The sequence below is a fragment of the Equus caballus genome, chromosome 21, assembly GCF_041296265.1.
Source record: "Equus caballus isolate H_3958 breed thoroughbred chromosome 21, TB-T2T, whole genome shotgun sequence".
NCBI classification, from domain to species: domain Eukaryota; kingdom Metazoa; phylum Chordata; class Mammalia; order Perissodactyla; family Equidae; genus Equus; species Equus caballus.
The window spans coordinates 12556444-12844801 of NC_091704.1; the positions used below are offsets into that span (position 1 = coordinate 12556444).

The 288358-nt window shown below is 42.8% G+C and overlaps 2 protein-coding genes, 1 long non-coding RNA gene and 1 pseudogene across 3 annotated transcripts; 3 read left to right on the top strand and 1 right to left on the bottom strand.

The window, feature by feature from the left end:
* The first annotated feature begins 58322 nt into the window (after positions 1 to 58322).
* LOC138919890 (zinc finger protein 892-like) lies at positions 58323 to 69771 on the top strand. The gene is given in 5 exon segments (XM_070246492.1): positions 58323 to 58627; positions 59164 to 59252; positions 60121 to 60187; positions 61062 to 61188; positions 67998 to 69771. Coding segments are annotated over 2 exon segments (1329 nt in total). The 5' UTR covers positions 58323 to 58627; positions 59164 to 59252; positions 60121 to 60187; positions 61062 to 61088; the 3' UTR covers positions 69227 to 69771.
* A 30742-nt stretch (positions 69772 to 100513) lies between these two features.
* Positions 100514 to 107686, top strand: LOC138919747 (uncharacterized). The gene is made up of 3 exons (XR_011430254.1): positions 100514 to 101239; positions 101358 to 101510; positions 106939 to 107686. It is a non-coding gene; the product is annotated as an uncharacterized lncRNA (long non-coding RNA).
* An 18387-nt stretch (positions 107687 to 126073) lies between these two features.
* Positions 126074 to 211176, bottom strand: LOC138919745 (regulator of DNA class I crossover intermediates 1-like; annotated as a pseudogene).
* Positions 211177 to 211207: 31 nt separating this feature from the next.
* Positions 211208 to 235862, top strand: LOC138919744 (ATP-binding cassette sub-family D member 2-like). Its single transcript, XM_070246017.1, has 9 exons — positions 211208 to 211359; positions 213787 to 213890; positions 215881 to 217236; positions 218780 to 218960; positions 227419 to 227540; positions 230898 to 231066; positions 231804 to 231898; positions 232736 to 232771; positions 235731 to 235862. Exons 3-8 carry the CDS (start codon positions 216208 to 216210, stop codon positions 232736 to 232738), a joined length of 1599 nt encoding a protein of 532 aa, XP_070102118.1. The 5' UTR covers positions 211208 to 211359; positions 213787 to 213890; positions 215881 to 216207; the 3' UTR covers positions 232739 to 232771; positions 235731 to 235862.
* The last annotated feature ends 52496 nt before the right edge of the window (positions 235863 to 288358 follow it).

A 288358-nucleotide genomic window follows, 5' to 3' on the forward strand; every position in this document is an offset into this window, starting at 1 on the left:
TGTCTGAACTATTTTACAGCTAATCTACTTTTTTTAACCAAGCAGCTGTGCCAAAAGAATGTTACCAAGCAATACTAAACAAACCAATATCAACCATACATATTAAATAAGCCTAACCCTACTAGGCTACGGAAAAGGCTTTTATTTCCCTGGGATAATTTGGACAGCATTAGATTCTTTCACCAAGAGCAGCCAAGTCGAGGGAGATTATTTCTAAGTCCACAGTGCTGCAGATGCGGTCAGTAGCAACCGCAAGCTGGAAAGGAAACAAAGTTGGGTGTAATCCATTCCAGTTCACACGTTTCACCAGGGACAGCCTCCAAGCCTTGAATACTTATGTACGCATTTATCCATTTCTTTAACCAACCACTACTAACGCCTACCAAAGGCCAGACACTGCTCGAAGTACTTTACGGACGTGAAATATCCTCTAACCTTTACGCTCGCCTACGGAGTGTGTATGATAATCATCCCCGTTCTACAGATCAGGAAACTGACACGCAGAATGGTACAGTAACTTGCCCAAGTTCACACAGCCCGTAGGCGGCAGAGCCAGGACCCATTTGACAGAGTCTGGCCCCAGAGTCCACGTGCTGAATCACCACGCTTAGTCTCCAAAAACCTGTAGAAAGCGCCAGGCTTAATCGAAAAGTTTTGTTTTCCCCACCCCAGCCTACAGTCCCTACGCGGCCCCAGTCTCCAGGGCATTCTTTCAGCTCCTCTGACAGGCCATGCTCCTCCCTTGCCCTGTCCCAACACTCTCCCGCACAAGTCCTCCTTTTCTTTTAGGCATCCGCTCTCGGCTTCCACATCACTGCCTAAGTCACAAAGTCTAACAGTAAATGCTGCATTTCTCAGCACTCAACACAAAATTGCTTTTACGTACCTCCTAGGTAATTAGTTGCTGCCTGTCTGTCCTTTCCAACTAGGCTGTGAGGTCCAGTACGTCAAACAGCCTGTCAGTCTTGCTCACCAAGTGTCCAGACCACTGGACACGCACCGACCAGAGGAAAGGAAGGACTGGTCCCCAAGTCAACTCTCCAGACTTTCTGTGGAAGGAGGGAACGAACGGAGCACCCTCGAGCCTCACGCTTTCTTTGCCAGACTTTCAAGTGTGGGACACACACCTGTGCTCACAATGCTCCCCGGACAGACCCCACTGCACCCCTATCAGGTAGACCTCTGCACAGGCAAGGCCTTTGGAAAGCACCGGCTCTGCACACAAATATTATGTGGCCCTCGACAGGCCACTTCCCCTGAACCGGCCTGAGCTTCAGGGCCACAAGAGGCTTCGTGAAGACCCCAACGGAACGTAGCCTCGAAAAGAGGGAGACCTGCACTCCTCAGAACGCATGGAGACCAGTGTCGTTACCGACGTCGCGTCTGTCCTTCCAAGAAGCCAAGACCACGGGTGCCGCTTCAGCGCCCGACTCCCGGGCACCGCATCCCCAGGCTGGCCCCTGGGCAGGTGCCCGGCACACACCGCCCGTTCCACGAACGCGTGAAGGGCACGAAGAGACCCCCTCGCTCCCCGCGCCGCACAGCTGTCCCGCCACCTGACGGGCACCTCTCGGCGCACAAGCCTATTCCTCAGGGACACGCTCGCCTCCCACCAGCCCCCAGGCCCACGCCCCCAGGTACCTCTCCCAGACGGAATCCTCTTCGCAGGCGCCCTGGTCGTCCGTGTCCGGCGAGCAGGAAGAGCGGGAGCTGAAGGACGGCCTCCTCAGGCTAGCGGCCGGCCGTGGCTGTGGAAGGCCCGGGCTGCTGTGCCCAGCGGGGACACGGAGCGGCGTCCACGGACGCCGGGGCAACGGACGAGCCCGGCCCGGGAGAGAGCAGCAGAGCGCGGCCGGACTCCGCCGGGCTCGGCTCTGGGCAGGCAGGCGCGGCTGGCCGACGCCTCCCCGGACGGCGGCCCAGCAGCCGCGCGCTCCCCGCGCGCGCCGCCGCCCCCACGCTCCCCGGCCGCTGCCCCGCCCCCCCTCCGGCGGTGGACTGCGGACAGCCACAGGGACACCCTCCTGGGAGAACTCCTGGGGCCCCGCCCACACGCTGCTTCGGCCCTCCGCGGAGCGGCCAGGTGCGCTGACAGGGACGCAGGGGCCCCGCTACGCTCGCTCTCGGGGAACTGCAGCCTCCTCGGGTTTGACTTGAATGTCACACCCGAAACCATGCAACGCCCACAAGAAAGCATAGGCAGTATGCTCTTTGACATCAGTCTTGGCAGCCTAGTTTCAAGTACCACGTCTGACTGGGCAATGCAAACAAAACACAAAAGGAACAAATGGGACTACGTCAAAGTAAAAGAAATCTTCTGCACGGCAAAGGAAACCCTCCACAAAACCAAAACACAACCTAACAGCTGGCAGAAGAGACTTGCAAACCATATATCGGATAAGGGGTTTCTAGCCCAAATACAGAAAGAACTCACACAGCTCAACAACAACAAAAATCAACAACCCAATTAAAAAGACGGGCAAAAGATCTGAGCAGTGATCTCTCCAAAGAAGACATGCGGATGGCCAACAGGCAAATGGAAAGGTGCTCAACATCATTAGCCATCAGAGAAAGGCAGATCAAAACTACAAGGAGAGGTCACCTTCCTCTGCTCAGAACGGCTCTAATTAACGACACAAGAGACAAGTGTGGGAGAGGATGGGGAGAGACGGCAACTCTCCTACACTGCTGCTGGGAGTGCAGACTGGTGCAGCCACTATGGAAAGCAGTATGGAGCATCCTCGGAAAAACTAAGAATCCGTCTACCATATATATGATCCAGCTAGCCCACGGCTGGGTATTTATCCAAAGCACTCGAAAACACCAATGCAGAAAGACACCTGCACCCCTAGGTTCACTGCAGCATTATTCACAACAGCCAGAACTTGGAAGCAACCTAGGTGCCCACCAAGGGAAGAATGGAGAAAGAAGACGTGGTATGTATACACAATGGAATGCTACTCAGCCCTAAGAAATGGTGAGCTCCGGCCATTTGTGACAACGTGGATGGACCTGGAGGGTATTATGTGAAGTGAAATAAACCAGAGGGAGAAAGTCAAACACCACACGGTGTTTGTGATCTCACTCATAAGTAGAAGATAAAAACAATGACAAACGCACACAGAGCCACGGAGACCGGATTGGTGGTCACCAGAGGGGGAGGGGGGAGGGGAGAGAGCCAAAGGGGTGATGAGGCTCACATGTGAGGTGACGGACTATCATTAGTTTTCGGGTGGTGAACACGATGTAATCCACACAGAATTCGAAATACATTACAACGTACCTCTGAAAGCTACATAATGTTAGAATCCGCTGTTACTGCAATAAAATAAAATAAAATAAAATAAAATAGAGAAGTGTTGGAGCCTCAAGAGGCTAACAGGCTTTTGAAAAGTTATTCTAGGGATTTGTATGGCTTAGCTCAGGGCGGCACACACCAGCCTGAGACACAGCTGTGACATAGCCCCTAACTTCAACTAAACTCTATTCCGCCTGGAGGGAAATCAAAACTACTGTAATCATAATTGATTGAAGGCTTCACTTTGTGCCAGATCCTGTGCCGACTGCTTTGCACCAACTGTCTCATTTAATCCTCACATCCAAAAGGCAGGTTACCGTTATTCTCCCCATTTTCAAGGTGAGGAGGCGGAAGCAGAAAGATGGCCATCTGCCTGGAATTCACACAAGGCTTCTCTAGGTAATGACATGACTTTTGGACAAGATTTAAAGGTTTAACACATTCCAGTGAAGACGCAGATCCCAGTATCACAGAACGTGAAAAACACTGAGTCCTGCCAAATGTATTAAAACACTAACTATGGATCCTCACAATCTCTTGGCCTGTTTTTTCAGAGGAGGGAAAACCCAGGGTGAAAACCCGTTGAGGAGATGTCTGCAGATGAGGACTAGGTCTGGTCTTTAAAGCCGGGAACTATCCCAGTAGATTCTGAGTCAGTGGGTCCAGAGTAGGCGTCGAGCGTCTCCGTTCTTTGAAAAAGCCCCACAGGCTACACTTCCGTGCCCTTGGAGTTGGGAAGTACAGTCAGGCCCTACATCGGGACGTTTCAGTCAACAACGGGGGTCCCATAAGATTAGTCCCATAGAGCCTAGGTGTGTAGGAGGCTCTGCCGTGTAGGTTTATGAACTCCGTGGTGCTTGCACGATCACGCGATTGCCTGACCGTGACGCACTCCTCACAGCTTAGCCCCACTGTTAAGCAAAGCATGACTGCACTGCCTTAGATTCTCCACGGTTCCAGACCCTGCGCTGTTTAGATGACTGCACACGCAGAGGGCACCGTGTCTGAGGCAGAGAGCGGCTGGAATCACAACAGCTCTCGACGGAGAGTCAAGGAAAGGCGTGCTCTGCTTACACGACTCTCTACTTTTCTCTGTGTCTGAACTATTTTACAGCTAATCTACTTTTTTTAACCAAGCAGCTGTGCCAAAAGAATGTTACCAAGCAATACTAAACAAACCAATATCAACCATACATATTAAATAAGCCTAACCCTACTAGGCTACGGAAAAGGCTTTTATTTCCCTGGGATAATTTGGACAGCATTAGATTCTTTTACCAAGAGCAGCCAAGTCGAGGGAGATTATTTCTAAGTCCACAGTGCTGCAGATGCGGTCAGTAGCAACCGCAAGCTGGAAAGGAAACAAAGTTGGGTGTAATCCATTCCAGTTCACACGTTTCACCAGGGACAGCCTCCAAGCCTTGAATACTTATGTACGCATTTATCCATTTCTTTAACCAACCACTACTAACGCCTACCAAAGGCCAGACACTGCTCGAAGTACTTTACGGACGTGAAATATCCTCTAACCTTTACGCTCGCCTACGGAGTGTGTATGATAATCATCCCCGTTCTACAGATCAGGAAACTGACACGCAGAATGGTACAGTAACTTGCCCAAGTTCACACAGCCCGTAGGCGGCAGAGCCAGGACCCATTTGACAGAGTCTGGCCCCAGAGTCCACGTGCTGAATCACCACGCTTAGTCTCCAAAAACCTGTAGAAAGCGCCAGGCTTAATCGAAAAGTTTTGTTTTCCCCACCCCAGCCTACAGTGCCTACGCGGCCCCAGTCTCCAGGGCATTCTTTCAGCTCCTCTGACAGGCCATGCTCCTCCCTTGCCCTGTCCCAACACTCTCCCGCACAAGTCCTCCTTTTCTTTTAGGCATCCGCTCTCGGCTTCCACATCACTGCCTAAGTCACAAGGTCTAACAGTAAATGCTGCATTTCTCAGCACTCAACACAAAATTGCTTTTACGTACCTCCTAGGTAATTAGTTGCTGCCTGTCTGTCCTTTCCAACTAGGCTGTGAGGTCCCGTACGTCAAACAGCCTGTCAGTCTTGCTCACCAAGTGTCCAGACCACTGGACACGCACCAACCAGAGGAAAGGAAGGACTGGTCCCCAAGTCAACTCTCCAGACTTTCTGTGGAAGGAGGGAACGAACGGAGCACCCTCGAGCCTCACGCTTTCTTTGCCAGACTTTCAAGTGTGGGACACATACCTGTGCTCACAATGCTCCCCGGACAGACCCCACTGCACCCCTATCAGGTAGACCTCTGCACAGGCAAGGCCTTTGGAAAGCACCGGCTCTGCACACAAATATTATGTGGCCCTCGACAGGCCACTTCCCCTGAACCGGCCTGAGCTTCAGGGCCACAAGAGGCTTCGTGAAGACCCCAACGGAACGTAGCCTCGAAAAGAGGGAGACCTGCACTCCTCAGAACGCATGGAGACCAGTGTCGTTACCGACGTCGCGTCTGTCCTTCCAAGAAGCCAAGACCACGGGTGCCGCTTCAGCGCCCGACTCCCGGGCACCGCATCCCCAGGCTGGCCCCTGGGCAGGTGCCCGGCACACACCGCCCGTTCCACGAACGCGTGAAGGGCACGAAGAGACCCCCTCGCTCCCCGCGCCGCACAGCTGTCCCGCCACCTGACGGGCACCTCTCGGCGCACAAGCCTATTCCTCAGGGACACGCTCGCCTCCCACCAGCCCCCAGGCCCACGCCCCCAGGTACCTCTCCCAGACGGAATCCTCTTCGCAGGCGCCCTGGTCGTCCGTGTCCGGCGAGCAGGAAGAGCGGGAGCTGAAGGACGGCCTCCTCAGGCTAGCGGCCGGCCGTGGCTGTGGAAGGCCCGGGCTGCTGTGCCCAGCGGGGACACGGAGCGGCGTCCACGGACGCCGGGGCAACGGACGAGCCCGGCCCGGGAGAGAGCAGCAGAGCGCGGCCGGACTCCGCCGGGCTCGGCTCTGGGCAGGCAGGCGCGGCTGGCCGACGCCTCCCCGGACGGCGGCCCAGCAGCCGCGCGCTCCCCGCGCGCGCCGCCGCCCCCACGCTCCCCGGCCGCTGCCCCGCCCCCCCTCCGGCGGTGGACTGCGGACAGCCACAGGGACACCCTCCTGGGAGAACTCCTGGGGCCCCGCCCACACGCTGCTTCGGCCCTCCGCGGAGCGGCCAGGTGCGCTGACAGGGACGCAGGGGCCCCGCTACGCTCGCTCTCGGGGAACTGCAGCCTCCTCGGGTTTGACTTGAATGTCACACCCGAAACCATGCAACGCCCACAAGAAAGCATAGGCAGTATGCTCTTTGACATCAGTCTTGGCAGCCTAGTTTCAAGTACCACGTCTGACTGGGCAATGCAAACAAAACACAAAAGGAACAAATGGGACTACGTCAAAGTAAAAGAAATCTTCTGCACGGCAAAGGAAACCCTCCACAAAACCAAAACACAACCTAACAGCTGGCAGAAGAGACTTGCAAACCATATATCGGATAAGGGGTTTCTAGCCCAAATACAGAAAGAACTCACACAGCTCAACAACAACAAAAATCAACAACCCAATTAAAAAGACGGGCAAAAGATCTGAGCAGTGATCTCTCCAAAGAAGACATGCGGATGGCCAACAGGCAAATGGAAAGGTGCTCAACATCATTAGCCATCAGAGAAAGGCAGATCAAAACTACAAGGAGAGGTCACCTTCCTCTGCTCAGAACGGCTCTAATTAACGACACAAGAGACAAGTGTGGGAGAGGATGGGGAGAGACGGCAACTCTCCTACACTGCTGCTGGGAGTGCAGACTGGTGCAGCCACTATGGAAAGCAGTATGGAGCATCCTCGGAAAAACTAAGAATCCGTCTACCATATATATGATCCAGCTAGCCCACGGCTGGGTATTTATCCAAAGCACTCGAAAACACCAATGCAGAAAGACACCTGCACCCCTAGGTTCACTGCAGCATTATTCACAACAGCCAGAACTTGGAAGCAACCTAGGTGCCCACCAAGGGAAGAATGGAGAAAGAAGACGTGGTATGTATACACAATGGAATGCTACTCAGCCCTAAGAAATGGTGAGCTCCGGCCATTTGTGACAACGTGGATGGACCTGGAGGGTATTATGTGAAGTGAAATAAACCAGAGGGAGAAAGTCAAACACCACACGGTGTTTGTGATCTCACTCATAAGTAGAAGATAAAAACAATGACAAACGCACACAGAGCCACGGAGACCGGATTGGTGGTCACCAGAGGGGGAGGGGGGAGGGGAGAGAGCCAAAGGGGTGATGAGGCTCACATGTGAGGTGACGGACTATCATTAGTTTTCGGGTGGTGAACACGATGTAATCCACACAGAATTCGAAATACATTACAACGTACCTCTGAAAGCTACATAATGTTAGAATCCGCTGTTACTGCAATAAAATAAAATAAAATAAAATAAAATAGAGAAGTGTTGGAGCCTCAAGAGGCTAACAGGCTTTTGAAAAGTTATTCTAGGGATTTGTATGGCTTAGCTCAGGGCGGCACACACCAGCCTGAGACACAGCTGTGACATAGCCCCTAACTTCAACTAAACTCTATTCCGCCTGGAGGGAAATCAAAACTACTGTAATCATAATTGATTGAAGGCTTCACTTTGTGCCAGATCCTGTGCCGACTGCTTTGCACCAACTGTCTCATTTAATCCTCACATCCAAAAGGCAGGTTACCGTTATTCTCCCCATTTTCAAGGTGAGGAGGCGGAAGCAGAAAGATGGCCATCTGCCTGGAATTCACACAAGGCTTCTCTAGGTAATGACATGACTTTTGGACAAGATTTAAAGGTTTAACACATTCCAGTGAAGACGCAGATCCCAGTATCACAGAACGTGAAAAACACTGAGTCCTGCCACATGTATTAAAACACTAACTATGGATCCTCACAATCTCTTGGCCTGTTTTTTCAGAGGAGGGAAAACCCAGGGTGAAAACCCGTTGAGGAGATGTCTGCAGATGAGGACTAGGTCTGGTCTTTAAAGCCGGGAACTATCCCAGTAGATTCTGAGTCAGTGGGTCCAGAGTAGGCGTCGAGCGTCTCCGTTCTTTGAAAAAGCCCCACAGGCTACACTTCCGTGCCCTTGGAGTTGGGAAGTACAGTCAGGCCCTACATCGGGACGTTTCAGTCAACAACGGGGGTCCCATAAGATTAGTCCCATAGAGCCTAGGTGTGTAGGAGGCTCTGCCGTGTAGGTTTATGAACTCCGTGGTGCTTGCACGATCACGCGATTGCCTGACCGTGACGCACTCCTCACAGCTTAGCCCCACTGTTAAGCAAAGCATGACTGCACTGCCTTAGATTCTCCACGGTTCCAGACCCTGCGCTGTTTAGATGACTGCACACGCAGAGGGCACCGTGTCTGAGGCAGAGAGCGGCTGGAATCACAACAGCTCTCGACGGAGAGTCAAGGAAAGGCGTGCTCTGCTTACACGACTCTCTACTTTTCTCTGTGTCTGAACTATTTTACAGCTAATCTACTTTTTTTAACCAAGCAGCTGTGCCAAAAGAATGTTACCAAGCAATACTAAACAAACCAATATCAACCATACATATTAAATAAGCCTAACCCTACTAGGCTACGGAAAAGGCTTTTATTTCCCTGGGATAATTTGGACAGCATTAGATTCTTTCACCAAGAGCAGCCAAGTCGAGGGAGATTATTTCTAAGTCCACAGTGCTGCAGATGCGGTCAGTAGCAACCGCAAGCTGGAAAGGAAACAAAGTTGGGTGTAATCCATTCCAGTTCACACGTTTCACCAGGGACAGCCTCCAAGCCTTGAATACTTATGTACGCATTTATCCATTTCTTTAACCAACCACTACTAACGCCTACCAAAGGCCAGACACTGCTCGAAGTACTTTACGGACGTGAAATATCCTCTAACCTTTACGCTCGCCTACGGAGTGTGTATGATAATCATCCCCGTTCTACAGATCAGGAAACTGACACGCAGAATGGTACAGTAACTTGCCCAAGTTCACACAGCCCGTAGGCGGCAGAGCCAGGACCCATTTGACAGAGTCTGGCCCCAGAGTCCACGTGCTGAATCACCACGCTTAGTCTCCAAAAACCTGTAGAAAGCGCCAGGCTTAATCGAAAAGTTTTGTTTTCCCCACCCCAGCCTACAGTGCCTACGCGGCCCCAGTCTCCAGGGCATTCTTTCAGCTCCTCTGACAGGCCATGCTCCTCCCTTGCCCTGTCCCAACACTCTCCCGCACAAGTCCTCCTTTTCTTTTAGGCATCCGCTCTCGGCTTCCACATCACTGCCTAAGTCACAAGGTCTAACAGTAAATGCTGCATTTCTCAGCACTCAACACAAAATTGCTTTTACGTACCTCCTAGGTAATTAGTTGCTGCCTGTCTGTCCTTTCCAACTAGGCTGTGAGGTCCCGTACGTCAAACAGCCTGTCAGTCTTGCTCACCAAGTGTCCAGACCACTGGACACGCACCGACCAGAGGAAAGGAAGGACTGGTCCCCAAGTCAACTCTCCAGACTTTCTGTGGAAGGAGGGAACGAACGGAGCACCCTCGAGCCTCACGCTTTCTTTGCCAGACTTTCAAGTGTGGGACACATACCTGTGCTCACAATGCTCCCCGGACAGACCCCACTGCACCCCTATCAGGTAGACCTCTGCACAGGCAAGGCCTTTGGAAAGCACCGGCTCTGCACACAAATATTATGTGGCCCTCGACAGGCCACTTCCCCTGAACCGGCCTGAGCTTCAGGGCCACAAGAGGCTTCGTGCAGACCCCAACGGAACGTAGCCTCGAAAAGAGGGAGACCTGCACTCCTCAGAACGCATGGAGACCAGTGAGGTTACCGACGTCGCGTCTGTCCTTCCAAGAAGCCAAGACCACGGGTGCCGCTTCAGCGCCCGACTCCCGGGCACCGCATCCCCAGGCTGGCCCCTGGGCAGGTGCCCGGCACACACCGCCCGTTCCACGAACGCGTGAAGGGCACGAAGAGACCCCCTCGCTCCCCGCGCCGCACAGCTGTCCCGCCGCCTGACGGGCACCTCTCGGCGCACAAGCCTATTCCTCAGGGACACGCTCGCCTCCCACCAGCCCCCAGGCCCACGCCCCCAGGTACCTCTCCCAGACGGAATCCTCTTCGCAGGCGCCCTGGTCGTCCGTGTCCGGCGAGCAGGAAGAGCGGGAGCTGAAGGACGGCCTCCTCAGGCTAGCGGCCGGCCGTGGCTGTGGAAGGCCCGGGCTGCTGTGCCCAGCGGGGACACGGAGCGGCGTCCACGGACGCCGGGGCAACGGACGAGCCCGGCCCGGGAGAGAGCAGCAGAGCGCGGCCGGACTCCGCCGGGCTCGGCTCTGGGCAGGCAGGCGCGGCTGGCCGACGCCTCCCCGGACGGCGGCCCAGCAGCCGCGCGCTCCCCGCGCGCGCCGCCGCCCCCACGCTCCCCGGCCGCTGCCCCGCCCCCGCTCCGGCGGTGGACTGCGGACAGCCACAGGGACACCCTCCTGGGAGAACTCCTGGGGCCCCGCCCACACGCTGCTTAGGCCCTCCGCGGAGCGGCCAGGTGCGCTGACAGGGAAGCAGGGGCCCCGCTACGCTCGCTCTCGGGGGAACTGCAGCCTCCTGGGGTTTGACTTGAATGTCACACCCGAAACCATGCAACGCCCACAAGAAAGCATAGGCAGTATGCTCTTTGACATCAGTCTTGGCAGCCTAGTTTCAAGTACCACGTCTGACTGGGCAATGCAAACAAAACACAAAAGGAACAAATGGGACTACGTCAAAGTAAAAGAAATCTTCTGCACGGCAAAGGAAACCCTCCACAAAACCAAAACACAACCTAACAGCTGGCAGAAGAGACTTGCAAACCATATATCGGATAAGGGGTTTCTAGCCCAAATACAGAAAGAACTCACACAGCTCAACAACAACAAAAATCAACAACCCAATTAAAAAGACGGGCAAAAGATCTGAGCAGTGATCTCTCCAAAGAAGACATGCGGATGGCCAACAGGCAAATGGAAAGGTGCTCAACATCATTAGCCATCAGAGAAAGGCAGATCAAAACTACAAGGAGAGGTCACCTTCCTCTGCTCAGAACGGCTCTAATTAACGACACAAGAGACAAGTGTGGGAGAGGATGGGGAGAGACGGCAACTCTCCTACACTGCTGCTGGGAGTGCAGACTGGTGCAGCCACTATGGAAAGCAGTATGGAGCATCCTCGGAAAAACTAAGAATCCGTCTACCATATATATGATCCAGCTAGCCCACGGCTGGGTATTTATCCAAAGCACTCGAAAACACCAATGCAGAAAGACACCTGCACCCCTAGGTTCACTGCAGCATTATTCACAACAGCCAGAACTTGGAAGCAACCTAGGTGCCCACCAAGGGAAGAATGGAGAAAGAAGACGTGGTATGTATACACAATGGAATGCTACTCAGCCCTAAGAAATGGTGAGCTCCGGCCATTTGTGACAACGTGGATGGACCTGGAGGGTATTATGTGAAGTGAAATAAACCAGAGGGAGAAAGTCAAACACCACACGGTGTTTGTGATCTCACTCATAAGTAGAAGATAAAAACAATGACAAACGCACACAGAGCCACGGAGACCGGATTGGTGGTCACCAGAGGGGGAGGGGGGAGGGGAGAGAGCCAAAGGGGTGATGAGGCTCACATGTGAGGTGACGGACTATCATTAGTTTTCGGGTGGTGAACACGATGTAATCCACACAGAATTCGAAATACATTACAACGTACCTCTGAAAGCTACATAATGTTAGAATCCGCTGTTACTGCAATAAAATAAAATAAAATAAAATAAAATAGAGAAGTGTTGGAGCCTCAAGAGGCTAACAGGCTTTTGAAAAGTTATTCTAGGGATTTGTATGGCTTAGCTCAGGGCGGCACACACCAGCCTGAGACACAGCTGTGACATAGCCCCTAACTTCAACTAAACTCTATTCCGCCTGGAGGGAAATCAAAACTACTGTAATCATAATTGATTGAAGGCTTCACTTTGTGCCAGATCCTGTGCCGACTGCTTTGCACCAACTGTCTCATTTAATCCTCACATCCAAAAGGCAGGTTACCGTTATTCTCCCCATTTTCAAGGTGAGGAGGCGGAAGCAGAAAGATGGCCATCTGCCTGGAATTCACACAAGGCTTCTCTAGGTAATGACATGACTTTTGGACAAGATTTAAAGGTTTAACACATTCCAGTGAAGACGCAGATCCCAGTATCACAGAACGTGAAAAACACCGAGTCCTGCCACATGTATTAAAACACTAACTATGGATCCTCACAATCTCTTGGCCTGTTTTTTCAGAGGAGGGAAAACCCAGGGTGAAAACCCGTTGAGGAGATGTCTGCAGATGAGGACTAGGTCTGGTCTTTAAAGCCGGGAACTATCCCAGTAGATTCTGAGTCAGTGGGTCCAGAGTAGGCGTCGAGCGTCTCCGTTCTTTGAAAAAGCCCCACAGGCTACACTTCCGTGCCCTTGGAGTTGGGAAGTACAGTCAGGCCCTACATCGGGACGTTTCAGTCAACAACGGGGGTCCCATAAGATTAGTCCCATAGAGCCTAGGTGTGTAGGAGGCTCTGCCGTGTAGGTTTAGGAACTCCGTGGTGCTTGCACGATCACGCGATTGCCTGACCGTGACGCACTCCTCACAGCTTAGCCCCACTGTTAAGCAAAGCATGACTGCACTGCCTTAGATTCTCCACGGTTCCAGACCCTGCGCTGTTTAGATGACTGCACACGCAGAGGGCACCGTGTCTGAGGCAGAGAGCGGCTGGAATCACAACAGCTCTCGACGGAGAGTCAAGGAAAGGCGTGCTCTGCTTACACGACTCTCTACTTTTCTCTGTGTCTGAACTATTTTACAGCTAATCTACTTTTTTTAACCAAGCAGCTGTGCCAAAAGAATGTTACCAAGCAATACTAAACAAACCAATATCAACCATACATATTAAATAAGCCTAACCCTACTAGGCTACGGAAAAGGCTTTTATTTCCCTGGGATAATTTGGACAGCATTAGATTCTTTCACCAAGAGCAGCCAAGTCGAGGGAGATTATTTCTAAGTCCACAGTGCTGCAGATGCGGTCAGTAGCAACCGCAAGCTGGAAAGGAAACAAAGTTGGGTGTAATCCATTCCAGTTCACACGTTTCACCAGGGACAGCCTCCAAGCCTTGAATACTTATGTACGCATTTATCCATTTCTTTAACCAACCACTACTAACGCCTACCAAAGGCCAGACACTGCTCGAAGTACTTTACGGACGTGAAATATCCTCTAACCTTTACGCTCGCCTACGGAGTGTGTATGATAATCATCCCCGTTCTACAGATCAGGAAACTGACACGCAGAATGGTACAGTAACTTGCCCAAGTTCACACAGCCCGTAGGCGGCAGAGCCAGGACCCATTTGACAGAGTCTGGCCCCAGAGTCCACGTGCTGAATCACCACGCTTAGTCTCCAAAAACCTGTAGAAAGCGCCAGGCTTAATCGAAAAGTTTTGTTTTCCCCACCCCAGCCTACAGTGCCTACGCGGCCCCAGTCTCCAGGGCATTCTTTCAGCTCCTCTGACAGGCCATGCTCCTCCCTTGCCCTGTCCCAACGCTCTCCCGCACAAGTCCTCCTTTTCTTTTAGGCATCCGCTCTCGGCTTCCACATCACTGCCTAAGTCACAAGGTCTAACAGTAAATGCTGCATTTCTCAGCACTCAACACAAAATTGCTTTTACGTACCTCCTAGGTAATTAGTTGCTGCCTGTCTGTCCTTTCCAACTAGGCTGTGAGGTCCCGTACGTCAAACAGCCTGTCAGTCTTGCTCACCAAGTGTCCAGACCACTGGACACGCACCGACCAGAGGAAAGGAAGGACTGGTCCCCAAGTCAACTCTCCAGACTTTCTGTGGAAGGAGGGAACGAACGGAGCACCCTCGAGCCTCACGCTTTCTTTGCCAGACTTTCAAGTGTGGGACACATACCTGTGCTCACAATGCTCCCCGGACAGACCCCACTGCACCCCTATCAGGTAGACCTCTGCACAGGCAAGGCCTTTGGAAAGCACCGGCTCTGCACACAAATATTATGTGGCCCTCGACAGGCCACTTCCCCTGAACCGGCCTGAGCTTCAGGGCCACAAGAGGCTTCGTGCAGACCCCAACGGAACGTAGCCTCGAAAAGAGGGAGACCTGCACTCCTCAGAACGCATGGAGACCAGTGTCGTTACCGACGTCGCGTCTGTCCTTCCAAGAAGCCAAGACCACGGGTGCCGCTTCAGCGCCCGACTCCCGGGCACCGCATCCCCAGGCTGGCCCCTGGGCAGGTGCCCGGCACACACCGCCCGTTCCACGAACGCGTGAAGGGCACGAAGAGACCCCCTCGCTCCCCGCGCCGCACAGCTGTCCCGCCACCTGACGGGCACCTCTCGGCGCACAAGCCTATTCCTCAGGGACACGCTCGCCTCCCACCAGCCCCCAGGCCCACGCCCCCAGGTACCTCTCCCAGACGGAATCCTCTTCGCAGGCGCCCTGGTCGTCCGTGTCCGGCGAGCAGGAAGAGCGGGAGCTGAAGGACGGCCTCCTCAGGCTAGCGGCCGGCCGTGGCTGTGGAAGGCCCGGGCTGCTGTGCCCAGCGGGGACACGGAGCGGCGTCCACGGACGCCGGGGCAACGGACGAGCCCGGCCCGGGAGAGAGCAGCAGAGCGCGGCCGGACTCCGCCGGGCTCGGCTCTGGGCAGGCAGGCGCGGCTGGCCGACGCCTCCCCGGACGGCGGCCCAGCAGCCGCGCGCTCCCCGCGCGCGCCGCCGCCCCCACGCTCCCCGGCCGCTGCCCCGCCCCCCCTCCGGCGGTGGACTGCGGACAGCCACAGGGACACCCTCCTGGGAGAACTCCTGGGGCCCCGCCCACACGCTGCTTCGGCCCTCCGCGGAGCGGCCAGGTGCGCTGACAGGGACGCAGGGGCCCCGCTACGCTCGCTCTCGGGGGAACTGCAGCCTCCTGGGGTTTGACTTGAATGTCACACCCGAAACCATGCAACGCCCACAAGAAAGCATAGGCAGTATGCTCTTTGACATCAGTCTTAGCAGCCTAGTTTCAAGTACCACGTCTGACTGGGCAATGCAAACAAAACACAAAAGGAACAAATGGGGACTACGTCAAAGTAAAAGAAATCTTCTGCACGGCAAAGGAAACCCTCCACAAAACCAAAACACAACCTAACAGCTGGCAGAAGAGACTTGCAAACCATGTATCGGATAAGGGGTTTCTAGCCCAAATACAGAAAGAACTCACACAGCTCAACAACAACAAAAATCAACAACCCAATTAAAAAGACGGGCAAAAGATCTGAGCAGTGATCTCTCCAAAGAAGACATGCGGATGGCCAACAGGCAAATGGAAAGGTGCTCAACATCATTAGCCATCAGAGAAAGGCAGATCAAAACTACAAGGAGAGGTCACCTTCCTCTGCTCAGAACGGCTCTAATTAACGACACAAGAGACAAGTGTGGGAGAGGATGGGGAGAGACGGCAACTCTCCTACACTGCTGCTGGGAGTGCAGACTGGTGCAGCCACTATGGAAAGCAGTATGGAGCATCCTCGGAAAAACTAAGAATCCGTCTACCATATATATGATCCAGCTAGCCCACGGCTGGGTATTTATCCAAAGCACTCGAAAACACCAATGCAGAAAGACACCTGCACCCCTAGGTTCACTGCAGCATTATTCACAACAGCCAGAACTTGGAAGCAACCTAGGTGCCCACCAAGGGAAGAATGGAGAAAGAAGACGTGGTATGTATACACAATGGAATGCTACTCAGCCCTAAGAAATGGTGAGCTCCGGCCATTTGTGACAACGTGGATGGACCTGGAGGGTATTATGTGAAGTGAAATAAACCAGAGGGAGAAAGTCAAACACCACACGGTGTTTGTGATCTCACTCATAAGTAGAAGATAAAAACAATGACAAACGCACACAGAGCCACGGAGACCGGATTGGTGGTCACCAGAGGGGGAGGGGGGAGGGGAGAGAGCCAAAGGGGTGATGAGGCTCACATGTGAGGTGACGGACTATCATTAGTTTTCGGGTGGTGAACACGATGTAATCCACACAGAATTCGAAATACATTACAACGTACCTCTGAAAGCTACATAATGTTAGAATCCGCTGTTACTGCAATAAAATAAAATAAAATAAAATAAAATAGAGAAGTGTTGGAGCCTCAAGAGGCTAACAGGCTTTTGAAAAGTTATTCTAGGGATTTGTATGGCTTAGCTCAGGGCGGCACACACCAGCCTGAGACACAGCTGTGACATAGCCCCTAACTTCAACTAAACTCTATTCCGCCTGGAGGGAAATCAAAACTACTGTAATCATAATTGATTGAAGGCTTCACTTTGTGCCAGATCCTGTGCCGACTGCTTTGCACCAACTGTCTCATTTAATCCTCACATCCAAAAGGCAGGTTACCGTTATTCTCCCCATTTTCAAGGTGAGGAGGCGGAAGCAGAAAGATGGCCATCTGCCTGGAATTCACACAAGGCTTCTCTAGGTAATGACATGACTTTTGGACAAGATTTAAAGGTTTAACACATTCCAGTGAAGACGCAGATCCCAGTATCACAGAACGTGAAAAACACCGAGTCCTGCCACATGTATTAAAACACTAACTATGGATCCTCACAATCTCTTGGCCTGTTTTTTCAGAGGAGGGAAAACCCAGGGTGAAAACCCGTTGAGGAGATGTCTGCAGATGAGGACTAGGTCTGGTCTTTAAAGCCGGGAACTATCCCAGTAGATTCTGAGTCAGTGGGTCCAGAGTAGGCGTCGAGCGTCTCCGTTCTTTGAAAAAGCCCCACAGGCTACACTTCCGTGCCCTTGGAGTTGGGAAGTACAGTCAGGCCCTACATCGGGACGTTTCAGTCAACAACGGGGGTCCCATAAGATTAGTCCCATAGAGCCTAGGTGTGTAGGAGGCTCTGCCGTGTAGGTTTATGAACTCCGTGGTGCTTGCACGATCACGCGATTGCCTGACCGTGACGCACTCCTCACAGCTTAGCCCCACTGTTAAGCAAAGCATGACTGCACTGCCTTAGATTCTCCACGGTTCCAGACCCTGCGCTGTTTAGATGACTGCACACGCAGAGGGCACCGTGTCTGAGGCAGAGAGCGGCTGGAATCACAACAGCTCTCGACGGAGAGTCAAGGAAAGGCGTGCTCTGCTTACACGACTCTCTACTTTTCTCTGTGTCTGAACTATTTTACAGCTAATCTACTTTTTTTAACCAAGCAGCTGTGCCAAAAGAATGTTACCAAGCAATACTAAACAAACCAATATCAACCATACATATTAAATAAGCCTAACCCTACTAGGCTACGGAAAAGGCTTTTATTTCCCTGGGATAATTTGGACAGCATTAGATTCTTTCACCAAGAGCAGCCAAGTCGAGGGAGATTATTTCTAAGTCCACAGTGCTGCAGATGCGGTCAGTAGCAACCGCAAGCTGGAAAGGAAACAAAGTTGGGTGTAATCCATTCCAGTTCACACGTTTCACCAGGGACAGCCTCCAAGCCTTGAATACTTATGTACGCATTTATCCATTTCTTTAACCAACCACTACTAACGCCTACCAAAGGCCAGACACTGCTCGAAGTACTTTACGGACGTGAAATATCCTCTAACCTTTACGCTCGCCTACGGAGTGTGTATGATAATCATCCCCGTTCTACAGATCAGGAAACTGACACGCAGAATGGTACAGTAACTTGCCCAAGTTCACACAGCCCGTAGGCGGCAGAGCCAGGACCCATTTGACAGAGTCTGGCCCCAGAGTCCACGTGCTGAATCACCACGCTTAGTCTCCAAAAACCTGTAGAAAGCGCCAGGCTTAATCGAAAAGTTTTGTTTTCCCCACCCCAGCCTACAGTGCCTACGCGGCCCCAGTCTCCAGGGCATTCTTTCAGCTCCTCTGACAGGCCATGCTCCTCCCTTGCCCTGTCCCAACACTCTCCCGCACAAGTCCTCCTTTTCTTTTAGGCATCCGCTCTCGGCTTCCACATCACTGCCTAAGTCACAAGGTCTAACAGTAAATGCTGCATTTCTCAGCACTCAACACAAAATTGCTTTTACGTACCTCCTAGGTAATTAGTTGCTGCCTGTCTGTCCTTTCCAACTAGGCTGTGAGGTCCCGTACGTCAAACAGCCTGTCAGTCTTGCTCACCAAGTGTCCAGACCACTGGACACGCACCGACCAGAGGAAAGGAAGGACTGGTCCCCAAGTCAACTCTCCAGACTTTCTGTGGAAGGAGGGAACGAACGGAGCACCCTCGAGCCTCACGCTTTCTTTGCCAGACTTTCAAGTGTGGGACACATACCTGTGCTCACAATGCTCCCCGGACAGACCCCACTGCACCCCTATCAGGTAGACCTCTGCACAGGCAAGGCCTTTGGAAAGCACCGGCTCTGCACACAAATATTATGTGGCCCTCGACAGGCCACTTCCCCTGAACCGGCCTGAGCTTCAGGGCCACAAGAGGCTTCGTGCAGACCCCAACGGAACGTAGCCTCGAAAAGAGGGAGACCTGCACTCCTCAGAACGCATGGAGACCAGTGAGGTTACCGACGTCGCGTCTGTCCTTCCAAGAAGCCAAGACCACGGGTGCCGCTTCAGCGCCCGACTCCCGGGCACCGCATCCCCAGGCTGGCCCCTGGGCAGGTGCCCGGCACACACCGCCCGTTCCACGAACGCGTGAAGGGCACGAAGAGACCCCCTCGCTCCCCGCGCCGCACAGCTGTCCCGCCGCCTGACGGGCACCTCTCGGCGCACAAGCCTATTCCTCAGGGACACGCTCGCCTCCCACCAGCCCCCAGGCCCACGCCCCCAGGTACCTCTCCCAGACGGAATCCTCTTCGCAGGCGCCCTGGTCGTCCGTGTCCGGCGAGCAGGAAGAGCGGGAGCTGAAGGACGGCCTCCTCAGGCTAGCGGCCGGCCGTGGCTGTGGAAGGCCCGGGCTGCTGTGCCCAGCGGGGACACGGAGCGGCGTCCACGGACGCCGGGGCAACGGACGAGCCCGGCCCGGGAGAGAGCAGCAGAGCGCGGCCGGACTCCGCCGGGCTCGGCTCTGGGCAGGCAGGCGCGGCTGGCCGACGCCTCCCCGGACGGCGGCCCAGCAGCCGCGCGCTCCCCGCGCGCGCCGCCGCCCCCACGCTCCCCGGCCGCTGCCCCGCCCCCCCTCCGGCGGTGGACTGCGGACAGCCACAGGGACACCCTCCTGGGAGAACTCCTGGGGCCCCGCCCACACGCTGCTTCGGCCCTCCGCGGAGCGGCCAGGTGCGCTGACAGGGACGCAGGGGCCCCGCTACGCTCGCTCTCGGGGGAACTGCAGCCTCCTGGGGTTTGACTTGAATGTCACACCCGAAACCATGCAACGCCCACAAGAAAGCATAGGCAGTATGCTCTTTGACATCAGTCTTAGCAGCCTAGTTTCAAGTACCACGTCTGACTGGGCAATGCAAACAAAACACAAAAGGAACAAATGGGACTACGTCAAAGTAAAAGAAATCTTCTGCACGGCAAAGGAAACCCTCCACAAAACCAAAACACAACCTAACAGCTGGCAGAAGAGACTTGCAAACCATATATCGGATAAGGGGTTTCTAGCCCAAATACAGAAAGAACTCACACAGCTCAACAACAACAAAAATCAACAACCCAATTAAAAAGACGGGCAAAAGATCTGAGCAGTGATCTCTCCAAAGAAGACATGCGGATGGCCAACAGGCAAATGGAAAGGTGCTCAACATCATTAGCCATCAGAGAAAGGCAGATCAAAACTACAAGGAGAGGTCACCTTCCTCTGCTCAGAACGGCTCTAATTAACGACACAAGAGACAAGTGTGGGAGAGGATGGGGAGAGACGGCAACTCTCCTACACTGCTGCTGGGAGTGCAGACTGGTGCAGCCACTATGGAAAGCAGTATGGAGCATCCTCGGAAAAACTAAGAATCCGTCTACCATATATATGATCCAGCTAGCCCACGGCTGGGTATTTATCCAAAGCACTCGAAAACACCAATGCAGAAAGACACCTGCACCCCTAGGTTCACTGCAGCATTATTCACAACAGCCAGAACTTGGAAGCAACCTAGGTGCCCACCAAGGGAAGAATGGAGAAAGAAGACGTGGTATGTATACACAATGGAATGCTACTCAGCCCTAAGAAATGGTGAGCTCCGGCCATTTGTGACAACGTGGATGGACCTGGAGGGTATTATGTGAAGTGAAATAAACCAGAGGGAGAAAGTCAAACACCACACGGTGTTTGTGATCTCACTCATAAGTAGAAGATAAAAACAATGACAAACGCACACAGAGCCACGGAGACCGGATTGGTGGTCACCAGAGGGGGAGGGGGGAGGGGAGAGAGCCAAAGGGGTGATGAGGCTCACATGTGAGGTGACGGACTATCATTAGTTTTCGGGTGGTGAACACGATGTAATCCACACAGAATTCGAAATACATTACAACGTACCTCTGAAAGCTACATAATGTTAGAATCCGCTGTTACTGCAATAAAATAAAATAAAATAAAATAAAATAGAGAAGTGTTGGAGCCTCAAGAGGCTAACAGGCTTTTGAAAAGTTATTCTAGGGATTTGTATGGCTTAGCTCAGGGCGGCACACACCAGCCTGAGACACAGCTGTGACATAGCCCCTAACTTCAACTAAACTCTATTCCGCCTGGAGGGAAATCAAAACTACTGTAATCATAATTGATTGAAGGCTTCACTTTGTGCCAGATCCTGTGCCGACTGCTTTGCACCAACTGTCTCATTTAATCCTCACATCCAAAAGGCAGGTTACCGTTATTCTCCCCATTTTCAAGGTGAGGAGGCGGAAGCAGAAAGATGGCCATCTGCCTGGAATTCACACAAGGCTTCTCTAGGTAATGACATGACTTTTGGACAAGATTTAAAGGTTTAACACATTCCAGTGAAGACGCAGATCCCAGTATCACAGAACGTGAAAAACACCGAGTCCTGCCACATGTATTAAAACACTAACTATGGATCCTCACAATCTCTTGGCCTGTTTTTTCAGAGGAGGGAAAACCCAGGGTGAAAACCCGTTGAGGAGATGTCTGCAGATGAGGACTAGGTCTGGTCTTTAAAGCCGGGAACTATCCCAGTAGATTCTGAGTCAGTGGGTCCAGAGTAGGCGTCGAGCGTCTCCGTTCTTTGAAAAAGCCCCACAGGCTACACTTCCGTGCCCTTGGAGTTGGGAAGTACAGTCAGGCCCTACATCGGGACGTTTCAGTCAACAACGGGGGTCCCATAAGATTAGTCCCATAGAGCCTAGGTGTGTAGGAGGCTCTGCCGTGTAGGTTTATGAACTCCGTGGTGCTTGCACGATCACGCGATTGCCTGACCGTGACGCACTCCTCACAGCTTAGCCCCACTGTTAAGCAAAGCATGACTGCACTGCCTTAGATTCTCCACGGTTCCAGACCCTGCGCTGTTTAGATGACTGCACACGCAGAGGGCACCGTGTCTGAGGCAGAGAGCGGCTGGAATCACAACAGCTCTCGACGGAGAGTCAAGGAAAGGCGTGCTCTGCTTACACGACTCTCTACTTTTCTCTGTGTCTGAACTATTTTACAGCTAATCTACTTTTTTTAACCAAGCAGCTGTGCCAAAAGAATGTTACCAAGCAATACTAAACAAACCAATATCAACCATACATATTAAATAAGCCTAACCCTACTAGGCTACGGAAAAGGCTTTTATTTCCCTGGGATAATTTGGACAGCATTAGATTCTTTCACCAAGAGCAGCCAAGTCGAGGGAGATTATTTCTAAGTCCACAGTGCTGCAGATGCGGTCAGTAGCAACCGCAAGCTGGAAAGGAAACAAAGTTGGGTGTAATCCATTCCAGTTCACACGTTTCACCAGGGACAGCCTCCAAGCCTTGAATACTTATGTACGCATTTATCCATTTCTTTAACCAACCACTACTAACGCCTACCAAAGGCCAGACACTGCTCGAAGTACTTTACGGACGTGAAATATCCTCTAACCTTTACGCTCGCCTACGGAGTGTGTATGATAATCATCCCCGTTCTACAGATCAGGAAACTGACACGCAGAATGGTACAGTAACTTGCCCAAGTTCACACAGCCCGTAGGCGGCAGAGCCAGGACCCATTTGACAGAGTCTGGCCCCAGAGTCCACGTGCTGAATCACCACGCTTAGTCTCCAAAAACCTGTAGAAAGCGCCAGGCTTAATCGAAAAGTTTTGTTTTCCCCACCCCAGCCTACAGTGCCTACGCGGCCCCAGTCTCCAGGGCATTCTTTCAGCTCCTCTGACAGGCCATGCTCCTCCCTTGCCCTGTCCCAACACTCTCCCGCACAAGTCCTCCTTTTCTTTTAGGCATCCGCTCTCGGCTTCCACATCACTGCCTAAGTCACAAGGTCTAACAGTAAATGCTGCATTTCTCAGCACTCAACACAAAATTGCTTTTACGTACCTCCTAGGTAATTAGTTGCTGCCTGTCTGTCCTTTCCAACTAGGCTGTGAGGTCCCGTACGTCAAACAGCCTGTCAGTCTTGCTCACCAAGTGTCCAGACCACTGGACACGCACCGACCAGAGGAAAGGAAGGACTGGTCCCCAAGTCAACTCTCCAGACTTTCTGTGGAAGGAGGGAACGAACGGAGCACCCTCGAGCCTCACGCTTTCTTTGCCAGACTTTCAAGTGTGGGACACATACCTGTGCTCACAATGCTCCCCGGACAGACCCCACTGCACCCCTATCAGGTAGACCTCTGCACAGGCAAGGCCTTTGGAAAGCACCGGCTCTGCACACAAATATTATGTGGCCCTCGACAGGCCACTTCCCCTGAACCGGCCTGAGCTTCAGGGCCACAAGAGGCTTCGTGCAGACCCCAACGGAACGTAGCCTCGAAAAGAGGGAGACCTGCACTCCTCAGAACGCATGGAGACCAGTGAGGTTACCGACGTCGCGTCTGTCCTTCCAAGAAGCCAAGACCACGGGTGCCGCTTCAGCGCCCGACTCCCGGGCACCGCATCCCCAGGCTGGCCCCTGGGCAGGTGCCCGGCACACACCGCCCGTTCCACGAACGCGTGAAGGGCACGAAGAGACCCCCTCGCTCCCCGCGCCGCACAGCTGTCCCGCCGCCTGACGGGCACCTCTCGGCGCACAAGCCTATTCCTCAGGGACACGCTCGCCTCCCACCAGCCCCCAGGCCCACGCCCCCAGGTACCTCTCCCAGACGGAATCCTCTTCGCAGGCGCCCTGGTCGTCCGTGTCCGGCGAGCAGGAAGAGCGGGAGCTGAAGGACGGCCTCCTCAGGCTAGCGGCCGGCCGTGGCTGTGGAAGGCCCGGGCTGCTGTGCCCAGCGGGGACACGGAGCGGCGTCCACGGACGCCGGGGCAACGGACGAGCCCGGCCCGGGAGAGAGCAGCAGAGCGCGGCCGGACTCCGCCGGGCTCGGCTCTGGGCAGGCAGGCGCGGCTGGCCGACGCCTCCCCGGACGGCGGCCCAGCAGCCGCGCGCTCCCCGCGCGCGCCGCCGCCCCCACGCTCCCCGGCCGCTGCCCCGCCCCCCCTCCGGCGGTGGACTGCGGACAGCCACAGGGACACCCTCCTGGGAGAACTCCTGGGGCCCCGCCCACACGCTGCTTCGGCCCTCCGCGGAGCGGCCAGGTGCGCTGACAGGGACGCAGGGGCCCCGCTACGCTCGCTCTCGGGGGAACTGCAGCCTCCTGGGGTTTGACTTGAATGTCACACCCGAAACCATGCAACGCCCACAAGAAAGCATAGGCAGTATGCTCTTTGACATCAGTCTTAGCAGCCTAGTTTCAAGTACCACGTCTGACTGGGCAATGCAAACAAAACACAAAAGGAACAAATGGGACTACGTCAAAGTAAAAGAAATCTTCTGCACGGCAAAGGAAACCCTCCACAAAACCAAAACACAACCTAACAGCTGGCAGAAGAGACTTGCAAACCATATATCGGATAAGGGGTTTCTAGCCCAAATACAGAAAGAACTCACACAGCTCAACAACAACAAAAATCAACAACCCAATTAAAAAGACGGGCAAAAGATCTGAGCAGTGATCTCTCCAAAGAAGACATGCGGATGGCCAACAGGCAAATGGAAAGGTGCTCAACATCATTAGCCATCAGAGAAAGGCAGATCAAAACTACAAGGAGAGGTCACCTTCCTCTGCTCAGAACGGCTCTAATTAACGACACAAGAGACAAGTGTGGGAGAGGATGGGGAGAGACGGCAACTCTCCTACACTGCTGCTGGGAGTGCAGACTGGTGCAGCCACTATGGAAAGCAGTATGGAGCATCCTCGGAAAAACTAAGAATCCGTCTACCATATATATGATCCAGCTAGCCCACGGCTGGGTATTTATCCAAAGCACTCGAAAACACCAATGCAGAAAGACACCTGCACCCCTAGGTTCACTGCAGCATTATTCACAACAGCCAGAACTTGGAAGCAACCTAGGTGCCCACCAAGGGAAGAATGGAGAAAGAAGACGTGGTATGTATACACAATGGAATGCTACTCAGCCCTAAGAAATGGTGAGCTCCGGCCATTTGTGACAACGTGGATGGACCTGGAGGGTATTATGTGAAGTGAAATAAACCAGAGGGAGAAAGTCAAACACCACACGGTGTTTGTGATCTCACTCATAAGTAGAAGATAAAAACAATGACAAACGCACACAGAGCCACGGAGACCGGATTGGTGGTCACCAGAGGGGGAGGGGGGAGGGGAGAGAGCCAAAGGGGTGATGAGGCTCACATGTGAGGTGACGGACTATCATTAGTTTTCGGGTGGTGAACACGATGTAATCCACACAGAATTCGAAATACATTACAACGTACCTCTGAAAGCTACATAATGTTAGAATCCGCTGTTACTGCAATAAAATAAAATAAAATAAAATAAAATAGAGAAGTGTTGGAGCCTCAAGAGGCTAACAGGCTTTTGAAAAGTTATTCTAGGGATTTGTATGGCTTAGCTCAGGGCGGCACACACCAGCCTGAGACACAGCTGTGACATAGCCCCTAACTTCAACTAAACTCTATTCCGCCTGGAGGGAAATCAAAACTACTGTAATCATAATTGATTGAAGGCTTCACTTTGTGCCAGATCCTGTGCCGACTGCTTTGCACCAACTGTCTCATTTAATCCTCACATCCAAAAGGCAGGTTACCGTTATTCTCCCCATTTTCAAGGTGAGGAGGCGGAAGCAGAAAGATGGCCATCTGCCTGGAATTCACACAAGGCTTCTCTAGGTAATGACATGACTTTTGGACAAGATTTAAAGGTTTAACACATTCCAGTGAAGACGCAGATCCCAGTATCACAGAACGTGAAAAACACCGAGTCCTGCCACATGTATTAAAACACTAACTATGGATCCTCACAATCTCTTGGCCTGTTTTTTCAGAGGAGGGAAAACCCAGGGTGAAAACCCGTTGAGGAGATGTCTGCAGATGAGGACTAGGTCTGGTCTTTAAAGCCGGGAACTATCCCAGTAGATTCTGAGTCAGTGGGTCCAGAGTAGGCGTCGAGCGTCTCCGTTCTTTGAAAAAGCCCCACAGGCTACACTTCCGTGCCCTTGGAGTTGGGAAGTACAGTCAGGCCCTACATCGGGACGTTTCAGTCAACAACGGGGGTCCCATAAGATTAGTCCCATAGAGCCTAGGTGTGTAGGAGGCTCTGCCGTGTAGGTTTATGAACTCCGTGGTGCTTGCACGATCACGCGATTGCCTGACCGTGACGCACTCCTCACAGCTTAGCCCCACTGTTAAGCAAAGCATGACTGCACTGCCTTAGATTCTCCACGGTTCCAGACCCTGCGCTGTTTAGATGACTGCACACGCAGAGGGCACCGTGTCTGAGGCAGAGAGCGGCTGGAATCACAACAGCTCTCGACGGAGAGTCAAGGAAAGGCGTGCTCTGCTTACACGACTCTCTACTTTTCTCTGTGTCTGAACTATTTTACAGCTAATCTACTTTTTTTAACCAAGCAGCTGTGCCAAAAGAATGTTACCAAGCAATACTAAACAAACCAATATCAACCATACATATTAAATAAGCCTAACCCTACTAGGCTACGGAAAAGGCTTTTATTTCCCTGGGATAATTTGGACAGCATTAGATTCTTTCACCAAGAGCAGCCAAGTCGAGGGAGATTATTTCTAAGTCCACAGTGCTGCAGATGCGGTCAGTAGCAACCGCAAGCTGGAAAGGAAACAAAGTTGGGTGTAATCCATTCCAGTTCACACGTTTCACCAGGGACAGCCTCCAAGCCTTGAATACTTATGTACGCATTTATCCATTTCTTTAACCAACCACTACTAACGCCTACCAAAGGCCAGACACTGCTCGAAGTACTTTACGGACGTGAAATATCCTCTAACCTTTACGCTCGCCTACGGAGTGTGTATGATAATCATCCCCGTTCTACAGATCAGGAAACTGACACGCAGAATGGTACAGTAACTTGCCCAAGTTCACACAGCCCGTAGGCGGCAGAGCCAGGACCCATTTGACAGAGTCTGGCCCCAGAGTCCACGTGCTGAATCACCACGCTTAGTCTCCAAAAACCTGTAGAAAGCGCCAGGCTTAATCGAAAAGTTTTGTTTTCCCCACCCCAGCCTACAGTGCCTACGCGGCCCCAGTCTCCAGGGCATTCTTTCAGCTCCTCTGACAGGCCATGCTCCTCCCTTGCCCTGTCCCAACGCTCTCCCGCACAAGTCCTCCTTTTCTTTTAGGCATCCGCTCTCGGCTTCCACATCACTGCCTAAGTCACAAGGTCTAACAGTAAATGCTGCATTTCTCAGCACTCAACACAAAATTGCTTTTACGTACCTCCTAGGTAATTAGTTGCTGCCTGTCTGTCCTTTCCAACTAGGCTGTGAGGTCCCGTACGTCAAACAGCCTGTCAGTCTTGCTCACCAAGTGTCCAGACCACTGGACACGCACCGACCAGAGGAAAGGAAGGACTGGTCCCCAAGTCAACTCTCCAGACTTTCTGTGGAAGGAGGGAACGAACGGAGCACCCTCGAGCCTCACGCTTTCTTTGCCAGACTTTCAAGTGTGGGACACATACCTGTGCTCACAATGCTCCCCGGACAGACCCCACTGCACCCCTATCAGGTAGACCTCTGCACAGGCAAGGCCTTTGGAAAGCACCGGCTCTGCACACAAATATTATGTGGCCCTCGACAGGCCACTTCCCCTGAACCGGCCTGAGCTTCAGGGCCACAAGAGGCTTCGTGCAGACCCCAACGGAACGTAGCCTCGAAAAGAGGGAGACCTGCACTCCTCAGAACGCATGGAGACCAGTGAGGTTACCGACGTCGCGTCTGTCCTTCCAAGAAGCCAAGACCACGGGTGCCGCTTCAGCGCCCGACTCCCGGGCACCGCATCCCCAGGCTGGCCCCTGGGCAGGTGCCCGGCACACACCGCCCGTTCCACGAACGCGTGAAGGGCACGAAGAGACCCCCTCGCTCCCCGCGCCGCACAGCTGTCCCGCCGCCTGACGGGCACCTCTCGGCGCACAAGCCTATTCCTCAGGGACACGCTCGCCTCCCACCAGCCCCCAGGCCCACGCCCCCAGGTACCTCTCCCAGACGGAATCCTCTTCGCAGGCGCCCTGGTCGTCCGTGTCCGGCGAGCAGGAAGAGCGGGAGCTGAAGGACGGCCTCCTCAGGCTAGCGGCCGGCCGTGGCTGTGGAAGGCCCGGGCTGCTGTGCCCAGCGGGGACACGGAGCGGCGTCCACGGACGCCGGGGCAACGGACGAGCCCGGCCCGGGAGAGAGCAGCAGAGCGCGGCCGGACTCCGCCGGGCTCGGCTCTGGGCAGGCAGGCGCGGCTGGCCGACGCCTCCCCGGACGGCGGCCCAGCAGCCGCGCGCTCCCCGCGCGCGCCGCCGCCCCCACGCTCCCCGGCCGCTGCCCCGCCCCCCCTCCGGCGGTGGACTGCGGACAGCCACAGGGACACCCTCCTGGGAGAACTCCTGGGGCCCCGCCCACACGCTGCTTCGGCCCTCCGCGGAGCGGCCAGGTGCGCTGACAGGGACGCAGGGGCCCCGCTACGCTCGCTCTCGGGGGAACTGCAGCCTCCTGGGGTTTGACTTGAATGTCACACCCGAAACCATGCAACGCCCACAAGAAAGCATAGGCAGTATGCTCTTTGACATCAGTCTTAGCAGCCTAGTTTCAAGTACCACGTCTGACTGGGCAATGCAAACAAAACACAAAAGGAACAAATGGGACTACGTCAAAGTAAAAGAAATCTTCTGCACGGCAAAGGAAACCCTCCACAAAACCAAAACACAACCTAACAGCTGGCAGAAGAGACTTGCAAACCATATATCGGATAAGGGGTTTCTAGCCCAAATACAGAAAGAACTCACACAGCTCAACAACAACAAAAATCAACAACCCAATTAAAAAGACGGGCAAAAGATCTGAGCAGTGATCTCTCCAAAGAAGACATGCGGATGGCCAACAGGCAAATGGAAAGGTGCTCAACATCATTAGCCATCAGAGAAAGGCAGATCAAAACTACAAGGAGAGGTCACCTTCCTCTGCTCAGAACGGCTCTAATTAACGACACAAGAGACAAGTGTGGGAGAGGATGGGGAGAGACGGCAACTCTCCTACACTGCTGCTGGGAGTGCAGACTGGTGCAGCCACTATGGAAAGCAGTATGGAGCATCCTCGGAAAAACTAAGAATCCGTCTACCATATATATGATCCAGCTAGCCCACGGCTGGGTATTTATCCAAAGCACTCGAAAACACCAATGCAGAAAGACACCTGCACCCCTAGGTTCACTGCAGCATTATTCACAACAGCCAGAACTTGGAAGCAACCTAGGTGCCCACCAAGGGAAGAATGGAGAAAGAAGACGTGGTATGTATACACAATGGAATGCTACTCAGCCCTAAGAAATGGTGAGCTCCGGCCATTTGTGACAACGTGGATGGACCTGGAGGGTATTATGTGAAGTGAAATAAACCAGAGGGAGAAAGTCAAACACCACACGGTGTTTGTGATCTCACTCATAAGTAGAAGATAAAAACAATGACAAACGCACACAGAGCCACGGAGACCGGATTGGTGGTCACCAGAGGGGGAGGGGGGAGGGGAGAGAGCCAAAGGGGTGATGAGGCTCACATGTGAGGTGACGGACTATCATTAGTTTTCGGGTGGTGAACACGATGTAATCCACACAGAATTCGAAATACATTACAACGTACCTCTGAAAGCTACATAATGTTAGAATCCGCTGTTACTGCAATAAAATAAAATAAAATAAAATAAAATAGAGAAGTGTTGGAGCCTCAAGAGGCTAACAGGCTTTTGAAAAGTTATTCTAGGGATTTGTATGGCTTAGCTCAGGGCGGCACACACCAGCCTGAGACACAGCTGTGACATAGCCCCTAACTTCAACTAAACTCTATTCCGCCTGGAGGGAAATCAAAACTACTGTAATCATAATTGATTGAAGGCTTCACTTTGTGCCAGATCCTGTGCCGACTGCTTTGCACCAACTGTCTCATTTAATCCTCACATCCAAAAGGCAGGTTACCGTTATTCTCCCCATTTTCAAGGTGAGGAGGCGGAAGCAGAAAGATGGCCATCTGCCTGGAATTCACACAAGGCTTCTCTAGGTAATGACATGACTTTTGGACAAGATTTAAAGGTTTAACACATTCCAGTGAAGACGCAGATCCCAGTATCACAGAACGTGAAAAACACCGAGTCCTGCCACATGTATTAAAACACTAACTATGGATCCTCACAATCTCTTGGCCTGTTTTTTCAGAGGAGGGAAAACCCAGGGTGAAAACCCGTTGAGGAGATGTCTGCAGATGAGGACTAGGTCTGGTCTTTAAAGCCGGGAACTATCCCAGTAGATTCTGAGTCAGTGGGTCCAGAGTAGGCGTCGAGCGTCTCCGTTCTTTGAAAAAGCCCCACAGGCTACACTTCCGTGCCCTTGGAGTTGGGAAGTACAGTCAGGCCCTACATCGGGACGTTTCAGTCAACAACGGGGGTCCCATAAGATTAGTCCCATAGAGCCTAGGTGTGTAGGAGGCTCTGCCGTGTAGGTTTATGAACTCCGTGGTGCTTGCACGATCACGCGATTGCCTGACCGTGACGCACTCCTCACAGCTTAGCCCCACTGTTAAGCAAAGCATGACTGCACTGCCTTAGATTCTCCACGGTTCCAGACCCTGCGCTGTTTAGATGACTGCACACGCAGAGGGCACCGTGTCTGAGGCAGAGAGCGGCTGGAATCACAACAGCTCTCGACGGAGAGTCAAGGAAAGGCGTGCTCTGCTTACACGACTCTCTACTTTTCTCTGTGTCTGAACTATTTTACAGCTAATCTACTTTTTTTAACCAAGCAGCTGTGCCAAAAGAATGTTACCAAGCAATACTAAACAAACCAATATCAACCATACATATTAAATAAGCCTAACCCTACTAGGCTACGGAAAAGGCTTTTATTTCCCTGGGATAATTTGGACAGCATTAGATTCTTTCACCAAGAGCAGCCAAGTCGAGGGAGATTATTTCTAAGTCCACAGTGCTGCAGATGCGGTCAGTAGCAACCGCAAGCTGGAAAGGAAACAAAGTTGGGTGTAATCCATTCCAGTTCACACGTTTCACCAGGGACAGCCTCCAAGCCTTGAATACTTATGTACGCATTTATCCATTTCTTTAACCAACCACTACTAACGCCTACCAAAGGCCAGACACTGCTCGAAGTACTTTACGGACGTGAAATATCCTCTAACCTTTACGCTCGCCTACGGAGTGTGTATGATAATCATCCCCGTTCTACAGATCAGGAAACTGACACGCAGAATGGTACAGTAACTTGCCCAAGTTCACACAGCCCGTAGGCGGCAGAGCCAGGACCCATTTGACAGAGTCTGGCCCCAGAGTCCACGTGCTGAATCACCACGCTTAGTCTCCAAAAACCTGTAGAAAGCGCCAGGCTTAATCGAAAAGTTTTGTTTTCCCCACCCCAGCCTACAGTGCCTACGCGGCCCCAGTCTCCAGGGCATTCTTTCAGCTCCTCTGACAGGCCATGCTCCTCCCTTGCCCTGTCCCAACGCTCTCCCGCACAAGTCCTCCTTTTCTTTTAGGCATCCGCTCTCGGCTTCCACATCACTGCCTAAGTCACAAGGTCTAACAGTAAATGCTGCATTTCTCAGCACTCAACACAAAATTGCTTTTACGTACCTCCTAGGTAATTAGTTGCTGCCTGTCTGTCCTTTCCAACTAGGCTGTGAGGTCCCGTACGTCAAACAGCCTGTCAGTCTTGCTCACCAAGTGTCCAGACCACTGGACACGCACCGACCAGAGGAAAGGAAGGACTGGTCCCCAAGTCAACTCTCCAGACTTTCTGTGGAAGGAGGGAACGAACGGAGCACCCTCGAGCCTCACGCTTTCTTTGCCAGACTTTCAAGTGTGGGACACATACCTGTGCTCACAATGCTCCCCGGACAGACCCCACTGCACCCCTATCAGGTAGACCTCTGCACAGGCAAGGCCTTTGGAAAGCACCGGCTCTGCACACAAATATTATGTGGCCCTCGACAGGCCACTTCCCCTGAACCGGCCTGAGCTTCAGGGCCACAAGAGGCTTCGTGCAGACCCCAACGGAACGTAGCCTCGAAAAGAGGGAGACCTGCACTCCTCAGAACGCATGGAGACCAGTGTCGTTACCGACGTCGCGTCTGTCCTTCCAAGAAGCCAAGACCACGGGTGCCGCTTCAGCGCCCGACTCCCGGGCACCGCATCCCCAGGCTGGCCCCTGGGCAGGTGCCCGGCACACACCGCCCGTTCCACGAACGCGTGAAGGGCACGAAGAGACCCCCTCGCTCCCCGCGCCGCACAGCTGTCCCGCCGCCTGACGGGCACCTCTCGGCGCACAAGCCTATTCCTCAGGGACACGCTCGCCTCCCACCAGCCCCCAGGCCCACGCCCCCAGGTACCTCTCCCAGACGGAATCCTCTTCGCAGGCGCCCTGGTCGTCCGTGTCCGGCGAGCAGGAAGAGCGGGAGCTGAAGGACGGCCTCCTCAGGCTAGCGGCCGGCCGTGGCTGTGGAAGGCCCGGGCTGCTGTGCCCAGCGGGGACACGGAGCGGCGTCCACGGACGCCGGGGCAACGGACGAGCCCGGCCCGGGAGAGAGCAGCAGAGCGCGGCCGGACTCCGCCGGGCTCGGCTCTGGGCAGGCAGGCGCGGCTGGCCGACGCCTCCCCGGACGGCGGCCCAGCAGCCGCGCGCTCCCCGCGCGCGCCGCCGCCCCCACGCTCCCCGGCCGCTGCCCCGCCCCCGCTCCGGCGGTGGACTGCGGACAGCCACAGGGACACCCTCCTGGGAGAACTCCTGGGGCCCCGCCCACACGCTGCTTCGGCCCTCCGCGGAGCGGCCAGGTGCGCTGACAGGGACGCAGGGGCCCCGCTACGCTCGCTCTCGGGGGAACTGCAGCCTCCTGGGGTTTGACTTGAATGTCACACCCGAAACCATGCAACGCCCACAAGAAAGCATAGGCAGTATGCTCTTTGACATCAGTCTTGGCAGCCTAGTTTCAAGTACCACGTCTGACTGGGCAATGCAAACAAAACACAAAAGGAACAAATGGGACTACGTCAAAGTAAAAGAAATCTTCTGCACGGCAAAGGAAACCCTCCACAAAACCAAAACACAACCTAACAGCTGGCAGAAGAGACTTGCAAACCATATATCGGATAAGGGGTTTCTAGCCCAAATACAGAAAGAACTCACACAGCTCAACAACAACAAAAATCAACAACCCAATTAAAAAGACGGGCAAAAGATCTGAGCAGTGATCTCTCCAAAGAAGACATGCGGATGGCCAACAGGCAAATGGAAAGGTGCTCAACATCATTAGCCATCAGAGAAAGGCAGATCAAAACTACAAGGAGAGGTCACCTTCCTCTGCTCAGAACGGCTCTAATTAACGACACAAGAGACAAGTGTGGGAGAGGATGGGGAGAGACGGCAACTCTCCTACACTGCTGCTGGGAGTGCAGACTGGTGCAGCCACTATGGAAAGCAGTATGGAGCATCCTCGGAAAAACTAAGAATCCGTCTACCATATATATGATCCAGCTAGCCCACGGCTGGGTATTTATCCAAAGCACTCGAAAACACCAATGCAGAAAGACACCTGCACCCCTAGGTTCACTGCAGCATTATTCACAACAGCCAGAACTTGGAAGCAACCTAGGTGCCCACCAAGGGAAGAATGGAGAAAGAAGACGTGGTATGTATACACAATGGAATGCTACTCAGCCCTAAGAAATGGTGAGCTCCGGCCATTTGTGACAACGTGGATGGACCTGGAGGGTATTATGTGAAGTGAAATAAACCAGAGGGAGAAAGTCAAACACCACACGGTGTTTGTGATCTCACTCATAAGTAGAAGATAAAAACAATGACAAACGCACACAGAGCCACGGAGACCGGATTGGTGGTCACCAGAGGGGGAGGGGGGAGGGGAGAGAGCCAAAGGGGTGATGAGGCTCACATGTGAGGTGACGGACTATCATTAGTTTTCGGGTGGTGAACACGATGTAATCCACACAGAATTCGAAATACATTACAACGTACCTCTGAAAGCTACATAATGTTAGAATCCGCTGTTACTGCAATAAAATAAAATAAAATAAAATAAAATAGAGAAGTGTTGGAGCCTCAAGAGGCTAACAGGCTTTTGAAAAGTTATTCTAGGGATTTGTATGGCTTAGCTCAGGGCGGCACACACCAGCCTGAGACACAGCTGTGACATAGCCCCTAACTTCAACTAAACTCTATTCCGCCTGGAGGGAAATCAAAACTACTGTAATCATAATTGATTGAAGGCTTCACTTTGTGCCAGATCCTGTGCCGACTGCTTTGCACCAACTGTCTCATTTAATCCTCACATCCAAAAGGCAGGTTACCGTTATTCTCCCCATTTTCAAGGTGAGGAGGCGGAAGCAGAAAGATGGCCATCTGCCTGGAATTCACACAAGGCTTCTCTAGGTAATGACATGACTTTTGGACAAGATTTAAAGGTTTAACACATTCCAGTGAAGACGCAGATCCCAGTATCACAGAACGTGAAAAACACCGAGTCCTGCCACATGTATTAAAACACTAACTATGGATCCTCACAATCTCTTGGCCTGTTTTTTCAGAGGAGGGAAAACCCAGGGTGAAAACCCGTTGAGGAGATGTCTGCAGATGAGGACTAGGTCTGGTCTTTAAAGCCGGGAACTATCCCAGTAGATTCTGAGTCAGTGGGTCCAGAGTAGGCGTCGAGCGTCTCCGTTCTTTGAAAAAGCCCCACAGGCTACACTTCCGTGCCCTTGGAGTTGGGAAGTACAGTCAGGCCCTACATCGGGACGTTTCAGTCAACAACGGGGGTCCCATAAGATTAGTCCCATAGAGCCTAGGTGTGTAGGAGGCTCTGCCGTGTAGGTTTATGAACTCCGTGGTGCTTGCACGATCACGCGATTGCCTGACCGTGACGCACTCCTCACAGCTTAGCCCCACTGTTAAGCAAAGCATGACTGCACTGCCTTAGATTCTCCACGGTTCCAGACCCTGCGCTGTTTAGATGACTGCACACGCAGAGGGCACCGTGTCTGAGGCAGAGAGCGGCTGGAATCACAACAGCTCTCGACGGAGAGTCAAGGAAAGGCGTGCTCTGCTTACACGACTCTCTACTTTTCTCTGTGTCTGAACTATTTTACAGCTAATCTACTTTTTTTAACCAAGCAGCTGTGCCAAAAGAATGTTACCAAGCAATACTAAACAAACCAATATCAACCATACATATTAAATAAGCCTAACCCTACTAGGCTACGGAAAAGGCTTTTATTTCCCTGGGATAATTTGGACAGCATTAGATTCTTTCACCAAGAGCAGCCAAGTCGAGGGAGATTATTTCTAAGTCCACAGTGCTGCAGATGCGGTCAGTAGCAACCGCAAGCTGGAAAGGAAACAAAGTTGGGTGTAATCCATTCCAGTTCACACGTTTCACCAGGGACAGCCTCCAAGCCTTGAATACTTATGTACGCATTTATCCATTTCTTTAACCAACCACTACTAACGCCTACCAAAGGCCAGACACTGCTCGAAGTACTTTACGGACGTGAAATATCCTCTAACCTTTACGCTCGCCTACGGAGTGTGTATGATAATCATCCCCGTTCTACAGATCAGGAAACTGACACGCAGAATGGTACAGTAACTTGCCCAAGTTCACACAGCCCGTAGGCGGCAGAGCCAGGACCCATTTGACAGAGTCTGGCCCCAGAGTCCACGTGCTGAATCACCACGCTTAGTCTCCAAAAACCTGTAGAAAGCGCCAGGCTTAATCGAAAAGTTTTGTTTTCCCCACCCCAGCCTACAGTGCCTACGCGGCCCCAGTCTCCAGGGCATTCTTTCAGCTCCTCTGACAGGCCATGCTCCTCCCTTGCCCTGTCCCAACACTCTCCCGCACAAGTCCTCCTTTTCTTTTAGGCATCCGCTCTCGGCTTCCACATCACTGCCTAAGTCACAAGGTCTAACAGTAAATGCTGCATTTCTCAGCACTCAACACAAAATTGCTTTTACGTACCTCCTAGGTAATTAGTTGCTGCCTGTCTGTCCTTTCCAACTAGGCTGTGAGGTCCCGTACGTCAAACAGCCTGTCAGTCTTGCTCACCAAGTGTCCAGACCACTGGACACGCACCGACCAGAGGAAAGGAAGGACTGGTCCCCAAGTCAACTCTCCAGACTTTCTGTGGAAGGAGGGAACGAACGGAGCACCCTCGAGCCTCACGCTTTCTTTGCCAGACTTTCAAGTGTGGGACACATACCTGTGCTCACAATGCTCCCCGGACAGACCCCACTGCACCCCTATCAGGTAGACCTCTGCACAGGCAAGGCCTTTGGAAAGCACCGGCTCTGCACACAAATATTATGTGGCCCTCGACAGGCCACTTCCCCTGAACCGGCCTGAGCTTCAGGGCCACAAGAGGCTTCGTGCAGACCCCAACGGAACGTAGCCTCGAAAAGAGGGAGACCTGCACTCCTCAGAACGCATGGAGACCAGTGTCGTTACCGACGTCGCGTCTGTCCTTCCAAGAAGCCAAGACCACGGGTGCCGCTTCAGCGCCCGACTCCCGGGCACCGCATCCCCAGGCTGGCCCCTGGGCAGGTGCCCGGCACACACCGCCCGTTCCACGAACGCGTGAAGGGCACGAAGAGACCCCCTCGCTCCCCGCGCCGCACAGCTGTCCCGCCGCCTGACGGGCACCTCTCGGCGCACAAGCCTATTCCTCAGGGACACGCTCGCCTCCCACCAGCCCCCAGGCCCACGCCCCCAGGTACCTCTCCCAGACGGAATCCTCTTCGCAGGCGCCCTGGTCGTCCGTGTCCGGCGAGCAGGAAGAGCGGGAGCTGAAGGACGGCCTCCTCAGGCTAGCGGCCGGCCGTGGCTGTGGAAGGCCCGGGCTGCTGTGCCCAGCGGGGACACGGAGCGGCGTCCACGGACGCCGGGGCAACGGACGAGCCCGGCCCGGGAGAGAGCAGCAGAGCGCGGCCGGACTCCGCCGGGCTCGGCTCTGGGCAGGCAGGCGCGGCTGGCCGACGCCTCCCCGGACGGCGGCCCAGCAGCCGCGCGCTCCCCGCGCGCGCCGCCGCCCCCACGCTCCCCGGCCGCTGCCCCGCCCCCCCTCCGGCGGTGGACTGCGGACAGCCACAGGGACACCCTCCTGGGAGAACTCCTGGGGCCCCGCCCACACGCTGCTTAGGCCCTCCGCGGAGCGGCCAGGTGCGCTGACAGGGACGCAGGGGCCCCGCTACGCTCGCTCTCGGGGGAACTGCAGCCTCCTGGGGTTTGACTTGAATGTCACACCCGAAACCATGCAACGCCCACAAGAAAGCATAGGCAGTATGCTCTTTGACATCAGTCTTGGCAGCCTAGTTTCAAGTACCACGTCTGACTGGGCAATGCAAACAAAACACAAAAGGAACAAATGGGACTACGTCAAAGTAAAAGAAATCTTCTGCACGGCAAAGGAAACCCTCCACAAAACCAAAACACAACCTAACAGCTGGCAGAAGAGACTTGCAAACCATATATCGGATAAGGGGTTTCTAGCCCAAATACAGAAAGAACTCACACAGCTCAACAACAACAAAAATCAACAACCCAATTAAAAAGACGGGCAAAAGATCTGAGCAGTGATCTCTCCAAAGAAGACATGCGGATGGCCAACAGGCAAATGGAAAGGTGCTCAACATCATTAGCCATCAGAGAAAGGCAGATCAAAACTACAAGGAGAGGTCACCTTCCTCTGCTCAGAACGGCTCTAATTAACGACACAAGAGACAAGTGTGGGAGAGGATGGGGAGAGACGGCAACTCTCCTACACTGCTGCTGGGAGTGCAGACTGGTGCAGCCACTATGGAAAGCAGTATGGAGCATCCTCGGAAAAACTAAGAATCCGTCTACCATATATATGATCCAGCTAGCCCACGGCTGGGTATTTATCCAAAGCACTCGAAAACACCAATGCAGAAAGACACCTGCACCCCTAGGTTCACTGCAGCATTATTCACAACAGCCAGAACTTGGAAGCAACCTAGGTGCCCACCAAGGGAAGAATGGAGAAGGAAGACGTGGTATGTATACACAATGGAATGCTACTCAGCCCTAAGAAATGGTGAGCTCCGGCCATTTGTGACAACGTGGATGGACCTGGAGGGTATTATGTGAAGTGAAATAAACCAGAGGGAGAAAGTCAAACACCACACGGTGTTTGTGATCTCACTCATAAGTAGAAGATAAAAACAATGACAAACGCACACAGAGCCACGGAGACCGGATTGGTGGTCACCAGAGGGGGAGGGGGGAGGGGAGAGAGCCAAAGGGGTGATGAGGCTCACATGTGAGGTGACGGACTATCATTAGTTTTCGGGTGGTGAACACGATGTAATCCACACAGAATTCGAAATACATTACAACGTACCTCTGAAAGCTACATAATGTTAGAATCCGCTGTTACTGCAATAAAATAAAATAAAATAAAATAAAATAGAGAAGTGTTGGAGCCTCAAGAGGCTAACAGGCTTTTGAAAAGTTATTCTAGGGATTTGTATGGCTTAGCTCAGGGCGGCACACACCAGCCTGAGACACAGCTGTGACATAGCCCCTAACTTCAACTAAACTCTATTCCGCCTGGAGGGAAATCAAAACTACTGTAATCATAATTGATTGAAGGCTTCACTTTGTGCCAGATCCTGTGCCGACTGCTTTGCACCAACTGTCTCATTTAATCCTCACATCCAAAAGGCAGGTTACCGTTATTCTCCCCATTTTCAAGGTGAGGAGGCGGAAGCAGAAAGATGGCCATCTGCCTGGAATTCACACAAGGCTTCTCTAGGTAATGACATGACTTTTGGACAAGATTTAAAGGTTTAACACATTCCAGTGAAGACGCAGATCCCAGTATCACAGAACGTGAAAAACACCGAGTCCTGCCACATGTATTAAAACACTAACTATGGATCCTCACAATCTCTTGGCCTGTTTTTTCAGAGGAGGGAAAACCCAGGGTGAAAACCCGTTGAGGAGATGTCTGCAGATGAGGACTAGGTCTGGTCTTTAAAGCCGGGAACTATCCCAGTAGATTCTGAGTCAGTGGGTCCAGAGTAGGCGTCGAGCGTCTCCGTTCTTTGAAAAAGCCCCACAGGCTACACTTCCGTGCCCTTGGAGTTGGGAAGTACAGTCAGGCCCTACATCGGGACGTTTCAGTCAACAACGGGGGTCCCATAAGATTAGTCCCATAGAGCCTAGGTGTGTAGGAGGCTCTGCCGTGTAGGTTTATGAACTCCGTGGTGCTTGCACGATCACGCGATTGCCTGACCGTGACGCACTCCTCACAGCTTAGCCCCACTGTTAAGCAAAGCATGACTGCACTGCCTTAGATTCTCCACGGTTCCAGACCCTGCGCTGTTTAGATGACTGCACACGCAGAGGGCACCGTGTCTGAGGCAGAGAGCGGCTGGAATCACAACAGCTCTCGACGGAGAGTCAAGGAAAGGCGTGCTCTGCTTACACGACTCTCTACTTTTCTCTGTGTCTGAACTATTTTACAGCTAATCTACTTTTTTTAACCAAGCAGCTGTGCCAAAAGAATGTTACCAAGCAATACTAAACAAACCAATATCAACCATACATATTAAATAAGCCTAACCCTACTAGGCTACGGAAAAGGCTTTTATTTCCCTGGGATAATTTGGACAGCATTAGATTCTTTCACCAAGAGCAGCCAAGTCGAGGGAGATTATTTCTAAGTCCACAGTGCTGCAGATGCGGTCAGTAGCAACCGCAAGCTGGAAAGGAAACAAAGTTGGGTGTAATCCATTCCAGTTCACACGTTTCACCAGGGACAGCCTCCAAGCCTTGAATACTTATGTACGCATTTATCCATTTCTTTAACCAACCACTACTAACGCCTACCAAAGGCCAGACACTGCTCGAAGTACTTTACGGACGTGAAATATCCTCTAACCTTTACGCTCGCCTACGGAGTGTGTATGATAATCATCCCCGTTCTACAGATCAGGAAACTGACACGCAGAATGGTACAGTAACTTGCCCAAGTTCACACAGCCCGTAGGCGGCAGAGCCAGGACCCATTTGACAGAGTCTGGCCCCAGAGTCCACGTGCTGAATCACCACGCTTAGTCTCCAAAAACCTGTAGAAAGCGCCAGGCTTAATCGAAAAGTTTTGTTTTCCCCACCCCAGCCTACAGTGCCTACGCGGCCCCAGTCTCCAGGGCATTCTTTCAGCTCCTCTGACAGGCCATGCTCCTCCCTTGCCCTGTCCCAACACTCTCCCGCACAAGTCCTCCTTTTCTTTTAGGCATCCGCTCTCGGCTTCCACATCACTGCCTAAGTCACAAGGTCTAACAGTAAATGCTGCATTTCTCAGCACTCAACACAAAATTGCTTTTACGTACCTCCTAGGTAATTAGTTGCTGCCTGTCTGTCCTTTCCAACTAGGCTGTGAGGTCCCGTACGTCAAACAGCCTGTCAGTCTTGCTCACCAAGTGTCCAGACCACTGGACACGCACCGACCAGAGGAAAGGAAGGACTGGTCCCCAAGTCAACTCTCCAGACTTTCTGTGGAAGGAGGGAACGAACGGAGCACCCTCGAGCCTCACGCTTTCTTTGCCAGACTTTCAAGTGTGGGACACATACCTGTGCTCACAATGCTCCCCGGACAGACCCCACTGCACCCCTATCAGGTAGACCTCTGCACAGGCAAGGCCTTTGGAAAGCACCGGCTCTGCACACAAATATTATGTGGCCCTCGACAGGCCACTTCCCCTGAACCGGCCTGAGCTTCAGGGCCACAAGAGGCTTCGTGCAGACCCCAACGGAACGTAGCCTCGAAAAGAGGGAGACCTGCACTCCTCAGAACGCATGGAGACCAGTGTCGTTACCGACGTCGCGTCTGTCCTTCCAAGAAGCCAAGACCACGGGTGCCGCTTCAGCGCCCGACTCCCGGGCACCGCATCCCCAGGCTGGCCCCTGGGCAGGTGCCCGGCACACACCGCCCGTTCCACGAACGCGTGAAGGGCACGAAGAGACCCCCTCGCTCCCCGCGCCGCACAGCTGTCCCGCCGCCTGACGGGCACCTCTCGGCGCACAAGCCTATTCCTCAGGGACACGCTCGCCTCCCACCAGCCCCCAGGCCCACGCCCCCAGGTACCTCTCCCAGACGGAATCCTCTTCGCAGGCGCCCTGGTCGTCCGTGTCCGGCGAGCAGGAAGAGCGGGAGCTGAAGGACGGCCTCCTCAGGCTAGCGGCCGGCCGTGGCTGTGGAAGGCCCGGGCTGCTGTGCCCAGCGGGGACACGGAGCGGCGTCCACGGACGCCGGGGCAACGGACGAGCCCGGCCCGGGAGAGAGCAGCAGAGCGCGGCCGGACTCCGCCGGGCTCGGCTCTGGGCAGGCAGGCGCGGCTGGCCGACGCCTCCCCGGACGGCGGCCCAGCAGCCGCGCGCTCCCCGCGCGCGCCGCCGCCCCCACGCTCCCCGGCCGCTGCCCCGCCCCCCCTCCGGCGGTGGACTGCGGACAGCCACAGGGACACCCTCCTGGGAGAACTCCTGGGGCCCCGCCCACACGCTGCTTCGGCCCTCCGCGGAGCGGCCAGGTGCGCTGACAGGGACGCAGGGGCCCCGCTACGCTCCCTCTCGGGGGAACCGCAGCCTCCTGGGGTTTGACTTGAATGTCACACCCGAAACCATGCAACGCCCACAAGAAAGCATAGGCAGTATGCTCTTTGACATCAGTCTTGGCAGCCTAGTTTCAAGTACCACGTCTGACTGGGCAATGCAAACAAAACACAAAAGGAACAAATGGGACTACGTCAAAGTAAAAGAAATCTTCTGCACGGCAAAGGAAACCCTCCACAAAACCAAAACACAACCTAACAGCTGGCAGAAGAGACTTGCAAACCATATATCGGATAAGGGGTTTCTAGCCCAAATACAGAAAGAACTCACACAGCTCAACAACAACAAAAATCAACAACCCAATTAAAAAGACGGGCAAAAGATCTGAGCAGTGATCTCTCCAAAGAAGACATGCGGATGGCCAACAGGCAAATGGAAAGGTGCTCAACATCATTAGCCATCAGAGAAAGGCAGATCAAAACTACAAGGAGAGGTCACCTTCCTCTGCTCAGAACGGCTCTAATTAACGACACAAGAGACAAGTGTGGGAGAGGATGGGGAGAGACGGCAACTCTCCTACACTGCTGCTGGGAGTGCAGACTGGTGCAGCCACTATGGAAAGCAGTATGGAGCATCCTCGGAAAAACTAAGAATCCGTCTACCATATATATGATCCAGCTAGCCCACGGCTGGGTATTTATCCAAAGCACTCGAAAACACCAATGCAGAAAGACACCTGCACCCCTAGGTTCACTGCAGCATTATTCACAACAGCCAGAACTTGGAAGCAACCTAGGTGCCCACCAAGGGAAGAATGGAGAAGGAAGACGTGGTATGTATACACAATCTACTCAGCCCTAAGAAATGATGAGATCCGGCCATTTGTGACAACGTGGATGGACCTGGAGGGTATTATGTGAAGTGAAATAAACCAGAGGGAGAAAGTCAAACACCGTGTGATCTCACTCATAAGTAGAAGTGAAAAACAATGACAACCACACACAGAACATCGGAGATTGGATTGGTGGTTACCAGAGGGGAAGGGGGCAGGGGAGAGAGCAAAAGGGGCGATGAGGCTCACATGTGAGGTGACGGACTATAATTAGTTTTCTGGTAGTCAGAAGGTTGCAAGTTCAAATCACGTCGGGGTCAAGGTTGTGACTTCTCTTTGGCAACCGATGTAAATTTTGTCTGGCACCTCCCAACGTCGGACTGTCTCATACCTTTTCTTTACTCCCAAGGGAGTTCTTGTGAACAACTCTGCGATGGACAGGCACCTAAGCTCGACGGTAAGGATGACCTAGAAGGGAAGAAAAACCCAGAAGATCTGAAATTTAGATTGTTATGTTCATTTCCTTATCTTGGCTGTGCTTCAGATATGACATGGAAACAGGGCATGAGGAGACTTTGTTAATGAATTTACCCTGGTGTGAAAGTGGTTTTATTGGGTCCCCAAATGGATATGGCATGGTGTCCCTGAGTGGATATTTGTGTCACCTTGATGAAGAAGTTAGTTTCCCAATTCTCTTCTCCTCCTCCCACCCCTCACACACACACAAAAACACACACACACATTTTTCACACTTTGAGCTTCCTTTGTCAAAAGCCCCTGAACACTGTGGTTAAAGGGAAAATACCGTGAAGCTGATGAACAATTTATGTTGAGGGTGCGGTCCTTGAACTCTCTGAGAGTGGAAAATTATCCTGACGTTTACCTCCTTTTTACTTAGGATTCATCTAATTGCGTCTCTCCAATAGGACTATGAAACAATCAAGTTCCAGATACAAACCAGTTGTCGTAACCTGAGAACGAGGAAAAACCCAAGTTTGCAGAAATGGAGATCTTTGTGGCTTTGTCAGGATTAAGCTTTCACTGCGTCAGCCTCACTCCCCATTCAGTTTAAAACCTGTCCTTTGCTGAGCTTAAAGAAATAATATAAAGGCTCTTCTAGGTACGGTTTTTAAAAGGCACAATTGATGAAATCTTCAAATCGACAGCATAGCACTTGCTTTGAGGTCCAAGTGATTTGAACACCCAACCTTCGGGTCCAAAGTCAGATGTGCTAACACTGTGCCAGGAAGTCACAGACACCAACCCTTTTCATATATTTAACGTATGCTAATTTCTCAGTTGCCAAGTTCGGTGTTTACTATCTATGTGTCCGGACAGTTTGGGATTCCTTCTAGGCTCCTTGTCCTTTCATCAGGAGGATGTACAAAAGCAAGATGAAAAGGTGGGAAAAGTAGAGAAAAACTTAGAGCAGACTTGTGGATGGGGGCTCAGGGAATACTTGCCTTTAGCAACCGCAAACAACAAGCTCTTCCTGGGGCTTTTGAGGCTCTGGCTACGCTCTGAGCTGGTCCCGCCCTTTTTCCAGGACTTCTGGTTCCAGCTGCCATTGAGGTTTACTCAGAAGGAATGTGAGGTGGGATGGGGAGAGTTCCCTTTGGCAAGGGAGCATCCTAAGGACCAGCAGGCGCCTGGGGGAATTTCTACCCATGGGGGAAATGGGAGAGGAGCCAATGGAAGCAAACGCTTGGAGTCGTTTGTCTTCCCGGGAGCGGGTGTTTGGGAGCAGCCTGGGTTCTTAGCTGGAGCCCTGTCCTATTTGGGGGACACAAAGTGGCCTGGGGACCCAACCTGTCCACTCCCTCCCTTCCTACCTTCACGTTCCTGAGAATGGCCTGCAGGACTGACTCCCCATGTCATCTGCCCAGGGACGGTCATGCTTGACCCTCCCTCCCTCCCTCCCATCCCTATGTTCAGATGCCTGGAATTTAGCTGGAGCTCTGAGCGTCCCAGGTCTTCTGTAAAGAGAAACGTGGGCGCTGCTGTGGGAATGGGCTCTCTGTGTGGTGGCTTCGCTTCTGAAGGTTTTCTTCTCTTTAGAGTGACCCTAAGAGCAGTTTTCCTAATTTGATTCCCAAACATTTCCATAATCCTAATAAGTCTCACATACACACACACAGACACACACACACACACACCATGTTCTAGGATGTCCAAGCACCGTTTTAGTTGCTGGCAACAGGTCAGAGAACAAACGAGACCCAGCTTTCAGGGAGGCATCAGTCTCAGAATGTACCTGAAGATATTTGACACCTGACAGGCACAACACATAGGGAAGCCTGAGGAGACGATGATGTCTGGATAGGGCTTCTCTTCCTTCTAGCCCTTCATACAAGAGTGTACTAGAGTCGCACCTATGAAGATGACTTTGGTTTTTCTCTATTTTATTTTATTTTATTTTAGCGTGTGTGTGAGTGAGGAAGATTGGCCCTGAGCTAAGATCTGTTGCCAATCTTCCTCTTTTTTTTTTCTCCCCAAAGCCCCAGTACATAGTTGTATATCCTACTTGTAAGTTAGTCCAGTTTTTCTACGTAGGATGCTGCCACAGCATGGCTTGACAGGTGGTGGGCAGGTCCACGCCCAGGATCCGAACAGGTGAAGCCCAGGCCACCGAAGCAGAGTGCTCGAACTTAACCACTATGTCACTGGCCGGCCCCTCTCTCTATTTTAAAAAGAGGATGATTGCTACTTTCTTTTCCTCTTAAAGAGTAAAATATGATTTTTTTAAATACAGGAAATTTGGAGGAGAAAAGTTAAAATTACCCATAATCAAACATCTCAGAGAAATCAAGGCTGTTGTGGTGATGTGCAGCTTCCCTCGTATTTTTCTATATCTGTATATCCTGAAACATTGCTTTCTTATAAAAAATTTTGTTGTACAACAATTTCCCCAGTAGTACTATACTGACAGGTATTACCTATACATTTAATGCGTATTTTCAAAACAGCTTTATGAAAGGAAGGAGGGACGGAGGCAAGGAGGGAGGAAAGAAACTCAAGAGAGAAAGAAAAAGGTTGCCAACTGGCTACCCCAGTGGAGAGCCCAGTACACTTCCCATCGCAAAATCCTGTACAGCCAGATAGCCAGGAACCGCAACCAGTGTTGCCTTCCCAGGGTTCTTGGCTTACATTGAATATGGTCCATTCATTCCACATTTCTGGGTGCGGGACATTGAATTGGTTTCTTTTCCAGAAAATCTGAAAGATTCCTCATTTTAGTCATTTGGGTATTAGATCATTTGAAAAATGGAAATTTCCAAAACAATTAAGTTACACAACTTTTTTTTTTTACCCCCAAGAAAAGAGATTTCTGGTGTGAAGCATGTAGAAGCTTCTCTCATTAAAACCCCTGGAAAGAGGCGGCTGGGCCTTATCGGGGAGTCCATAAGCTGTGCTGGTTGTGGCTCCTCCCCCTAGTGAAATCCAGTTCTTCTTCCTCTTCTGCTTCGAGCCAAAAGCCCTGCACACTGTAGGGACTGAGAAGATATTGAAGCTACTTAGAGAGGAAGGAAAGCAACTCAACTCTAGCCAAGAAGAATGTGAAATGCCCATGGTTGCAAGGGCTTCTAGGAGTGACCAACTGATTTCCTGGGCCCTTGGTTACCCACTAGCCTCGGAATCGTCAGGCTGAGAGCAGGTTCCAAGGTGTCCTTTAAGCTCTGCTAGTTTCAGCTCTGCACAGGTGGAGCGTCTGCAGCATTTTCTCCAACCCAGTGGGGCACAATTTGGGACACACTGCTGCTTCCTACATCAGGGCCATGGGCCACCTGACCCTCAGTTCTTGCCTCTGCAGAACCGAGATGCAGAAATCTTTGGTTTCTGGGACTGAGACACGGGTCCTTGATCCTCTTTAGCTACGTAAGGGGCTCCTGGATCCTCTGGAACTGTCCAGCAACTCACAGACAAGAAATGAAACTAGGGGTGGGATTCAGGGTTCTGGCCCAGAGTCTCCTGTTCTTCCAGTTGAGATGGGACTGAGTGAGGATGCCAACCCACTAGGATGAGCCTTGGGAGCAAAATTTAAGGGTGTGTCTAAAACCTCAGTAATCAACATCAATAATATTTTAGTTGTGATGAAATACACGCAACATAAAATTTTCCACTGGGACCATTTTCAAGTGTACGGTTCAGTGGCATTAAGTACATTCATACTGTCATGCAACCACCACTACCATCCATCCACACAACTCTTTGCATTTTGCAAAACTGAAACGAACTCTCCATTCCCCTCGGCCCTAGCCCCTGGCAACCACGCTTCTACTTTCTGTCTCTGTTTGGCTGCTCTAGGTGCTACTTTAGATACATGCTCACAAAAGTCCTGAGAAGGCCCTAGAATTTCATCTTTGGCTGATCTCCAGGCTCAGTGCAAGTGAAGCAAAGTGAAGGAAGTGGAGGCAGAATTGTAAATGAACGGAGTATTCAATGAAGACCCAGGCATAGAGCTAACCTGCAAAGAATGAGAGTTTCTCTCTCTCTCTTTTTGCCTCCTGACGTTCAAGAAATCTCTATCAAAACACTAGCTGAATGCAAGCTAAAGGAACAGAGACTTCAGAGACTACCCAGGACAAAGAATACAGACTTTACAAAAATAGTTTAGAAAAGACACTAAACAATCATCTGCAGCCTACAGCAAGCAACAGAAAAACCCTGAACGGGGGATGAATCAGATTTTCAGGGTTACCACATTCTACTATTAAAAAAATTCATTTTCAGCAAAATGTTGTGAAGCATGCAAAGAAATAAGAAAGATGATCCATTCATATAAATCAACAGAAATTCTTGATGAGCCTGAGTGTAGAAGCTTTATTTTACTCTATAATTATAGGGATATACTGGAGCCAGAATTTCTAACTTTTTAATTTTTAAAATTGTAATTCAGGGGCTGGCCTGGTGGCTTAGCGATTAAGTTCACATTGCTTTGCTTCAGCGGCCTGGGGTTTGCTGGTTCGGATCCCAGGCGCAGACATTGGCATCGCCCATCAGGTCATACTGTGGCAATGTCCCATATACAAAATAGAGGAAGATTGGCACAGATGTTAGCTCAGGAACACTCTTCCTCAAGCAAAAAAAGGAAGATTGGCAACAGATGTTAGCTCTGGGCCAATCTTCCTCATCATAAGAATAAATAAATAAAATAAAGCTGCAATTCAAGCCTAGAGAAAAATTGTAATAGTAAATGAATTCCCATATTCTCCCCATCTAGACTTACTAGTTTTTAACATTTTGTTGTATTTGCTTTGTAGGTATATAAATTCATACACATATACACACATATACATATATTTATATGCAAACATATATACATATTATTTGTATTATTGTCATTGTTGTGAATCATTTGAGAGTAAGTTGCAGACCTCATGACACTTAAGCCCTAGACGTTTTAGCATGTATCATGATAAATTTTAGCATGTATTATGCTAAAGAACAGAGGCATTCTCTTATATAATCACAGCACAATGATCAAATCTTGGAAATGTAACATTAATACAACAACAATATCTAATATATACAACATACTTAGATTTTAAAAATTGGCCGAATAATGTCTTATACAGATTTTTTCCCTAATTCAGCATCCAATCCAGGATTATGCATTGCATTTAGTTTTCATGTCTCTTTAGTTTCCTTTAACCTGGTATATTTTCAGCCTGCCATTGTTTTTTACTACATTGATGTTTTTGAAGAATACAGGCTCACCGTTTTTCAGAATGATCCTCAATTGGGGTTTATCTGATTGTTTCTTCACGATGAGATTTAGGTTATACAGGATTTTTTTTGCTAGCGAAAATGCACAGGATAATGTATCCTTCTCAGGAGGAAATTCTAAAGCAGTGGCTGACATTCCCCAATATGCTGAAAAAGACGTTAAGGGGTTTGTACACCCGGAGGAAAAAAGGGAAGCACTTACTCCCTCAAGATAGTAACAACTACTAATAGCCAATATTTATTAAGTTCTTCTTCTCTCATTTAGTCTTCACAATAACCCATGAGGTAGGTACAATTATTATGCCTATTTTGCACATAACAAAACTGTAACTCAGGTTAAATCACTCTTTCAATGGCACATGCCAGTGGGCTTTGGAATTGGGATTTGAATCCTGGAATCTGGCTTAGCAACAAAGCACTTAACCATTCTCTCTGAAAGATTACTAGCACTTCGCTAAGAAGGCAGAAGAGGTGTGGTAAATAATGTCACAGAAATCATTGCTTTGGTTGGGACCCAGCTGGAGGAAAGAAACAATCAACTGGAAGAAAGTTTGAACACACTAAACAAAAAGAGTGAATGGGGGAACTGCTGACAAAAATCACCTCACCGAGGAGAAGCAGCACAGGCTCAAACTCAGCCTTCAGAGCACAGTATATGTCCTTCACTCAGCGAAGCTGATGCATGGGTTTGGAGCCTCAACAAAATTAGAGGTTGACAGGCAGGGGAGAAAGAATCCTTCACCTACAACTACTCAAGGCCATGCATCATTCCCAACCTGCTCGGGAAGCTAAAAGACTCTACAGTGAATGCAAACAAATACCATGACCTCCACTCACTTTAAGAGAAGAATTCCCTCACTATATAAATAGTGCTCAGATAAACAAGATGAGTCAAAGGGAACGCACCAAAGCAAGCATTTTATATAAAGAGTGGACCCTGAAAGATCTGTTTATCTTCAAAGATGATTAAATTGAGTTCTATTTATGGTTGACCAGAGGTTTGGACCAACCCTCCCATGGAGTACAAGCTAAATAAAACAAAACAGATGGTTGAAGCCATCAGAGAGCTACCCAGGCAATGAAAATTTGCAGAGACAAGATCTAGAGGAGCCAAAGGAGGTTGAGCTCAACATTTGGGGCCACATTTCTCTTTAAGAGGATTGCTAATTACAAAACCTAAAGTGGTAGCTAAGAGGCTGAGACACTGAAAAGAGCTTTCAGCAACTTCTCAGGGCTGGAGGGACAAAAATCAGAGTCCAGGGCTCACCGTGGAGGATGAGACCTGGTGAACAGTGCAGGCTTTTCACTCGGACCACTGAGGGGCTGGAGCGTAAACAGGGTGAACGAGACATAGACCAGACCTCTCCAGGACGGAAGTCCAGCTCGAACCTTGATTGTCTATTTCTCATTACGTCATTTTTACCATTTCATTTTTAACTTCTAATTTATTGATTATCACTGAATTTGGTGTTGTCAGTGATATTTTAATTTTTCCACATATTTCATGATTTCTCATATATACTTTCACTTACTATTTGCTTTTTAAAAGTTTCCAAAATTTATCTAATTTATTTTGAATATTTTTATTTGCTCTTAAGTTTACTTTTGAATTGATTATATTTGCATTGTTTTCTTTCGCCTAGATTCTTTAACATTTTTGTTTTGTTTTCCTGAAATCTGAAATATTCAAACAGTTTATCTTTTCACTTTCTTTTCTAATAATGAAAATATTTAAATGATATTATTCTTCCCCTGAATATTTGTTTGGCTTTCTTTCATGAGTCTCGACATGGTAGACTCGTATTTTAAAATGATTCAATAGAAATATAATAAGATTTTATTCATTTTTATGAGCAAAATGACCAAAAATAAGTATGAATCTAGAATATGTGAACACTAAAATTTATTTTAAAAACATAAGTGATGCTACACCTTAAATATTAACAGTCAAGTTTACCTTGAAAACTTATTTTAAAATTATAATTTACTTGGCCTGATAAAAATGCAAATAAATGGAAAGAAGGAAAATTTATAGGTCAATTTTGTGATTATAAGACAATAAAATTTATAATTAATACTGAGTCAACTTATATACACAAAAAATAAAACCTCAAATACTGAGAAATTTAAAATTAACTTTTTAATAGTAATTGAGAAAATGTGAATAAAAAAGACTCAGGAGTCTGTTTTGTCGTGAAAGAAAGACTCATAGCAGCAATAGTGTAGCAGAACAAACTGTTCCCTAATAAAGGATATGTGGAAAAGTTAAGGATAATGATGATAAATGTAAATAAAAGACGTGATTTATTGAGTGACTCTCAGAGGTCAGGATACTTTTTTATTTATTAACTAAAACATATATACAAACACTCCCCTCTGGATATAAATGCACTTTTTAACGTATGCAGTTACTCATTCTGGAGTTTGAAACAAGTTGAACAGTGGAATTTGTTAGGAAAGAAGAATTTCTGTGCCGGATGTGAAGACGCTCCCATTGATCAGCTCACCTGCCCTTTCCGACTTTGGACCTTCCATCTTTGAGTTTGTGCTTCCTTGCTTTGGTTTAATAGATGCAAAACATTCAGGGAGAGGAAATAAAAGAGCACAGGGTCACTTTTCCATTTGGAGAGAAGCTGATGCAGAGAATCAGATAGGGCAGAACTGCTAATGATTTTTACAGAACCTCTTTGTGGAGATGAGGGGGAGGTTATCATTGAAGTGTCCTCTGCCCCTTACATCCTTACATAATGTGTATCCTCCTGGATGAGCTCCTTGGAGAATAGGGGAACACATCTGAAGGCATCGCTTTTACATTGATGGATCCTCTGCAGCTCATAGTGTAACCAAACTCACTGGGTTCGCCTCTTGGCGAGTGTGGAGCTAAAAACACTACCAAGGATGAAGTGGGTGGAGAAAAAGGTTTATTGCTTGCTCAAGCAATGGAGAACACTGGGGGTAGCTCCCCAAACAGTGTCTCTCCGAGCTTAGTGCTGGTGGAGACTTTGTACATCAGAGTGCACAGGATATGTTACAACTGTGTAACAACTGGGCTCAATCAGGGCACAGGTACAGATCATTACATAATGAGTTCAAGGCACCATTTACATAACAAAGTCAGGGTACCATGACATAGCAAGTTCAATGGAACATGCCATTACATACTGAATTCAAGGAACATGTCATTACATAATGGGTCCATGGTAACTTTTGGTCACTTAGAGCTGGAGTAATTTGTAGGAGTCTTGCAGCAATTGTGTAAGTTTCATTGTAGGATGGCAATGTCTGCAAAAAGGGGGACATCAACCTCTGAAAAACTGCTCATTTATTTTTCTCCTTGTCTGGAAAACATTTGACAGACCATGTTAATTACGGATCAAATTCTCAGTAACCCTTTCCTTGCCTGGTTTCTGGTCACAATAGGAGGCATAGAAAGGTCTTGGGAGTCCAGACAGTGGGACTGAATTGGAAATGGTTTGGGGCTAGAAGTCATAGGGCCCATCTGTTCCTGAAACATTAAAAGATCCAATTCACCTGGTCTTCCCCTAAGATACCTACTTTATGCTTTCTGATTATCTATATAAATAGCTTTGAAAATAGTCCTGCTTACTTGCTGGTTCCTCTGGAAATCTTAAAGGAGCTCTATACCTGGAGCAATCTGAGCTCAGGAGAGTTCCCACTCGCACTCCTGTAATTTCATCAGGTTCCCTGGCTTAGGACTTCAGGATCCCTTAAGACCCCTCACTGGGTTAATTGGAACGAATTCTGGACATTTCAAGGATTGAGGCAAACAAACTCCTTCCCAGAGCAGCATGGTGTTTGCCCTATGAATGAAACTCCTGGGGAAAGAGAGAAAAACGTAGTCCCATAACCCTAGCTGGAGAGGAAAATGAGAGAATCACTAAGATGCTCCAGAACATTCTTTCCTGTGCTCTAGGCTCTTGTTGCCTCTAAGTCTGTTTTTCAGGTACTTACCTTATTTATTCTGTATGCATAGTATGGTCTTAGTTTAGTCAGCTTGGATCTGAAGGTTCAAAATTATTTCCTTACCTTGGGCAGCAAAGTGGAATCATGGCCCTTAAAAAGTGGACCTGAGTCCCTGGACACTGTCCTTCATCAGCTCTGAGATCCAGGCTCCAACACAGAAAAGCACAGAACTACAGAACAAGAAGAGGTATTAGAGAGGATTTATTTTAGAATTTTTCATTTTACATTTCCCCAAATAAGTATAAACAACATGAAGCATTCTGTAGATTCTAAGGCACTGTGGAGTGACAAGATGCACCATTGTTTTCTGTGTTACCAATAAAGAAAAAACACTGCCAACTGAATTATGACGTAATACTTTCTTGTTTTGACCTTTTATTTCACATTATTAATAGATCCCTTTTAGACTTATTTAGACCTACTTTTAATCATACATTTTAAAACGAGATATGACTCTCGTACTCATGTAAAAAGGAAAATAAAATGGTTAAGGCATTGCTAAACTTTTCGTGTTCAGAATCCTATTCTTTTTGTGGTGAGGAAGATTGACCCTGAGCTAATATCTGTGCCAATCTTCTTCCATTTTGTGTATGGGATGCTGCCACAGCATGGCTTGATGAGTGGTGTGTAGGTCTATGCCCAGGATCTGAACCTGTGAACCCTGGGCAGCTGAAGAAGAGTGTGTGAACTTAACCACCAGGCCAGCCCCCAGAATCCTATTATTCTGAATCATTTTTCCATTCAGTATTGTCTGTGCCTATGTTTTTCCACCCAGTATTGTTTTCCTTGCCACCAAGAGTATTAGTACCACAGCAATTCTTAAGTATGCTCCACTATTGTGGCTGAGATTGTTACTGAGCAAGAGCTTGTTGCCTGATATGCATAGAAGCCAATACAAGGGCACTGGCTTTTGAGAGAAGAAAGAGCTTTATTGCAACGTCAACCAGCAAGGAGATAGGAGGCAAGGCTCAAATCTGTCTCCCTGAGCTGAAGCTGGGACAGACTTTTAAGGAGTTGGGAGTAGGAGTAATTATGCATAACACTAGCTTGTTGGAATCTGATTGGAGGGTGGGAGTGTAACACTCTTATAAGTCCAGTGTGCTACAAATCAAGGGACCCTTTGCTTCTTATTAGGTTCCCCTCACCACTTTCTTCTCACACTGAGTTCCATAGTCAGGGAACTTGTGGTTCCCTGTGGCTTGAGGTCATCTGAGGGCAAGGTTTCCATCTTCTGAGCACATTCCAGCTGCATGTTTTGCAGTTCTTGGTCATTGCCCCTGCAAGATGACCTTGACATGTCGTTATTGATACAATAGGGCCAGTACAAATTGGTTTACGATGGTTCCAGGATTTTCTTCCAAGCTGTTGAAACCTATCCTATGTGCCTGTGTATTGGCACGAGCATGACTACTCACCACTAGCACCTGTTCAACAGCAATTATAAGGTACTTCTGGATTTCAGATACGAAAATATAAAAATATTGCACCTATTAAAATCAGTGAAAACAGAAGGATTCACAGTATAGTCTTCTTTTCACGATAATACAATCACTTCTGAATCATTTCTGAGTAGCTGGTAAATTGTGTGTTCCTTGCCTGTGGTGTTTAGATTCAAGCTGAGAAGTGCCATAATCATAGTCTCTTGACTAGCTTTGTGAGTCTTGTATGGACAGTAGTAGTATTGTGGGTATCTGCACAGCACACAACAGAAACATGTCTTGTTAATTTAATCATACTTGTTAGAATTTTGCACTTCAGCTGGTATTTATATTTTACATTTTTAACTTTAACTTATAGGACCTAAAGTTGGCTGCTGTGTTTTTGTTGGGGAAGATGTTGATACTGTTGTTGGGAAAAATGAATTATTTAAAACAAAACAAAATAAAATAAACATACATGCATTTGAAAAGTATTACCCTCTTTGGTGGCCCAGGGTTCGCCAGTTTGGGTCCTGGGTGCTGACATGGCACTGCTTGGCAAGCCATGCTGTGGTGGGTGTACCACATATAAAGTAGAGGAAGATGGGCACGGATGTTAACTCAGGGCCAGTCTTCCTCAGCAAAAAAGAGGAGGATTAGTGGCAGATGTTAGCTTGGGGCTAATCTTCCTCAAAAATAAATAAATAAATAAAATTAAATTTAAAAAAAGAAAAAGAAAAATATTACCCTATAAGTGCTCCGAAAGCATCTTGATGCTGACTCCATCAGGATGGGCTAAGTTATGCTATAGAATTGAACAACCTGAAAAATCTCAGAGATAACAACCAAGGTGTCTTTCTCACTCATTCTACATATCCATATCTTCACTCCAGAATACAGGCTGATGGAATAGTCTTATATGAGATATTCTAAATCTCACGGCAGAGGGAAAGGAAATGGTAGATGAGAAGCTGACTCTTAAACAGGACAAAAATGCACATCTTTCTCAAAGAGGAGATTATTGCAAGTCACAGGTCCAAGCCTGAGTTCTACTGGGCAGGCAAGTATGATCCTCCTGCAAGTAGGGGCAGCAACGATTTTGAACAATAATGTAACTACCATGGGTGCATAGTTAACATACACCTATGGAGGGACAACCTTGAAGTAATCTGTGCTTCCTTCCATACTATGCCTTCAGAATTGAGTACAGGGAAGTTGTATTAGTCAGGATTCTCCAGAGAAATAGAACCAATAGGATATTCATAGATAGATAAAAACAGATTTACTATGAGGGATTGGCTCATGCAATTGTGGAGCTGAGAAGTCCCATGACCTGCCACCTCCAAGCTGGAGGCCGAGGGAAGCCAGTGGCATAGTTCTAGTCCAAGCCTGAAGGCATGAGAACAAGGGGAGTCAATGGTGTGAGTCCTGGTCCAAGTCAGACACCCCGAGATAAGAGTGCCAATGTCCGTGGGCAGAAGACAGATGTCTTAGCTCAAGCAGAAAGAGTAAATATACCCTTCCTCCACCCTTTTAGTCTATTCAGGCCCTCAATGGATTGGATGATGCCCACCAGCATTGGCGAGGGCAATCTTTACCACTCTACCGATTCAAATGCTAATGTCTTCCAGAAACACTGTCACGGACACACCCAGAAATGTTTTACCAACTATCTGGACATCCCTTAGCCCAGTCAAGTAAACATAAAATTAACCTTCACAGAAGTTGGATATATTCCCATCTGAAAATCTCTCATTTTTCTGTGAAATAGATGGTGGTGAATTCATTGACTAAGAAAGAGGGGTTTGGTGATGAGGTAGAGAGCTGAGGAGAGCAGTATGTGGAAAGGCTCTGGAATCAGAAAAAAGGACAACCACAGAGAAAATGAGATAACCGTGGACAAATAAAGGACTGCTAAATGATGCTAGGACCTAGCTGACGTTGAGAATAGTAAGTGTGGAATGGCAGCTTCCCGACACTCAACTTTGTCGGGCTCTTTGCTTAGCACTTAGCACAGTGCTGCACAAAACATGCATGGTCTTTGATCTCATGGAACTTACAGTCAAGTGGGGAAGATGTCCATTAAATAGCAGCACAAATTAATGTATAGTTACAAATTGTGGCAAGTCTATGTGATGCCAGCCCTGATATCAGTTCCCCTACATTAAACCCAGCATGCATGGGGTTAAAACCAAATCACTCTTTCCCTGCTTACTCCCTGGCTCCCAGAATTCCCTATCCTCTGTGAAGACAAACAGCCAAGGTCGCCCACCTGGGTTCCTTATCATCTCCTCCTTCTTCCTGCAAGCAGCATCCCAAGGTGGAACACAGGCAGGTGGGAAAGCTCCGACCAGCCAGGCCAGTGACTCCGCCCACTCTCTACAAACAGCCACATTCCTCACAAAACTTTAAAACCCCTCACCTCCCCTCTTTTGGGGAGGAGAGAGGAAACGAGACAAATATGAGGGCTCACTCTTGTCTCCTGGCTGATGTCATCTGAAATAAAAACCCTCTCCTTGCCATAAGCCTGGAGTTCCAGTTTGTATTTGGCCCCTCTTGTGTGGCAGGTAAAGAACCTACGTTTGTAGGTGCTAACATACAGAAATAAAAGGGTTCTGTGAGAGAATTAATTTGAATTAAGGGGAAGGAGGTCAGGGAAGGCTTCACTGAAGAAGAGACATTTGAATTGAAATCTGAAGGATGACTAGAGGGAGATGTTCTAAACAGAGGGAATGTGTAGATTAAGGGACAGCAAAGAATTTGGGATGTGGGAGATACTAAAAAACCCACGTGGCCCGAGGACAGAGAACAACAGGAAGATAGCAGCAGGTAATTCAGGACTGGCAGAGCCAGATTTCAGGGTTTTATAAACTGTGTTAAGGGGTTTACGCCTTACTCCAGGGCAGAGGGCAGCCACTGAAGGGTTCTGAGAAGAGTGACATAAACAGATGAATCTTTAAATGTCCATCTGGCTGCCTTGAACAGCAAGGCTCGAGGAAAGGCAAGATTAGATGTCGAGACACGATTCAGGCGACTATGGTAATTTGGACTAGAATGGCACTTGTGATACAATTGGTCTTTCCCCGATTTCCATGAAGAACTGGAGCTACAGCCCAGAGTCTCTGACACTGAGTAAAAAAGCCTCTTTTGGCTTGGTTTATGTTTGGCTCAGGGCGAGGGGCCCTTCCTGGACCTAAACTCCAGGTCCGCACAATTCTCCACTTCAGAGCCAACCTCCCTACTTCTTTTTCACATCTTACTCTTCCTCGTGAACTCAATCATGTTTCTTCTTCTACGTCTCTTCAATCAGCCCTGCCCGTGCTCTTTATTTATCAGCCAGAATGCTTTCAACAAAATCAGCAGTAGCAACTCAGTTTACAGATTTGGGGCTTTATTCTAAGAAAGAATGAGAGATACCAGGGAAAAGACTTTGTGTATCAGGTCCTCATTCCCCCACCCCCAAATAATCATCAGACACTAAAATCATTTGGAGCTTTTGGAGCCCTATCAATCAGGTGGGGAATTATCTCCATTTTAAGGCTGACAGGAGAGACCCGCCGTTCTGCCCCCGAGGACAGGCACCGAGTCCCCGAGCCCTCTGGGAACTGCAGTCCTTCGAGCGGGACCCCCGACCGGGGGCGGTCGCCTCCATGTGCGCAGATGTGACTCCAGACGGAGCCTGAGCCTTTTGTCTCCCCGCGACTTCGTGGGTCCGCGAGGCGGCTCTGTCCCTCCCGCCCGTCCCAGAGCGCAGCCCGGCGGGATCCAGCCCTGTGGCCGGAGCCAGGTCCGCAGCGCGTCGCGGGTAAGAGAAAGCGGGCCTGAGCGCGGGTCTCCGCGACCCGCCCGTCCCTGCACGGGTCTAACGCCTCCCGCCGCAGCCCGGGCCGGGCCCTCAGCTTCCGGCCTCGGCGGAGGACGGGCTGGGCCCTGCCTGAGCCCTGGCCCCACCCCCGGGCTCTGCGCGCGCTACCCCGGCGGGGTCTCCAGCCAGCTTTGAGGCTTTCTGAGCGGACGGCGTCCCGGAAGCGGGGTTGCCGCTAAGCCCTCTGGGAATTGGAGTCCGGCAGCGTGAAGGGGGCGTGGCGCAGCGGGGGATTCTGGGAGTGGGAGTCCGGGGGCTGAGGGCTTACGGTCCCACGTGCAGAGAGCTTGGGCCCCTCCCCCTGGTTTTGGCCGTGCGTCTTGTCACTCCACCGAGAGCGTTAAGGTGTTGAACTTTTGGGGTAGAAAGGAAAAAACGGAGTCCGTGTCTTACTCATTCCCCTTCTGTGCTTTGCCCTAACAGAGTTTTTAGCCTGCCTGTGCTTGGGGGCCAGTTCAAGGGGTTCGACTTCGAACGTGCAAGGGAATCCTGGCCTGTATGTTCTCAGTCTTAAAGAGCGAGTGAGGAATCGGCTGTCTGAGAGCCCCGTCTATCAACTGCCTTGTGTTTATGAACAGCAGGGATGAACCAAGTGAGGGACCCCCGCTTCTAGTTACTGCCACCATGATCACAGGCCGCCTATGGCCGCTTGTGGGTAGGGTGTTTCTCATGGGAGTTTCTGCACTGTCTGGAACCGGGTGTGTGCCTGAGGCTCATACTTCACTGCCCTGATTCTTTCCTCCTTTTGCCCTGGTGTGGCATGTAGTGACTGATCTTGGTGATCCAGAGGATGGTCTTCCAGCTGTGAAGATTAATTTAGCCTAAGTAATAAAGATTCCAAGTAAATTAGGATTACTTCTGAGGCCCTAGCACTTAAATGCATAGGAATAAGCCTCCTAGGAATAGAGAGAGAGGATGATGCCTCAAGGAGCAGGAATCAGTTCCAGAGGAGGGGAAGCCTAACCTCAAAATCTCCTCCCAGAGCTTCAGAGTAGAGTTGAATGATTTACACGAAGAAGCAGATTATGTATTGCTGAAAAGTCCGTGTTTCTCTCATTTGAAACAGTGAATAAGGAGGGAGTCATAGCAATAACAGGACAAAGAAGAGAAGCTGATCATGGATTATCTGACCATTGAAGTTGAGGAAGAAGGTAGGAATTACAGAAATACGCATGGAGTTGAAAGTGGAGGAAATACCCTTGATGGGAATGAACAGGGAACAGACACATGTCAGGAGAAAGCCCTGAAGTAGAGAAGTTCTCACTTCAAAACTTCAAAAGTTCAAAACTACCGTGTTTGAAAATCACTAAGTGGTCTCCTTGTGGCACATTCTCCGGCCCCATCTTCCTCTTTCAGCACTTCTGTGCTCATCCACATTCCCTCTGAAGCTGTGGAAGGGAGAATGTTCCATAGTGCTTGCTTTTGTGATAAAGGGCAGGTCACACTCTTCCACCCCCATTGGAGTGTTCCAAAAGGTTGATGTATTTGTGGCTCTGTGGGTTTAACTTTTTGGTGAAAGCACTTTCACTTAATTGTCTTACCCTAGCTTCATCTGAACTTTTTGAGTTAAGTAGAGTAGGCCTTATATATATAATTCAGCTGGCTTGCGATAACTTTCGTCCTAGTGAATTTGGGAGTGAGAAGATAGAGTTTACCTCCTTCATGGCTTTTTTCCTGCTCCTTCCAGCCATGACTCCTGCTGATGCTTCTCTGCCCCAAAAGCAGAGCACAGAAGAAATGGAATCTACTGTTGAGCTCCTTCCTGTGGAGTTCCAGGCGAGTTTGGGTTTAATTTCCCTCCTCTGAAATCTTAGCTTGTTGTTCAAAGTGTGTCCTCATTTCTTTCTTCATCTTGCTTCTGAGGTCCATGGAAATCCCCTCTAGAGAACTGAGCCCAAGTAATTTTTCCTTGAAGACTTGAAGCTCTGGGAACAGCTCAGGCCAGAGCTTTAAATTTGGGAATAATCTGTGTGGATGGTATTTTAAACCATGAAACTGTGATCAGTAAGGGAATAAGTGTAGCTAGAAAAGAGATGAGATCTTATTACTGAGTCCTATAGCTCTCCAACACTTAGAGTTCAGGGAGATGAAGAGAAACCAGCAAAGGAGACTGAGATGAGGTGGCCAGTGAGGTAGGAGGAAGCCAAAAGTGTGGCATCCTGGTAACTGATTGAAGAAAGTGTTTCAAGGAGAGGGGAGTGATCGCCTGGGTTAAATGTTCCTGCTAAGTCAAGTAAGATGGGGCCTGAGAATTGGCCATTGGATTTTAAAATAGGAAGATCATTGGTGACCACCAAGGGCCATTCCATGGATTGGTAGGAGTGAAGCCTTGTTGGAATGGGTTCAGAAAAAAGTAAGAGGAGAGAAATTGGAGCCAGGGACTACAGATAACTATTTTGGAGAGTTTTATTCTCCGGGAAAGGAGAGAAGTAGGGTGATAGCTGGAAGGAGTAGTAAGACCAAAGAGGTTTTTTTTTCCCCTAAAGACAGGAGAAATAAGAGATTGTTCATAGGTGTGTAAGATGGATGGAGACAAGAAGATGTCTAAGGACTGAACTCTGGAGAACTCCAGCGTTTAGAGCCACTTTTCAAACATTGCTTTATTTTAAATTAATCCTGTGATTATTTATAACCTGTTTCACAGATGAAGAAACTGAGGCTACAGTAACATGCTCAGAATCATAAATGGTTGAGCCCTGATCAGAACCCAGGTATGTCTGATGCTAAATCCTATGCCTCTAATGACTCTATTCTTTTACAGACATCCTTTCCCACAAAGTATTCTCCAATTAATTACGGTCAACAAAGGACACTCATGTGACTGTCAATATAACATGAAGTATGAATCTTATCTTAGAACATTTGATCCATTTCAATGTAAAATCAGTAAATTCACTCATTCAGAACAACTTTAATTGCTAAAGGATAACTAAAAAAATGTAAAAGTCATGGCCCTAAGTACAGAGAAAGAAGGCGCCTCTATTAGAAGAGCATGAGAACAGCGTGAGTGTCTACATACATTCAGGATATCAAGCTGAATTTCTGTAAAATCTTGGACTAGCCCAGGAATCAGTATAAATTACTTATCTGAGCCTTATCCCATCTACAATATAATCAATAATTAAAGTTTGGTTATCATTCAGTGGTTATATTACATTTATTTAACGAAATATGTAAGAGGCAGAAGAATATAGTTATATAATATGAAAGAATATATATATATATATGTATCTGTTCTATATAATATAGAAGAATATAGTTAAAAGTATAGCTTTCGAGTGAGACTGCCTGGGTCCAAATCTCAGATCTGATCCTTACGGCTGTAAATAATGTTAATAATAGTACTTACCTCATATAGTTATTATTACAAGAGATAGTTCATTCAAAGGACTTAGCACATAGAAAATAAATTATAAATGTTAGCTATTATTATTATTTTCCCTAACACAGATTAATACTTGGAAATTTTAGAATATTCCATTAAAATGGTTAAAATAAAGATTTAACCTTCAGATTAAAAGACACTTCCTCTTCTAGATTGTTCTCTTCCCTCAAGGATTACGAAGAATGTGCTTGTACTTCCAGGAACTGGTGACAGTGAAGGATGAGGAAATGGATTTTGCCCATGTGGAGGTGGACCAGCTGAATTCTGCCCAGAGGAACATGGGCCTGGATCTGAAGGTGGAGAATTGTGGAAGCCTGGTATTTTGGGGTAAGGAAGTCATTTTGTAATGCAGAGTGCTTACTGAGACGTCAGCTTCCTTAACAACTAATGGCATCTAAAATGCCATAGTTTTGCTTAGGATCTGGAGAGCCCCTGATAACTTGGAGCTCAGAATTGGGCTTCTTTTCTCTTTTGGCAAGCAAAAGTTCACCATATGTGGAACTGAAAAAGGACAGCTTCGTTATATTGCTTTTAAGACTTAGAAGCTACAGTAATTCAAACAGTGTGGTATGGGTGAAAAGATAGCTGTAAACCAATGGAACAGATCAGATAGTCCAGAAGTAGACCCACACTTATATGGTCAATTAATTTCTGACAAAGGTGCAAAAGCAATTCAGTGTTAAAAAGAGAACCTTTTCAACTAATGGTGCTGGAACAGGTGGACACCTGTATTAAAAAAAAAAAAGAATCTCAATCTATACCTCCCACCATATATAGTAAGTAACTCAAAGTGGGTCACAGACCTAAGTATAAAATCTAAAACTATACAACTTCTAGAAGATAACATTACGGACAGTCTTTGTAACCTTTTGTAAGGCAAAATTTTATTATATATGACACCAAAAGCTCGATCCAGTAAAGCCATCTGGATCTCAAGTTTGCTTTCTTGGAAGGTTTTTAACCTTGAATCTAAGTCCTTTGCTAGATACAGGACTGTTCAGATTATCTATTTCTTTTTGAGTGAGCTCTGGGAATGGTTTCTCATCTTTCATTCCTGATATTGGTAATTTGTATCTTCTCTCTTTTTTTTCCTTTGTTGGTCTTCCTAGAAGTTTAACAATATTATTGATCTTTTCAGAGAACCAGCTTTTGGTTTCATCGATTTTCTCTATTGTCTGTTTTCAATTTTATTCATTGCTACTCTTATCTATTATTTTCTCCCCTTTGCTAATTTTGTTTAATTTGCTCTCTTTTATTAGTTTTTTAAGGTGGAAGCTTGAGCATTATATAAGATCTTAATATAATGTAATACAGTCACACGCTGTGTAATGACGTTTTGGTCAATGACAGACCACAAACATGATGGTGGTCCCATAAGATTAGTACCATATAACCTGGGTGTGTAGTAGTCTATACCATCTAGGTTTGTGTAAGTATACTCTGTGATGTTTGAACAATGACGAGATTGCCTAACGATGCATTTCTCAGAATGATCCATAATTAAGTGACACATGACTGTCTAATGTAGTATGTTTCTTATTCTATCTTGATCATTAATATAAGATCTTCATATAACATCTTTATTCTCTTCTAATAGGAACATTTAATGCTATAAATTTCCTTCTAACTGCTTTAGCTATGTTCCACAATGTTTTTTTTTTTATTTTTTAATTTTTTTGTGAGGAAGATTGGCCCTGAGCTAGCGTCTGTTGCCAATCTTCCTCTTTTGCTGAGGAAGACTGGCTCTGAGCTAACATATGTGCCCATCTTCCTCTATTTTGTATGTGGGATGCTGTCACAGCGTGGCTTGATAAGTGGTGCCTTGGTCCACACCTGGGATTTGAACCTGTAAACCCTGGGCCACTAAAGTGGAGCTCACGAACTTAGCCACCACACCACCAGGCTGGCCCCATGTTCCACAATTTTGATTTGTGGTATTTTCATTTCCATTCAGTTCAAAATAATTTCTGTTTTCACTTGTGATTTCCTCTTTGACCCATGGGTTATTTACAAGTCTCCAAATTTTAGGTGATTTTCAATAAATTTCTAGTTTTGATTTTATAGTTTGATTCTGCTGTGGTCAGAGATACTTTGTATGATTTCAGTTCTTAAAAGTTTTTGAAGTTTGTTGTATTATCTATAATCTAATCTTGATAATTGTTCCACATGCACTTGAAAATCAATGTCAATTATTGTCAGGTTGATTGACAGTGTTGTTCAGGTCTTCTCTGTCCTTACTGATTTCCCATCGGCTTCTATTGATTACTGACAGAGGAGTGTTGAATTCTCCAATTATAATTGTGGATTTGTCTATTTCTCCTTTTAGTTCTGTTAGTTTTTGCTTAATGTGTACCAAAACACTTTTGTTAGGTGCATGCACATTAAGAATTGTTATGTCTTCTTGGTGAATTGACCTCTTTTTCATATAATGTCCTTCTGTAACCTTGGTAATATTCCTTGTTTGGAAGTTAATTTTGTCTGATATTAATATAGTCACTCTAGCCTCCTTCTCATTCGTGTTTGCATAGTATATTTTCCCATTCTTTTTGCTTAACTTAAGTGAGTTTCTCGTGGACAGCATGGAATTGGGTCTGGTGGTTAAATCCATTCTGACAATCTGTGATTTTCAGTTGGTGTGTTTAGACCATTTACATTTAAAGTAATTATTGGTATGGTTGGATTTAAGTCTTTCATACACGTAATTGTTTTCTTTTTTCTTTTTTTTTTTTTTAAGATTGGCACCTGGGCTAACAACTGTTGCCAATCTTCTGCTTTTTTTTTCCCTGCTTTATCTTCCCAAACCCCCCTGGTACATAGTTGTATATCTTGGTTGCAGGTCCTTCTAGTTGTGAGATGTGGGACGCCGCCTCAACGTGGCCTGACGAGCGGTGCCATGTCCGCGCCCAGGATCCAAACCTTGGGCTGCCGCAGCGGAGTGCGCAAACTTAACCACTCGGCCACGGAGCCAGCCCTGTAGTTGTTTTCTATTTGTTCTTTTTAGTGTTCATTTTTTTCTTTTTCTGCCTGTTTTTTTGATTATTTCTTATTATTGCGTTTTATCTGCACTATTAGCTTATCATTAAAACTTTTTTATTTTATTGATGTCATAATAGTTTATAACATTGTGAGATTTCAGTGGTACGTTACTATTTGTCAGTCACCATATATATGTGCCCCTTCACCCCTTATGCCCACCCCCTTCCCCTCTGGTAACCACTAATCTGTTCTCTTTATCCACGTGATCAAACCTTATTTTTAAAGATTTTCTTTAAGGGTCGTCCTAGAGTTCCCAATATGCTTCTTTCATTAATCATAGTATCCCTTTACAGAATGTTATAACACTTCATATATAGTATAGGAACCTTACTTCTATAAGCTGCTAGTTCTTCCGTCCCATCTTTTGTATGATTGTTGTCATGCATTTTGCCTTTATATATGCTATAAATCTGCAATATATGCTACTAATTTTGATTAACACAGTCAATTATCTCTTGGAGCATTTTAAAATAAGAAAAAATGAATTTTATATTCCATTTCTAGCACTCTTCATTTTTTTTATATAGAGCAGGCGTGGGCAAACTTTCTTTATAAAGGACCAGATAGTGAATATTTTCTGTTTTGTGGGCCATACACTCTCTGTTGCAACTGCTTAACTCTGCCATTGTGGCATGGAGGCAGCCGTAAACAGTAGTAAACAAATGGAGTGGGCAGATTTGGCCTGTGGGCCGTAATTTGCTGAACCCTGATGTAGATCTCAGTTTCTCACTAGTATCAGGTACTTCTGCCTGAAGAACTTTCTTTAACATTTCTTATAGTTCAGGTCTACTGGTATTGAATTCTCTCAGCTTTTATTTGTCTGAAAAAGTCTGTATTTCATTTTTGAAAGATGTTTTCACTGAATGTGGAATATGGTGACAGTTTTTTTTTCTTTCAGCACCTTAAATGTGTCACTTTATTGTCTTCACGTTTATAATAGTTTGTGACCAAAAGTTTCTGTAATTTTTATCTTTGTTTTCTGTATGTAATGTGTCTTTTTTCTATGGCTGCCTTTAAGATTTTCCCTTTATCTTTGTTTTTTAATAGTTTGAATATGATTTATCTAGGGATGTGTGTGTCTGTGTATTTCATCCTACTTGGGGTTATCTCAGTTTCCTTGGGTCTTTAGTTTAATGTCTTTCATTAGTTTTGGAAAATTATCAGCTATTAACTCATCAAATATTGTCTCTGTCCATTCTCTTTGTCTTTTCTCCTTCCGGGATTCCAATTACATGTATGTTCAAGCATTTTAAATTGTCCCACAGCTCTTAGATGCTCTCTTCTGGCTTGTTGGTTTATTTTTCACTGTTTTTTCCTCATTGTGTTTTAGTTTGGGTAATTTCTGTTGACTTATTTGTGAGTTTACTCATTCTTTTCTTAGCTATGTTGACTCTCCTGATGCACCCACTGAAGACACTCTTCTTCTCTCTGATCATATTTTCTCATTTCTAGCATTTCCATTTGACTTCTTCTTATAGTTTCCAACTATCTGCTGAAATTCCCCAACTGTTAATGCACACTGTCCACCATTTCCACTGGAGCCTTTTACATATTACTCATAGTTATTTTCAATTCCCTTATAGTTCTAATTTCTGGGTAATCATTGAATCTGGTTCTGTTACTCTATGGTTTTATACAATCGAATTTGGATGGGGCTGGGAAGGGGCGCATGGAGAGAGGATGCAAGCAGACCCATTGTGAGGCTGCTGCATTAGTTTAGATGAGAGATGATGGTGGCTGAACCAGGGTGGTAATAGTGGGGAGGGAAAGTACAGAATGGATTTGAGAGAGATTTGGGAGGTATAATCCATAGATCTTGGTTTATTTGCTGTGATTGGTAAAGTAGAATTCAATGTGATTCTCAAGTTTCTGACTTTCGGCTGGAAAACGTGTTTAGGCTTTTGTGAGGATTAGATATGTACATGTATTTAACCTTTCAAAATAGTAGCTTACACATAATAAACACTATATAAGTGTTTGTCTAATATTATAGTTCACAGCATAGATTAAATTTTATGTACAATGATATTCTCAACTTCTGAAAATCATGACAACATTAAAAATATGTTTTACTCGGGGCTGGCCCCGTGGCCGAGTGGTTAAGTTCGCGTGCTCTGCTGCAGGCAGCCCAGTGTTTCGTCAGTTCGAATCCTGGGCATGGACATGGCACTGCTCATCAAACCACGTGCTGAGGCGGCATCCCACATGCCACAACTAGGACCCACAACTAAGAATATACAACTATGTACCGGGGGGGCTTTGGGGAGAAAAAGGAAAAAAATAAAATCTTTAAAAAATATATGTTTTACTCAAACATGGGTTATGTTTCTATAATGGGATGAAAGGATCTTAAGAAGGGTTTATCATCATCCAACGTTGCCTCACTGCTTGTATTATTTGTGTTCAACTCAGTTCATACAATATAGATTTAACATGTGCTTGCTCTTCACCAGCGCTATGATGGGCCCTGAGAAATATCAGTGAACAAAAGAGGTGTGATTCCTACCCTCAGAAAACTTACCTTTTGATGGTAGAGTTTATATTATATTAATGTCTTTTTATTAACATGAATGATAATGGCGATATTTTCTTAGGTGGCAAAACCTGGGGAATGTACAGCTTGAGGAAGAAGATGAGTTAGGTATGGATATAATGAATTCGAGATTTCCAAGTGAATACGTGAAGTAGATAGTTGAATATATGGATCTGGGGGAGAGAGAACTAAGCTGGAGATATTGATTTAAGGTCATTGATATATAGAAAGCAGTTGTAACTAGTAGACAAATAAGTCCTGGAGATCTAATGCACAGTGTAGTGAATATAGACGAGAATAGTCTATCATAATCATCAAACTTGCTAAGAGACTGGGTCTTAGTTATTGCATCATAAAAAAGTGATAATTATGTGACATGATAGAGGTGCCAACTATTGCTACAATGGCAATCATATTATAATATATAAATGTATCAAATCAACGTGTTGCAGACCCTAAATTTACACAGTGTCATATGTCAAATATGTTTCAATAAAAAAGGCACTTAAGGCCATGGACTGGATGTCTTTCAAGGAGATAGTGTGGGTAGGGTAGAGTGGGGGCAAAAGAGAGGAGCCTAAGACTGAACACTGAGAACCATCAACATTTAAGAAGAAGAAACAGAATAAGTTCCAAAGAGATAGAGATCAGAAGAAAAACATGGAGAGCTTAGAATCGCAGAGTTGAGGGGGAGAATATATGTCAAATATATCTGAATAAAGTTGGGGAACAAAAGGGAGAATGTTGTTAGGAGGAAGGCATGGTCGAGACTGTCAAGTGCTGTTGAGAGGCCAAGCTAAGCAAGAAATGAAAAAGATCTGCTGGATTTAGGTGACATACAAATGGCTAGTGATGTCACTGAGAGCAGTTTCAGTCAAGTGGTGGGGAGAGAAGCCAGGCTGCAGTGGCTTCAGGAGCAAGTAGGTGATGAGCAGATATACAAAACCTGTTTGAGAAATTTTGCTGTAACAAAAAAGGAAGGAAGAAAGGAAGGAGAGAGAAGGAAGGCAAGGAGAGAGGGAGGAAGGAAAGAAGGAAGAAAGGTGGCCGTGGTTAGTGGATACACAAAATCATATGTAAAGCATATGCTAAACATATTTTAAAAATCTGTGCCTTTAAAAAAGGGTTAAGGGTAATGATTTAAAAAGTCAAAACTGGTTGTCTCCAGCTGGTATTATTATAAGGGATTTTTTTCTAATACTTTTTCAAAACTGCCCAATCTCAACCTATGTTTTCATCTTTCCCCTCCTTCCTCATTTTATGTTAACATTTATTCTCCTCCCTTCTGGTTATCCTCGTCCCTGGTTAGTCTGTTCAGTTTTCCATTCTCTTAGGTAGAGCATCTTCATTGTCTGACCTTTTGCTGTGCCTTATCTTAGTGATTCTCCCATCTCTGTTATTCCCTGAGACTTATTCATCTGCCATTGCCACAAGGCTCTTTCTGAAACGTTGAAATAAGCATTTTTAATAGACATCACTTTTATTTTCTGTATTCTCTTGCCACCTCAGCAGTTTTCCTTCTCTCAGCACAGAGAGCACAAACATTTGTCCTTTTTATTTATTTCAGATTCTGAATCTATACCTGAAACTAAAGTGTCCCTTTCAAAGCAGGAAGTTTATGAAGTATCATCTGAAAGGCAGCTGGTAATAGAAAGACTTAAAAAGGATGATTCCTGGGATCCCAGATTGATAGAAGCCTGGGAATGTGAAGGCATATTGGAAAGGCAGAAAAGAAATCAGGAGAAAGATTTAAGGCAAGTCATAATTAAACACAAGAAAACCCCTATGGAAGGTTGTAGTGATATGGGGGAAAAGTCAAGCCCAATTAAACATCAGAAGGTTTACTCGGTAAAAAAGCCTTGAAAGTGCAATGAGTGTGGGAAGTCCTTCGGTTACTACTCAGCCTTTATCCTACATCAGAGAATTCATACTGGAGAGAAGCCCTATGTATGTAATGAATGTGGGAAGGCCTTCAGTCGGAGCTTATCACTTATTCAGCATCAGAGAATTCACACTGGAGAGAAACCTTATGGGTATAACAAATGTGGGAAAGCTTTCAGTCATCGCTCAGCCCTTATTCAGCATCATATTATTCATACTGGAGAAAAACCCTATGAATGCAATGAATGTGGGAAGGCCTTCAACCAAAGCACTTACCTTATTCAACACCACAGAATACACACTGGAGAGAAACCCTATAAATGCAAAGAATGTGGGAAAGCTTTCAATGACACCTCATCCCTTCTTAAACATCAAAGGGTTCATACTGGAGAGAAACCCTATGGATGTAAAGAGTGTGGGAGAGCCTTTAGTGACAGGTCAGGGCTTGCTCAACATCACAGAACTCATACAGGGGAAAAGCCATATGGATGTAGTGAATGTGGGAAAGCCTTCAGTTACTGTTCAGCCCTTATTCAACATCAAGGCACCCATACTGGGGAGAAACCTTACAAATGTAACGAATGTGGGAAAGCCTTCAGTGACCGCTCAGCTCTTGTAAGACATCAGAGAATTCATACTGGAGAGACACCTTACAAATGTAAAGAATGTGAGAAGGCCTTCAGTCAGAGCTCATACCTTACAAAGCATCTGAGAACTCATACTGGAGAGAAACCGTATAAATGCAATGATTGTGACAAAGCCTTCAGCCAGAGTTCATCTCTTATTCAACATCAGAAAACTCATACAGGAGGAAAACCCTACAAATGTAAGAAAATTGAGAAAACCTTCAGTGTGCATTCAGCCTTTCATCAACATAAAGAAATTCATGATGAACTGAATGCAGTAGATTCATGAAATAATTATGTATTTTCTCCTGATTGGATAGACCTGTTCTAACTATGACAGGGTATATTGCAAAAATTTGTGATGCTGTGTCACACAGAAAATAGCCCTCTTTCTTGAAATGCTATTAGGTATGGAAGAGGACGAGAGGTACATGTGGGTGTCTCGGTTACGAAACCAGAATACCTGAAGCAGTGGAGAAGAGAATTTCCAGGGAAGCACAGAAGGAGAAAGTCTAGTCAGAGAACAGAGTAAAGAGCTAGGCATCTGTATCAGTAGAAAACCAATCAGGGGAGCAGACTGAATGTTGCTTGAGGCTGGTGACTCTCTAGATAGTAGTTTCAACCTGAAACCAAAGTGGGGGAGGATCAGGACCCCAAAGAGGAAAATTACCAGGAAGTTTCACTAGGGAATTAAAAAGAGAAAAAAGTCTGAGCCCAGAAGAGCCTCCTTTCTCTGTCCCTGCCCTCCAATTGTTCACTCACACATTTGCAAACATTTAAACCGGTGGTTATTGACCCTGGATGCACATTGAAATCATCTGAGAAGCTTTAAAAAAATACCTGGGTCCCAGCCCCAGCGATTCTGATTCAATTGGATTGGGGTGTAGCCTGGGCATCAGGAATTTTTAGAACTTCTCAGGTAATTCCAACATGCAGCCCAGATTAAGAACCATTGATTCAGATTCTGCACAAGGATCAACTCAATACGATAAGAGGATTACAGGCAACCAAAAGGATAAGAGTTCCTTGTGTCCTTGCTGCTGCTTTTCCTTTCTCTTGCTAATTGTATAACATCATCTTTTTGACCTGATTTTGGATCCCTTTCCTTGGGCCTTTTTTGTTTTCTCTGACTTTGTGTGAACCAACCTGCCTGACACTAACTTCTGCTTTGACCGTGAATCTTGCTAAATGTGCTCCTTGAAGCCTGGTTATTGCTTTCTCAACCATTTCTACCTACTAGAGTCATAAATTGTGCCTGCTACCCAAGGCTCAGTCATAGCAAAAATTAACTGTAAGAAACAAGCTTAGAGGAGGGCCTGAAGATCGGAAATCAGGATTGAAGACAGAGTGATGGGAAGGGACTTTCGAAGAGTTAAAATTTTGACTCCAACTGGATAGTATGTATCTTAGAATTTCCAGAAATTATAGTAAAATTTAGTTGTGTGCATGAATTAATACTCAACTTTAAGGGGTATAGGTGGGAGGGAGGGTAAATCGAGAATGTTCCTATATCTAACATGAAGCCCAGTAATAACTCTAAGGAGATTATTACAGATCATGTCATCTCTATAGAACATCCATTAAAAGATACAGCAAGTAGAGGAATTTACATATTAAAAAAATCTTTAACCCAAAAGAAGTCAGAAAAGGAGGAAGAGAGAAACAAGCAGCTGAGACAAATAGCAGAGAGCAAAATGGTAGACCTAAATTTAACCCTGTCAGTAATTACATTAAATGAAAAAGAAACACCCCAGATAAAATTCAAAGATTGTCAGACTGAATAAAGAAGCTTAACTCAACTGTATCTGAAAGAGGCACACTTTAAATACAGAAGGGCTTACAGGTTGAAAGTTCAAAAGATGAACATGGATGTTGGCTGTGGGTTTGTAATAAATGGCCGTTATCATGTTGAGATGCTTTCCTTCTGTACCCGTTTTGTTGAGAGTTTTTATCATAAAGGTATGTTGGATCTTGTCAAATGCTTTCTCCGTGTCTATCGGGATGATCATGTGATTTTTATTCTTCATTTTCTTTTTTTTCCTAAAGCTTGGCACCTGAGCTAACAACTGTTGCCAATCTTCTTTTTCTTTCCTCCTTTTTTTCTCCCCAAATCCCCCCAGCACATAGTTGTGTATTTTGGTTGTGGGTCCTCCTAGTTGTGGCATGTGGGATGCCACCTCAACATGGCCTGATGAGCAGTGCCATGTCTGCGCCCAGGATTCGAACTGGCGAAACCCTGGGCCACTGAAGTGGAGTGCGTGAACTTGACCACTTGTGTTCCCGAGACCAGCTAGGCAGCCAGCTGAAGGGGTGGATGGAATTAATAGACAGAACACAGTCTATCTAATAGACACAACACACTCTACATTTTTTAACAGGACAGGGGACCAACCATCAGTCTCTAGGACAGAGGTGACATCCCTCTGATCGCCACGTATTTATTTGCAGGCCAAGAAGTACAAGCATAGCAGGAACTCTTGCCAGCAGGGATATGCAAGTCAAAGCTCAGCAGTTCTAATCTCCCCCCCTTCAATGTACCCCGGCGTTACGCAAGGCCATTCTCTGAGGGAGTATCCTGGGAACAAACAATCTGGCAAGTGATGCAGATGGTGTTCCATTCCTGCAAGGGCCCAGCGTCCTTAAGCCCCTTGCCTTCATGTTTGTTAAGATACTACCTTCTGGCCTTTGATTCCAAAGCACAAACAATCTAACACAGTAATTTATGAGAATCAGCAGATTGCATATTTCTCAGTCACACATTTTGTAATTTGTTCTTGCTAAGCTTAAAGCCTTGCAATAATGTAGCTGTGCTCTCCTGCAATGTATGTTCAGTGTTGATTTGGGCTTTGCTCCTTCAGTTCTTCTTCACCATTATAATTTCCCTCTTCTCTCTTTGTGTCTAGCCTTACAGACTTCCATGATTTTTAGCTCAGTGATAGATTTTTTTTTTTAAAGATTTTATTTTTATTTTTTCTCCTCAAAGCCCCCCACTACACAGCTGTATATTCTTCGTTGTGGGTCCTTGTAGCTGTGGCATGTGGGACGCTGCCTCAGCGTGGTTTGATGAGCAGTGCCACGTCCGCGCCCAGGATTCGAACCGACGAAACGCTGGGCCGCCTGCAGCAGAGCGCGCGAACCCAACCACTCGGCCACGGGGCCAGCCCCCTCAGTAATAGATTTTTAAAATATTTTATCTACTATTTTATGTGCTTGAGACTGAAAGGGGAATTGTGTTTGTTATCTGCCATCTCACCTGGAAGGCCAAGTCTCACTTTTATATCTCCACTCTAAGAATACACAGTAAATAAGACACATCATTGCCCTCCAGATTAAGTAAGAACATTTCCTGAATGATTGTGGCCTTTCTGTAGTCCCACTTTCTTCTCCAGTCTCATCTGTGTCTGCCATCCCTGCTTGCACATTATGCACCAGCATTTATGATCAGTCAGTTCCTCAAGCATCACCCCCTCTCTTGATTGGGGGCCTTTGCATATACAGCAGCTTCTGCCTGGAACATTCTTGTGACCTCCCTTCATCTGGTTTACTCCTCTTCATCCTTCCAGTATTAATTCAAGTTATCCCTGACTTACCTCTAATATGTTCTTCCAACCACCTTTAGTTCTCCTGACATCATCACATTTTCTTATCATTTCTGGTTCAATGTCTTTCCCATGATATGATAAGCAGGTACTTTACTATAATTACTTGTTGAGCATCATTCCAATGATATTATTAGTTCTGTAAGGGCAAAGAAATAGTCTCTCTTGTTTACTGCTTTATTTTCATTGCATGCCATGTATTATATATTTAATAAATCATGGTGAAATGATAGAGTGGATGAACCATGCCTAACTTGACAGCTACTCAGAATGGTATATTTGCTTTGGAATTAGAATCAACATGAAAAGAACCTTGGATTTGGACCAAGGAGTAGTCCTTAATTTGCCACTAACTCGCTCCATGATTGGGGGCAAGTCTCTTAAATTAGGAAGGCATGGTATCCTATTTTGGATGGTGAAAATTATGAGTTAGATAATTAAATGTCTTCTAAATCTCCAGTGCTCGGTGTTCTCTGTGTCTGGAGTCACTAGGATCCCATAACTTGCCCACTTGGTCCCCACAGAGCAAAATTCGTTCCCTTTCAAAGAGGGAAAGGATAGATTATTGTTTTAAACACAACTTCTCTACTATTCCACCCCAGTTCTTAGCCCTCTAGATGATATTCTGTGAGACATCAACGAATTCAGTGAGTTACTGAAGAGTTCCTGGGAGCCTCCATGGGCCTCCATCTGTTACTATAATCCTGATGTTGCTGCGAGACATTTCTCACTTTATTTCCAAGCAGTTTCATCCAGCTGCTCCTCATGGTCTAAAACCAAGGGGGAGTAATTACAGAAGCCTGAAATTACCAGAATTAGCTGAATTGATTCCAATTAGCACATTAGCAGCTCTGAAGCAAAACCTTTGTCCCCATGGCCTTGAGGTCAAGACCAATTGCAGTGGGGTCTGAGTCCTTTCCTAGGCCCAGAAAGGCTCTTGAGAAGTGAGTCCTTCTGAGGTTCCTTGAGGAGTTGCATCGGAGTTGGGAGGGAATGTTTGGGGAATGGGGGAAGCATTTCTAAGTCCACTTACGTGGACTCACTTATATGAACTCACTTATATGGACTCATTTAATGAGTGAGGATAAATGATACCCTGGAGAGAAAGCCAAGAGCAAAACAAATTTCATGTTACTGAGTCTCAGGGCTCTAAACACTGCAGTCTTGAGTTGTTTTCAAACGGGTCTCATTTCCTTTCCCAAGACCCATCGAGATTTCTTTTAAGTCTGAGGAACCAGAAAGTGTGAAATTTTGATTTCTCTTCTCAGACAAATACTATTTGATCCCGAAAGATCCTGAGAGAGATCAATAGGATAGGAGGGTCCTGAATATGTAGATTAATGGTCAGCAGGTGCCCAACAGCCTCCTACAGGGTCATTACCACAGGCTCCGTCAGAGGCACCACTGACTCTTCTTTCTTGATCCTCTGCACCTCTCACCCCTCAATGTGAAGGTGACCTGCATCCCAGAATGTTTCCCTGCTCTCTGCTTGCCTTATTCCTGAGTGCCCTGCCCATCACCAACACCACAGAGTTAGAGAATCCAAACAAAAAGATGGGAACCCCAAGTTTGGAGCAACCAGGGGATGTGATCATTGGAGGCATCTTTCCGATTTACATGACAGAGCCTTCATCGCCATTGAATTTCACCTCTGGACCCATTAAAGTGAGTAACTTAGTTGGTTCTGACCACTGGTCTAGCACTTGGACAGAGAAGGTGAGGTGCATTTTCTAACGATATCCTCAAATATCCTGGCGCATAGGGGGCGCTCAGTAACTTGTAACTACTTTTATTTTAGATACTATCAATGTTAACAACATCTTGGCCTGTCTTTGAGTGAAGGCCAGCTTGTTCTGCTCTATTGTGTTCAATGTCACTCTTTTTTTAAAATGTCGTTAAAATGCTGTCCAGTATATTCTTGATTATGTTTTTAACAAAACTTTTATATGCGTGATTTTCTATATAGGTGGATTTTTAGCAATGATTTTTATTGAGTTTTCTTCAAAAATTACAACAGAAATACATGTTTACCACAACCTGTGAAACAATATAGAAATATATATTAAAAAGCCGTAGTGTTTAGCTCCTACTTTCCATTTCCTCACTCACATCCTTGAGAGCACAGTATATATCATTCTATACATTTCTTCAATTATCTTCTATTCAAATATGTATAAATGAATAGGTTTTTAAAAAATTCGCTTTACTGTTTATTGTCTATAAAAAGTGAAATTGTGCTATATGAATTACAATGTAACTTGCTTTTCACTTTTTTTTTTTAAAGATTGGCACCTGGGCTAACAACTGTTGCCAATCTTCCTTTTTTTTTTCCTGCTTTATCTCCCCAAAGCCCCCCTGTACACAGTTGTATATCTTAGTTGCAGGTCCTTCTAGTTGTGGGATGTGGGACGCCGCCTCAACGTGGCCTGACGAGCGGTGCCATGTCCACGCCCAGGATCCGAACCCCGGGCCGCAGCAGTGGAGCATGCGAACTTAACCACTCGGCCACGGAGCCGGCCCCGCTTTTCTCTTTTAACATTAGCTTTTCATTTTACAGAAAAGATTTGGAAAGTGGGATTGATCGGCCAATATGAACATGTATTTTTTCAACATGAATTTTTTGTATTAATAAAAATTGCAGATTACTTTCCACAAATCTACAAAGTAATGGTTCTCCGTGTAGTGTATGAGACAGTCAGTGACCATCAGTCCATGCATGCCCACAAATGCTGCTCTCAAATAATTTCCTCAGCTGGCCTCTGGACTGCAACAGATGGTTGCAGGTCAAACTCTATTCTAGTGGTTCTTGAATTTTGCTGTGTATATAAAAATCAACTGAAATGCTTGTTAAAATTTTAGATCCCTTAGTCTCACCCCTGGAGGCTTTCTCTCGGTAGATAAGAAGAAGAATACAGGAAATAGCCCTTTTATACTGCATGTGCCACTTGAGGTGGTTGTTTCAAGAGCCATGCTTTGAGGAACACTCTTCAACCCATGGCACCATGAGTTCAGAATTTTTGGTGGTCTGGTTCAGTTCAAAGGTGATTTAATGTAAGATTTGGTGGATACAGAACCTTCATGTTTCCGTCCTCTCATTCCAAGCTTGCATATCCCACACGATATACAAAACAATAATAAAAAGCCTAGTTTTCTAAGGATGTGTGTTTTGTTAGCTCTCAGCACGGGAACCATTCTCAAGTTGTTCACTTTCCAAGAATTACTTGTTGAGAATGGAAGACTAACTCCAACTAAAATTACCAGGGAAATTCCCAAAAGGAGAGTGTGTGATATAGGAGTTTATCTGAGTTGCCGAATAGAAGAAGCTGATTAAAAGGTTCCTAGAGGGGCCGGCTCCGTGGCCGAGTGGTTAAGTTCGGATGCTCTGCCGCGGTGGCCCAGGGTTCGGATCCTGGGTGCGGACATGGCATCGCTCGTCAGGCCACGTTGAGGCGGCATCCCACGTCCCACAACTAGAAGGACCTGCAACTAAGATGTACAGCTATGTACAGGGGGATTTTGGGGAGATAAAAGCAGGAAAAAACAAAAAGATTGGCAACAGTTGTTAGCCCAGGTGCCAATCTTTAAATAAATAAATAAAAAGTTCCTAGAAAAATGTATAAAAGTTCTGACTGTGGCATCCAATAAAATGCTCAGTTGTCACCAATCTATATTTTTCGTATGTTTTCACAGATATGATCTTGTATCTCATTCATAAGTATGTAATGCCTAGAATGTGGCTCCTGAAAGGAAACCCTCTAAAGCAAGTGGGTGCCTATAATAGAAATCACTGAATGAAATTGAGGGTTTTTCCAAGAATGCAGGAATTGATGTAATACAATTATTATTACTATTTTATTATTTTATTTATTACAAAGCTTATGTGGCATTACATATATTAACTCATTTAATCCTCATAACTCTATGATCATTATCTTCGTTTTACATGGGACAAACGAATGCAAAAATAAATGGAATAATTTACCAAAAGTCAAAATAAATAAAATAGTTTACCAAAAATCACATAGCTAGTAAGTGATAGAGCTAGGATTAAAACCCAGGCGGTCTTTGTGGTTTATAGTCGAAACCACTTATCATAAACTGCTTCTGAAATAGGTAGACAATAGATAATTGGGATTTGACTAGATGAAGAATAACAAATGAGGGTTGTCAGCCAAGTTAAATCGTATTTTATTATAGGAGAATTCTGAGGAAAGGCTTCCGTCACTACAACTGGAAAGGAGCAAGGAGTTACCTAGTCCAGCAGGGCAGAAGATGAGAGTGTTGGCAGGGAGTCTGCTCTACAGAGAAACAGAATTTCAGAATGAGGAAGAAAGGGGCCGTGATTTGGATTCTTAGTGAACAGCTTTGGACATTACTAAGCTGTTCCACCCCACCCACTCCCTATGTCCACATGCTACCCAGACTCCCAACCGTCATGAACAGAGAAATACTAACATCCTAGAGGGAGGTAGACCCACATTAGAAAGGTGATCAGAGAAAAGAGGGAACCAGTGATGTTGATATTGGAGGATACCAGGGGAGAAAGAAGAATCAGAGAAATATTTACCATTCTTCCCCTTGCCTCCAATGAGACCTCTCTTTAAGCCCCCGACAAATCATAGTGTCTCTTTTCACGCATAATGTCTGTAACACAGAATTTTTGAGATGCAAAGATCCAAGGAGATTATCAAGTCAAAGCATTTTAAAAGTTGTAGAAGGAACTAGAATAGATCTGGGAAAAACATCCCTTCATGCTACTAAGTCAGATTCCCTTTCTATATCTCCCATAGCATGCTCTGATCTATCCCTTTTCAAATATCGCTGTGTTTATTGTGTTGGATGTGGTTTTTCTCTAAATACTCCCATTTCAGTGTTATATTATGATCTTTATCTCCTTTTATACTATATTTATTGATTTTAAGAGCCTTACTTTTTCAAATTTTAACACAGCTGAAAATAAGACGTATCTTAGAATCAAAACATTTTATAATTATAATTGGCAGTGCTTTTTCCTTCCTATTGGTACATAAAATAATGTTGCATCTTACAATCAATGGCATCATAGATTCAAAATATTTGGGAGTTATGCCTTGTCTTCTGGAGTTTCCTGAATTGTAACTCCTTTAAGGAGTTTCCTCCCTGAGGATAGTTTAGGTTTTGTTGCAACTATTTTAGTTACTTATGTTTCCCTTCCCTTTCTCAAACACATCTAAAAATGTCCACCTTCATAGACTCATTCTTTGGATCCTGCACTGTTTTAATGTCTTATATATCTAATATATCATAACAATGTAAACAGTAAGAAGAAAATAATATCATCTAATTTGGAATCTTCTGGTTCTGAGTAGAATAGTGCTTTTGAGATGATCGATGTTACCTCGAAAGCTACATGAAATGCAAAAAAGTCTCTCTTAAATGTATGCAAGAGGTGCTGAAGCAATGAGGACTAAAGGGACTAAGATTCAAGGAAAGAGAGAACTGCGGAGAAGTGAGCTGAAAATCTGCTCTACTTTTCTCTGGGGTCAGTTGCTGACTCTAGGCATGGGCAAGAGGCAAAATCCAGGCTTTGACTAGTCGGAGGGATACTTCTGGGGAGCATAAAAGCTAGCAGGGCTTTAGGAAGTCTAATAGAAATGGAGTGACAGAGGAGGAGACATTTTAGGAGCCTCAAAGAGAAGACCCGTTCTCCTCTTAAGACAAGTCTGTGACTTCTGCCTGCTGCCCTCTCTCCTGTGTTCATTCTCTCTCCATCTCTCTCTCTCTGTGTCTCTCTGCATCTCTCTGGGCCTCTGTCTCTCTCTGTGGGGCTGTGTCATTTTCTGTCTCTCTTAGTCTCTCCCAGTCTCTGTTTCTCTGTCTCTTTCTCCCTCCATTTCCATCTCTTCTTCTTTGTCTCTCTGTCTCTCCTCTCTGGCTTTATGTCTGTGTCTCTCTCAGTCTTTCTCTCTGTCTCTCTGATCCGTTGTTCAGGAGAAGCAAGACGAGATATTAGGAGCTGTGCTTGGTGGCCTGCGTGCAAAGAGCTAGTAGAGGGTCCCGGCTCCCAGACAGAAAAGACTCCCAAATCCATCCAAATGGCGTCCTGCCAATAGTCGGGCAGTGGTGTCCGAGACAGCCCTCGCCCCTCTAGCCTCCGTTGAGCCTGCAGCCTTGGCCTCCCGGGAGACCTGGAGGTAGAGGTTCCTAGCTGAGCTGAGCCTGGATCCTGGGAGAGAAACCTGTTTGTTCTTCTGAGTACTAAGTTAGGGTCGTGCTCACACCCAGCATAGACAGCTGGGAGCTCCTTCCAGGCCTGAGTCTGGCCCTGCCCTCCTCTCCTCCAGCCTCCTCTCCTCCCCAGCTCTCTCCAGCCACTCTAGCTCCTTTCTCACCTCCTCTCGGCCAGATTCCCTTGTTCCTCCGAGTGTCTGGCCCTTGGAGCTTCCCTTGGCACACTGCTCCCAGATGTGTGCAGGGCTGGCTCCTCTTGTCCTTCTGCTCATGGCACAAATGTCCACTCAGAGGCCTTTAGACCCACCTCAGGTGCCGGAGTCCAGCTCCAGCTGAGTCCAGGTTCCTGAGGGAGGAACCACGTCGGGAAAGGGAGGGGAAGGGAATGAGACTGCACACCAAGTTGGTGAAAGCACGTCTGAAGTCTTTATTGTCAAGCGTGCGTTTATGTACATTTTAAGGATTACATAAGCGTCTGGGGTACATCTATTTTCTGCCCTGAAATAGCTGGTTTTTTCCCCATGATATCATTTTACTTCCTTAATCTATTTGAGTCACGAGCAATTTCTAAAGGTTACTTCCCTTATTCAGTTTTGGTAAAGAGTTGTTCTCATTTTCTGGGTAAGTGCAGTTAATATTTATAGATCTCTACAGTATTCTTTGCAGGGGGCGAGACTCAGGTTATGCTGGACAGAGCAAGCCTTGGGGCAAAGTTGAGCCAAGGTACGTCTAGAACAGGCACATACAGGTCCCCACATCCTCTTCTATAACTCCCACACTGAGACATCTGACCTTTTCATCCTCTTTTTTTGGCAGTGTCCCGGGGATATTGAAGGAGTGTTAGTCAGAAGAGGGTCTTTCTTGTCTATTACAGTGAGATTCACCTTTCCTGGCAGATTCCCCTGGGTAAGCACAAGCGTCATGAAGAGAGCCAATACAGCAACTAGTAACATCAGATTGAGCAAGGAGGACCCTTGGCCGTTCCTGCCGGGGTTGCTTTGCAAACTCCCATGGTTCATGTGACCCGACACTGTCACTGGGCTACAGCAGTTGCAGGACTGCGTCTGGCACTCAGGGCTGCAGGCCCTCCCTCCAGCACCCTGCTTCATTGCCCTCTAGCACCTGCGTGTCTTTTCCACATGGATTTGCTTTCCTCACTTGGTCCCTTCCCCTCACAGTCGGTGAGCTCCTGGAGGCCACGGGCCGCGTGAGGGCTTTCAGAACCGCCCCCAGGCTCACAGCGCGCCTTCACAGAGTGAGTGCAGGGCCCACAGCAGCTGAAAGAAGGGGATGATCTCAGAGGGCCTTCCACCTCTGAGCAGCTCCCATCGTGGCCATGGATGCCAATCACGAAAGGTACCTGTTGCTTTGGCTGGGGGAACGCCCAGAATGACCGCTGAGTGTGCCTTCCCTCTTCCAGTTACTCCTCTGAGCACGAGTGGCCACCAAACCCCTGGTGGTCAGGCCCAGCATTGCAGCAACAAGCAGGACAGTGGGAGAGAAAAGACACACCTTTGTTCGGGGCCTGGAGGCAGCGGTTCCACCAGGGCCCAGGGCGCAAAGGAGAAGGCCGTGCAGGCTCCGGGGGTGATGTGAGGGACCTGCGAAGCCTCTCTTGCTCCCTCTCTCCCTGCACTGGCCGTGGCATGTGCACTTTCCCCACGAGGCCTCCTCACCGCAGCCAGGGCACTGACTCTACTCCACGTCCAAATGAGGACCCCGAGGCTCCAACAAGGATGGCCTCGGTCCTGCTCTCCAGAGGAGGGGTCCTGTGCTCTGCCACGTTCTGCAGTAGCCAGGTGCCCAGCCCACCTACAGCTCAGGCTGCCCTCTGCCCAGAAAGGCCTCGAGGGACTAGAAGGCCCTGTCCAAGGCCTCGGAGAACAGTGGGTCATGGATGGACAACCGAGATCTATAGACTCTTCTACAAGCTTGTGGGGTCCTTGGAGTCACTCCTCTAGGCTCCTCAATTGACGGAGAAGTAACCTCAGGCCTTCTATCCACTAGCCCCTTCCACACTGGGGGCGGGGACAGGGGGGGTGTCACATCCTCCATCCAGGTGCCCAGAGTGGTGGACACAGGACCCCAGACCTTGTCAGGCATCTCTCCTCCTCATGCTGCAGACCTGGGCATGTTCCTAGGGGACTGGAAACCCCTGGGCCGAGGCAGAGCCACCTCCAACCTCTTTCTTCTTTGCGGCTGTCACCTCCTCAGTGTGCACTCCCCTCCTGACCCCCACCCTGGGCAGGCAGAGTGTGTTTGAGTGTGAGAGTGAGTGTGCGCCCATGTGCGGATGCCCAAAGGAAAGGGCCCCCAATGGGAGGGCGTGGACAGAGGTCCCCCAGGATCTTAGGGGTTCTCCTTCCCAAGGCCAATCTCCTGGGACGCTAGAGCTGGCCCAGGGGCCTGGAAGCCCCGCTCCTCCTCTGGACTCTGCCCACCTCGCGGGCCCAGGGCCAGTCCCTGTTTCCCCTGGCCTCAGCTTCCCAACTGTCCCGTGAGGGTTGTGCAGGAACGGCATCAGCCCTGCTCAGCACGAACACAGCCCTGGGCTCCTGCCCCCTGGGGTGTGACGGGGCCGCCCTCAGGGGCTCCCTGGCCTCTCTCCCTCGGGGCAGCCGGGCCTCCTGTACACGTCCAGGCATACAGAGCAGCCCTGCCGGCAGCATACGTGGGTGTCCCCGCCCCCAGCACGCATGTGGGCCACAAGAGGCTCCTCACACGGCGGCTTTCGATAAGTGCTTCTGAAAATATGGAAGCAGACTAGGATGGCCACCTATTGCATGACACCGCTTATCACATACATCCAGAAAAGATTGACCACAACCTGCCAGAACACACATTATGGGTTGTCAGGCAGTGAGGGAGGAACGGGGGATGAGCGCTTTGGGAACAGGCTTCCCTTGTGGTGAAGGGAATGTTCAGCAAGTGGACAGTGGTGATGGAGGCCGAGCATTGGGAGTGTACTTAACGCTCAGGAATTGTACAATTGAAAAGGAGAAAATGCAGAGTTCTTAAAATATAAATAAATTTGTTCTACAATTTACATAAACACCAAAAAAAGACAAGAAAACGAGAAACATAAACGGCTACACAGACATACAGGTTAAGGAGCGAGAGGAAGGGAGGTTGTGGTGAGGGAGAAGGTGGAAGGGATGGGTCAGGAGCTGGGGATGACGGGGGTTGGAGAGGGAGCTCTCCCGGGGACAATGCTGGGGCCTGAGCAGGCTCCAGGGCTCCAGGAGGATCTGGAGCAGGGGATGGCTCTCCCTGCTCCCTGGCGACAGCTTCAGCCTGCCCCAGGGCACTGGCAGGAGCCAGAGCAGGGGATGGCTCTCCCTGCTCAGCTGGTTCCATGAGAGCCGGCTGCATGGCTCCTGCCGGAGCCTGAGGAGGGGCTGGCTCTCCCTGCTCCCGTCCTGGGGCGCCGCTTCTCTCCTGCCCTTGTGCAGGAGCTGCTGGATGTGATTGTGCTCCCCGCACACTGGCTGGGTCCTGTGCTGGCTCTGATCCTTGTCCAACAGTCCCTGAGGACGCCAGCCTTTTCCCCACACCTGCCGCTACGCTGTTCCTGCCCAGCTTCTCCTCCCTCGGGGAGCTGGACTCCGTGTCCTGAGTGGACCTCTGCAAAGACAGTGACCAACAGTCAGCCCAGAAGCATCAGAGCCCTGCTCAGCTGCCCCTGCTCTTTCTTCTGCCCTCTGCGCCTAATGCTCCCAGATCAGGCACCACCCTGTGTCTGCGCAGAATTCTCCCCGGGATGAAACAGATAGACCTCAGGGGCTCGGGAGAAACCTCGGGCAGACGGTGCTGCCTGGCACTCCACGTCCCACCCGATCAGCCATGAGCTGGGGTGGGAATGGGACCCGCCCACCAGGCTTCTAACCCCTCATCAGCCTGCTCCTCCTCGCGGTGGTCCACTCACACAAACCACCCTTCCATATACACACACACACACACACACCCAGGGAGGGAACGTAGGGCTGTCCAAGTGGGACCACAGTGGTGGCCTGGCCTGGATTGGCCCACCCTGTCCGTCCCCGTGTTACCTTTGTGTCCCTCCGTTTAAATGTCCTGAGATGTCTCGAGCGGGACGGGAGCCCGTATCTGCATCCTGGGTGCTCCTTGCGGGCTCTGCTGAGGCTGCGGCCCCGGCACATGGGAAGACAACAGGAAATCATGGTGCTCCTTCTAGACAACTGCTAGATGACTGAGCTGTTGGGGGCTGTCTCAAGGAGCTGGGAACTTAATGCTCAGGAATTGTACAATTTAAAAGGAGAAAACACAGATTTCTTAAAATATAAATCCATAAATCTATTTCAAGGTGACACAAACACCACAACAAGACAAGAAAACGAAAATTATAAATGGCTACACAGATATACAGGTTAAGGTGGGAGACGAAGGGAGGTTGTGGTGAGGAAGAAGGTGGAAGGGATGGGTCAGGAGCTGGGGATGACGGGGGTTGGAGAGTGAGCTCTCCCGAGGACGGGGCTGGGGCCTGAGCAGGCTCCAGGATTCCAGGAGGATGTGGAGCAGGGGATGGCTGTCCATGGTCTCCAGCTGTGGCTTCAGCTGGCTCGCCAGCCCCAGCAGGAGGCAGATCAGTAGATGGCTCTTTCTGGACCGTGGCTGGGGCTTCAGCAGTCTCCCAGCCACAGGGAGAATCTGGAGCAGGGGATGGCTCTCCCTCTTCCCTGGCTGCGACTTCAGCTTGCTCCTGGGCCCTGGCAGGAGCTGGAGCAGGGCATGGCTCTCCCTGTTCCATGGCTGAGTCTTCAGCCAGGCCAGAGTCCCAGCAGGAGCAGGAGCAGGGGATGGCTCTCCCAGCTCCTGGGCCCTGTCTTCAGCTGGCTCCACAGCCCTAGCAGGAGCTGAAAAGTCAAAGCCCGTGTCTTTCCAGTGCTGGCAGTCCCCAACTCCCTCCCCCAAGCTCTGCTCACAAAGCCAACCTGTGGCTGTGACAGCAGTGCCCGGCTGCCCCCTTCCCTGGGTTACAATGGGCACAGATATATTGGGGGGTTTCCTGCCAACCTCTGCCCAGTGTCCACTCACAGAGTGGCATCAAAACTTCCTCAGTCCAAGGACTGGCGTGCTCTGCTCTCATCTGCGAGCTCCCCAAGGTCCCCTCTCTTAGCTGGGGCTGGGAAGGACCCTACATGTCCCCACATCCAGACCCAGTGGCTCAGAAAGGTGGCCCAAGATGGCCATGGGGTCCTAAAGGTCAGCCTGGGAGATGCTGCCAGGAGGGTCCTGTGGTAGGTGGGCAAGTTTCTCTTGGTGCCATCAGCTTGGGGTGGGGGCCACGACTTTCCTGGCTCTCCAGAGCCTTCTCTGCTGACCTCCATGGCTTCCTCTGTCACCTCACAGGGGATGAGACCCCCCAGACACCACACTGGTCACCGAGGCCATGCTGCCCGGTGGGGAGGCCACAGTTGGCATCTCTGAGTTCCCCGGCTCCCTCTCTTCCACCAGAGGCCTGTGGCCTGAAGAGGGTGGGAGGGGAGCCTGCTGGTGCTTGGGGGGCTCTGGAACCCCTGAATCTTGAGAGTTGAGGTGTGCACACCTCTCCAGCTTGGATGAGTGCCTGGGCGGAGGGCAGTGGCATGGGCAGCACCTCTTGGGGGACTTGGGAGACCCCCGTGGAGGATGGAGATGCAGAGCCAGTACCGCCCAACTCTCTGTGGGTGAGGACTGGGGCTGAGGGAGAAGGAGGTTTGTAGTGAACCAGGGGAGCCCATGCTGAGGGTGGAGCCAGAGCAGACATTTCTAATTGGAGTGAGGGAAGCGGTGCCCAGGGCTCCCCCTGTCCCTGCCTCTCCCCTCCTTGGCTTTCACCACTCTGGACTGTACAGGGATGGGGTGGGCGAGGGGCGAGGGGTGGGGGTAGTGTAGACGGTTTGAGCTTTTCTCACCAGGGAGAGGCACAGAGGCAAAGACACAAGCTCAGAGCCAAGGTGGCGGCTCCCGGCGCCCACTCACCCCGCCTCCCAGCAGCCTGGCCCAGGAACCCTGTTTCCCTCCCTGTGCCGCCTGCCTCCCCACCCTGAGCCCAGAGACCCTCAGCCCCCATGGGGCATCTTCCTCAGGCCTCCCTGAGCCACGGCTGCCCTCAGGGTCTGCCTTTGCCTGCAGCCTGAAGGAAACGTGGTAATGGGCTCTTGGGCCTGAACATGGGATCAAGGGTCACCCAAGATGGCAGCGCCCAACATGGGATTTCTCTGACGTTTTCTTCATGTCACACAAGGGACCTGAGCTCCACGTGGGCAGGAAACATATTGGGTTTTGATCCCTGGTGAAGTTACAGTGCTGGGCACACAAGCAGGGAATAGAGGCCACTGGCTGAGTGATTAAAAGAATGAATTCCTACCTGAACGAATGAACGGATGAGGAACAAGTGAAAGCCTGAATGAATGAATGACTGGATGAATGAGTGAGTGAGTGAGGCCATGAGGGAATGAGTGGATGAATAAGCCAGTGAACGGAAACACAGACGCCGCGATGCAAATGGGAGGAGGCTCTATTTCTTGTCCTGGGGCCTCTGCCCTTCTCAAGGGCCCAGCCAGTCCCTGCCGCTCCTGGCCTCCGTTTCCCCACTGTCCCCTGAGGGGCGGGTGGTGGGGCTGCAGCAGCACAGCTTGGCGCGGCCATGGCCGGGCTCTCCCCGCGGGCTATGGCGGGGATGCGCTCGGAGCCGCACGGCCTCCCTCCAGCGGCAGACATGGGCGGACCCCAAGGTCGGCAGGGCTCGCTTCCTGGCCCTGTGCACACGGCCAGAGAAAGCGCGTGCCCGTGACCGCCCGCTGCGCGCATGTGCACCGCCAATGGCGCCCAAGGGCTGCTCCCAAGGGTCTTGTCCCGCCTTCTGCTCCATGGCCAGGTTGGGTGGGGTGTGCGGAGAGGTCCTGGGTCCCAGGGGCCAGGCTGTGGGCGCGGCGAGGGGAGCAGAGAGAGGTGGCCCGCTCCCCCAGAAGCCTCGGCCCCGCGTCCCAGGCCAGCCGGCGCCCAGAGGCCGGCAGAAGAGGCTCCGGGGCTGGAGAGAAGGCCTCTGAGCCCGGAGACCCGCCTGTGGTTCGCCCTGTGGGCCGGACGCAGGGGACAGGGGCCCTTTGCTCCGTGTCCCGGTCCTTTATCACCGAGGGCTGTTCGTCGGCATCTGCAGGGACAGCAGGAGACCTCCGTCACCTCGATGAAGGACACGGCCCTGGCCTGGTGAGCCCACAGGTGAGACAGCTGCTGCCCGCCACCAAAGGCGGCACCATGCTGCCACCCCTGTGTCCGGCCCTGTCTGGACCCCTGAGGGAGGGACAGGGACCTGGTGGCAGGAGCACACCTGTCGCGAATGTGGATGCTACCTGGCCGAGGAGACCAATGTGTCTCTGCTCATTTGTGATGAGTTGATGCGTTTACTGTGGGGGACTATAGGGACGAAGGGGTCAGGACTCAAGTCGTTTGGTTCAAATGTCCGTGGGGATAAACTGAAAATGGCAACTCGCCCTAGAGTTTTCTCCTGTCCAGTAGACTGTTTCCTTTCTGCGTTGGGGAAAGAACAAAAATGATGGTATATTTTACCCTTTGCAAAAATAAAGCACCAACCTTTGTTTCTTTAAAATGATGTAAAAAGTTACTGGTATCCTTCAAGTTTTGTTTGGGGGTCACTTGATGGTAAACAGGCAGCTTTCTTCGAAAATGTCTTGTTCTAATGATCAGGCCACTCCTGGCACAGGGAGCAGAGATTTTCATGTCTCGCCAGGTTGAAAGGCCCTGGGCTAGCTGTCAGAGACACTACCAGCGTGTCCTTGGAGCCTCCCTGTGTCTCAGTTTCCTCATCTGTAACATCGGGCTTGGCCGGAGGGCCTAAGTGGTTTCCAGAAGTTCCTGCAGCTCTGACAGCTGATGCCTTAAGGTACCAAATGTTCCTGAAGACATGAAACAGGAGACAAAAATAGTTTTTTCCCCTTGAGGGTCTAAACTGGTAAACAGACAGACGAGAGAGGCCGAGCTCTCAGATGAGTGGTTCCAGTGAAACTCGCTCACAGCCTGTGTGTCATGGAAAGTTCCCATTTCCATGCTCACTGCACAGGTCCTGCTCCTTCTGTCTCACCAGAGTTCATCGATGCCCTTGGGCACTTTCATTCATCTTTCAGCAGGATCTGTGTTCACCCTCGTGGGTCCCTGACTATCACACCAATGAGTCAATAATGTTCACTTGTTCCAAGTCCTGTTGTTTAAAATCCCATCTCCAGCTCTGTTCTGGGCAAGTTTCTAAGGAAACCTCCGTGTCTTGGAGTGATTGAATTAGAGAGAATGTTACAGCATATGCACTCTCGTTTTCTCCCTTTCGGTGTGTTTCCCACATGGAATAGCTGCTTTGAAAATCAAAAGATAAAATTTCCACTCTGTCCTCTGCCAGCTACCCTCTTGCCTAGAGAGACACCATAAGCTGCACCTGCTTCCCCTTGGGAAGATCGAGGCATAAATTCAAGGCAAAATTTCTTTAGTGTGAAGGCTAGGGTTAGGGCTGCTCCCGCCCATGCTGCTGGCTGGAGCAAGTCTGCACCCCATTCCTGACACCAGCATCCCCCATCCTTTCCTTCTGAGGATGTCTTTGCCCATTTCCCTGGGGGTGGGCTTTGTGGGGCTGTGACCCACATCCTTTGGATTGGTTGGGACTCAGCTGTAGCCAGTGCCTCGTGCTACTTATCGTGGGACAAAGACACATCACAAAGTTAAAAGAAAATTGCTCTTCTTTTTCTTTTTTGAAACAGCTTTGTTGACATATAACTGCCATGCCGTGTAATCCACCCATTTTCAGTGTACGATTCAGTGGTTTGTGGGATATTCACAGAGCTGTGCAACCATCCCCACAATAGTAGAACATGTTCATCCCCTCGAAATGAGACCCTGTACCCATGAGCAGTCACTCTCCATTCTCCCATCCCCATGGCCCTAGGCAACCCCTCAACTACTCTTGTCTCTCTCTGTCTATTTTGGACATTTCATATACACGGAATAATACAATACAGGTCCTTTGATGGCTCCTTTAATGTAGGATGTTTCAAAGTTCATCCGCATTTATAACACATGTCAGTAATTGATTCTCTTTTATGCCAAATAATATTCTGTTGTCTGGATATACCATGTTTTGTTTATCCACTAACCAGTGGAGGGGTATTTGGGTTGTTTCCAACTTTTGGCTCTTGTGAATCCTAACGCTATGAACATTCGTGTTCAAACTTTTCATGTTTCCATTTCTCTTGGGTACATACCTGGGAGTGGAATTGTGGCGTCGTATGGAAACTGCGTCTAGATTTTGAAGAGCTGCCGGGCTGTTTTCCAAAGGGCTGCACCATGTTTTATTTCAAGCCAGCAACGTATGAGGATTCGAATTTCTGCCCATCCTTGTCGACACTTCTTACTATCTACCTTTTAAATTACCACCGTCCTAGTGGATGGGCAGTGATATCTTGATTGTGGCTTTGATTTGCTTTTCCCTTCTGAATAAGGATCTTGAGCATTTTGCCTGTGCTTTTCGGCCTCTTGTGTATCTTCTTTGGAGAAATGTCTGTTTAGCTCCTTTACCCATTTTTAAGTTGAGTTATTAGTTTCTTTATTATTATTTATTTATTTATTTTTAATTCTTTATGTTTTTATTTATATTTATTGAGTTAATGATAGGTTACAATCTTGTGAAATTTCAGTTGTACATTATTGTTTATCATTCGTGTTGTAGGTGCACCACTTCACCCTTTGTGCCCACCCCCCACCCCACCTTTCCCCTGGTAGCCACTAATCTGTTCTCTTTGTCCATCTTTTTAAATTCCTCATATGAGTGGAGTCATACAGAGATTATCCTCCTCTAACTGGCTTATTTCATTTAACATAATTCCCTCAAGGTCCATCCATGTTATTGCAAATGGAATGATTTTGTTCTGCTTTGCAGCTGAGTAGTATTCCATTGTATATATATATACCACATCTTCTTTATCCAATCATCTGTTGATGGGCACTTAGGTTGCTTCCGTGTCTTGGCTATTGTAAATAATGCTGCAATGAACATTGGGGTGCATAGGACTTTGGAATTTCTGACTTCAAGCTCTTTGGATAGATACCCAGTAGTGGGATGGCTGGATCGTATGGTAGTTCTATTTTTAATTTTTTGAGGAATCTCCATACTGTTTTCCATAGTGGCTGCACCAGTTTGCATTCCCACCAGCAGTGGATGAGGGTTCCTTTTTCTCCACAACCTCTCCAACATTTGTTACTATTAGATTTAGATATTTTTGTCATTCTAATGGGTGTAAGGTGATATCTTAGTGTAGTTTTGATTTGTAATTCCCTGATGATCAGCGATGATGAACCTCTTTTCATGTGCCTGTTGGCCATCCATATATCTTCTTTGGAGAAATGTCTGTTCATGTCTCCAGCCCATTTTTGGATCGGGTTGTTTGATTTTTTGTTGTTGAGTTGTGAGTGTTCTTTATATTATGGCTAGTAAGCCTTTGTCGGATATATGACTTGCAAAAACTTTTTCCCAGTTGGTTGGTTGTTTTTCTGATTCAATCCTGTTTTCATTTGCCTTGAAGAAGCTCTTTAGTCTGATGAAGTCCCACTTCTTTATTTTTTCTGTTGTTTCCCTTCTCTGAGAAGACATGGTGTCCGAAAAGATCCTTTTACTACTGATGTCAAAGAGTGTACTGCCTACGTTTTCTTCTAGAAGCCTTATGGTTTCAGGTCTCACCTTTAGGTCTTTGATCCATTTTGAGTTTATTTTGGTGAATGGTGAAAAAGAATGGTCAATTTTCATTCTTTTACATATGGCTTTCCAGTTTTCCCAGCGCCATTTATTGAAAAGACGTTCTTTTCTCCATTGTATGCTCTCAGCTCCTTTGTCAAAGATAAGCTGTCCATAGATGTGTGGTTTTATTTCTGGGCATTCAATTCTGTTCCATTGATCTGTGCACCTGTTTTTGTACCAGTACCATGCTGTTTTGATTACTGTAGCTTTGTAGTATGTTTTGAAGTCAGGGATTGTGATGCCTCCTGTTTTGTTCTTTTTTCTCAGGATTGCTTTAGCAATTCAGGGTCTTTTCTTGCCCCATATAAATTTTAGGATTCTTTGTTCTAATTCTGTAAAGAATGTCCTTGGGATTCTGATTGGGATAGCGTTGAATCTGTAGATTGCTTTAGATAGAACGGACATTTTAACCATGTTTATTCTTCCAATCCATGTACATGGAATGTAGTTCCATCTCCTTACGTCATCATTCAATTCTCTCAGAAAGGCCTTGTAATTTTCATTATATAGGTCCTTCACTTCTTTAGTTAAATTTACCCCGAGGTATTTTATTCTTGTTCTTGCAATTGTGAATGGTGATGTGTTCTTGAGTTCTTTTTCTGTTAGTTTGTTATTAGAATATAGAAATGCTACTGATTTATGCAAATTGATTTTACACCCTGCAACTTTGCTGTAGTTGTTGATTACTTCTAAGAGTTTTCCAATGGATTCTTTGGGGTTTTCTATATATAAGATCATGTCGTCTGCAAACAGCTAGAGTTTCACTTCTTCCCTGCCTATTTGGATTCCTTTTATTCCTTTTGCTTGCCTGATTGCTCTGGCCAGGACCTCCAGTACTATGTTAAATAAGAGTGGTGACTGAGGGTATCCTTCTCTCGTTCCTGTTTTTGGGGGGATGGCGTTCAGTTTTTGCTCATTGAGTATGATGTTGGCTGTGGGTTTGTCATATATGGCCTTTATTATGTTGAGGTAGTTCCCTTCTATGCCCAGTTTGTTCAGAGTTTTTATCATAAATGGCTGTTGGATCTTGTCAAATGCTTTCTCTGCATCTATTGAGATGATCATGTGGTTTTTATTCCTCAGTTTGTTGATGTGGCATATCACGTTGATTGATTTGCGGATGTTGAACCATCCCTGTGTCCCTGGTATGAATCCCACCTGGTCATGATGTATGATCCTTTTGATGAATTGTTGAATTCTGGTTGCCAAAATTTTGTTTAGAATTTTTGCATCTATGTTCATCAGTGATGTTGGCCTGTAGTTCTCTTTTGTCGTGCTGTCCTTGTCAGGCTTTGGTATCAGCGTGATTTTGGCCTCATAGAATGTGTTAGGAAGTGTTCCATCCTCCCTAATTTTTTGGAATAGCTTGAAAAGGATAGGTATTAAATCTTCTCTGAACGTTTGGTAGAATTCCCCAAGAAAGCCATCTGGTCCTGGGGTTTTATTCTTTGGGATATTTTTCATTGCTGTTTCAATCTCTTTCCTTGTGATTGGTCTGTCCAAATTATCTGCTTCTTCTTGAGTGAGCTTTGGGAGATTGCAGGAGTCCAAGAATTTATCCATTTCCTCTAGGTTATCCATTCTGTTAGCATAGAGTTTTTCGTAGTATTCTCTTATAATCCATTGTATTTCTGCAGAGTCTGTTGTTATTTCTCCTCTTTCATTTCTGATTTTGTTTATTTGAGCTTTCTCTCTTTTTTTCTTTGTAAGTCTGGCTAGGGGTTTGTCAATTTTATTTATCTTCTCAAAGAACCAGCTCTTTGTTTCATTGATCCTTTCTACTGCCTTTTTCGTTTCACTAGTATTTATTTCTGCTCTGATTTTTATTATTTCTCTCCTTCTGTTGACTTTGGGCTTTATTTGTTCTTCTTTCTCTAGTTCAGTTAGGTGTAGTTTAAGATGGCTTATTTGGGATTCTTCTTGTTTGTTAAGATGTGCCTGTATTGTGATGAATGTTCCTCTTAATACAGCTTTTGCTGTATCCCATATGAGCTGATAGGGCATGTTATCATTTTCATTTCTTTCCAGGTATTTTTTGATTTCTTCTTTAATTTCTTCAATGATCCATTGCTTGTTCAGTAGTGTATTGTTTAGTCTCCACATCTTTGTGCCTTTCACAACTTTTTTCTTGTAATTAATTTGTAGCCTTATAGCATTATGATCGGAGAACATGCTTATTATTTCAATTTTTTTAAATTTGTAGAGGCTTGCCTTGTTTCCCAACATATGGTCTATCCTTGAGAATGTTCCATGTGCACTTGAGAAGAATGTGTATTCTGCTGTTTTAGGCTGAAGTGATCTATATCTGTCTACTAAGTCCCATTGTTTTAGTTTTTCGTTTAGCTCCACTATTTCTTTACTGATTTTCTGTCTGGATTATCTGTCCATTGATGTGAGTGGGGTGTTGAGGTCCCCTACCATTATTGTATTGTTTTTAACATCTTCCTTTAGGTCTGTTAATAGTTGCTTTATGAACCTTGGTGCTCCTATGTTGGGTGCATAGATATTTATAAGTGTTATTTCTCCTTGATGAAGTGTCCTTTTGATCATTATATATTGTCCCACTTTGTCTCTCTTTACCTGTCTTATTTTGAAACCTGCTTTGTCTGATATAATAATTGCAACACCTGCTTTTTTTTTTTTGCTTGCTATTAGCTTGAAGTATTATCCTCCACCCCTTGACTCTGAGCCTGTGTTTGTCCTTGGGGCTGAGGTGTGTTTCCTGGAGGCAACAAATTGTTGGATCTTTTTCTTTAATCCATTCTGCCATTCTGTGTCTTTTTATTGGAGAGTTCAATCCGTTTACATTGAGAGTGATTATTGATGCATGTGGACTTAAAGCTGTCAATCTGTTGCTCATTATCTGGCTTTCCTGCTTTTCTCTTCCTGTGTGCTTTATCCTACCCATTTGATACGGCAATTTCTTACGCTGGGTTTCATAGATTTTTCCTGATTTATGATTTGTGTCTCTGTTCTGTTTTTTAGTTTAGTGTCTACCCTGAAGTTTGTATTTAGAATCTCGTGTATAATATAGTCTATTCTCTGGTGGTCTCTTAGTTACTTGGCCTAGACTGATTTAGTCCCTTTGCTCTTCCCCTCCTAAATTATTATCTTCGTTTCTTATTCCAACTCGTGTTATGAGTTTGTAGTTAGAGTGATAAGATCCTCTTTGCTTTGGTAGTTTCCTTACCTTTATCCTAATGCTATAGTTGAATATTTGCTATCCTATTCTCGTTCTATTTATCTGTCTCGCTACTCTGTGGTTTGTGACCCCTTTCTCCATTTTTTCTTTTTTCAAGTATGAGAGCCTTCTTGAGGATTTCTTGTAGTGGAGGACTTTTGATTACAAATTCCCTTAACTTTTGTTTGTCTGGAAAAGATTTAATTTCCTCCTCATATCTGAGGAATATTCTTGCTGGATAGAGTATTCTTGGCTGAAGATTTTTATCTTTTAAAGTTTTGAATATGTCACTCCATTCTCTCCTAGACTGTAAGGTTTCTGTAGAGAAACCCACTGAAAGTCTGATAGGAGTTCCTTTGTAGGTTATTTTCTTCTGTCTTGCTGCCCTGAGTATTCTTTCTTTGTCTTTCATTTTTGCCAATAAGGAAACATTGGCCTTAAGTGACACATTAGACCAGATGGACTTAGTAGATATATACAGAACATTCCATCCAAGAACTGCAGAATACACATTCTTTTTTTTGGTGAGGAAGAGTGGCTCTGAGCTAACATCTGTTGCCAATCTTCCTCTTCTTTTTTTTCTCCCCAAAGTCCCAGTACGTAGTTGTATATCCTAGTTGTAAGTCCTTCTAGTGCTTCTATGTGGGATACCGCCACAGCATGACTTGATGGGCAGTGTGTAGGTCTGCACTGAGCATCTGAACTGGCAAACCCCGGCCCACTGAAGCAGAGCACATGAACTTAACCACTATGCCACTGGGCCAGCCTCCAGAATACACATTCTTTTCAGATGCACATGGGACATTCTCCAGAGTAGATCACATCTTAGGCCACAAAACAAGTCTCAAAAAATTTAAGAAGATTCAAATAATACCAAACAACTTTTCTGACCATAATGGTATGAAACTAGAAAACAACTACAAGAAGAAAACTGGAAAAGCCAGAGATATGTGGAGATTAAACACAATGTTAATGAACAACTATTAATCAATGAAGAAATTAAAGGAGAAATCAAAAAATACCTGGAGACAAATGAAAATGAAAATATGACATACCAAAATTTATGGGATATGGTAAAAGCAGTACTAAGAAGGAAGTTTACAGCAATACAGGCCTACCTCAAAAAACAAGATTTTTCTCAAACAATCTATCAGTGCGCTTCAAGGAACTAGAAAAAGGAGAACAAATGAAGCCCAAAATCAGCAGGAGGAAGGAAATAATAAAAATTAAAGCAGAAATAAATACAATAGAGACTAAAAAAATAGTGGAAAAAATCAATTAAACTAAGAGCTGGTTCTCTGAAAAGATAAACAAAATTGACAAACCTTTAGCTAGACTCACCAAGAAAAAAAGAGAGAAGGCTCAAATAAATAAAATCAGAAATGAAAGAGGACAGATTACAATGGACACCACAGAAATACAAAGGACTATAAGAGAATACTAAGAAAAGCTATACACCAACAAATTGGATAATCTAGAAGAAATAGATAAATTCCTAGAATCATACAGCCTTCCAAAACTGAATCAAGAAGAAATAGATAATCTGAATAGACCAATCACTAGTAAGGAGATCCAAACAGTAATGAAAAATCGCCTAAAAAACAAAAGCCCAGGACCAGATGGCTTCCCCAGTGAATTCTACCAAACATTCAAAGAAGACTCAATACCTATCCTTCTCAAACTCATCCAGAAAATTGAAGAGGAGGGGACGCTTCCTAACTCATTCTATGAGGCCAACATTACACTGACACCAAAACCAGACAGGGACAACACACAAAAAAAGAAAATTATAAGCCAATATCACTGATGAACATAGATGCAAAAATCCTCAACAAAATACTAGCAAATCAAATACAACAATACATTAAAAGGATCATACATCATGATCAATTGGGATTTATTCCAGGGGTGCATGGATGGTGCAACATCTGCAAATCAATCAGTGTGATACACCACATTAACAAAATGAAGAATAAAAATCACATGATCATCTCAGATTCAGAGAAAGCATTCAACAAGACAGAGCATCCATTTATAATTTTTAAAAACTGAATAAAATGGGCATAGAAGGAAAGTATCTCAATATAATAAATGCCATATATAGCAAACCCACAGGTAACATCATACTCAATGGTGAAAAACTGAAATCTTTCCCTCTAAGAACAGGAACAAGACAAGGATGCCCATTTTCACCACTCTTATTTAACACAGTATTGAAAGTCCTTGCCAGAGGAGTCAGGAAAGAAAAAGAAATAAAGAGATTCAAATTGAAAAGGAAGAAGTAAAACTGTCACTATTTGCAGATGGATTTTATGTATGGAAAACTCTAAAGAATCCAACAAAAAAACTATTATAAATAATAAACGAATACAGTAAAGATGCAGGATACAAAATCTACATACAAGAATCACTTGCCTTTCTGTAACACAATGAAATAGGAGAAGGAGAAATTAAGAATACAATCCCATTTACAATGGCAAAAATATAAAATACCTAGGAATAAACTTAACCAAAAAGGTGAAAGACCTATACACTGAAAACTATAAAACATTGTTCAAAGAAGACACACAAATAAATGGAAAGATATTCCATGTTCATGGATGGGAAGAATTAACATAGTTAAAATGTACCTAAAGCAATCTACAGATTCAGTTCAATCCCTATCAAAATTTCCCAATGACATTTTTCACAGAAATAGAACAAGGAATCCCCAAATTATATGATATAGAACAACACAAGACCCTGAATAGCCAAAGCAATCCTGAGAAAAAAGAACAAAGCTGGAAGTATTACTCTCCCTGATTTCAAAATATACTACAAAGCTATTGTAATCAAAACAACATGGCACTGGCACAAAAACAGACACACAGCTCAATGGAATAGAATCAAGAGCCCAGAAATAAACCCACACATCTATGGACAGCTAATTTTCAACAAAGGAGCCAAGAACTTACAATGGAGAAGGTAAAGTCTGTTCAATAAATGGTGTTGGGAAAACTAGACAGTCACATGCAAAAGAAAAAAATCATTATCTTACACTGTACACAAAAATTAACTCAAAATAGATTAAAGACTTGAATGTAAATTCTGAAACCATACAACTCCTAGAAGAAAACATAGGCAATAAACTCTTCAACATTGGTCTTAGCAGTATCTTTTTGAATACAATGACTCCCCCGAGGCAAGGGAAATGAATGTAAAAATAAACAAGTAGGACTACACCAAACTAAAAAGCTTCATCACAGCAAAGGAAACCACCAACAAAATGAAAAACCAGGGGCTGGCCCATTGGTGCAGTGGTTAAGTTCACAAGTTCCGCTTCAGCAGCCGGGGGTTCGCTGGTTTGGATCCTGCGTGCAGACAAGGCACCACTTAGCAAGCCATGCTAGGTAGAGGAAGATGGGCACAGATGTTAGCCTAGGGCCAGTCTTCCTCAGCAAAAAGAGGAGGATTAGCAGCAGAAGTTAGCTCAGGGCTAATCTTCCTCAAAAAAAAAAAAAAAAGAAAGAAAAAGAAAAAACAGCCTAACAATTGGGAGAAGATACTTGGAAATCATATATCTGTTAAGGGGTTAATATCCAAAATACATAAAGAACTCATACAACTCAACAACAACAACAAAAATAACCCAATTAGAAAATGGACAAAGGATCTGAACATTTTTCCAAAGATATACACATGGCCAACAGGCACATGAAAATGCAAATCAAAACTGCAATGAGCTATTGTCACCTGACGCCGTTCAGAATGGCTATAATCATTAAGACAGGAAATAAGTGTTGGAGAGGATGTGGAGAAAAGAGAACCCTCAGACACTGCTGGTGGGAGTGTAAACTTGTGCAGCCACTGTGGAAAACAGTATAGAGATTCCTCAAAAAATTAATAATATAACTACCATATGATCCAACTATCCCACTTCTGGGTATTTATCCAAAGAACATGAAAACACTAAGTCAAAAAGATTGCAGCATTATTCACAATAGCCAAGACATGGAAACAACCCAAGTTTCCATCAATGGATAAATGGATAAAGAAGATGAGGGGGATATATACACACAATGGAATACTACTCAGCCATAAAAAATGATGAAACCTTGGCATTTGTGACAACATGGATGGACCTTGAGGGTATTATGCTAAGCGAAATAAGTCAGAGGGAGAAATACAAATACCATATGATTTCACTCATAAGTGGAAGGTAAAAACAACAAGAAGAAACATAGACATAGATACAGAGATTAGATTGGTAGTTACTAGAGGGCAAAGAGGGGAGGGGGAAGGGCAAAGGAGTAAAAGGGCACATGTGTACAGTGATGGATGGTAATTAGACTTTGGGTGGTGAACATGATGTAGTCTAAACAGAATTTAAAATATAATGATGTACACCTGAAATGTACATAATGTTATAAACCAATCTTAGCTCAATAAAGAAAATACACTTTAAAAAAAGAGATGGATAAGAAAAGATTGAAGATGACTCCAAGATTTTAATCAATTTCCAGTCAAGGAATGGAGGTGTTAACTCAAACAGAAATGTCATGAGAGGCACTAGTAAAGTAATACTTACTGTGCATATACTCACTACATGCCAGGCAGTGTGCTAAGCACTCAGTATGCATTTTCACATTTAATTTCCCAACAGCCTGTGATAATGGTCTTTTGCCCTATTTTACAGATCAGGAAACAGGACTGCACCTGTGCCCCTAAACTCTAGTTTGCACAAATGCAGACGGTGGTTATTTTGTTCAGAGCTATATCACTAATGTCTGACACATAAAAAGCACTCATTATCTAAATTTTTGAATGAATGAGCACAGCTAATAAGGGATAGAGTCATGATTTGAACCCAGAACAGCCCAACTCCCACCTCCTGGAGAAGACATGGCATTCCCTTGCAGCCATACTGTGCTCAGGCCACAGCAGGATATCTAGCTGCAGATGCACAGCAGATACCTAAGTTCCAGCAATGGAGCTTGAGAAAAAGGTCGAGGCTACAATAACCTTTCAGCATCCACGTGGAGATTGAAAAGCTCTAAAATTAGATGAGATGATTAAGAGAGAGGGTATAAACCCCGGAATAGAGCCTTAGAGAACAGCTATATTTAGAGTTGAGGGGAGGAAGAGGCATTTTAAAAAGGCAATGAAGACATATATGTCAGTGAGATAAGGTGAAGATATAGATCTAAAAGTAAAGGGGAAGGAGAAGGAGGGTTGTCAGCAATATCAACCACCACAGAGTCATCAGAGCCTCAAAATTAAGGCAAGATACATGAATTTGGGGATCAGGAGGTCATTGAGGACTTTTGGGTGAGCAGATTCGGAAAACAGCCTGAGTAAGAGTCAGCTGGCATCTGGGTGGATAGGGGAACAGGGCTGTGAAGGAAAGAGTGGGTAGTGAGGATGTAGAGCTCACTAGGATAAATTTGTCTGTAATTTCAAACAAGCTAGTAGTAGTAATATGAGAGGGGTTGAACATTCGAGTAGAAGTGATCTTTTGTGTTGTAAAAAGAAGGGTCTAGTAGGAAGGAACTAAAGATGGCAGAAAGAGAACAGACTACTGATAGAACATGACCCCAGAGGAGACAGCAGGAGAATGAGATGCAGGAGAATGAGATGCAGGAATGGCAGTCCTTAGAAAGGGCAAGAGACATGTTACCATTGGAGGTAGGAGAAAAGCTGAAAGAAAATATAGAAAAGTAAAGGTTCAGTAGAGAAAAAGTGAGGGCATTCAAATTGAAAGGAGCCAAGGTCTTAGTACCTAGAAAGCAGAGGGAAAGATTCAAGGCTAGAGTACAGTAAGAAATATTTTAATTAATTGAGGCAATAGTTGACAAAATTTATTGAATGCCTACTCTGCTATAAGCCAAGAATTCAGTAGAGAAGACCATAAGGGATAATAATAAAGAAGCATAATTAGGGACCCAACTGAGAAGAAATAGCATGAACTTTTCATAGAACCCAGCAGCATGGTTTCACAGTTTTGCCCAGCTTCTGAAAAGTGGTTATTGAAGGAAGTTAATGGTGCTGCACAGGGTTAGGAACTGAAATGGTGAGAATGGCAGACAAGGATGGAGGAAAGAAAGATGGATTCTAGAGGCGAGAGAAGACAGTATTGGCATGGACTAAGCTGAGCGATGAGGTGAATGAATACTGAGAGGAGTTTAGAATCTAAACACTGTGATTTGGGTGTGGAGCAAGTTATCAGAAATGAGGAAATAAAGTGCTTGTAATCAGAAAAGGAATACTCTGTGTTTGAGAACTTAAAGTAAAATAGTTTCAGAGCAAGCAAATTATGAAGTGCCCTGTCTGCGTTTTCAGAGGTTAAATGAGGAAGTATCAAGCCATGGTATTAGATGGGCTAGAAGTAAAAATTGATGAACGTGGCAAAGGATGAGAGCGGGTGGAGAAGATGACTGACCAGGCACCGAAATCATCAAGACAGGTAGGGTGTTGTGATGGAGGTCATAGACACAGCAATAAGGATAGGGCTTGGATGTCAAGGTTCAAAAACAGAGGTTGATGGAGGCAGAACAACAGTCTAAAATAACAAGAAGGGATAAGAATGTTTTTGAGGCTGAGTGTATCTTGAGGTGCAATTCAGATTTCAATTAAGGTAAAGAATTGGAAGTTCAACCTGACAATCCATCTAAGACCATAGAAGACTTTGCTCCACCGTTGAACTAGGAGGCAAACAGCAAGGAGTGACTGATAGAGAAGTAAGCAAGGATGCACAGCAGAAAAGGAAAGGGTTGGCTGGAATAAGATATAAGCATTGTTCTCTGCCCTCATCTACCCTATCACCTCTTTACAGGACCCTTCTAATCCTTAACATTACTTGTAAGGCATTATCCCTATTTTACAGATAAGAAAAAGCTGGTTCTGAAATTTGAGTCTTGTCCTGACTGCAAAATCTAGTCTTTCTACAACATACTGACTCTCAGTGGTCTAAAAGTGTTACTGCAGCTTTCAAGGACTAACTGGAAATCGTGTCGGACTTGTATGAAAAATGCTATGAAACACAATATACTTTTTTTGAGGTAGAATTGGCATATAACATGATATTAGTTTCAGGTGTACAACACGATTTAATATTTGGATATATTGTGAAATGGTCACCACAATAAGTCTAGCTAACATCTGTCACCATATATACAGATTTTTTTTTCTTACGATGGGAACTTTTAAGATTTACTCTCTTAGCAACTTTCAAATATGCAATACAATATTATTAACTATAGTCACCATGCTGTATATTAAATCCTCAGGACTTATTTCTTCTATAACTGGAAGTTTGGGCCTTTTGACCCATTTCACCCCACCACCACCCACCCCCAACCCCCTTCCCATAATGAACAACCTGTTCTCTGTATCTGTAAGCTTGTTTTGTTATTTTAAACAAAATCACACATTCAAGTGAGATCATACCTTATTTATCTTTCTTGGCCAGACTTATTTCGCTTAGCATAACGCACTCAAGGTCTGTCTCTGTTGTCTCAAATGGCAAGATTTCCTTTTTTAAGGCTGAATAATATTCCATTGTGTATATATACATTTTTCTTTATCCATTCATCCACTGATGGACAGTTAGGTTGATTCCGTGTCTTCACTATTGTAAATAATGCCACAATGAACATGAGAGTAGATATCTTTTTAAGTTAGTGTTCTTGTTTTCTTTGGGTAAATATAAGTAAAATTGCTGGATCAGATGGTAGTTCTATTTTAAATTTTTTGAGGAACCTCCATTCTGTTTTCCACAGAGGCTGAACCAATTTACATTTCCACCAACAGTGCACAAGGGTTCCCTTTTCTCCACATCCTTCTCAACACTTATCTCTTCTCTTTTTGATGCTAGCCAGTCTAACATATGTGAAGTGATTTCTCATTGTGGTTTTGATTTGCATTTCCCTGATGATTAGTGATGTGGAGCACTTCTTCATGTGCCTATTGGCAATCTGTGTGTCTTCTTTTGAAAAATGTCTATTCAACAACTAGAATATAGAGCTATGTACTGGGAGGGCTTCGGGGAGAAGAAGAAGAAGAAAAAAAAGAAGATTGGCAACAAATGTTAACTCAGGTGCCAATCTTTTAAAAAAAAAAATCTATTCAGAGCCTCTGCCCATTTTTTAATCAGGTTTTTTTCTACTGAGTTGTATGTACAATGTATTTCTTTGTGTTGCTCTTGAATTATATTCAGCTCTAAAAAGTTCTATGTGAGCTTGCATATTTAATACTGTATATTTAAATCTTAACTTTCTTTTTCAAGAAAAACATCTTGGACCCTTTTCCTTAATGATATTAAGGAACTTCCAAATACATCCTAAATGATCACATTGAATTTCTGCAACTATACCCTAAAACACTAAGTTAATATTTATATTGCATTATTTTTCAGGTGTGAAAATGAAACCAAATTCAAAACAGAAGAAGTATTCTGGGCTTACAATTTCTGCCCTACTCCGTACTCCTGGACTGCACTTCTGGGCCTTATTTTATATCTTGTTTTCTTCGCACCTGGTAAACCAAAGGCTATTGTTGTGTTAATTAAATTGTCTCTTTTTAGAGGAGACAAGCTACTCTTTTTAAAATTCCTTACATACTACTTTACTGAAATTTTTACTTTTGTATTTCTCAGGAATGGGACCAATGCCTTGGACTGTGAATTCTGAAATATATCCCCTTTGGGCAAGAAGTACCGGAAACGCATGTTCATCTGGAATAAACTGGATTTTCAACGTTCTGGTTTCATTGACATTTTTACACACAGCAGAGTATCTCACATACTATGGTAAGAGAGTATTTTTTCCAGCTATAGTTTCATTTTTATTTTTCCTACTGTTTTTAGATATGCTATCATTTGTGATTGAAAAGACTAGATGGTTATATTTTTGCTGTTATAAATATCTCTGTGTGGCTTTCTTGTTCCCCAAAGTCCTTGGAAATGGACCTGGAAAAAAAGAAGAGGAATTCTCCCTTCCTGAGGAGCACTGCTTCTTGTCCCTCAGCGCTTCATAGCCTTCACCCACCCACCCACTCTCCCAACCCAAACATTTCCCAGCTATCTCGCCAGTTGGAAATCTTCACAGCAGAGCTGTTAGTTTAATGAAGAAGCACAAACAACAGAGAATGGTAGAAAGAGGTAGGCAGGAAGTCTAGGGCTAATGCTTGAAGATGTCCCACGACAGGGATGGAGTCCTGTCCAAGAGCAGAATCAGGGTAGGGCTGAAAGTAGCTCCCCCAAATGTCGTGCTGGGAGTTATGCCTTCCACTGTATCATCTACGCCATTCAGGCCACGGCATGTGCATTTCAGTGTCCACTGAGAATGGCACTTACCACTGCCAAAACTGTAAACATAACAGAAGAGTTCAAGTGAAAAGGTGTGGAGGCCATAACTCAAAGAAAACAATATTGGGAAGTGGCTGAATTAGGAAAAAACTTTGGGAAGGTACTTCAAGTCCATTTTTACCAAAATGAAATGTCTTTCTTTTTTTAGCAAGATGATTTCTTCATTGTCTGTATAAGTTTATAGATTGTGATTGGATTCTAAATTGATGAAATATGAGGTTTTCACTCTAACCCCCTAAGCCTCTATGCTGTATATGGAATGCCTGCTGCTTAGGCCATCCTCTGATCCCCTCCCCTATCACTCACCTCCCTTCATCTCACCCCACCCCATGATCTAAGCACTCATGATTCCTTTTTGCAATAACAGGTTCGTTTGTCAGCCCCTCTCCCCTTACTGCTGGACCATAAGTCCCATGAGCTCAGGCAAGTACTACACCTTGTTCACCATTAAATTCCCAGTGCCTTCCAGGGTGTGCCATTCACTTGATAAGCACTCAGAAGTGTCTGTCAAATGAATACACATGCAGATGAATTTTGTAGATGAGTGATGAATAGCGGAAACATTATAAAAATTTATTCCTCCTCCCTTCTGAACATGCTGAATTGGTATTTACTTTTATTTAATACTATTTATCTACTGAGTATTATCTATATAAACTCTTCTCTCTCCCAACCACCATTTAGAACATTTAGAAATACTTATTTTCTTGGAAAGGAAATGCACTGGCATTTTAAACTGGATATATATTCAGTATGTTCAGCTTTATCCCACTTGGCAATTAAAACTTTTACATAAATTCATAAAGTTATCTTCCTGACACCATGAGTATGAGCACAATAAATATTTACCCATATTTGCTGATTCCTGAGAACACATTTAAGACCTAAATATAGACTAACATCCTGAGGAAGCATTTTTTATAGAAATTCATAGACCAAATAATAGTCTACTTGGTAAGACTTCTAATAGCAAAGCTCCTCTTTCTTGAATTTATACTGCCAGAAAAACATGAGGCAACAGAAGTAAAATTTAAATAGGGCCTAGCCAGACTTCTTTCAAAAATATCCCATTAGAAGAAGCTTTTTGCTTTGTTACTAAGCCAAGCTTCTATCATGTCAGTGCACCGGTCAGTCCATTAGGTCTACTGCTTTCTAGTACTGGAACAATATTTCAGTTCAGGTTCATTTTTTCCCTGTTTTTTTTTGATGTACATTTTAATCTACATGTTACTGATTTATGTAAGGTATATGTTTCTATTCCTAATTTATGAATATACACCATAATGATGTATTTCTCTGGAAATATCCATGTCTTTCTATTTCCTTCTTTTTTTGTTTTGTAAGACCTCAGATTTTGATTCCTTCATAAACTATACTGCTTAGACAGGTCTGCCTTGGACCCCATCCAGTAATGTTTTGTAATATTACTAAAAATTATCATTAAACTGTCACCAGTATACCATTTTATGTATAGCATGTGTGACTAAAGTGATCCTTTGGAGAGCATTAGATCAAAGTTCCTGGGTTGAGGTATTGAAATTTAATCAAACATGGTCTTTGATTCCTCATTTTGCATAATTCAATTAAATACCTGTCTTAATCTGAAACTTAATGTAGGACTCTAATAAGATTTATTTCCTTCCGAATAAAGCTGAGGAGTATCTGCACTGTTTAACAATCCTGACAGACATTTTTTCCATTTTCATTCTGAGGGGGGAATAATTAAGAAAGTGAGTTACATAATTGACCTGCCCGTTACATGCAGTAGGTCACAGCCTCCGGGCCTGCCCACACCTCTGTGGCTTAACCACAGGTCTCACCAGAGAAGCCCACTTAGCTTTGGCGTTTGCTTGCTTTAGATTCCTCAGATTTAATAAAAGGGTCTTGTATTTTAATAGAATTTCCCTGATGTTATTTGGCTTGGGAATCTGGGTCACAAGCAAGAAGCTGCACGGCATTCAAGAATCTTCCTAACCCATCTAGTTGGTTTTAACTGTACGAGTTTAGCACTAACAGATTTGATTTGTTACTTCTGATCATGCCTCTCTTCCTAAATTGTGAATTGTGATGAATATTTCCTCAATACTACATTTTATAAAGCCAAACTAGGTTTGCTCTGTTAGAGTTTTTGGAGTTTAGAGCCTGGTTTAGTCTAAAATGTTATACCAGTTGCACTTTTTTTTTTCTGTTTCTCATCATCATGATTATGATCCTTTCTTTGTTCCTCTCTGCTAAAGATTCCAATTCTGTTCTTGCCTCCACAACTTTGCTTATCTGTAAACAGACCACAGGACTTCATCTCCTTTCATTTTTTTCTTGAAACTCCCACATTCTCCAAAAGCTAGCTTGTCAGTATCACCTTTTTGATGAAAACATTCCCAATTTATTGGTCATACCAACCTTGTTCCACTCTATCTCTGAAAGCATCTGTTGTGTTCCCTACTCATTTAGTAGAATTTGATTATTCTGTCTATCACTTTTTTGAGCAGCTAACATCCAAATTCTAACAGGCATGTAACATACATTATTTTATTCTTGCAGTTTGGCAAGGCAGGAATTATTTTCTCCATTAAATCAGGAAACTAAGGTCAAGAGAATTTAAGAAACTGCCCAAGGATTCAGCCTGGGTTGCTTTGTGATTGTCAGACTCTACAGAGCCATGGTGCCTTCCTTTCACTGTAACACTCAGCCACGCATCCCAGATTACCTAGTATTATTTTTTGGTTATTTACCAAGTATAAGACATAAAAAAATGTATGTTTGTAGTAAGTATTCAATGTGAACCAAACAAATGAAATAAATGAGCCCTATATTTGTAAATAGAGTTGTGTTTTTATTAAAGAGAATTTGATTTATACAAGTCCAGCTCCTTAAGATTGTATGGCTTCTGATGACTTAATCTAACAAACTATGTCTTGATTTAGTCAACTCTTTAATATTTTTTCTAATTTCTCATAATTTATCTCTATTTCCCTTCTGTTTTCTCATGGCTCCTCATTCCAGAGAGCAGATTCTTTTGGGTGGCAAATTGAGCAGCATTTTTCCTCTGTAGTTTTCCTTGAGCCTTCCCAAGAAATGCTTCTGTGTATATTCCTGAAATGGTTATTTATACGTATGTCTTTAAGAATGTAGTCTTAATAATGTCTTTCCTATTCTGTAATGATTCAGCAGAACTGAGAAATGTTAATTCAGTTCTTTAATTGCTATGCTATTCATCTTAAAGACATATTTGAAAGTCAAGCTTTATGTTGTCTAGTTTAGCCCTTTATTTCAGATCTGTTACTCAATATATTCCATCTGGCAGTCAACAAGAGCACATTCATTCTCTAGACGCTCCAGTGTGTCAGGCTCTGTACTAGGGAACCCACAGACAAACAAGCCATAGACTCTGCCCTTAAGACCACTTTTGCTACTGAAACAGAAGAGGATGTCTCTCTCTCAAGCATCTCATAACCATCTCTCCAAAACCTGGTCCTGATTTGGGTTGTAAAATTTATAGAATTATAAACTTAAATCATAGCTGAGAAACCATCTTATTTTGCTGAATCAGGAAACTGAGGGCCAGAGAAGAGGTTAAGTGACTATTTAGAAGTCACATAGCAAGATTGAAATCCAGATTTTCCAACTCCCAATCTGATATCCTTTCTCCAGCCTTTGTCCCATTAGTTTGTCATCTTCCTTCCCCCATCTCATATACACGATGGTCTGGACCAAAGGCCTAAAATTAGGCAAGGACTCCATTATAGTTAGTTGTTTCCATCCATCGAAAGTGAAAGCATAGGTTCTTATATTTAAATTGGGAATTGGACTATATAAGGAAAGGCCATCTTGGAAATATGTAAGAACATGCTCAAGTCACATACTCATATATCTCATCCATCTTGGCTTGCTGAATTGACACTTGGAAAACACAACCAGGTAGTAATTATGTCTTTGTGGTTGTGCTGCATTGACATGCATAGTCTTACAGCAGAACAAAATTCTCTGACCTCATGGAGCTTACATTCTAGAGGAGGAAAATAAAACAAATTAGTAAGCTTTATAGTATGTCAGATGGTGATAAGTGCTCTGCACCAAAAGAAAAAGAGGACGACTATAAGGATCTAAGAGAAGGAACAAGGAGACTAGTTAGGAGACCACTGCAGCAGTGCAGATGCGGGAGGATGGCTGTCAGATCACAGACATCAGCGGAATGAGGACAAGTGGTCATCTTCAGATTATATTTGAAGGCAGATCCAACAGGACTAACCAGCAGATTGGATACTGGGCAGGAGAGTGAGAGAAAAGTCAAGGTTGACTATCAGACTTTTGGAATGAGAGACCAGAAGGATAGAGTTGCCATGTACTCCAGTGAGTCATGAGTTCAGCAGTGTCATCATTGTATGTGGGTTCTGGAAATACTAGATAAATGAGAAAGGAATTTCTCCCTCAAAGTGCCTCCAGTCTAGTAGACAAGACAAATAATACATGCACATAATTATAATATTTCTTGGTTATTATGATAGGAGGCCTCAGCAAAGTGCTGTGAAAGCACATAGAGAAAAGTTATCTCTATCCAGCCACATGAGAAAAGACTGCAAAGCAGAAGTTACATCTGAACCTGGTCTATCATTCTTCTTGAGTTTGGCCTTACAAGTTTAGAAAGGCAAATTACATTATATTCACAGGATTAGAACAATTAGAGTAAACCAGGCTGGCAGTAATTTTTGGTTCCATTTCATACCACAGTTATGCATGACTGACCAGAAAGGAAAGTCAAAATCAAGGACTGTTTCTAACCTAGGCCCCTCTCTCTCTATATATAGACCATATTTATATAGACTAAGTATATCTATGTGTATTTATACATACATATTATTTTCCATTGCAGGAGCCTTCTTCCTTTATGCTGGATTCGCTGCCGTGGGACTCCTTTTCATCTATGGCTGTCTTCCTGAGACCAAAGGGAAAAAATTAGAGGAAATTGAATCACTCTTTGACAACAGGCTATGTACATGTGGCGCTTCAGATTCTGATGAAGGGAGATACAGTGAATATATTCGGGTGAAGGGAAGTAACTATCATCTTTCTGACAACGATGCTTCTGATGTGGAATAAATTTCAGCTGCTGATATATTTAGTCATTTAAACAAACTTGGGGGAGAAGAGCAGCAATGGATGACCTCACTGCCCTGCTTCTAATCTGGTTCTTTCCACAGTCTAGTTTGGAATGACTTCATATTCTAGAATATTTGATTAGGAGGAAGAGACAACCATGATGACATTGTTTTTTTCACAAGCAGAAATGTAAAAAAATATTTACGGAGATTTTAAACTAATAATTATTGAGCAAATATGTGCAATTCCTTCCTGAGGTAGTCTAAAATGAATACTGTATCCAGTGACTTCAGTGGTATCCTTTTTTCCTAAGACCATATATAATTATTAGTGGCAGTTGAGTCAGTGCTGATCTAGCCAAATCATAATATGTATGATATACTTATAAAGAAGGATTCTGGGATATGATCCAAGGGTGTTTTCTGTCAAAACATGGCCTATTGGCCCTAAATTTTCCTAAGGACAAGTAGCTTATCTGTGATCAGCTATTAGAAAGTAAATTCCCTTTAAGCTTTCATCAACAGATTCGAAAGTGCCTGCTACAAGGGCACAGCTGTCCTTATCTCCTTTGGATTCCATATTTGGTTTCTCTCTCCAATTCAGCTCTTGAGAGTTCTTCAGAAACTGACTATGTACAGGCTATTTTGAACATTATGAAAAGCAGGTCTTTTAGGGTTTATTTTCATACATATTTTTTTGCAGCAGTGATAAGTATACATTTGCACAGATAAGCTAACAAGTTTTGATAAGTATATTTTATTACTAGAAAGTAAGAAAGAAAAGATTTTTCTGGACCCCTGATCGGGTTAGTCACTTAGGTATGCAACTTCAACACAAAATAGAGCTACATCTTCAACTGTACTTCAGGGTCAGTTTTTGTTCATGCCAGAATCACCTGATATTCACCACACCTGCAATAGTCAACTCTGGAGTCCTATTTGTGCCTTCATTTGTGTTAAATAGCTGCTAGCAGACTATTTTCCCCCCCTCTTTTAATCAAATTTCTCAGACAAAAAAGGAAGAAAATCAGTGACAGAAATAATCCTGCTGTTATTGATGTTTGTTCAGTTAAAGAGTGGGACTTATTTTTTTCTTAACTTATTAACTCTTCCTAATGGAATTGTCACATTTTATTACCTAATAGTACTTTGTCTTTTTTTACTCTAAGAACATAAACCAGTTTTTATTTTTGCACACCCTGTCTTGTTTTCCCTGACAATTTACCAAAAAAAAAAAAAAAAAAAAAGATACATAGATTTGTCTGAGAGTGTTTCCTTTTTTCTCATGGTTGGCTTGGGTTTTTTCCTTCTTGTCTAAAAATTGGGATTATGTATTGGAACAGATTGCTGGTTCTCATACAGCACATAACTTTAAGAAATGTTGACTTACCACATGCCTACAATGTCTTTTCAAAGTGTTCATTGGTTTTTATGCTCATTCATCAAGGAACTCTAATTTTTGCTCTTATATTAAGAATTATATAGTATGTACAAAATTATTCATAAATTACTTATTAGTTCCAGTGAAAATATGAATGACTCACCTGTGGCCAGTTAGGAACACATAAGTTTGGTGCATGTTAACATGGCTCTAAACATTAAATAAGGTACTTTTTGGAATGAAAAGGTGGCTGTCTCTAAATTCAATGTGTTTCTGCCAGTCTCCAAGATGTTTTGTTCTTCTCTTAAAGTCTGGCTTGTTCCCATCACAGTTATCAAAGCTGAGAATGTAGCCAAGAAGGTTCATTCTCTCAGCATCCAGGGGTATGATACGTGTTTAAACGGTCACTTTACTGGCCTAAAAATCCTTCAGCCAAAAAAGTTTTCTCCCTTTGGTCATGTCATGTAATAAAAAATATTATTTTTTCCTTCAATTAGGTGCTTTGACAATTGATTTATAAGGGGATAGTAATATTAATTTTTCCCAGAAAAGATGAGATTTAATGGAGAAAATTATTATTCTATTGATATTTCTTACCCCGTAAGAAATTTCTTATCTGTGTAATATTTCTCACAGATCAAGTGAAGTGGAAAACAAGCTACTGTGTGGTAAAATCAGAATATGATGGGGAGAAAAAATATTTAGACCAATAAAGTGCCCTCTTTAAAAATTTATGTTTCTGATTTATCCAAGCAATTGCCTCAATTCTTCTCTTTATTGTATATATAGCCTTAACTATATGCTTACATACTCAGCTGGGCTGAATGCACAGTAACTTTATTAAAGGAGCAACTCGACTCTTATTATTTCCTAAAGCAGAACATGGCCTGTTCTCCCCGACGTAAGCAAATGGTGTTTGCAACTCTCCATCCATAAATGCACATAACAGGGAAAATCAGCCACAGCTCTCCTCCCCTATTCTCCTCGACTTCTTTAAAGGACTATTTGTTATTTATATAATGATAAAGATAGATAATATTCCATATCTTTGAAGTACAAGACAGAGAGGCATAGTTATAAGAATTATTTATAATTTTTTAAAAACAAATAACTACTTGAAAAGGAACCTTATAAAATTAGGGTATTATTTTTAGATTCAGTGAACATTTATAGTATATTAAAAATTGAATGTTTGAATTTTGCAGGCTTTTTTATATTACGCACCTTTTGAGTTCTCAGAGTCTTTGGCTACCACTATCAACTTGAAAACATTCCGTTTTCATTCCGAAACATCATGAAATACATATTTTATAGGACGATTTGTTTATATGTGTTATATTTGACTTACCATATTAAAGCACATTAAGCATCATGCTTTTAACTGAAATTATAGGTTTCCTTCTAAACATGCTGCAGATTCAACAGAGGTATATTATGTTTCAGGGAAATTTAGTGAAGGAGGTCATCACCCCTATTGAGGCTTAGCCTGGATGGCTGATGAGATCTGCACTAGACTTAAGAGAATATAACATTTCATCTGCCTCTGAACACATAAGGCTGAATGTGATGTCACATAGGTTTTACACATTTGGTATTAATATTTTTCTTCAATATAAACATTCCTAATAATTTTGATGGTTGCACCTTAGTCAATAATTATCCAAGACATGATTTTTAATATGTATCTAAAGATCTAAATTAAAATTAGACTTAAAATGTAGTATTTCCATTTGAATTTTGTTCCCAGTCATATGCGGTAGTTAGTTCCCTGATAGAAAATGCTGTGAAAGTAATGCTATCGAGTGCTTTTTCATAATTTTATTTTACCACTGAACCAGATTTTAGTATATGTCTAAACATTATTCTCTAAGTTATTCACTCTAAAATGGTAAATCCATTAAAGCAAAGAATTTATAAATTGTTTACTATAATTTCAAAATCAGTTATCCAGAGGAAGAATGAAGAGGAAAAATGTAAGTTGACAACTTACCCTTTTGCTTTTACACAGAAAGTAAAATTGAAATGTATTGTAATAATCCACAGATCCTGGGGGAGGACAGTCTAGAAAATACTATCCATATGTTTTCTAAGAGAGTCTCAATTTATAAACTTTATCAGTGTCATTAAATACTGTAATGCAGTGAGGGGAGTGGGAGGATTCTTTTGATTTTATTTCATTGGCATAGTAATTAAGAACAATAAAATTAATGAGATGTTTTGTTATAATCAGATTTTTTTTTTTTTACCATTCTCCTAGTTATAAAATCTTAAATTATACTAAGCACATAACAACTCAGATTTATACAGTTATTGGGACAAGTTTTAAATTACCAATTTCAGACCTTTGCACTAACTATGAATAAAAGAATGACATAACAGGTCAGAAGCAGAGAATTCATAATTTGTGCTTTATAGCAAAACATATTAAATTGTGGATAAAATTTACAGCTCAGGTGTAGCTGCTGCCTATAAAAGACTCAGAGGTGTTCTCTGGATTAACATTAATATCCTATTTTCTGTCCTTTTCTATCAGTTGTCTTAGCCTCATGTACAGTAATGATAAGCTAATTTGATGAAGTGATTTAGGTTGTAGCAGCGTATCAATTATCAGTACATTCAGTTCTTCTGGGTGAGCAGTATTGCTACTATTTTCTAGAAAGGGTAATCATTTTAAAATGCCAAACAGCTAACTGCTACCAACTCTCTTATATATTGTCTCCTAGAGAAGGAAATTTTTGTCTGCCTATATACATCAGAAAGATAGTTCCTAAGAGTATTAATGACGTTCAGAAGTACATGAATTTTATCCTCATAATTTGCTTGTGAGTGTAAAACAATGTAATTCCTATAAAACTTTACTTTGTATGTATAAAACAGTCTGTTGCACTTGAGTGATTTGGTCTCTGGAATGTTAAATACTTACTTTCATTTAGCAGTAATGTTCAGATTTTTATTTTAGACAGTTAAGTTCATGTGTTTGATTTTGTCACATCAGTATAAATGAGAAAAAGAAATACAGCTTACAAGTACTCAAAAATAAAAACCAGTATTTCGTAAAGTTTTAAAATGTTAGCAAATTTAACATCATTCCATCTTATTTGAAGGTTAAAAAAGATGAGATTTAACTCTAGCCAAAGTAGAAATTTATATTCTACATGTCCAAACTGGTTCCTAGCGGCTTTTGGACTATATCTCACTTGATGTTATAGTATCTCTTATTTGTAATAAATGTTCAAATTTCTATTTAGAAGCGCTAATGTACATCTAGATTAAATCAAAACACAGTTTTATGCTTTTAAAATGTTTTCAAAATATATATTTTAATTTCTAGGTGCATGTTACATAGTGTTTAACACTTCACATGTCTTGGCAAATTCAATATAAATATTTATTCCCACACGTGACATATGGGATCTCTCTTAAAAATTATGAATATTATTTCCTTCAAAGTCATTCTAGCCTATAGCTGTATCAAAAGTATTGTATATTTTATGGAGATTTAGTGATGTATATGTAAATGTTTTTTAAGTTATTTTATTGAAGTTCAATCTTTACATAAAATGAAAATCTTTTTTTAAAAAAAGTGTCAGTGCCAGAACTGTAAATGAAAATAATCAAATAAAAGTTAAGACAAGTCATTACTCATATATCTGCCTTGCACTTTTTATTTTCTCTACATCTCTTCCTTAGATTTTAGGATCTAGGTTACACAGTAAAAGCATCTACAAAGATTACCTACCTCTATATATTTATGCAGGCCTACTCATTTTAATGATATTTTCCCTCTTTTGAGCAAAGGTAAACACAACTATCTTTGAAAAATATTTTATAGGGACCAGCCTGGTCACATAATGGTTAAGTTCGCACACTGCATTTCAGCGGCCCAGGGTTCATGGGTTCAGATCCCAGGCATGACCTACACACTGCTCATCAAGCCATGCTGTGGAAGCATCCCACATACAAAAAAAAGAAGAAAACTGGCATAGAGGTTGGTTCAAAGACATATTCCTCAAGCAGAAAGAGGAAGATTGACAACAGATTTATCTCAGGGCCAATCTTCCTCATCAAAAAAAAAAATTATAATACCTAAAAATTGTTCCAAGGAATTACTCCAAACATAAAACTTTGAAATGAAATGCTTAGGAATTCTTGAAATATTATTTCTGGTGGTTCTCAGAAGCAGACATTGACATGAACCATTATATTAGGTTGACAAAAATTATTTTTGGTTATTGCTTTGTAAATGAAAATGAAACATCTGCTGGATGAACAGTTGACATTCATCCTGGAACTCTGTTGCTCTCCACTGTCACTCTGCTCCAACAGCAGCTTTGACTACAAGCATGACCTTACTGTTTGATCTGGGCTGCCACTAGACTTTCTCCATAGTTAGGGTGTGCCATCCCAAGCCCAACCATACAAAGAGCCCAAGGAGATCCTCTGAAGACACTAGATCCACGGTCATTCAAAGTCTTTCAATGAAGTTGCATCTTAACCAAAGATTCTCATCAGCAGGTAAGGCAAAAATCCTATAAATTATCATAAAGTGTCCACCCACCTGGACACCTGACTAGTATATACGTCTGTATCAGTGGCCAGAAAAGTCCTCATTCAGTTGCCTAATCCTGTGGGGTAAACGTTGTCATCCTTTTATGGATACTAAAACTTAAGTTCAGAACATTTTGGTGATGGGCCCAGGATCACACACTAGGAAATGGTAAAAAACTTTTCTCTGCAGTGAATACTCCAACAGTCTTCCTCTCTTGGTCCTCATTTGGAATGTTGTCCTGTCAGACCCAGGCAGAAAGATTAAAAAATAGACATTGTGGGCCCAGCCAGTGGCGCAGTGGTTAAGTTCACACACTCCGCTTTGGCGGCCCAGGGTTCACAGGTTCAGATCCTGGGCACAGACCTACACACCGTCATGAAGCCATGCTATGGAGGCATCCCACATACAAAATAGAGGAAGACTGGCATGCCTGTTAGCTCAGCGACAGTCTTCCTCAAGCAAAAAGAGGAAGCTTGGCAACAGATGTTAGCTCATGATCAATCTTCCTCACCAAAAAAACAAAAAAGAAGACATTGTGGAATTCCTGTGTAATAACTTAAATGGTGTGCAGAAAAAGAATCAGATACCTCATTTTAACCTGAGGTATAGACACAAATCCTGAAAACCTTTGATTTCAGGATTCTTCTCCAAATATGAAGCAGTATACAGTAAAATGTTTTAACAGATCAGACTGAACACAAATTGTCTAGGTTTTAATCTCAGCTTTTCTGCTTAGTGCCTGGTAACCTAAATTACTCATTTTCTTGTCTATAAAATGGAGATGTTGTCACTATCTACCCCATAGATGTGTTCTGGGGGTTACATCAGTTAATCACATAAAACATTTAGAGCAATGGAATGTGGAAAGTGCTGGGTAACTGTTGGCTGTTCTTAGTATCACCATCCATATACCATCCCTGGTGCCGCTAAGGTCATGATGCCCAAGGAACAAACGATCTTCTTATAAATTCCCTTCCTGGGAACAACTGCTAGGGACAGGAGCACATGGGCTTCTTTGACATACGTCATACAGTCTGTGTGACTGCAGCAGCCAGGCTCCCTGCTGACCAGAATGCTTTGAGCTCTACCTTTCTCCATCTCTTTTCCATGCGTATCCTCCTAAATCGCACAGTTGATGGGAAGCACGACCTTCTCATATTCTCCGGATTATCAGGATTTAATGTACAAATTTCTATTTATGTGATCTCTCAGTCAAGAAACAAAAATAATTTTATAAAATCTTTAAGTACTCTATCATTTAAATTCCTTTCAGCATTTAAAAAATAATCCTTGAAATCCTCTCCAAATGAAACTGTTAACTCTTCACTAATGGTTATATTGAAATTAAACTCATACAATTATAGATGCTAAGAAATCAACATGAAATATTTATGGTCTTTTTTTATCTTTCACATTTCATGAACTTTTCCACTACAGTTACAAAAATTAATTTCAGATGATGAGCATGCCAAATAAGTTCATTTTTTACATGAAAGAAAAGATTGGCAAGCTTTACTTTTAGCAAATGGATACTAAACTCACAAAATAGATTTGTTAAAGCAGTAGTTCTCAAAGTATGGTCCTCAGATTAGCAGCACTGGCATCACCCGTGAGTTTGTTACAAATGCAAATCTGTGGGCCTCACCCGACCTACTGAATCAGAATCTCTAGGGATGTAACCCAGGAAACTGGGTTTTTTTTCTTTGAAATATAATTGATATATAACATATAAGTTTAAGGTATACAACATGTTGATAAATTGCAATATGACTACCACCATAGTGTTAGCTATCACCTCTATCAGTTCACATAATTATCATTTCTTCTTTGTGGTGGGAACAATTAAGATCTGGTCTCTTAGCAACTTGGAAGTTTATAATACAGTATTGTCTGTAATCACTATGCTGTTCATTGGCTCTCCAGGACTTACTTGTCTACTAGCTCCAAGTTTGTACCCTTAAACAACATATCTCCAATTCTCCCAACCCCCAGCCTCTGGTAACCACCATTCTACTCTCTGTTTTTACAAGTTCAGCTTTTTTACATCATGATCTATATTTTAGCAAACTCTTCAGGTTATTCTTACACACATGATAGTGTTAGAACTACTGCATTAGAATTTTGAAATCATTTTAAAAAGGAATCAGCAGGGGCTGGCCCCATGGCCGAGTGGTTAAGTTCACACGCTCCGCTTTGGCAGCCCAGGGTTTCACCGGTTTGGATCCTGGGCGTGGACATGGCACCACTCGTCAGGCTGTGCTGAGGCAGCATCCCACATGCTACAACTAGAAGGACTCACAACTAAAATATGCAGCTATGAACTGGGGGGATTTGGGAAGAAAAAGCAGAAAAAAATATATATTGGCAACAGCTGTTAGCTCAGGCACCAATCTTTAAAAAAAAAAGGAATCAGCAGCATTTTCTTTCAAATGGTGAGCTCATCTAGCAAATAATAAACTGAGTGGATTTATATGCAAGTTACTTAGGAATTCATAAAGCTAAGTCATTTCCACCTCAGGGGCTTTGCACGTGGTGTTACCTCTGCCTGGTATGCTTGTCACTCTATGCTTTATGTATCTAGCTCCCTCTTGTCATTCAGATATCAGCTCAAAATCATCTCCTCTGAGCCTGCCTTGCCTATACAATTTAATCACCTCCTTCCTCCCCAATATATTATCATGTCACCTTGTTTTATTTTCCTCCTAGTATTTATCACTATTTGAAAATTTTCTTTCTCATTACTTGTCTGTTTCTTCAACTAGAATATACACTGCATGACAGCAGGGAACTTGTATTATAGACTACTGACTCTCCAGCACCTCATACAGTGCCTAGCACATAGTATGTTCTCAATAAATATTTAAAGACTGAATGGACGCATGCATTGCAGGTGCTCCTGTGGCCCACAAAGGAGCAGTGGAAGTTTTTCACAGAGTGGAAAAAAATGATTAAAATTCCACATGGCACCAGGCCATTATCAAAGAGCATGCTTTGTAAATGAACCTCTGTATAGCAAAGATGTTTTAATCCAATAGCAAATTCCATTTGGTATATGAATATGTGTATATTCGTATAAACTCATTTGGATGATAAATTTCTTTTCTTATGATTCTTGTTAAAAGAGGGGAAATCTAATGACAAAAATTATTAAATATTAGGATAGCAACGTTAGGATGGAATTTACATTATTTTTTGTTTTTTTAAGATTTTATTTTTTCCTTTTTCTCCCCAAAGCCCCCCAGTACATAGTTGTATATTCTTGGTTGTGGGTCCTTCCAGTTGTGGCATATGGGACGCTGCCTCACTGCTTGAGGAGCAGTGCCATATCCACGCCCAGGATTCGAACCAACGAAACACTGGGCCACCTGCAGCAGAGCGCGCGAACTTAACTACTTGGCCACGGGGCCAGCCCCAAATTCACATGTTTTTTAATAAATCCTTCTATTTCTACATTTTCTTTATAAACCAACAACTCACGCTTATTATATGGCAGATACTTTATACATATCATTTCATTCTATCCTCACAAAAACTATTGAGGAATGACATCAGCATGATGGCAGAGTAAGCTCTTCCCTTAGTCTCTCCCCCTAAGATGTAATGAAAAGGACATTCATAAACCAATAGGGGACACTCACACAACACAACAGACATCTGAGAGATCCACACAGCCATATGTCTAAAGGTGGGGGTGCTGGAACCCCAGGAGGCAATGGAAGAAGGTAAGTGGATCTCCTCTCCCTCCCCAGTGGCAGTGATCTAGGACATGGGCCCTCGTGTGACAGCTGGTGCTGACTCTGAGAGGAGAAGAGGGAACAGGCAGCCCTCTGCAGGAATGCTCCACACCAAGGTGGGTAAGCAACCACAGGGCTGCCCTCACCAAGCTGAGCAGCCAAGGCAGGCAGCCAGTGAGTGCAGAGCAAGGAGCACAGGTGGGAAAGAAGGTGCCCCTTGGCCCCCATATCACCTGGTTCATCAGCTTAGCCAGTTGGCCAGAGCGGAGGATCCCAACCAGAGTGCCTGTACCTACCTGTGTAAAGCAGTGGCAGCAAAATGAAGAAAGCCCTTTTGGCACAGCTTCCAATGGATGGGCACAACAGACGGGTTGTGGCAGGCTCAGAAAACACAGCTCCTGACCCCCGCCCCAGTGGTGGCAGGTGGAATCTACAACCAGATACTACCACTATGCGACACCAAAAGTCCACCCCATCAAACAACATGAAAAAACTTAATATGCCAGACCAGAAGGAAAATGACAAGTACCCAGAAACCAATCCTGAGCCAAAGAAATTTACACTCTAAATGACAGATAATTCACTCAAAATAGTTATCATAAAGAAACTCAACAAGTTACGAGAAAATTCAGACAGACAGTTCAATGAACTTAGGAATAAAATTAATGAGCAGAGGGAATTCCTTACGAAAGAGATTGAAACTAAAAAAAAAACATCAGAAATGCTGGAGAATACAATGAATGAGATGAAAAAAATATGGAATCCTTAAAACACAGAGCTGATATTATGGAGGAAATAATTAGTAATTTAGAGGGCAGAAATACAGAAATCCTTCAGGCAGAGGTGGAGAGAGACTAAAAGAAATGAAGAAATTCTCTGAGAAATTTCTGACTCAATTAGGAAATGCAACGTAAGGATTATAGGTATTCCAGAGGAAGAAGAGAGGTAGAATGGAGCAGAGAGCTTGTTCAAAGAAATAATAGCCAAGAACTTCCCAAACCTGGGGAAGCAGCTGGAATTACAAGTAAAAGAAGCTAATAGAACTCCTAATTACATTAATATAAAAAGAACTTCTCCAAGGTATATATTAGTAAAACTGGCAAAAGTCAAAGACAAAGAAAAAATATTAAGGGCAGCAAGGCAGAAGAAAATAACCTACAAAGGAACCCCTATCAGGGTTTCAGCGGATTTTTAGTGGAAACCTACGAGCCAGGAGAGAGTAGAATGATAAATTCGAAATACTGAAGACAAAAACTTTCAGCCAAGATTATTCTGTCCAGTGAAAATGTCCTTTGGATACGATCGAGAAATGAAAACTTCCCCAGATAAACAAAAGCTGAGAGAGTGTATCATGGCAAGACCCCCCACCCCCATTACAAGAAATGAACAAGAAGGTCCTCATACCTGGGGAAAAAAAGAAAGGGTGTACAAAGCCTTGAGCAAGAAGACAAAGAGACAGATAAAATCAGAAAATTACAGCTATCAGAACAGGTTAGCAAACACTTAATCATAACATTAAAGATAAAGGGAAGGAAAGCATCAAAAATAATTATAAGCACTTCGTTTAAATCACAAACACAACACAAAATGGAGTAATTTGTGACAACAATAACTTAGACAGGGAAGAGGAAAGAGATGGAACCAGATTAGGCTAATGGTGATAAGAGGCTACCAGAAAATGGAGTATCTCATCTACGAGATCATTAATACAAACCTCATGGTAACCACTAAATAAAAAGTCAGGACAGGACCCACGACTAAAATATACAACTATGTACTTGGGGGGTTGAGGGAGAAAAAGCAGGAAGAAAAAAGTCAGGACAGAGACACAAATAATAAATACTGAGAAATACACAGGACAAGAAACAAGAGAAATACAGAACAACCAGAAAACAAGTGATAAAAAGGCAGTATTAAGCCCTCATATATCAATAATCACTCTAAATATAAATGGACTGAATTCTCCAACAAAAGACACAGAGTGGCTGGATGGATTAAAAAACAAGACCTAACAATATGCTGCCTGCAGGAAACACATCTCAGCTCCAAAGACCAAAACGGGCTCAGAGGGAAGGGAGAGAAGACGATACTCCAAGCTAATGGCAAACAAAAGAAAGCAGGTATTGCCATACTTATATCAGACAAAGTAGATTTCAAGATAAAAAAGGCAATGAGAGACAAGGAGGAGCAGTATAATGATAAAAAGGACACTTCACAAAGAGGACATAACAGTTGTAAATATATATGCACCTGCCACAGGAGCACCAAAGTATATAAAGCATCTATCAACGGACCTAAAGAAAGAAATTGACAGCAACACAATAATAGTAGGGGACCTCAACCCCCCACTTAGATCAATGCATAGACCATCCAGACAAAAAGTCAAGAAGGAAATAGTGGAATTAAATGAAAAACTAGACCAAGTGGACTTAACAGATATATACAGAACACACCATCCAAAAACAACAGAATACACATTCTTCTCAAGTGCACATGGTACATTCTCAAATATAGACCATATATTTGGAAATAAGGCAAGTCTCAATAAATTTAAGAAGACTGAAATCATATCAAACATCTTTTCCAAACATACTGCTATGAAACTAGAAATCTACTACAAGAAAAAAGCTGGGAAAGTGATAAATATGTGGAGACTAAACAAGATGCTATTGAACCACCAATGGATCAATGAAGAAAATAAAGGAGAAATGAAAAAATATCTGAAGACAAATGAAAATGAAAATACACCATAAAAGTTCAAATGGGATGCAGCAAAAGTGGTCTTAAAAGGGGGGCTGGCCCCGTGGCCAAGTGGTTAAGTTCCCGTGCACCGCTGCAGGCGGCCCACTGTTTCGTCAGTTCGAATCCTGGGCACGGACATGGCACTGCTCATCAAACCACACTGAGGCGGCGTCCCACATACCACAACTGGAAGGACCCACAACAAAGAATATACAACTACGTACTGGGGGGCTTTAGGGAGAAAAATTTAAAAATCAAAAAAAGAAAAAAAGTGGTCCTAAAAGGGAAATTCATAGCAACATAAACCTACCTTAACAAAAAAGAAAAATCTCAAAAAGTAATCTTAACCTACACCTAACAGAACTAGAAAAAGAAGAACAAACGAAGCCAAAAGGCAGCAGGAGGGAAATAAAAATTAGAGCAGAAATGAAAGAAACAGAAACCAGAAAGACAGTAGAAAGGATCAATGAAACAAAGAGCTGGTTCTTTGAGCAGATAAAAAAACTGACAAACTCTTAGCCAGACTTACTAAGAAAAAAAGAGAGAAAACTCAAGTAAGTAAAATTAGAACTGAAAGAGGAGAAATTAAAATGGACACCACAGAAATACAAAGTATTACAAGACAATAAAAACTATATACCAACAAATCGGACAATCTAGAAGAAATGGATAAATTCTTAGTCTCATACAACCTGCCAAGACCGAATCAAGAAAAAATAGAGATATGAATAGACCAATCATAAGTAAAGAGATGGAAATAGTAATCCAAATCTCCCAAAAATAAAAGTCCAAGACCAGATGGCTTCTCTTGAGAATTCTATCAAACATTCAAAGAAGATTTAACACCTATCTTTCTCAAACTATTCGAAAAAATTGAAGACACAACATTTCCTAACCCATTCTCCCAGGCCAACATCACCCTGATACCAAAGCCAGACAAGGACAACACAAAGAAAGAAAGTTACAAGCCATATCACTGATGAACAGAGATGCAAAAATCCTCAACAAAATATTGGCAAACCGAATACAGCAATACATTAAAAGGATCGTACAAGATGATCTACTGGGATTTAACCAGGGACACAGGGATGGTTCAACAGTCACAAATCAATCAATGTAATACACCACATTAACAAAAGAAGGAATAAAAACCACACCATCATCTCAATAGATGCAGAGACAGCATTTGACAAGATCCAACATCCATTTATGATAAAAACTCTCAATAAAATGGGTATAGAGGGAAAGTACCTCAACACAATAAAGGCCCTATATGACAAACCCACAGCCAATATCATACTCAATGGGGAAAAGCTAAAGCCATCCCTCTGAGAATAGGAACAAGCCAGGAGTGCCCACTCTTGGCACTCTTATTCAGCTTGGTACTGGAGGTTTTGGCAAGAGCAATTAGGCAAGAAAAGGAAATAAATGTATCCAAATTGGCACAGAGGAACTGAAACTCTCACTGTTGGCAGACAACATGATCTATATATAGAAAACCCTAAAGAATCCATCAGAACCATTGGGAGCAATCCAGAACCAGGGCTAAGTTGCAGGGCACAAAATCAACTTACAAAAATCAGTTCCATTTCTATCCTCTAATAATGAACTAACAGAAAGAGAACTCAAGAATACAATCCCATTTACAATCACAACAAAAAGAATAAAATACCTAGGAATAAATTTAACCAAGGAGGTGAAAGCCCTATACAATGAAAACTAAATGATATTATAGAAAGAAATCGATGATGACATAAAGAAATGCAAAGATATTTCATGCACATGGATTGAAAGAATAAAAATAGTTAAAATGTGCATATTACTTACAGCAATCTACAGATTCATGGCAATCCCAATCAGAATCCCAATGACATTCTTCACGGAAATAGAATAAAGATATGGGGCAACAAAAGACCCCAAATAGGGGTCAGCCCCATGGTTGAGCGGTTAAGTTTGCGTGTTCCGCTTCAGCGGCCCAGGGTTTCACTGGTTCAGATCCTGGGCGCAGACATGGCACCGCTCATCAAGCTATGCTGAGGCGGCATCCCACATACCACAACTAGAAGGACCCACAACTAAAAATATACAACTATGTACCAGGGACTTTGGGGAGAAAAAGGAAAAATAAAGTCTTTAAAAAAAAAAAAAGACCCCAAATGGCTAAAGCAATCCTGAGAAAAAAGAACAAAGCTGAAGGCATCACAATCCCCAACTTCAAAATATCCTACAAAGCTACAGTAATCAAATCAGCATGGTACTGGTACAAAAAGAGACACACAGATCAATGGAATAGAACTGAAAGCCCAGAAATAAAGCCACACATCTACGGACAGCTAATCTTTGACAAAGGAGCCAAGAACATACAATAGAGAAAGGAAAGTCTTTTCAACAAATGGTGTTGGGAAAACTGGACAGCCACATGCAAAAGAATGAAAGTTACACTATTATCTTATGCCATATTCAAAAATTAACTCAAAATGGGCTAAAGACTTCAAAGTAAGACATGAAACCATAAAACTCCTAGAAGAAAATATAGGCAGTACACTCTTTGACATGAGTTTAGAAGCATCTTTTCAAATACCATGTCTACTCAGGCAAGGAAAACAAAATAAAAAATAAACAGATGAGACTACATCAGACTAAAGAGCTTCTGCAAGGCAAAGGAAACCAGGAACAAAACAAAAAGACAACCCACCAACTGGGAGAAAGTATTTGCAAATCATGTATCTGACAAGGGGTTAATCTCCAAAATACATAAAGAACTCACACAACTCAACAACAGAAAAACAAACAACCTGATCAAAAAATGGGCAGAGACATTTTTCCAAAGAAGAGCTACAGATAGCCAAGAGGCACATGAAAAGATGTTCAACATCACTAATCATCAGGGGAAACGCAAATCAAAACTACAATGAGATGTCACTTTAGACCTGTTAGAATGGCTGTGATTACCAAGACAAAACATAAGAAATGTTAGGATGTGGAGAAAAGGGAACCCTCACGCACTGCTAGTGGGAATGCAAACTGGTCCAGCCAGTATAGAAAACAGTACGGAGATAGCTCAAAAATTAAAAATAGAAATATTATATGACCCGGCTATCCCACTACTTGGTATTTATCCAAAGAACTTGAAATCAACAATTCAAAGAAACTTATGCACCCCTGTGTTCACTGCAGCATTATTCCCAATAGCCAAAACATGGGAGCAACGCAAGTGCCCATCACCTGATGAATGGATAAAGAAGATGTGGTGTATACATACAATGGAATACTACTCAGCCATAAAAAAACACAAAATCATCCCATTTGCAACAACATGGATGGTCCTTGATAGGATAATGTTACGCGACATAAGCCAGACAGAAAGATGAACACCAAATGATTTCACTCATGTGTGGAAGATAAACAAACACATGGACAAAGAGAACAGTTTAGAGGTTACCAGGGGGAAGGGGGTTGAAGGGTGGGCCTAAGGGGTAAAGGGGCACATATATACGGTGACTTACACATAGTAATGAACACGTGCAATTTCACAATGTTATCAACTATAATGACCTCAGTGAAAATTTTTTTAAACTATCATCACCCCTATTTTATGGATGAGGAAATAACTGAGTCACAGGAAGTAAAGTTACTTATATCAAGTACCACAGCCTATAAGTCTGAACTTAGACCCAGGTCAGTGTATGCCAAAGCATTTTTAACCACTATTCTTCATTATTTCTTCTTTACAATGAGCTTTATATCATGGAAAGTTTTATAACTGCCTCTACCTGAAAGTTTTGTAGTATTTTCCTCCCGCAGAGTCAGTGTTTATGGATTTAGGAACTAAAACATAACTACTGGATAGAACTGAAATGTGAAAGGATTGGTATTTAGTTAAAGTCTAAAATGATCAGTAATTTCCAAAAACATGCCAAAATTTACATTTACGAATTATCCAATAGAATCCTAACAAGCTTCCTTGCTCTGAAGTCTGCTCTGTCTGAAATTAATATAGCTACTCCAGCTTTCTTTTGATTAGTGTTAGCATGGTAAAATCTTTCTCCATCCCTTTACTTTGAAATCAATATGTGTCTTCATATTTAAAGTGGATTTCTTAAAGACAACATATAGTTGGGTCTTGTTTTTTGTCCACTGCCACAATCTGTTTTTCAATTTATGCTTAGAATATAGAAAATATATTTAGACCACTGACATTTAAAGTGATGTAATAGCTACCATATTTGTTACTATTTTCCACTTGTTGCCTTTGTTCTTTGTTCCTATTTTTGATTTCTTTTTCTGCCTTTTGTGATTTTAATTGAGCATATTGTATGATTCCATTCCTCTCTTTTCTTAGCATATCAATTATACTTCTTTTTACATTTTTTTAGGGGTTGCCCTAGAGTTTGCAACATACAAGCATAACTAATACAAGTCCACTTTCAAATAACACTGTATCCCTTTCACAGGTAGTGTAAGTACCTTCTAACAACATATCCCTAATTCTTCCTTCCTGTCCCCTGTATCATGGCTATTCATTTCACTTGTACATAAGCTATAAAATGAATACATTGTTGCTATTATTATTTTGAACTGTTTCCTATTCAATCAATTAAGAATAAGAAAAATAAAAGTTTTTAACTTACCTTCACTCGTTCCTTCTCTAATGCTCTTTTCTTGATGCAGATCCAAGTTTCTGACCTATATCATTTTGTCTCTGAAGAATTTTTTCTTTTTTAAGATTGGCACCTGAGCTAACATGGGTTGCCAATCTTTTTTCTTCTTCTTCTTCTTCTTCTCCCCAAAGCCCCCCAGTACATAGTTGTATATTCTAGTTATGAATGCTTCTGGCTGTACTATGTGGGATGCCACCTCAGCATGGCTTGATGAGTGGTGTTACATCCACGCCCAGGATCCAAACTGGTGAAACCCTGGACCACCGAAGCAGAGCATGCAAACCCAACTACTCAGCCAAAGGGCCTACCCCTGAAGAATTTCTTTTAACATTTCTTGCAAGGCAGGTCTACTAAGCAACAAATTCCCTCAATTTTCATCTGAGAAAGTCTTTATTTCTCTTTCACTTTTGAAGGAAAATTTCACAGGATCCAGAATTCAAGGTTGGTGAGGTTTTTTTCTCTCAATACTAAATATTTCACTCTACTCTCTTCTTGCTCACCTGATCTCTGAAAAGAAGTCAGACATATTTCTTATCTTTGTTCCTCTATAAGGTGTTTTTTACCTCTGGCTTCCTTCAATATTTTTTCCATCTTTCATCCTACAGTTTGAATGACATGCCTAAGTGTAGGTTTTTTGGCACTTATTTGAGCTTCCTAGATCTTTGGTTGTTATCTGGCTTTAATTTGGGGAAATTCTTAGTCATTATTGCTTCAAATATTTCATCTGTTCCCTTCTCTCTTTCTTCTCCTTCTGTTATTCCCATCCCATTACATGTATGCTACATCATTTGTAATTGTCCCACAGTTCTTTGATATTCTGTTCAATTTTTTTAAGTCTTTTTTCTCCTTGCTTTTCAGTTTTGAAAGCTTCTATTGACATATCCCCAAGGACATGGATTCTTTCCTGAGCCATGTCCAGTCTACTAATGAACCCAAAGGCATTCTTCATTTCTGTTACAATGTTTTTGATGTAGCATTTCATCTTGATTCTTTCTTCAAATTTTCATCTCTCTGCTTACATTACCCATCTGTTCTTGCATGGTGTCTCCTTTTTCCATGAGAGCCCTTAGCATATTAATCATAGCTGTTTTAAGTGCATAGTCTGATAATTTCAACATCCTTGCCACACCTGAATGTGGTTCTGATGCTTACTGTGTCTCTTCAAACTGTGCTTTTTGCATTTTAGTATGCCTAGTAATTTTTTGTTGAAATCTAGACATGATATACTGGGTAAAAGGAATTCCAGTAAATAGACCTTTAGTGATATAGTTGTAAGGTGTGGGAGGAAGGGAAGAGCTCTATATTCCTAGGATTAGGTCTCAGGTTTTTAGTGAGCCTGGGCCCCTTCACACGTGCTACTCAGTTTTTTCTTCCCCTTGGGCAGGACAGGATGGCTAGAGAGAGCTGGAATTGGACATCTCCCTTCTCCAAGTTTCATCAGGCTTGGATAAAGCCCTAGCAGGTCAGGCTCTAGTAACAGTTTCTCTTGAGGCCTTGTTAAGAAGAACAGAATGGTCTGGACTATTTCAAAATGATTCCTTTACTTCCTCCTGCCAGAAGCCTGAGAGGATTTTTCTCCAGTATTGGCTGTTAGAACCTGGCAGAGCTCTTGGAAATAAAACTCAAAAAAATGTATTGGAGCCTCACTACGAATGCACCCTCCTGGAATTTTTAACTCTCAAACTTGTCCACACTGAGCCCCCAGCAATCCACCAATTACAGTTTAGGTTTCTCACCTTGGCACTGGTTCCCGTGGAGGTTTCTGCTCTAGACTTTCTGCTTAGGTAAGTTGTGATTTTCTGTGTCCTCTTGTCTTTAATTTCAGGGGCAGCAATTTGCCCTGGGACCTCACTTCTCATATGGAAGTTGCTGATTTTCAGTTTGTTCAGCTTTTTACTTGTTGTTAGGATGAACTCCAACTTCCAACATCCTTACATGCTGGACTGGAAACCTAATAAGCTTCCTCAACTCTGTAAAATACAATTTGAAAAACTCCAGCTGAGGTAGGCAACTTTTTATATGCTTGAAGAGCCACTTTTTCTACTAAGAGGAACTACTGGACAAGTGATCAGAAGACACTGAGGCCTTTTTAGAGGTGTTTACAATCAGGGAAATCCCTGAGCTCCAAGATAGCTGTACCTTTAGGAACCAAAGTAAATAAATTACCTTTATATTTGAGGTTTAATCAGAAATCTCAGGTAACCTGAAAGTGCCAATAGAGAAGCCCTCTATTGCTAGATGTTAGAGGTCATTTATCAACACACTTGATAAACATATCATAGGTATAACTGGCAATTACATGACCTCTTCCTCCCTCAAACAACAAAAGGATGTTTATGGGGGATGAAGATGGCAGCATAAGAAGAGCCTGATCTTACCTCCTCCCACTTTCACAACAAATGTACAGCTACATATGGATCAATTCCCCCTGAAAAGAAACTAGAAGCTAGTGGAACACCTGCTCCACAACAAAGGAGAAAAAGGACCACATCAAGATGGGTAGGAGAGGCAGAGAAATAGCCCCAAATACCCCCATCCCCAGCATGGTGGCACACAATAGAGAGGAATGTCACCAGATGGGCACTTCTCCCAGAGAGTGAGGGGTGGGCTCCCCACATCAGACAGTCCAGCCCCTGGGGTCTGCACCAGAGAGACAAGTTCCCAAAATATGCAGCTTAGAAAACCAACGGGGCTGACAACCAAGGGTTCCAAAGTGCTAAAGGAAACAGATCCCCTCTTAAAGAGCAAACATGCAGTCTCACTCACCTAGAGACCCAGCAAAATAACAGCAGTCTGAAAAATGCTAAAACTATATGTGAAAGAGAGTCATTTGTGAATCTAAAAACAGCAGCTAGAGGGGTGGGGGATGGTGAAAACACTCACTGGGGACTGAGGCACTGGCAGAGGCCACTGCTGCGCTCCCCACCTAACCTGCCCACACAGGTGGCTACAGCATTCCCTGCTCTCTGGCAGGTCATGCAGGTGTGAGCAGACACAGCATTCTCATGCAGCCTAGCTAAAGTCTGAGAGCCCATGCCACTGTGACTGAAGAATGAGTGACAGAGGCATTATCCCACTCCCAGCCTAAAGCCGAAATGAATTCCCCTGCCCCTGGGCTGGGGCTCACAAGAGAGAGCAGTCACGACAACCTCTCACTCCCAGCAACAACCCCCGAGCCTACCATCACACAAGAGCAAAGACAGGGCACATTCCAGCTTCAATGTGAAAGCCCATGAGCATGCTCATTCAAGTCAACCCGACCCCTGCTTGTGAAGCCAGAAAGCAAGCCCTGCACCCTACACTCTCAAACTTCCTGGCTAAAGCCAGGAGGCTAATGGAATCAACACAGGGGACACTCCCTGACTGCCTGGCCCTGGTAGCTGTTGTTCCTGAAGTCCATGGAACTGTAACAATCAGAAAGACAGTTCTTAACAGGCTACCATCCCCCCAGGGCACTGCACCAACAGCAGGCTGAAACACAAACCTAGTCTTCCTATAAAAAAAGGCATATTTACCTAGCCTGGAGCTTCACCCTGAGGGAGAGGCTTCAGGTTTCCCACACATCTAGAGGCTAATGAGGCACTCTCAGGGAATGCAAGAAAGGAGATACTATCCTTGCACACCCCCTTGGCCTCACTACAGCTCAACAAGACTCCCCAGAAGGGAGCTTACACACTCATCAGGAACCCCAATATCTGCAACTATTGCCCTGGGGACACCACCACATCTCCTAGTCTGGAGGCCAGTAGGGATTACAACTGTAGCCCCAGAGGGCTTCCAATCAACCTGAAACTAGGTGCTAAATGAGATCTGTCCTCTTGGAACAATGACAAGTCTTGGCACACCCTCAACAACAGAGGCACATCAAGAATAAATCAGACAGTCTAGACAAACACAAAAGTTGAGAGAGACAACTGAGTAGGGTTGAACGAGAAGGACCATCACCTACACAAGACCACACTTTCAAGATTGAGAGAGGTGGGAGTTTTCCCTAATACATAGAAACAAACACAGAGAGTCAAGCAAATGAAAAAACAAAGAAATATGCTCTAAACAAAGGAACAAGATAAAACGTCAAAAAAAGACCTTAATGATACAAAGATAAATAATCTACCTGATAAAGAATTCAAAGTAATGGTCATAAGGATGCTCACAGAACTTGGGAGAAGAATGGATAAACAGAGTGAGAAATTCAACAAAGAGTCAGAAAATATAAGAAGAACCAGTGAGAGCTGAAGAGCGCAATAAGTGAAATGAAAAATACACTAGATGGAATCAATAGCGGATTAGATGACAGAGAAGTATGGATCAGTGAGCTGGAAGACAGGGTAGTGGAAATCACCCAATTAGAACAGAAAAAGAAAAAAGAATTTAAAAAATGAGGAAAATTTAAGGGACCTCTGGTGCAAGGTCAAGGATACTAACATTTGCATTATAGGGGTCCCAGAGGAGAAAAAAGAGAGAAAGGGGCAGAAAACCTATTTGAAGAAATAATGGTTGAAAACTTCCCTAACTTGGCTAAGGAAACAGAGATTCGGGTCCAGGAAGAACAGAGAGTCCCAAACAAGATGAACCCAAAGAGATCTACACCAAGACATATCATAAGTGAAATGGCAAAAGTTAAAGATAAAGAGAGAAAAACCACTAGTCACACACAAGGGACTATCAAATGATTTTTCAGGAGAAGCCTTACAGGCCAGAAGGGAATGACAGGATATATTCAAAGTGCTGAAAGGAAAAAACTTACAACCAAGAATACTCTACCTGGCAAGGTTATCCTTCAGAATTGAAGAAGAGTTTCCCAGACAGGGACACTACCACTGAACAGTTCAGCACCACTAAACTAGCCTTATAAGAAATGTTAAAGGGACTTCTTTAAGCAGAAAAAAAAGGGCCATAACTAGAAATCAGAAAATATACGTAAGAAAAAACCTCACTGGTAAAGGCAACTATATAGTAAAGGTAGTGGATCAACAACTTATAAAACTAGTATGAAAATTAAAGGAAAAAAGCAGTAAAATCAACTGTAGTTACAGTAAGTAGTTAAGGGATACATGATAAAAACTTGTAAAATATAACATCAAAAACATAAACTGGGGGATTTAAAAATATAGAGCTTTTAGAAGGCATTCGAACTTAATGAACTTTCAACTTAAATAGACCTCTCTACATAGAGATTGTTATATATGAACCTCACGGTATCCACAAACCAAAAACCTATAGTAGATATACAAAAAATAAACAGAAAGGAACTCACATGTAACAATAAAGAAAGTCAACAAACCACAAGGGAAGAAAGGAACAGAGACGAACTACAGAAACAACCAGAAAACAATTAGTAAAACTGCAATAAGTACATATCCATCAATAATTACTTTAAATGTAAATGTACTAAATTTTCAAATCAAAAGACAAAGGGTGGCTGAATGGATCAAAAAACAAGACACATCTATATGCTATGTCTAAGAGACTCACTTCAGATCTAAAGACACACAGAATGAAAATGAAGGGATGGAAGAAGATATGCCATACAAATGGAAAAAAAAGAAAGCTGGGGTAGCAATATTACTATCAGGCAAAATAGACTTTAAAACAAAGACTGTAACAAAAGACAAAGAATGGCAATATCTAATGACAAAGGGATCAATCCAACAAGAGGATGTAACATTTGTAAATATTTAGGCACCCAACATAGGAGCACCTAAATATATAAAGCAAATATGTAAAGAGAGAAACTGAAGTAATACAATAATAGTAGAGACTTTAATACCTCACTTACATCAAACGATAGATCATCCAGACAGAAAATCAACACGAAAACATTGGCCTTAAATAACACACTAGAACAGAAAGACTTAATAGATACATAAAGAACATTCCATCAAAAAACTGCAGAACATACATTCATTTCAAGTGCGCATGGAACATTCTCCAGGGTAGATCACATGTTAGGCCACAAAAAAGTCTCCAGAAATTTAAGAAGACTGAAATCATATCAGGCATCTTTGCTGACTACAATAATGTAAAACGAGAAGTCAACTATAAGAAGAAAACTGGAAAGAACACAAATACATGTAGACTAAACAATATGATACTCTACAACCAACGGGTCAACAAAGAAATAAAGAGGAAATCAAAAAATACCTTGAGACAAATGAAAATGGAAAAACAACATTCTAAAATCTATGGGATGCAGCAAAAACAGTTATAAGATGGAAGTTTATAGCAATACAGGCCTATTAAGAAAGAAGAAAAATCTTGAATAAACAATCTAATTTTACACCTAAAGGAACTAGAAGAGGAAGAACAAACAATGATCAAAGTTAGTAGAAGGGAAAAAAAATAAAGTTCAGAGCAGAAATAACTGAAAGAGACGAAGAAAACAATAAAGATGATCAGTGAAACTCAGAGTTGGTTCTTTGAAAAGATAAACAAGACTGACAAACCTCTAGCCAGACTCATCAAGAGAGGACCCAAATCAATAAAATTAGAAAGGAAAGAGGAGAAGTTACAACCAACAGAAATACAAAAGACCATAAGAGATTACTATGAACAATTATACACCAACAAATTGGATAACCTAGAAGAAATGGACAAATTCCTACAAACACACATCTTTCAAGATTGAATCATGAATGAATAGACCAATTACTAGTAACAAAACTCAATCAGTAATTTAAAAACTTTCAGAAAAACAAGTCCAGTACCAGACAGTTTCACAGGCGAATTCTACCAAAGACTTAAAGAACAGTTAATACCTATCCTTCTCAATTTATTCCAAAAAATAGAGGAAGAGGAAGAAATGCTTCCAAACTCATTTTTTTTAAAGATTTTATTTTTCCTTTTTATCCCCAAAGCCCCCCAGTACATAGTTGTGTATTTTTAATTGTGGGTCCTTCTAGTTGTGGCATGTGGGATGCCACCTCAGCATAGCTTATTGAGCAGTGCCATGTCCGTGCCCAGGATTCGAACCAGTGAAACCCCAGGCCACTGAAGCAGAGCACACGAACTTAACCACTCAGCCAAAGGGCTGGCCCATCCAAACTCATTTTATGAGGCCAACATTACCCTGATACAAAAACTAAACAAAGACATCACAAAGAAAATTACAGACCAATATCTGTGATGAACACAGATGCAAAACATTATGTTAGCAAGACCAAACTCAACAATACATTAAATGGATTATACACCAAGATCAAGAGGGATTTATGCCAAGAATGAAAGGCTGGTTCGATATCCAGACATCAAAGTGATAGGATAAAACTCATATGATCATATCAACAGATGCAGAAAAGCATTTAACAAAATTTAACATCTACTTATGATAAAAACTCTCAATCAAGTGGGTATAGAGAGAATGTACCTCAACATAATAAAGGCCATATATGACAAATCCACAGCTAACATCATATTCAACAGTGAAAAACTGAAAGATTTTCCTCTAAGATCAGGAAGAAGACAAGGATGTCCACTTTTGCCACTTTTATTCAACATAGTAAGACAGTCCTAGCGAGAGCAATTAGGTAAGGAAAAGAAATAGAAAGCATCCAAACAGAAAAGAAGTAAAACTGCCTCTGTTTGCAGATAACATGATATTACATATAGAAAACCCTAAAGACACCATCAAAAACTGTTAGAGCTAATAAATACATTCAGTAAAGTTGCACAATACAAAATCAACATGCAAAAATTGGTTGTACTTTTATACACTAGCAATGAATTATCAGAAAGAAAAATTAAGAAAATAATCCCATTTATATTTGCATCAAAAAGAATATAGTAACTAAGGATAATTTAACCAAGGAGGTGAAAGACCTGTATACTCTGAAAACTATAAAACACTGATGAAAGAAATTGAAGATGACACAAATAAATGGAAAGACATATCGTGCTCATGGTTTGGAAGGATTAATATTGTTAAAATGTCCATACTATGCAATGCAATCTACAGATTTAATGCAATCCTATCAAAATTCCAATGGCATTTTTCACAGAACTAGAACAAACAATCCTAAACTTTGTATGGAACCACAAAAGAGCCCGAATAGCCAAAGTAACCTTGAGAAAGAAGAACACAGCTGGAAGTATCAAGCTCCTTGATTTCAAAGTATACTACAAAGCTATAGTAGTCAAAATAGTATGATACTGGCACAAAAACAGGTACCTAGGTCAACAGAACAGAGAACCCAGAAATAAACCCATGAGTTTATTTCATTGTCATTTAATCTATGACAAAGAAGGCAAGAATATATAATGAAGAAAAGACAGCCTTTTCAATAAATGGTGCTGGGAAAACTGGACAGCTACATGCAAAACAAAAAGAAACTGGACCACTATCTTACACCATATACAAAAATATATTTGAAATGGATTAAAAGTTTGAATGTAAGACCTGAAACCATTAAACTCCTAGAAGAAAACATAGGCAGTATGCTCTTTGACATCGGTCTTAGTAATATTAGTAATATTTTTTTAGACCTGTCTCCTCAGGCAAGGGCAACCAAAGAAAACATAAACAAATAGGACTAAATCCAACTAAAAAGCTTTCAAACAGTGAAGGAAACCATCAACAAAATGAAAAGGCAAGCTACTGAATGGGAGAAGATATTTGCAAATCATATATCCGATGGGTTAATATCCAAAATACATAAAGAAGTTATACAACTTAATATCAAAAATCAAACAACTTAACAAAAAATGGGCAGAGGGCCTGAAAAAACATTTTTCCAAAGAAGACACACAGACAGCTAACAGGCACATGAAAAGATGTTTAACATCACTAATCCTCAGTGAAATGCAAATCAAAACCACAATGAGATATCACCTCACATCTTTTACAATGGCTATCATCAAAAAGACAAAAAATAACAAGTGTTGGCAAGGACGTGGAGAAAGAAAACCCTCATGCACTGTTAATGGAAATGCAAATTGGTGCAGCCACTGTGGAAAACAATACGGAGGTTCCTCAAAAAATTAAAAATAGAACTACTATATGATTCAGCAGTTCCACTGCTGGGTATCTATTAGAAAACAAAAACATTAATTTGATAAGATATATGCACCCCTATGTTCACTGCAGCATTATTTACAATAGCCAAGATACGAAAGCAACCTAAATGTCCATTGATAGATGAATGGATAAAGATGATGGGGTATATATACAAAGAAATATTATGCAGCCATAAAAATGAATGAAATCTTACCGTTTGTGACACCATGGATGGACTCAGAAGGTATTATGCTAAGTGAAATAAGTCAGACAAAGATAATTCCTTTACAACTTCAGTTATAGCGGAATCTAAAAAACAAAACAAGCAAACCAGCAAAACAAAAGAGGAACAGACTTATAAACAAACTGGTGGTTGCCAGAAGGGAGGAGGGTTGGGGGTAGGTGAAATAAGTGAATGAGATTAAGAGGTGTAAACTTTCACTTATAAAATAAAGTCATGGGCATATAATGTATAGGGAATATAGTCAATTATATTGGAATAACTTTGTACGGTCACAGATATTTCAGTTAAATATATGTTGGAGCTCCTTACTCTATTCTCCTTATTAACTCTCTCTCATATTTTCTACTACTTTTTCTCTCCTGCATTCTGGATAATTTATTCTGATGCATATTTCATTTCACTAATTCTTTCTTCACTTATGTCTAATATGCTGCTAGACCCACTTATTGAGTCTTCAGCAGGTGGCAGAAATGGAAAACTGGGACTAGAGACTTGTAAAAGTGAAAAAATTAGCAATGTTAACATCTGAGTTATACCTATAAAAACAATTCATTCATCCATTTGTCATGGTTCCTAACCTGTCAACGTGGATTACACCAGGAGCAAACCCTAAGTCAAGTATTCAAGTGCAGGTAGTTTATTTGGGGTGAAACACTGGCCTGGAATTAGAGAAGTTAAACAGGAAAGGAAGGAAGTTAATAAAGGGTTTATTATCAAGAAAGTTAACACTGTAAGCAAGTGAAGCTTAATCCTTGTGGAGAACTCTGGAAGAATGGTGTTTCTCCAACTTCAAAGTGCACAACATCACCTATTTAAGCAGAGATTCCTAGACCTCACTCCCAGAGATCCTGATTCAGTAGTTTTGGGGTGGGTTTTGTGAAAATAAATACAGGAAACCTCATTTAAAATGGAGCTGGGGAGCCCTGAAGGGGAGCTTTCATGCACTATCACTTGCCATACCTTACAGACCCCAAACAGGAAAAAGCATACCTCACAATCCCCAACAGGAAGAGGCTTGCCTGACACACCCCAGCAGGAGGAAGGAAGAATTTCTCTTTGCCCAGCAACAGCGTGGCCAATGAGAAACCATCACACTCAGTCAATGAGAAGTCATTACCACCATGAACTCAGTCTCCTCCAAAAGACTTTTGTTCAAAACAGCCCCTCCCAGCTTTCATCTTTCCTCTGTAAAAGCAAGCCCCTCTCCTCTCTTCTCCGGACTTGCCTATGGTTAGCCATAGTTTGCATGTCCCAAATTACAAGTCCTCCGCTCTTCCCAAATACATTCATTTTGCTGGTAAAATAACAGGCTCTTTTGTTTTTTAAGGTCAACAGTTCTAAGAATTTGTATTTCTAACCAACTCCCAGGCAGTAGTGATGTTAATGCTACAGGTCAGTGGATCACACTTTGAGTAAGCAGTAGTATAGAACACACTTCTGAGGGAGTTATCTTGCCCAAGAGGCAAGGAAACTGGGGTATTTATCCAACAACTCCCAACAGTCATTGTTTTACAAGGCTGCTCTCAAACAGCATTAATTCCCTGGTACTTCCTGCCTGACTGCACATTGGCAGAGCAGGTGTCTGCAGCCAAGAGAAACCCCTCAGGAAATGAGTCACATGCGCTGGCAGCTGAAATCAGTTTGGCATGTATTGACATGGAAAATGCCAAGGAAATGTGAGCAGATCATTGACACCATTTGCTACACTGCTATGTATAGTGTCATGGGGAAAATACACATTAAGCAAGAAATTACACAAATAAATTACAATGATAAGTGGTATAAAAGTAAATTACATGAGGCTCCCACTAAAGATAGCCTCATATTATTTCAGATGGCAACCTCCTAGAGTAGTTGATGCTGACCAAAACAATGCACTTTTACAACTCTGTTAAACACCAACTCCAGATCGGTATCATACACATCTGCCATTACTGAATGCACAGTATCTTATTTGAAGTCACTGTGATTGGCAGTTTACATTACAAATGTGTGCGTAATTATTATTAAGTTTTCCATTTGTTTCATTTGGATAAACCTTAGCTAAGATTTACTTTGTTTTATAAACCTTAAATTGCAAATATGAAAAGCAAGCTGTTTGTTTACTTCAATTATTTTTTTTTATTAAATGGTTTCACCAAGAGAAAACCTAAACCAGTATTGTATTTTGAGAAGTATGTTATAACTTATTCTATGTCTTTTTTATTTTGTAAATCTATACTCACTTTCCTTCCTAAATATATTTATCTCCTTAAAGCATCTAAAGAGTTAGCAACTGCAAAGTTAGGGAACAGTCCACAAAACTATCCTTACTTCAGTGGTTTCAAGCGCACACTCAGATTTGATAATTTGCTGGAAGCACTCACTGAAAGCTGTTGTACTCACAGTTACAGTTTATGACGGGGAACGGATATAGATTAAAATCAGCCTAGGTTAGAAACACATAGGACAGAGCCTAGGAAAGGAATAAGTGTGGAGCTTCCAGTTGGCCTCTTCTATGGACAGTGTTATTTTCATGGTATCAATGTGTGACAACACCCACAGAGTACTGCCAAACAAGGAAGCTCATCTGAGCCTTGGTGTCCAAAGCGTTTATTGAGGCTCCGTAACAGTCCCATGGCTGATTGCCCACATGGCTGATCTCATTTTCTAGCTCCTTAAGAAGTCAAGCTGATACCGCTTGACTCTAAGTACCATCCTAAATCACACTGTTACTATCTGGCTTGGCCCAAGGTCCCCCCGCAAACAAAAACATTTCTGTCAGGCATGATATCCCAGGGCTTAGCAATTACCTCCCAAAAGCCAAGAGTTCAGGCCAGATTTCTTTTTGGGCAAGTTTAAATTCTCTACTACACTGTGCCTTACTCATTTACATGTAAGTAGCTAAGAAAATCTTATAATGAGGTTAGAAAACATATTTGATATTTAGTATTATTTTGTGTCTTAAAATCTTGGAAGAGAACATTTTGACTAAAACATGCAAATGCACCAAATCTAACAATAAATGTGACAAGAAAGCAAGTAAACATATTTTTAATCCACAAACAGCAGCATATCATAATATAATGAATAATCACCATAAGAATGATAGTAAATTTACATATATATTATTTTCTAAAAACTTGAAGATACTAAAGAAATATCTATGCAAAGCAAATGGATAAATTAATAATATTAAAATGTTTAAAAATAAACCATAAATATATCTTGTGACTACTTCCACCTTGTGCTTAGCTGCATTTTCTCATTCCTTATTATGTTAATGAAATTCTGAACATTAAGTGAAATGCTAAATCTCAGGCTGAGATCTTAGCATATTAGTTGTTCTTAAGGATTTCCTGCCCTCCAGTGGTATCTGCCTTAATATTTTCACTGCACCTTTCAACATTACCAAGAGAAGACACATCACTTATACATTTACATGTTGAAATTATATCACACTGTATGGCAGCATCTAACTTTTCTTTCATTACAGGTTCACTCTCAGTTTGTACCCATGCATCACATCTTGCAACTTGTACAGTGCAATTACTGCTTTTGTTTTGCACAATGTGTGCTGAATCACACTGAGACTGTGGAAACTGATCTGTCTTATCTTTAAGTGAGAACTGGTGAAAATTCTCATTTTGTTTATGAATTTTGGCATTGTTTTTAGCAATCCTATCATGTGGAAGTTTTGCCATCCTTTCTAAATAAAAACTGTTAGTTGTTTCTTTGGTTTTGATGGATCTCCTATTTGAATCTTCAATTTGCTGCAATATTTGATCTTCATCTTCAGACAGCTAAAAGAAATTTAGTAATTTTGCTGTAAATGATGCTTTAATTTTAAAAAATCATTCAATGACTTCAAAGCAGACATTCTTAAATTCACATCATGGAAAATTTCAAAATACAGAAGAGACTTTGGCAGGTGGCAAGTCAACCTGGACTTTTGATTTTTAAAAATCATGGAGGTTATGGATTTTTTAAATAACAAGAACAATAATGATAATGACAATCCTTGTATTACAAATTCAAAAGAAAGGGTCGGCCCTGTAGTGTAGTGGTTAAGTCAGGGGGGCTCCACTTCAGCAGCCCAGGTTCATGGGTTCAGATCCCATGGACCTACACTACTGCCAAGCCATACTGTCTTGGCAACCCATATACAAAATAGAGGAAGATCGGCACAGATGTTAGCTCAGGGCTAATCTTCCTCAGCAAAAAAAAAAAAAAAAAACCAAAGAGGAAGATTAACAACCGATGTTAGCTCAGAGAGAATCTTCCTCACCAAAAAAAAAAAAAAGGAAAGAAAGCAAAAGAGCTAAAAAAGAGAAGGGGAATTTTGTCTCTTATCAGTCTCTATAATCACAGGCTACATCATCCCCCTACCCTTTCACACAGAGGAAACGATATACACCACACTCTTCAACCACTTAAAAAGAATGGAGTAGAAGTAATAACTTCGAAAGAAACAGTTGACACATATAACTTGTTCAACTATTCACTCATTGACTTTAGTCAAAAAATATCTATATTGTATCTTTTATGGGCCCAGTCTCATAAAAGAAACAACTTAAGGAGAGTATCGGCTAACAGAAAATCAAATAGACAAAAGGAAAATTAAACAGCAATAAATATCACAACTGCTACATAAAAAGTCAAATTTTAAGTACTTTTAATAGGTTTATATTTCAATTTACTAGCTTGAATTTTTCAACTTCACAAAAAATTTATCTCTTAATTACTGCACTAACCAAAATATTCTTTTAGTGAAAATCTTATATAAAAGTACTGATTAGCCAAGCTAAAAAAAAAAAAAAAAAAAAAGAGGCAGAGTTAACATTAAAAACCAAAATGAGGTATACGTCTCAGTTGTTTGGCACTGAAGTAGGAAAAGTAAGCCCAAGAAACAGCATTAAGACTGGCTGCACACAAATTAGAGAAAACAAGCTCAATACATTTGTTTATTCAAGAAACAAGTATTTTTTAGCATCTGCAATGCAAGTGAAGCAGACACAGTTGCTGCCCTCTTAAAGCACACGTTCTCATTGGTGGAAGTGGCATTAACCAAATAATCACACGCGTGCATATGTAATGACAGAATGAGAAAAGCACTATGAAAAACAAGCATGAAGGACCTTGAGAGGATAATTGAGGGGCCTAATTTAGATTGAGGAACCAAAGAGGGGCTTTCAGAAGCAGCGACATATTTACGCTAAGACCTAAAGGATGAGTAACAGCAAGGCAGAGGAAACAGGATATATAAATAAATGCCCTGAAGCAGAAAAGAGACTGATAAACTAAGGAAAGTGAAATGTCGTACGTGTGGAGTGTGGTGAGAGAGGGAGAACACCAGAAGTTGAAGATGTAGCCAGACTCTAAAGTAAAATAGAAATCCACTCATAGGAATAACATGATTCAATTTAAGTTTTCAAAAGATCACGATGACTGCTAACTGGAGAAAAAGTGGAACAAGAGTGGAAAATAGATCTCTTAGGAAACAACCACAATAGTTCAAGAACAAGATGATGGTACCTTAACTAGGGTATTGACACCAGAAGTTGAGGAAGTAGATAAATATGCCAAGTATTTCGGAAGTACAATTGACTGAATGAAGTGATGGAATGAATGGGGTTAAGGAAGGCAGATGAGGCAGAAAGAAATGACAGTTAATTACTAAGTTTCTAGAGTGAGCAATTGAGTGGACAAAAAGGTATCACTAATATAGGAAATATCAATAAAACTGACTTGGGGAGAAGAACAGGGGAATTCAGTTTGAGGAATAAAAATAAGGAGATTTTTGTGAAACATCCAAGAAGAGGTATCCGCTAGGAAACTGGACATCTAAATAAGGATCTGGGCTAAAGTCATAAAGCTGAGAACTGTCATCAACTAGACAGTATATAAGTCATTGGAGCACATAACATCATCTAGAGTTTGGAATGTAGGTTAAGAGAAGAAAAGGATCCTGCAGCAAACCATAAACACTATGACATTTATATAGGAGGAAGGGTGGAAAAGAAGTAGACAAAGGCATAAAGTAGCACTCAAAGAGGTATGAAAAAACCAAAAGAGTGTGTTATCATAAAAGCAAAGAGAAGAAAATGTTTCAAAAAAAAGAACATAATTTCTATTAATATTACTAAAAGTTCTTGTAAAATAAAAACTTTAGTGTCCAACGAATTTGACAAAATAGAAATCACTGGGGTCCTTCCTTAGCAAGAGCAGTTCAGATGGAAAGTGAGAGACAAAAGGTGGACGAAATGAATACGGAAGAATTGATGGAGGAGAATTCCATTAAATGTGATTTCTGAGAAATGCAGCATTCCCACTCAGAACATAGCATGTCATTCCAATTATTCAGACGACAGTCTTCAGTAACACTTTAGTGTTTTCTTCATATAAGCCTTAAGGTTTTCTTTTTTCTATGTATTTTTGGTTGTTTTAGGGTTTCAATTCTTATGAGTGGGTTCTTTTAAAAACTCTTTTAAAAGAAACACAACTTTATCATATACACACACACATATCCTGATAAGATTGGCTTTTGTCAATAATAATGAACACATTCATTTATACTTTAATTTTATATTTCTGTTTACGTTCTTACATTTTTAATATTTTTCATTTTTCGTTTACATTTATATTTCCACTAGTTATTGTCTCAACTATTTGTTTCAGAATGTAAAGGTACACTATGAGATATACAAAGAATTCTAAACTAGTATAGCATATATTAATAAGCAAAAAAACGAAAAGCATACCTTACCATCTCTGAACTAGAACTGAAACAACTATCTGTGGGCCTTGGAGAGTAACTGGTAGACCAACTACTCTGTGAAGACTCAAGATCTGAAAACGAACATTTAACTCATGAAGAATGGTATTTATTAATACTCTACTAATTATATACACAGGCAGCAGATATCAGCTGGTAAAATAAGTTTAGCTAACATACTGCAGAGCATTTTAAAAGTGTGCCAAAACTAGTTAAAACTTGAGAAACTCCGCATCTTGGATTTCTGACAGAGTATTACGGGTTTATTCTACACTTAAAAGTTTTTCATCTACAAGTAAAATAAGGGTACATAAGGCAAGAAAGGAGAACAGAGAAAATTCAATTGATTTTTTCTAATATATGAACAATGTTTTATGAACAAATAATTTAAATAATAATTTAAAGTGTCAACCTACAGGAAGGAGGAATAAGGCAATTTATTAAGTCCAAAAGCACCAGATATTTGCTAATCTAATAAACGAAGCTTCCTTGTACAATAAAAGCTGTATTTAAAAAATCAACTCAAAGCATCCAGTCCGATATTCTTTCATTATGTGCTTAATGTGTTCTCTTATGATAGCAAGTAAAGTTTAAAAATAGGCCTGAGAAGTAGGTCATGACTCCTCACAATGCATAAATACTGTAGACCAAGAGGGACGTGCATTCACACTAAAGTAGCAACAAAAACAACAAAAAGTACCTACCACCAAATCTAACAAGAGACATGCAGAATCTACTTGAGGAAAACCTTAAAGTGCTTAAAGGTGTTCTAAACAACTATTAAAGATACAAAATTAGGCTGAATTAACAAAAAGACATCCCTTCTTCTTAGATAGGTCTACTCAACATCATTAGTATGATAATCCACACTAAATCAATATATACACTTAGCATTTTCCTGATAAAACTAAAATATTTCTTTGGAGCTACACAAGTTGATTTTAAAGTTTATATAAAAAATAATCAAAATTAGCCAGAAAAATTCTTTAAAAAGTACAAAGGGAGGTGTAACTGTTTTAGAAATTAAGCATACTATAAAGCACTTACCATAAAAATAGTACAGTATTAGCACACAAAGATTAGGAAAGACCAGTAGAACAGTAAAGAAAGCCCAGCACATATGAAAAGTTAGTACATAAAAAAGGTGGTATCACAAATGCCTAGGGAAAAGACGCATTTTAAAAACCTGAATCAATGCACATCTCACACCTTTAATCACAATAAACTCTAAACGGATTAAAGATTTAAGTGTAAAAATATAAAATCATACTAACACTAGAAGAAAACATTAAGTGAATTCATTTAACCTGGGAGTGTAGAGTCTTTCTAATCAAATCCAGAAGTATAAAAGAAAAGATGAATAAAATCAACCACATAAAAAAATACATTAATCCTTTGGCAAAGCAGGAGATATCATAAGCAAAGTCAAAACAAATCAAAAACCAATAATAAACTAGGAGGAAATATTTGTGACATATCACAAAGACCTAAATCTCTTTAATATATAAAGAGTTCTTAAATATCAAGAAAAAAATACCAAAAATTCAATTGGTCAAAAGACATGAATGGAGACTTTAAAGAAAAAGAAATGAAAACAGACATTAAATATTTTTAAAAGACGCTCAACTTCACTTATAGAAAAAGAAAAGCAAACTTAAACTGCCATCTATCCGTCTGTCTACCTATCTATTTTTATAAAACTCACAAAAATTCCCAAGTTTGAACACAATCCCTATTGGTGAGGCTGTGGAATAAAAAGGCACATTTCTGGTGAGATTGCCAAATGATGCAACAGGGAATTTGGTAATATCTATCAAAATTGAATTTTGGCAATAATAACTACACAAAAAAACAATGTATCCCCCCTTTGACACAGCAATCCTACTCCTAGAAATTATCCTGAAAATGTACCTCCACAATTAAGAAACATATACACAAAGTTGTTCACCAAGCATTGTTTATAAGAACGCAATACTGGAAACAAGCCAAATGTCCACCAACAGGGCATGACTGAATAAACTATAGCCCATCCACATAATAGATTACCAAAATTGTCATAAATAAGGGATGAAGAAATGTCTAGTACTAAGATGGAGAAATCTATAAGAAACTTACTAATAAATGAATCCATTTAATTCATCTATAAAATATCCTATATTATACAAAATATCCTATACTACATTTAAGTGAGAAAAGTGGAGAACTAAGACCCATGTGAATATGTGTGTTTATATATTCTTAGGCTTTATTTTGAAGAAAAACAGAACACAACAAAACATAGTAAAACGATAAACCATAAACCAATAAAAAAGTTACTCATATGAGGCAAAAGGAAACAGGGCAGACAAGATAGGATAGAAACCAGACTACTGGTTTACACTTCAAAAATTTAAATTAAATCCAAAAGAAAAAAGTTGATAAAGATTTCTAGGTATCCTAGCAAAGTAGATATCCGAAAGAATCATTCCATCACAGAATATCTAAAAAGTACCACAAACTATTTTTCATAAAAAGACAGTATAGACTAAAATGACCACTCAAATATGAAGTATTTGCTACACACAGCCTACAAGCAATTAGAATCTAGTATATATATATGAAAGATATATAGGATATATACATATATATCTACATATAGAAAAGATATATCCTATAAGGAAAGCCAAACTTTCTAAAAGAAATATGACCAATAGACATGAAAGGTATTTCACAGATAAACAGGGGTGGCAAATCAACCTAATTAATAATGGGAAATATAAATTAAAATTACAATGAAATACCAGATTCCAACAATGATAAAAAGCTGATCCAGTGTTAGTGAGAATATGGAACAACTAAGAGTCTTAGCTCCTGCAAGTGGGAGTTTAACCTGGCACAACTACTTTATAAAACAATTTTGTATTACCTAGAATAGATGAAGATGCGCATAACATTTGAACTAGCCAATTCTACTCCTTGACTCATATTCAAGAGAAATTTTTTATACATGTGTGCCAGGAGAAATGTCAAGAATTGTCCAAGTAGCATTGTTTATTATAGCAAAATATTCAAAACAATCTAAATAACCAATGCCAGAAAATGTATAAATTGAGGTACATCCACACAACAGAAGGTTGCATAGCAGTAAATAAATAATCAAGTATATTAGAGTCACAAATATCAGAGTGGGTGAACAAAGAAAAGCAAGTTGCAGCAAAATATATAGCATTTGCCTCAATCTGTGAACAGTTCAAAACCAAGCAATGTAAAAGTCTATGTGTGATACCATAAAAACAAATTCAGGATAATAGTTACCTCTAGGGGGCAGGATAGGAAATGCAATTGAGAAGATCTTCAAATGTACTGATTACGTATTATTTCTTAAGCTACAAAGTGAGTACAAGGGTATCTATTTTACTACTATTCGCTAAAATGTACATATATGTTACATATATTCATCATGTATAACACATTTTATAAAAGATAAAAGTAGTTTTGAAGACAATTGCATTACTAGTACATTCTAAGATATCTAGGAAACATATTTGCCGGCAAAAACCTAAAAAAAAAGCACTTAAAACAATTTCCACTTAAATGTTAGTTTTTTTTAAAGAAAAAAATTCACTTATACTGACAGACTTTCATAGTAGAGGTTGGCCTGCCTTTTAAAGAACACATTCCTCCTTTTTCCATCAGAATCTAAAAGAAAAATAAAATTTAAGAACTCCTAAGTATACACAATAATATCCACTTATAGCTCCCTTTTCACCCCAACAAATCATTTTACAGTACTCTTCCTTCATATTACTTTAATTCCACAAAGATAATTTTAAACTCCCAAAGAAAAATTTGCCTATGACAAACAATAAAACAAAACAAAATTGAAATTCATTTAGAAACAGCAAGCAACAGAAGAGACACTTGATAATAAATGAATTGACAAAAAAGAAAGGATTCAGGTAATCATAACAAATGCAGCTGAAAAAAGGAAAAGATACTAAAGCAATTTGGAGATTTATTCTGTTTTTCTTTTTCTAATTTGTTAAGTTGGATATCAGTTCATTTATTTTCAGGTTTTTTAAATAGTAAAAGCTCTTAGAGGTATCAATTTTCTACAGAACACACCATTGGTTTTGGTTTTCATCAATTTCTATGTAATTTGTAATTTATTTTCATTTCCTTTTCTTTTTTTCTTTTTCAAAACCAGAGTGTTTCTTAATTTTCAAGAAGATAAGGGAGGTTAAGCAACTTCTTTTCCTCTTCTTTAGTTCTAATTTAATGAATTTTTTATTAGAGAATATGGCTATGAATCTCTCCTTAGATAAATCTCTTAGACTTTCTTTGTGGCTTACTACATGAATTAGGTTTGCAAATATAGTAGGGACTTATAGAACACATATATTCTCTGTTGGTGGGATATACAGTTTTTGATAGACAGATACGTAGCATAAAGGAGAAACCATCTAGTTGTTCACCAAACATGTTTCCCTTTCCTTTTAAGCATACAGCTAAAACACATTTCCTACCCTCCCTTGGAGTTGGTTTGGACACGTGATTTAAGTTCTGGTCATGGGCAAAGTGGTGTACACCACTGCCAGTGCTGGCCCATAAAAATTTTCTCCACAATCCTCCACTTCCTTTTCCCTTCCGCTATATCCAGTATCAACAAGTTGGAAACCTACCAGTTGAAGATACCAGAGTCCCTACCAGCTTGGAGCCCTGAATAACTTTGTTGAGCAAAGCCTCTTTTCTAACCTCACTATTTAATCATTTAAAAAGCCTTGTACATTCAACTCTTAGAATATTCAAGCCCCAAACCTGCACCAGTAAGACACAAGCTGAGAAAGCTATATAGACCCCCAAGACAGGCAAACACTCCAATATCCACTTCAGATCTGTTGATAGAGGATAACAGACAAATAAAATGGTCCCAAAGAGAAGAAACTAAATTATTTAAGGAATTTCCCCATCCTCTAGGATAGCAAGATTTTCACACAATGTCTGCCCAGCAGGATTTCATGATCGGTATGGATCAGTAACTCTGTATCACCTCTTCTTCTCCTTTCTGAATGGGCTTTTCATTGAATTTTTACTCTCCTTGTTTCAATAATATATATTTTATTTATATATATCTTGCCATCTTTTTATTTTTAACCTCTATTATTATGTTCTACATGTTTCTTGAAAAACAATAAAGATTATTTTTTCTTCTCAATTTGATATTCTTTGAATCTTGTTAAGAAAAATCAACCTCTTTATATTTCACATATTAATTGCTAAGCAGGTTTCATTCCTTACATTTTACCTTTCCCATTTATCTAAACGTTATTTCATTCTTTCCCATCTTGATCAGGTTTCCTAGTGTGACATCCCCACTCCCTTGAATTCTGAATATCTTCTACGTGTCTTTATTTCTCTAGTGATTACCTTCCCATTGGTAACAACCATAATTTAAATCTTATTCCTCTACTACTTTAAAATTAAATAAGTTCCAGTTCAAGATGGCAATGTAGGAGGATCCTGAACTCACCTCCTCCCACAGACACACCAAATCTACAGCTACATACAGAACAATTTCCTCTGAAAGAAACCCCAAAACAAGCTCAGAGACTCCTATACATCAGGGGAATGAGAAAAAACCCACAGTCAAATGGGTAGGAGAGGCCGAGACACAATCTTACCATAACCCCACCCTGGGCATGGTGATCCACAACCAGGAGGGAACCCACAACTCTGAGCTTCTCCCCAAGGAGTGAATGGCTTGACCCTCATATCTGGTACTTGAACTTTTAAGACCTTCACCAAAGAGATAAGCCCCCAAAACGTCAAGTTGTGAAAGCCAACAGGGCTTGTGTCCATGAGACCCACAAGGCTACACGGAACTGAAAAACAGTTCCTAAAGGGCTCGCACAGGCTCACCATGCTGCACCCCAGGGCCTAGAGCAGAGGCAGCTCACTGACTATCCAGTCTTTCTGTGAAACAAGCCTATTAGCTTATCCTCATAGCTGCAAACTAAGAGTCAGGCTTCTAATTAAATTCACATCTAAGGGCTGACTGTAATCCTCTCCAGTGAACTCGGAGGCTGGGTACCATCTTTCCACTCTCCCGCTGCCTCGCTCATGGTCACCAGTACCTTGCAGAATGGAGCTTACATTGGAGGGTCCCACAGGACTGTAACAAATGGAGAAAGAGTTCCTAACTGGCTACCCTCCAGGGCAAAGCAAAGAGACAGTAGATTGAATCGCACCCCAATCCTTCTGTGAGAGAAGCCTATTTGCTTATCTTAAATCTTTGGCCTAAGGAGCAGGCTTCTAATTTAACACACATCTACAGGCCTACTGAAATATTCTCCAAAGACCATAGAGCCCAGCGGGCACCATCTTCACAGTCCAACTCTGCCTTGCTCCAAGTCACCAGTATCTCCCAGAAAAGAGCTTGTGCACATTGTCTGGAGGCCCAGTTTTCGCAGCTGCCACCCATGGGATGCCCCTTGATCAGCTGGCTCTGGTAGCCAGCAAGGCTTTGAAGGGGATCAGAATTGGCCATCTGAGCCAGCCCTGATGGCCTAGTGGTTGAAGTTCGGTGTGTTCCACTTTGGTGGCCTGGGTTTGGTTCCCGGGCATGGAACCACATGACTCGTCTGTCAGCAGCCATGCTGTGGTGGCAGACCACATAGAAGAACTAAGACTTACAACTAGAATATACAACCATGCACTGAGGCTTTGGGGAGGGGAAAAAAAATGAAAGAGAGAGGAAGATTGGCAATAGATGTTAGCTCAGGGCAAATCTTTCCCAGAAAAAAAAAAAAAAAGAATTTGCCACCCCAAAATGTGTCTCTTTGCCTTGATTATTTTAAGGACAAAAGAGTCTTTCACTCTTTGAAAGAAATTCTGACCTTCCCCCTAACTGCCTGAAAGAATTTAAGATAGAAGGGCCTGTCCCAGGAAGGAGATATCACCATAGATAATTCTAGGTGTGGTAGACAGAAAGACATCTAGCAAGGGCCATTTTATCAAAAGATCTCTTTCAGTTCCCATTGTCTACAGATGGCCCAGCAAACACTTGTTTATCAAACATTTCCATTTCCATCGTCATGTAAATTGCCTTCCTCTCCTTTGAAGTCCCAAACCACTACCCCCAATATCCTCCTTTATCTTTAGCTGAAGATGGTATTCAGGTGGCAATTTCAGCCACTCCAGCAAGATTTTCCTGGGTTTCTCCCATGTACATATGTTATCAAACTTTGATTTTCTCCTCTTATTCTGTCTCATGTCAATTTAATTCTTAGACCAGCCAGAAGGACCCAGAGGGTAGAGGAATTGTTTTCCTCCCCTACAGTTTACGTTCACAGGTCCCACAGGACTATAATGAACAAAGAAAGAGTTCCTAACCAGCTACCGGTCCAGGGCACAGCAGTGAGGCAGCAGACTGAAATGCCCGTCTTTCTGTGAAAGAAGCCTATTAGCTTATCTTCATACCTGTGGCCTGAGGGACAAGCTTCTAACTAAGCACAGACCTAGGGGCTAATTGCAATCCTCTCCAGAGACCAGGAAGCCCAATGGTTACCATCTTCACACTCTCCATCTGTCCCACCCTAGGTTGCTAATGTCTCCAAGAAAGGAGATTGTGCACATATCTAGCACCAGGGTTTCTGTGTCAGCTGCCCAAAAGACACATCCCTTGATAGCCTGGCTCTGGTGGCCAGCAGGGCTTGTGTTCATAGATTCAACAGGATGTCAGCAAACAAACAGTTCTTATATGGCTATCACACCAGGGCTCAGTGCAGACGAGCACACAGAAATGCTCATGTCAAAGTCTTCCCATGAATGAGGTATATTTACATACTTCAAAAGCTGCTGCATCAGGGTCCAGTTTCCAATTAGACTGAATCTAGATGTTGACTGAGATCTTCCCTATTGGGACAGCGGCAGGTTTTTGCACACCCTCAAATACTGGGAGCCACTAAAAATAAAGTAGACTGCTTGAACAAGCACAAAGGTTTGAGAGACAACCAAGAGCTACAGCAGGGTTGAAACATAAGGTTCATCTCCTGCACGAGGCCACTTCTTCAAGACTAGAGAGGTGGCTGTTTTACAGAATGCATGGAAACCAACACAGAGAATCAAGGAAAATAAAGAAACAGAAGATGACATTCCATATGAAAGAACAAGATAAAGCCTCAGAAAAAGACCTTCATGAAATAAGTGATTTACCTGATAAAGAGTTCAAATTAGCCATCATAAAGATGCTCACCAAGGTCAGGAGAAAAATACACGAACAAAGTGAGAATTTCAACAAAGAGAACATAGCATAGAAAGTATAAGAAAAACACCAAAAATAAATCACAGAGCTGAAAAATACAATGGAAAGGTACAAAAGAAGACTAGATGAAGCCAAAGAAAGGATCAGTGAACAAAAAGACAGGGCAGTGGAATTTACCCAATCAGAGGAGCAAAAAGAAAAAGGAATGAAAAAGAATGAAGATAGCACAAGGAACTTATTGACAACATCAAGTGGACTAATATTTGTATTATAGGGGTCCCAAAAGAAGAAAGGGGCAGAAAATTTATCTAGAGAAATTATGACTGAAAATTCCCTAACGTGGGGAAAGAAACAGACATCCAGATCCAGGAAGCCCAGAGAGTTCCAAATGAGATGAACTCAAAGAGACCTCACCAAGACACATTATAATTAAGTTATCAAAAGTTAAAGACAAGGAAAGAATCTTAAAAACAGCAAGATAAAAACAACTTGTTACATCCAAGGAAACCCTCATAAGACTACTAGCAGATCTTAAGCAGAAACTTTGCAGGCCAGAAGGGAGTGGCACAACATATTCAAAGTGCTGGAAGAAAAAAACTGCTAGTCAAGAATACCCTATCCAGCAAAGCTGTCCTTCAGAATAGAAGGAAAGATAAAAAGTTTTCCAGACAACCAAAAGCTAAAAGAGTTTATCATCACTAGACTGGCCTTACAAGAAATGTTAAAGGGACTTTAAGCTAAACCGAAGGGCCCTAAATCAGTAACAGGAAAACATATAAAATTATAAATCTTACTGGTAAAAGCAACTATATAGTAAAATTCAGAATAATCTAATGTTGTAGGTGATGGGTTAATCACTTATAAAGCTAGTATGAAGGTTAAAAGACAAAAGTACTAAAAATAACAACTACAATGATTTGTTAATAAATACACAAGATAAAAAGATATAAGTTGTGACATCAAAAACATAAAACTTGGGAGGGCAGTAAAAATTTAGATCTTTAGAATGCATTCAAACTTAAGTTTTTAAGAACTTAGAATGTTATAAGTTGTTTTACAGAAGCCTCATGGTAACACAAAGCAAAAACCTACAGTAGATACACAAAAGATAAAGAAAAAGGAATCCTAAGCACACCATTACAGAAAATCATCAAATCACAAAGAAAGAAAAAAAGAAAAAACAAAGGAATTACAAAACAGTCAGAAAAAAATGAACAAAATGGCAATAAGTCCACACCTATTAATAATTACTTTAAATGTAAATGGACTAAATTCTCCACTCAAAAAATATGGAGTGGCTAAATAGACTGAAAAAACAAGATCCATCTATATGCTGCCTATAAGAAACTCACTTCAGAGGTAAGGACACACACAGTCTGAAAGTAAAGGGACAGAAAAAGATATTCCATGCAAATGAAAACCAAAAAAAAACCTGGCATAGCTATACGTATATCACACAAAATAGACTTTAATACAAAGAGACTTGGAGACAAAGAGAGTAATAAGAGACAAAGAAGGTCATTATATAGTCATGCACCACATAAAAACGTTTCAGTCAACAACAGACTGTGTATACAACAGTGATCCTTTAAGAAAAGTAACATATAGTCTAGGTGTGTAGCAGGCTATACTGCTGGGAGCCGTGGCTACATCATTTGATCGGCTGTTTGACAGGGTCCAGCCGATTAACGCTGAGGGGTGCAGGGTCGCCCCTTGGTGAAGAATAACCGGCCAGCCCCTCACATAGTTCTGAAACCTGTGCTGCTTCTAATTGCCCTTCATTCCTTTTCCTTTCTTAACCTCCAGTTTTCACTCCTTTGGGTGGCTGCTTGGGAGGCACTACCTCCTGGGAAAATTAGATATAGTAAGAGAATGTGACCACCTGCAGGTAACTTTCAAGATATTTTTCAGTTAATTAATGGAGGAGCACACAGTCCCATTTGAGACAATCAGAAAGGAATCCTGCCCAGATAAGATGTCGAATTAGGTTTATGGCCTCCATCTGGTTAATGTTTCCTTCTCCCTCCAGTTCTTTGTCTAAATATACATATGCATCATCCTTCTAAGTTTGTTGGCTAATTGGTTGATCAAGAAGTATCTATATATTATTCTTGACCTTCTGCTTTCTGTTAAAATGTTATAGAGGTTTTCTCCTAAAAGCAATAAATAATAAATAATTGGTGAGTAGAAGGGCCGAGGGGTGCAAGAATGCCCCTCGGTGAAGGATGGCCGGCCAACACCCCCAATATTTTCTGAATTATATGCATGCTTTCTATCAAGGTTATGTGTATACTTATTTCTCTTTTTTATTCTTGAAGATATATAGTTTAGTTTAGCTTTTCAGCCCTTTACTTTACTAACAATATGATACTTTCTCCGGCAGTGTACTTAAGGGACCGTTAGCTCTACAATCTAAAAGACAAAGGAATGCTTCCACCCCCTAAAGGGCGCGGAAAAAGTAAAGATGTTTAACTGCCCACTGAGAATGCAGATAGCCCTGGGGATAAGACACCCAGGAGTCGCCTTTTGTTCCCATTAACCATCTACACTAATGGCGTAAATGATTGAGGGAGGCAGGGATGGCTCCACCAGGATGTAACCAGACGGGCTGCTGTCCTGTCCGGAGGCCTGGACCTTCTCTCTTTGATTTAACTTTACCATGAATTACAACAGACGCCTAGGTACCTATCTCCTTTAGCTTAGAGACAACAAACACTAGTTAATTGCAGAGAAGACGATCATTAACCTTATACGCTATAGAATGGAATGCTAATAAATATTCTTGTGCTCGTTTCTTACTTCCTTATCTCTCTGAGAATATTTGTAAAACTATTTCTGTACTAATCCTGAAAAATATATAAACGACACTTGTGCACAGTAAAGTCAGACTTGCTAACACCAACCCAAGTCTCACGTCCCCTTTATTTTCCCCCTCCCTCATCGCGCCGACGCCATCCATCCCTCAGGAACCTGGACTCCGCCGGGGCGGGACCCCGGCACTATACCATTGAGGTTTGTGTAAGTACTGTAAGAGAGGAAGAAATTTTCCTCTACTCTTCTAGGTTTTTCTGGCTGATCTAAAAATTAAATTGACACGAGACAAATTAACAGGAGAAAAACAAAAGTTTAATAACATGTACACATGTGAGAAACACAATAAAACCAAGTAACTAGCCAAAGCCTTCAACTTAAATATCATCTTCAGGTAAAGACAAAATAAGATGTTGGAGATGAAGAGAGTCAGGGACTTGAAAGGGAAAGAAGGCAATTCACAGGTAAGTGAAAAGGAGCAAATGCTTAGAAAACAAGTGTTTGGCCACAGAAACAGAAGAACACAGAAGGGAGTCCAAAAATCAGGCTTTTCTAGGTGCCTTCCTGTCTATCACCTAGTTCATGTTACGCTAAGGTGATAGCTTGCTTCCTGAGACAGCTTTTTTTAATCTGAATTCTTTTAGGAAGTTAAGGGGTAGGTTACAAGACAAACTTTCTAAGTCTTTTTTTCTCAGAAATAGTCAGCCTAAAACAATCCTCACGTGGGGCTGGCCCCGTGGCCGAGTGGTTAAGTTCGCGCGCTCCGCTGCAGGCGGCTCAGTGTTTCATTAGTTCGGATCCTGGGCGCGGACATGGCACTGCTCATCAGACCACGCTGAGGCAGCGTCCCACATGCCACAACTTGAAGAACCCACAACGAATTAATACACAACTATGTACCAGGGGGCTTTGGGGAGAAAAAGGAAAAAATAAAATCTTTAAAAAAAAAAATAAATAAATAAATAAAAAATAAAACAATCCTCACGTTAAAGAGACATATTTTGGGATGGCAAATTTTGTTCCCCTTTAGTATGCTCTATGAGGTTCTCACAATGATGAAATTGCCTACTGACATATTTCTCAGAATGTATCCCGTCAGTAAGCAATGCATGACTGCATAATAATAAAGGGGTGAATCCAACAAAAGGATATGACATTTGTAAATATTTATGCACTCAACACAGGAACACCAAAATAAATAAAACAAATATTAACAGACCTAAAGAGAGAAAATATACAACAATACAACAGTAGGGGACTTTAATACCCCACTTTCATCAAAGGATACATCATCCAGTCAGAAAATCAATAAAAACATATTGGCCTTACATGGCACTTTAGACCAGATAGACCAAACATACATACACAGAACATTCCATCCACAAGCAACGGAATACACATTCTTCTCAAGCACACAAGGAACATTCTCCAGGATAGACCATATGTTAGGCCACAAAACAAATCTTAATAAATTTAAGAAGACTGAAATCACATTAAACACGTTTTCTAACTGCAATGACGTGAAACTCAAAATCAATTACAAGAAGAAAACTGGAAAATTCACAAATATGTGGATATTAAATAACATGCTCCTGAACAACTAATGGGTCAAAGAAGAATCAAAAAAGAAATTTAAAAAATATCTTGAGACAAATGAAAATGGAAATACAACATACCAAAACTTATGGGATGCAACAAGAGCAGTTCTAAGATGGAAGTTCCTGGTGATAAATGCCCACATTAAGAAACAAGAAAGATCTCAAATAAACAACACAGCTTTACACCTCAAGGAACAAGAAAATGAACAAACTGAACCTAGTTAGTAAAAGACGGAAATAACAAAGATCAGAGTGAAAATAAATGAAATAGACACTAAAAGACACTAGAAAAGATCAATGAAACTAAGAGCTGGTTTTTTGAAAAGATAAACAAAATTGACAAACCATTAGCTAGACTTAACAAGAAAAAAGAGAGAGGACTCAAATAAATAAAATCAGAAATGAAAGAAAAGCCGCTACAACTGATATCACAGAAATAAAATGCATCATAAGACACCATTATGATTAATTATACAACAACAAACTGGACAATCTAGAAGAAAAAGATAAATTTCTAGAAACATACGACCTACCAAGACTAATTCATGAAGCAATAGAAAATATGAATAGACTTATTACTAGTAAAGACATCAAACCAGTAATCCAAAACTTCCCAATGTCAAAAGTCCAGGACCAATGGCTTCCACTGGTGAATGCTGCCAAACATTCAAAGAAGAATTAATACCTATCCTTCTCAAACTATTTCAAAAAAGAGAAGAGGAGACAAGTCTTCCAAACTCCTTTTATGAGGCCAGCATTACCCCGATATCCAAACTAGTCAAGGACACCACAAGAAAAGAAAATCACAGGACAATATCCCTGATGAACATACATACAAAAATCCTCAATAAAACATTAACACTTCAATCTAGGTGAATGGCACTATCGCATCAACTACCCATTTACCCAAATAATAAATCCAGGTCTCCTTCAATGTTTTCCTTCTCCCTTAACTAATCAACAACAACTATCAAATCAAGATCTTCTAAATCTTTGTGATAGCTCTTCCCTCATTCCCATCCTTACTTACACTGCTCAACTTCGAGCCCTCATTATTTTTTGCCCTGCCTTGAGTCATGCCACTTCTCAAATCTCTCATTGTTGCTAGAGTCAACTTTTTAATACTCAGATGTCATCAAACTCCTCTACTAAAATTTTTTCAGTGGCTCTGTTTGGTGACAGAAAATAAAACTGGTATATGTCATGTAAAGTCTTTTATGACCTAGCCCTTTATATTGTCTAGAATTATCTTTTGCCATTCCGCCATCGCTTGTAATTTACACTATAGTAGTAGCAATAACAACAACTGGAATGAAGTTACTTTGCAGCTTCTAAAATAAGCTATACTCTCTCACTTGTTAGTTTCTATCTATGTTGCTTCTTCATAGTATGAAGGCAGTTTGTCCATTTGGTAAACTTATTAATTGATATCCAGATCAAAAGTTTTCTCCTCTATTACATCTTCCTCCTGACTAGCCATGAAACTTAGAATTATTTTTTACTTGTCTCCCACTGCCCTTTGTACAAACCCCAATTGGAGCAATTTATCTAAATGTATTATATTTTTTTCTGTTTCTGTCTAGACCATAGCTTCCTAAAAACAGGTCCCATGTCCCTTCATCTCTGTACCTTGCAGAGTCTAGTGCATAACACAATATAAGCTTCATAAGAACAAAAACTGTTTCTTCACCACTGAATCTTCAGTGTCTAGCATATAGGAGAAAGACAATAAATTCTATTAAATGAATTCATGATATGTACTCAATGTACATACTGAAGACAAAAAGACAAAACAATTAATATAGTTGAAAATATACAGTCAGATAAGACAAAAGTTTGAATCCTGGCTCAAATGTGTAACTGTGAACAAGTTATTTAATCTTTCTGAACTTGAGTCTCTTTTGCTGTGAAGAGCTTACAGGATCCGGCTCTTGTAGATTAGAACTAAGTGAAACAGAAACTAGTGACCTACTCAACAAGGAATTCAAACAAAATATCATGAGGATGCTCACAGATATGTGGAGAAGAATGGATGAACACAGTGAGCACATCAGCAAAGACTTGGAAGATATAAAAAAAAAACAATCAGAAATGAAGAATACAATACTCAAAATGAGAAATTCACTCGAGGGACTCAATAACAGAGTAGAGGAAGGAGAAGAACGGATCAGAGAACTAGATGAAAGACTAGAGGAAATCACCGAAGCAGAACAGAAAAGAGAAAAAAGAATTAGACAGAATGAGAAGAGAGTAAGGGAACTCTGGGACAATATCAAGCGTGCTAACATTCGGATTATAGGGGTCCCAGAAGGAGAAGAGAGAGACAAAGGGACAGAAAGTTTATTTGTAGAAATAATAGAGGAAAATTTTCCTAACCTGAGGAAGGAAACAGACATCCAACTTCAGGAAGCACAGAGAGCTCCAAACAAGAGAAGCCCAAAGAGGCCCACACCAAGACATATTATAATCAAAATTCTAAAATTAAAGACAAAGAGAGAATCCTAACAGCAGCAAGAGAAAGGCCGCAAGTGCCATATAAAGGGAAGCCCATCAGACTATCAGTGGACTTCTCAGTCAAGACCCTACAGGCAAGAAGAGAATAGCACGACATATTTAAAGGCTAAACGGAAAAAAACCTACAACCAAGAATACTCTATCCATCAAGGTTGTCATTCAGAATGGAAGGAGAGATAAACAGCTTCCCAGACAAGCAAAAATTAAAGGAGTTTATCACCAAGAAACCAGTTCTGCAAGAAATGCTGAAGGGACTTATTTAAGCGGGAAAGCAACAACCACAAATAGAGATTAAAAAAAATTATCAAAAAAACCCAAAACAACAACAACAAAAGACAGGCAATAAAATCACTAGTAAGGTAAAAGGACAGTAAAGGCAGCAGATCAACTACCTGTGAAGATAATATGAAGGTTAAAAGACAAATGTACTAAAATCACCTATTTCAATGATAAGAGGGTAATAGATAGACACACACTAAACACAAGACTATATATAATGTGAAAAACATAATGTGGGAGGAGGGGAGTGAAAAAGTAGAGCTTTTAGAAAGAGGTCAAGCTAAAGAGTCTATCTACTCAATATAGACTGTTACATGCACAGTATATTAAATAGGATCCTCATGGTAACCACAAACCAGAAACCTACAACAAGCAGGACAAAAAGTAAGACAAAAGAAATCAAACATATTACTAAAGATAACCATCAAACCACAAGGGAAGAGAGCAAGAGAAAAAGAAAGGAACTGAGAAGAACTACTAAAACACCCAAAAAAAGAAAAAGTGACAAAATGGCAATAAATACATATTTATCAATAACTACTTTAAATGTCAATGGACTAAATGCTCCAATCAAATGCCATAGGGTGGCCAACTGGATAAAAAAACAAGATCCATGTATATGCCGCATACAAGAGACACACTTCAGACCTACAGACACTCACAAACTGAAAGTGAAAGGATGGGAAAAGATATTCCATGCAAATGGCAAAGAAAAGAAAGCAGGGGTAGCAATACTTATATCAGACAAAATAGACTTTAAGTCAAAAACTGTAATAAGAGACAAAGACGGGCACTACATAAAGATAAAGGGAACAATCCAACAAGAAAATATAACACTTGTAAATATCTACGCACCCAACATAGGAGCACCTAAATATATAAAGCAACTATTAACAGACATAAGAGGAGAAATAGACAGTAACACAATAATAGTAGGGGACTTTAACACTCCACTTACACCAATGGATAGATCATCCAAACAGAAGATCAATAAGGAAACACTCGCCTTAAAGGACACATTAGACCAGATGGACTTAGTAGATATATACAGAACATTCCATCCAAAAACCACAGAGTACACATTCTTTTCAAATGCCCATGGAACATTCTCCAGGACTGATCACATATTAGGCCACAAAACAAGTCTCAATAAATTTAAGAAGATCGAAATAATACTGTGCATCTTTTCTGACCACAAAGGTATGAAACTGGAAATCAACTACAGAAAGAAAACCAGAAAAGCCACAAAAATGTGGAGATTGAACAAAACGCTACTGAACAATGATTGGGTCAATGAAGAAATCAAAGAAGATATCAAAAAATTCCTGGAGACAAATGAAAATGAAAACATGACACGCCAAAATCTGTGGGATACAGCAAAAGCGGTTCTACAAGGGAAGTTTATAGCAATTCAGGCCTACCTCAACAAAGAAGAAAAATCCAAAATAGACAATCTAAAAGCATACCTAAAGGTACTGGAAAAAGAACAACAAACAAAGCCCAAAATCAGAAGGAAGGAAATAATAAAAATCAGAGCAGAAATAAATGAAATAGAGACTAAGAAAACAATAGAAAAAATTAATGAAACCAAGAGCTGGTTCTTCGAAAAGATAAACAAAATGGACAAACCCTTAGCTAGACTCACCAAGAAAAAAAGAGAGAAGGCTCAAATAAATAAAATCAGAAATGAAAGAGCAGAGATTACAACGGACACCTCAGAAATACAAAAGATAATAAGAGAATACTATGAAAAGCTATACGCCAACAAATTGGATAATCTAGAAGAAATGGATAAATTCTTAGAAACATACAACCTTCCAAAACTGGACCAAGAAGATGTAGAAAATTTGAATAGACCGATCGCCAGTAAGGAGATCGAAACAGCAATCAAAAACCTCCCAAAAAATAAAAGTCCAGGACCAGATGGCTTCCCTGGTGAATTCTACCAAACACTCAAAGAAGAGTTAATACCTATCCTTCTCAAACTCTTCCAAAAAATTGAAGAGGAGGAGAGGCTTCCTAACTCCTTCTACAAAGCAAACATTATCCTGATACCAAAACCAGACAAGGACAACACAAAAAAAGAAAATTACAGGCCAATATCACTGATGACCATCGACGCAAAAATCCTCAACAAAATACTAGCAAATCGAATACAACGATACATTAAAAAGATCATACATCATGATTAAGTGGGATTCATTCCGGGGATGCAGGGATGGTTTAACATCTGCAAATCTAACAACGTGATACACCACATTAACAAAATGAAGAATAAAAATCACATGATCATCTCAACAGATGCAGAGAAAGCATTTGACAAGATACAGCATCCATTTATGATAAAAACTCTAAATAAAATGGGTATAGAATACCTCAACATAATAAAGGCCATATATGACAAACCCACAGCAAATATCATTTTCAATGGAGAAAAACTGAAAGCTATCCCTCTAAGAACAGGAACCAGACAAGGATGCCCGCTGTCACCACTCTTATTTAACATAGTATTGGAAGTCCTAGCCAGAGCAATCAGGCAAGAAAAAGAAATACAAGGGATCCACATTGGAAAAGAAGAAGGGAAACTGTCATTCTTTGCAGACGACATGATTTTATATCTAGAAAACCCTAAAGAGTCCACTAAAAAACTTTCAGAAATAATAAAGGAATATAGTCAAGTTGCGGGATACAAAATCAATGTACAAAACTCAGTTGCGTTTCTATACACTAACAACGAAGTAGCAAAAAGAGAAATTCAGAATACAATCCCATTTACAATTGCAACAAAAAGAATAAAATACCTATGAATAAACTTAACCAAAGAGGTGAAAGATCTCTACACCGAAAAGTATAAAACATTGTTGAAAGAAATCGAAGAAGACACAAAGAAATGGAAAGATAGTCCGTGCTCTTGGATTGGAAGAATTAACATCGTTAAAATGTCCATACTTCCTAAAGCAATCTATAGATTCAACACAATCCCTATCAAAGTTCCAACAACATTTTTTACAAAAATAGAACAAAGAATCCTACAAGTTATATGGAACAACAAAAGACCCCGAATAGCCACAGGATTCCTGAGAAAAAAGAACAAAGCTGGAGGTATCACACTCCCTGATTTCAAATTGTACTACAAAGCCATAGTAACCAAAACAGCATGGTACTGGCACAAAAACAGACACACAGATCAATGGAACAAAATTGAGAGCCCAGAAGTAAACCCACACGTTTATGGACAGCTAATATTCGACAAGGGAGCCAAGAGCATACGATGGAGAAAGGAGAGTCTCTTCAATAAATGGTGTTGGGAAAACTGGACAGCCACATGCAAAAGAATGAAAGTACACCATTCCCTTACACCATGCACAAAAATCAACTCAAAATGGATTAAAGACTTGAATGTAAGACCCGAAACCATGAGACTTCTAGAAGAAAACATAGGCAGTATGCTCTATGACATTGGTCTGAGCAGCATATTTTCAAGTCCCATGTCTGACCAGGCAAGGGAAACAAAAGAAAAAATGAACAAATGGGAGTACATCAAACTAAAAACCTTCTGCACAGCAAAGGAAACCATCAACAAAACGAAAAGAGAACCTAACAATTGGGAGAAGCTATTTGCAAACCATATATCAAATAAGGGGTTAATATCCAAAATATACAAAGATCTTATATAGATCAACAACAAAAAAAACCAACAATCCAATTAGAAAGTGGGCAAAAGATCTGAACAGAGATTTCTCCAAAGAGGTCCAGATGGCCAACAGGCATATGAAAAGATGCTCAACATCATTAGCTATCAGGGAAATGCAAATCAAAACTACAATGAGGTATCACCTCACTCCGGTCAGAATGGCTATAAATAACAACACAGGAAACAACGAATGTTGGAAAGGGTGTGGAGAGAAGGGAACCCTTGTTCACTGCTGGTGGCAGTGCAAGTTGGTGCAGCCACTATGGAAAGCAGGATGGAGTATCCTCAGAAAATTAAGGATAGATCTACCATACGATCCAGCTATTCCACTGCTGGGTATTTATCCAAAGAACTTGAAAACACAAAGGGATAAAGATCCTTGCACCCCTAAGTTCACTGCGGCATTATACACAATAGCCAAGACTTGGAAGCCACCTAGGTGCCCATCAAGGGACGAATGGATAAAGAAGATGTGGTATTTATACACGATGGACTACTACTCAGCCATAAGAAATGACGAAATCCGGCCATTTGTGACAACATGGATGGACCTTGAGGGTATTATGCTGAGTGAAATAAGTCAGAGGGAGAAAGTCAAATACCATATGATCTCACTCATAAGTAGAAGATTAAAAACGACAAAAAGAAAAAAAAAAACACATAGCATTGGAGATTGGACTGGTGGTTACCACTGGGGGAGGCAGGAGGGCAAAAGGGGTGATTAGGCTCACATGGGAGGGGATGCACTATAATTAGTGTGCGGGCGGGGAACATGATGTAATGTACACAGAATTCGAAATACGATGTACATCCGAAAAAAATAAAAATTTAAAGAAATAAAGAAATAAATGCATCTAGATTGGTTTTTCTCAAATAAACACATTATAGTTTCTGAAAAGGCAATAATTTTATTTCTAGACCTAAACTATAATTTCTCCAGAGTAAGGAAAAGTAGCCTAAAAAGAAATTTTTCAATAAAAGCTTACCTTAAATGAAAGTACACTGCAAATACTAAAATATGACATGAATTATCAACTGACTTAATTGGAAAGATAATGTAAAATGTACTTTACCTCACCAAGTCCAAAGTTCCACGACTGCTTAGAAGGCAATTCTTTCAAAGGGATGTTACCCCTAGGGTCACAAATAAGACAGTATTAAAGTTTGATTTATTCTCTCTGAAAATTATTGTTCTAAATTATGGTTCCCAAAGTTGGCTGCAGATCAGAATTATAAGGGAAGCTTTTTAAAAAATAAATAAGCTCCATCCTAAGGGTGTGGGTCAAATTTGGTATTTTGTATTTTAAAATCACCCCCTTGAGTGATTCAGTTCTGCACCCAGCTTTGAGAACCATGTTCTAAAATCACTTTCATAAAGTACATTTTAAAATTCAAGGTCTAACATGCTAATTTTTATTCATAAGTTTCTGAATACCTGGAAGTTTGACAGCAAAGAACCTAATTTTTTTATTTTATTAAATAAGTTCTGAATGTTTTATTCGTTGTGCCAATCCCATAAAAATGGCATATAGGTATTCTTTTTACAAATAGATATTTTAAATATTTCCATAAGAAAGTACTTCTAAAATAAAAACCTATTCTAATTCATGATTGTTAATTACCAAGATTTGACTAAACCACAATTATTACCAAGAAAGTTAGGACTATTCCGAAACTACAAGTTTTCTTTAATTAAGTATAACTGCAGTCCCATAAACTCTTGATATGTTTGCTTATGCCATTAGCATCTGAATTCTATTACTCCCTTGTTCTGATTCTATACTAACCAAGCCACCTTCCCATGGAGAGCTGCCAAAAATTAGAAAACATGCTTATCATGCCAGTAAACATTCCTATATAAGTAACCCTTCTATTTCTTACTGTAAATTAATAAATTGACATTCTGGTGAGTGTGTAAGTTTCTTGAACACATAAGTCAGTTTTCTCAAATCTAATTAACACTAAGATTCAGATAAGATGACGGCTTTGTGCTGGCAAATACGAGCACCATACTCTCAACTAGGATGATATTACTAAGATTCTGACAACTGGTAAGCCTTTGTAGAGGCCAGTCTGCCCACTCTGAGACAGCAACACCCCTACCTCACATTGCATCAGTTCAACCCTTCAATACGCATTATACTAGATGCTGAATTGCATTCCCCAGATTTACCTGAAAACTTACAAACGGTTCACTGGATATATCTGGATTGTCTTCTGTGGTGCCTTCTCTTGGTAATCACTTTCAAATTTTCCTTTAAAAATAAAAGTATGCATTGAACTAAAACTCTAGCACAGACTAGTTCTTTTTTTTAAATTGGAAGCTTATTAGCATGACCCATATGGAACGAAATCACTGGTCCACACAATGTCGCATAATAGAACGTCACTCTATTTTCAATTTTATACTCCTCCAAATACACACACACACACACACACACATATCTATATTATATATAAATATGTACTAAAAACAAAAAGACCAATAGATTATTACCCTTCTCGCGTATAACACCAACCTTTTTTTTCAGAGCTGGCTGGGAAACTATCCTTCTCAAAAGATGTACTAAGATTATTTCTTTCATGATCGTTATACTCTTTCTGATAGTTCTTGTTTGGCTGACACTTTTCTGGGTAACTTGTCTTATTAAAAGTAGAATTACTAAAAGTCAACTCTGGATTTGTAAAAGTACTTCTAATGCATCTCTCAGTGGAATGGTTTTTATCAGAACTAGTGACTGCACAAATATCTCCCATACTGTCAAAACCACACTTGTCAAAGGTTTTCTTTATACTCCACTGATCTATGTTTAATAAATTGATCACATTTTCACTAATAAAAGAGTCACAATTCTCTGACAGAAGGCTGGGTGTTGGCTGGTTCGCATCTTCAAGAAAACTTGAAACCTCTTTCCTATTTTCTTCCAAAATATGTTGTACTGACTGTTTTTCAATAATGAAGTCTGACTGTCTTCTCTCATCCATGGTTCCACAATCTTCACCTGTAACTATATCAGGTCTTTCAGTAAGGAAATTCTGATTTCCTGGACTTTGAGATAAATAAAAACATATTTAACAAGAAAAGCATAGAAAATTTTCATTTAGAAACTTAAAGTTAAATTCTTAGAGAACATACTGAGTAGCTACTAACATTTACCTGGACTATGTTTTCAGTTTTTTATTTGAATAAATAATATTTTTTTTGGGTGGAAATTTGTCTAATGTGCCTCAGTGAGTATGAAAATAATCTACACTTAGTTTTGTATTTCAACACAAAAAAATGTGTTGAAATGAAGTATGATGTGGTTCAATTCACTGTTATATTAACAAAATATGACCAACCTATATCATGTCTTCTGTAATAAGGTCTAGTGAATACCCTAGACAACCACTGCATGTAACTGCTGCTCTGTTTAATCAGAGAAAGATATTTTGAACACACTGCAGGGAAAAATTATCCCCAGTGTTAAAACATCAAATCAGAGTTATCAGAACACTATAACAGATATCTCTCAACCTAACAAGGATATAAAAACAACTCTGAAGTTCCCAAGGGAGAGCAATACAGATACAAATGCATATATATGTAATAAAGCCAAGAGATAAGACGAATTAGATGAAAAGGTTAGCCTAGATAACTTATAAGTTCCCTTCTAATGTATAAATCATAATTCTAAGTTATGTCCAACTTGTATAAAAGAATCAAAGCTATTATACGAAATAATTAAAAATCAAGATATTCTGGGGCTGGCCCTGTGGCAGAGAGGTTAAGTTCACACGTTCCACTTCGGAAGCCCAGGGTTTCGCCAGTTCAGATCCTGGGTGCGGACCTAGCACACTGCTCATTAAGCCATGCTGACATGGCGTCCCATATAGCAGAAGCAGAAGGACCTAAAACCAGAATATACAACTATGTACTGGGGGGTTTTGGGGGTAAGAAGAAAACCAGAAATAAATAAAGATTGGCAACAGATGTTAGCTCAGGTGCCAATCTAACAAAAAAAAAAAAATCAAGATACTCTGGACTTTGTTGCCATTGACTATCCACAAATTTACTGAGGGGTGGGCTGTTCCAGAGATTGGAGGTACCAAAGAAATTTAGAAAAGAAACATAGACCGCTAAAACTGATTGATTTCCAATTTTATTTTTTAAGTTATTCATTAAACATCTAATGAGCAGGTCCACCTGCCGTGTTCCAGGCACTATGCCACGTATTGGGGACAGAGAAAAGAATTCAGTTTGGCATTAAAGAGAGAGAGAGATTTTGTCCAGGAATGTTCGTAGACCGTGATCCTACACTTTTTCTCAATACGGGTCTTAGTGGTGTTTTGAGCAGAATAATGTTATTCTGTGATATCAAAGGCATAACCTATAGCACGCAATAATATACACCATTCACACCAGAGAAACTGTATTACTTTAAATGAGAAAATAAATGTAAAAGCACTTCATAAATTAGAAAGCACACTACAAATGTAAATAATCATTTTTAAACAGCATTTTAAGCATTCTGACTCAGAAGAATCACTCACTGAGAGATCTGGAGAACAGAGAAATGTATAATGCACAGTTATTGCTCACAAGAAATAGTCCGGAAGGGGAAAGAAAAACTAGAAAGTGATAAGTGCTATTCTACAGTGTTACGACAGTAAATAAAAGAAATGCTTTTACTTGAGAAAAATCAAGTTGGTGGCATTTGAGTTGGGGACTGAATGTTGGGAAGGATTGCTACTTGTAAAGATGACAGAGAGAAATGATGCTAAAAATATAAAAGCCTTACTAAGATAAATCGATCCAACTTCTTTAACACTTTTTCCTATAGATAAAAGTTCATTCATTTACGGACTACAATATGGATAAATTCATTATCTAAATAAGCCTTTTATGTGCATTAAATAGATATTTAATGTATGCCTGCCATGTGGTAGGGAGATAATACAGCTTATATTCTAGTGAAGGAAGATAATAACAAATAAATAAGATAACTAACCATTAATAAGTACAATGGATAAAAGAAATAAACAAATAAAAAAGATAATTACAGCAGCTTTATAGGTGCTACAAGATCAGACGATGGAACAACTTGTGTTGGAGGTCCTTTTCAGATAGCTGGTCAGGAAAGTTCCTAGCAAAGAAGTGATAAATAAGCTAAAGATACAGAATGATTAGACATATAAAGAGAGGAGTATGCATACTGCAGGGGGATGGAATAAACAGAAATACAAGATTTGCAGCACATGTGAGAAACAAAAAGAAGAGGAGGAAAGCTAGAATAGAATCAGTGAAAGAAAACTTACGGCCTAAGGCTTAAAAGGTACAAAAGGGCCCAGATCATGTAGAGCTTTATTTTGGAAAAGAGCAATAAGAAATATTGAAAATTGCTAAGTACAAAAGTAAAACTCTCTTGCTTTTTGCCTTAAAAAATATCAGTCTGACTGCTGGGTGAATACGAATATGCTGATTTCCATCTGGCCAAAATGAAGTTAGAGAAACAAGATTTAGCCTCATTGACTGACAGAATTATAAAACTGGACAAACTGTATGAGACAATGGCTTTCAGACTTGGGCCATTGGATAGAATAGGATAACGATCCCTGACAGAGAGAAAACAAGTAAGGTGAATTCTATGACTGCTCCTAGCTTATTGCTTGGAGAGAGTATCCAAGCCACAGAACAGAGAGGGGAAATCCAGTTGGAGCCCACAGATTCCCTTTGTTGAGGAAAGAGCACTGGAAGGTCAGGAAGACTGCAGAGAACAGAGTATGCAGGGCAGAGTACCATGAAGGAGAGTGCTTCAAAGAGAGAGGGCTCCAGAGATCTACAGAAAGTTCTCAAATCTTCAGCTAAGTACTGATCAGCACATGCATATGAAGTAATTACCCAAGGCTGGGAAAAGCAACACCCAAGATGAGAAGATTGAACAATTCCAGGAACTCAAACAGAAATGGGAAAATTTTGTGTTTCCACCAGTTAGAGTGGAAAACCTCTTAATTCAAAGGAACTCTAAGAATACAAGAAGGATATTGCCTTAGCAGGGGGCAAAATTAGCCACAGAGTGAAGGTGTATCTGGTCCTGTTTAACAAAGTTTAAAGCAAGCCTTAATAAGATCATACTGTTTCCAAGCAACTAAAATCCCAGAAAAACCTCAGGAAAATTTATAGGAATACAAAAATTTCCAGACCAAAAAGATGAAATTCATAATGTATACAATCTAAAAAAAAATTATCAGGAATGCAAAAAAGTAGAAAGTTACAACCCATAATGAAGAGAAAAATCAATTATTAGAAATAGACCAAGAAATGACACAAATGATAGAATTCGTAGACAAGGACATTAAAAGAGTTATCAGAACTATATTCCCTACGTCCAAAAAGATAGATGAAAGACTGAGGATGTTGAATAGAAACATGGAAGATATAAAGAAGAGTCAAAACAAACTTCTAGAGATAAAAAATATACTGAATAGATTTACACAGAGATTAGACACCAAAGAAGATACAACTAGAGAATCTGAAGAAAAAGCAATATAATCTATATAAAATGAAACAATGAGAGAAAAAAAGATGAAGATAAATAAACAGAGCATCAATAAACTGTGACACAACTTCAAATGGACTAACTTACATGTTATTAAGGTCCCCAAAGAAGAGAGGAGAGGAATAAAAAATATCCAAAAAATCAATGGCTGAATTTTCCACATTCGATAAAAACTAAGTTCACAGATCCAAGATGCTCAATGCAGCTCAAAGACAAGAAATAAAAAGAAAAGGAACATCCTAATCAATGGATAGAAATCTATGATAGAAAATCCACCATGGAGAATCTATGATAGAAAAATCTTAGAAACAGAGAAAAATTATATATTAGATATATAGATATTAAGATAAGAATGACAGCAACTTCTAGTAGGAAACAATGCAAAAGATACCTTTCAAAAAGAAAAGAATAAAAACTTACAAATACACAGAAGCTGAAAGAATTAATTACTAGCAGCCCCACACTATAAGAAATGTTAACAAAAGTCTTTCAAGGAAAATATCACCACACGGAAATCTAGATCTACACAAAATAACAAAGACCACCAAAAATGATAAATTTGTGCTTAAGTATAAAAAACATATTTTCTTAATTTTTAACTCTCTTTAAAGCAAAAGGAACAATAATATATTTTTGGATTTATAACATTTATATAAGTGAATGTATGAATACAACACCACAAAGGCCAGAGGGGAGAAACGGAAGCATACCATTACAGGGTTCTTACACAATACTTGAAGTAGTATAACACAACTAGAATATAGTCTGTCATAAATTAAAATATATACAATAAATTCTAAAGAAACCACTGAAAAACAAAACAGAGTTATAGATAACAAGCCAACAAAAGGATAAAGTAAGTCATAAAAAAGACTAAAATCAAATAAAGGCAGAAAAGAGGGAAAGGGAACAAAGATTATATGGGAGAAATAAAAAATAAATAGCAAGAGAACAGACAAATCCAATCATATATCAATTGTTGCACTAAATGTAAACTATATTCATAACCATAATACAAGTCTCAATAAATTTGAAAGGATTCAAATCACACAAAGGATGTTCCCTGTCCACAATGGAATTAATTTAGAAAGATAACAGAAAAGTCTTTAGGAACCAAATAACAAATTTCTAAATATCTCATGGAGTGAAGAAGAAATCAAAAGGAAAACTAGAAAGTTTTTTAACTGAATGAAAATAAAACAAAACATATCAAAATTTGTAGGATGCAGCAAAGCAGCAGTTATGGAAAATTTACAGCACTAAACACGTGCATTAGAAAAGAAAAATAGTCTCAAGTCAATGACCTCAGCTTTCACCTTAAGAAATCAGGAAAAAAGGAGTAAATTAAATCCAAAGTAAACAGACAAAAGGAAATAAAGATAAGAGCAGAATTCAATGAAATAAAAACAAAAGAAATACGTGACACTGAAAGATGATTCTGTGAGAAAATAAATAAAATTGGCAAGTCTCTAATCAGAATAATCACTGGGAAAAAGGGGAGAAGAAACAAGTTACCCATATTAGTAATGGGAGAAAAGACATCACTACAGAAGTTAGAGATTTCATACGCATAATAAGGAGATATTATGAATAACTTTAAGTCAATAAATTTTACAACATAGATAAAATCGATACATTTTTTGTATGACACAAACTACCAAAGCTCACTAAAAAAATAATAATCCAACTAGCCTTCTATCTAGTAAAAAATGGAAATTATAGTAAAAAAAAAAAACCTTCTCACAAAAAGAACTTCATACCAACTGACTTCACTGATGAACTCTACCAGACATTTAAGGAAGAAATGTACCAATCCTACACAAACTCTTTCAGAAAATTACACAGGAGGGAATACTTCTCAACTCATTCCATGACACCAACATTAGGCTGATATCAAAACCAGACTAAGATATTACAAGATATTACTAGAAAGTAATCTCCCTCATGAAGACTAATGTAAAAATCCCTAACAAAATTTTGGCAAATCAAATCCAATGAATGCATAACAAGGTTAGCACATTGTGACCAAGCAGGGTTTATCTCAGGAATACAAGGTTGGTTTAACATTCAAAATTAATCAATTGTGGGGCCAGACTTCTGGAATGAGAGACTGAGAAACCTGGCAAATCTTGTGCCCTAAAAGCAGTAACAGAACCAGATAACACTCACCAAAAAAATCATCTCAAATATGGGGAGTGACCAATGGCATCCAATAAACTGTGAAGCAGTACTTCAAGAAAAACTACTCAACCTTAGTAGAACCAGTGGGAGCCTGTGGAGTTTTAGCCTTAGGCTGCCACCATCCCTCCACCCCCAACTCCATGGCTGGTAGCCTACCAAGGCTGAGCTTGTCTGGAGAGGGTCGGGAAGGTGGGAGACTCATGCCCAGGGAATTTGTCAAAAATAATCATGGTCTTGGTGGCAAACTATCAAAGAAGCCCAAAATTGCAGCTGCCTGAGGCTGAGATATTTGGAGCAAGCAAAAACCATCCAGAAATTTCATAGAGAGATCCAGAAAACAAAAAGGTACAAGAGGCTTTGATAAACTCCCAGACCCTCCTGGTGGTCTGGAAGGTTGCATACATGTGTAAGGCTGAGTGCAGACTCAGGAGAGACCAGAAAGAGCTACAGGTATCTACTCATCCCTGGCTGAGTGTAAGGTCTTGTGCAAGGGAGGAAGCCTTGTTAGCTGAAGGTACTTAAACACAACCTCCAACTAATCATTGGTTGGCCTCTAAGCACTGCTTAGAGGGAAATTTATACCTTTTAATGCCTGTATTAGGAGAGAAGAAATATATCAAATCAGTAAGTTAAGCTTGCACTTTAAGAAACTAAAAAAAGACAGGCAAACTAAGCCAAAAGCAAGCAGAAAAAGGAAATCATAAACATTAGGGCAGAGATCAATGGAATGAAAAACAGAAAAATAGAGAAAATTGATAAAACCCTAAACTTAGTTCTTTAAAAAGACCAATAAAATTAGCAAATCTTCAGCTACACTGACCAAGAAAAAAAGGAGAAAAGACACAGATGTAGAACTCAAAAAGGGACATCAACACCAACCTGACAGAAACTGAAAGGATTTCAAGGGAATACTATAAATCACCTTATGCTAACAAATCATACAACTTAGATGAAGCGGATCAATTCCTAGAAAAACACATATTACTACAACTGATTCAAGAAGAAATTAGAAAATCTGAATAGATCTTTACACAAGTAAAAAAAATTAGTAAAAAGCCTTCCCACTAAGAATAGCCCTGATGCAAAAACATCTAAAGAATCCACAAATTCTTCTATTAAATAGAGCAAACACTTTACACTTTATTATATGAGGCCAGTATTATCCTGATATGAAAGCCAGACAAAAAACATAAGAAGAAAAGAAAAATTCAGACCAATTTTCCTAATGAATATGGAGGCAAAAATCATAAACAAAATATTAGCAAACCAAATCCAGCATTACATGAAGAGGTTTATATATAATGACCAAGCAGCTTTTAACCCAGGAGTGCAAGGTAGTTTAATACTTCAAAAGACGGTAATATATTACATGTTAATAGAATAAAGGAAAAAACTAGATGATAATCTCAAGGGACACAGAAAGAGCATTTGACAAAATCCATGATAAAAACGTTCAATGAACTAGGAATAGAAGGGACTTTCCTCAACCTGATAAAGGGCACCTACAAAAAAACCTACAGCTAATATCATACTTAATAGTGAAGGCTAAATGCTTTTTCCCTAAGAGTGGGAAAAATGCAAGCATGTCCACTCTTGTCACTGCTATTCAACACTGTACTAGAGGTTGTAGTCACTCAGGCAAGAAAAACAAGTAAAAGGCAACCAGATTGAAAAAGGAGAGATAAAAACACCTTTATTTATAGACAACATAATCCAGTATGGTGAAACTCCTAAAGAATCCACAAAAATACTACTAGAACTAATAATGATCTCAGCAAAGTTGAAGGATACAAGATCAATATACAAAAATTAATTGTATTTCTATACACTAGCAATGAACAATCCAAAAATGAAATTAAGAAAATAATTCAATTCACAACAGCATAAAAAGAATAAGATACTTAGAAATAAATTTAACAAAAGCAGCACACTGCTTATATATTGAAAACTGCAATACATCACTGAGGGGCCAGCCCAGTGGCCAAGTGGTTAAGTTCACATGCTCCACTTCAGCGGCCCAAGGTTTTGCCGGTTCGGATCCTGGACGCGGACATGGCACCACTCATCAGGCCACATTGAGGCAGTATCCCACATGCTACAAGTAGAAGGACCCACAACTAGAATATATAGCTGTGTACTGGGGGGATTTGCGGAGAAAAAGCAGGACAAAAAAAAAAAAGGATTGGCAACAGTTGTTAGCTCAGGTACCAATCTTTAAAAAAAAAAATCCATTACTCAGAGAAATTAAAGAAGATCAAACACAATGTAATATGGTTCAGCCATAAAAAAGGAAATCTTGCCATTTGTGACAACATAGATGAAGAGGGAGAACATTATGCTAAGTGAAATAAGTCAGACACAGAAAGACAAACACTATATGATTTCACCCATACATGGAATCTAAAACGTCACACTCGAAGCAGAGAATAGAATGGTGGTTGCCAGATGCTGGCGAGTAGGGGAAATGAGATATTAGTCAAAGGGTACAAACTTCCAGTTATAAGATGAGTAAGTTCTGGGGATCTAATGTACAAGATGATGACTATAGTTAATAATACTATATTGTATACTTGTAAATTGCATATTTGTTAATAGAGCAGATCTTAAGTGGTCTGATCACATACCCAAAAATGGTAACTATTTGAGGTGATGAATGTGTTAATTAGCTTGACTGTGGTAATCATTTCACAATGTATATGTATAGGAAATCATCATCTTGAACATCTTAAATATATACAATTTTTATTTGTCAATTATATCTCAATAAATCTGGAAAAATAAAACTCTTCAAACACACTGGAAGGTTCTCTCATGCCCCTCCAAGTCCACACCTCCCAACAGTAACCACCATTCTGAGTGCTATCACCATTCATTAATTCAGCCAGGTTCTGAACTCCACATAAATGGAATTACACAATGGTCCTCTTTTTGTGTTGAGATTCTTCCATGGAGATGCTTGTTACTGCATGTATCAGCAGTTTATTTTTTTTCATTTCTGTGTATTATTTCACTGCATGAATATTATATAATATTCTATTCTTTTGTGTGTGTGTGAGGGAGACTGGCCCTGAGCTAACATCTGTTGCCTATCTTCCTCTTTTTGCTTGAGGAAGATTGTCACTGAGCTAACCTCTATGTCAATCTTCCTCTATTTTATGTGGGATGCCACCACAGTGCGGCTTGACAAGTGGTGCTAGGTCTGCACCTGGGATCCAAACTTGCAAACCCTAGGCCACCGAAGTGGAGCATGCAAACTTAACCACTATGCCACCAGGCCAGCCCCATAATATTCTATTATTAATGGACATCTCGGTTAGTTCAAATTTGGGACCACTATGAATAAAGCTGTTACGACATTCAAAAAAAAATGAATAGGAGAAACATTTCATGTTCATGGATTGGAAAAATCACTATTGTTAAGATGGCAATTTTCCCCAAATTGATCTACAGATTCAATACAATCCCTATCAAAATCCAAGTAGGCTTTTTTTATTTCCAGAAACTGACAGGTTGATGCTAAAATTTACATGGAAATGCAAAGGACTAAGAAAAGCCAAAACATTTTCAAAAAAGAACAATAAACTGGAAGACTAATACAGCTCTCAATTTCAAAACATACAGTAAAGCTATAGCAATCAGGACAGTGTGGCACTGACATAAAGATAGACATAATTAACCGATGGAACAGAACTGAGATTCCTGGGGGAAAAGAAAAACAACTTACATTTTTGGTCAATCGATTTTCAACAAAGGTACCAAAGCAATTCAGTGGGGAAAAGATATTCTTTCCTTTCCACAAATGCAAATGGTGAATTTAGACCCTTACCTCACACAATACATAAGAGTTAACTCAAAACAGATCAGAGACCTAAATGTAAGATCTAAAACTACAAGACAGAAAAAAACATAGGAAAAAATCTTCATGGCCCTGGCTTAGTCAAAGACTTGTTAGCTATGACAACACACAAACAATTTCTAAATGAAAAAATTAATAAACTGTATCTCATCAAAATTAAAACCTTTTTTACTTCAAAAAGACACCACTAAGGAAAGGAAAAAGGTAAGCATTTCACCAAAGATACACAAATGGCTGATAAGCACATGAAAAGATGCCAACATCATTAGTCATTAGGGAAATGCAAAATTAAAACCAAAGTAAGATACTATTACATATTGATTAGAATGGCAGATATATTTAAAAGACTGACTTTACCAAGTGTTGTCAAAGGTATGCTGCAACTGGAACTCTCATACACTGCTGATGCGATGTAAAATGGTACAAATCACTTTAGAAAACAGTTTGTCAGTTTCTTAAAAATTTAATCATATACCTACCATATGACCCAGCCATTCCACTCGTAGATATTTCCCCAAGAGAAATGAAAGCATATGTCTAAACAAAGACTTCTATATGAACTTTCATAGCAGCTTTATTTGGAATAGCCAAAACTTGGAGAAAAAAGCCAAATGGTCATCAACAGATGAATAAACTGTGCTATGGCCATACAATGGAATACTACTCAGCAATAAAAAGGAATGAACCATTGATATACACAACCAACGACATAGATGAATCTCAAATTATGCTAGGTCAAAGAAGCTAGACCAAAACAAGGAAAACATACTGTATTAATGCAATTTATATAAAATTCTAGAAAATACAAACTAATCAACAGTGATAGAAAGCAGATCAGCAGTTGCCTTGGGATGGGAGTAAGGGATGTAAAGTAGCCAGAGGAAGGGATTACAAAGGTTCCCAAAGAAACTACTGGGGATGATGAATGGTCATTATTTTTGACATATGTCACAACTTACCAAAGTGCACATTTTAGATAAGTTCAGTTTATGGTATGTTGATTATACATTAATAAAGTGTGAAAAAAAATAGACCTAAGGACAAAGAGGAAACAAAAAGAACTGTTATATGGCTATTACAATTCTAGGCAAGAGGCAGTGGTGGCTTAGACTGAAATGGAACCTGTAGAGATGGAGACATGAGTAGATAACTTTAAAGTTTATTAGAATACAGAATTGACAATACTTTGTGAAACAGATATTGGGAGTTGAAGGAAAGGAAGGAATCAGGTACAACTTTTTTTTAGCTTAAGCAACTGAGTGAATAGTGGTGCCATTTACTAAAACGAGGAAGACTGAGACAGAATTACAGAGTCAAAGTTTCTCATTATGATTACCAAGAGTGATTCAAACTGGTTTTACAAGTTTAATGTCTTTTAAAACAACAAACCAGAGTTTAAATAGAGACACCTAGAAAATAAAAATGGGGCACTGATCAACTACCATAAATATGAAAAAAATATTATTATGTTTATGATAAAGAAAAAGAAAGTAGTAATTCATAAAACAGGGATTATAAAACAGATGCAAAGCACCTTGGCCCAAAATTTTTTTTAAAATAAATAAATGAAAGGTAGATATGTACATCAGAAAATCGTTACTTATAACTACTTTAATTAAATGCTACATTTTACTTACAGTGGTTTTTTTTCCTTAGAAGTTTTACTTAGGTCTGTTTACGTTTCTAACTAAAACTACTTCTGTCCAGTAAAATCAAATTAATAACTCAAAGAAAGCATGCTACAGGTTCTTTATTTCCTTCAACATCTTTGCTTACCTGTTTAATCTTTCAAATAATGTTCCAAATTGTGCTGTTTTATATGATGGACTGAAAGCATCTTGATTTTTGTTTAATTCGGAAATCACGGAATTAGAATAATTAACATTACTGAGCTGAAAAAAAAAAAGGAAGAACCTGCCAAAAGGGTAAATGTACATATATACGATTTAAATAATTTACCGTAAAACCTCATTTAAGTAGACATCTATAGTTTAAAAATGTATTTTTTAGTCTAAAAGAAAGAGTGTCCTTATTGAAAACAAAATAAATACTGTTCTAATAATGAAAGCAGTGTCAGTATTTGAATGACTGCTAAAATAACAGGGTTGATCTATGGTGAGCTAACCATTTTCTCAGAGGTAAAAAAAGATTAAAAAAAAAAAGACCCGGAACACCAAGATCTTGAGTAAATAAAAGTTAAATATCGCTGACAGAAAATAATGATTTCTCCCAAGGAAACAACTGTACTTATCTCAGTTCCTCCATTTACTAAGTAATTTTAGACTGCTACTTTAATCTTTTGTTTAAAAAAAGATTTTATCTTTCTTCTTTCTCTCCAAAACCTCCCGGTACATAGTTGTGTATTTTTAGTTGTGGGTCCTTCTAGTTGTGGCATGTGGGACACCGACTTAGCATGGCCTGACGAGCTGTGCCATGTCCACGTCCAGGATTCGAACCGGCAAAACCCTGGGCCGCCGTAGTGGAGCGCGTGAACTTAACCACTCGGCCACAGGGCCAGCCTCTGCTACTTTAATCTTTCTGAATATCGCTACCACTGAGTGCAAAACGGGGAAAGTATGGACAGACTCTTGTGAAAAGCAGATGTGATAACCCATTTGTTAATGAGGAAGGTACCATATAAAGATATTATAATGGCCCAACACTAATCTATCCAGCAATAATAATTCATATCTGTAGTATATTTTATGTATAAGCCATGAAACACAGAAACGAGACGTCCAAAGACAAGCAATGACAGAAAGAGTCAGAAAAAAAAAAGCGTGCAGGCAAAAAGAGATACTAAAAGTCTTTTTTTAAAAAAACGTCTAAAATCAACAAAAGCTGAAAATAAAGTCTGATAACACATCTCATCTCAGCCTCAGAGAGACAGTGTCAATGGTGCAGGGACAATGTCATCCCTTGAAGCGAGAAACACACAAACAAATCCAAACAGAAGAGAATATTATATATTGGCTCAATCTACTTCTCCAGGGACTAGTAAGCCCCAGACCACTTTTTATTCTAACCTGTTTTTCAACTCATTTTCTTATGTAAGTTATAGTCTCATTTTAATTTTCCTGAAATCTCTCCAAATATATATCCAAATAAATAAATTCCCTAATACTTCACAATGTGACACCACACCTTACCAGGGACGTTAGCTTCTCTTTTCTCTCTTCTGCCATATGAAGTACAACATTATTTACCCCTTTGGAGATAATCACTAACCTGCAGTCTCTAAGTAGAAGATTATTCAAGTATAGATTACACAGGGTCTCATTCTCTATCCTATAAACTATTTAACAAAGCAAGGATGAGTTAAAGCTGATGTAGGATGCAAGTTTTAGTCTTATAAAATACAAATGGAATGGGTAACTGAATGTTTTTCATTGCATCACTCGAAAATTATTGGGGGGCCAGCCCAGTGGCATAGTGGTTAAGTTCCCACACTATGCTTCGGCGGCCCAGGGTTCACTGGTTCAGATCCTGGGCACAGACCTACATACCACTCAACAAACCATGCTGTGGCAGCAACCCATATACAAAATGGAGGAAGAGGGCCACAGGTGTTAGCTCAGCAACAATACTCCTCAAACAAAAAGAGGAAGACTGGCAACAGATGTTGGCTCAGGGCCAATCTTCCTCACCAAAGCAACAACAAAAAATTATTGGGTCCTTAAATTAATAAGCCTAGCACAATACTTCATTTTCCCTTCTCTGAAAAGCAGAAAACATACTTCAATAAAATTGAATATCATTACATATTGTATATAACTATAATACTGTAATATATAACTACAATTTATAAATTATCATAAATTTGCTAATTATAAATTAATTTAGAAATAGTACACAAATATGACATAAAACCACCTCATGCTAAAAATGGGAGAGATTCAAAACTAAATATTCTTGTTAACCTTGTTAACAAGATAGAGCGTTTACATAACCATTTTACTCACTACCATTATATATTAGTATAGTAACCTTTAATAATTTTATATTTTTTAACTCTATGTAAACTTAGTAAAAGATCATTTCTTGGTATGTTCTATGGCGTATATATTTCAAACTTTAAAAATTTGGATGTTTTTATAATTTTAACTATAGAGACTACAAGGATTGAACATTTTAGCACTAAATATCTCTATCTATATACATATATGTGCATAGTCTTGGATGGAAGTGCATATAACCAGCTATCTTTCAAGTCATAGAAAGAATCAAGCCATCACAACTTATACTTTAACAGATTACTCTGACATCACTGAGATTATGTACTGCTACTCACAGGATCCTTTCCATATCATGTATACTGGGCCATCATGACATCACCAACTACTCCTTTACTGTGATTACAATCAAGTATTACATAACACATTGAACTATGGTCAATTTTACTATCAATAATTTTATAAAAAGATGATGATTTCAAAGACTTTTAAAGAACATTCCAGTTTTGGGATTCATAATCTTCTACAGCCCAGAGAATTAAGTTTTTGACCTAAGAAGAATTATCATACTTAATTTCTCTCCTAATTTGGCTATATCTATAGCAACCCACAACTAATATTTTTTCAATCCATAAAAAGAAAAAAAGAGCATATCACAAAAATATAAAATGCTAAGAACTAGTGATTGAAAGGGACCTGTTCACAAACAACCAACCCACTAACTGGGAAAAAATATTGGCAAGTCATATATCTGACAAAGGCTTAATATCCATAATATATAAAGAACTCACACAACTCAACAACAAAAAAAATCAAACAACCCAATCAAAAAATGGGCAGGAGACATGAACAGACATTTCTCCAAAGAAGATATACTGATGGCCAAATAGACACATGAAAAGAAGTTCCTCATCGCTGATCATCAGGGAAATGCAAATCAAAACTACACTAAGCTATCACCTTACACCCATTAGAATGACACAAATAACTAAAACAAATAGTAACAAATGTTGGAGAGGTTGTGGAGAAAAAGGAACCCTCATACACTGCTGGTGGGAATGCAAACTGGTGCAGCCACTATGGAAAACAGTACGGATATTCCTCAAAAAATTAAAAATAGAAACACCTTATGACTCAGCCATCCCACTACTGGGTATCTATCCAAAGAGCTTGAAGTCAGCAATTCCAAAAGTCCCATGCACCCCAGTGTCCACTGCAGCATTATTTACAATAGCCAAGATGGGGAAGCAACCTAAGTGCCCATCAACAGATGACTGGATAAAGAAGATGTGGTATATATATACAATGGAATACTACTCAGCCATAGAAAAGAACAAAATCGTCCCATTTGCAACAACATGGATGGACCTTGAGGGAATTATGTTAAGTGAAATAAGCCAGATAGAGGAGGACAATTTCTGTATGGCTCCTCTCATATGAGGAATTTAAAAATGTAGACAAAGACAACAGATTAGTGGCTACCAGGGGAAAGATGGGGTGGGGGTTGGGCACAAAGGGTGAAGGGGTGCACCTACAACACAACTGACAAACAATAATGTACAAATGAAATTTCACAAGATTGTAACCTATCTAACTCAATAAAGACTTGTATTTAAAAAAAGAAAGGTACCTGTTCATTCTGCTTTTTTTTCATATGCAACTTTCTGAGGACTAGGCACTATTCTGGGAATAAAATTTTGTCTTGTAATATCTCTGTTAGAAGCTAATTCTGCTGACAAAGATGGTGGTGTGAAGCTGCAGTTTTCTATTCTGCTCAATTGAGGTTCGAACATTGTATATGAGTCCATGACTTGTGAGGACTATAGGAAAGAAGATACAATCATGTGATTTGCCAAAATATATAAACTAGAGACAAGGAAAGTTAAAATAAAAGTGAAAAAGGTCACGAGTTAGAGAAAAAGTCCCAAGTAAAGGCAAGTCATCAGTAACTGACAGTCCTTACTAAGACAAGAGAGGTTATCAACTAAGATTATACTTGAGCTCCTTTCCATCTGCCTTTCTCACCGATGGTCCCCTCTACCCTCAAGCTCCATACCTGCATGTCATCTCCTAATGACAGGAAATCTAAGTTTCATTTATCTACAATTCAGGTGAAAGATTTCCAAGAGATTTTAGTATCACTGCCATTATCTTTCTGACGTAGCTTAACTTTGGCTATTCAAAGGAAAGAATAATTAATAATATGGCATTGGACTTTCACATTTCAAGCTTTAATCACAATCTATGTGTTTTCTAATTGATTAAAGTCTTATTTGCTAAAAAATAATTATTTGAAATATACTTTGAAAGAAAAATAATCTTGGGATCAACATGAATATTGAAAATCACAATTTGATATAAAATAAAACAGTCGGGTCACCACGTTTGAAAACATGAATCGCTCAATGATCACATGAACCCAAAGGAGAACTCCCCAAATGAATTATCCTTTGCAGCTCTTCAGTGACAGGCAGAATCAAATGCTTTGCACACAAAGGCCTAGTCTACATTACCAGAACTCCAAAGGGTTTCTCATAAGCAATCGTTAAAATATTCTTAAGGTATAGGTTTCTTACATTAAAAACTTCTAAAAGAACAATTTTAAAGACTAAAAATTTTTTTAAAGGATAACTAATTTTCTCTGATTCTCAAAAAATTTATATCACTTGATGGTGAAACTGGCAGAAAGTGAGCCACTGATGATTAAGTAGCTAGGAATTAAAGTTTTTTTCCCTTTTGCAATTACTGATTATAGCTTTTAGCTGTTTAACCCACTCATTGTTAATTGTGCTGTTTAGGCAATATGCTGACTCCCGCTAGGCTCCTATACGTAACATCTTCCTGGTGCCTGCATCACCATGGTAATGCGTGTGTGAGCTGTTTTTCAGGAATTGGAACTCCTTGTCCACTTCAGGCCAGTTGAGACCACCAACTCATCAACTGGGCCCACGGAGATGTCCGACAGGTGACTTGAAGGGGCTAAAAACTCTCCCCTCAGATCATGCTGATGTCGCCATTTTGTGAACATGGGTCCTGTGAAGAGGCATCAAGTCTGACTACGCTTGAGCAGATCATCATTACCTCACCTCTCCTCACCTCCAGTCACCTCTCTCCACATGTCAGACCACGTTGACCCCGGCCCATATGTATCCCTGAGTCTCTGTTTTCGGGGAAGCAAATTTCAGGCTCATGAGCTCGCTTCCTCACATGGCTACCTTGTGAGTAAACCCTCTCACTGCTGCTATCTCGTCATCTCAGTGTTTGGCTTTCTGGGCGGCGGGCAAAAATGAACCTGGTTGGGTAACAGTGGCATGTCACAATTGTTAAAATAACTTAAAAAAATTTTTGTTTAACTCTCACCTTAACTGGGCCAAGTTCTTCCTTGCTGCCTTGTCTTTGATAGTGTAAACTAATGAAAAGAAAATGTAACAGTTAAACACATAGGTGGCAATAAAATTGATTATCTTTTACAAATATTTAAAATTCATACTGTTCTATACAAATATGAAAACATATGGAACTCTTAAGCAAATCATTCCAGGGTTATAATATTACTGTGTTTTATAAAAATTACATTATTACTAGAGAGAGATTTTTATGATAAGGAAAGTCAAACTATGCATCCAAAGAACACTTAGCATGGATATTAGTTCATTGACTAAGGTCTTAATAGTTTAATAATACTGCTAACAGTCAAACAAACAAAAACTGGAGCTAGGATAATCCCTTTATACATTTTCCAATGAATAAAACAGAGTTGATAATGACTCTTTCAAATACCTAATAATATGCAACCTAGCTAAAACCTACTTGTTTTCCATATCATCAATGCAGAGGTTAGACGGGACAAGATGAGGCGACATTGGAAGTTCTAAATCATGTTTTCTCAGGGGCATTTTTATGTCTCTATTCATATTCACATGATCGGTTTTCTCACAGTTTCTATAATGAAAAAGTTGCAATTAAAAATTAAGAATGAATAATAAAATCTTTTAAAAGCATTGGTTGATATACCATGGTCATTAAGTAAATGTACATCTTAGATATTTACTAAAACCACCTATATTCTATACATGATAGAAGACATTACAGTACTAGCAACTATCACAGATAATTCAAATCATCTTTTTCTTCATCATCTTACATTCTCCTCATGAAAGGGGCCCTACAAATTTTGCTTTATTTATTTATTTATTTTTTTTTAAAGATTTTATTTTTTCCTTTTTCTCCCCAAAGCCCCCCAGTACATAGTTGTGTATTCTTCATTGTGGGTTCTTCTAGGTGTGGCATGTGGGACGCTGCCTCAGCGTGGTCTGATGAGCAGTGTCATGTCCGCGCCCAGGATTCGAACTAACGAAACACTGGGCTGCCTGCAGCGGAGCGCGCGAACTTAACCACTCGGCCACGGGGCCAGCCCCGAAATTTTGCTTTATTTTTTGATTCCTTCAAAACTCCCCTAACCCCTAGACTGTATCAGTTGCTATATTACACTTTCCCATAGCACTACATATGTTCTCTATTATAGCACCTACCATAGTTTACTGTACTTGATTAACTCTATCTCCCTCACTAGATTTTTAAACTTTAGATGCAGCAGCCTTGTCTCTCCTTATAGACGATATAACTATTTTGACCGCTTAGTACTTTTAATTATGATCCTTTTCCAGGAAATGCTTTTTACACATGCACAAACTACAGAGTTGCAGTGGAGAGCTTCTATCTTCTTATATAACCCTGCTTCCCTGGAAAAAATAATTGGTTTAGTGGCAACCACCTGCCACTCAATAATGGTATTACACCCCTCTGGTTATAAGTAATTGTTCCAGCGCTGAGACCTGACACCAGCAGAGCAAGGCAACCTCCTTCCAGCGGAATTAAAAAATTCAGAATCAGAGAAGCAGCTCTCAGTATTTCCCTGGTGGTGAAATTGGAGAGATGAGCAATGTTAGTTCATAGTGGGGTTTTTTTGGATTTTGTTTTTCCTTTTTCTCCCCAAAGCCCCCTGGTACATAGCTTCTAGTTGTCAATGTTAGTTTTTTAATGTCACATTTTAAGCTTCATTGATGAAGACAGTCTGAGAGAATAAAACTAGTATCTGAAGTGAAAAAGAATCTTGGTAGTATTCAATTTCCTGACTCAAGCAGTCTCTGAGGCCCAGAGGCACCACTACCCTTCCTTTCAGTTAAGTGTCTTAGTCCGTTCAGGCTGCTGTAACGGACTACCATAGACTGGGTGAACTATACAAAATAGAAATTTATTTCTCAGTTTGGAGGCTGGGCAGTCCAAGATCAAAGTGCTGGCAGATTCGCTGTCTGGTGAGGGCTCGCTTCCTGGTTCACAGACAGCTGTCTTCTCCCTGTGTCCTCACACAGTGGTAGAGGTGAGAGAACTCTCTGGGGTCTCTTTTACAAGGGCACTAATTCCATTCATCAGGGTCCACTCTCCTGACCCAATCACCTCCTAAAGGCCCAACCTCCTAATATCACATCAACATATGAATTTTGGGGGCACACAAACATTCAGTCCACAACATTAAGTAAGTAAATATATATTTTTCAAGTTTCTGTAATTTGCAGTCATGAGTCCTAACTAATAAAATCTTTCTTTGGTAGAGGAGGAAAAATCTTTTCTCTCTACCCTTCTAAATTATCAGCTGGGGGCCTGTAACAAAAGACAGATTAACAAGAGAAAAAGCATACAAATTTATTTAATATAAGTTTTATGTGGAAAACTTTGTAAGGAAATGAAGACCCAAAGTGGTTAAACCTGAGCATTTTTAAGCTAGGTTTGATGAAGAGCGGAAAGTCCTGGGGAAATGGGACAGGACAAAAAGGGGTATCAGCTAAGTGTAGTAAACTGAGGGAAACAGCAAGGTCTGTTCATTAGAGTCCTCTCGGTGTTCCCTCTGCGTTGGAGATAACAACGTTCCTTTTCTTGGGGTATAGCGAGGGCACCTCTCACATGAAAATCCTTCCTGCACATGCTGCTTCCTCAAATTCCTCAGCTCAAAATATTCAATATGCCAAGGTGCCTTATTTTTTGGTAGTGTGGGGGATCAGAATTGGCCACCCCAAAATGTGTCTCTTTGGCATGAGGATTATTTGGGGCTGATTACTTTTAAGAAACTGCAGACAGGCGAGAAGCTCTGAAAAGTAGAAGCTACCCTCTGTAAAACACATTTACATTTGTAAGGGAAATCTCCATTTGTAAAGGTAACTCCCTCTCTGTACCAGGAAGAGGGGGGATGTCCTTATGTCCAGAAACTCCTATCAAGGCAGAAGGCAAGGACTTAAATCCGCATAATAACCTTTCTCTTGTTTACTGTCCTTTTCTGGTAATCTCCCATAACTGACTCCCTCCCACCCCCAACATGCTCCTTTGTCTTTAGCCAAAGACGGTATTTAAGATGACAACCTTAGCCAGTCTGGGAGTTAACCAGTTTTCCTGGATTTTTCCCATGATACATGTTACAAAGCTTTGTTTGATTTTCTCCTTTTATTCTGTCTCATGTCAATTTAATTCATAGCCCAGCCAGAAGAACCTACAAGAGATAGAGGAATTCTCTTCCTCCCCTACAGCAGCATGTCCTGCCCCTGTTATTTTCTGTTCTACATCCAGAATCCAATACAATACTTAGGGTAAGTACTCAAAAAACATATGTTCAATGTATGAATGAAAACAGAGTGAGGGAGAAAGGAAATATATAAAGTTAAATACATCACTGGACAGCCACATGTAAAAGAATTAAACTGGAACCCTATCTTACACCATACACAAAAGTCAACTCAAAATGGATTAAAGACTTAAATACAAGACCTGAAACCATAAAACTCCTAGAAGAAAACATAAGGAATAAGCTCCGTGACATCAGTCTTCATGATGATTTTCTGGATTTGACACCAAAAGTAAAAGGAATAAAAGCAAAAATAAACAACTGGTCCTACATCAAACCAAAAAGCTTCTGTATAGCAAAGGAAACCACCAACAAAATGAAAATGCAATCTAAAGAATGGGAGAAAATACCTGCAAATCATATTGTCTGATAAGGGATTAATATTCAAAATACATAAAGAGCTCATACAACTCAATATCAAAAAACAAGAATCGATTAAAAAATGAGCAGAGGACCCTCTGAACATTTAAGATGACAACCTTAGCCAGTCTGGGAGTTAACCAGTTTTCCTGGATTTTTCCCATGATACATGTTACAAAGCTTTGTTTGATTTTCTCCTTTTATTCTGTCTTTTTTTCCAAAGACGACATACAACTGAGCAACAGGTACATGAAAAGGTGTTCAACATCACTAATCCTCAGGGGAATGCATTCAAAACCACAGTGAGACATCACCTCACACCTGTTAGAATGACTATCATCGAAAAGACAAGAGAGGGGGCTGACCACGTGGCCGAATAGTTGTTTGTGTGCTCCAGTTCAGTGGCCCAGGGTCCGCCAGTCCAGACCCTGTGCACAGAGCTATATACTGCTCATCTAGCCATGCTGTGGCAGCATCCAACATAGAAAAACTAGAATGACCTGCAACTAGGATATACAACTATGTACTGGGGCTTTGGGGAGAGAAAGAAAGAAAAAGAAGAAGATTGGCAACAGATATTAGCTGAGGGCCAATCTTCCTCACAAAAAGTAAAAAAAAAAAAAAAGACAAGAGGTAAGAAGTGTTTGCAAGGATGTGGACAAAAGGGAACCCTTGTGCATGGTTGGTGGGAATGTAAATTGGGGCAAGCTCTATGGAGAACAATATAGAGGTTCCTCAAAAAATTAAAAATAGAACTATCATATGATTCAGCAATCTCACTTCTGGGTACATATCCAAATAAAATGAAAACAAGATCTCAAAGAGATATCTGCACTCCCAAGTTCACAGCAGCATAATTCACAGAGCCAAAATATGGAAACAACCTCAGCGTCCATCAATGGATGAATGGATAAAGATGGTGTGGTGTGTATATGTGTGTGTGTATATATACAATGGAATATTCCTGAGCCATGAGAAAGAATGAAATCCTGCCATGTGTGACAACATGGACGGAGCTAGAAGGCATTATGCTAAGTGAAATAAGCCAGACTGAGAAAGACAAATACTGCATGGTATCACTTACATGTGGAATCTAAAAAAAAAAAAAAAGTCAAACTCATAGAAACAGAGAATAGAAAAGTGGTTGCCAGGATCTGGCGACTGGGGGATAGGGAAAGGTTGGGAAAAGGGTACTGACTTTCAGCAAAATGATGAATAAGATCCGAGGATCTAATGTAAGACATGGTGACAACAGCTGATAACACTATTACACAAATGAAGAAAAAGAACTAAATATAGCAAATATATTTACAACAGAAACTTTTATTCCTAAAGTTTATTAATAATGTATTTACTTCTACTAAAGTGTGACTACATTTACTTGTGACAACTGTCATCTGTGGAGAAACAAAAATAGCACAGAAAGGAAAAGAGGAGACACTAACAATACTGTGATCAATTTCAATCCCTTTTTATGAACTCAGTTCTTAAGCTCTCATTTTAGCACTTGTTTTAAAAATTAAATATCAGACACAAGTTTCCTTGAGAGAGAAAAAAATACTCTGATTAAACTTTTTATTTACTTGAAGAATCAAAGTGCAGGCCAAAATGAACTTTATTTTGAAGTATTAGACTACTATAGTTAACATCCCAAGAATGTCTAAGGAATTCAAGTTATGAGATAGGAAACTAATCATTGAGGCAAAAACTTGTTCAGCTCTTCCTTTCAAACAAATTCTCCAAATAGGATAAGACAGTAAAGATATTTATTCCCTGCTCTTTAGCCAAACTTTGGTAACTATCTGCCTAGACAAAATAACATAATAATTGAAACAACGCTATAAGTTTAACCATACCTTATAAAATTAATTTTATATAACACACCACCTAAAAAAAAATAAATGGATTAAACAATAAAACATTTTAAGCAGAGACTAACAAAGCTTCTAATTTAAGAGGGCAATCAAGTTTTAAAATTACTTTCCACATCCTTTGAGTTCTAAAATTACAAAATTATTGGAAAACTAAACATTATGATCACATCAGACTCAAAACAAAATGTTACTGGAGAGGCTGACTTACCAGGTCTTTTCTTCTGGCAAGATATCTGATTTACCATATACAGGTTAAGGAGGTCTAAACTGACAGCAGAATTTTTGACAGGGGATAAAACTCCCCGTAATTTCATTTTTGATTTTAACCTTTTCTTTTCAAAATATTCCTAAAAAAATTAAAAATAAAAAGTTCTTCTAGCAACCATATAGTTTCAGGCAGAATCATCAATAATAAAAAGCAATAATGCTATTAAATAATTGACTTGATATTTTTTATATTTCTGTGACACCTCCTTTACATGTTTACATGTAAATTAAAATGAATCATGATAACTTGTAGTTTGCCCAAAGACTCTAAATTACAGCTTCTTATAATCTTTCTTTTGTTAAGCGTAATGCCTTTAAAACAGAACTGTATAAAGCCATTCCCAGGTATCAAAAGATTAAAAAAAATTATCTGAATGTGGAACGTTTTTAAAAACCTGATAAAACAAATGTGATAGGCTAAAAACTTGTTTTTCTGCAAAGTATGCTATACCACAGATATAAAAAGCCTAAAGATACGCATAGCTGTGTGCCAATAAAAGTCAACTGAAATGAGAAGAGAAAAACAAAAAGAAGCTATGTGAGAACTTATCTGCAGCCAAAGCTAACTTAATTCTGTTATCTCCCCATGACTCCTAGATTTTCTTTTATACCAGACTTGTAAATAATTATCATTTTTCATTCAGTATTTATTTCTGATTGAGCAGAATTATTCTTATTTTCATTCTTTTTCTCTCAGATTACATCCTTAATTTAAGAAGTTCAAAGGCATTTGTTCAAAATTTGTTTATTGAGCAACTATTATGTATTAGACACTATAACAAATTGTGAAAACATCTTCTTCACTATATAACTCATAACACAATGGCATAAACGTGATTATAAATGTGAGATATAAAAAGTGAAAAAAGTCCAAGATGGTAAAAAGTTTAATGCAAGAGGAAGTATCATTTTTCCAAGAAGTTAAGGTTTTATCACATTAATATTTCAGAATATTAATAATAGACTTTTAAGATTCTAAAAAACATAAGAACTGTAAGAGACTTGCCAGCTATCAAGCAAAAAAGTAAATGCTGCATTTTTATGCAAACTTAACCACAGATAAAAAAGTGTTTCGTTTGAGTGATGTGCAGCTCCACATTGGGGCTTCTTTAAAAAGATCACACTATGGTCAGCAATGAAATGACAGAACCTTCAGGATGTAAATATTTTTCCCCTTTGAAAAACATGACTCTGGATCATATAATTGACAGTGTCTTGGAATTAAGATATTATTTCCTAAGGCACTGTACTCTGTGAAGGATAAGACCATAATCAGAAAGAGAATGACACAAACAATTACAACTGAGCATCAGGAGTATGTAAACTACAGGTAGATGTGGGGAGAGTTGGCAGAGGGAGGGCAGGAGGAGAGGGAAGCTTTCTTAGAAAATGACTTTTTTCTAAGATAGATGGATGAGTCAGAGTTAGCCAGAGTGTGGGAAGATAATGTTCCAGGAATGAAGAAGAACAGTACAAACACTGTGTATGAAGGGAGCAAGCCTTTACTCCAGGGGACACGGCTGAAGAGGTTGAACCCTCATAATCTATCCATCATGATAACCTCTGATCTTTCTTTTCCTAGAGAGAACAAAGGTATGTAACTAATTTACCTGACAAGGTTAGGCTCAACTTTTTTTGGGGGGGTAACTTTTGCAGACAATTTCACTATTTTATTATTTGCTATCAAATAAACAATAAATTCAAAACACATTTCCAATCTTTTTAGCACATTATCAAAGTTGTTAGGACAGTTAGACCTCCACATACAATTCCTATGGGGATATCTAAGACAAGCAAATCTTTATTTAGTAAAAAATGTACTAAAGCATGAGTATAAAAGACAGATTGTTAAAATATTTAAAATATGTTATATGTATAGTTATGACTTCCAATGGCTTTTGGTGACATATTTCATATTATAGGATATCAAGTTTATTTCTAAATATTTTTTGTGTGGTATTTTAACTTTTTATTAAGATTATGATAGTTTACAACCTTGTGAAATTTCAGTTGCACATTATTGTTAGTCATGTTGTAGGTGCACCACTTCACCCTTTGTGCACTCCCCTCACCCTCCCTTTCCCCTGGTAACCACCAATCAGTTCTCTTTGTCTATATGTTTAACTTCCACCTATCAGTGGAGTCATACAGAGTTCGTCTTTCTCTATCTGGCTTATTTCACTTCACATAATACCCTCAAGGTCCATCCATGTTGTTGTGAATGGGACGATTTTATCCGTCTTTATGGCTGAGTAGTATTCCATTGCGCGCGCGCGCGTGTGTGTGTGTGTGTGTGTGTATACATATATATACGTGTGTGTGTGTGTGTGTGTATACATATATATACCATATCTTCTTTATCGAACCATCAGTTGATGGGCACTTAGGTTGCTTCCACATCTTGGCTATTGTAAATAATGCTGTGATGAACATAGGGGTGCATGGGACCTTTGGAATTGCTGACTTCAAGCTCTTTGGATAGATACCCAGTAGTGGGATGGCTGGTTCATAAGGTATTTCTATTTTTAATTTTTTGAATAATCTCCGTACTGTTTTCCATAGTGGCTGCACCAGTTTGCATTCCCTCCAACAGTGTATGAGGGTTCCTTTTTCTCCACAAACTCTCCAACATTTGTCACTTTTTGTTTTGGTTATTTTTGCCATTCTGACAGGTGTAAGGTGATATCTTAGTGTAGTTTTGATTTCCATTTCCCTGATGATGAGTGATGATGAGCATCTTTTCATGTCTATTGGCCATCCGTATATCTTCTTTGGAGAAATGTCTGTTCATGTCCTCGGCCCATCTTTTGACTGGGTTGTTTGATTTTTTGTTGTTAGGCTCAACTTTTTTTAACAAGTCTCATTTGGTAGAGACAAGTAAAAAATAATTAGAAGATAAATAGAAAACTTCCAGAAGACAATCAAATTTTAAATTGAAAATAGACATTTAAAAGGAGCAGCCAGGGAGACAAATAAAATCTTAAGAACGTGTCAAAGGAAGCAAGGGAAGAGCTTGTTTCAAGATGAAGGGAACGGGCAGCAGTTCTCTGAAAGAAGACTGTTCACTTCATGAAGTGCTAAATAAAGTTTGTATCACCAAAACAAAAAAGATGAAGGTTATGGAAAAGCAGATGATGACACATTAAAGTATATGAAAAATATCTTTGGAATTGAATAACATAAAGTTCAAATTTTTTTATTGAATTTTAGTTAACATAGAACATTATGTTAGTTTCAGGTGTACACGTAGTGATTTGACATTTACACACATTACGAAATAATCACTACAATGATTCTACCAACAATCTGTCACCAAAGTCATTATAATATTATTGACTATATTCCCTACATTGTATATTATACCCCCATGGTTTATTTACTTTATAACTGAAAGTTTGTACTTCTTAATCCCCTTCACCTATTTTGCCCAACCTACCACCAGCTTCACCACTGGCAATGACCAGCCTGTTCTCTGTGTCTATGAGTCTGTTTCTGTTTTGTTTGTTCATTTGTTTTGTTTTTTAGATTCCACATATAAGTGAAATCAGATGATATTTATCTTTCTCTGTCTGACATATTTCACTTGGAATAACACCCTCTATATCCATCCATGTTGCTACAAATGACAAGATTTCATTCTTTTTTACGGCTAATATTCCACTGAATAAATATATGCCACATCTTCTTTACCAATATATCCACCGATGGACACTTAGGCTGCTTCCACATCTCGGCTATTGCAAATAATGCTGCAATGAACATAAGGGTGCATATTTCTTTTCAAATTAGTGTTTTTGTTTTCTTCAGGTAATACCCAGAAGTCAAACTGCTGGGTCATATGTTAGTTTTTAATGTTTTTAGAAGCTTCCATACTGTTCTCCATAGTAGCTGCAACAGTATACATTCCCACCAAAAGTGCGCGAGGGCTCCCTTTTCTCCACATCCTCACTAACACTTGACATTTATTGTCTTTTGATGGTTTTGATTTGCATTTCCCTTAGGATTAGTGATGTTGAGCATCTTTTTACATGTCTGTTGGGCATCTGTAAATGTCTTTGGAAAAATGTCTATTCAGTTCCTCTCATTTTTTTATTGAATTATTTTTTTGATATTGAGTTGTATGAGCTCTTTATACATTTTGGACATTAACCCTTTATCAGATATATCATTTGCAAGTATATTCTCCCATTTGGTAGATTGCCTTTTCATTTTGCTGATGGTTTCCTTTGCTGTGTAAAAGCTTTTTAGTGTGACGTAGTCTCATTTGTTTATCTTTGCTTTTGTTGCCCTTGCCTGAGGAGACAGATCCAAAAAATTATTAAGACTGATGTCAAACAGTTTACTGCCTAAGTTTTCTTCTAGGAGTTTTATGGTTTCAGGTCTTACGTTTAAGTCTTTAATCCATTTTGAGTGTATTTTTACACATACCGAAAGAAAGTAGTCCAGTTTCATTCTTTTGCCTAGAGCTGTCCAGTCTTCCGAATATCATTTATTGAAACAGCTGTCTTTTCCCCACTGAATATTCTTGCCTCCTTTGTTGTAGATTAATTGACGATATATTTGTGGGTTTATTTCTGGGCTTTCTATTCTGTTACATTATCTCTGCATTTGTTTTTGTGCCAGTATCATAATGTTTTGATTATTATAGCTTTGTAGTACAGTTTGACATCTGGAAATGTGATACCTCCAGCTTTCTTCTCTCTCAAGATTGCTTGGCTATTTTGGGTCTTTTGTGGTTCTATACAAATTTTAGGATTATTTGTTCTAGTTTTGTGAAAAATACCAATGATATTTTCATAGGGGTTGCATTGAATCTGTAGATTGCTTTGGGTAGTACGGACATTTTAACAGTATTAATTCGTGAGCACATACATCTTTCCATTTATTTGTCTTCGGTTTCTTTCATCCATGTCTTATAGCTTTCAGAGTATAGGTCTTTCTTCTCCTTGGTTAAATTTATTCCTATGTATTTTATTGTTTTTGATGCAATTGTCCTGGGAGGGTTTTCTTAATTTCTCTTTCTGATAGATCGTTATTAGTGTATAGAAACCCAACAGATTTCTGTATATTAATTTTGTATCCTGAAACTTCACTGAATTCATTTATCCTAATAATTTTTGGTGGAGTTTTTAGTGTGTGTGTGTATATATATATAAACAATATATATAAAATAAAAAGTATATATATATATTTAGTATAAAGTATCATGTCATCAGTAAACAGTGACAGTTTTACTTATTCCTTTCCAATCAGGCTGGCTTTTATTTTTCCTACTAATTGCTGTGTTAGGACTTCCAATATAATAAAAGTAGTGAGAGTGGGCATCCTTGTCTTGTTTCTGATCTTAGAAGAAATGCTTTCAGCTTTACACCATCGAATATGATATTAGCTGTGGGTTTGTCACATACAGCCTTTACTATGTTGAGGTAGGTTCTCTCTATACCCACGTTGTTGAGAATTTTTATCATAAATGGATGTTGAATTTTGTCAAAAGCTATTTCTGCATCTATTGAGATAATCATACAATTTTTATTCTTTGCTTTGTTTATGTGGCATATCACAATGACTAACGTGTGCATACTGACCATCCTTGCATGCCTAGGAAAAATCCCACTTAATCATGGTGTATGATCCTTTTAATGTATTGTTGATTTTAGTCTGCTAATATTTTGCTGAGGATTTTTGCATCTACATTCATCAGGGATATTGGCCTATAATTTTCTCTTTTTGTAGTGTCTTTGTCTGGTTTTGGTATCAGGGTAATGTTGGCCTCATAGAATGAGTTTGGAAGCATTCCTCCCTCTTCAATTTTTTGAAATAGTTTGAGAAGGACAGGTATTAATTCTTTAAATGTTTGGCAGAATTCACCTGTGGAACCATCTGGTCCTAGACTTCTGTTTCTTGGGAGATTTTTGACTACTGAGGCAATTTATTATTAGTAATCAGTCTGTTCAGATGTTCTATTTCTTCCTGATTCAGTCTTAGAAGACTGTATGTTTCTAGGAATTTATCTATTTCTTTTAGGTTGTATAATTTGCTGGCATCTAATTGTTCATAGTAATATCATGATATTTGCATTTCTGAGGTGTCAGACATAACTTCTCTTTCATTTCTGATTTTACGTATTTGGGGCCTCTTTTTTTTTCTAGATGAGTCTGGCTAAAGGTTTATCAATTACCTTTTCAAAGAACCAGCTCTTAGTTTCATTGATCTTTTCTATGGTATTTTTTCAGTTTCTATTTATTTCTGCTCTGATCTTTACGATTTCCTTCCTTCTACTAACTTTGGGTTTTGTTCGTTCTTCCTTTTCTAGTTCCTTTAGTTGTAAGATTAGACTGTTTATCTGAGATTTTTCTTACTTCCTTAGGTAGACATGTATCATTTACTTGCTCTTTGATTTCTTCAATGACACACTGGTTGTTAAGCAGCATGTTGTTTAGACTCCATGTTTTGTTATTTCCAGTTTTCTTCTTGTAGTTGATTTCTAGTCTCATACCATGGTGCTCAGAAAAGATGTTTAATATGATTTCAATCTTCTTCAATTTACTGAGACTTGTTTTGTGGCCTAACATATGCTCTATCCTGGAAAATGTTCCGACCGACTTGAAAAGATGTGTATTCTGCTGTTTTGGGATAGAACGCTCTGCATATATCTAGCAAGTCCATCTGGTCTAATGCGTCATTTAAGACCAATATTTCCTTATTGATTTTCTGTCTGTATGATTTATAAAGTTCAATTTTGACACTAGTAAGAGCTGTACAGTGAAGTGGACCAAGGAACAAATGGGAGATGAGAGTGAAAGGGCATAGCAGGAAAGAGAAAGGACCCAGAGACACCTTTACTTGTCTAATAGGAGAAAATTCAGTATGTGTAAATATCAATGGAAAGCGGAAGTAAATGGAATCCAGATCACAGACAGAGAGACCTTCCTTTGATCAGAGGGAATTACTTCTGTAGTTAGAGGAGGGAAAGAGAAGATGGATGAAGAAGGAAGGTGGTTTATAGAACTGGTGGTAGAAATTTGAGATAATTCTCATCTGATAGCTTCTATTTCCTCTGAACTATGATACAAGGTCATTTAACGAGCATGAAGGGATAAAGAATAGTGTTGGGAAAGAGAGGTTTGGGGAGGTAAAGGAAGGTATGAAATTTTCAAAGAAGAGAAAAGTGACACGATTAGAGATCAACACCTTGGGAAGAGCCATGTGTCTTTCCCTTTCTGACAAATATTCAAAAGAATGATCCAGATAGAGTTAGATTACTTTTTAAAAACAGTCTTGGGACAGCCTTCATTCATAGTTTATTTATTATTGAGTGTCTATGTTATTGCTAGAGACAGTTCAAGGCACAGGAGATAGAAAATGAACAAACGTGGTAAAATCCTTCTTCTCATGAAGATATTTTAATGGGGGGACAGAATAAACAAATTTCTAAGAAAATATAGGATTATGAAAGAGTGACAAATTAAAGAGGGTAAAGGAGAGACAGCATTTGGAGGGCAGGGAGCTATTTAGATGTAGTGATCAGAGAAGGCCAATCTAAGAGGACATACTTTTGCTGAGACTCAAATGTTGACAAGCCAGACATGCAAATATCTCGAGGGAGACTATTCCAGACAAAGAACAGTGGCAGAAAGAAGGTCAGTGTGGCTGAAATAAAATGAATAGGACAAGTAGTAAGAAACAAGGTCAGAGAGGCAGGCAGGGTGCAGATCCTTCTGGTTCTTTTAGACTTTGGTAAAATCAGATTTCATTCTAAGAGCAATGAAAAGCAATTGAGGCTTTTAAGCTGGGGAATGATAAATTCTGATTTGTGCCTTTAAAAGATCATACTAACCACTGTGTCACAGACTACAAAGGAGTAAAAGATAAAGCAGAAAAACAGTGATAAATTCAATTACATTAAAATTAAGAACTTTTCTTCAAAGACAGGATTGAAAAACTAAAATTAAAAGCCAAAGGACAAATATACCTGACAAATAATTCCTAAATACATAGACACAATAAGAAAAAGACAAACAACTCAAATAAAAAATGAAAAAACTACTTGGAAAAGTACCTGACAAAAGAGGAAACCTGAATGACAAGATAGTCAGTCTCATTAGTAATCAAGGAAATACAAGTTAAATTTACAATGAAGCATCAATTCACTGAGTTAACAACTATCCTGCTTTCATAATAATCACTCCCTTGCTTTTCTTTAAATTTTACTACCTTCGAACATATTTTTTCTGTTTTGGCACTTTTCGTACACGGAATCTTACTGCTTGTATTCTTTTGTGAGTTGCTTTCTTTATCCAACTTTATGTTTTTGAGATTCATCCACACTAATTACGCGTAGTTGAAACATTTTCACTGCTCCATCATTACTTGGGTATGCCACTATTTGCTTAACCATTTTACTGCTAATGGACATTTGGGTGGTCCCCTTTCCTTCCTCCTCCCCGTCCTTCTTTCTCTCTTTCTCCTCCTTCTCTCTCTTTTTTTTGTTTGCTACTTAACAACAACAATATCCAAACAAGCTTGTACATGTCTCAAAGTTCACAAGTGGAAGAGTTTCACTCAGATATATACTGCTGAGCTGTAATGTACATACGTGCTCAACTTTACTGTGTAATGATCAATGTAATTAAAAAACAAAAAAAGGTGGTAGGTTATAAGGCCATTATACTACTCTAGGCAATAAATGATGACGATTTGAATCAGGGTGCTAATAGTATAGGTAGTGAGAAGTTATCAGACTTGGGATACATCTTGGAACTAGAATGACAACAAGAATCAACAAGGTCCTTAAGTCTCTGCCTAAGCAAAATGGTTGGTTATCAACCTATCTACAAGGTTGAGAAGGCTAAAGGAAGAGAGTCTTCCAATTCCACTTAGTTATTACCCTTGGAAAAATGCTTTAGAAGATCACTTTTTTCATAAAGCTAACACAAATAAACATATTCTCTTTACCTTTTGCTTTCTCCTTTCCTGCTTGATCAGAACCCTGGTCCTGAAAAAGGAAACAGGATAAAAAACACAATGATTAAAGAAATGGTCTCTAAAATGATTGTTGAGCCAGCCTGGTGGCAAACTGGTTAAGTTCACATGCTCCACCTTGGTGGCCCAGGGTTCCTGGGTTCAGATCCCAGGCACGGCCCTACACACTGCTCATCATGCCATGCTGTGGCAGCATCCCACATACAAAATAGAGGAAGATTGGCACAGATGTTAGCTCAGGGACAATGTTCCTCAAGCAAAAAGAGGAAGATGGGAACCAGATATTAGCTCAGGGCCAATCTTCCTCACCAAAATAAATACATAAATAAAATAAAATGATGTCACTTTAGTTGAATTAAAGATTTGGAATTAAAATCTAAAAGTATAGTGATAATTATGCTATTTTATGAAAAGAAACTATGAAAATGTTCTCAAATGTTAAAGTATATACTGTTTCACAAAATTTTCTTAGATAGAAAATCCAAGAGCTAATAAGAAAGACTCTACACCTATCATTAATAATGAAGCATAAAATACATCTGAATTATAAAATCAAGATAAGCAAAGAGAAATCAATGCATTGGCAAGGAGGTACCACTGAAACATTCTCATATGATAGCACTATTCTTGGTCAATGCTGCCATTTTAATTTTCCTTGTATTTCAATATTCTACTTCTATCAACAGGAAGTAGAGAAAGGACCAAAATCTATATAGGATTGAAAGAAATGTTAAGTTTATTATTAGAGCAATTCAGTTACATTACTATATCAGCTATGCATACTTGAAATCTCATAACTTCTTTAAAACACAGCTAGCTTTTATGGATGTGCTTCACAACTATGATCTCTGTGCCAAACACTGCAACGAATCCCATGATAGTGCAATATTTAATGGTTATAAATTATTTGCTCTATTAATAATAGTAGAATGCCATAAAACATTCATGACAAGATAAGCGGATATGCACAATAAATCTTTTGGATATACATGAAACTATGATCTCAAATTCAAGATTTATACAAGAATTATAAGTAAAATGACAAAATGTATTTTAGCTACATGAGATTATATAATAACATGAAAATAATAATTGCTAATGATGAGTACCATATGTCTTGCACCTTTCTAGACACTTCAGATACTTTACGTGTACAAACTCATTTAATCTTCACAGGAACTCTGTAAGGTAGGTTCTATTTTTATCCCCATTTTACTGATGAAGAAACTAAGATGCAGAGAGGTTAAGTAACTTGCCCAAGGTCACACTGCTAATAAATGGTAGAGCCAGACTGAAACCTAAGCATTTTGGTTTTGAAGTTTTCAACCAGATATTATACTGTCTTCCAAGAATTTCAACTGTGAATATACAAAGCTGCTCATTTTCCAAATGATTTTCATAAACTACATGAATGACAGTTACTGAATACCCCCAGACTTTGGTACTTACTGAACTTGTACTTTAACATACTTCCAAATAGCTATGTCTTAATTGACCATTTTGAGTTCACTGAGCAAAGAATTTGATCTGCCCAGATCCACGCAGCATAAGTGCACTGCTGGCATTCAAACTTTAGAAAAGAAAAAGGAAATAAATCACATTTCATTGACCCATCAAACGCTAAGGCTGGAGAGGACATTAGAGATTAGTTTATTCTCCATCATTTTAAAACTTAAGGCAAAGAAAGCAAAGTGGGGGCTGGACCGGTGGTGCAGCAGTTAAGTGTGCGTATTCCGCTTTGGCAGCCTGGGTTTCACCGGTTCGGATCCCAGGGGTGGACATGGAACCGCCTGGCAAGCCATGCCATGGGAGGCGTCCCACGTATAAAGTAGAGGAAGATGTGCACAGATGTTAGCTCAGGGCCAGTCTTCCTCAGCAAAAAGAGGAGGATTGCCAGCAGTTAGCTCAGAGCTAATCTTCCTCAAAAAAAGAGAAAGCAAAGTGACTTTTCAAAGTCCTGAAATATAAGAAGTATGACAGAGCCAGCAGTATTAAACAATCCAGATTACAGAGACAGTAGGAAGAAAAATCAATTCTATAAGAAGTTCCCACATTATAAAGATCAATAGAATTAGGGACTAGCCAAAGCCTAAACACAGTCTTCATATATGTATAAATCAAGTGATTTTACTCCAGGCTGATTTTCCATTATCCAGGACGCTCTTATGGCTCTCACCAAATTCTATGTACTCCATAATCCCTATTCCTATGTGCCTAAGGAAAAATTAATTAGGATTTCAAGACCAATTGCTAGATTAGCCTACTAATACTAGACCACAGTGAAAGTGAAAAAAGATCCTAACGTATAAGTCAAAGGCAATTTCATAAAAAGAACATTTTAAATTATTATTAAGGCAACCAATGCTACTAAATAGTACTATATGTCTAAATGTTTTACCAAATATAGTCACTCTCAATTACCTGCACTAGAAAAGAAAACTGCATCAGTTAGGATTCTTAAGTTACAAGAAATTGAAAGCTCCTTTGGTTAATTTAAACAGAAAATAAATTTATTAAAAGAAAATCAGGTAACCAACAAACATGTCAACAAGGCTGAGGAAGCACGTTTGGCACCTGGCAAGAACAAGGAAGTCTAGGGAGCTGTGGCATCATAGTCAAAATCAAGCCATAATTAGCCTCCTAAGAACACCACTGCCAGCACTGGTGAACACTAAACACCACTGACTGCACCAGTTCCACTCCTGGACAGTGAACACCACCCCCTGGCATCACTGGCATTAAAATTCAATCCTGCTGCAGCTCTTGCAACTGCTTCCAACTACAATAGAAGCTCTGTAGTCCCTACTTCTTTGTGTTACTAGCTTCTAATTCAAAGTACAGGACAAGAGCATCTAAGTCTCAGCTTAGGTCACATGCCTATTTGCTAGCTGCAAAGCATAGTGAAACAAATGTCTGGGTTTTTTCCCCAAGATTCCACATAGGGAGGTGGTCTGTGCCTATCACCAAAACTCATAAGGTAGGAAATACCCCCACACATAGATAAGGGGCTCAGATGCTTGGCTGCCAGTGAGTACAAATGTCCACTAAAGAGATGCAGATTAAAATTAAACTAGTTGACAATCCAAGTGACTTTTTACTTGGCTATGTCAGTGGAAAAAAAAAAATATATATATATATAGTCCTAATAGTTGCTTCTAACAGTTTTGCTTAGGCTAACTTAAAATAAAACTGTAAAATTGTTTTTTTTTCTCCCCCAAGTGTTGACCAAGATGATGATATAGGAGGATCTTGAGCTCCCCTCTTCCCACAGACACACCAAATGTACAGCTACACTTGGAGCATTCTCTCTGAAAGAGATCCAGAAACTAGACTAGCGACTCGTACACACGGGACAAATGCAAAAATACCCAGGTTGAAACAGGTAGGAAAGGCTGAGATACACTCTCATCATAATCCCCACCCCTGCCACAATGCCATACAGTCAGAAGGGAATCCCCAACTCCACCTTCTCCCTGAGGAGCAAAGGGTTTGACCTCCACATCTAGTGCTCCAAATTTTAAGACTCTCACCAAACAGACAGACTCCCAAAACACCTAGCTCTGAAAGCCAATGGGCTTGTGTCCACAGGACCCACAAGACTATGGCAAATAAATAAGCATTCTTAACAGGAATGCAGCACTCACCAGAGCTATCCCCTCAGGGTTCAACATGGAGTGAGCAGGCAAGTATGTTTTAAGTAAGCCTCATGGTAACCACAAAGTAAAAGGCTAGAGGAGATATACAAGACAAAGAGAAAGTTATCAAAGTATACCATAGAGAAAATCATCAAATCACACAGGAAGAGAACAAGAGAGGAAGAAAGGAATAGAAGAATTACAAAACAACCAGAAAACAACAAAACGGCCATGGTAAGTCCATCCATGTAAATAATTACTTTAAATGTAAATGTTTTTTGGCTGAAAGGATTAAAAAACATGACCCAAATATATGTTGCCTACAAGAGACTCATCTCAGCATTACGGACACAAACAGACTGAAAGTAAAGGGATGGAAAAAGATATTACATGCAAAGGGAAACCAAAAGCTATGGTAGCATAATTCTCAGACAAAATAGACTTGAAGACAAAGACTGTAACAAGAGACAGCAAAGGCCATTACAAAATGATAAAGGAGTCAATTCATCAAAAGGATACAAAAACTGTAAATATTTATGCACCCAACATTGGAGCACCTAAATATATAAAGCAAATATAAACAGAACTAAAAGGAGAAATAGGCAGCAATAAACAATAGCAGGGGACTTCAAAACCCCACTTTGAACAACAGATTGATCATTGTGATATTGTAATTTACAATAAGAAATACACATTTGGATGCAACCAACATAGGAGCACCAAAGTACATAAAGTAACTATTAACAAACCTAAAAGGAGAAGTGAACTACTACATAATAATAGTAGGGGACCTAAACCCCACTTAGATCAATGGATAGATCATCTAGACAGAAAGTCAACAAGGAAATAATGGAATTAAATGAAAAACTAGACCAGATGGACTTAATAGAACATATATAAAAACAGCAGAATACACATTCTTCTCAAGTGCACATGGAACATTCTCAAAGATAGACCATATGTTGGGAAAGAAGGCAAGCCTTAATAAATTTAAGAAGACTGAAATCATATCAAGCATCTTTTGTGACCATAATGCTATGAAACTAGAAACCAACTACAAGAAAAAAGCTACGAAAGTGACAGATATGTGGAGGCTAAACAACATAGTACTGCACAACCAATGGATCATTGAAGAAATTACAGGAGAAATCAAAAGATATCTGGAGACAAATGAAAATGAAAATACATTATACCACACCAACTCATGGGACGCAGCAAAAGTGGTCCTAGGAGGGAAAATCATAGCAACACAGGCTCACCTTAAAAAACAAGAAAAATCTCAAGTAAGCACTTTTAAACTGCACGTAACAGAAATAGAAAAAGAAGAACAAACAAAACCCAAAGTTAGCAGAAGGAGGGAAATAATAACAATTAGAGCAAAAATAAATGAAATTGAAGCCACAAAAATGGTAGAAAGGATCAACGACCAAGTGCTGGTTCCTTGAGAAGATAAAATTGACAAACCCTTAGCCAGACTCACTAAGGAAAAAAGAGAGGAGGCTCAAATAAAATTAGAAATGAAAGAGGAGAAATTAACCGATACCACAGAAATACAAAGGATCATAAGAGAATACTATGAAAACTATATGCCAACAAATTGCAAAATCCAGAAGAAATGGATAAATTCTTAGACTCATACAATCTGCCAAAGCTGAATCAAGAAGATATAGAGAATTAAAAAGACCAATCACAAGTAAAGAGATTGAAACAGTAATCAAAATCCTCCCAAAAAATAAAAGTCCAGGACCAGATGGCTTCTCTTAAGAATTCCACCAAACATTCAAAGATTTAATACCTATCCTTCTCAAACTATTTCAAAAAATTGAAAAAGACTGCATACTTCGTAAGTCATTCTACAAGGCCAACATCAAGCTGATACCAAAGCCAGACAAGGATAACACAAAAAAAGAAAATTACGGGCCAATTTTGCTGATGAACAGAGATACAAAACTCCTCAACAAAATACTGGCAAACCGAATACAGCAAAATCTTAAAAGGACCATACACCATGATCAAGTGGGATTTATACCAGGGACACAGGGATGGTTCAACATCCACAAATCGATCAATGCGATACACCAAATTAACAAAATGAGGAATAAAAAACGTGATCATCTCAGATGCAGAGAAAGCATTTCACAAGATCTAACATCCATTTATGATGAAAACTCTCAATAAAATGGGTATAGAAGGAAAGTATCTCAACATAATACAGGCCATATATGACAAACCCAAGCCAACATCATACTCAACGGGGAAAAACTAAAAGCCATCCCTCTGAGAACAGAAACAGGACAAGGGTGCGCACCCTCACCACTCGTATTCAAAATAGTACTGGAGGTATAGCCAGAGCAATTAGGCAAGAAAAAGAAGTAAAGGATATCCAAATAGGTAATGAAGAAGTGAAATGCTCACTGTTTGCAAACGACATGATTTTATATATAGAAAACCCTAAAGAATCCATTGGAAAGCTATTAGAAATAATCAACAATAACAGAAAAATGGCAGGGTACAAAATGAACTTGCAAAAATCATTTGCATTTCTGTACTCTAATTACAAACTATGAGAAAGAGAACTCAAGAATACAATACTATTTGCAATCACAACAAAAAGAATAAAATTTCTAGGAATAAATTTAACCAAGAAGGTGAAAGACCTATACAATGAAAACTATTAAGGCTTTATTGAAAGAAATTGATAAAGACATAAAGAAATGGAAAGATATTCCGTGCACACGGATCGGAAGAATAAATACAGTTAAAATGTCCATACTCCCTAAAGCAATCTGCAGATTCAATACAATCCCAATCAGAATCCCAATGACATTCTTCACAGAAATAGAACAAAGAATCCTAAAATTCATATGGGGCAACAAAAGACCCCAAACAGCTAAAGCAATACTGAGAAAAAAGAATTAAGCTGGAGGCATCACAATCCCTGATTTCAAAATATACTACAAAGCTATAGTAATCAAAACAGGATGGTACTGGTGAAAAAACAGACCTACAGATCAATGGAACAGAATTGAAAGCCCAGAAATCAAATGACATATCAGATTTAATGCAATCCCTATCAAAATTCTAGTGGCATTTTTCACAAAAATAAAACAGACAACCCTATTATTTGTATGGAACCACAAAAGATCCCAAATAGCCAAGGCATAATTGAGAAAGAAGAAAGCTGGAGGCATCATACTTCCTGATTTCAAACTATATTACAAAGTGACAGTAATCAAACTGTATGGTATTGGCATAGAAACAGCCAGACAGACCAATGGAATAGAATATCCAGAAATAAGCCAGAAATATATGGTCATTCAATTTATCACAAAGGAACCAAGAATACACAGTGGGGAAAGGACCGTTTCTTCAATAAATAGTGTTGGGAAAACTAGACAGTCACATGCAAAAGAATGAAACTGTAACCGTTATCTTACACTGTACACAAACATCAACTCTAAATGGATTAAAGACTTGAATATAAGACCTGAAACCATAAAATTCCTAGAAGCAAACACAGGGGGTAAGCTCCTTGAAATTGGTTTCGGCAATGATTTTTTGGATTTGACACCAAAAGCAAAAATTAAAAAGTGGGACTACATCAAACTACAAAGCTTCTGCACAGCAAAGGAAACCATCAACAAAATGAAAAGGGAACCTATGGAATTGGAGAAAATATTTGCAAATCTTATATCTGATAAGAGTTTAATATCCACAATATGAGGAACTCATACTACTCAACAGCAAAAAACAAATAACCTAGTTAAAAAATGGGCAAAGGACGTAAATAGGCATTTTTCAAAAGAGACATGCAAATGATCAACAGGTACAGGAAAAGGTGCTCAATATCACTAACGCTCAGGGAAATGCAAATCAAAACCACAATGATTTATCACCTCATGTCCTTTAGGATGACTTGCATCAAAAAGAAAAGAGAGAACAAATATTAGGATGTGGAGAAAAGGGAACCCTTGTGCACTATTGGTGGGAATATAAATTGGTGCAGCCATTATGGAAAACAGCATGGAGGTTCTTCAAGAAATTAAAAGAACTACCATTTGATCGAGCAGCACCAATTCTGGGTATATATCCAAAGAGAAATCAACATCTCAAACAGATATCTGTACTCCCATGTTCATAGGAGCCTTATTCACAACAACCAAGGTATGAAGCAGATTAAGAGTACATCAATGGATGAATGGATCAAGAAAATTTGGTATATATATACACCATGGAATATCATTCACCCTTTTAAAAGAAAGAAATCCTGGGCCAGCCCAGCAGCATAGTGGTCAAGTTCGCATGCTGTACTTTGGGAGCCCGGGGTTCACAGGTTCAGATCCCAGGCACAGACCTAGCACCACGTGTCAAGCCATGCTGTGGCTGCATCCCACACAAAAAGTAGAAGAAGACTGGCACAGATATTAACTCAGCAACAATCTTCTCAAGCAAAAAGAGAGAGATTGGCAACAGATGTTAGCTCTGGGCCAATCTTCCTCACAAAAAAAAGAAAGAAATCCTGTCATTTGTGATAACATGGATGAACCTGGAAGGCATTAGATAATTAAGGCAGACAGAGACAAATAGGACATGGTACCACTTATATGTGGAATCTAAAAAAAAGTTAAAATCATAGAAACAGAGAACAGACAAGTGGTTGCTGGGGGGTCAGGTAAATAGGGAGAGGTTGGTAAAAGCATACAAACTTTAAGTTATAAGATGAATAAGTTCTGAGGATAACATGGTAACCATACCATTTGTTAATACAAAATAACATTGTATTGTATAATTGAAATCTGTTAAGAGAGTAGAACTTAAATGTTCTCACCAAAAAAGAGAAATATCTGAGGTGATGGATGTGTTAATTAACTTTCACAATGTATGCATATATCAAACCATCACATGGTATACTTTAAATATCTTACAATTTTATTTGTCGATTATACCTCAATAAAGGTAGAAAAAAATAAGATAGAAAAGACGGGAGAACAAATGAATATATCCCCAAATAATGGGGTAAACTAGATGGAATTTTATATCTGAGAAAAAGAAAAACGTGCAGATAATTAAAATAGCTTGCTATATATAAAATGTGAATCCTCAGAAGTCATTTGCTACTTTGACTACTGCAATATTAAGTATGTAGCTAGCTACCATAATTATACATTAAAGAGTCTCCTTGATTTTATGCAAATGTTCTCCTATATTTCTTACTACATTGGTAATAGCAATAAAACACAGCTCTGATTATCACTTAGGGACGTGACTTCCATTGCCTGCCCCAACTTAGATTTCAACTTTGTTTTCCATTCCTGCGTTTCATGTATTCCAACACCCGACCAAATGAAAATATAGTTTTTCTTCTCCATATATGGAGACTCCTCCCACCATATTTTGTACTGAAAACTTTCAATATCTTCAAGACCCCATTCAAACATCAGTTTCTTCATGAAATTTATATGCACTTTATAAAAAACAATTTTAAGAGTTTCTCTAATTTTTGTCCTGAAATTTAAATTACCAGAGATTTAGGTGTGGGGAGGTGGGAATGAAGCTCATCTCTTTAACAGTAATTACTATGTTATTCTAGAAAATGGATTTTTAAAGAAATATATTGCAACCATCTCTTTCAGTAAAAGTTTAAGTGAACAATATTAGTTGCCATTATAGCTACATACTGAAAATAAAATCAAAAGGCCATAACTTCTTCATAGAACACTCCACAAGTTATCAATTGTGGGAAGCAGGGATATAGATTACACTACCTTATTCTTCATTAAGATAGAAAGAATAAAGTAAAATAGAGAAGTGTAAAGAGGTTAAGAAAGGGAAAGAAGAGAAGAGAAGGGAGGGAAGGGGAGAAGGAAAGAAGAGAGAGAGAAAGGAAGAAATAAAACCATACTGACTACAAAAATATAACAGGGCATTCTGCCCCTTGCCATTCTTTCTAGTAAGCAAAGATTTAAAGGAAAACGCTAAAGAAATACTTTCTTTAAAAAAAAAAAAGACAGGCAGTAATGTGGTCAAGGAAACATCAAGAACAACACGAACGTACATTTTACATGGAGTACGCAGGAGATGTTGAAACTACATTAGGGATTAAATACTATGGGTGTCACATATCTTAACTGTCAGCTAGTCTTGAATTTTCTTTTTTGTTTATTTTGTTTTGCTTTTTATTTTTCTGCTTAGTTTATCTTTTTAGTGGCGAGGTGCCATGCAAAAGAAACCGTTTCCAGATTGTTACAATCTTGTAATAACATCTTAAGTGTGATTCAAAGTGAAAAATGTAAACAAAATTAATAAAGCAATAACTAACAATTGAAAAAATTATTTTATGGCTTGTGTCACAGTGAAATTAATATTAACCTAAGACATCATAATGTTAACATTGTTAGCTAGCAGACTTATTAAGATTCAGGACAGTAACTAGCCTAGAAAAAGTACTTAGGTTGGTTTTCCACAAAACTAAAGCAGGTCCACCTGATGTGTCAGGAATAGTAATGATATACATTAGAATGCTATGGCTTTCATATAAATTCTTCTCTTGCAATACAAGAAAAAGTTTTTAGAGTAATATGAATTACAAAAGGTATGGTATTGAGAAAAAAAGTGTCAATCGATGAGGCAGAAATCCGCCTAATATTCAGAATACAGAGCCTAATTAAAATAAGTTCTTAGAGATTGAATTATTATAGTACTTTCACATGGAAAATATTGTTTCATAGTTACAGGCTGTAATGATAAACATGAACAGCCATCTCCTGGGTCATACAATGGAAGAGATCTTAGATTGTGAATGATAGCCCAACACAGATGTGTATTTCAGGTTATTCACAATTAAATCTTAAAAACTTTATTTCAACAATTATAATTCACTAAAAGCTTCTAAAGTTGAAGTTTTCACTCCATTTATGGGATATTTTGAATAAATATTTTCAACTGTTTTTGAATAAAATGTCATCAAAATTTAGAGGACTTGCTTGCAAAAATGTTCAATAACAATGCAGGATACATAGATTGATTTATCAAGTAACTCTTCAAAGAGTCAAATGTTTATGAAATCCAATTAATAAAAGGCAACAAAGAAAGCAAGCTTATAACAACACGCCAAAGTATTCTTTTTTGGATTCAACATCAGTATTGTCTCAAAAACAGTGTAATTCAGTTACATTAACTGTGCATATAAAAAAATGAAAAATTTTGACAACTGTAGCTTTGTTCAGTAAAATATCAAGCCTCTTTGACTACAACTGTGAAATATACATGAACTACAACCAATTCCAAGTGTATCTTGGCTACACAGGTTACATAATTTAGTAAGAGTCCTGTTTTACCCAAGATGCTATGATCCATCAAATTTCTATTTATATTATCATTGCAGAAATAATTTTATCTTTAATGTTCTGCAGTTACATGCGTCAAACTATTGTCTGCAGCTATAATCTCCTTAAAATAACTACCAAATCTGAAAGTAACTCCTGATGCTTTTTCAGCAGATTTGGGCATTCAGATTGTCATGTGACCATGAGAGATGCTAAATGCTGGCAAACATTTTGTGTACTAGTTATAGATTCATCAACTCAAATGAAAAACAAAACATCAGTATTTATCATTAAGCATTAATTTTCCTTTATTTGAGCTCCCTGCTGCCAAAAGGTTACAAAAGCATTACTAAACACTATGAAAAAGGAAACGGTTGTTGACAAAACCACTGTAGCAACAACATTCCTACTACTCTTTGTAGGCACTCTGACAGGACTGATTAGCCTCTATTCCTAGCAAATATTTCACTTACACCTCATCTAAAATTTTCCATGTTTCCTATTGACCCCACTCCCAGGCATGGCGGCTATACAAATCTCTCAGACCTTAGAATGCAATGTTACAACTAGCTGGTACAAGTGGCTAGCAGAGACAGCAGCATTAAATACTTCTCCCATCCCATCCAGCAAGTTAGTTGTACCCAGCCACTCATGTCTCAGCACACTTTATCAGCAAGTGCCCTTCATGCTATCTTTAAAAGAAGCTGTTAGTTACTTTCTATCTGGAAAGTGCCAGGCCTGGGTTATCATTGGATGTCTTCAGATTTAACCACATGTTAAAGTGAGAACGTTCTTCACCGCACACGTTGCTCATGCACTAATACAGACCATGGCAGAGGTTAAAATAAAAAAAAGGATGTTCACTGAATCTATCTGGGTTCATTTTAACGGAACCATTAATGGTAGCTTATATTTAATTAAAAAACAAAAACTCCGAAAACAAATGCTAAACTGGGCGTGCCACTAGGATCACAGGCATAAACCATGACTGTCCTAGGCAAACTGGGATGATGTTCACCGTACATTTAAGTGTTATCCCCATTTAACAGATGAAGAAAGAGATGCAGGGACAGAGGCTAATTCACAGTAAAGAGAATTTATTGTAAAGCTAATTAAACTTAAGTTCAGAGCCCTTCATCTGCATATTCCCCTTCCAAGCCCTATACCTAATTTTGTAGTCACAATTTTGTATTCTTTTTTCCATTATGAAGGTCCCTCACAACCTGATCTGCTCCTATACAGAGAGGTTTAATAATTAACCCAAATTCACATAGGACTGGTTTTTTTGCTTGCTTTTTTGGGGGTTGTTTTGTTTTTAAAGATTTTATTTTTCCTTTTTCTCCCAAAGACCCCCAGTACATCGTTGTGTATTTTTAGTTGTGGGTCCTTCCAGCTGTGGCATGTGGGACACCACCTCAGCATAGTCTGATGAGCAGTGCTATGTCCGCGCCCAGGATTCGAACTGGCGAAACCCCGGGCCGCCGAAGCAGAGCGCACGAACTTAACCACTCGGCCACCGCGCCAGCCCTAGGACTGGTTTTGATTTGATCTGGAAAATATATAGTCATACAAGAAAATGGAAAAATAGTATTCATTATTTTTCCCCAGAAGAATCCTAACTGGTATCACTGTCTTGGAGTCTTTCACCACTATATTCCAAACTACACACCACTAGCACCACAAACAAACAGTCATAGAATACTACTTTCACTGTGGTACTTCTGAATTTGAATGACTCCTCAATATCCAACAGATCAAATTTCAACTTCTCAGTCTGGTTTTCAACCTCACCATCACGCAGACACATATACACATTTTTAAGTATTTAAATAAGTAATCTTATCTCCAACTATTTACATAACATTTATTTTATTCTTTTTCTCCATCAAACTTTCCTTTAGCCTTGTTTCTGATTTGCCAAACTCTCAGCTAAAACTTTCCTATGTTCTACTATTGTTCACACTGTTTTTTTTAAATCATATATTCTGGCCCCTGATCTTTCAACATTTTCAAACTTTATGGAATGTCATATCCCCCCCCCCCCAATAAGCTATAAATCTCTCAGAAAGAGACTAAATTTCAGTTACTTTATACTCTGACCTGGCACAGTGCCTGGTACATAGCACTCACTAAATACTTTGCACAGGTGAATATTCTAGGCCTACATTTACAAATGCAAACCTCTCCTTCACCTAAATTCAAACAGGATTTTATCTGTGCCTTCTTATGACACGGGTTGCATTCTTCAATCTAAGTTATAGAAATAAACCTCCTCCAATTAAAACAAAAAGTCTTCTTACACTGAATGTATAGTGCTGTATTTCAGATCTATAGTTGATCCCATTCTGAATAGCATATCGAGGCCCAAAGACTGGTCACATCTTTATCTTCTCCTTTCTCTCTTCTCTTACTACCACCTTCATGTCTGAGGTGGCTATGAATTTGGTGAAACAAGTCGTCAATCACCAAATACTGAAAATAAAAGAGAATCTTTTCCAAATTAAAAAGATCAGTGCTTATACCTGTCCTCTTTCAAATTTACACCTCAATGTGACTAGGAAAACCCAGGGTCTCAGTGCTGACGTAAAAGTACAAAACAAAGATTAGAGTTCTAGGTCAATGATTCCCAGACAACTAAAAAAAAAAAAATTATTTAATTGGTAAGACTGACAAATGATTCATATTTTTAATTTTGTCAAGAAAGGACTTGGGACCAGCCCCGTGGCCTAGTGGTTAAGTTCGCGTCCTCTGCTTAGGTGGCCCAGCGTTTCACTGGTTCAGATCCCGGGCTTGGACATGGCACCGCTCATCAGGTCACACTGAGGTGGCGTCCCACATGCCCCAACTAAAATATGTACTGGGGGGATTTGGGAAGAAAAAGCAGGGGGAGAAAAAAAGAAAGGACTTAAAATGGGAGGGGCATTTTAAGTCAAAAAAAGAATATAATTTTAGGAAAAAAAGAAAGAACCCATTAAATTGGAAAATCTGACATTATGGCTGATTAGCAAGTTTCAGGGACAGTAGACTGGGAACTGCTATCATAGATATGTCAATTAGTTTCAGCTTAGACCAAATCTCTTTACCCTAAATGAGACTTTGTTTGAAATGAAATGTTATATCTTCAAAGACGTCCACAAAGCATAACACTAAAGCCAAACCAAGTAATTTAAAAATCAAAATAAGGAAAGCTTATTTCTTCCCTAGCCACCAGTCCCTTCCCTCACAAAAAAAAATCTTACATGTGACTGGTAGACTCCCCAAACAGAAGAGCAGCAAAAAGTTAAATGCCAAGTTTCTTTTATGCCAAGAAAACTTGCAAAGACCTTTGCAATTGTAAAGACGCTCCTATCAAATGATTCCGCAATTAAACTGTATATCAGGTCCCTATAATACACAACAAGAATACCCTGGTTTGATTTAGTGTATACAATCAGGTTGCTACAACCAAAATATAAACTTGCTGTAGCCTGCTTCATTCATTTCCTTGGAAAAAAGGTATAAAGCCTCTTTGCAAGTGTTTTCCTGTCTTAATGCAGACCAATCTACTGTCTGCCAAATAATCCTTTCAGGTTCTTTAATACTGCCCTCCCAACCCATCTCTTCTAAGAAGCCTTGGTAAAAACTAGGTCTCCAATTTGATAATTATTTATCTCACTTCCTTTTCAGCTTTTAAGAACCTGTGTTTCATTGTTTCTCTGTAGCGCTTGTTCTGTGCAACACTGTTATCCTTCAAGGTTTAAGGTAATTTCTCTGTTCTCTAAATATCCATAGCCCTCTACATGTGCCACTTTCACAATACTCGTATTTCTACACTGCATAGCACAGCATAGCCATTAAGCATATGGTTCTCAAATAACTGTCATTGATTAGCTGGGTGACCTTGGGCAAGCCACTTAACATTAACAGTGCCTCAGTTTCCCTATCAGTAAAATGAGGATAACATTTGTACATACCTCATAGGGTTCTTCTTAAGAGTAAATGAGCTAATATACAAAAAGTTCTTAGAACAGCACTTGTTATATATTAAGTACCATTTAACTATCTAGTCTTAAAATCATTCACCTAATTCAAATCTCACCATTCTACCATAAATTCTTTTTGTGGTCCAAAGTTTTATCTTTTTCTCTTTTGAATCCCACTATACAGCTTGACAATGCCCTAAACAGGGAGGCAAGTAAAAACGTATTTGTTGAATTAATTAATGCCGAATTCTCTGATGGAGCAGCTCTGAGAGAGCTTTGTAAATGTTCTCTAGTTACTCGTCTGTATTTTAAGTTCCTAACAGTTCTCAAAATTTTCAAACAAAAACTAATCCTACAACAGAGGGAAATAAACAAGTACTCAAGGATGGTCTGAGACAAGGATTAAAACTTCTACTCTATAGCAGCTCCAATCAACTGCTAGTGATTACTAAGCACTGTCTCAGATTCTGAGGCCCTTACGGCCTCATGGTCAGAGCGCCATGATCAACTAATCTTGTCTACCTTTGTTTGCTGGGATAGTACAAAGTGGAGACACTCATTTTTTCATTACCAATCTGGAGTTTGACCCTAACGAGCCCAACCTCCCCAAGAAAATTTATTTAAAATTCCATATTTTCTCTTACAACTTCACACAAGTTTTGCCTTTTACTCTATAACATATCCATGTTTACTTAAATTAAAAAATATATTTTCCTCCGATCTGTGAATAAAACTGATGCTCCAGGGAGATGTGTCACGTTTCTTCTGTGGTTTCTTAACCCCCTGGTACCTAATATCTCCAGGTGCAGCACTACCTCATTTTGAGAAACACAATCCTAGACTACACGTTTCCTGCAGTACATTGCTTTTGCATCCTCCCACTAGCAACCAAAATACTACTCCCTGAATAACCAGAAGTTATATGACAGAATAATAATAGCACCTATATTTTAATACTGCTTAAGCGTTTGTAAGATGATTTTCTATCTCATTTAATATTCACATTTTAAAGAATTCAAAAACATCAAATTATAATCATGTATCAACTAAATTGTGTGACGTTTGTAAGTGAGTTTTCACTTTTCTCCAAAGTGGAAGCATGATGCTAGAACATTAGCTAGGAATAAATCAGATAAACTTCTAAAATACGATGCTAACATATCTTCAACAGGATAAATGCTATTGCTAAAATTATCAGACATCGTTACAATACTTGAACACAAAAGCTGTCTTTCCTCTTATAAAATTCCTAATAATTTAAATGTGTTATATTCTAACCATATCATCACTGTCCTGGGTCTACTTGTGACAAAAATTGTATTTAATGGCTTAATGTTTCAATCAAAACAATTCTTTTCGTCAGGGAATTTGATCAAACGAAATTACAGGCCCACATGATTTCCATCCTAGTGGACTTGAAGGTCAACAGCAATGAACAGGTTACATAAAGCTAAATTGTCAACTCATCCTCCTTTATGTGATCAATTCTAAATACAAAACAAATTGCAAATTCTCTTGTAAGTTAAAGCAAAAAACGCTTCACTTTCCCTCCCTTGCAAAAACAAACTAAATTGGATTTATGGTGGATACGAGCCCCCACCAATGGATTTAAGGGCAGCAGGGAATGGCCTCTTCCATAACGCCTTACAAATTTGTGCAAAGACGATATATTGACGCAAAGAAATCCCTTCAAAAAGGGAGAAGCAGGGGCGAGAAGAGGGCTCAGCTGCTCAGAGGTCTCATTAGAGGAGGAGGACCCGGGAGGCGGGGGAGGGAGAGCAGAGAACCTCACCCACGGCGGGCCCCACATGTGAAGCTTTTGGAAAGACAGTGGGGGAAAAGCTGAGCTGCTTTCGGTTTAAGAGCAGAGACATGGCGCTAGGGTCCCCCGGCTTGGGGAAGATTAAAAGACCTCTCCTAACAAGTTGCCCCCAGGCAAGGCTGTGCCCTCCCCTCCGAGGCCTAGGAAAGAGGCGCCATGACGGGAATGCACGTCCAGGGACGCAAGGCTACAGTCTCAAGCTCCAGCAGCACGACTCACCTGGAGCCCCCGACCCAGTTCATCTCCCCAAAACTTCTGAGAAGACACTGGGGTTCTGACAGCTGCACTTCAGACGGCTCCGTTCAGGGCTAAGCCACAGCTTCCTCGGTTTCAGCCCGCTCCTCTCCGGCCCACGGACCTATAGCCCAGCCTCCCTACAGCCTTTGCGGCCTGGTTAGGCTCCTTCCGCGTCTCCCGGCAGCCTCTGCGGTTTCTGCGGCGACGCTGTCCTGATAGGGCCGCAGGGGACGCCGTGGGAAAGCAGCGCGTCCGAAGGAGGAAGAACACAGCAGTTTCAACCGGTCGGGCGAAGGAACCCTCAAGAAATCAAGTGTCGGGCTGTGGCCGCAGGGTTAGTGTTTGAAACCACCCCCACCATAGTTTTATTTACTTTGGTGTAGGTCTCAGCCTTTTTCTTTTTAGGTCAAAGAACAGACTGAGGGGAGAAAAAGAAGGCAAGAACAAAGATATGGATCCGTAATCCTCAAGATGATGTTTCCATTCCCACATCACTCCACATCCAAATCCTTTAAATATCTTTCACGTGCAGTTTCAATATTCAGTACACAGTTGTTTATTAGAAATATTGCGCTGTAGTAACTTACCATTTTGTGGGTTTCTTAGAGAGCTTGATCAAAACTGGGTTTAGCTGTAAAGACCCAAAGACTTTAAACACCTTACCGAAAAAAATCTCAAAACGAAAGTTGGATTTTAGTGATCGTTTCTGTGTTATGTTTGTATATCCTCACAAAATGTTTATCTTACACACTGTTCTATGATATTTTGGTTAGAAACTAGAAATCTCCTGTACCAAACAAATGCACAAAATGGTTTTTTTTCCCCAATTGTCATGATTGTTTTCCAGATTTTTAATCTGGGCAACCTCTCATTTTCAAATATGATACATTTTCTGTTAACTCATTGGGAAATAGTGCCTAAAATATAGTTGCCTAAAATAGGATTATGTGCCCTGGTAGACATCGTTTAATCATAGAAATACTGATTTTTGTCACAAAAATTCACCAAAGTATATCTATCATTGGTTTGAATTAAACCAAGTGAGTATAGCATTTCAGAACAAATTAGTCTTCGTCATGGAGTAGCTCATCGTTTTTCAGTAACTAAACCATACAGTCGAGTCAGAAGCAATGGCCCAGTGCGTTAGCCTTTCCTACTTTCAACATTTTGAAACAGGTACAAATTAACTAAATTAACTAGAAGGGGAAAATAATTTTATAGAGGATTGACTGACCTTTTAAAATATATTCTATAGGTAGAGACATAAAGGACAGGTTGACCAATCTGTTGAGAAGAGTCAAGAAGTGGGAGCTGGATAGAACCGTGTCTTCTCTCTGACTAGAGTCACTGCTTTCCTTCCAGTCACAGAGAGGCAGTGGAAGTGGTCAATTAGGCTAAGGAAAGATTAATCTATGAGATACATCCTCAGACAAGATATTTGCTGGGTTTTCCTTCACAGCAAAAGACATTTCATTATGAACCAGTTATTAGGTGGTTATTTGTAACAGATGAAATATTGACCTAAGATCTCATCTTCATTGTGTTTGTGGCTCACATGAATAAGGCTAGCATGACTGGTAGATAATGAGTCAAATGCTGTGCTATTTTAGGGCCAGTAGGGCAATTAGGTAATCTCGGGTCAGGAAACAGTTCAAGAAAGGAATACAGCACAGATAAAATACTACTTAGCATTTGCTGAGAAGGAAATGCATCCCAAATCTTAAACCTTAATTTGTCTTTACTGCTAAAAATTATTTACTCTCTGGTGATTTACTATCTAAACACATAATACATATTATCTACATTATACATTTTTATTCATATACTTATATATGTAGGTCTCTTTATTATAAAAATTTATTTCTGATGTTTTACTGTTTAGAAAGCATGTAGTTTTCCTAATATATGTGTATATATATAGTCTCTAATATATATATAAAGTCTATTTAATCCTGCTCTTCCATGGTTGTTGGTAATGTCCACTGTGACACTGACATTGAGAGTATCACACTTGAGAACAGAGTAATTTGATAATTATTGCTTATTTTTTAACTTTCATTCATTTTCAAGATCTTTTTTTTAAGATTATTTCTCCTCTCTTAAGAAAAATTTTAATGCTTTCCCATGTAAACACATGTAAAGTTGAGAAGATTGAGTGGAAATTAGGCTGAATTATGTTTACTATAGTAACAAGTGACTTTTTTTCACTCTTTTTTTCTCACCTAGTTTGAAATTCAAACTAAATTAGCATTCTTTCTGCTTTAATTGCATGGCAATATAAAAAATGAAAGAAGTATCTTGACATTCTTAGTTTCTTACTTAAATACCATATATTTCCAACTGGAATTATGTATCTGTTTTCCTATCATCTTGAATTCTTCCTCTGCCTTCCCTGAAGTCTTGAGCTTGGTCTCAGATGCTAGGACCAACCCTGACTCTTGGGGGTAGGGTAGAGTGAAGGGTGGGAGTGGAATTAAAATGGTGATAGTTACATCTGTACTTAAGTGGCTCATCATTAGGTCAAATCTCACATTAACCTTTTCCCCAGTTCTAGTAACTGGCCTCCAACCTTCCCTGCACCACAATTCCGGTAACCAAATTTCTGTCTTTCTATCTTGATTATTTTCCTCATTCTAACAAGTCTTTCACTCAAGCCAATAAAAGCTTGTTCCTATACCCTAGCTTCATTATCAGTTGATAAACTGACCTACCTACAACTAAGTGCAGGCCTGATTTGATCTCTAACCTTCTTTGCTTCTAGATTTCCCACTGCCCTGCTCCTCCCCTGATGTGGCTGTCCTATGCCAGTGATGCAGGCCACTTGCCTCGACTGCCAGCTGCTTGCTGACCGGCGTAACCCTCTGTGTAAGTGTTCTGCCTGGCTGAACATCCTCCTATCACCCCCAGCTAAGTTTACCCTGGCCCTCCACCTGTCTTATCACAGTCAGGAGATGTGACATAAAGAATTAAAGTTTATAAGGGTAAGAGATCCTTACTTTGACACGTGAGAAACGTGAGATTAGGAATAAAAGATTTTGAAAATAACCACTATAACACTATGATCTCTACATACAGACTTAGAAAGTCTCAATGGAATGAATGATAGATTGTGCTGCTAATATGGTCAGCTATAAAAGAAATTTGCATGAATTTGCCACTCATGTATTAGTCAGTCTGCTGAATTGAATGCAAACAAATGAAAAGAGACCTGTGATGATTCTTGAAATTCATATAGGTACATGGGAAAGGAGTTTTAAAAGTTTAAGGCTATTGTTACTTATGAAAAGGAGAATAGTTCTTTATTCACAGTAAACTGAATAATGAAGATCATTCAACACTGAAACAGGTTTTATATTCTAGCACAAGGGTTGGCAAACTTCTTCTGAAGAGGGCCAGATAGTGAATATTTTAGGCTCTGTTTCATCTATCCAGCTCTGGCTCTGTGGCTTGCAAGCCATAGAAAATAAGTAAATAAATAAATGGGTGTGGCTGTGTTCCAATAAAACTTTATTTATGGACACTGAAATAAAAATTTCATGTAATTTTCATGCACCACAAAATATTATTATTCTTGTGATGTGTTTTCAACCATTTTAAAATGTAAAAACTGTTCTTATCTCAAGGGCCATAAAAAAATAGGTGGCAGGCCAAATTTGGCCCACTGGTTGGGTTATAATTTGCCAACCTCTGTTCTAATTTAATGCATATCTTCCCAGGCTTCCAGTTGACTAGAAATGTGTATGTATGTTGTGGGGGGTGGTGGGTGTGGGGAAGCAAAAATGCTTTTGCATATTCGAAAACACACTCATCCTTACCTAAACATTTTACATATTTAAAAGTATGCAGAATTTTGCTTGACTGTTTAGCAGTTTAAGTCCTCTATTAGGGATGTAGGGAAAATTTTTTTAACACTCTTTGTTTGAATCAAATAACCAAAGTGGGAAGTAGCCAATAGATTATCTCTAAGCCTAAACAAAACAAGCAAAACAAAAGTTTGCAAAAGACAAAGAACTCTCAAAAAAGGTCCCAGAGAAGCTATTTCCACCATCTAACTCCAGTTGGATTCCCAAATGGTTAACTTTAGGTTATAAAGTCACACACCTCCAAGTAACAACTATCTAAAGGACGCAAGAGGGTGGTAGAAGTGAAACACTGCTCTTTTTTATTCAATAGTCACCTTGTAAATAAATACCAGTGCATCAGATCTCCATTGCTAAAAATAGCAGTTGTGGGGCTGGAAGATTTTTATTGTAAGGACAAGTAAACATAGAGATGGAGATATAGCAAAGAACTATTTTCTATAATGCAGAAGACTTCTCTCCTATTTATTTACAAAATATGCCCTCAATTACGACTTGTCTGATAGATTCTGGGACTTCATGAGAAACACAGGCAGAAAAAATAAAATAAAATGGGACTGAAAAACAGATCTAAGTATTTGATAGTTTGCTTTCTCCAGTGTCCCTCCCGCTTGTCTCTTTCCTCTCTCTCCCTTTCAGATTCAGTCCATACCCTTTCACATTCATTCCATATCCTTTTCACATTCATTTCATGTTGGTCCTCTTGCCCCTCCTCCCTCATCTCCCTAGCTCCTTCTGCCTCATCTCGTTTTATAGCGCTTGGAAATTTCCTTTTCTTTCTGCTCTTCCCCTTGTGGTATCTACTAAAACCTTAGAGGAGTGATGTATATTCTGAAACTTCTGTGCGTTTCTAAGTGACGCTGAGCATGCTCAGTAGCTGGGGCAGGTTTTGTCGCCCGCAGCTGCCCTGATTCGACCTTTCCCAAAATAGACATTTAACTCTTTGGACTCCTGCCTAAGGATGTAATTCGCTTTGCTTTCTCCTCATTTTCAAGGTTCAAAGGGAAGCGGCGAGGATTCCAAGGTCCCACCATCCTCACAGCCAATGAGGGGCCTGTGAGGGAGGAGCTTGGGGCAGCTTAGTGCAGCTTGAGCTTCTGAGGGAATCATCCTCAGTAGGTGCAGTGGAGTCTGAGCTCCGCTGCACCTGTCACAGCAGAACAAAATTGAAAAAAACAAAAGCAAAATTTAAGAAAAGAAGAGAAGAAATGCTGCGGACTATGGAACCCTGTAGGACTTTCTGAAACATTTGCTGGGGATTCTGGTGGATCATGATCTTTTAAAACCAATTCTTTTTGAAGCCGGTTTGGGTAATTGGGAAAATGACACATATGCTAAATGCAGCAGCTGATCTAATGAAATGGACCAGATCTAGCGCTGCTAAAAGGGCTGCCTGCCTGGTGGCTGCGGCATATGCTCTGAAAACCCTCTATCCCATCATTAGCAGGCGTTTAAAGCAATCTGGCCACAGGAAGAGAAAAGAAGCAGCTTACCCGACTGCAGAGAACAGAGAAATACTGCATTGCACCGAGACCACTTGTAAAAATTCTTCGCCTGGAGTGAATGCAGATTTTTTCAAACAGCTACTAGAACTTCGGAAAATTCTCTTTCCAAAACTTGTGACCACTGAAACAGGGTGGCTCTGCCTCCACTCGGTGGCTCTGATCTCGAGAACATTTCTGTCTATCTATGTGGCTGGTCTGGATGGACAAATCGTGAAAAGCATTGTGGAAAAGAAGCCTCGGGCTTTCATCATCATATTAATCAAGTGGCTTATGATTGCCATCCCTGCTGCCTCTGTGAACAGTGCGATAAGGTACCTGGAGTGCAAACTGGCTTTCATCATCAAATTACTCAAGTGGCTTATGATTGCCATCCCTGCTGCCTCTGTGAACAGTGCGATAAGGTACCTGGAGTGCAAACTGGCTTTGGCCTTCAGAACTCGCCTAGTAGACCATGCCTGTGAAACCTATTTTACAAATCAGACTTATTATAAGGTGATCAGTATGGACGGGAGGCTGGCAAACCCTGACCAGTCTCTTACTGAGGATATTATGATGTTCTCCCAATCTGTGGCTCACTTGTATTCTAATCTGACCAAACCTATTTTAGATGTAATCCTGACCTCCTATACGCTCATCCAGACTGCTCCATCCAGAGGAGCTAGCCCAATTGGGCCCACCCTATTAGCAGGGCTTGTGGTATATGCCACTGCTACAGTGTTGAAAGCCTGCTCTCCCAAATTTGGTAAATTGGTGGCTGAAGAAGCTCATAGAAAAGGCTGTTTGCAGTATGTGCACTCCAGAATTATAGCCAAGGTTGAAGAAATTGCCTTTTACAGAGGACATAAGGTAAGATAGAAATTAAGATGATGGGTGAAATGTGAGACTGTTCGAGCTGCCACTGCAGTGCTAGATACCATCTGTTGTACTGTTGATGGACCCACTTCTTTAGCGTTTTAGACTCCGATGACATCTAAACCTGTACTAGAATGTATGCTTCCTTACCCTTTTTACTCACAAGTTGTTAAAGAATTATAGAGTGCAAACTTTTCTAAAGTTTCATGAGAATAAAATTTTCAGCACTCAGTCTACTTAGCCTCAGTTACCCAAACATGCTCAGAATTATCTCTGAAGCATTTTCTTAAAACTTAAATCCTAATTGGTTGTAGAACATTAGAAGAAAATGTGTTTGGAAACTGAGTAAACACATGTCCATTGAGATGGAAAATTTAGGATGGTATTCTCTTGTTGTTACTATTGAGGGCCCTTTGTTTTTAAGAGGAAAAAAAACCCTGTCCTTTTACATGAAAGACAAGTTTAACAATTTTGCATGCCTGGTCAGCAATGGAGGGTCCTCAGTCCTAAGAAGTGCAGGAGAGTGTGTCTCACAAATGGCATTTCCAACTCTTAGTTAATGTTCAGCACCATGTTTGACACAAATAAAAAGAGGCAGTGAAATGAAATTTTGTCTGGCTTTGAGAGAAAAGCTAAGATTAGAGAAGAAATGAGGAGGAGAAAAGGAATTTCAGAACGTTATTTCTGAATACTAAAGATTTTCGACATTAAGCAGATCCCTAAAATAGTTAGCCTAATTACATAAACTTCCAGAGCATTGAAGTAACCTCAGAATATTAAATACGACCAAATTTTTTAAGGTGATGCATCTGAAATCTTAATACAAATGACTTAGTACAAATGAAATATTCAGGTATTCTTAAGTTGAAATGGTATTTTAATTCCCAAGCAGAATTATTTACTTTTTGAAGCATCATTAGTTATCAAGACAAACGTTTACAGTAGTAGGAATCTGAAGAAGAAAATTTAAAGCAAATTTAGGACTTCTACTCCCCCTTGAAAATTGTCCTTATATGTTGTATTAGTCATATTGACTTGTGATTCTTCTTGAATCATTGAACTCAGTGATTTAAATTATACCATGCTGTAGGCTTCCGGCATTTAAGACAAAATCCAGCAAATTGAGTTAGTTCGAAAATGGAATCTAATTACACATATGTGTGTCATGTGTTTATTTTCAAATATTTTTGGTGTGATCAAGAAGGATAAAGTTCTAACATTGTTTACTCATGTCTTATAGAATATCGTTTAATTTTAACCTCATGCATGTAATTTTGAAATAAAAATTATAAATCACTGACATGTACTTTATATTTACTAAGCATCATGGGTTTTTTTCAATAATATAGGTGTGACCAAATTAAATAATAATGACTCATTCTTATATTAATCTGTATTTTTTAGTTGTTAGAATCATAGATCATACTATACTAAGTAAAACAAAATAATGTGTACCTATCTTTAAAGAAAGCCTTCAGACATACAATATTTACTTTTATAACTCATGCTGGGTTCTTGCCTCTTTTTCCCTCTATAGGTGGAAATGAAGCAACTCCAGAAAAGTTACAAAGCTTTAGCCGATCAGATGAACCTCATTTTATCCAAACGTTTGTGGTACATCATGATAGAGCAGTTCTTGATGAAGTATGTTTGGAGCAGCAGTGGACTGATTATGGTGGCTGTACCTATTATCACTGCAACTGGCTTTGCAGATGGTGGTAATGACATTTATGCTTAATCTTCAATATATGTTTAGGATTATTTCTCTTGAAGGTGTCACTGCTGGTTTTGTGTGAGTGAAACTGAATATGTAGCCATTTTTCTGTGGTCATTAATGGTCAGAAACAAAGGCAGACTTTGCAACATCCAATAATAATACCTGCAATGTGAAAGGAGATAAGTGGCTCAAAAGTCCTTTCCAGTTGTGAGATATTTCAAATTAATATCTTGAAAAGCAGTGTAAGTTCTCTCCATGTGTTTTAAACTTCAGTTCTGCACATCCCATGTATTTAGTCTATAAATATTCTATAACTGGATCTGCCCTGTTTTGTGATTTGAAGAGTTGGTTGACTACATTAGGCAACTAGGAATATTGTTTTAGGAAGTGCTTCACACCATGGAAGGAGATCTCCTCTACTTGTAGGTAACATAGATAAACCTCCTATGTAGCATGATTTGGTGGCATTGTGGGGGTAGGGGTTGTCAAGCTGCCCCTGTCTAATTCTAGCTATCACCACCCCAGTGGTTTTTACCAACATTTTTCATCTTTGGGATAACTAAGAAAGATAAGGACAACAAGAACAATATTAAAACGTTCTGTAATACTTGAGATGGGAGTTTGGGTCTTAATGGGCAGAGACAAAGGGGAGTTAATTAAAGTAGCAGCATTTTCTGCTCTTCCTCCAAAATAAAACGTTCCCCCTTCTCTTTAAAAACCACTTGGTCAAAATTGGCCTTAGTGTTGAAGTAACTAAATAAAAGCATGGGCTTTGTAGTAAGACAGAGCTTAGCTCAACTCTTGGCTTTCCCTCTTCCTGCCTGTATCCTCTTAGTCATGTTAATTAAACTCTGAACCTCCATTTCCTCATCTGTAAAAGGAGAATTGGAAAGGCTACTTCAGAGGACTGTTGGGAGGATTTAACAGAATAATGTTTATAAAGTACAGAGCATGCTCTTGACGTTCTTGATACAGAGTGACAATTATTACCTAGGAAACAAAAGGCAACACTGAGAATAAGGTAACAGAATTCACACTATTTTACGGCTATTTTTGGTGTAGAATTAAGAATTAAGTTATTTGTTTGAAGTCATCTAATAAAAACAAGTAAAAGAATTACCCTATACTTTAATATTTTGAAACAGTGCTTCAATGCTTTAACCAATTATTACAAAAAAACTTGTCAAATTTCAGTCATTCTTAACCTAAAATTGTTCATTTTAGTAAATTGGAATTTGTCAATCCCATGTGATAAGACTGTAGATATACCAAATATACTCCACAACTCAACTGTCTAATACTGTGTTTAGACCACTGGGAAACTGAATTTTATCTATTTTTATGTTTTCAAAGTTTCATTTTTTAAAAAATCATTTAAAAAGTTTATATTGAATAAGGTGTTGTTAGTAATAGTATTTTTAGACATAATCCTTTCATTATAAGATAAAATAAATTGCTTTTTCAAAAAAGTATTGGAGAAAAAAATGACACAAAAATTTATGGTCTTGAGATTAGTTTTAGTAAGACACAACAAAATTATCAGATATTCATAGTGGATCTAAGTATATGGATGTTTTAAAAGGTTCGTATATAACGTATAGAGACAACACCAATGACAAGATCATGGTGTAGTTCTCTTAGTGCTTGGAAGCACGGGTCTTATTACAAAACCCCAGAGTATTCAACATAGAGCAGAGAAAATGCAGCTATTAATGGTGACAAATTAACCCCACAGAGACCAGTAAGAAGTAAACAGTGTATGCAAAGAATCTAACAATCTTATTTCTATGGGTGATGTAATAAGATATTTAAAAATAAATCCTGAAAATATCATATTAAATTAAAGAAACAACATTAAAATTTCAGATTGAAATTATGATAATCACAGTGATGCAAGTAAAATAAAGTAATTCTTAAAGCTTCTTTTCAAAAGAGGATTTTATACAAAGAGAAGCAGTATAAGAATTTCATAGAAGAAAAAAATAAATTCGTATGACAGCATTATTATGAGAAGGTGCTTCAATATCTTCTGTAATTTCTAATGTTACTATATATACGCTTATAATGTTTGTACGTATTTACTAAAGACATTTGACCTACAATGATTTAACACATGAAAATATTGTTAGCGTTTTACTCATACAAAATTATTTTTTCTAAATAATGATATATCTTTGAGGCTTTAGGTCTTGGAATTACATATCATATATTCTAATCTAATCTTCAGTCTTAATTTACACTTATGCCCTGAGTTGTCCCTTATGTTAGAGATGAATTAAATACATGATACTGTATATTTTAAAGCAAAACTAGGTGGAAAAAGTGGGTGAATGAGAGAAGAATGGCAAAGAGAAAAGGGAGAAAAAGTAGGATAGAGGAAAAAAAGACAATACAATAAAGAAGCAGGCCACTGTTCAGATCTTGACTCAGCTATTTAGTAGTTATCCATCCTTGAGAAATTTGCATAAACTTTATATGCCTCAGTTTTCCTCTCTTAACCATAGGTATAGTAATATATATCTTACAGAATTATGAAATTGTATATAATGTATTTAATGTGCTTTGAAACAGTTCTCAGCAAGTAGTAAGAATTCAGGTGGATCATTGTTAATATTTATTCTATTCTTACCATGTGGGCTCTGGCATCAGATTGCCTGGGTTCAAATGCTTACTCTTTTGCTTACTAGGCTATGACTATGGGCAAGTCATTTAACCTGCTTGTGCTTCAATTTCCTCATTTCTGAAATGGGAGAAATTATAGCAGGGTTGTTAGGAGGATTAAAGAAGAGTACATGTGTAAAACTTAGAACAATGCCTGCTTCATCAAAAATGCTCAATAGACATTTGCTGGCACGATTATTGTTGTTAAGAGAGCAAGACATTTAAAAGTGATTAGGAAGTCAGAGGTAAAAGTGCAGATAGGAGGAAGAGCCTGCATAGTTTTTTTGGAGGAGAAAAGAAAAATAGTTTTGTAGTAGATTTGTTATACCACCCACCTACAACTTCAAGTGAAATCTTATGGTTAGGACAGGATTATGTTTATATTCAAGTTCACATTACAAAATTGCATGTGGAATCATGCCATTTTCACTCATACGAGGAGCTTAGAGGTCATCTAGTCTGGAGCCCCAGATTTGCCTCAGGGCACACAGATGGTTAGTGGAAGCACTAAGGATAGAAGACATTATGTGATTCCTAGTGTGTTACTTTTCTTACCTTCATCACGCTACCTCCATTTAGCTATATTGGAACTTAGTCTATAAGGGACTTAACTTAGTTTGAGACCAAGCAATCGTGGGAGCTAATGCTTGAAATAGAGGCATTGAAATAGTTAATTATATATAGTTTCTATTATATTTTCTTAGAGGACATTACCCCTTTCTTTGCTTTGTATTAAGAGAAAGACTGAAATTATGTCAAGAAAATAGTTACCTGGGAGCTGTATCTCAATTTTTTAATATTATAGGCCACTTTTCTTCTCTTCATATCAAAAGCAGTTCTGGGCAAGGCCAGGGAAAGCTACTTATAGGTCCCTTTTGCCGGACCTTATCACAGACACCTGACAGGCAGTGAAGAGAGCACCTAAGCCACTAGCACTGCCAGTAGCGTCCACATGTTGGTGATCTGCTAACGTGAGGTGGCACATCAGAAGTAGCAACTGAAAGCACTCTTAGGAATGGAACTGAACTCTACCATAACCCTCATAACATGGGTGATATTTTATTCCTAAAATGTACTTCCAACAAGATGATCTCCATAGCTCCTGCTGCAGGAGTATGTCTCATATTCAAATGCCAAATTGTTGAAATATAATTTTGTATTTGGGTCAGTTTACATATGACTACTCTCTTGTTGACCAATTATTGTCACAGTAATTATCAGTACATATCAAAGACATAATTTTTAGCTGTAATTAGCTATTCGTGTCAGGAGCTATAATTTTTAAAGTATAACATACATGCCCACAACGGCACAATCATTAGTGTACCACTCAGTGAACTGTCACAAAGTCAACCCATACACGTAAGCACCACTGAGAAGAAACAGAACCTTACCTTCATCCTAGAAGCTCCCATCCCAGAAACCCCTTCCCAGTCTTATCCTCATCTTCAACCTCCTACCCCCATCCCCACTTCCTCCTGCCCCTGCCCCCATGCCACAGCAAAGGCAGGCATTTTACCGATCATTCATTAGTATTTGCTGGGTTTTGAGCCTTATATAAATAGTATCATGCAGTACGTATGAGAGTTTTAGTTGCTCCACATCTTTGTCAATGTTTGATGTGAGTCTTTTTCCTTTTAGGCATTCTTATGAGTGTATAAGCGTGCTTCATTGTAGTTTTAATTTGCATTTCTCTGATGACTGAGGAGGTTAAGCACTTTTCATTTGTTTATTGGCTACTTGGATAGCCTTTTTTATGAAGTACCGATAAGTTTTTTCTTCATTTTTAAACTGGCTTATCTGGTTTTTGCTTGTTCATTTGTAAAGCTCTTGTGTATTCTGTAATGAGTAGTTTGTCAGATACACACACACACACACACACACACGCACACACACACACTCAAATCTCTTTTCCCACTCTATTCTTGCCTTTTCAGTCTCTTAAGTGTCTAAGAGAAGTTCATAATTTTAAGATAGTTCAATTTATCAATCATTTTCTTTGTTGTTAGTGCTTTTTTTGTCCTGTTTAAGAAATATTTGCGTCACCCAAAGTCATAGAGTTATTCTCCTATTTTTTTTTTTTTTGAGGAAGATTAGCCCTGAGCTAACTACTGCCAATCCTCCTCTTTTTTTTTCTGAGGAAGACTAGCCCTGAGCTAACATCCATGCCCATCTTCCTCTACTTTATACATGGGACGCCTACCACAGCATGGCGTTTGCCAAGCGGTGCCATGTCTGTACCCGGGATCCGAGCCAGCGAACCCCAGGCCATCGAGAAGCAGAACGTGCCAACTTAACCGCTGCACCACTGGGCCGGCCCTCTCCTATTTTATCTTCTAGAAATTTATTGGTTTTTCATTTCACATTAAGATCATCAGTTAGAATTGATGTTTATATATGGTATGAGGTAGGGTAAGATTGAGATTTGTCAAGGTGGCAAAGATAAAACATAAATGACAAGAAATAAACTCAGATTGTAAGTCCAAAGAAAAAAGTACAGAAGGGTAGCCTGCTTTTTTAATTTTTAAAAAATTGATAGACTATTTTCTTTAGAATAGTTTTAGGTTTACAGAAAAATTGAGCAGAAAGTGTTCAGTTCCCAAATTTCCCCTCCTCCCATAATTTCCCTTGTTATTTACATCTTGTATTAATGTGATACCTTTGTTATAACTGATGAACCAATATTTATACATTAGTAACTGAAGTCCATAGTTTACATTAGGATTCACCCTTTGTATTGTACAGTTCTATGGGTTTTGACAAATGTATTACATAACCTTAGTTTTAAATCCTTTCTCACCTTTTCAGTGAAATAGCAACAGATGTGACCGTGTTTCAATATATCCTTTTATTAGCAGAGCTGAAAATAGCAGTAAAATGAGAAGATATAATGTTAAATATTAAATCCTTAAGTGAGGCACTTTTGACAACGTATTCAAAATATTTGGTGAGGAAGATAAAATGTGTTGATCTGGGATACAAAATAGGTGAGTGCTTTAGGTCATGAATTTATATCTCTGACACTGAGGAATGTACCCTTCTCACAGAGGCTATGCAGTTGGCTGTTGTATGCATGGCAAAATACTACTGGCACTGCTCTCACAGTACTTTCCAAAGAACAATCCGTAGAATAAAAGTCAAATGAAATCTGTCCAGAGCTATTTGTAATTTTGTTGCTAAAAGCACGAAGAAAACCCAATAGGCATTAATCTGCTAAAGCGACGTGGAAAGTACCATGCCATGTCAAACACCAGTTCATCTGTGCTAGTGTTTTTACTTCTTAACAGAGACTGTCAGTAAAAGCTACTATTTAAACCGCTTTTAACCCAAATTCATAAAATCCCATGATTATTTTAGATCACCAGCCAGATTCTCTATGAGCCAAAACTATTCTTAGTGCTTTAACTGATTCAGCAATTCACTATTTTGGTAGCTTGCTGAGAATCTTTCGGTAATTTTTTTGTGTCTATCTAAATTTTGTCACACATTTAAATGTAAGAATATCTACATTCTGTTTCCAATCTATTTATTCAATCACATTTTTCACTCCTCACTTATACCAGCACTCAAAGCCTTTCTTTTTTCATTCCTCAGGGAAACTCACTCACTTCAAGGGGGCTAACAGGAGTCCTCTAGAGCAGTGACAATAGTAGGGCTAGGAGGAACCACATTGGACTATTTGTCCTCTTTTTTTTTTAAAGATTGGCACCTGAGCTAACAACTGTTGCCAATCTTCTTTTTTTCCTTCTTCTTCTTCTCCTCCGCAAAACCCCCCAGTACATAGTTGTATATTCTAGTTGTGAGTGACTCTGGCTGTGCTATGTGGGACACCACCTCAGCGTGGCCTGCTGAGCGGTGCCATGTCCGCGCCCAGGATCCCAACCAGCGAAACCCTGGGCTGCCAAAGTGGAGCTCAGGAACTTAACCATTCGGCCACCGGGTGGCCCCTAGACTATTGTAAAAGGGCCCCATGAACTCATGGTGATTCTCATACTCGGGTGAAATCAGTGCCTGACACCAACCCATGCTGTAACTTGATCAAGCTGTTTATCATTCAGTTGGCATTGCTTGAAGTTTCCCTTCTCTGTCCTGTTGCTTATACTATACTTATGATCTATTGAAATTATATGTGGTCTTCAAGGCCTCACTCACAGTCTACTCCTCCATGAAGCATTTCCTGTCTCTTGCAGCAAGAAATGATCTTTGCCTCCTCTAAACACCTCCCATTGACTCTCTTCATAGGCTGCCCTGCATAGTTATTTGGGAACTTATCTTCTCTCTCCTACCAAACTGTAGGCTCCCTAAGGAAAGAGTCTGAAAATCACATTTATCCTTGCATGTCCTATAGCACCTTGCCTAATTTCTTGCATATCTAGGTGTTCAGTAAATATCTGCTGAGTGCATTTTACCTTATATTATGCGTGGATCTCTTTCAAACCCAGCTGAGCTGTCTGTGAGCAAGTAAATATGAAATTATCTGGTAGTCATAATAGGGCATAAGTTAAATATTTGCACTGATATGGAGAAAAAAAACCTTTGCACTGAGATAAGTCAGAGAACAATAAATATCAAAGTTAGACTATGACTATCTATATCACTCTAATTTCTTCATTAATTTTCAGCATTTAATTTAGAACTTTGGAAATAATCTATAGACGGGCCAGATAGAGACTCAAATTGTTGGAAAGATTAAAATAATGACTTGGAGAGAACAATTTTGAAGAATGAGACTAAATTAAATAGATATGCGATAATAACTAGAGAAAATAATAACAGCTAACATTTAGAGAACTTATTATAGGCCATAGATTAGACTAACACTTCATTTGTATTTCACCTTAAAACAACTCTTTGAGATAGAATTGTTTGAGATAGTATTATTGTCTCCCTCATTTACAAATGAGAAAATAGGCATGGAGAGGATAAGTGGCAAGTTCTACTTACCTTACTACCTGCCAATAAGTAGTAAAGCCTGGATTCAAACCTAGTCTGACTCCTCTTAACCGTAATTCTGCATTGACAGTAATTTAGGATGTTCATTCATCTATCCATCCCATCCGTGCATCCATGCATCCATTCAATACACATTAAGGAGTACTATGTGCTGGAGACTCTGCTGAGTACTAGGAATAAAGAATAAAACACACATTCTTGACCCTTAAGAAACTTAAAGTCCATTGGAAAGGCCAGCAAAAGTTTCCAGGGAAACCTTTACTAAAGAGTTAACTCTTGAAGAAAGAGCTAGACAAAGAAGGAAGAGATGTATATTGAAGTCAGAAGAAATCATGTATGCAAATAGCAGAGGATAAATAGAGTATTGCATGTTTGGGCTGCCGCTAGACTGTAGAGTGAGGGTTGGTTGAAACAGGTAGACAGAAGCTGGATTATGAGGGTCACCTAACTTGCATTTCTATTAAAGGAACTACACTAGAAATATTTGCTTGTATTCCTATTAGTAGTATTTTATTGACCAAATCCATAGTATTTGATTGCCTAGCTGTAATAAGGGCAGGGAGTTGAATTTGGAAAAAGTTAAAAGAATGCTAAGTGAAAATAGTCATAATTCCTATAGACTTACTTTTGTTCCAAGTCTCCTTCTAAAAAAATAATGAAACAAAAGAAAGCTTTAAATAAAATCTCGTACAAATATTGTATTTTCAATAATTCATTAAATTTCTAAGAAATTGCTGGTACTAATGAAAAATTTACATGTGGTTGTTTTGGCCACAATTTCATCTGTATAAAATAAAACATTTAGTTACTTGAAAAAACTCAATAGTTTTGTAATTTGCTTTTAGATCTAGAGGATGGCCCCAAACAAGCTATGGTTAGTGAACGGACAGAAGCCTTTAGTACTGCTCGAACTTTATTGGCCTCTGGAGCTGATGCTGTTGAAAGGATTATGTCTTCATACAAAGAGGTACTTGCATTTCTCGTCATCAATTTGATTAAAATAAGATATATGAAAATCAAGCAAAATGTAAAGTACAAGATATACTTAGTATTTTGGAAACATTTTTCTCTACCAAACATTGCTAAGAGTAAGGCAGCCCTCCCAAGTATATTGCTGCTAATACCCTTTAATTTTTACACTTTCAATTATAACTCCTCTTTTTCTGTCTATAGTATGATGTATTTGTTTTTAATTAAAAAAAAAAAAACCACACCCCTAGGTGTGGATTCTGGAGCCAGAGTGCCTAAATTTAAATTCTTGCTCCAGTATTTACAAATTATATGAACTTACTCAAATTCCTTAACCTGTCTGTGTCTGTTTCATCATCTGTGAAATAAGGATAATGATAGCATTGACTTTGTAGGGTTGTTGTGAGTTAATACATGTAGAATGTTTAAAACAATACATATTAAGCAGTCACTAAATGTTAGCCAATAATATTACTTATATACCTTGCAAACTTTTACTCATCCTTCATGACAAGTCAAGCCTCACCAACCACCTCTAAAACCCTCTTGTGATTCCACCTTCTTTCCGCCTTCGTTGCAGAGTCTGGCTCTACCTTCTCTGTGTTCACAGTACACCTGGTGCTTTACCACATTGTAATTGACTATCCCCTGCACCAGGCCCTGAGTGGAAAGCAGGAACTGTCTTACTCAGCTTTACATTCTGAATATCCATTTTAATGCTTGGAATGTTGTACGTGGTCGATAAATACTTGCTGAAAGAATGGTAATAAGACCTGCAGATATCACAGTGTTAAGACTGGAAATCATTTTATTCAGTTCAGATGTTACATAATATTCCCATGGACAGACATCCTCACTATTAATTACTCTTGTGGCTTTTGTATCAATATAAATTGCCAGAGCATCTTTATAAATTTAGCTGCCTATTAAATCAGCCTCGAATAAGCCATATAAAAGAGTTACAAAGTTTGTGATTTACCCACAAAACTTTTCAGTCTCATTCAACAACTGATTTCTTGAATTGGGTTAAAAAAATAAAAGTAAAACCAGTTGTTTAGGGCCACGTACCAAACCAACTCAATTTAAAAAAATTTTTCAAATAGTAATTTTGATAATCTGAAGACACAGTTTTGAGGATAGGTTTTTTGATTAATAAATTACTTATTAAAATTAAATGAAAAATCAAAATTTTAGCCATCTCACATTAAAATACTTTGGTATCTAAGTCACAGAAAGAATATCAATTAGTTTTTCTACATTGTCTCCGACACAAAGACTGATTGCATTTTGCTTTATTTTGGCTGACTGTGCTTTGAATCACAGAATGTTCACTTCTAAAGAATCTTATTGCTGCTATGACAGCACATGAAAGCATCATGCATTCTCTGCTAGCTCCAGAGGGAGCAAGGGTCCTTTTTAGAGTTAGAGTTCAAGGGCAAACCCCCTGTCTTATATCCCAAAGTAATTTGTCCACAGTCACATTCTCAGGTTTTTTCAGACACTCTTGGCGCCCACTCCACCCTGCATCCTGGTCTACTAACTCCTTGCCTCCTGCTTTTCTTTAATTGACCTCTACATTTGGTTTTGGACTTTTTATTTTTTTATGCAAATATATTTAGCCAGGTTTCTTTTGAATCCATATTTTGTTAATCCTTAGCTCTGTTTTCCTCTGCTTGAGAACTCAGGAGATTTTTGTGGATAACATTTGAGAAATTACCCTTTAAATAGCTATAGCATTAACATATAGAAATGCGATACTAATCCAGCTACAGACCTCTCACACAGTAGAAACACGGTAGAAAGCTTTTGACAGTAATATGCACTCTTTTACTGCTTGTTTTGCACACACAAAAATCTTACACAAATGTCAGCATTGTTGTATTATTCCACAATTTATTGTTTAAGAGACATTTACTAGTGACCTGCCTCGCTTACTGGTTCCAGTTTCCTAGTAAACATTTCTGTAAGGGAATGGTTTTTGTGCTTTCCTTTTCACTGAGAAAGATGGTCTTGACAGGAGATGAGTCACCTTTCACAGTACCCTGACAACAAGGTGTTCTTTTAATAGAAAAACAGCAGGAGATTCAGCCTAAATTGGATCACTGGCAGGATAGGAGCAAGGTACCACTCTATTGAGCCTTATGGACTAAAGCAGAGATTTGTCTCATCTTATCTTTAATCTCACCTAGAAAAAAGTCATATTTAATGTTTTTCTTTGGGCATATAAATCATGTTTGGCTTGAAAAGAAGCTGAATTGTGGAATTTGGACTGAAAAGGAGTTGAAGCTTTTCACTGAGCTCACTTCCAATTTTGGTATCCTCTAGCAGGGATATTTTCTCTGCCAAGCTTAGGAATTTTGACAATCAATTTGACTCAGAAACATTCATTTCTAATAAGAAAAATATGTATTTTTCTTCTATTTAAAACCTATTTTAAATTGAAAAAAGATATCAAAAGAAAGGATCATAATTTCATTGAATGAACTTAAGCTTTTCACAAAATTTCTAATTTTCTGGAAATGAAATCTGTCATTTAAACGAGTCAAATCAGAAATTTGACTAAAGATTTATTTATTTATGAAGATTTTATTTTTTCCTTTTTCTGCCCAACGCCCCCCGTACATAGCTGTGTATTTTCAGTTGTGGGTCCTTCTAGTTGTGCTATGTGGAACGCTGCCTCAGCATGGCTTCATGAGCAGTGCCGTGTCTGTGCCCAGGATTCCAACTGGTGAACCCTAGGCCGCTGAAGCAGAGCGCACAAACTTAACCACTCGGCCCCGGGGCTGGCCCCAAAAGATTTGCTTTTTTTTAAGATCGGTACCTGAGCCAACATCTGCTGCCAATCTTTTTTTTCCCTTCTCTCCAAAGCCCCCCAGTACACAGTGTATATTCTAGTTGTAGGTCCTTCTGGTTCTGCTATGTGCGATGCTACCTCAGCACGGCTTGATGAGCGGTGCTAGGTCTGCACCCAGGATCCAAACTGGCAAAACCCTGGGCGGCTGAAGTGGAGCGTGAAAACTTAACCACTTGGCCGTGGGGCCAGCCCCTTGACCAAAGATTTTTAAGTCTCACTAATATTCTGAAATCTTTACATTTTGTTTTTAACCGTGACTTGAATGAATAATTTTTTATGTGTTTTATAATCCCAATCAAACTTACATTGACACGTTGCTATGTTGCTCTCTTGATAAGCTTTTTACCGTTACTTGTTTTAGTTATCAGATATGTTATTTATTTTTCATGTATAATAAAATAGGATCTTTAACATTAAATCAAAAAGCTTATATGATTGCATATTTTTTTAAGTCTGTCTTGAGTATATTAACTCTATTTTATTTCTCTGTGTTGCTTTTAGATCACTGAATTAGCAGGCTATACTGCTCGAGTGTACAATATGTTTTGGGTCTTTAATGAAGTGAAAAGAGGCATTTATAAGAGAACTGCTGCCATGCAAGAGTCTGAAAACCATAGCAAGAATGGAGCTAACATAGAATTATCCCTCAGTGATACGTTGGAAATCAAAGGTATTAGACTCAAATGTTTTTGTATTTTTCCTGTATTTAAGTGTTTATCAACAGAACTAAAGTTTTTTAGAAGCTAGTCTTTAACATATAAAAGAAACCAACATTTATTTATTTAAATAGTTATTCCTAAACTTAGTATTGCAGTTTGAGGAGTGGTGACTAACATTACCATTAAAAAAAAATTGGTACCTTTATTTAGAACAAAATTTCTAGAATTATTTTTGGAAACTGCACATATGGCAGAATGAATTGTTTGCTTTTAAAAATCAAATAACAGAATTAGAACTAATGTCATATTGTTCTTCATCATCCTATGTTTTTAAACTTATTTGGTTATCATATTTTTAAAAATTATATATAAATGTCTTAATTCCCTTTCTGGGGCACCGTGTTTTTTCTGTAAGAAAGGTTAATATAGAGAAACAAGTAGTTGTAAAGAGTATGGCTGGGTTATATCAGATAGAGTTTAGCTTTGCTCTCATTATGATGTTGACATTAGATTATTGGTAAGTAATGTTTCTGAGAAAGATTTTCCAAGTAGATGTGTCAAAATGTCCAAATTTACGTTAAACTTTTCTTTAGATATAGATATCTATATTTCACTTGGTTTTCTGATTTGTTACTGTGAATTATCTTTATAACGAATTTATCTATGTTGCATTATACTTTAAGTTATTTACGTAGTTAAGAATAACGTGTGTTAGCTTTTGTAACTTAAGTCGTTCCTTAACTTATAGGAGAAGTTATTGATGTGGATCATGCAATTATTTGCGAAAATGTTCCCATACTTACACCAACGGGAGAAGTGGTGGCTTCCAGGCTAAACGTCAAAGTAAGATGATATTCAAAAATCTTCTGATTGTTGCCATCACACTAATAAAAAACAACACAGAATTCATGTACATTTGAAAAATACTTGAAGGAGCATATGGAAAGGAGGGGAAATCAAGGAAGGTATGCACAGTGGCTGAATTACAGAAGCAGTTAATTCCTCAGAAAGCAGAAAGAAAGAGAAATTTGATGTCTACTGCTTTATTGCCAGGTTGAAAATTAAAATTACAGTTCACTGAGAGCCTATACAAGGTTCCTAAACGGTTTTTCACACCGGGTTTTCCCTCACCTGAAAAAACAGGCCAAGAGATTGTGAGGATCCATAGTTAGTGTTTTAATCCATTTGGCAGGACTCAGTGTTTTTCACGTTCTGTGATACCGGGATCTGCGCCTTCACTGTCATGTGTTAAACCTTTAAGTCTTGTCCAAAAGTCATGTCATTACCTAGAGAATCCTTCTGTGAATTCCAGGCAGGTTGCCATCTTTCTGCTTCCGCCTCCTCTCCTCACCTTTACAATGGGGAGAATAACGGTAACCTGCCTTTTGGATGTGAGGATCAAATGAGACAGTTGGTGCAAAGCAGTCGGCGCAGGATCTGGCACAAAGTGAAGCCTTCAATAAATGATGATTACAGTAGTTTTGACTTCCCTCCAGTCGGAATATCGTTGAGTTGAAGTTAGTGGCTGTGTCACAGCTGTGTCTCAGGCTGGTGTCTGCCGCCCTGAGCCAAGCCGTAAAAATCCCTAGAATAACTTTGCAAAAGCCTGTTAGCCTCTTGAGGCTCCTACACTTCTTTATTTTATTTTGTTTTATTTTGTTTTATTTTACTTTATTGCAGTGACAGTGGATTCTAACATCACGTAGCTTTCCAGAGGTACGTTGTAATACATTTCGAATTCTGTGTAGATTACGTCGTGTTCACCGCCCAAAAACTAATTATAGTCCGTCACCTCACATGTGAGCCTCATCGCCCCTTTGGCTCTCTCCCCTCCCCCCCCTCCCCCTACGGTAACCACCAATCCAATCTCCGTTGCTCTGTGCGTGTTCGTCATTGTTTTTATCATGTACTCATGAGTGAGATCACACGGTGTTTGACTTTCTCCCTCTGATTTATTTCACTTCACATAATACCCTCAAGGTCCATCCACGTTGTCACAAATGGCCGGATCTCATCGTTTCTTAGGGCCGAGTGGCATTCCATTGTGTATACATACCACATCTTCTCTATCCATACTTCCCTTGATGGGCACCTAGGTTGCTTCCAAGTTTTGGCTGTTGTGAATAATGCTGCAGTGAACCTAGGGGTGCATGTGTCTTTCTGCATTGGTGTTTTCCAGTTCTTTGGATGAATACCCAGCAGTGGGCTAGCTGGATCATACATATGGTAGATGTATTCTTAGTTTTCTGAGGATACTCCATACGGCTTTCCATAGTGGCTGCACCAGTCTGCCCTCCCACCAGCAGTGTAGGAGAGTTCCCTGCTCTCCACATCCTCTCCGACACTTGTCTCCTGTCTTGTTAATTAGAGCCATTCTGACCAGAGGAAGGTGACCTCTCCTTGTAGTTTTGATTTGCCTTCCTCTGATCGCTAATGATGTTGAGCCCCTTTCCATATGCCTGTTGGCCATCCGTATACCTTCTTTGGAGAAGTCACTGCTCAGATCTTTTGCCCGTCTTTTTAATCGGGTTGTTGATTTTTTGTTGTTGTTGAGCTGTCGGAGTTCTTTCTGTGTTTTGGATATAAACCCCTTATCCGATATATGGTTTGCAAGTATCTTCTCCCAGTTGTTAGGTTGTGTTTTGGTTTTGTGGATGGTTTCCTTTGCCGTGCAGAAGATTTTTTTTCACTTTGATGTAGTCCCGTTTGTTCATTTTGTACTTTGTTTCCATTGCCCAGTCAGACATGGTACTTGAAAGTAGGCTGCTAAGACTGCTGTCAAAGGGCATACTGCCTATGTTTTCTTCTAGACGTTGCATGGTTTCGGGTGTGGCATTGCAGTCAGACCCGAGGAGGCTGCAGTTCCCCGAGAGCGAGCGTGTGGGCGGGGCCCCAGGAGTTCTCCCAGGAGGGTGTCCCTGTCCCTGTCCGCAGTCCACCGCCTGAGGGGGGGGGGGGGCGGGGCAGCGGCCAGGGAGCCTCTGGGCGGCGGCGCGCGCGCGCGCGGGGAGCGCGCACGGCTGCTGGGCCGCCGTCCGGGGAGGCGTCTGCGAGCCGCGCCTGCCTGCCCAGAGCCAAGCCCGGCGGAGTCCGGCCGCGCTGTGCTGCTCTCTCCCGGGCCGGGCTCGCCCGTTCCCCCGGCGTCCCTGGACGCCGCTCCGTGTCCCCGCTGGGCACAGCAGCCCGGGCCCTCCACAGCCACGGCCGCTAGCCTGAGGAGGCACTGCTTCAGCTCCCGCTCTTCCTGCTCGCCGGACACGGACGACCAGGGCGCCTGCGAAGAGGATTCCATCTGGGAGAGGTAGCTGGGGGCGTGGGCCTGGGGGCTGGTGGGAGGCGAGCGTGTCCCTGAGGAATAGGCTTGTGCGCCGAGAGGTGCCCGTCAGGCCGCGGGACAGCTGTGCGGCGCGGGCAGCGAGGGGGTCTCTTCGTGCGCTTCACGCGTTCGTGGAACGGGCGGTGTGTGCCGGGCACCTGCCCAGGGGCCAGCCTGGGCATGCGGTGCCCGGGAGTCGGGCGCTGAAGCGGCGCCCGTGGTCTCGGCTTCTTGGAAGGCCAGACGCGACGTCGGTAACGACACTGGTCTCGATGCGTTCTGAGGGGTGCAGGTCTCCCTCTTTTCGAGGCTACGTTCCGTTGGGGTTTTCACGAAGCCTGTCGTGGCCCTGAAGCTCAGGCCGGTTCAGGGGAAGTGGCCTGTCGAGGGCCGCATAATATTCGTGTGCAGAGCCAGTGCTTTCCAAAGGCCTTGACTGGGCAGAAGTCTACCTGTTGGGGGTGCAGTGGGGGCTGTCCGGGGAGCATTGTGAGCACAGGTGTGTGTCCCACACTTGAAAGTCTGGCAAAGAAAGCGTGAGGCTGGAGGGTGCTCCGTTCGTTCCCTCCTTCCACAGAAAGTCTGGAGAGTTGACTTCGGGACTTCCTTTCCTCGGGTCGGTGCGTGTTCAGTGGTCTGGACACTTGGTGGGCAAGACTGACAGGGTGTTTGACGTACTGGACCTCGCAGCCTAGTTGGAAAGGACAGATAGGCAGCAACTAATTACCTAGGAGATACGTAAAAGCAATTCTGTGTTGAGTGCTGAGAAATACGGCATTTACTGTTAGACTTTGTGACTTAGGCAGTGATGTTTAAGCTGAGAGCAGATGCCTAAAAGCAAAGGAGGACTTGTGCGGGAGAGCGTTGGGACGGGGCAAGGGAGGAGGATGGCCTGTCAGAGGAGCTGAAAGAGTGCCCTGGAGCCTGGGGCCGCGTAGGGACTGTAGGGTGGGGAAGACAAAACTTTTCGGTTAAGGCTGGCGCTTTCTATAGGTTTTTGGAGACTAAGCGTGGTGATTCGGAGCGTGGACTCTGGAGCCAGACTCTGTCAAATGGGTCCTAGCTCTGCCACCTACGGGCTGTGTGAACTTGGGCAAGTTACCGTACCATTCTGTGTGTCAGTTTCCTGATCTGTCAAACGGGGATGATTATCATACACACTCCATAGGTGAGTGTAAAGGTGAGAGGATATTTCATAGCCGTAAAGGACTTAGAGCAGCGTCTGGCCTGTAGTAGGCGTTAGTAGTGGTTGATTAAATAAATGGATAAATGCATACATAAGTCTTAAAGGCTCGGAGGCTGTCCCTGGTGAAACGTGTGAACTTGAATGGATTACACCCAACTTTGTTTCCTTTCCAGCTTGCAGTTGCTACTGACCGCATCTGTAGCACCGTGGAATTCGAAATCATCTCCCTCGACTTGGCTGCTCTTGGGAAAACAATCTAATGCTGTCAAAATTATCCCAGGGAAATAAACGCCTTTTCAGTAGCATAGTAGGGTTAGGCTTATTTAATATGTATTGTTTATATTGGTTTGTTTAGTATTTGTTGGTAACCTTTTTTTTTTTTTCTTTTCTGCAAAGCTGTTCGGTTAAAAAGAGCAGATTAGCTATGAAATGGTTCAGACACAGAGAAAAGTAGAGAGTCGTGTAAGCAGAGCACGCCTTTCCCTGACTCTCTGTCGAGAGCTTGTGTGATTCCAGCTGCTCTCTGCCTCAGACACGGTGCCCTCTGCGTGTGCAGTCATGTAAACAGTGCAGGGTCTGGAACCGTGGAGAATCTAAGGCAGTCCAGTCATGCTTTGCTTAACAGTGGGGATCAGTTCTGAGGAGTGTGTCACAGTCAGGCAATCTCGAGACTGTGCAAACACCACGGAGTTCCTAATCCTAGATGGCAGAGCCTCCTACACACCTAGCCCACATGGGACTAATCTTCTGGGACCCCCGTTGTTGACTGAAACGTCCCGATGTAGGGCATGACTGAACTGCCCAACTCCAAGGGCACGGAAGTGTAGCCTGTGGGGCTTTTTCCAAGAACAGAGACGCTCAAGGCCTCCTCTGGGCCCACTGACTCCGAAGCTACTGGGATAGTTCCCGGCTTTAAAGACCAGACGTAGTCCTCCTCTGCAGACCTCTCATCAAGGGTTTTTCACACTGGGTTTTCCCTCCTCTGAGAAAACAGGCCAAGAGATTGTGAGGATCCATAATTAGTGTTTTAATGCACTTGGCAGGACTCAGTGTTTTTCGCGTTCTGTGATACTGGGATCTGCATCTTCACTGTAATGTGTTAAACCTTTAAGTCTTGTCCAAAAGTCACGTCATTACATAGAGAATCCTTCTGTGAATTCCAGGCAGATTGCCATCATTCTGCTTCCGTCTCCTCACCTTTAAAATGGGGAGAGTAGCGGTAACCTAGCTTTGGGATGTGAGGATTAAATGAGATAGTTGGTGCAAAGCAGTTAGCACAGGATCTGGCACAAAGTGAGGCCTTTGATAAATTATTATTATTATAGTAGTTTTGATTTTCCTCCGGTCGGAATATAATTTAGTTGAAGTTAGTGACTGTGTCACAGCTGTGTCTCAGGCTGGTGTCTGCCGCCCTGAGCTAAGCCGTAAAAATCCCTAGAATAACTTTTCAAAAGCCTGTCAGCCTCTTGAGGCTCCTACACTTCTTTATTGTATTGTATTTTATTGTATTGTATTTTATTTTATTGCAGTAACAGTGGCTTCTAACATCATATAGCTTTCAGATGTACGTTGTAATATATTTCGAGTTCTGTGTAGATTACATCGTGTTCACCACCCAAAAACTAATTATAGTCCGTCACCTCCCATGTGAGCCTCATCACCCCTTTTGCTCTCTCCCCTCCCCCCCTCCCCCTATGGTAACCAGCAATCCAATCTCCGTGGCTCTGTGTGTGTTTGTGATTGTTTTTATCTTCTGCTCATGAGTGAGATCACACGGTGTTTGACTTTCTCCCTCTGATTTGTTTCACTTCACATAATACCCTCAGGGTCCATCCAGGTTGTCACAAATGGCCGGGTCTCATCATTTCTTATGGCCGAGTGGTATTCCATTGTGTATACGTACCACATCTTCTTTATCCATTCCTCCCTTGATGGGCACCTAGGTTGCTTCCAAGTTTTGGCTGTTGTGAATAATGCTGCAGTGAACCTAGGGGTGCACGTGTCTTTCTGCATTTGTGTCTTCGAGTTCTTTGGATGAATAGCCAGCAGTGGGATAGCCGGATCATAACGGTAGATCTATTCTTAGTTTTCTGAGGATACTCCCTACTGCTTTCCATAGTGGCTGCACCAGTCTGCGCCCCCACCAGCAGTGCAGGAGAGTTCCCGTCTCTCCACATCCTCTCCGACACTTGTCTCTTGTCTTGCTACTTAGAGCCATTCTGACCAGAGTAAGGTGACGTCTCATGGTAGTTTTCATTTGCACTTGTCTGATCGCTCATGATGTTGAGCACCTCTCCATAGGCCTGTTGGCCATCCGGATGTCTTCTTTGGAGAAGTCACTGCTCAGATCTTTTGCCCGTTTTTTTAATTGGGTTGTTGATTTGTTTTGTTGTTGAGGTGTATGAGTTCTTTCTGTATTTTGGGTATTAACCCCTTATCCGACATACGGTTTGCAAGTATCTTCTCCCAGGTGTTAGGTTGCGTTTTGGTTTTGTGGATGGTTTCCTTTGCCGTGCAGAAGATTTTTTTACTTTGATGTAGTCCCGTTTGTTCATTTTGTATTTTGTTTCCATTGCCCAGTCAGACGTGGTACTTGAACATAGGCTGCTAAGACTGATGTCAAAGGGTTTGCTTGTAGACGTTGCGTGGTTTCGGGTCTGACGTTCGAGTAAAACCCGAGGGAGGAGGCTGCAGTTCCCCGAGAGCGAGCTTGGCGGGGACCCTGCGTCCCTGTCAGCGCACCTTCCCGCTCCGCGAAGGTCCGAAGCGTGTGGGCGGGGCCCCAGGAGTTCTCCCAGGAGGGTGTCCCTGTCCCTGTCCGCAGTCCACCGCAGGAGGGGGCGGGGCAACGGCCTGGGAGCGTCTGGGCGGCGGCGCGCGCCCGCGAGGAGAGGAGCGCGCGCGGCTGCCGGGCCACCGTCGCGGGAGGCGTGGGAGGCGTCGGCGAGCCGCGCCTGCCTGGCCAGAGCCGAGCCCCGCGGAGTCCGGCCGCGCTCTGCGGCTCTCTCCCGGGCCGGGCTCGTCCGTGGACGCCGCTCCGTGTCCCCGCTGGGCACAGCAGCCCGGGCCCTCCACAGCCACGGCCGCTGGCCTGAGGTGGCCCTCCTTCAGCTCCCGCTCTTCCTGCTCGCCGGACACGGACGACCAGGGCGCCTGCGAAGATGATGCCATCTGGGAGAGGTACCTGGGGGCGTGGGCCTGGGGGCTGGTGGGAGGCGAGCGTGTTTCTGAGGAATAGGCTTGTGCGCCGAGAGGTGCCCGTCAGGTCGCGGGACAGCTGTGCGGCGCGCGGAGCGGGGGGTGGGGGGGGGGCGGGGGGGTGGGGGGTCTCTTCGTGCGCGTCACTCGTTCATGGAACGGGCGGTGTGTGCCGGGCACGGGGCCAGCCTGGGGACGCGGTGCCCGGGAGTCGGGCGCTGAAGCGGCCCCCGGGGTCTTGGCTTCTTGGAGGGACAGACGCGAAGTCGATAAGGACACTGGTCTCGATGCGTTCTGAGGAGTGCAGGTCTCCCTCCTTTAGAGGCTGCGTTCCGTTGGGGTTTTCATGAAGCCTGTTGTGCCCCTGAAGCTCAGGCCGGTTCAGGGGAAGTGGCCTGTCGAGGGCCACGTAACGTTTGTGTGCAGAGCCAGTGCTTTCCAAAGCCCTTGACTGTGCGGAAGTCTAGCTGTTAGGGGTGCGGTGGGGGCTGTCCGGGGAGCATTGTGAGCACAGGTATGTGTCCCACACTTGAAAGTCTGGCAGAGAAAGCGTGAGGCTCGAGGGTGCTCCGTTCGTTCCCTCCTTCCGCAGAAAGTCTGGAGAGCTGACCTTGGGACAAGTCCTTCCTTTCCTCGGGTCGGTGCGTTGTTCAGTGGTCTGGACACTTGGTGAGCAAGACTGACAGGGTGTTTGACGTACTGGGCCTCACAGCCTAGTTGGAAAGGACAGATAGGCAGCGACTAGTTACCTAGGAGATACGTAAAAACTATTTCGTGTTGGGTGCTGAGAAATACGGCATTTACTGATAGACTTTGTGGCTTAGGCAGTGATGTTGAAGCTGAGAGCAGATGCCTACAAGAAAAGGAGGACTTGTGCGGGAGAGCGTTGGGACGGGGCAAGGGAGGAGTATGGCCTGTCAGAGGAGCTGAAAGAGTGCCCTGGAGCCTGGGGCCGCGTAGGGACTGTAGGGTGGGGAAAACCAAACTTTTCGGTTAAGGCTGGCGCTTTCTATAGGTTTTTGGAGACTAAGCGTGGTGATTCGGAGCGTGGACTCTGGAGCCAGACTCTGTCAAATGGGTCCTAGCTCTGCCACCTACGGGCTGTGTGAACTTGGGCAAGTTACCGTACCATTCTGTGTGTCAGTTTCCTGATCTGTCAAACGGGGATGATTATCATACACACTCCATAGGTGAGTGTAAAGGTGAGAGGATATTTCATAGCCGTAAAGGACTTAGAGCAGCGTCTGGCCTGTAGTAGGCGTTAGTAGTGGTTGATTAAATAAATGGATAAATGCATACATAAGTCTTAAAGGCTCGGAGGCTGTCCCTGGTGAAACGTGTGAACTTGAATGGATTACACCCAACTTTGTTTCCTTTCCAGCTTGCAGTTGCTACTGACCGCATCTGTAGCACCGTGGAATTCGAAATCATCTCCCTCGACTTGGCTGCTCTTGGGAAAACAATCTAATGCTGTCAAAATTATCCCAGGGAAATAAACGCCTTTTCAGTAGCATAGTAGGGTTAGGCTTATTTAATATGTATTGTTTATATTGGTTTGTTTAGTATTTGTTGGTAACCTTTTTTTTTTTTTCTTTTCTGCAAAGCTGTTCGGTTAAAAAGAGCAGATTAGCTATGAAATGGTTCAGACACAGAGAAAAGTAGAGAGTCGTGTAAGCAGAGCACGCCTTTCCCTGACTCTCTGTCGAGAGCTTGTGTGATTCCAGCTGCTCTCTGCCTCAGACACGGTGCCCTCTGCGTGTGCAGTCATGTAAACAGTGCAGGGTCTGGAACCGTGGAGAATCTAAGGCAGTCCAGTCATGCTTTGCTTAACAGTGGGGATCAGTTCTGAGGAGTGTGTCACAGTCAGGCAATCTCGAGACTGTGCAAACACCACGGAGTTCCTAATCCTAGATGGCAGAGCCTCCTACACACCTAGCCCACATGGGACTAATCTTCTGGGACCCCCGTTGTTGACTGAAACGTCCCGATGTAGGGCATGACTGAACTGCCCAACTCCAAGGGCACGGAAGTGTAGCCTGTGGGGCTTTTTCCAAGAACAGAGACGCTCAAGGCCTCCTCTGGGCCCACTGACTCCGAAGCTACTGGGATAGTTCCCGGCTTTAAAGACCAGACGTAGTCCTCCTCTGCAGACCTCTCATCAAGGGTTTTTCACACTGGGTTTTCCCTCCTCTGAGAAAACAGGCCAAGAGATTGTGAGGATCCATAATTAGTGTTTTAATGCACTTGGCAGGACTCAGTGTTTTTCGCGTTCTGTGATACTGGGATCTGCATCTTCACTGTAATGTGTTAAACCTTTAAGTCTTGTCCAAAAGTCACGTCATTACATAGAGAATCCTTCTGTGAATTCCAGGCAGATTGCCATCATTCTGCTTCCGTCTCCTCACCTTTAAAATGGGGAGAGTAGCGGTAACCTAGCTTTGGGATGTGAGGATTAAATGAGATAGTTGGTGCAAAGCAGTTAGCACAGGATCTGGCACAAAGTGAGGCCTTTGATAAATTATTATTATTATAGTAGTTTTGATTTTCCTCCGGTCGGAATATAATTTAGTTGAAGTTAGTGACTGTGTCACAGCTGTGTCTCAGGCTGGTGTCTGCCGCCCTGAGCTAAGCCGTAAAAATCCCTAGAATAACTTTTCAAAAGCCTGTCAGCCTCTTGAGGCTCCTACACTTCTTTATTGTATTGTATTTTATTGTATTGTATTTTATTTTATTGCAGTAACAGTGGCTTCTAACATCATATAGCTTTCAGATGTACGTTGTAATATATTTCGAGTTCTGTGTAGATTACATCGTGTTCACCACCCAAAAACTAATTATAGTCCGTCACCTCCCATGTGAGCCTCATCACCCCTTTTGCTCTCTCCCCTCCCCCCCTCCCCCTATGGTAACCAGCAATCCAATCTCCGTGGCTCTGTGTGTGTTTGTGATTGTTTTTATCTTCTGCTCATGAGTGAGATCACACGGTGTTTGACTTTCTCCCTCTGATTTGTTTCACTTCACATAATACCCTCAGGGTCCATCCAGGTTGTCACAAATGGCCGGGTCTCATCATTTCTTATGGCCGAGTGGTATTCCATTGTGTATACGTACCACATCTTCTTTATCCATTCCTCCCTTGATGGGCACCTAGGTTGCTTCCAAGTTTTGGCTGTTGTGAATAATGCTGCAGTGAACCTAGGGGTGCACGTGTCTTTCTGCATTTGTGTCTTCGAGTTCTTTGGATGAATAGCCAGCAGTGGGATAGCCGGATCATAACGGTAGATCTATTCTTAGTTTTCTGAGGATACTCCCTACTGCTTTCCATAGTGGCTGCACCAGTCTGCGCCCCCACCAGCAGTGCAGGAGAGTTCCCGTCTCTCCACATCCTCTCCGACACTTGTCTCTTGTCTTGCTACTTAGAGCCATTCTGACCAGAGTAAGGTGACGTCTCATGGTAGTTTTCATTTGCACTTGTCTGATCGCTCATGATGTTGAGCACCTCTCCATAGGCCTGTTGGCCATCCGGATGTCTTCTTTGGAGAAGTCACTGCTCAGATCTTTTGCCCGTTTTTTTAATTGGGTTGTTGATTTGTTTTGTTGTTGAGGTGTATGAGTTCTTTCTGTATTTTGGGTATTAACCCCTTATCCGACATACGGTTTGCAAGTATCTTCTCCCAGGTGTTAGGTTGCGTTTTGGTTTTGTGGATGGTTTCCTTTGCCGTGCAGAAGATTTTTTTACTTTGATGTAGTCCCGTTTGTTCATTTTGTATTTTGTTTCCATTGCCCAGTCAGACGTGGTACTTGAACATAGGCTGCTAAGACTGATGTCAAAGGGTTTGCTTGTAGACGTTGCGTGGTTTCGGGTCTGACGTTCGAGTAAAACCCGAGGGAGGAGGCTGCAGTTCCCCGAGAGCGAGCTTGGCGGGGACCCTGCGTCCCTGTCAGCGCACCTTCCCGCTCCGCGAAGGTCCGAAGCGTGTGGGCGGGGCCCCAGGAGTTCTCCCAGGAGGGTGTCCCTGTCCCTGTCCGCAGTCCACCGCAGGAGGGGGCGGGGCAACGGCCTGGGAGCGTCTGGGCGGCGGCGCGCGCCCGCGAGGAGAGGAGCGCGCGCGGCTGCCGGGCCACCGTCGCGGGAGGCGTGGGAGGCGTCGGCGAGCCGCGCCTGCCTGGCCAGAGCCGAGCCCCGCGGAGTCCGGCCGCGCTCTGCGGCTCTCTCCCGGGCCGGGCTCGTCCGTGGACGCCGCTCCGTGTCCCCGCTGGGCACAGCAGCCCGGGCCCTCCACAGCCACGGCCGCTGGCCTGAGGTGGCCCTCCTTCAGCTCCCGCTCTTCCTGCTCGCCGGACACGGACGACCAGGGCGCCTGCGAAGATGATGCCATCTGGGAGAGGTACCTGGGGGCGTGGGCCTGGGGGCTGGTGGGAGGCGAGCGTGTTTCTGAGGAATAGGCTTGTGCGCCGAGAGGTGCCCGTCAGGTCGCGGGACAGCTGTGCGGCGCGCGGAGCGGGGGGTGGGGGGGGGCGGGGGGGTGGGGGGTCTCTTCGTGCGCGTCACTCGTTCATGGAACGGGCGGTGTGTGCCGGGCACGGGGCCAGCCTGGGGACGCGGTGCCCGGGAGTCGGGCGCTGAAGCGGCCCCCGGGGTCTTGGCTTCTTGGAGGGACAGACGCGAAGTCGATAAGGACACTGGTCTCGATGCGTTCTGAGGAGTGCAGGTCTCCCTCCTTTAGAGGCTGCGTTCCGTTGGGGTTTTCATGAAGCCTGTTGTGCCCCTGAAGCTCAGGCCGGTTCAGGGGAAGTGGCCTGTCGAGGGCCACGTAACGTTTGTGTGCAGAGCCAGTGCTTTCCAAAGCCCTTGACTGTGCGGAAGTCTAGCTGTTAGGGGTGCGGTGGGGGCTGTCCGGGGAGCATTGTGAGCACAGGTATGTGTCCCACACTTGAAAGTCTGGCAGAGAAAGCGTGAGGCTCGAGGGTGCTCCGTTCGTTCCCTCCTTCCGCAGAAAGTCTGGAGAGCTGACCTTGGGACAAGTCCTTCCTTTCCTCGGGTCGGTGCGTTGTTCAGTGGTCTGGACACTTGGTGAGCAAGACTGACAGGGTGTTTGACGTACTGGGCCTCACAGCCTAGTTGGAAAGGACAGATAGGCAGCGACTAGTTACCTAGGAGATACGTAAAAACTATTTCGTGTTGGGTGCTGAGAAATACGGCATTTACTGATAGACTTTGTGGCTTAGGCAGTGATGTTGAAGCTGAGAGCAGATGCCTACAAGAAAAGGAGGACTTGTGCGGGAGAGCGTTGGGACGGGGCAAGGGAGGAGTATGGCCTGTCAGAGGAGCTGAAAGAGTGCCCTGGAGCCTGGGGCCGCGTAGGGACTGTAGGGTGGGGAAAACCAAACTTTTCGGTTAAGGCTGGCGCTTTCTATAGGTTTTTGGAGACTAAGCGTGGTGATTCGGAGCGTGGACTCTGGAGCCAGACTCTGTCAAATGGGTCCTAGCTCTGCCACCTACGGGCTGTGTGAACTTGGGCAAGTTACCGTACCATTCTGTGTGTCAGTTTCCTGATCTGTCAAACGGGGATGATTATCATACACACTCCATAGGTGAGTGTAAAGGTGAGAGGATATTTCATAGCCGTAAAGGACTTAGAGCAGCGTCTGGCCTGTAGTAGGCGTTAGTAGTGGTTGATTAAATAAATGGATAAATGCATACATAAGTCTTAAAGGCTCGGAGGCTGTCCCTGGTGAAACGTGTGAACTTGAATGGATTACACCCAACTTTGTTTCCTTTCCAGCTTGCAGTTGCTACTGACCGCATCTGTAGCACCGTGGAATTCGAAATCATCTCCCTCGACTTGGCTGCTCTTGGGAAAACAATCTAATGCTGTCAAAATTATCCCAGGGAAATAAACGCCTTTTCAGTAGCATAGTAGGGTTAGGCTTATTTAATATGTATTGTTTATATTGGTTTGTTTAGTATTTGTTGGTAACCTTTTTTTTTTTTTCTTTTCTGCAAAGCTGTTCGGTTAAAAAGAGCAGATTAGCTATGAAATGGTTCAGACACAGAGAAAAGTAGAGAGTCGTGTAAGCAGAGCACGCCTTTCCCTGACTCTCTGTCGAGAGCTTGTGTGATTCCAGCTGCTCTCTGCCTCAGACACGGTGCCCTCTGCGTGTGCAGTCATGTAAACAGTGCAGGGTCTGGAACCGTGGAGAATCTAAGGCAGTCCAGTCATGCTTTGCTTAACAGTGGGGATCAGTTCTGAGGAGTGTGTCACAGTCAGGCAATCTCGAGACTGTGCAAACACCACGGAGTTCCTAATCCTAGATGGCAGAGCCTCCTACACACCTAGCCCACATGGGACTAATCTTCTGGGACCCCCGTTGTTGACTGAAACGTCCCGATGTAGGGCATGACTGAACTGCCCAACTCCAAGGGCACGGAAGTGTAGCCTGTGGGGCTTTTTCCAAGAACAGAGACGCTCAAGGCCTCCTCTGGGCCCACTGACTCCGAAGCTACTGGGATAGTTCCCGGCTTTAAAGACCAGACGTAGTCCTCCTCTGCAGACCTCTCATCAAGGGTTTTTCACACTGGGTTTTCCCTCCTCTGAGAAAACAGGCCAAGAGATTGTGAGGATCCATAATTAGTGTTTTAATGCACTTGGCAGGACTCAGTGTTTTTCGCGTTCTGTGATACTGGGATCTGCATCTTCACTGTAATGTGTTAAACCTTTAAGTCTTGTCCAAAAGTCACGTCATTACATAGAGAATCCTTCTGTGAATTCCAGGCAGATTGCCATCATTCTGCTTCCGTCTCCTCACCTTTAAAATGGGGAGAGTAGCGGTAACCTAGCTTTGGGATGTGAGGATTAAATGAGATAGTTGGTGCAAAGCAGTTAGCACAGGATCTGGCACAAAGTGAGGCCTTTGATAAATTATTATTATTATAGTAGTTTTGATTTTCCTCCGGTCGGAATATAATTTAGTTGAAGTTAGTGACTGTGTCACAGCTGTGTCTCAGGCTGGTGTCTGCCGCCCTGAGCTAAGCCGTAAAAATCCCTAGAATAACTTTTCAAAAGCCTGTCAGCCTCTTGAGGCTCCTACACTTCTTTATTGTATTGTATTTTATTGTATTGTATTTTATTTTATTGCAGTAACAGTGGCTTCTAACATCATATAGCTTTCAGATGTACGTTGTAATATATTTCGAGTTCTGTGTAGATTACATCGTGTTCACCACCCAAAAACTAATTATAGTCCGTCACCTCCCATGTGAGCCTCATCACCCCTTTTGCTCTCTCCCCTCCCCCCCTCCCCCTATGGTAACCAGCAATCCAATCTCCGTGGCTCTGTGTGTGTTTGTGATTGTTTTTATCTTCTGCTCATGAGTGAGATCACACGGTGTTTGACTTTCTCCCTCTGATTTGTTTCACTTCACATAATACCCTCAGGGTCCATCCAGGTTGTCACAAATGGCCGGGTCTCATCATTTCTTATGGCCGAGTGGTATTCCATTGTGTATACGTACCACATCTTCTTTATCCATTCCTCCCTTGATGGGCACCTAGGTTGCTTCCAAGTTTTGGCTGTTGTGAATAATGCTGCAGTGAACCTAGGGGTGCACGTGTCTTTCTGCATTTGTGTCTTCGAGTTCTTTGGATGAATAGCCAGCAGTGGGATAGCCGGATCATAACGGTAGATCTATTCTTAGTTTTCTGAGGATACTCCCTACTGCTTTCCATAGTGGCTGCACCAGTCTGCGCCCCCACCAGCAGTGCAGGAGAGTTCCCGTCTCTCCACATCCTCTCCGACACTTGTCTCTTGTCTTGCTACTTAGAGCCATTCTGACCAGAGTAAGGTGACGTCTCATGGTAGTTTTCATTTGCACTTGTCTGATCGCTCATGATGTTGAGCACCTCTCCATAGGCCTGTTGGCCATCCGGATGTCTTCTTTGGAGAAGTCACTGCTCAGATCTTTTGCCCGTTTTTTTAATTGGGTTGTTGATTTGTTTTGTTGTTGAGGTGTATGAGTTCTTTCTGTATTTTGGGTATTAACCCCTTATCCGACATACGGTTTGCAAGTATCTTCTCCCAGGTGTTAGGTTGCGTTTTGGTTTTGTGGATGGTTTCCTTTGCCGTGCAGAAGATTTTTTTACTTTGATGTAGTCCCGTTTGTTCATTTTGTATTTTGTTTCCATTGCCCAGTCAGACGTGGTACTTGAACATAGGCTGCTAAGACTGATGTCAAAGGGTTTGCTTGTAGACGTTGCGTGGTTTCGGGTCTGACGTTCGAGTAAAACCCGAGGGAGGAGGCTGCAGTTCCCCGAGAGCGAGCTTGGCGGGGACCCTGCGTCCCTGTCAGCGCACCTTCCCGCTCCGCGAAGGTCCGAAGCGTGTGGGCGGGGCCCCAGGAGTTCTCCCAGGAGGGTGTCCCTGTCCCTGTCCGCAGTCCACCGCAGGAGGGGGCGGGGCAACGGCCTGGGAGCGTCTGGGCGGCGGCGCGCGCCCGCGAGGAGAGGAGCGCGCGCGGCTGCCGGGCCACCGTCGCGGGAGGCGTGGGAGGCGTCGGCGAGCCGCGCCTGCCTGGCCAGAGCCGAGCCCCGCGGAGTCCGGCCGCGCTCTGCGGCTCTCTCCCGGGCCGGGCTCGTCCGTGGACGCCGCTCCGTGTCCCCGCTGGGCACAGCAGCCCGGGCCCTCCACAGCCACGGCCGCTGGCCTGAGGTGGCCCTCCTTCAGCTCCCGCTCTTCCTGCTCGCCGGACACGGACGACCAGGGCGCCTGCGAAGATGATGCCATCTGGGAGAGGTACCTGGGGGCGTGGGCCTGGGGGCTGGTGGGAGGCGAGCGTGTTTCTGAGGAATAGGCTTGTGCGCCGAGAGGTGCCCGTCAGGTCGCGGGACAGCTGTGCGGCGCGCGGAGCGCGGGGGGGGGGGGGGGGGGGCGGCGGGGGGGTCTCTTCGTGCGCGTCACTCGTTCATGGAACGGGCGGTGTGTGCCGGGCACGGGGCCAGCCTGGGGACGCGGTGCCCGGGAGTCGGGCGCTGAAGCGGCCCCCGGGGTCTTGGCTTCTTGGAGGGACAGACGCGAAGTCGATAAGGACACTGGTCTCGATGCGTTCTGAGGAGTGCAGGTCTCCCTCCTTTAGAGGCTACGTTCCGTTGGGGTTTTCCTGAAGCCTGTTGTGCCCCTGAAGCTCAGGCCGGTTCAGGGGAAGTGGCCTGTCGAGGGCCACGTGACGTTTGTGTGCAGAGCCAGTGCTTTCCAAAGCCCTTGACTGTGCGGAAGTCTAGCTGTTAGGGGTGCGGTGGGGGCTGTCCGGGGAGCATTGTGAGCACAGGTATGTGTCCCACTCTTGAAAGTCTGGCAGAGAGAGCGTGAGGCTCGAGGGTGCTCCGTTCGTTGCCTCCTTCCACAGAAAGTCTGGAGAGCTGACCTTGGGACAAGTCCTTCCTTTCCTCTGGTCGGTGCGTTGTTCAGTGGTCTGGACACTTGGTGAGCAAGACTGACAGGGTGTTTGACGTACTGGGCCTCACAGCCTAGTTGGAAAGGACAGATAGGCAGCGACTAGTTACCTAGGAGATACGTAAAAACTATTTCGTGTTGGGTGCTGAGAAATACGGCATTTACTGATAGACTTTGTGGCTTAGGCAGTGATGTTGAAGCTGAGAGCAGATGCCTACAAGAAAAGGAGGACTTGTGCGGGAGAGCGTTGGGACGGGGCAAGGGAGGAGTATGGCCTGTCAGAGGAGCTGAAAGAGTGCCCTGGAGCCTGGGGCCGCGTAGGGACTGTAGGGTGGGGAAAACAAAACCTTTCGGTTAAGGCTGGCGCTTTCTATAGGTTTTTGGAGACTAAGCGTGGTGATTCGGAGCGTGGACTCTGGAGCCAGACCCTGTCAAATGGGTCCTAGCTCTGCCACCTACGGGCTGTGTGAACTTGGGCAAGTTACCGTACCATTCTGTGTGTCAGTTTCCTGATCTGTCAAACGGGGATGATTATCATACACACTCCATAGGTGAGTGTAAAGGTGAGAGGATATTTCATAGCCGTAAAGGACTTAGAGCAGCGTCTGGCCTGTAGTAGGCGTTAGTAGTGGTTGATTAAATAAATGGATAAATGCATACATAAGTCTTAAAGGCTCGGAGGCTGTCCCTGGTGAAACGTGTGAACTTGAATGGATTACACCCAACTTTGTTTCCTTTCCAGCTTGCAGTTGCTACTGACCGCATCTGTAGCACCGTGGAATTCGAAATCATCTCCCTCGACTTGGCTGCTCTTGGGAAAACAATCTAATGCTGTCAAAATTATCCCAGGGAAATAAACGCCTTTTCAGTAGCATAGTAGGGTTAGGCTTATTTAATATGTATTGTTTATATTGGTTTGTTTAGTATTTGTTGGTCACCCTTTTTTTTTTTTTTTCTTTTCTTTTCTGCTAAGCTGTTCGGTTAAAAAGAGCAGATTAGCTATGAAATGGTTCAGACACAGAGAAAAGTAGAGAGTCGTGCAAGCAGAGCACGCCTTTCCCTGACTCTCTGTCGAGAGCTTGTGTGATTGCAGCTGCTCTCTGCCTCAGACACGGTGCCCTCTGCGTGTGCAATCCCGTAAACAGTGCAGGGTCTGGAACCGTGGAGAATCTAAGGCAGTCCAGTCATGCTTTGCTTAACAGTGGGGATCAGTTCTGAGGAGTGTGTCACAGTCAGGCAATCTCGAGACTGTGCAAACACCACGGAGTTCCTAATCCTAGATGGCAGAGCCTCCTACACACCTAGGCCACATGGGACTAATCTTCTGGGACCCCCGTTGTTGACTGAAACGTCCCGATGTAGGGCATGACTGAACTGCCCAACTCCAAGGGCACGGAAGTGTAGCCTGTGGGGCTTTTTCCAAGAACAGAGACGCTCAAGGCCTCCTCTGGGCCCACTGACTCCGAAGCTACTGGGATAGTTCCCGGCTTTAAAGACCAGACGTAGTCCTCCTCTGCAGACCTCTCATCAAGGGTTTTTCACACTGGGTTTTCCCTCCTCTGAGAAAACAGGCCAAGAGATTGTGAGGATCCATAATTAGTGTTTTAATGCACTTGGCAGGACTCAGTGTTTTTCACGTTCTGTGATACTGGGATCTGCATCTTCACTGTAATGTGTTAAGCCTTTAAGTCTTGTCCAAAAGTCACGTCATTACATAGAGAATCCTTCTGTGAATTCCAGGCAGATTGCCATCATTCTGCTTCCGTCTCCTCACCTTTAAAATGGGGAGAGTAGCGGTAACCTAGCTTTGGGATGTGAGGATTAAATGAGATAGTTGGTGCAAAGCAGTTAGCACAGGATCTGGCACAAAGTGAGGCCTTTGATAAATTATTATTATTATAGTAGTTTTGATTTTCCTCCGGTCGGAATATAATTTAGTTGAAGTTAGTGACTGTGTCACAGCTGTGTCTCAGGCTGGTGTCTGCCGCCCTGAGCTAAGCCGTAAAAATCCCTAGAATAACTTTTCAAAAGCCTGTCAGCCTCTTGAGGCTCCTACACTTCTTTATTGTATTGTATTTTATTGTATTGTATTTTATTTTATTGCAGTAACAGTGGCTTCTAACATCATATAGCTTTCAGATGTACGTTGTAATATATTTCGAGTTCTGTGTAGATTACATCGTGTTCACCACCCAAAAACTAATTATAGTCCGTCACCTCCCATGTGAGCCTCATCACCCCTTTTGCTCTCTCCCCTCCCCCCCTCCCCCTATGGTAACCAGCAATCCAATCTCCGTGGCTCTGTGTGTGTTTGTGATTGTTTTTATCTTCTGCTCATGAGTGAGATCACACGGTGTTTGACTTTCTCCCTCTGATTTGTTTCACTTCACATAATACCCTCAGGGTCCATCCAGGTTGTCACAAATGGCCGGGTCTCATCATTTCTTATGGCCGAGTAGTATTCCATTGTGTATACGTACCACATCTTCTTTATCCATTCCTCCCTTGATGGGCACCTAGGTTGCTTCCAAGTTTTGGCTGTTGTGAATAATGCTGCAGTGAACCTAGGGGTGCACGTGTCTTTCTGCATTTGTGTCTTCGAGTTCTTTGGATGAATAGCCAGCAGTGGGATAGCCGGATCATAACGGTAGATCTATTCTTAGTTTTCTGAGGATACTCCCTACTGCTTTCCATAGTGGCTGCACCAGTCTGCGCCCCCACCAGCAGTGCAGGAGAGTTCCCGTCTCTCCACATCCTCTCCGACACTTGTCTCTTGTCTTGCTACTTAGAGCCATTCTGACCAGAGTAAGGTGACGTCTCATGGTAGTTTTCATTTGCACTTGTCTGATCGCTCATGATGTTGAGCACCTCTCCATAGGCCTGTTGGCCATCCGGATGTCTTCTTTGGAGAAGTCACTGCTCAGATCTTTTGCCCGTTTTTTTAATTGGGTTGTTGATTTGTTTTGTTGTTGAGGTGTATGAGTTCTTTCTGTATTTTGGGTATTAACCCCTTATCCGACATACGGTTTGCAAGTATCTTCTCCCAGGTGTTAGGTTGCGTTTTGGTTTTGTGGATGGTTTCCTTTGCCGTGCAGAAGATTTTTTTACTTTGATGTAGTCCCGTTTGTTCATTTTGTATTTTGTTTCCATTGCCCAGTCAGACGTGGTACTTGAACATAGGCTGCTAAGACTGATGTCAAAGGGTTTGCTTGTAGACGTTGCGTGGTTTCGGGTCTGACGTTCGAGTAAAACCCGAGGGAGGAGGCTGCAGTTCCCCGAGAGCGAGCTTGGCGGGGACCCTGCGTCCCTGTCAGCGCACCTTCCCGCTCCGCGAAGGTCCGAAGCGTGTGGGCGGGGCCCCAGGAGTTCTCCCAGGAGGGTGTCCCTGTCCCTGTCCGCAGTCCACCGCAGGAGGGGGCGGGGCAACGGCCTGGGAGCGTCTGGGCGGCGGCGCGCGCCCGCGAGGAGAGGAGCGCGCGCGGCTGCCGGGCCACCGTCGCGGGAGGCGTGGGAGGCGTCGGCGAGCCGCGCCTGCCTGGCCAGAGCCGAGCCCCGCGGAGTCCGGCCGCGCTCTGCGGCTCTCTCCCGGGCCGGGCTCGTCCGTGGACGCCGCTCCGTGTCCCCGCTGGGCACAGCAGCCCGGGCCCTCCACAGCCACGGCCGCTGGCCTGAGGTGGCCCTCCTTCAGCTCCCGCTCTTCCTGCTCGCCGGACACGGACGACCAGGGCGCCTGCGAAGATGATGCCATCTGGGAGAGGTACCTGGGGGCGTGGGCCTGGGGGCTGGTGGGAGGCGAGCGTGTTTCTGAGGAATAGGCTTGTGCGCCGAGAGGTGCCCGTCAGGTCGCGGGACAGCTGTGCGGCGCGCGGAGCGGGGGGTGGGGGGGGCGGGGGGGTGGGGGGTCTCTTCGTGCGCGTCACTCGTTCATGGAACGGGCGGTGTGTGCCGGGCACGGGGCCAGCCTGGGGACGCGGTGCCCGGGAGTCGGGCGCTGAAGCGGCCCCCGGGGTCTTGGCTTCTTGGAGGGACAGACGCGAAGTCGATAAGGACACTGGTCTCGATGCGTTCTGAGGAGTGCAGGTCTCCCTCCTTTAGAGGCTACGTTCCGTTGGGGTTTTCCTGAAGCCTGTTGTGCCCCTGAAGCTCAGGCCGGTTCAGGGGAAGTGGCCTGTCGAGGGCCACGTGACGTTTGTGTGCAGAGCCAGTGCTTTCCAAAGCCCTTGACTGTGCGGAAGTCTAGCTGTTAGGGGTGCGGTGGGGGCTGTCCGGGGAGCATTGTGAGCACAGGTATGTGTCCCACTCTTGAAAGTCTGGCAGAGAGAGCGTGAGGCTCGAGGGTGCTCCGTTCGTTGCCTCCTTCCACAGAAAGTCTGGAGAGCTGACCTTGGGACAAGTCCTTCCTTTCCTCTGGTCGGTGCGTTGTTCAGTGGTCTGGACACTTGGTGAGCAAGACTGACAGGGTGTTTGACGTACTGGGCCTCACAGCCTAGTTGGAAAGGACAGATAGGCAGCGACTAGTTACCTAGGAGATACGTAAAAACTATTTCGTGTTGGGTGCTGAGAAATACGGCATTTACTGATAGACTTTGTGGCTTAGGCAGTGATGTTGAAGCTGAGAGCAGATGCCTACAAGAAAAGGAGGACTTGTGCGGGAGAGCGTTGGGACGGGGCAAGGGAGGAGTATGGCCTGTCAGAGGAGCTGAAAGAGTGCCCTGGAGCCTGGGGCCGCGTAGGGACTGTAGGGTGGGGAAAACCAAACTTTTCGGTTAAGGCTGGCGCTTTCTATAGGTTTTTGGAGACTAAGCGTGGTGATTCGGAGCGTGGACTCTGGAGCCAGACTCTGTCAAATGGGTCCTAGCTCTGCCACCTACGGGCTGTGTGAACTTGGGCAAGTTACCGTACCATTCTGTGTGTCAGTTTCCTGATCTGTCAAACGGGGATGATTATCATACACACTCCATAGGTGAGTGTAAAGGTGAGAGGATATTTCATAGCCGTAAAGGACTTAGAGCAGCGTCTGGCCTGTAGTAGGCGTTAGTAGTGGTTGATTAAATAAATGGATAAATGCATACATAAGTCTTAAAGGCTCGGAGGCTGTCCCTGGTGAAACGTGTGAACTTGAATGGATTACACCCAACTTTGTTTCCTTTCCAGCTTGCAGTTGCTACTGACCGCATCTGTAGCACCGTGGAATTCGAAATCATCTCCCTCGACTTGGCTGCTCTTGGGAAAACAATCTAATGCTGTCAAAATTATCCCAGGGAAATAAACGCCTTTTCAGTAGCATAGTAGGGTTAGGCTTATTTAATATGTATTGTTTATATTGGTTTGTTTAGTATTTGTTGGTAACCTTTTTTTTTTTTTCTTTTCTGCAAAGCTGTTCGGTTAAAAAGAGCAGATTAGCTATGAAATGGTTCAGACACAGAGAAAAGTAGAGAGTCGTGTAAGCAGAGCACGCCTTTCCCTGACTCTCTGTCGAGAGCTTGTGTGATTCCAGCTGCTCTCTGCCTCAGACACGGTGCCCTCTGCGTGTGCAGTCATGTAAACAGTGCAGGGTCTGGAACCGTGGAGAATCTAAGGCAGTCCAGTCATGCTTTGCTTAACAGTGGGGATCAGTTCTGAGGAGTGTGTCACAGTCAGGCAATCTCGAGACTGTGCAAACACCACGGAGTTCCTAATCCTAGATGGCAGAGCCTCCTACACACCTAGGCCACATGGGACTAATCTTCTGGGACCCCCGTTGTTGACTGAAACGTCCCGATGTAGGGCATGACTGAACTGCCCAACTCCAAGGGCACGGAAGTGTAGCCTGTGGGGCTTTTTCCAAGAACAGAGACGCTCAAGGCCTCCTCTGGGCCCACTGACTCCGAAGCTACTGGGATAGTTCCCGGCTTTAAAGACCAGACGTAGTCCTCCTCTGCAGACCTCTCATCAAGGGTTTTTCACACTGGGTTTTCCCTCCTCTGAGAAAACAGGCCAAGAGATTGTGAGGATCCATAATTAGTGTTTTAATGCACTTGGCAGGACTCAGTGTTTTTCGCGTTCTGTGATACTGGGATCTGCATCTTCACTGTAATGTGTTAAACCTTTAAGTCTTGTCCAAAAGTCACGTCATTACATAGAGAATCCTTCTGTGAATTCCAGGCAGATTGCCATCATTCTGCTTCCGTCTCCTCACCTTTAAAATGGGGAGAGTAGCGGTAACCTAGCTTTGGGATGTGAGGATTAAATGAGATAGTTGGTGCAAAGCAGTTAGCACAGGATCTGGCACAAAGTGAGGCCTTTGATAAATTATTATTATTATAGTAGTTTTGATTTTCCTCCGGTCGGAATATAATTTAGTTGAAGTTAGTGACTGTGTCACAGCTGTGTCTCAGGCTGGTGTCTGCCGCCCTGAGCTAAGCCGTAAAAATCCCTAGAATAACTTTTCAAAAGCCTGTCAGCCTCTTGAGGCTCCTACACTTCTTTATTGTATTGTATTTTATTGTATTGTATTTTATTTTATTGCAGTAACAGTGGCTTCTAACATCATATAGCTTTCAGATGTACGTTGTAATATATTTCGAGTTCTGTGTAGATTACATCGTGTTCACCACCCAAAAACTAATTATAGTCCGTCACCTCCCATGTGAGCCTCATCACCCCTTTTGCTCTCTCCCCTCCCCCCCTCCCCCTATGGTAACCAGCAATCCAATCTCCGTGGCTCTGTGTGTGTTTGTGATTGTTTTTATCTTCTGCTCATGAGTGAGATCACACGGTGTTTGACTTTCTCCCTCTGATTTGTTTCACTTCACATAATACCCTCAGGGTCCATCCAGGTTGTCACAAATGGCCGGGTCTCATCATTTCTTATGGCCGAGTAGTATTCCATTGTGTATACGTACCACATCTTCTTTATCCATTCCTCCCTTGATGGGCACCTAGGTTGCTTCCAAGTTTTGGCTGTTGTGAATAATGCTGCAGTGAACCTAGGGGTGCACGTGTCTTTCTGCATTTGTGTCTTCGAGTTCTTTGGATGAATAGCCAGCAGTGGGATAGCCGGATCATAACGGTAGATCTATTCTTAGTTTTCTGAGGATACTCCCTACTGCTTTCCATAGTGGCTGCACCAGTCTGCGCCCCCACCAGCAGTGCAGGAGAGTTCCCGTCTCTCCACATCCTCTCCGACACTTGTCTCTTGTCTTGCTACTTAGAGCCATTCTGACCAGAGTAAGGTGACGTCTCATGGTAGTTTTCATTTGCACTTGTCTGATCGCTCATGATGTTGAGCACCTCTCCATAGGCCTGTTGGCCATCCGGATGTCTTCTTTGGAGAAGTCACTGCTCAGATCTTTTGCCCGTTTTTTTAATTGGGTTGTTGATTTGTTTTGTTGTTGAGGTGTATGAGTTCTTTCTGTATTTTGGGTATTAACCCCTTATCCGACATACGGTTTGCAAGTATCTTCTCCCAGGTGTTAGGTTGCGTTTTGGTTTTGTGGATGGTTTCCTTTGCCGTGCAGAAGATTTTTTTACTTTGATGTAGTCCCGTTTGTTCATTTTGTATTTTGTTTCCATTGCCCAGTCAGACGTGGTACTTGAACATAGGCTGCTAAGACTGATGTCAAAGGGTTTGCTTGTAGACGTTGCGTGGTTTCGGGTCTGACGTTCGAGTAAAACCCGAGGGAGGAGGCTGCAGTTCCCCGAGAGCGAGCTTGGCGGGGACCCTGCGTCCCTGTCAGCGCACCTTCCCGCTCCGCGAAGGTCCGAAGCGTGTGGGCGGGGCCCCAGGAGTTCTCCCAGGAGGGTGTCCCTGTCCCTGTCCGCAGTCCACCGCCGGAGGGGGCGGGGCAACGGCCTGGGAGCGTCTGGGCGGCGGCGCGCGCCCGCGAGGAGAGGAGCGCGCGCGGCTGCCGGGCCACCGTCGCGGGAGGCGTGGGAGGCGTCGGCGAGCCGCGCCTGCCTGGCCAGAGCCGAGCCCCGCGGAGTCCGGCCGCGCTCTGCGGCTCTCTCCCGGGCCGGGCTCGTCCGTGGACGCCGCTCCGTGTCCCCGCTGGGCACAGCAGCCCGGGCCCTCCACAGCCACGGCCGCTGGCCTGAGGTGGCCCTCCTTCAGCTCCCGCTCTTCCTGCTCGCCGGACACGGACGACCAGGGCGCCTGCGAAGATGATGCCATCTGGGAGAGGTACCTGGGGGCGTGGGCCTGGGGGCTGGTGGGAGGCGAGCGTGTTTCTGAGGAATAGGCTTGTGCGCCGAGAGGTGCCCGTCAGGTCGCGGGACAGCTGTGCGGCGCGCGGAGCGCGGGGGGGGGGGGGGGGGGCGGCGGGGGGGTCTCTTCGTGCGCGTCACTCGTTCATGGAACGGGCGGTGTGTGCCGGGCACGGGGCCAGCCTGGGGACGCGGTGCCCGGGAGTCGGGCGCTGAAGCGGCCCCCGGGGTCTTGGCTTCTTGGAGGGACAGACGCGAAGTCGATAAGGACACTGGTCTCGATGCGTTCTGAGGAGTGCAGGTCTCCCTCCTTTAGAGGCTGCGTTCCGTTGGGGTTTTCATGAAGCCTGTTGTGCCCCTGAAGCTCAGGCCGGTTCAGGGGAAGTGGCCTGTCGAGGGCCACGTAACGTTTGTGTGCAGAGCCAGTGCTTTCCAAAGCCCTTGACTGTGCGGAAGTCTAGCTGTTAGGGGTGCGGTGGGGGCTGTCCGGGGAGCATTGTGAGCACAGGTATGTGTCCCACTCTTGAAAGTCTGGCAGAGAAAGCGTGAGGCTCGAGGGTGCTCCGTTCGTTCCCTCCTTCCGCAGAAAGTCTGGAGAGCTGACCTTGGGACAAGTCCTTCCTTTCCTCGGGTCGGTGCGTTGTTCAGTGGTCTGGACACTTGGTGAGCAAGACTGACAGGGTGTTTGACGTACTGGGCCTCACAGCCTAGTTGGAAAGGACAGATAGGCAGCGACTAGTTACCTAGGAGATACGTAAAAACTATTTCGTGTTGGGTGCTGAGAAATACGGCATTTACTGATAGACTTTGTGGCTTAGGCAGTGATGTTGAAGCTGAGAGCAGATGCCTACAAGAAAAGGAGGACTTGTGCGGGAGAGCGTTGGGACGGGGCAAGGGAGGAGTATGGCCTGTCAGAGGAGCTGAAAGAGTGCCCTGGAGCCTGGGGCCGCGTAGGGACTGTAGGGTGGGGAAAACCAAACTTTTCGGTTAAGGCTGGCGCTTTCTATAGGTTTTTGGAGACTAAGCGTGGTGATTCGGAGCGTGGACTCTGGAGCCAGACCCTGTCAAATGGGTCCTAGCTCTGCCACCTACGGGCTGTGTGAACTTGGGCAAGTTACCGTACCATTCTGTGTGTCAGTTTCCTGATCTGTCAAACGGGGATGATTATCATACACACTCCATAGGTGAGTGTAAAGGTGAGAGGATATTTCATAGCCGTAAAGGACTTAGAGCAGCGTCTGGCCTGTAGTAGGCGTTAGTAGTGGTTGATTAAATAAATGGATAAATGCATACATAAGTCTTAAAGGCTCGGAGGCTGTCCCTGGTGAAACGTGTGAACTTGAATGGATTACACCCAACTTTGTTTCCTTTCCAGCTTGCAGTTGCTACTGACCGCATCTGTAGCACCGTGGAATTCGAAATCATCTCCCTCGACTTGGCTGCTCTTGGGAAAACAATCTAATGCTGTCAAAATTATCCCAGGGAAATAAACGCCTTTTCAGTAGCATAGTAGGGTTAGGCTTATTTAATATGTATTGTTTATATTGGTTTGTTTAGTATTTGTTGGTCACCCTTTTTTTTTTTTTTTCTTTTCTTTTCTGCTAAGCTGTTCGGTTAAAAAGAGCAGATTAGCTATGAAATGGTTCAGACACAGAGAAAAGTAGAGAGTCGTGTAAGCAGAGCACGCCTTTCCCTGACTCTCTGTCGAGAGCTTGTGTGATTCCAGCTGCTCTCTGCCTCAGACACGGTGCCCTCTGCGTGTGCAGTCATGTAAACAGTGCAGGGTCTGGAACCGTGGAGAATCTAAGGCAGTCCAGTCATGCTTTGCTTAACAGTGGGGATCAGTTCTGAGGAGTGTGTCACAGTCAGGCAATCTCGAGACTGTGCAAACACCACGGAGTTCCTAATCCTAGATGGCAGAGCCTCCTACACACCTAGGCCACATGGGACTAATCTTCTGGGACCCCCGTTGTTGACTGAAACGTCCCGATGTAGGGCATGACTGAACTGCCCAACTCCAAGGGCACGGAAGTGTAGCCTGTGGGGCTTTTTCCAAGAACAGAGACGCTCAAGGCCTCCTCTGGGCCCACTGACTCCGAAGCTACTGGGATAGTTCCCGGCTTTAAAGACCAGACGTAGTCCTCCTCTGCAGACCTCTCATCAAGGGTTTTTCACACTGGGTTTTCCCTCCTCTGAGAAAACAGGCCAAGAGATTGTGAGGATCCATAATTAGTGTTTTAATGCACTTGGCAGGACTCAGTGTTTTTCGCGTTCTGTGATACTGGGATCTGCATCTTCACTGTAATGTGTTAAACCTTTAAGTCTTGTCCAAAAGTCACGTCATTACATAGAGAATCCTTCTGTGAATTCCAGGCAGATTGCCATCATTCTGCTTCCGTCTCCTCACCTTTAAAATGGGGAGAGTAGCGGTAACCTAGCTTTGGGATGTGAGGATTAAATGAGATAGTTGGTGCAAAGCAGTTAGCACAGGATCTGGCACAAAGTGAGGCCTTTGATAAATTATTATTATTATAGTAGTTTTGATTTTCCTCCGGTCGGAATATAATTTAGTTGAAGTTAGTGACTGTGTCACAGCTGTGTCTCAGGCTGGTGTCTGCCGCCCTGAGCTAAGCCGTAAAAATCCCTAGAATAACTTTTCAAAAGCCTGTCAGCCTCTTGAGGCTCCTACACTTCTTTATTGTATTGTATTTTATTGTATTGTATTTTATTTTATTGCAGTAACAGTGGCTTCTAACATCATATAGCTTTCAGATGTACGTTGTAATATATTTCGAGTTCTGTGTAGATTACATCGTGTTCACCACCCAAAAACTAATTATAGTCCGTCACCTCCCATGTGAGCCTCATCACCCCTTTTGCTCTCTCCCCTCCCCCCCTCCCCCTATGGTAACCAGCAATCCAATCTCCGTGGCTCTGTGTGTGTTTGTGATTGTTTTTATCTTCTGCTCATGAGTGAGATCACACGGTGTTTGACTTTCTCCCTCTGATTTGTTTCACTTCACATAATACCCTCAGGGTCCATCCAGGTTGTCACAAATGGCCGGGTCTCATCATTTCTTATGGCCGAGTGGTATTCCATTGTGTATACGTACCACATCTTCTTTATCCATTCCTCCCTTGATGGGCACCTAGGTTGCTTCCAAGTTTTGGCTGTTGTGAATAATGCTGCAGTGAACCTAGGGGTGCACGTGTCTTTCTGCATTTGTGTCTTCGAGTTCTTTGGATGAATAGCCAGCAGTGGGATAGCCGGATCATAACGGTAGATCTATTCTTAGTTTTCTGAGGATACTCCCTACTGCTTTCCATAGTGGCTGCACCAGTCTGCGCCCCCACCAGCAGTGCAGGAGAGTTCCCGTCTCTCCACATCCTCTCCGACACTTGTCTCTTGTCTTGCTACTTAGAGCCATTCTGACCAGAGTAAGGTGACGTCTCATGGTAGTTTTCATTTGCACTTGTCTGATCGCTCATGATGTTGAGCACCTCTCCATAGGCCTGTTGGCCATCCGGATGTCTTCTTTGGAGAAGTCACTGCTCAGATCTTTTGCCCGTTTTTTTAATTGGGTTGTTGATTTGTTTTGTTGTTGAGGTGTATGAGTTCTTTCTGTATTTTGGGTATTAACCCCTTATCCGACATACGGTTTGCAAGTATCTTCTCCCAGGTGTTAGGTTGCGTTTTGGTTTTGTGGATGGTTTCCTTTGCCGTGCAGAAGATTTTTTTACTTTGATGTAGTCCCGTTTGTTCATTTTGTATTTTGTTTCCATTGCCCAGTCAGACGTGGTACTTGAACATAGGCTGCTAAGACTGATGTCAAAGGGTTTGCTTGTAGACGTTGCGTGGTTTCGGGTCTGACGTTCGAGTAAAACCCGAGGGAGGAGGCTGCAGTTCCCCGAGAGCGAGCTTGGCGGGGACCCTGCGTCCCTGTCAGCGCACCTTCCCGCTCCGCGAAGGTCCGAAGCGTGTGGGCGGGGCCCCAGGAGTTCTCCCAGGAGGGTGTCCCTGTCCCTGTCCGCAGTCCACCGCCGGAGGGGGCGGGGCAACGGCCTGGGAGCGTCTGGGCGGCGGCGCGCGCCCGCGAGGAGAGGAGCGCGCGCGGCTGCCGGGCCACCGTCGCGGGAGGCGTGGGAGGCGTCGGCGAGCCGCGCCTGCCTGGCCAGAGCCGAGCCCCGCGGAGTCCGGCCGCGCTCTGCGGCTCTCTCCCGGGCCGGGCTCGTCCGTGGACGCCGCTCCGTGTCCCCGCTGGGCACAGCAGCCCGGGCCCTCCACAGCCACGGCCGCTGGCCTGAGGTGGCCCTCCTTCAGCTCCCGCTCTTCCTGCTCGCCGGACACGGACGACCAGGGCGCCTGCGAAGATGATGCCATCTGGGAGAGGTACCTGGGGGCGTGGGCCTGGGGGCTGGTGGGAGGCGAGCGTGTTTCTGAGGAATAGGCTTGTGCGCCGAGAGGTGCCCGTCAGGTCGCGGGACAGCTGTGCGGCGCGCGGAGCGCGGGGGGGGGGGGGGGGGGGGGGGGGGGGGGGGTCTCTTCGTGCGCGTCACTCGTTCATGGAACGGGCGGTGTGTGCCGGGCACGGGGCCAGCCTGGGGACGCGGTGCCCGGGAGTCGGGCGCTGAAGCGGCCCCCGGGGTCTTGGCTTCTTGGAGGGACAGACGCGAAGTCGATAAGGACACTGGTCTCGATGCGTTCTGAGGAGTGCAGGTCTCCCTCCTTTAGAGGCTGCGTTCCGTTGGGGTTTTCATGAAGCCTGTTGTGCCCCTGAAGCTCAGGCCGGTTCAGGGGAAGTGGCCTGTCGAGGGCCACGTGACGTTTGTGTGCAGAGCCAGTGCTTTCCAAAGCCCTTGACTGTGCGGAAGTCTAGCTGTTAGGGGTGCGGTGGGGGCTGTCCGGGGAGCATTGTGAGCACAGGTATGTGTCCCACTCTTGAAAGTCTGGCAGAGAGAGCGTGAGGCTCGAGGGTGCTCCGTTCGTTGCCTCCTTCCACAGAAAGTCTGGAGAGCTGACCTTGGGACAAGTCCTTCCTTTCCTCTGGTCGGTGCGTTGTTCAGTGGTCTGGACACTTGGTGAGCAAGACTGACAGGGTGTTTGACGTACTGGGCCTCACAGCCTAGTTGGAAAGGACAGATAGGCAGCGACTAGTTACCTAGGAGATACGTAAAAACTATTTCGTGTTGGGTGCTGAGAAATACGGCATTTACTGATAGACTTTGTGGCTTAGGCAGTGATGTTGAAGCTGAGAGCAGATGCCTACAAGAAAAGGAGGACTTGTGCGGGAGAGCGTTGGGACGGGGCAAGGGAGGAGTATGGCCTGTCAGAGGAGCTGAAAGAGTGCCCTGGAGCCTGGGGCCGCGTAGGGACTGTAGGGTGGGGAAAACAAAACCTTTCGGTTAAGGCTGGCGCTTTCTATAGGTTTTTGGAGACTAAGCGTGGTGATTCGGAGCGTGGACTCTGGAGCCAGACCCTGTCAAATGGGTCCTAGCTCTGCCACCTACGGGCTGTGTGAACTTGGGCAAGTTACCGTACCATTCTGTGTGTCAGTTTCCTGATCTGTCAAACGGGGATGATTATCATACACACTCCATAGGTGAGTGTAAAGGTGAGAGGATATTTCATAGCCGTAAAGGACTTAGAGCAGCGTCTGGCCTGTAGTAGGCGTTAGTAGTGGTTGATTAAATAAATGGATAAATGCATACATAAGTCTTAAAGGCTCGGAGGCTGTCCCTGGTGAAACGTGTGAACTTGAATGGATTACACCCAACTTTGTTTCCTTTCCAGCTTGCAGTTGCTACTGACCGCATCTGTAGCACCGTGGAATTCGAAATCATCTCCCTCGACTTGGCTGCTCTTGGGAAAACAATCTAATGCTGTCAAAATTATCCCAGGGAAATAAACGCCTTTTCAGTAGCATAGTAGGGTTAGGCTTATTTAATATGTATTGTTTATATTGGTTTGTTTAGTATTTGTTGGTCACCCTTTTTTTTTTTTTTTCTTTTCTTTTCTGCTAAGCTGTTCGGTTAAAAAGAGCAGATTAGCTATGAAATGGTTCAGACACAGAGAAAAGTAGAGAGTCGTGCAAGCAGAGCACGCCTTTCCCTGACTCTCTGTCGAGAGCTTGTGTGATTGCAGCTGCTCTCTGCCTCAGACACGGTGCCCTCTGCGTGTGCAATCCCGTAAACAGTGCAGGGTCTGGAACCGTGGAGAATCTAAGGCAGTCCAGTCATGCTTTGCTTAACAGTGGGGATCAGTTCTGAGGAGTGTGTCACAGTCAGGCAATCTCGAGACTGTGCAAACACCACGGAGTTCCTAATCCTAGATGGCAGAGCCTCCTACACACCTAGGCCACATGGGACTAATCTTCTGGGACCCCCGTTGTTGACTGAAACGTCCCGATGTAGGGCATGACTGAACTGCCCAACTCCAAGGGCACGGAAGTGTAGCCTGTGGGGCTTTTTCCAAGAACAGAGACGCTCAAGGCCTCCTCTGGGCCCACTGACTCCGAAGCTACTGGGATAGTTCCCGGCTTTAAAGACCAGACGTAGTCCTCCTCTGCAGACCTCTCATCAAGGGTTTTTCACACTGGGTTTTCCCTCCTCTGAGAAAACAGGCCAAGAGATTGTGAGGATCCATAATTAGTGTTTTAATGCACTTGGCAGGACTCAGTGTTTTTCACGTTCTGTGATACTGGGATCTGCATCTTCACTGTAATGTGTTAAGCCTTTAAGTCTTGTCCAAAAGTCACGTCATTACATAGAGAATCCTTCTGTGAATTCCAGGCAGATTGCCATCATTCTGCTTCCGTCTCCTCACCTTTAAAATGGGGAGAGTAGCGGTAACCTAGCTTTGGGATGTGAGGATTAAATGAGATAGTTGGTGCAAAGCAGTTAGCACAGGATCTGGCACAAAGTGAGGCCTTTGATAAATTATTATTATTATAGTAGTTTTGATTTTCCTCCGGTCGGAATATAATTTAGTTGAAGTTAGTGACTGTGTCACAGCTGTGTCTCAGGCTGGTGTCTGCCGCCCTGAGCTAAGCCGTAAAAATCCCTAGAATAACTTTTCAAAAGCCTGTCAGCCTCTTGAGGCTCCTACACTTCTTTATTGTATTGTATTTTATTGTATTGTATTTTATTTTATTGCAGTAACAGTGGCTTCTAACATCATATAGCTTTCAGATGTACGTTGTAATATATTTCGAGTTCTGTGTAGATTACATCGTGTTCACCACCCAAAAACTAATTATAGTCCGTCACCTCCCATGTGAGCCTCATCACCCCTTTTGCTCTCTCCCCTCCCCCCCTCCCCCTATGGTAACCAGCAATCCAATCTCCGTGGCTCTGTGTGTGTTTGTGATTGTTTTTATCTTCTGCTCATGAGTGAGATCACACGGTGTTTGACTTTCTCCCTCTGATTTGTTTCACTTCACATAATACCCTCAGGGTCCATCCAGGTTGTCACAAATGGCCGGGTCTCATCATTTCTTATGGCCGAGTGGTATTCCATTGTGTATACGTACCACATCTTCTTTATCCATTCCTCCCTTGATGGGCACCTAGGTTGCTTCCAAGTTTTGGCTGTTGTGAATAATGCTGCAGTGAACCTAGGGGTGCACGTGTCTTTCTGCATTTGTGTCTTCGAGTTCTTTGGATGAATAGCCAGCAGTGGGATAGCCGGATCATAACGGTAGATCTATTCTTAGTTTTCTGAGGATACTCCCTACTGCTTTCCATAGTGGCTGCACCAGTCTGCGCCCCCACCAGCAGTGCAGGAGAGTTCCCGTCTCTCCACATCCTCTCCGACACTTGTCTCTTGTCTTGCTACTTAGAGCCATTCTGACCAGAGTAAGGTGACGTCTCATGGTAGTTTTCATTTGCACTTGTCTGATCGCTCATGATGTTGAGCACCTCTCCATAGGCCTGTTGGCCATCCGGATGTCTTCTTTGGAGAAGTCACTGCTCAGATCTTTTGCCCGTTTTTTTAATTGGGTTGTTGATTTGTTTTGTTGTTGAGGTGTATGAGTTCTTTCTGTATTTTGGGTATTAACCCCTTATCCGACATACGGTTTGCAAGTATCTTCTCCCAGGTGTTAGGTTGCGTTTTGGTTTTGTGGATGGTTTCCTTTGCCGTGCAGAAGATTTTTTTACTTTGATGTAGTCCCGTTTGTTCATTTTGTATTTTGTTTCCATTGCCCAGTCAGACGTGGTACTTGAACATAGGCTGCTAAGACTGATGTCAAAGGGTTTGCTTGTAGACGTTGCGTGGTTTCGGGTCTGACGTTCGAGTAAAACCCGAGGGAGGAGGCTGCAGTTCCCCGAGAGCGAGCTTGGCGGGGACCCTGCGTCCCTGTCAGCGCACCTTCCCGCTCCGCGAAGGTCCGAAGCGTGTGGGCGGGGCCCCAGGAGTTCTCCCAGGAGGGTGTCCCTGTCCCTGTCCGCAGTCCACCGCCGGAGGGGGCGGGGCAACGGCCTGGGAGCGTCTGGGCGGCGGCGCGCGCCCGCGAGGAGAGGAGCGCGCGCGGCTGCCGGGCCACCGTCGCGGGAGGCGTGGGAGGCGTCGGCGAGCCGCGCCTGCCTGGCCAGAGCCGAGCCCCGCGGAGTCCGGCCGCGCTCTGCGGCTCTCTCCCGGGCCGGGCTCGTCCGTGGACGCCGCTCCGTGTCCCCGCTGGGCACAGCAGCCCGGGCCCTCCACAGCCACGGCCGCTGGCCTGAGGTGGCCCTCCTTCAGCTCCCGCTCTTCCTGCTCGCCGGACACGGACGACCAGGGCGCCTGCGAAGATGATGCCATCTGGGAGAGGTACCTGGGGGCGTGGGCCTGGGGGCTGGTGGGAGGCGAGCGTGTTTCTGAGGAATAGGCTTGTGCGCCGAGAGGTGCCCGTCAGGTCGCGGGACAGCTGTGCGGCGCGCGGAGCGCGGGGGGGGGGGGGGGGCGGCGGGGGGGTCTCTTCGTGCGCGTCACTCGTTCATGGAACGGGCGGTGTGTGCCGGGCACGGGGCCAGCCTGGGGACGCGGTGCCCGGGAGTCGGGCGCTGAAGCGGCCCCCGGGGTCTTGGCTTCTTGGAGGGACAGACGCGAAGTCGATAAGGACACTGGTCTCGATGCGTTCTGAGGAGTGCAGGTCTCCCTCCTTTAGAGGCTACGTTCCGTTGGGGTTTTCCTGAAGCCTGTTGTGCCCCTGAAGCTCAGGCCGGTTCAGGGGAAGTGGCCTGTCGAGGGCCACGTGACGTTTGTGTGCAGAGCCAGTGCTTTCCAAAGCCCTTGACTGTGCGGAAGTCTAGCTGTTAGGGGTGCGGTGGGGGCTGTCCGGGGAGCATTGTGAGCACAGGTATGTGTCCCACTCTTGAAAGTCTGGCAGAGAGAGCGTGAGGCTCGAGGGTGCTCCGTTCGTTGCCTCCTTCCACAGAAAGTCTGGAGAGCTGACCTTGGGACAAGTCCTTCCTTTCCTCTGGTCGGTGCGTTGTTCAGTGGTCTGGACACTTGGTGAGCAAGACTGACAGGGTGTTTGACGTACTGGGCCTCACAGCCTAGTTGGAAAGGACAGATAGGCAGCGACTAGTTACCTAGGAGATACGTAAAAACTATTTCGTGTTGGGTGCTGAGAAATACGGCATTTACTGATAGACTTTGTGGCTTAGGCAGTGATGTTGAAGCTGAGAGCAGATGCCTACAAGAAAAGGAGGACTTGTGCGGGAGAGCGTTGGGACGGGGCAAGGGAGGAGTATGGCCTGTCAGAGGAGCTGAAAGAGTGCCCTGGAGCCTGGGGCCGCGTAGGGACTGTAGGGTGGGGAAAACAAAACCTTTCGGTTAAGGCTGGCGCTTTCTATAGGTTTTTGGAGACTAAGCGTGGTGATTCGGAGCGTGGACTCTGGAGCCAGACCCTGTCAAATGGGTCCTAGCTCTGCCACCTACGGGCTGTGTGAACTTGGGCAAGTTACCGTACCATTCTGTGTGTCAGTTTCCTGATCTGTCAAACGGGGATGATTATCATACACACTCCATAGGTGAGTGTAAAGGTGAGAGGATATTTCATAGCCGTAAAGGACTTAGAGCAGCGTCTGGCCTGTAGTAGGCGTTAGTAGTGGTTGATTAAATAAATGGATAAATGCATACATAAGTCTTAAAGGCTCGGAGGCTGTCCCTGGTGAAACGTGTGAACTTGAATGGATTACACCCAACTTTGTTTCCTTTCCAGCTTGCAGTTGCTACTGACCGCATCTGTAGCACCGTGGAATTCGAAATCATCTCCCTCGACTTGGCTGCTCTTGGGAAAACAATCTAATGCTGTCAAAATTATCCCAGGGAAATAAACGCCTTTTCAGTAGCATAGTAGGGTTAGGCTTATTTAATATGTATTGTTTATATTGGTTTGTTTAGTATTTGTTGGTCACCCTTTTTTTTTTTTTTTCTTTTCTTTTCTGCTAAGCTGTTCGGTTAAAAAGAGCAGATTAGCTATGAAATGGTTCAGACACAGAGAAAAGTAGAGAGTCGTGCAAGCAGAGCACGCCTTTCCCTGACTCTCTGTCGAGAGCTTGTGTGATTGCAGCTGCTCTCTGCCTCAGACACGGTGCCCTCTGCGTGTGCAATCCCGTAAACAGTGCAGGGTCTGGAACCGTGGAGAATCTAAGGCAGTCCAGTCATGCTTTGCTTAACAGTGGGGATCAGTTCTGAGGAGTGTGTCACAGTCAGGCAATCTCGAGACTGTGCAAACACCACGGAGTTCCTAATCCTAGATGGCAGAGCCTCCTACACACCTAGGCCACATGGGACTAATCTTCTGGGACCCCCGTTGTTGACTGAAACGTCCCGATGTAGGGCATGACTGAACTGCCCAACTCCAAGGGCACGGAAGTGTAGCCTGTGGGGCTTTTTCCAAGAACAGAGACGCTCAAGGCCTCCTCTGGGCCCACTGACTCCGAAGCTACTGGGATAGTTCCCGGCTTTAAAGACCAGACGTAGTCCTCCTCTGCAGACCTCTCATCAAGGGTTTTTCACACTGGGTTTTCCCTCCTCTGAGAAAACAGGCCAAGAGATTGTGAGGATCCATAATTAGTGTTTTAATGCACTTGGCAGGACTCAGTGTTTTTCACGTTCTGTGATACTGGGATCTGCATCTTCACTGTAATGTGTTAAGCCTTTAAGTCTTGTCCAAAAGTCACGTCATTACATAGAGAATCCTTCTGTGAATTCCAGGCAGATTGCCATCATTCTGCTTCCGTCTCCTCACCTTTAAAATGGGGAGAGTAGCGGTAACCTAGCTTTGGGATGTGAGGATTAAATGAGATAGTTGGTGCAAAGCAGTTAGCACAGGATCTGGCACAAAGTGAGGCCTTTGATAAATTATTATTATTATAGTAGTTTTGATTTTCCTCCGGTCGGAATATAATTTAGTTGAAGTTAGTGACTGTGTCACAGCTGTGTCTCAGGCTGGTGTCTGCCGCCCTGAGCTAAGCCGTAAAAATCCCTAGAATAACTTTTCAAAAGCCTGTCAGCCTCTTGAGGCTCCTACACTTCTTTATTGTATTGTATTTTATTGTATTGTATTTTATTTTATTGCAGTAACAGTGGCTTCTAACATCATATAGCTTTCAGATGTACGTTGTAATATATTTCGAGTTCTGTGTAGATTACATCGTGTTCACCACCCAAAAACTAATTATAGTCCGTCACCTCCCATGTGAGCCTCATCACCCCTTTTGCTCTCTCCCCTCCCCCCCTCCCCCTATGGTAACCAGCAATCCAATCTCCGTGGCTCTGTGTGTGTTTGTGATTGTTTTTATCTTCTGCTCATGAGTGAGATCACACGGTGTTTGACTTTCTCCCTCTGATTTGTTTCACTTCACATAATACCCTCAGGGTCCATCCAGGTTGTCACAAATGGCCGGGTCTCATCATTTCTTATGGCCGAGTGGTATTCCATTGTGTATACGTACCACATCTTCTTTATCCATTCCTCCCTTGATGGGCACCTAGGTTGCTTCCAAGTTTTGGCTGTTGTGAATAATGCTGCAGTGAACCTAGGGGTGCACGTGTCTTTCTGCATTTGTGTCTTCGAGTTCTTTGGATGAATAGCCAGCAGTGGGATAGCCGGATCATAACGGTAGATCTATTCTTAGTTTTCTGAGGATACTCCCTACTGCTTTCCATAGTGGCTGCACCAGTCTGCGCCCCCACCAGCAGTGCAGGAGAGTTCCCGTCTCTCCACATCCTCTCCGACACTTGTCTCTTGTCTTGCTACTTAGAGCCATTCTGACCAGAGTAAGGTGACGTCTCATGGTAGTTTTCATTTGCACTTGTCTGATCGCTCATGATGTTGAGCACCTCTCCATAGGCCTGTTGGCCATCCGGATGTCTTCTTTGGAGAAGTCACTGCTCAGATCTTTTGCCCGTTTTTTTAATTGGGTTGTTGATTTGTTTTGTTGTTGAGGTGTATGAGTTCTTTCTGTATTTTGGGTATTAACCCCTTATCCGACATACGGTTTGCAAGTATCTTCTCCCAGGTGTTAGGTTGCGTTTTGGTTTTGTGGATGGTTTCCTTTGCCGTGCAGAAGATTTTTTTACTTTGATGTAGTCCCGTTTGTTCATTTTGTATTTTGTTTCCATTGCCCAGTCAGACGTGGTACTTGAACATAGGCTGCTAAGACTGATGTCAAAGGGTTTGCTTGTAGACGTTGCGTGGTTTCGGGTCTGACGTTCGAGTAAAACCCGAGGGAGGAGGCTGCAGTTCCCCGAGAGCGAGCTTGGCGGGGACCCTGCGTCCCTGTCAGCGCACCTTCCCGCTCCGCGAAGGTCCGAAGCGTGTGGGCGGGGCCCCAGGAGTTCTCCCAGGAGGGTGTCCCTGTCCCTGTCCGCAGTCCACCGCCGGAGGGGGCGGGGCAACGGCCTGGGAGCGTCTGGGCGGCGGCGCGCGCCCGCGAGGAGAGGAGCGCGCGCGGCTGCCGGGCCACCGTCGCGGGAGGCGTGGGAGGCGTCGGCGAGCCGCGCCTGCCTGGCCAGAGCCGAGCCCCGCGGAGTCCGGCCGCGCTCTGCGGCTCTCTCCCGGGCCGGGCTCGTCCGTGGACGCCGCTCCGTGTCCCCGCTGGGCACAGCAGCCCGGGCCCTCCACAGCCACGGCCGCTGGCCTGAGGTGGCCCTCCTTCAGCTCCCGCTCTTCCTGCTCGCCGGACACGGACGACCAGGGCGCCTGCGAAGATGATGCCATCTGGGAGAGGTACCTGGGGGCGTGGGCCTGGGGGCTGGTGGGAGGCGAGCGTGTTTCTGAGGAATAGGCTTGTGCGCCGAGAGGTGCCCGTCAGGTCGCGGGACAGCTGTGCGGCGCGCGGAGCGCGGGGGGGGGGGGGGGGGGGGCGGCGGGGGGGTCTCTTCGTGCGCGTCACTCGTTCATGGAACGGGCGGTGTGTGCCGGGCACGGGGCCAGCCTGGGGACGCGGTGCCCGGGAGTCGGGCGCTGAAGCGGCCCCCGGGGTCTTGGCTTCTTGGAGGGACAGACGCGAAGTCGATAAGGACACTGGTCTCGATGCGTTCTGAGGAGTGCAGGTCTCCCTCCTTTAGAGGCTGCGTTCCGTTGGGGTTTTCATGAAGCCTGTTGTGCCCCTGAAGCTCAGGCCGGTTCAGGGGAAGTGGCCTGTCGAGGGCCACGTGACGTTTGTGTGCAGAGCCAGTGCTTTCCAAAGCCCTTGACTGTGCGGAAGTCTAGCTGTTAGGGGTGCGGTGGGGGCTGTCCGGGGAGCATTGTGAGCACAGGTATGTGTCCCACTCTTGAAAGTCTGGCAGAGAGAGCGTGAGGCTCGAGGGTGCTCCGTTCGTTGCCTCCTTCCACAGAAAGTCTGGAGAGCTGACCTTGGGACAAGTCCTTCCTTTCCTCTGGTCGGTGCGTTGTTCAGTGGTCTGGACACTTGGTGAGCAAGACTGACAGGGTGTTTGACGTACTGGGCCTCACAGCCTAGTTGGAAAGGACAGATAGGCAGCGACTAGTTACCTAGGAGATACGTAAAAACTATTTCGTGTTGGGTGCTGAGAAATACGGCATTTACTGATAGACTTTGTGGCTTAGGCAGTGATGTTGAAGCTGAGAGCAGATGCCTACAAGAAAAGGAGGACTTGTGCGGGAGAGCGTTGGGACGGGGCAAGGGAGGAGTATGGCCTGTCAGAGGAGCTGAAAGAGTGCCCTGGAGCCTGGGGCCGCGTAGGGACTGTAGGGTGGGGAAAACAAAACCTTTCGGTTAAGGCTGGCGCTTTCTATAGGTTTTTGGAGACTAAGCGTGGTGATTCGGAGCGTGGACTCTGGAGCCAGACCCTGTCAAATGGGTCCTAGCTCTGCCACCTACGGGCTGTGTGAACTTGGGCAAGTTACCGTACCATTCTGTGTGTCAGTTTCCTGATCTGTCAAACGGGGATGATTATCATACACACTCCATAGGTGAGTGTAAAGGTGAGAGGATATTTCATAGCCGTAAAGGACTTAGAGCAGCGTCTGGCCTGTAGTAGGCGTTAGTAGTGGTTGATTAAATAAATGGATAAATGCATACATAAGTCTTAAAGGCTCGGAGGCTGTCCCTGGTGAAACGTGTGAACTTGAATGGATTACACCCAACTTTGTTTCCTTTCCAGCTTGCAGTTGCTACTGACCGCATCTGTAGCACCGTGGAATTCGAAATCATCTCCCTCGACTTGGCTGCTCTTGGGAAAACAATCTAATGCTGTCAAAATTATCCCAGGGAAATAAACGCCTTTTCAGTAGCATAGTAGGGTTAGGCTTATTTAATATGTATTGTTTATATTGGTTTGTTTAGTATTTGTTGGTCACCCTTTTTTTTTTTTTTTCTTTTCTTTTCTGCTAAGCTGTTCGGTTAAAAAGAGCAGATTAGCTATGAAATGGTTCAGACACAGAGAAAAGTAGAGAGTCGTGCAAGCAGAGCACGCCTTTCCCTGACTCTCTGTCGAGAGCTTGTGTGATTGCAGCTGCTCTCTGCCTCAGACACGGTGCCCTCTGCGTGTGCAATCCCGTAAACAGTGCAGGGTCTGGAACCGTGGAGAATCTAAGGCAGTCCAGTCATGCTTTGCTTAACAGTGGGGATCAGTTCTGAGGAGTGTGTCACAGTCAGGCAATCTCGAGACTGTGCAAACACCACGGAGTTCCTAATCCTAGATGGCAGAGCCTCCTACACACCTAGGCCACATGGGACTAATCTTCTGGGACCCCCGTTGTTGACTGAAACGTCCCGATGTAGGGCATGACTGAACTGCCCAACTCCAAGGGCACGGAAGTGTAGCCTGTGGGGCTTTTTCCAAGAACAGAGACGCTCAAGGCCTCCTCTGGGCCCACTGACTCCGAAGCTACTGGGATAGTTCCCGGCTTTAAAGACCAGACGTAGTCCTCCTCTGCAGACCTCTCATCAAGGGTTTTTCACACTGGGTTTTCCCTCATCTGAGAAAACAGGCCAAGAGATTGTGAGGATCCATAATTAGTGTTTTAATGCACTTGGCAGGACTCAGTGTTTTTCACGTTCTGTGATACTGGGATCTGCATCTTCACTGTAATGTGTTAAGCCTTTAAGTCTTGTCCAAAAGTCACGTCATTACATAGAGAATCCTTCTGTGAATTCCAGGCAGATTGCCATCATTCTGCTTCCGTCTCCTCACCTTTAAAATGGGGAGAGTAGCGGTAACCTAGCTTTGGGATGTGAGGATTAAATGAGATAGTTGGTGCAAAGCAGTTAGCACAGGATCTGGCACAAAGTGAGGCCTTTGATAAATTATTATTATTATAGTAGTTTTGATTTTCCTCCGGTCGGAATATAATTTAGTTGAAGTTAGTGACTGTGTCACAGCTGTGTCTCAGGCTGGTGTCTGCCGCCCTGAGCTAAGCCGTAAAAATCCCTAGAATAACTTTTCAAAAGCCTGTCAGCCTCTTGAGGCTCCTACACTTCTTTATTGTATTGTATTTTATTGTATTGTATTTTATTTTATTGCAGTAACAGTGGCTTCTAACATCATATAGCTTTCAGATGTACGTTGTAATATATTTCGAGTTCTGTGTAGATTACATCGTGTTCACCACCCAAAAACTAATTATAGTCCGTCACCTCCCATGTGAGCCTCATCACCCCTTTTGCTCTCTCCCCTCCCCCCCTCCCCCTATGGTAACCAGCAATCCAATCTCCGTGGCTCTGTGTGTGTTTGTGATTGTTTTTATCTTCTGCTCATGAGTGAGATCACACGGTGTTTGACTTTCTCCCTCTGATTTGTTTCACTTCACATAATACCCTCAGGGTCCATCCAGGTTGTCACAAATGGCCGGGTCTCATCATTTCTTATGGCCGAGTGGTATTCCATTGTGTATACGTACCACATCTTCTTTATCCATTCCTCCCTTGATGGGCACCTAGGTTGCTTCCAAGTTTTGGCTGTTGTGAATAATGCTGCAGTGAACCTAGGGGTGCACGTGTCTTTCTGCATTTGTGTCTTCGAGTTCTTTGGATGAATAGCCAGCAGTGGGATAGCCGGATCATAACGGTAGATCTATTCTTAGTTTTCTGAGGATACTCCCTACTGCTTTCCATAGTGGCTGCACCAGTCTGCGCCCCCACCAGCAGTGCAGGAGAGTTCCCGTCTCTCCACATCCTCTCCGACACTTGTCTCTTGTCTTGCTACTTAGAGCCATTCTGACCAGAGTAAGGTGACGTCTCATGGTAGTTTTCATTTGCACTTGTCTGATCGCTCATGATGTTGAGCACCTCTCCATAGGCCTGTTGGCCATCCGGATGTCTTCTTTGGAGAAGTCACTGCTCAGATCTTTTGCCCGTTTTTTTAATTGGGTTGTTGATTTGTTTTGTTGTTGAGGTGTATGAGTTCTTTCTGTATTTTGGGTATTAACCCCTTATCCGACATACGGTTTGCAAGTATCTTCTCCCAGGTGTTAGGTTGCGTTTTGGTTTTGTGGATGGTTTCCTTTGCCGTGCAGAAGATTTTTTTACTTTGATGTAGTCCCGTTTGTTCATTTTGTATTTTGTTTCCATTGCCCAGTCAGACGTGGTACTTGAACATAGGCTGCTAAGACTGATGTCAAAGGGTTTGCTTGTAGACGTTGCGTGGTTTCGGGTCTGACGTTCGAGTAAAACCCGAGGGAGGAGGCTGCAGTTCCCCGAGAGCGAGCTTGGCGGGGACCCTGCGTCCCTGTCAGCGCACCTTCCCGCTCCGCGAAGGTCCGAAGCGTGTGGGCGGGGCCCCAGGAGTTCTCCCAGGAGGGTGTCCCTGTCCCTGTCCGCAGTCCACCGCCGGAGGGGGCGGGGCAACGGCCTGGGAGCGTCTGGGCGGCGGCGCGCGCCCGCGAGGAGAGGAGCGCGCGCGGCTGCCGGGCCACCGTCGCGGGAGGCGTGGGAGGCGTCGGCGAGCCGCGCCTGCCTGGCCAGAGCCGAGCCCCGCGGAGTCCGGCCGCGCTCTGCGGCTCTCTCCCGGGCCGGGCTCGTCCGTGGACGCCGCTCCGTGTCCCCGCTGGGCACAGCAGCCCGGGCCCTCCACAGCCACGGCCGCTGGCCTGAGGTGGCCCTCCTTCAGCTCCCGCTCTTCCTGCTCGCCGGACACGGACGACCAGGGCGCCTGCGAAGATGATGCCATCTGGGAGAGGTACCTGGGGGCGTGGGCCTGGGGGCTGGTGGGAGGCGAGCGTGTTTCTGAGGAATAGGCTTGTGCGCCGAGAGGTGCCCGTCAGGTCGCGGGACAGCTGTGCGGCGCGCGGAGCGCGGGGGGGGGGGGGGGGGGGGCGGCGGGGGGGTCTCTTCGTGCGCGTCACTCGTTCATGGAACGGGCGGTGTGTGCCGGGCACGGGGCCAGCCTGGGGACGCGGTGCCCGGGAGTCGGGCGCTGAAGCGGCCCCCGGGGTCTTGGCTTCTTGGAGGGACAGACGCGAAGTCGATAAGGACACTGGTCTCGATGCGTTCTGAGGAGTGCAGGTCTCCCTCCTTTAGAGGCTGCGTTCCGTTGGGGTTTTCATGAAGCCTGTTGTGCCCCTGAAGCTCAGGCCGGTTCAGGGGAAGTGGCCTGTCGAGGGCCACGTGACGTTTGTGTGCAGAGCCAGTGCTTTCCAAAGCCCTTGACTGTGCGGAAGTCTAGCTGTTAGGGGTGCGGTGGGGGCTGTCCGGGGAGCATTGTGAGCACAGGTATGTGTCCCACTCTTGAAAGTCTGGCAGAGAGAGCGTGAGGCTCGAGGGTGCTCCGTTCGTTGCCTCCTTCCACAGAAAGTCTGGAGAGCTGACCTTGGGACAAGTCCTTCCTTTCCTCTGGTCGGTGCGTTGTTCAGTGGTCTGGACACTTGGTGAGCAAGACTGACAGGGTGTTTGACGTACTGGGCCTCACAGCCTAGTTGGAAAGGACAGATAGGCAGCGACTAGTTACCTAGGAGATACGTAAAAACTATTTCGTGTTGGGTGCTGAGAAATACGGCATTTACTGATAGACTTTGTGGCTTAGGCAGTGATGTTGAAGCTGAGAGCAGATGCCTACAAGAAAAGGAGGACTTGTGCGGGAGAGCGTTGGGACGGGGCAAGGGAGGAGTATGGCCTGTCAGAGGAGCTGAAAGAGTGCCCTGGAGCCTGGGGCCGCGTAGGGACTGTAGGGTGGGGAAAACAAAACCTTTCGGTTAAGGCTGGCGCTTTCTATAGGTTTTTGGAGACTAAGCGTGGTGATTCGGAGCGTGGACTCTGGAGCCAGACCCTGTCAAATGGGTCCTAGCTCTGCCACCTACGGGCTGTGTGAACTTGGGCAAGTTACCGTACCATTCTGTGTGTCAGTTTCCTGATCTGTCAAACGGGGATGATTATCATACACACTCCATAGGTGAGTGTAAAGGTGAGAGGATATTTCATAGCCGTAAAGGACTTAGAGCAGCGTCTGGCCTGTAGTAGGCGTTAGTAGTGGTTGATTAAATAAATGGATAAATGCATACATAAGTCTTAAAGGCTCGGAGGCTGTCCCTGGTGAAACGTGTGAACTTGAATGGATTACACCCAACTTTGTTTCCTTTCCAGCTTGCAGTTGCTACTGACCGCATCTGTAGCACCGTGGAATTCGAAATCATCTCCCTCGACTTGGCTGCTCTTGGGAAAACAATCTAATGCTGTCAAAATTATCCCAGGGAAATAAAAGCCTTTTCAGTAGCCTAGATCACTTGATACTTACACCCAAAGTCCTGGACATTATTGTCTCCAGTTTATATGAGGACACTGAGACTTAGATGGATGAAAGGCCTTTGCCAAGGTCACCCACGTAGTAAAGTGTAGAATCGGTATTAGAACCTGACTTTATATCCCCATCTCTGTGCATAGTGCCATAGGTGCTAAACAGGTTATTTCAATTAACGTGATCAGGCACAAAGTACCCTGAACTCTGGTATAAGTTCTTGGTCCCTTAGAAAAGGAATCTGCTGCTGTCCTTAAGGAGCCTGTAAGATTTCTGGGGTTATAGAATACATTGTTTGTAATAGAAAATTATGAAAGGGTGAGTCTGCAGGGCTAAAATGTTGAAGAGTGTGTGTGCATTAAGAGTCTTTTAGTTGCAAGTGGTAGAAACTCAACTCAAAATGGCTTCAGGAGACAAGAATACATGTATTGGAACACTTAACTGATTCAGATATGGCTGGATCAATGAGTTCAAATAATGCCATTGGGCATATGTCTCCTTTTGTTTTATTCTTGATTCTTAACCAGTCTCTCCTCAGTAAGGGAAAAGATGGGCACAGGCATCTCCAGGGTCTACACCCTACCAGCTTGTCCTCCCCAGAATAAAAATTGTGTCTATTTCCCAACATAGGTTTAACAAACATCCTGAGGTCCGGTAGTTGGCCCAGGTTGGGTGGTTGGTATCTCATTCTTGGAGCCTGGGGTTGGAGTTGAGCTTCAGGTAAATCACCTGGACTGATAATTTGGATGTGCTGGCTCCCTCAAAAGAAGATTGGAGGTTACTTCCAGAAGGAGTGATTAATGACATAGGCAGGCAATAAAAGAGAAAACATACTTTCACTACAGATAGAATATTTGGAGTTTCAGATTAACCCGTTTGTCCCGGTGTGATCCCTGTTGGCTTCCTGGAGGAGGTAGATCTTCCCTTTGGCCTTGATAAACATGGAGGGTATTGTGGTGAGGAGAGAAACAGGAAAGGTATTTCAGGCAGGGAGCCCCTTCTTCGCAAAGACTTAGATGTGGGAAGATGTGTGCAGGGGCACTGAGGAGAGGGTTTGCCCTCACAGAAAGGTTAGGGCTAGTGTCTCTTGATTAGGTCCCTGCTGTGTGCCCACAAGTGATCGAGCTCCTCGAAGGGCTATGGATAGTCGAGAGTCATCGCACAGTCTCTGGAGGCGGATGCTTGAGTTTCATCGTCATTTTCAAGCTGTGTGATGTTGGGCAAAATCTTCACGTTCCAGGGCTCAGTCTCCTGTTCTGAAAAATGGGAATAATAGTACCACCTCGCTGTAAGAATTAAAGCCAGTGGGGGCCAGCCCGGTGGCACGGCGGTTAAGTGCGCACCTTCTGCTTCTCGGTGGCCGGGGCTTTGCCAGTTCGGATGCCGGGTGCAGACATCGCACAGCTTGGCAAGCCATGCTGTGGTAGGCGTCCCATGTATAAAGTAGAGGAAGCTGGGCAAAGATATTAGCTCAGGGCCAGGCTTCCTCAGCAAAAAAGAGGAGGATTGGAAGCAGTTAGCTCAGGGCTAATCTTCCTCAAAAAAAAAACAAAAAAGAAAGAAAAAAAAAAGAATTAAAGCCAGTGATGCCCAGAGAGTGCTTAGCATTGTGTCTGTCACATTAATATTCGATAAACGTATTATTTTTATTTCCCTCAGTGACATGAGGTTAGTTTGACTCCCCCCTTTCAGATGAAGGTAAGTAACACGTGTAATGTGCTCTGAATCCGGAGACATGGCCCTCCTTTTATCAGAAAGCTCTTTGTTGGGGGGAAAGACAATTAGATAGCTAAGGCAGGGCTGAATCGTGTGGAGTCTTACCTCGTCCTAACAGAGCTGTGCTCCCACCATCCCAAATCCATGTCAATGTGGGGTTTTGAGTCAGAAACACCTGCCTTTAGGTCCCACTTCTACCCTGTACTGGTTTTGTGACTCATGAGCTACTCTCACGGTGCACATTTTAGGATACGTGACATCTTTCAATATCACACAGTTAAGAAGATTCAAAGCCCAGATTTGAATGTTGGTCTTCTGATTCCAGACAGGGGAAATCACAATCTAGGAAGTTCAACTCTAGGAATCTCTAGAAATTCAAGGGCTAAAATGACACGGTAGCATCCTCCTCCATCCATAAAAGCCCTTAGGAATTCAGGTAGCTCTTGGGGAAACCAAGGCCCCTCCTTGTCTCTCCACACCCCTTGGCCTCGTTCAGTCTCTGGGCCAACAGCTGAGCGCCCACCACATGTGGACACTGTAGGAGGTAGGAGGCCGCCTGTTGTTCAACACATGACCCAGGACCCTCTGGCCTTCCTGGGGTCAAACGCAGCTTTTCCTGCCCATGGCATCCATCTTCGGGTCACTCTTGATTGCAGGATGGGGTGTCAGAAGTCTACTCAGTCATTCACACACATTAACCCACTCATCTGGATTATATAGCTCTGCCGTTTTGAAAGCTCTCTCATATATGTATTTTCATACCATTCTCCTGGGAACAGCAATACCTACCATCTATTGGATATTTACTGTGTGAGTCTGGCTCTCTGCTCAAGTCCTGATGCATGTAGACCCACCAGGTTGTTTAAATGTCACCTTCTCAGTATGACCTTCTTGACCACTCTATTTAAAATTGCCTGCATCCTCCACCGCCCATTAGCATCCCCAGTCTCCTTCTTTCAGTTAATTTTTCTCAGTAACAGTTACCTCTCCCTAACGTAGCATCCAACGTAATTATTCATTTCCTAGTGTCTGTCTTCTCCCACTGGGATGTAAGTTCCACACAAGCAGTTGTTTCTGTTTTGATTACTTCCGTGTGCCCAGAACCAAGCCTGGAAACTGGCATTATGGATGAATGAATAAATGAGCTTAATATTCGCAATATCTCTGGGAGGTCAGTTGTATTATTACCCCACTTTACAGACGATGAGGCTGAAGGTTAGGGGGAGTGCTTTGTTTTCATTTTCGTTTTTAGTTAATTTGCCCCCAATGTCACAAAACAGGAGAGACCAGAAGCGAGACCCGTGGCCAGGGTCTCTGGTTCCCAGTCCTCTGCTGTCTGAGCAGCCACGCGGAGGGAAACAAGTCAGTTCAGTGGCAGTCCTGTTTCAGTCAGCACTGCTGTTTATGCTTGCAGCGTCCATAAAAATGTTATTTTAGTCCTGACACTGATGCTTATGAATAAAATTTAGTCCTCATTCAAAAGCACATTAGCTGAAGCCATTTGGCGTCCTGTTACAGCGTTAATTTTTATGGAGAAGAATACACTGGCGAGGAGTACCTCTTCCACCTTCAAACAGAACAAGCGCCTCGAAGGCCAGGCCTGGTGACGCTCCCTCTGATCATAAGGCATTCCAGCATGTTGCTGCCGCTTTACTTATGGGACCAGGGATATAATTTTCAGATGGTGGTTTGTTTTGCTGCCGTGTTACATCTCGGGCTTGGCAATTACATTTCATTAACAGGGAAACATAAGTGATAAATCATTGATCAGAAACAGGTTGTTAATCGGTCTAGTTAAAGCGGCTGCCGGCTGGTAGGGCGCGGACTATAAATTGATGGATGCCTGGGCTCAGAACTTGCCCAGGTAGCCCATTAAAGCAATACTGCTAATAATTTTCACTACTATTTATTGAGTTAGATTCCTATGTGCCTGTAAGTGCTTTATCCTCACAGCAACCCTAAAAGGACTATTCCCATATTACAGATGAGGAAATTGAATTCCAAAATGCTTAAATGATTGGCGGCACTTCACACACCTTGCACGTGGCAGGGTTTGGACTCTGAAGCTGGTGCTCTTAGTACATTCCTCCTTCCTGAACTTCACCATTGGAGGGGGAAAGGGGACCACATTTGAGGCCACCGGCCAAATGTCTGACTTGCACACTGCTCCCCGTGGCGGCGCCTTTCTGGGGAACAGACCTAAGGCAACCGCGAGGAGGTTTTGGGAGAAACGTAGAATTTGCAAGACTGAATTTTAATCTGTGCCTCCAAGCAGCTGAAGTTGACCAGCACGGCCAGGCTGCAGGGTAATTCATCTGACTTCATCGCCACGCCTGTCGTCCGCGAGCAGAGTGGTGGCAGCTGGGCCCGTTCACATCCTATCAACCTTGTCTGTTGGAATGACACCTGGCTGTGCTGAAGCCTTGATTCCTGTAATTAGGAATGTAAACAACTCCAGCTTCCTCCCATCAGCGCTGGCTCTGTGCCTGCTTCCAGGTCTCCCAGCCCCAGGCTGTGCCTCCTGAAACAGGTGCCCTCCCCAAGCTGAGGCCCCATGGAACTGTGGGTGCCTTTTATTTTGGGTCTACCAGTGACCTATTGGTCCCCTTACCCTTTCTAAGGCATGACCTCAGTTAAACTCATAGTGACCTCACCTGGGTTATTTATTCCCATTTTATGGATAAGAACATGACTTTGGGAGAGATTGAATGCATGAGCTAAGGTGACACAGCTACTTTATCTCTGGGACAGGTTTTTTGTTTAGTCATCAAAAGTCCAGAGTATACATTAGTGTTCACTCTTGGTGTCGTACATTCTGTGTACAACATAAATTTGTTTGGACACATTTCTCAAGACATATACCCACCATCGTAGTATCATACAGAATATTTTCACTGCTCTAAAAAATCTCTGTGCTCTGCCTGTTTCTCTCCCGGCCCCCCAACCCTGTGAAACACGCATCTTATTACTGTTTCCGTAGTGTTCCCTTTTCCAGAATGTCATATAGTTGGAATTATACAGTATGTAGCCTTTTCAGATTGGCTCCTTTCACTTAGTAATATGCATTTAAGCTTCCTCCGTGTCTTTTCATGACTTAATAGCTCATTTCTTTTCAGCACAGAATAATATTCCATTGTCTGGATGTCCCACAGCTTATTTATCCATTCACCTGTGGAACGACATCTTGATTGCTTGCAGGTTTCGGCAGTTATGAATAAAGCCGCTGTAAACATCCACGTGCAGGTTTTTGTGTGGACATAAGTTTTCAGCTCCTTTGCGTAAATACCAAGGAGCACAACTGCTGGGTCCTTGGTAAGAGTATGCTTAGTTTTGTGAGCAGCCGCCAAACTGTCTTCCACAGTGGCTGGACCATTTTGCATTCCCACCAGCAATGAACAAGAGTTCCTGCTGCTCCTCATCCTCACTCGCATTTGGTGGTGTCAGTGGTCTGGATTTTGGCCAGTCTAAAAAACTTTTGAACCCAGATGTTTTGGCTCTAAATCCAGTGAACCTTCTAGTGGGATAATAATGCGTATCTAATAGGACCAGTGTGAAGGTGAAATGACATCACACATGTATTAGGAAAAGGAGAATATCTAAGCTTTGGCACGTGCCTGGCGCTGTGCTAAGTGACAGGTGGACTTCATCCTCACAATAACCTCGGGACTCAGGTGCTGTTACTATCTCCATTTTGCAGATAAAGACAGCAGCTCAGCGAGATTAACTGCTGTGCCCAAGGATGTGTAGGGAGTGGCAGAGCCAGATTGAAACCCAAAGCTGCCTGACTCTGGGGTCAGTGCCTTTAACCACTGGGCTCTGCCTTGCCTTGTATATTAGATAGATGTTCAATAACAGTGTTGTTCTCCCTCAGGCACACAGCAGGATCAGTTTCCATTCATTGGAGCAAAGGATCTACTGTGATGCCAGGGTCTCCATCAGGTGGCCTGTGGTTGTCCTCCTTGCAGCTTTTGTTATAAGACCCTGCGGTCAGCTCGCCAGCACACCCCGGCAGAGCCCCGAGTCCGTGCGTGCGGAGAATACGGAAGCCCAGAGCATCACCCTCCTCACAGCCTCAGCACGCGCTCTGAATCCTCATATCATCAATAACATTGATACCAACTAATTTAAACCCACTGAACCAGTGAACTGGGGCTGCAGATGTGTTTCTGAGCAGGATACTAAGTAGCTATTTTAACTAAGTGGAACATTTCTTGCTTCAATTAATGAAAAGGTAGCAACTCTGAGGAAATATTAGGGGCATTAAGTTTTATATTGGCGCCATTTATTATATATGATTTTTAACACTTTTAATCACTTTATTCCATGTTGACAGCTACTGAGAGAAAAAGAGCTTTCCACGGTGAGTGTGACCCAGGAATTACTGTCAAGCTGAGACAGATGATCATTGACCCCTGAGTTGCCTTGGTCTTTTGAGGAAATAGTGAGGATTTTATTAGTTTTATTAATGGCACTCAGGGAGATCAAGTTATTGATTAGCAAAGAATGAGTCCTTAACACGCACATTTCTTGGAAAGGGTAAACGAAGTAGAAGGGAATTAACATTTATTCAGCACCTACTGTGTGCCAGGTGTGTGCTGGGCTATCTACATACTGAATTAAATCTCCAAGCAGTCCTGTGAGGCTGGCTACAGTGATGTCCGTTACACAGAGGAGGAAATGGAAAGACTGAGATACTTGCTCATTCAGTAAAACTTTTGCGCCCTGCTAGTTCACGACGGGGCTTAGATCGTGAATACTATAGTACACTCCCTGCCCTCAGGAAGCTTCTATTCTGGTGGGGGAACTAGATATTTATGATTATTTTTGATGATTATAATAGTGAAACAAGTGCTGGGACAAGCAGAGAATGGAGGTTCTCTGGGAACCTGGAAAAGGCAAACTTCATTTAGACCTTAGGGTGAGAAGTTAAGGAGGGCTTCCTGGAGGAAGTGATGTCTAAGCTGAGATCTGGATGATGACCAGGGCTCAGCCAGGCAAACAGGGGAGGTGGAAGAGGGGTGGAAGCGTGTGCCAGGTAGAGGGAATATTATGTACCAAGGCACAGTGGTAGGGCAGAACCACTAACTTCCCAAGGCTCGTGTCTCTAGTATGTGACAAAGCTAATGTCTGAATCCAGGTTTATCTGACGCTTTCTATTGAAACCCAACACAAAAGGGAACCCGTGCTCTTCTTAGCCACATAATTAAAATATCTAGTCCTCAAAGCAAGCATCCAAGTAGTCTGAGATATGCCTACGGCTCCTAGTTCGTGCCTTGGTGGTCTGACAGTGACGTCCGTGGTCCCAGAGAGTCAGCATCTTAGGGCTTTGAAGCTAGGCGTGAGAATTGTTCTTGGCTTCCTTCATGGTTTCTCACACAGCGATGTAAGGCTTCAAGGGGATGTCTCTGTAAATGTTAGGTTGTGAGGAAGGAATCCCTGGGCTCGCCAGCTCAAGCGCTTGTAAGGTGCGGGGAGCATTTTGCCTTCGCGTTGGCGTGACTGAGGGTAAAGCAGTGCCAGCAGAATGGTGGTTCTTTCTCCACTGCCTGGCTCCGTCTTGCACCCTATGTGGCCCATTCCCAGGCAGGTGCTCCCCCTTGTGGGGTGGATGGCTCTCGCCGTTGTGATTCTTCATATTGTCGGTTGAAGTCCCGACCATATACGCAGGATGGGGTGGGATGCGAGCGACAACCTAAGCTCAAATGGAAGCCCTGCCATCTGAGACCCCTGGCTCTGATTGGCCTGCTTCAGCCAACTGCTCTCCCTGGAACACTTGCTGTTGTGAAGGGAATGCGATAAGCTGATTGGCTGAGGCCGGGCTTGGGCGCTCCACGCCAGCTGGGCAGGGGCTGCGCGTGTCCAAGACACGGTTCCGGTGGGGGGAAATGGGGCTGTAACTGAAAGGATGGGGGGTGGATCCCGGGCTCTTGCGAGACTACCTCATGCCCTAAGGATATCAGTCCTCTCTTGAAATCCCAGTGACACCCACGACAAACACCAGCCTTGGGGAAACGCTGAGGGGGAGCCCCAGCTGTTTCAGGGGTCGCGTGGAAGGAAGCCAGTCTGCTCTAGAAACCCCAACACCGGCGTTCCCGTCGAAGCTGCACTTCCACGCGCTGTGACACCTCAGGCACATCTTTTAGTCACTCCGGGCCTCAGCTTCCCTCTTTGTGAAATAGGAATGTTGATCCTGGGTTTGCAGTGCTATTGGTAGGATAGATGGGATACGGGACATAAAACCCCCCGTACCTGTCACACACCGTCCACGCGGTAACCGCCAGCAGATCCAGTGAGCTGCCTGGCTTTGAATCCTTCTGCTCCTCTTAGTATGTTATTCAACTCCGTTAGCTGTATGATATCTTCCTTTTTCCTATTATTACCTTATCATATTTTTCTTTTTGTTCTATGTAGTCTTGTTTGGTATTTTTAATGTTTTAGATTTATTTTTTCAATCTTATTATAACTTATTCTCTCTATTTACCCATTTTATTTTATGTTATCTACATAGCTTACCATTTCGTACGATACTGTAAAGAGAACATGATATACAGTGTTTATTTTCTAGTCACCATTTTTATCTTTCTAAGACTGCCTTTGAGCGAATTTCTTCTATTAGTAAATGCAATTAAGTTGATCCTACTTATTTATTTTTTAACCAATATTCGTTTCTTTAAATATGTTATTTGTTTTTAATGCTGGGTCTAACTACTCGGTGATTATCTGTTGTAATAATGGCACTGGAACTCTAAGCTGTACCCAGATACCCCAGCAACATTTAGCAATATTACATTAGAGCCCTTTGCAATTAAAAAAATAAATAAAAGTACTTTAATAGCCAAGATCTTATTTTTGTCTCGCAAAAGCTCTGCCAGGAGGAAGAGAAAAAATTAAAGTTCAGAAAAGCGCACCCTCTTGACTCAAATCGCATAGCTGAATGGTGGAAGCAGAATTCTCTTTCTTTTCTTTTGACTCAGAGCCCATTGTTCTTTCCATGTTAACATGTTCTTTTGCTTCAGGACCATGCACCTGTTGAATAAAGCCAAATCCTTGGGAACTGGACTTCACTGTTTTTTTTTCAGGACAATTGAAATCTCATTTCCATCAAATTTCCCAGAATGTTCTTCACTAATCAAAGACAGTGTAGAGTTCACAGCAGGCTGAGGACGTGTCAGGTATCACAGCAGATTCTTGAGTGAATTATACTATTTTCCTCCAGCTAAGAGTGTTTTACCAGGAAACAGGGCCTTGTAGAAAGATCATGACCTTTGGAGTCAAGAAGAAAGACGTTTATATCTTGGCTTTATCATTTCTTGGCTCTGTGGTGACTCGGTTAATCAAGACATTTTCCATACCAGGGACAGCAGCCCAATGTAAAGTGATTTAAGTAAATAGAGGAATTTATCAGTCTATGTATATGCAGAGTTCAAAGGTAGCATTTGCTAGGTCTCGTGCCTATCTCTGAACCAATCTCTGTGTCCAGGGAGGGAAACACAGTGATTGGCTCTGCCTCAGCCATGTGCGCATCCCTGGATGCACAAGGACTCAGAATGGGGGTGGATAGTTTCTCAAAGAGAAATCAAGAGTCCTGAAAGGAGAGAACAGTCAGGAAGCTTCATCAAGAAAGTTATCACAATGACCTTGAGCAAATTATTTCACCTTGCTGAGCCTTGTTCTCCTTATTTATGAGACAGGAAGAATGACATACTTACTCTGCTTGTGGTTTGGATGAGATGTCAAAAATATTTTGCATGTAGTGGGTGAACAATAAGTGTGAGTTTTCTTACTCTCTTCTGATGCTTCCACCTCCATTTTTCCCAGACTCTCCCAGGAGTATGTATTGGAACAGCAATGGTGTGTCACCTTAGTAAGAAGCGTAGTTGCTTTAGTTGATTTGTTCTTCCTCCTTATAAAAAATGGTATATTTGTAGATAAGATGGAGCAGGAGATAATCAGTAAAAATAATGATACAGGAAATTCTTTCCTTGCTGAGAACCAAAAAAGAAATGTGATCCGAGACCAGATAAGATTTGGGATGAAAATGCTTTCTAATTGTTGTTTATAGCAATTCTCTGCAGACATTGGTGGTGGTAACATTCTATCCTGATACCTTCCTAGGTTCTCAGGAGAATCCTTAATTTGTTGTATGACTGATTGCTTTATACCCGTCCTGTTCTACCAGAGGGCTGGGATAAGACTGAGGACAAGAGAAAGTGCTAGGAGAGAATTTTAGAGCTGTTTTGTGTGGTTTAAATATCTAGAGAGATGCATATCATTTAAAATTATAAGATAGGATTTAACCATATTATTTTTTCTTTACATTTAGATTTTTAATCTATCTAAAATTTAATATACAGTATAAAGTAACGGATTTCATTTTTTTCCCAGATAAAAGGCAGTTGTGCCAACACTATTTGTTAAATAAAAGTATGCTTTGGTTACTGGCATTTTTCATTATTTACAATTGTCATCTATAATGCAATTTATCTCAAGGTTCACCCCCCCATCTATTTATTTATTTATGTTAATACCGCATTGTTTTTATTATGATAATTTCATTATATGTTGTAATACCTTGCAAGGCATGTCATTCCTCAGTATTCTTCTTTATTGTATTTTTGGTTATTTGGGGAAATTAATTCTCCAAATGAAAATTACCATCATTTTATAAAATTGACAAAAGTTTGGTATCCAAATTGAAATTATATTGAATTAATATGATAATTTTCAAATAGTTGATATTTTAATACATTGTCATGCCATCCATGGACATTTATCTTCCCACTTACTGTATCTACATTCATATTCTTAAATACAATTTTATAGATTTCTTCATTTAATTCCCATATCTTTGCGTTTAATGCATTTCTAAATATTTCCTAGCTTTTATCATGTTTATGAATATGTTTTTCCCATTTTTATTTCTGAGTGCTCAATTTAGAAATGTATTGATTTTTGTGTATTTATATTACATACAGCCACTTTATCAAATTAAAATGTTTTGTTTTTTTTTTGAGGAAGATTAGCCCTGAGCTAACTGCTGCTAAAATGGTTTTTGTGTGTAGACTCTTAGACTTTCTATATTTATAATCGTGTCAGCAAAGATAAAAAAATTTTCTCTTCTTTTCCAGTAGTTCAGCAATCATTCATTTTTCTTGTCTTATTGTATTTTATAAAACCTCCCCCAAAATGAAAATTAATGCTCGTGTGCAGAGCATCTTTACCTTGTTCTTGATGTCAATGAAATGGTTTTTGAGAGTTTAAGGAGAGCAGTCCTGATGTCCATGTGCCATTTCAATTTCAAAATTAACAGTTCCTTTACTCGTATCTCATAAGACATGTTTTAAGGTTGAATTAGGTAGAAATCTTATGGCGGCAAATGGCAGAAACTGAACTTAAACTAGGTAAAGAACATTTGTAAATTCAAATAACTGTAAAGTTCATGTTGGCTTCAGGAACGATTGGACCAAGGTTCTCATTAATGACATCAGGAACCTGTCTCTCTCCATCTGTGATATTCTCTCCACTGGCTTCATGGCCACACTGTCCTCTAGTAACCCCAGACTTACGTCCCCTCAATGCAGCAAGCCAAACAGAAAGTGCACATTTTCCTAATAGTTCCAACTGAAATCCTGATCTGATTTGGTGACCATGAGCCTCAAAACTAATCAGTCGCTTTTGCCCAGAGGATGAAACTGTGACGGGACATGCCTGGATTATATGCCTATTGCTCTGGCTGATTTTAAGGCCCAGCATGGGCTAAGAATGGGGATGGGAGAGATGATTCCCTAAGGAAAAATGAAGTGTTGTTCCCTAAAGAATGAGAATCAGCAAAACAACACGTTCCACCGAGTGACTTCTCATTATCCTAGTCTTCCTCTGGATATGTTCTCTCTCTTTTTAAGAAATTAATATTCCTTTAAAACTGAGTACTATATTAAAGTGTACTGACCAGAACACTGTGGAGGGAGACTATTATCTTCTTCTTTCTAGACAGTATACTTTTGCAGTATAACCTAAGATTCTTCACGTTTTTGCTAACCACATCATATTTCTGAGTCCTTTTGAGTTAGTGTTGAATAACTGACATCACAGATGTGACTACTTTCCCGGTCTTATCTACCAAAGTTTAGTACCATATTTGGTATTTTTAGAATCAGCTCCATCACTCCAGATTATTGGACTATTTTCCATTCCTAGTCCTGACATTTAGTCCTTTTTTCATTCTTTTCAGGCTTGTGTCATTTGATGAATATTTATTTCCTCCATGTATTCATCCCTCCGAGCCTTTGCCCTCCAGATTCCCATTGCCTGGGATGAACGTCCCTCTCCCATCCATTTGATGAATCCATAGTCTAATTTTGAGAACTAGCAAAATGCTCCTGCTGAAGTGCCCTGATAAGTTTTTAATGTTTCTCTGTGAGCATTTATCACCTTATGCTTTAAAAGAATGTTCTATAACAGATTAAATGACATAAGACTTTTCTATTTCTTGAAGATTTGACAGAATTCACTTCTGAAGCTTTCTAGGCATGTATTTTTTCTTGCAAAGTTGGATTGCCTCTGTGTCTGAGACCCTTTCTCCATTCTTCAATATTGAGAATTTGAATTTTATTCTTCTTCTCTTTATTAAGTGAACAGATTTTTTTTTTTCCCCCAGAAAACCATGTTTGGAGTTGTATTCATCATTTCAACTTTTTTTTTTTTCTATTTCATAATCTGGTAATTTCTGCTTTTATCTTTGGAAAGTGCTGCCATCTGTTTTCCTTGAGTTAAGTATAATTTATTTTCATTTGTATAATTTAAAATTCATAACATTTAGAACTATGAATTTTCCTCTGAGACCTCCTTTGATACATCCTAGGGGTTCTCAGGAATTCATATTGAACTTTCTGTTTAAAGTATAATTTTAAATAATTATGTACTTACGTCTTCTACCTGACTACTCATGAGCAAAGCTGAACAGTGTTTACAGAAATATGTGAACGCAGAATCTAAGAAATGTTGATCTGTTCTGTAGATAAATGTGCACAACGTTGAAGAGTAAGTGTGTGTATTATCACCTGAGTCTGT

Bases quoted from the DNA above. Each gene is read 5' to 3' on its own strand.
- LOC138919744 (XM_070246017.1), top strand. From the start codon at position 216,208: ATGACACATATGCTAAATGCAGCAGCTGATCTAATGAAATGGACCAGA. The intron at 218,961-227,418 runs GTAATGACATTT...ATTTGCTTTTAG, and splicing joins AACTGGCTTTGCAGATGGTG to ATCTAGAGGATGGCCCCAAA. The intron at 227,541-230,897 runs GTACTTGCATTT...TGTTGCTTTTAG, and splicing joins TTATGTCTTCATACAAAGAG to ATCACTGAATTAGCAGGCTA.